This window comes from Myxocyprinus asiaticus, chromosome 38, assembly GCF_019703515.2.
Source record: "Myxocyprinus asiaticus isolate MX2 ecotype Aquarium Trade chromosome 38, UBuf_Myxa_2, whole genome shotgun sequence".
In the NCBI taxonomy this organism is placed as follows: Eukaryota; Metazoa; Chordata; class Actinopteri; order Cypriniformes; family Catostomidae; genus Myxocyprinus; species Myxocyprinus asiaticus.
The window spans coordinates 41,457,961-41,746,318 of record NC_059381.1 but is presented as its reverse complement, the minus strand read 5'-3'; the positions used below and the strand labels follow the sequence as shown (position 1 = coordinate 41,746,318).

Sequence of the window (288,358 nt, the reverse complement as noted above, 5' to 3'; positions counted from 1 at the left end):
AGCATGGGACAATTCTGTTTCCATTTCAAAAGTGACACAATCTGAAGCTGCTCCTGGTCACTCAGGTTAAGTGTCATGCAATATTCAGCCCCCTTTGGGTAGTTGTTTGAAGTGTCTGATAAGAAATGTTTGTTAAATTAAAATATCACATAAATGACTGAGGTTCAGCAATGTAACTCTATGTGGCGCAAGCTGATAGGTTCTTTGAACTTGTTATATGTTAGCCAATCGGCTCACTCACATGTGACATTACGCATGGCGTAAGCTGATTAGTCCTTTGACATGTAATCGGGTAGACAATCAACTTATGTCTCTCTCTTTGTCTATCATTTAAATAGCTCAGTTTTGCAGATAAGCCGGTTTCACTGCAGTGTGCACTCAAGAGTTATTCTCTGAAAATGCTCAGGTGGTTGCTGGAGATTTTTCTACTAGTAGCTTGCACAGTAAGGTCTGCTTTTGGCCATGACACATAGAAGCATGTATTTAACAAGGTAAGCCTTAGCCAAATCTGGCTGGCACACATCGCTATCTTAGGTCATTAGGTCAAATAAATCGACACATACATAGATAGGCCAAGTCACTTTAAGTTAAAGGGGTCATGACATACTCTTTTTTTAAATAATTTTTGTATAATCTTCCCTGAGATCCACTTATAATGTTAGTAACGTTTTTTTTTTTGTTTTTTTTTGCAACAAAACATACATAATTTTTAATAATTTTCCACCCTGTCTCTGGCCCTCTTTCTAAAACGCTCGGTTTTAAGCTGTCTGGCCCTTTAAGACTTCAGTGTAAACGCCCACTGTTGTGATTGCCTAACATCATGCAGCCCTTCCAATACAGCCATGTTTTAAACTCGATCCGAAGAAAATGAACAAACTCAGCACAACGTTATAAAGCTACATTTCAACACAAGCGCACACTCAACACATTCATCTGAATGTATCAAACTGTTCACTCAAGCACAGCATAAATGATCAAACGGTCATGACATTTAAAAAAACATTTGTGAGTGGAACTGTTTACTTGCGGTTAAATATTTTTCACCCAATAGTCCAATTTTAACTGACCCATCTTTCAATAACAGTTCCTTTGAAAAGCTTGAATCATATTGTGACTGTTCACAAGCAATTCACGCTGAAATCTTCTGAATACGCAAATGTAATACAATCCACGTTGATGTTGGGTGCTTCAACCGGCTTCAACAGGTCAAAGCAGAGATGCTGGTCTTCACATCTTACATGTTTGTTTACACACTGGACTGCATGTGTTTCTCCCAGTCAGTGGCAGCAACAGAATGTGACACGCTTTTAAAAGTTGTTCTTGTACCACTCTTAAAACACGGCGCACATCGCTGGAAACGCATCTAAACCATCGAAGATGTCCATGTAGTGCAGGTTCACAATAGACCGACAATTAAAAATATCACAGATGGGAGCAAAAACGATACAGGATGCCTTCAAAACAGCAGACAGCAAGAAGAAAAAGAATGAAGGTTTCCATTTTAGAGTTATAAAATGACATAGTTTCTTTTAAAAGCGGCACAAGATGTATGGTAAAGGTCAAAGCCGTGCACGTTTATGTAGAAAAACATTTAAATCCAGACAGGCACATGAAGGTGTCCTGTGTAAGTCCACTTTGGATGAATTTACTATGACAGGCCCATCTCTCTCCTCTTCACCTGTGTGACTGTCTGAGCACCAGTGGGCGGGGCCAAGGGTGCAATGACAAAAAATAGGCATGGATGTCTTGCTGAAGACGCAGTCATATGCAGATGTATTTGGTCCTTGTGATGTCATAAGTTCCACAAATTCCAAAAGAGCCGTTTTTGCAGCTTGGTTTAAATAAATGCTCTTTTTCTATTAAGGAGGAAGTTTTCAGTTCTGAAACCTACAGTGTGTTTTTATATTACAATGACCTCTTATGTCAAAAGATCATGGAAAATTAGATTTCTCATGTCATGACCCCCTTAAATTAGCTCCTGGCTTTACAGGTCCAGGTGCACATGATGAGTCAGGTCACAAGCTGGTTAAGACTTTCTGCCAAGCAGACTAAGGTACACATAGAAATTTAGTTAATTTGCATTACACCATATGGCCAGTGGCCAAGGCACACCTAGCTAGCATACACTTGGTGCACAAGGCTCTTCGGAGCAGCAGCAGTACACAAGTCTTGGTGATAGATCTGTTTGGTTGGGGGGTTGTGTTTCGTGTTTGTGTTATGTGTTCCCTATCTGTCACTCACTCAACATTGTGTCGATGTAGTGACACTAGGGGTCACTCTTGGGAGCCTAAGACACCTCTGGTCTTTGATAAAAGGCCAATGAAAATTGGCAAGTGGTATTTGCATGCCACTCCCCCGGACATACGGGCGTGCAACCACTCATTCAGATTTTCTCTTCGGAGCCGAACGGTCGATGTTTACTGAGCTGACTGTTCATTCAACTCTGCTGGATCTGACGGCGCATTTCAGCAGCTTCTCCCTCCTCTACACTGGTGCACTGCAGAGAACGCCCCTGTGTGAGCGGCACACACGGAAAGTCTTTTTAAAGACACATATTTTTAAAGATGCCTTTCTGTTTGTGTGTTATTCCTGATTCCGGTCATTACCTCTCAACTTCAGACGGCCACGATCGCTGTCTTTCGTGTCTGGGCGCGACCCACGCGGAGACAGCGTTCGTGGATGGTTCATGTTCTCACTGCGAGAACGTGACCATGGCAACGTTGCGGTCACCCAGCGGCTCCCCGCCTCAGTCCTTCTACCTACGAGTATGAGGCCAGCGTGGCTAGCACTGGGGGCGATTTGAGGACCCCAATGGGACCACCTCCGCCGGGTATTTCCCCATGGACCTCCCATTCCCCAGCACGCTCGTCTGCCCCGATCGGGCTTCCGGATGAGTCCGCCGACTGGTCTCATGGTGAGTTCGACCCCTTGTTCGGAGCCCACGAAGCTGATGACCTGATGAGCGGCTCGTCCAGTCGGATGCAGAAGCCTCAGCTGAGCTCCCCCCCTCTGGGGCGGTCACCCAGTCACAGGCTGATGCGGAAATGACGGACATGCATTTCCCGGGTGGCTGCGAGCGTCGGGCTAGAGTGGAACCCTCCGCTCTCCCCTGAATCCTCGCAGCCTGATGATTAGTTCCTGGGCTCGCGGTGTCGCTCAAAGCAGCCACGCCCCGCTCCAGTACCTTTCTTCCCGGAAGTGCACGAGGAGCTCACAAAATCATGGGAGGCACCTTTTACTGCCCGGTCCCGATCTTTCAGCTCCCCCGCCCTCACTACCCTTGATGGCAGGGCGGCCAGGGGCTATTTGGCGATTCCCCCAGTGGATAAGGCACTCGCGGTGCACTTATGCCCGCAGAGCGCCGCCACCTGGCACGGACGCCCAAAGCTCCCGTCCAAAGCCTGTAGGTTCACGTTGTCCCTGACGGCCAAAGCCTACAGTGCTGCTGGACAAGACGCCTCTGCCCTGCACACCATGGCTCTCCTGCAGGTCCACCAAGCCAAGGCGCTAAAAGAACTGCACGAGGGTAGTTCCGCCCCAGATTTGATGCAGGAACTGCGCTCGGCGACCGACCTCGCTCTCCGGGCAACGAAGGTCACGGCGTGGTCTCTCGGGTGGGCGATGTCCACCTTAGTGGTCCAGGAGCGCCACCTTTGGCTCAACCTGGTCGATGGTGAAGCAGCAGACGGAGGCTATCCAGCATATCCTGCCCCGGCGCGGCTCAAGATCCCACACCCTGCCTGCTCATCACAAGGGCGTCCCCCTGCGGTGACTGTACCGGCTCTGCCGCTGAACTCCCGTTCAAGATGCTGACGCAAAAACGCATTCTGGCGAGCGTCCGGCATCAAGATTGGTTCGCAGCGGTAGACCTGAAGGATGTGTACTTTCACATCTCGATTCTACCTCGACACAGACCCTTCCTGCGGTTTGCATTCGAGGGTCGGGCGTATCAATACAAGGTCCTCCATTTCGGTCTGTCATTGTCCTCTCACGTCTTCACGAAAGTCGCAGAGGCAGCTCTTGCCCCGTTAAGGGAGGTGGGCATTCGCATTCTCAACTATCTCGACGATTGGTTAATCCTAGCTCACTCTCGGGACATGTTGTGTGCACACAGGGATTAGGGCTTCGGGTCAACTGGGAAAGGAGCAAGCTCCTCCCAGTTCAGAGCATCTCTTTTCTTGGTTTGGAGTTGGACTCAGTCTCGTTGACAGCGCGCCTCACGAACGAGCGTGCACAGTTGGTGCTGACCTGTTTGAAGGCGTTCAAACAGAAAACAGCGGTTCCACTGAAACTCTTTCAGAGGCTCCTGGGGCATATGGCATCCTCAGCGGTGGCCACTCCGCTCGGGTTGATGCATATGAGACCGCTTCAGCACTGGCTTCAGACTCGAGTCCCGAGATGGGCATGGCGCCGCGGGACACATCGCGTGGTCATCACGCCGGTCTGTCACCGCCTCTTCAGCCCTTGGACCGACCTCACGTTTCTACGGGTAGGTGTTCCCCTATAGCAGGTCTCCAGGTACGTCGTGGTCACGACAGACGCCTCCAAGACGGGCTGGGGCGCCATTTGCAATGGGTGCGCAGCCGCGGGCCCATCCACAAGGCGGCGGCTGAGCGCCCATTGCAAGCGGCGCCTCAAATTGCTGGCAATTCTGCTCGCCCTGCGGAGGTTCCGGCCGTTGATCCAGTGCAAGCACGTGTTAGTTCGGACAGACAACATGGCAACGGTAGCATATGTCAACCGCCAAGGCAGTCTGCACTCTCGTTGTATGTCACAACTCGCCCGCCGTCTCCTCCTCTGGAGTCAGCAGCACCTCAAGTCGCTGCAAGCCACTCACATCCCAGGTGACCTCAACACTGCAGCGGACGCGCTGTCACGGCAGGTTAGGGGAGAGTGGAGACTCCACCCTCAGGTGGTCCAGCTGATCTGGAGTTGACAGTCACAGGTAGACCTGTTCGCCTCCCAAGAATCCTCCCACTGCTCGCTCTGGTACGCCCTGACCGAGGCATCTCTCGGTATAGATGCGCTGGTACACAGCTGGCCCCCTGGACTGCGCAAATATGCATTTCTCCCAGAGAGCCTACTTGCATGCAAGGTCAGGGAGGACAAGGAGCAGGTGCTCCTGGTAGCACCCTACTGGTCCACCCAGACATGATTCTCGGACCTCACGCTCCTTGCGACAGCCCCCCCCCCCGGCAAATTCCCCTGAGGAAGGACCTTCTTTCTCAGGGACGGTGCACCATCTGGCACCCGCGACCAGACCTCTGGAATCCCCATGTCTGGCCCCTGGACGGGACGCAGAAGACCTAAGTGGACTACCACCCGTGGTGGTAGACACGATCACTCAGGCTAGGGCCCCACAACCCCTTTTAGGGACCAGATGGTGAACCTGCGAGTGCTGCCCCAGGAGGAGGCAGACCCAGCCCTGCCGTTGCTGTGTCCGGTGTGCACTTTACGCATCTATTTGGATCGCACGCAGAGCTTTAGAATCTCTGAGCAGCTCTTTGTCTGCTTTGGCGGACAGCGGAAAGGAAGCACTGTCTCCAAGCAGAGGATCGCCCACTGGCTCATTGATGCCATAATTATGGCATATCATGCCCAGGACGTGCCGCCCCCAGTAGGGCTACGAGCCCATTCTACTAGGGGTGTAGCGGCCTCCTGGGCCCTGGCCAGGGGTGCCTCTCTAACAGACATTTGCAGAGCAGCGGGCTGGGCAACATCCAACACCTTTGCGAGGTTCTACAACCTCCAGGTGGAACTGGTTTCGTCCCGTGTAGTGGCACGCAATACAAGCGGTGTATCGCTTGCACATAGCGCCTTTTACCTCCCCTGAGCTGAAGACATGCGCCATTAACTCCCAGTAGTGTTCACAAACTGTGTTCCCTGGTTGACTTCCTCCGAGCCCTGTGGCAGTCGAGTTTTTGGGGAGACTCGCTGCCGGCCCAATACACGTACTAACTAAAAGCCCTGTACTGGGGTAGGTGCTCCACATATGGCCATAGGTAACCCCATGCGATGTATACCTTCCGCTAATTCGTTTCCCTGTTGGCAAACTGCGTCTTCCTTGGGCAGAGGCCCCTCTGCCACAGTCTCCATGTTTGTAGTAACTCCTCCGAAGTTGGGTAGGACCTACCATGAGACTTCTCCATGTGACATACTTCTGACATAGCTCGGCAAGACCATGTGACATATTTCCACTTAAATACCCCCCCTCTCTCTGGGCGAGGTGTGGTCTCCGCGGTGTCCTCCCCTTGGGAGGGACACTCCCCGAATAGACTTGGTCGTCCCAGTCAGATAATCCCCCTTTTTTTTAGGGAGTGGAAAAAAAAGAAGGGGAAAAGAGACCACAACTGGGCTAGCCTGTCTCTATCTTTTGGGTAGTCGACTTGTCCCCAAAGGGCCTTTCGACACTCATAACAATGTTGGGGGAGGTTACATGTCGGCCTGGTGCGCTGGCTATGAGGCACACAGTTGTCTGCCCGTCACACACCACCAGTTCACGTAACACAGTTCAGCCAGTTGCGGCATTTTGTATAGGGACCCCTAGTGAAACTACATCGACACAATGTCGAGTGAGTGACAGATAGGGAATGTCATGGTTACTTGCGTAACCTCCATTCCCTGATGGAGGGAACGAGACATTGTGTCCCTCCTGCCACAACGCTGAACTACCCGATGATATGGCCATACCTTGTCTCGGCTCCTCAGCATAAAACCTGAATGAGTGGTTGCACGCCAGCTCCTTTTATACCCGTATGTCCAGGGGAGTGGCATGCAAATACCACTCGCCAATTTTCATTGGCCTTTTATCAAAAACTAGAGGTGTCTCTGGCTCCCAAGTGTGACCCCTAGTGTCACTACATCGACACAATGTCTTGTTCCCTCCATCAGGGAACGGAGGTTATGCAAGTAACCATGATGTTTCTGGAGCTTCCCTGCTTTTTTGGGGGGATTGTATGTATGTCTATTTATGCAACAGCATGTTCTACATGCTCTATGCATCATGGCTTGCCTTTTGTCTTATTGTGCAGCAGTACCAGCATGTCCACATGCTTAAATCAGTATGTCTGGATATTGTCTAGCTAAATAAGTCATAAATGTGTCATCACAGTCTGTGAAAAGGGTACATATAGCACAACCTTGAGGACCTTATTGCTTAACAAGAACCTTTATCGCTTTAAGATGGAATTGAGAAAGTTTCATGCAAAATGTGGTTTCAGAACAATAATGTATTTTAGCTCTGGGCAACAAAACCTTTGTTGACTGCTCAGGAAAACACTACTTCATATACAGTGCATCCGGAAAGTATTCACAGCGCTACACTTTTTCCACATTTGGATTAAATTCATTATTTTCCTCAAAATTCTACAAACAATACCCCACAATGTTAACGTGAAAGAAGTTTGTTTGAAATCTTTGCAAATTTATTAAAAATAAAAAGCGAAAAAAAATCACATGTACATAAGTATTCACAGCCTTTGCTCAATACTTTGTTGAAGCACCTTTGGCACCAATTACAGCCTCAAGTCTTTTTGAGTATGATGCTACAAGCTTGGCACACCTATTTTTGGGCAGTTTCTCCCATTCTTCTTTGCAGGACCTCTCAAGCTCCATCAGGTTGGATGGGGAGCGTCAGTGCACAGCCATTTTCAGATCTCTCCAGAGATGTTCAATCGGGTTCAAGTCTGGGCTCTGGCTGGGCCACTCAAGGACATTCACAGAGTTGTCCTGAAGCCACTCCTTTGTTATCTTGGCTGTGTGCTTAGGGTCGTTGTCCTGTTGGAAGATGGTCCTTCGCCCCAGTCTGAGGTCCAGAGTGCTCTGGAGCAGGTTATCATCAAGGATGTCTCTGTACATTGCTGCATTCATCTTTCCCTCGATCCTGACTAGTCTCCCAGTTCCTGTCGCTGAAAAACATCCCCACAGCATGATGCTGCCACCACCATGCTTCACTGTAGGGATGGTATTGGCCAGATGATGAGCGGTGCCTGGTTTTCTCCAGACATGACGCTTGCCATTCAAGCCAAAGAGTTCAATCTTTGTTTCTCATGGTCTGAGAGTCCTTCAGGTGCCTTTTGGCAAACTCCAGGCGGGCTGTCATGTGCCTTTTACTGAGGAGTGGCTTCCGTCTGGCCACTATACCATACAGGCCTGATTGGTGGAGTACTGCAGAGATGGTTGTTCTTCTGGAAGGTTCTCCTCTCTCCACAGAGAAATGCTGGAGCTCTGTCAGAGTGACCATCGGGTTCTTGGTCACCTCCCTGACTACGGCCAATCTCCCCTGATCGCTCAGTTTGGCCAGGCGGCCAGCTCTAGGAAGAGTCCTGGTGGTTCCAAACTTCCATTTACGGATGATGGAGGCCACTGTGCTCATTGGGACCTTCAATGCTGCAGAAATTTTTCTGTACCCTTCCCCAGATCTGTGCCTCAATACAATCCTGTCTCGGAGGTCTACAGACAATTCCTTGGACTTCATGGCTTGGTTTGTGCTCTGACATGCACTGTTAACTGTGGGACCTTATATAGACAGGTGTGTGCCTTTCCAAATCATGTCCAATCAACTGAATTTACCACAGGTAGACTCCAATCAAGTTGTAGAAACATCTCAAGGATGATCAGTGGAAACAGGATGCACCTGAGCTCAATTTTGAGTGTCATGGCAAAGGCTGTGAATACTTATGTATGTGATATTTTTTTAGGTTGGCTGAAAAATTACACCATGTCATGTAAAAAAGGACCAATGAACACTCAGTACTGTTCACATTTAACAGCTCCATCAGATCCTGTCAGAGAAATCAGATTTCAACACTCACTGCCATATTACATATTATTATTAACCATATAACCTATTTGTCCTCCATTTAATATATCAATATCACCACATAGAACATCCCAGAAACTTCCTAGCAAGGAAACATCTCAATTCTAACTGTCCAATTATTCAAACTACACAAGGCCTAAATAACCTTCAACCGCTTCTTATGCAAAGATCGCTGGCGACTTCTCGATCAGTATTGTTTACATTCACTGCATGTTATTACCATACAATTCTTTATTGTGACAAACTATACATCAATAGAAAGGTGAAATAATTCAGCTTCGATATTTGGCCACTGTCTCACAAAAGAAATGTTACTGTGAAAGTAATGTCTTAATTTATGTCAACATATCAAAACAAAATGAGAGTTATTCAATGAAACTGTTATCAGAATCAGAATCAGCTTTATTGCCAAGTATGCTTACACATACAAGGAATTTGTCTTGGTGACAGGAGCTTCCAGTGTACAACAATACAAAAACAGCTAATAATACAAAATAAAAAACAGTTATACACATACGTACATTCACACACACACACACACACACACATACACACACACACACACACACATAGATACATACACACATACGTAGTGCAATCTAATACAAATCTGTTATCTGTTATGTACAGTGCAAATACAAATCTGTTATGTACAGTGCAAATGTTTTTTTTTTTGTTTTGTTTTTTTCCCAGAGGAATGAAATGGCAGAAGAGGTTGGATGTGTTGGATAAATATAAAAAAAGACTAAACTGTGTATTGCACATAGTTATTGCTCAATGGGGCAGTTTTATCTGTTCATGAGATGGATAGCCTGAGGGAAAAAACTGTTCCTGTGCCTGACGGTTCTGGTGCTCAGAGCTCTGAAGCGTTGGCCAGAAGGCAACAGTTCAAAAATGTAGTGTTCAACCTTGTTGAACTTTAAATAAGTCCTAGTGGGAATGCACATATCCTCACAGAAACTGATATATGATGTAACAGTATCTGTGAGCTCGTCCAGGTCTGTGGCTGCAGCCTCAAAAACACTCCAATCCGTGCAATCGAAGCAGGCTTGTAGTTCCCGCTCTGCTTCATTGGTCCATCTCTTTACAGTCCTTACTACTAGCTTGGTTGATTTTAATTTCTGCCTGTAGGTTGGAAGAAGATGAACCAGACGGTGATCAGAGAATCCCAAAGCTGCTCTAGGGACAGAGCAATATGCATCCTTTTATTGTTGTGTAGCAGTGATCCAGTATATTTCTGTCTCTGGTGGGGCATGTAATGTGCTGTTTGTATTTGGGCAGTTCATGTGTGAGATTTGCTTTGTTAAAATCCCCAAGAATAATAATAACTGAGTCCGGGTATTGTTGTTCCACGTCTGTGATTTGGTCAGCCAGCTGTTGCAGCACCGCATTCAAACACGCGTTTGGCGCGATATACATACTCACCAGAATAAACGAGGAAAACTCCCGCGGCAAGTAGAAAGGCTTACAGTTAATAAAGAGCACTTCCAAATTAGGACAGCACATCCTCTTTAACATTGTTACATCTGTACACTAAGTTTCGTTGATATAAAAGCATGTTCCACCGCCTCTCGTTTTCCCCGTTAACTCCGCGATGCTATCTGCTCTGAACAGCTGGAAGCCCAGCAGATGTAACGCGCTGTCCGGAATGGCTTCACTCAGCCAGGTTTCTGTGAAGCACAAGGCAGCAGAGGTAGAAAAGTCTTTGTTTGTGCGGGTGAGGAGATGTAGTTCGTCCGTTTTGTTAGGAAGAGAGTGGAGATTCGCAAGATGAATGCTTGGCAGCGTTGTTCAAAAGCCCCGCCGACGGAGTTTGACCAGCGCACCGGCTCGTCTTCCTCGCCTGCGTCTCCTGAACTACAAAGCCGCGCTTCCAACTAAAATGTCTAGCAAAACGTCTGAATATTCAAAAACCGGGAAAAGACTGTCTGGTATAAGCTGTTGAATGTTCAGCAGTTTGTCTCTGGTAAAACTGACTGGAAAAAGATTACTAAACACAGGACAAACAAACAAAAACAACAAAACAATAGGCGCGTTCCACACCGAGGCGGCCATCCGCGGCGCCATCATGATGTATATTATGAAGATGCACATACCTATTCAGTGGTGTACACTCCTGTGATTTGTCTCTAGTAGACTTCAGTGAACAACATCCAACAAAACATTTAGAGAAATACTGATGGATTCTCATATGTTTACTTCATAAAGAATTCTTATTCATGAACTACTATTCATGTCCATTTTCAACTAAATTATGCGATCTGAAGCACTGAAGTGCTCCAATATTCTCATACTGTGTGATTTTCATTCACCCACCAATCCATTAACGTGCATATCGCATTCTAAATATGCTGATAAAAGAAGTTATTACATCATGCCAACCTCACATGAGATCAGTAAAAGAATCTGTTATAACAACTAAATTATGATTAGAAGTAAGATATTTGCTCTAGATAATGTGTAGTTTTTCATGTTAATCATTCTGCATTCATGGTGCTAACGCTAATGTCTAATGTTATGTGTGGCCAAAATCATGGTTAGACATGGTCTTGGAAAATGTTTAATAAAACTCAAGAGTTTTAAAGTTATCGTCCTCCAGTTTTAAATAGAAGATTATCAGATTTGTGGTTTAAGCTCTATTGTGTTTCTATGCATAAACATGTCAGTGCCATATTGTTTCTTATTCATGTAGGGCTTTACTGGTTGTTTAGATCAGTGTTACTATCAGAAATAATTAATAATTATTTCTTTAGTTATTAATTAATATTTAAATTAATTAACTGAATCTAACTCATTAAAACCTCATATGGGGCTCCAGTAAATGCAGTGTGCTATGTTTAGGAGCAAGTTTGGTTATTAGCAATAATGAATAATTATCAAAGATAATTTTTAATTATTAAAATCAATAGAACATTGATGAGAATCAATGTTAGCTTTTTTTAATCCTTTAAATCAACAATTAATATAGATAATCGTTAATGGTTAACATCGATGAAACGTTAATTAAAATTAACACTAGCTTATTGATCATTCAAATTCAACAATCGTCAAAGATAATTATCAATTATCAAAAATCAAGAGAATATTAATAAGGATTAACATTGACAGGGCACCACCCTGGAATCAGGGACTAATAACCAGATAGTATAACAGTCTCAATATTAGATTGTTTTCTTAGGAAAATCGACATCTGAAGAATATCGATTTTCGGGAAAAAAACAATGAATGAAGGCTTGAATCCGAGCACTGACATCCCATCAGCATGACACAGATGTATGCAAAACAAACCAAAATAAAGTTTATTTATGCAGTAATATCAATTAATAATTAATACAATGCAGTCAATAAACTTCCGACTTACAACTACACACTAAACAGTGATATGATTAGATATGGAAATCAAAATAATCCTGTAACACATGAGGGTGTGTGTGTTTGTGAGGGGTCGCGTGTGTGTGTGTGGTTCGTACGAGAGAGAGAGAGAGAGAATAAAGTGACGGCCCTAAAGCCGATTTCGCGATCGTGGGAGAGAAAGGAGCTGTTAGTTTATCACTCAGAGACACGGTGGACAGCTCGTAAACAGTCCCGCGTTCTTTGAGTCTTTAATGGATAAACTCAGTTGCCGGTCTCACCCGCGATGGCGAAAATGCACAACAGTCCAATTTGGTTGGACCACAATACAGCAAATCTCATTCGTGATAATTAATACCCTGAGTATTAATAATGAGCGGACATGGCGGTCCATAAACTGTACAAGCAAAAACCTTGAAACACAAGAATAACACACTATAATGTTCTATCTCTGCCCAGACGTAAACCTCTTACTTGAATCGCATGAGGATGCAGAATGTGTGTTCATCCGTCCTTTAACTCCAACCCGGTTCCTTGAGGCTCGGGTGATGACGGGAGGCCGTTTCCTCGCTCTGTCGGCGGGCGTACGGCTGACTGCTTCTCGGCGGGCTGGCGGAGAACTCAGAAATGTCGACTTGATTGAAGATGGAAGAGAAATCTTTAATCTCTTCACTTCTGCAGGCAAACGGATGAAGATGCGGATTGCTCGGCGGTCTCCTTCGGATCCATTAGAGTGTTCTGTTGAACACAGAGTAATCTCAACTCGTCCAGCGAGATGGAGATTGTATGGCCACAGTTTCAAGTCGGACATTACTTCCTTGTGCCACAAGGTTGCACCTGAGAGCTACGTCTATACTCGGCGAACAAAGTTGTTGGAAGCAAATCCCGGAAGCATTTCAGAGGTATTTCTACTCCTGATGATGTCATGGTTTGAGGGATGTTCTGTTGTGTGCCTCATCCAATAGGAGTTGAGAGTTCGATCCTTTAGTGAGCAAGGCTTCATGGGATTTGTAGTCTGTTTTGGACTCCCTTTGTTTGGTGCGATTTTTATCAGTATAATTTATGACCTGGTATGTGGGGGCCTGAGTTAGGTTTTTATGACTGTGTTAGGCCTGCCTTTGTCTTTTGTCTGAATACATGAGGCCCAACATTCACCTTATGAATCTGAGAAACTAGCACACAGCCATCTTGAAAATTTTGTCTGAACTTCCGTTCTAGCGTTTTCTATAAAGATAACTATGGTGTTGATGTCAAAGTGTAATTAGCTAGCGAAGTGGATTTACAGGTTATAGAGTTGTCAAGAGTATTTCAACGGCCCCAAAGGGTGGCGTGGAGATAAACAGCGCATCAAAGGAATAAAAAGTATGAAGTTATATGTGGCAAAATGTAGATTTAAATTGGTCTTGCCTACAGGTTCCTAACTCTGCCAGTCGCTTAAGTGGCATGTGAGAGGAGTTTTGATCAACCGGCTCACCGAAAAAAAAAGGTGATTTTCTACTATGACAATTAATGATTAAAAGGTAATAGAATATTTTTTTGGCATGGCATTAGTTGTGTATGATCTTATGAATTGGACTTAAAATTGCATAGGTTCATATGGTCTTGATGGCAGCAGTTAGGAGTTACCTCAAAACATGCAATGCAGATTTTTCTGGTCTTTATTTAATGAATTAATGAATTTGATCTTCTCCATAAAATGTGTAAAATGTAAAAGATGTTGTTAATCATAAACTTTTTTGTTTACTAAATAACTAAACATGTTTTTGTTATTGCTATTATTTACCTAGAGCATAAAGATAAGCACCCGAGAGAAAATTTAGTTGTGTGTTGTCTATTTTAACAATTTAATGAGTTGTTTGCTGTCTTGACACACAGACCAATCTGTTCTATTTATGCACAACATAGCCTTATGAAGCCCATAGGCTTTAAATTAATAATAAAAATAATTATATATATATATATATATATATATATATATATATATATATATATATATATATATATATATGATGAAACCTATGTCCAGTTGGCTTCAAGAATCTTGGTGTGAAAGCACGCTCTGACTTGCAGCTGTTTTGAATGTTCTCTTAAGTGACATCCACCTCTGAACGTGAGTCGGCTGGTCTTCATCGCAAAGTAAATGTTACATATACTATGGCGTTTACTATGGAACACCACGTATTATGGTGTATATTACCGTATCACCTGCATACCTGAGATGCATTGAGCACCTGCACTTTGAAGCACTCCATTCCCGTTATCAGATTCAGAATCAGCTTTATTGCCAAGTATGCTTACACATACAAGGTCTTGGTGACAGGACATTCCAGTGCACAACAATACAAAAACCATACAAAAACATACATACGCACATACACATATGTAGTGCAATCTAATACAAATCTGTTATCTGTTATGTACAGTGCAAATACAAATCTGTTATGTACAGTGCAAATGTTTTTTTTTGTTTTTTGTTTTTTTCAGAGGAATTAAATGGCAGAAGAGGTTGGATGTGTTGGATAAATATAAAAAAGACTAAGCTGGGGGGGGGGGGTCACGTGACGCCATGCAAGGCGCAGACGTGTGAGCGACGAGCTCTGCACACTTTGCTGAATTTTCGATTATTTTCATGTTATAATCTGGTGAATTTTGAAATACCCAGTTACACATTTGTCCTTTGTTGCAAAACATGGCAAAGAAGTCAAAATCCTCGGGCTCTGGAGACATTAAAAGACACTTACGTGTTCAGAATGAAACCCCCGACAGGCCTACAGACCGGGAACTCGATTTAGAAGGCGCAGCGGGAGAGGAGATCCAGCGTCAGTTGTCCAACATGTCGGTGATGTTGACGAAGATTCTTGCTGACTTGGAGGATCTCGCTGTAATACGTCGATCGATTACGGCGATGGAAATAAAATTCTCTGAGTTAGGTACAAGAGTGACTGATGTTGAAAAACTAATCGATTTTCTGGAATCTTCAGAAAGGGAATTAACCGCTAATCCACCCGTGACCAAAGTTGATTTGGAACATCTCCTTGAAAAGCTCAAAGATCTTGAGAATAGAAGCTGCTGGTATAACGTTCGAATTGTTGGAATTCCTGAGCATGAGGAGGGCAGAGATATGGTGAAATTCCTAGACGAGTTTTTCCAGAGTCTACTCAACATAACAGGCCACAAGCTGGAAATCGAGCGAGCTCACAGATCTGCTGAGGGAGATAGGCCCCGATCGATTCTGGCCAGATTTCTGAGATCATCCGATAAAGATCTTGTGTTGTGCCAGGCGAGGAGCAAAGGGAAGCTTTCTTGGAAGAACCATAATATGTTCTTGTTCCCGGACTTTGCGAGTTCGACAAGAGAGAAACGCGATCGGTTCAAGGAATGCAAGAAACACTTACATCAGAAAAAGATCTCGTTTGCTCTGATGTTTCCTGCCAAACTGAGAATAGAAACGAAGGTCGGTCACAAAGTATTCACATGTCCAAATCTGGCAATATCTTTTATAGAATCAATGTCTGAGTAAACCATTGGATGTTTCTCATGTGAGTGGGCCTGACTCGCTGTACTTACTCTTGAGGAAGCTGGGCGACATTTTGGGTTTTTTGCGTTGGCTCCACTTAGCGGCTAGAGCTTGTTTTGTGAATAACACTCTTCCTTAAAGAAACTTTTGCATTGATGAAAGATTACTTTTGCATTGAAGTTCCCGGACAGATTGAGAGTGGACATTACGGATGACCGCAAAATATCTACATGCTCACACAAAGGATGTCTTTTATTAAGTTGACGGATTGTGTAAGTCATGGTATATACGTTTATGCGGCCTCCGAGTGAATTGACTCGACCATCCAGGGAACAGGGATGCTGGTTTTGTTTCTTTTTGTATTGGTTCCGCCTAGTGACTGGAGCTTGTTCTATTGAATAACACTCCTTTGGAACAGCTGTGAATTAATCTGTTCGTTCTTCATGCTTATTCCTCCTGCTGGCTGTAGTTTGTTTTGTTGAGTTTTTTTTACGAGACATTGGAATGATTACGTCATCCGCTGAACTCATAACAGCTGGCTCACTGAACATTCATTTGTCTGTCCGAGGAATCTGAATGGTTTTATATCAGCTGGAATTTGTTTTGTGGATGATCACACCATTGAGACAGTTCTGTGAATGAATCTACACGTTCTTTGTGTTCATTCTTCCTATTTGTTGGGTTTATTTTACAAAGTATTTTCTGTTATGTAATTTGTGAGGCAAAATTGAGCAATCCGATGGCAAAGTTGTCGTGGGGGCTCGTGGGCGTTCATGGACCTTTTGAGTTTAGAGGGATTGTCGCCAGTTGGCGCTGTCGTGCGTGGGGTTAATGTGCACGTTTTTCTTTTTTCTGTTTGTTTTGTTCGGGGGGATGTTCGGGGGTTGATTGTTTCACTAATGGGGAATGTGGTCTGTATAATTTTGTTTTTCACACACAATTTTTTATTATATCAGTATATCAGTTGTTAATATGAGTGTACTATCTCTCTCCACATGGAATGTAAATGGGTTGGGGCACCCCATAAAAAGAAGGAAAGTTATTTCTTTTCTTAAACATAAGAAATATGATATAGTGTTTCTTCAAGAAACATATCTCTCCCCGCAGGAAGCTGAAAAATTTGGGAAGATATGGGGTGGACATTTTTTTTTAGTGCTGGCTCAAGTAAGAGCAAGGGAGTCATTATATTGATTAATAAACATCTACAATTCAAATGTCTCAAACAGACTAAAGATAAATTAGGAAGAGTCATTATTGTGTTAGTTGAAATTCAAGGGCAAAGGTTGATTTTGGCTAATATTTACGCACCTAACACTGATGATCAAGGCTTTTTTATAGATCTTGAAGGGATGTTGCAAGCCGCTGGCACCCCTCATGATATAATATTGGGAGGAGACTTTAATCTTTTGATGGACTCAGTCTTTGATCATAGTGAAGCAAAAGTGTGTAAACCCCCTAGAGCAACACTGACGCTTCACAGGATGTGTAAATATCTTGGTTTTATGGATATTTGGAGACTTTTGAACCCATCTGGAAGGGACTATACATTTTTTTCATCAGTCCATAAGATTTATTCTAGAATAGATTTTTTTTTTTTTTATATCCAAATCCCTTATTTCATCTGTTGCGGATTGCTCAATTGGAAACATTTTAGTCTCAGATCACGCCCTGGTGAGTTTAGAGGTGATGCCACATATAGAGAAAAAGAAATCATATAGTTGGCGCCTTAATGTGTCCCTTTTGCAAAATCCTGATTTCCAACAAATGTTAAAGACTGAAATCAATGTTTATATGGAGACCAACTGGTCCTCGGTATCCTCTGTGGGCGTGGCTTGGGAGGCACTTAAGGTGGTTCTTAGGGGTTGGATCATACAGTATGCCTCATTCATCAAAAAATCCAAAGCACGAGAACTCGTGAAGTTGGAAGAGAATATTAAAAGTGCAGAGGCAGAGCTGAAGCGCCGTATGTCAGCTGATGGCCTCAGAGAATTGACCCAATTGAAATACAGATATAATACTATTTTGTCACGGAAAGTGGAGTTTTGGTTATTCAGGGCAAGACAGTCATATTTTGAGTCAGGTGACAAAGCAGGGAAGCTTTTGGCTAGATATATAAAGCAGAGAGAGTCTCTTTCTATCATTCCCTCAGTGAAATTTGCTGGTTGTGAAATGTTTTACTTCAGCCATTGATATTAATAATGCCTTTAAAGAGTTCTATATTGATCTTTATAGTTCCACGTCTTCATCTACTGATGAAGATATTAGAACCTTTGTGGAACCATTAGATCTTCCTAAACTGATGATTGAGCAAAAAAACTCTTTTGATTCTGAGATAACCTTGGAGGAGCTTGATGAGGTAATTAAGTCCCTACCTACTGGCAAGGCTCCGGGGCCAGATGGTTTTGCCGCTGAATTTTTTAGATCTTATGCTACAGAACTGGCTCCACTTTTGTTAGAAGTTTATACTGAATCATTAAAGAATGGAAAGCTTCCGCCAACCGTGACACAAGCCCGGATCAGTCTGATTCTTAAAAAGGACAAAGATCTAAGTGAGTGTAAAAGTTACCGTCCAATCTCCCTGATCCAACTAGATGTAAAAATATTGTCAAAAATTCTGGCTAATCAATTAAGTAAAGTTATGACATCTCTTATACATATAGATCAGGTGGGGTTTATTCGGGGCCGCAGCTCTTCTGATAACATCAGGCATCTCATCAATATTATTTGATCAGTTGCGAATGATCAGTCTCCGGTCGCTGCCATCTCACTTGACGCCGAAAAAGCGTTTGATATGGTAGAATGGGATTATCTTTTTAAGATTTTGGAAATGTATGGGTTTGGGAGTACATTTATTGTTTGGATTAAGTTACTTTATAAACACCCTGTAGCAGCGGTACAAACAAATGGATTAATTTCAGATTATTTTACTCTGGATAGAGGAACTCGGCAGGGCTGCCCTCTTTCGCCTTTATTGTTCTGTCTTGCCCTGGAACCATTAGCAGCCGCGATAAGAAAGGAGGAGGATTTTCCAGGGGTGGTGGCGGGAGGTGTGTAATAAACTTCTGCTTTACGCAGATGATATTTTATTATTTGTCTCTGAACCTACTAGATCTATGCCTTGCCTCCACAGAATTATTAATTCCTTTTCCAAGTTCTCAGGATACAAAGTTAATTGGTCTAAATCCGAAGCTTTGGCTCTGACAGTGTACTGCCAGTAACAGCCGGGCGCCTTCCAATGGCCCAAACAGGGCATTAAGTATTTGGGGATTTTATTCCCAGCAAATTTGTCTGATTTAGTTAGTGTCAATATTGACCCTTTAATAAAAAGATTTTTGAGCGATGTGGGCAGGTGGGATTCATTACATTTATCTATGATTGGGAAGGTTAATGTTATTAAAATGAATTGTATTCCAAAATGTAACTACCTGCTACAGTCCCTACCTGTAGACGTCCCCCTCTCTTATTTCAAGCAATTCGATAGCATAGCGAAGTCCTTCCATTTGGAATGGTAAACGTCCCAGATTGCATTTTAATAAGTTACATAGGCCGATAGACAAAGGTGGGCTAGGCCTACCCAAAATTTTGTTTTATTACTATGCGTTCAGTCTCAGACATTTGGCTCATTGGTCGCTTCCACCTGAAAGAGCCCCTCCCTGGTTTGTTATTGAACAGGCAGTTCTTGCCCCTATTTCGCCGTTACAAAGCATCTCTATCAAACTAATTGGAAAAGTTAAGTTACACACCGTTATTTCGCATTTACACTCGGTATGGACTAAAGTGTCCAGATTGTTTAAATTGGACACTTATTTAAATGTTGCCTCGAACATATGGTAGAACCTAAGATTGTGTATTAGCAAGTCCCCTTTCTGCTGGCCAGAGTGCATTGTGAGAGGGGTTGCTACACTCGGTGACCTATATGAAAGTGGAGTGTTGAGATAGTTTGAAAACTTGGTCCAACATTTTGGGATCCCCAGACCTCAGTTTTATAGGTATTTACAATTGCGCCACCTGCTTTGTACTATTTTTGGGAGTAGCACACACCCCCCTGAGGAGGCAGATGCTTTGGGAGAGGTGATTGCGGCTTTTGGAAAAGGTCATGAGGCATCAGTGTACTGCTCCCTGTTAATTCAGAGTATGGGAGATGGAGCTTTAACTTCTATTAAGAAATTATGGGAGAAAGATTTGAATTTGGTATTGGAGGATGGAGTGTGGACTAAGATTCTGAAAAATGTCAAGTCTGCATGTAGAGATGCCAGGGTTCGCCTTATGCAATTTAAGATTTTACAAAGACTTTATTTGACCCCCTCTAGATTATACAGGCTTGGTCTTAAAGACACAACCACATGCTGGCGATGCCAATCAGAAGTTGGAGACATAGCCCATGTTTTTTGGGGATGCATTAAGATCCAAGATTTTTGGTTAAAGATTCAGAATTATTTGCATGACATTCTGGACACTCAAATTTTACTTTGCCCCAGAATTTTACTTTGCCCCGATATTTGTCGGGTGACAAATATATAAAAAATTGGGTTCTGACTAGCGTGATGATCGGTAGACAAATTATTTTAAGGGGATGGAAGTCAGACGGAGCACCACCATCTCCAGAGTGGTGTGCGGAGATGGGGAGGGTGGTGGCTTATGAGAGGATGATAGATGGAAGGCTGGGGTGGGAGGACTTATTTTTCAGGAAGTGGGGTAGGTATTTGGCAGTTTTGGAGGACTCCAGGGGAAGGGATGAGGAGGGAGATGTTTAGTTTAATTTAATTATGTATATTTATTATATATTTTATTTTTTATTTATTTTTATTTTTTATTTTATTGTTTGTGTGTATTATTTTATGTGACCACAGGGGTGTTCTTTGGGGTAGGGTGGGGTTGGTGTTTGGGGAGGGATGTTAATGAGTGTTAAAAGTTAAATGTTGATTCGGTGTGTATATGTTGTGTTTTTCTCTGTTATGCTTTCTTTTTGAATCAATAAAAAATGTTAATTACAAAAAAGACTAAGCTGTGTATTGCACATAGTTATTGCTCAATGGGGCAATTTAACTGTTCATGATATGGATAGCCTGAGGGAAAAAACTGTTCCTGTGCCTGACGGTTCTGGTGCTCAGAGCTCTGAAGCTTTGGCCAGAAGGCAACAGTTCAAAAAGGTAGTGGGCAGGGTGAGTGGGGTCCAGAGTGATTTTTCCAGCCTTTTTCCTCACTCTGGAAGTGTTCAGCTCTTGAAGGGGATGGGGGGGTATTAAACAATAATCCTCTCAGCAGTCTGAATTGTCCTTTGAAATCTTTTGATGTCTGATTTCGTAGCTGAACCAAACCAGACAGTTATTGAAGTGCAGAGGACAGCCTCAATGACTGCTGAGTAAAAATGTATCAGCAGCGCCTGTGGCAGGTTGAACTTCCTCAGCTGGCGAAGGAAGTACAACCTCTGCTGGGCCTTTTTCACAATGGAGTCAATGTGGGTCTCCCACTTCAGGTCCTGTGAGATGGTAGTGCCCAGGAACCTGAATGACTCCACTGCTGCCACAGTGCTGTTTAGAATGGTGAGGGGGGTCAGTGTTGGTTATGTTCCTTTTATCACAGTTGACTTTGTACATCTTGGCCGTTTCTGTTAAGTTCTGGTTCTTCATGTTGACGGGTTCTGTGTGAATCACTCCAGACAGGAAGCTTTGAACATCCTATCTGCCAACAATCAAGAAAACTGTATCCAGGTGTATCTAGGAGAGTTGGTGTTGTTTTAAAGGCAAAGGTGGTCACACCAAATATTGATTTAGCTTTTTTATGTTTACTGGACTTTGTATGATGTTAATTGATAAATGAAAACTATTTATGGCATTATGGCATGAAGACATCCTCACTATGCCACATTTTTCACAAGTGCCTAAAACTTTTGCACAGTACTGTATGTACACTAGAAAGTATTATTTTTATCTATTAATTCAAGGTATTACTATATAACAAACACATGGAATTTATACTAAGCAATCCGTAGAAAGTGCTTATATAAAAATGTCTTATCCAGTAATCACATTCGATTGTGATTGGTTTATCCAGAAGTGCACTGAGAAAAGATTCACGCAACAGCGCCATCACTAACCTAGTTTCCATCCACTTTTCATGCTATTTTGTTATTGACAAAGTGAAAATGCGTAAATTTTTTTTTAAATTTGCCGTCTTCTGCCCGTTTCCATTCGAATGGCCTTTTATCGATAAAAATGGTGTGTGATGACGTCATGCCTAAAAAAAAAACACTTTGTCGCATACGTTTTGGTTTATCACATAACAAATCTGCCCTTAAGCCGTTTCCATACAGAAATGAGTGTTTATCGCTAATTGTGTACCTTTCGCCTCCCAGATGTCCCTAATTGTTTTTTCCTCTGAAGTTTTGGTAAAATGGGGAGAGTATTGAGACAATTCATTGAAATTAGACAGCTTACTGTTATTTTAATTTCACAAATAAATGCAATCAGAAGACGGAATTGCCGGTTCCGACCTGAAAGTGAATCGTCATGGCCCTGTTCAAGCTGGCAACCTGCACCAAGTAGTGGGAGAAACTTTCGGTCTTAGTTAAGGACCATCCATCGATGTGTATATGCTGTGAGCACAGCTATTAAAGAAAAATTGGTGTGGTGTAATATCAGGGTTTACATATGATACATTCCTGATATTCAATAGGCTATTTTGAACAATCATCTAATCTAAAGCATTGCCATCACAACTGCGTTATGTCCCGCATATTTGTCCAGTAACTTTTAATGACCAACTAAACTTGAATGCAATTTACATTTTCTGAAGAAGCTCTGCAAATGCGATCCAAGGTAAAGAGGGTTTCAGAATTTAAAATATTTTAAAGTTTTAAAATGTCCAAAAGCTCGTTTTCTGAAAGTGAACTTAGCATTCGACAAATAGTTCTGATAGTTTATAGTCTTGAAAAAAAGTGTTGAACATTCTGAGAATATCATTCAAGCCGACTTTTTTCATCTACAGAACAGGGTAAGGCTAATTTAAGTTTGTGTAAAGAAAAGGCAATTTTATATAGGCCTAACAATATTATTTTTTTCGTTTGGTAATTATTTTATTTAATGCTTTATTCATTTGGTAGGCTAATTTATTTTATTTAATACAGGGAATTGTGTTGGCATTTTTTTCAAAAGTAAACTAACATATAACCTAATTCTATAAAATTATTTTTAGTGTTCCAAAAAAGCACATTGATGCTTTTCTCCTGTTATTGTGTATTTATTTTTAATTTAAAACATCTTTGTGCACAGAAATGATACGTTTGTATTGTGGGCTAATTATTTTGAATGGTGTGGAAAAGCAACTTTAATAAATAAACGGATGGCTATCGCGATTAAATTAATCGCAAAGAGTGGCCATTCATTTGTTCTCCTTGCACTTATCGATGACAGGTGCACGATACGAGATATTTGTGTTGGCACTCCTGGAAGTGTCATGACGCAGATGTGTTTGCAGCATCAGATCTGTGCAGGTATGCCGTTAAGACCAATCCATATCAGCGCGAGTAATGCTACATGTACAATAAACTGGCTTTCAAGGATGTATACCTTGTTGTCATGATTAACATAGGCTAAGGATTAGGGTAAATTCTGTCATGTGACACTACATTTTTGCGTTAATGCCCATTTTCTCGACAAAAAATGTTTCCAAACCAGTTTTTCGCGACATTTAAAGTATCGACATAGAGTTTATGCGTTAGAGTTCATTGGAAAAATATTATGTCGACACGTGAAATTTTAGCAATAATTTGCATTTCCATCAGCTATATCGGTAAACTTTTTGATGCGCTACACTTTTTGTCACAAAAAAAAAAACCCTTTGATGGAAACGCAGTTAGTGATTAACATCTGACCAATTAGAGACAACTTCCCGGTCGCTAAGATCCACTCAAACTACTGTAAATGCCTTTCTAGTTGTGTTTTTCCTCCTCTCTTTGTCTTTGGTTAAAAAAAGTCATTTATGAAGTTCTTTCTTTAGAGATGAGACCCTGTATTTTTTTTATTTATTTTTTTTGTAAGTTAGTGTTTGACAAAAGGCTTATACTATTATTAATATACAAGTAAATAACACAACCCTTCATTAACAAGTTTTCAGTCAGTTTATTACACAACAGTGTGAAAATCTACACACACACACACACTCACACACTCACACACACGCGACAACAGGAAAATAAAGTCATTACAAATCCTAAATGCAATCATGGAGAGGCTGATATAGACTTTTACACTTTTACTGTTGCTTTGTGGGCTTGAACTGTACAACACGAGTAAGTGAAAGGACAAGTGCCTTTAAATAATTATCATTTACATCCACCTGTAAATCACTGATCATATCAACATTCCTATTTAACACTCACTGAACAGCCATTAAAACTTCTAATGCCTATGTCAATAATGGAATAGATAATTTAACCAGAAAGAAAGAAAAACACTTGATGTCAATAGGAACACATTTTCTGCATTACAAAGTGAATGAAAGAAAAAGTAACAAAAGCCCATATATGTGACTGATTATATGAGTGAACATAACATCTGTTCTGCATCACAAGTGCACGTCTGAATATCACTGTCGGACAGAAACATAATAACATTTTCACGTCACTTGATAACAAGATGCTGAAAGCATTCCCACCTACTGATAATTATCATCATCAAAAGAGTAAATACAATACAAAAGTCACTATTCGACTCACAGAAGTAATTAAACCTAAGTGGGGTGCTTCTTTTTCTAGGTCACAGAATCTCATATGAGTGAAATGTCTAGAGTCGTGGAAATATGTGATTTGATCTCAAAACTCCATTGAGCATGCACACATGAAGTCATTGTGAAGTCAAGTTCTTTGGTGGAGTGCTGGAATGGGAAAAAGATTTCAAGGACATCAATATTGCACTAAATGTAGTGTCCGTAGTGCCATCATTATTGTGGAACTTTACGAAATTGTGGAATTTTAGAAGCAACACCATAATTACACTCTTTCCAAGTCAACAGGACATGCAATGGACAGTCAGTGATGTGCTCAAATCTGTTTAAACTGTTATTTCACCACAATAGTGTTCAATGGTCAAGTGTGCTGTTTGACAAATGAAGTGCATCCTCTCCACAGACGTGTGTGTGGTAATTCACGAGTATGATGGCAGAGCACTATGGAGTGCTAACGGCAGAGTGTTTCTTGACTGACTGTCATTTGGACACAGCGTGGGTTGGGAAAAGGCCTCCGATGACATGACGGTGATGGGCGGTGTTTCTTGGTTTCGTATGGGGAAGCCACTGAGGAGGAATGGTGGAGCTTGTAATAACATTTTTGGTGTTCTAGATAAAATCAAAAGCACACCTTTTTCAATGAAAAACCGCACAAAAGTGTTAGTATAAAAATGTTTTCATTGAAGCAGACACAAACTTTTTTTTTACATGTACCTTAAAGCTGAAGTGTGTAAATTCTTCAGTGTTAAAATGCTTTCTTGTTTCCCAGCTTAATACGCAGAGACAACTATATGTAAGCAATTTCCTCGAAAACTGTAAACTCTGTGTCTCTGTAGCACAATAAAAATTCCTTTCCAGCCTAACACAACAACACTGACTCAACCAATAGCGTGAGTTGGGGGCGGGAGTATCTCGGGACTGTATTTTGGAAAACCGGTTGAAAACAATGTTTATTTTTGCAATGCCGTTCGGTGACGCAGAAATTACACACTCCAGCTTTAATAAAAATTAAGCATTTTAGGAATATGTGGTAGAGAAAATGTATGGGTTAATTCACCCAAAAATGAAAACTTCCTTTAGTCACCAATCTGTATGACTTTCTTTCTTCCATGAAACACACAAGGAGATGTTTAGCAGAATTTTCACACTGCCATTTTCTATACAATGAAAGTGAATGGTGACTGACATTGGGCCTTATTCATGAAACACGTGCCGAACAAACTTTTGTGTAAATTGTAAATTTTCGGATTCATGAAAGTTTTTCTATTTTCAAAATGTTAGTTGTACAAACAAAATTTACACCTGCTCCCGACCACGTGTGAATCGTGCGTAAGACATCCAAATGTGTTGTTTTTCAGACAAACTGCCATGACTACATTTTGATAGAAATAAAATTAAATAAGTAATGAAAAAATTACGTAATAATTACATTTGTGAAATTAACCTTAAAAAACATAAAAAAATAAAAAATAGTTTTTATTCCCAACTCTTCTTAGTTCCAGCAGAAGTTCTTGACGTGGGTTTGCATTTGATTTTATATAAATAAAATAAAAATAATAATAATAATGCCCTCTAACGTGACTGGCTGGACTTTTAATTTGATATTTAGATTTCATAATTTAGTATAGCCATCGGTAAATCGCGTTCAGCTGACATATGGTCAGTGGTAAAACCATAAATGACCACATCACGGGCAGGTGCGTAAACAATCAACGGGGGACAAAGAAAGAGCCAGCACACTGTCAAAATCTGTAATATCTTACAGCGTATCGGTCAAAGACCTTCTTCAGGCAAGGGAATTATATCTCTGTACAGTCTTGGATTTACTCCAGACGTTTCTCCAGTGATGCTGGTGATGCGCTCAACTCATCCAGAGAAGGTGATGGACAACCTCCTGTCAACATGAACTGAAATTTTGTTACACTAAAGCTTCATGTCAAACCATTTTTATTGACCTCTTGGACTGTTTAATTCACAAAAGAACCTCTGATGACAGCAAAGATGACTGTAAGTTCCTCACTTTCTTTCTAGATGTGTTTGTTAAATCAGTATTTTACGATGTGAATGCACTCCATTAAAACTATTTTTTATTACTGTTTGCATATACTGTATGTTAAAAGCTTCCTATTCTCATTTACTAGCAATTCTGAAGCCTTGCTTATATGGCGTTTCATGGGCATGGATTATGATAATTGTGAATGAACATGCACACGCACTCTATTTACGAATGTCTGCAATTCACTAACATACACAAGTTGTACTAACAAATTTGGGAAGCTCCATTTTACACGGAAATTGCTCCAAATTCTTTCGTATATTTACAAAATTTCATGAATGAGGCCCATTGTTCGAGCTCGAAAAAGGACAACAAATCACTGTAAAAGTATCATAACAGTAGTAAATATGACTGGTGTTTTATATTCCAAGTCATAAGTCATACGCTAGCTTTGTATGATGAACGTGCATGAAAATCTCCCCCTCCACTAAAGATAGGGTTGCCACCCGTCCCGTAAAATACAGCCTTACAAAAATTAACTGATTAGTATTACTGCAATCTATGTAGTAAAAAGTGCAGTTTTCTGAAGTACAATGATGCTGTACTGTACGATGACAAAGGTTACTGCACTTACAATGCCTTTTAACTACAGTACTGATATAGTGCACTACAGTACAATTGCAGGTTAGTGTAGTACTACTACAGTTCAGTGAATTATATCTGCATTCCACACTGGTATAACTTAAGTACATTGCAAAAAAAAATAGCAGTTCAGTGAAGTACAATTTCAAACTACAGCTGTAGTTTGTGTAGTTCACCCAGGGGTGTAGTTTCCAGGGGGGATGGGGGGAGTTAAGCCCCCAATAATCAAAACAAGCGAGTCCAATATTTAGCCAATGATCAATGGAGACATGTAAATTCTTCACACTGTAACCCCCCACAAATCTACGCCCTTGAGTTCACCTGCAGTTCAGTGCAGTTAAACAGCTGTACTGCAGTATAAATAGAGCTTCAATTGCAAATGCAGTTTTCACATTGAACAAAACTGCAGTTATAGAGCATTTGAACTAGGGCTGTTGAAATTAATGCATGTTTGATGCATTCTTTTTTTTTTACACGATTAACGTAATTACCAATTTGACATTAGATTCTGGCATTCTATTCAGTTCTGTGAGCAGAAAATATTAATAAAGTATTGTTGCATATTGTTTTCTTTCTATTGTTCTTAAGTGCATTAAATGCATTTTGACAGAAGAAATATATTTCATATTTCAGCATTTTCAAAATCTGTGATGAACTATGAAAAATCATGCGATTAATTGTGATTAAATATTTTAATCAACTGACAGCGCTAATGTTTATACATTTATACATTGCCCAATTTTTCATGTATATTTTATACTTTTATATTTGTTAGTGAATGTTAATATGAAATATTGCGTTGCTGATGCTCAGGTGTCTTAATGGCCAGGCACATCTTTAAAAGCTTTTAAACCTTTTTAAACATTTTAATGTCAATAAATTGCTGATTGCTAATAACTTGCATTGTGTTTGCAGTCATTGGTCAAGTTTTGAAGAATGTAGGGAAGTACAGCAAATGTATTATGTGTAGGACTGCTGGGCCCCTGTGGCCCCAGTTTCTAGTACTGCAGTAATACTACATCCGATTTACCACACTTGTACTAGTTAAAAAACTGCAGTTATGTTTTGTATTTCATCCCATATTTAAAGATTAAATGATGCGCCCCGTATCGAATCAATACAGGATGTGATTTTTCCCATACTTAAGCTGGTTCGATGGCATGACCACAAAATCATTCAAGCTCATTAATTTAACCTTGATATTCGTTGGAAATTGTGCCTACGGCGGGTAATGGACCTTATGAAAAGTCCTCACATTGTGCTAAAACGTGCTACAACTATGCTGGGTGTGGTAAAGGACTGTCTGAAAACTTCAACCAGCAGCATAGAGAAAAAGATGCGTTTTTAAACAAAAACATATTAGTGTTGATGTGGCCTAAATTATATCGACTGAAAACACCTCAATGACACTAAATAATTCAAACTATTGGTCTTGTTGTTACACTACTTTTTAGTCAAAACCTTTTCAGAGAAGTAATCTGAAAACAATTTTTAGAGAAGCAATTTGTCATTTGTGGTGGATTACGTTTTTTTGAGTAACTTAGACCAGTGGTTCTCAACCCTGTTCCTGGAAATGTGCAGTGTTGGGAACCACTAACTTACCCAACACTGCTCATCACCAATGTTTTGAATTGATCGCAGGAACTGCTTTCTTTCCATATGACAGCCTCTGTCCCCATTCACTTTCATTTCAGGGAAAAGAGCAGCATGAACAGTCTGCTAGACATCTTCTTTTGGGTTTCACACAAGTAATGTGGGCTTGGAACGACATGACGGTGAGTAAATAATGAAAGAGGCTTAATTTTAGGATGAACTAAGTGTTTAACATGAAAGAACAGAAGAGAGTGACTTTACTCTTTTGTTTCGTTGCCCTTCAGTGCTGCTTCACACGGTTTATGCATGACGCTGTATGGGAACGCTGCTCCGCTGCAGGTGCTGTAGCTCAGCTTACCGAGGCGGGATTGGCTCTTTATACTGCCAGGTGGGCGACCGGGGCTCACTTTGTACCCCGCGGCCTTGGTTGTACCTAACGGCCGCCCCGGGCTGGTTTTAAATCCAGCGGCTTTGGTTGTGCCCAGTGGCCGGCCTGTGCTGGTTCTGTAGCCGGCTGATTTAGTCGTCCCTGCTGGCCGCCCACGTTTACCAGATCTGCCTGGCACTGACTTTTTCTTAGAGTCCCCGCTTTTCTCATGTCCCTGAAGAGCAGCGGGTCCCTGTGGCCCCTCGTGGCAGTCTGGCCTCTGGCAGGACGTGGATTTGGTGGGTTCAGTTGGTGGGGTTAGGTAAGCGAGGCACAGCTGTCGTGAACACTGAGGAGCTGCTGCAGACGAGTAGAACTTAGTGGAGCACAAATCAAAGTGACCCGCTGACAGTCTGTCATCCTCGGCTAAACACGCCGGCCTGCTGCTGATACAGAACTCAGTACTGCTGCTGCTGGACACCTGACGCATCATATTCTGACAACACACAGGCACACTTACTGTAGTTATTGATATGCAGGGTTCACAGACTTATTTTCCTGACTCCTCATTAAAGATGTCATGATGATCAGCCATTTAAAAAAATTAAATAATTTCAATTGATATTTAAAGGATACGAACAGGGCCGTAGCTGATGGGGTCAAAGGTGGTAACGATTTTAGGGAGCCACAGGACCAGGGGGCCCACAACAAATTTTAAACTGTATTTTTCAATATGAAAGGGGCCCAGAGCAATATACAGTCAGTGGCACAGAATGTCTTGCCACGGCCCTGGATGTGCATTATAGTTTATATATATATATATAAGCATAGCTTCTGTTTTCAAAAGGCCTTGAACCAGAATATGTAATAAATCCGACCGTGCATCAGTCAAGGATGTTATGCATGTTGTGATGTCAGCATGCAGAGATTTATATTAAACGTAACCTAATAACTGGCTTGTGAACACAAGACAACAAAGCCCCTTTTGTTTTCCTCGTGTATCTCACGCATAACACTGACAGAGTAAAAGAGTACATTTAATTACACTGAATACACATTTTTGACCATGCAAACTGACACAAATATGACTTTTAAAGACATAATAACTGTACCTCGCTTTAACGCCGATGGCGGAACACAAAGGGTTAAATGAGGAATTTTTGTCCCATTTTGGTGCTACAGATGAATTCTGACTGTTTATAATCGAAGCTCATCGATTGGATTAAAACAGAATGACGTTCACCTTGATATTTATCAAATGTGGCAAAGTTTTCTTCTAAATATAAGAGATGATTTAGCAATGAACGGCAGCCATTGATATTAAATATTAAGAAAGCAAAGAATAGTACGCGACTGCGCGTGCGCACTCAGAGCTGCGCGCATCAGAAATACGTTTAAACATCGATTGTCATTTTTTTTTAACTCGTCACTATATATTATTAACTCGATGTCTAAAGTTTTTCAGTGTCATTAAAATTATTTCATATAAAATCATTAAATAAATTATTGTTCAAACCGTTGCTGAAGCAGTGCGCAATCGCGCTGTCACATGATTTCTGTTACTTTTCTCAGCACTACTGAGGAAGAACCAATCACAGCTGCTTGTGATAACTGGATAAGGGTTTCTGATAATCATTTAACATCGATCGCTGGGCTAGATTCCCAATTGTATTTCAGGTACCAATTTTTGAAAGTAATATATTTAAACGAGTATACATTTAAGTTAACAAATTACTCCAACAAGACAAACACTACCATAGGTTTGAATGCGATTGAATGGATACAGTTTTCTGAGCTGCTCAGCGCCCCCTGCAGGAACAAAGCGTCTGTGCCTTATTGGAAAATTAACCATCAATGTTCATGTTGCGCTGACACCTAGCGGCGTAGATGCAGCATTAAGCAAACACAGAAGTTGTCATTGAAAAATGTGCTGTTCGCAGTCAGCGATGATTAATGTATTCCGCAAGTGAGTGTCCAGTCTCAGTAGATTATCGAGATAAATCGAGTTATATTCGTATGATCTCGAAGCGAAGATCATGAATGTGCGCCCATGTGTAGAATTAACATAATTCTAAACATATGTTTCGAAAATACTCAGGGTCAGCAGCTTCAAGTTCCTGGGTGTCCACATCACTGAGGAACTCACATGATCCATCCACACTGAAGTCGTTGTGAAGAAGGCTCATCAGCGCCTCTTCTTCCTGAGACGGCTGAGGAAGTTTGGAATGAACCGCCACATCCTCACACGGTTCTACACCTGCACTGTAGAGAGCATCCTGACTGGCTGCATCTCCGCCTGGTACGGCAATAGCACAGCCCACAACTGCAAAGCACTGCAAAAGGTGGTGCGAACTGCCAGACACATCATCGGAGGTGAGCTTCCCTCCCTCCAGGAAATATATACAAGGCGGTGTGTGAAAAAAGCTCGGAGGATCATCAGAGACTCCAGCCACCCGAGCCATGGGCTGTTCTCACTGCTACCATCAGGCAGGCGGTATCGCAGCATCAGGACCCGCACCAGCCGACTCCATGATAGCTTCTTCCCCCAAGCAATCAGACTTTTGAACTCTTGATCTCCCACGATCAAATACATCAGCACTTTACTTTATTACCCTTACTCTTATATCTCACACCGGACTGTCATAAATTATATTATTATTATTATATTATATTCTCTCTTAACAACTGACTATCAACCGACAGCCTGAATGTCAATACAGTACAATACTGTACATTCTATATATACTATATATACTTTTTTTATTGAATAATGTGTATCTATATTGTGTGTATTGTATACTGTACAGTGTATGTTATTATTTGTATATTGTTGAGTGTAATTATGTGTATATCAGATGTTTAAATTGTGTTGTGTTAATTTGATGTTATTGTAAATTGGTATATGTCTCATCACTGTCACGACTGCTATGTTGATCGGAACTGCACCCAAGAATTTCACACACCATTGCACTTGTGTATATGGCTATGTGACAAAGCGATTTGATTTTGATTGATTTTTTGAAATATGAGCGCGGCCAGCGTGTGTTAGCCAATCAGAACACTTTGGAGGCGGTTCTCTGCCAATGGCGTGAGATTGGTGCAGGATTACCTTGTTTGTAAGACCTTTTGCCACTAATAGTGCACAAAATCCCTTGCAGAGGCTACAACAACAGCTTTTAAAGTCTTTAAGTCTTGCAGTGTGTAATAATCCATGAGACCTCTGTGATGAGTAATTCAGCCCTTTAGTTTGGAGTTACTTTTATCCACAGTATGTAGTTGTATAAGGCATTTTATTTGTTTTGTTATAACATCTCATGTGATTATTTCAAAAAAATCTCTGGCATTGGAAAAGGTTTGAGACCTGTGTCCATAAACTCAAATGATTTATCATACCAATAATAATAAACAAAAAAATTCATATCTAAAATACGTTTACTTCCTGCAAATTACTAAAATGGCAATGTAAAAACTGTGAAAATGCTGGAGTGATTCACATTACAGATAATACATACGGATACAGCATAGATACAAAGAAAAACACTTTATTTCCAAAAGAATTTCACTATCCAATGACATGGAATTTTCTAAAATATTCAACATGAACAAAGAATAATAAAAGAAAAATGGGTCAGAACTTCCAGATTAGCAAACAAGTGACTGATTTAGATAAAAAGTGTTGTGGGTTTGAGAAAAACAAAAAACAAAACAAGTGATCATCTCATCTGCCGTCTGCTCTACAAAACCTTGTATCGTCCTTTGCTGGTCGGTTGGTATGAATTTTGCTGAAAGGTAATAAGACAACATGGTAAGACAAATTTCCAGTCTAAGTATATACATTTTCACATTGCATATGATGTGCCAAATGACCAGCTGTCGGCCTCAAAACAGACCATAAAAATGTCCTTAGAGACCACATATTTCATATAAGAACTCCGCTAAAATAAGCTGTCAAACAAAATTGTGTATTTTAGAGAACTGCCGTCAATATCAGCTGAAAACTGAAATACACTTACATTAAAGGCACATAAGGGCTCACATGATAATACGTAATAATTTTAAATCATCAAGATGGATAAATGCAGTAAAAGCATTATTCAAATGTAAGTTCATGTTAACTACAGCATTAAAAAATGTTTATGTACACAACTGTATTAAGTGTTAAAACATTTATAAGCAAAATAGAACAAGAGAAAGGAAATAAACTTACTAAGCGGATGAGTTCTTCTTTAATGAGTCGAGTGATTTCTGCTTTGGCCTTCTGTACGGCCAGCTCATTAGCACCTGTTAAAAACAGCATTCATTAATGATCCTGAGGAACTGAACATGAGTTGATTGACTGTAAGAATGACATGAAGTCATACTCTCAATGGCCAGGTAGATCTTGCGCTCGCCCTCTTTAGGTTCTTTGCCTGGAGGGAAGTATGTTCCTCGTATCGTGATGGCCGCCTCTGAATACTCGCCAATCCGCTGAAGCGCTTCTTTAGATGTCACTTTCCATCTCGCTGTCTGCAGAACAAAACATGAAGAACTGTTCACGTGTCCTGCTGTATTCATGAGTGATACTTTAAAACGGACTCTTGTCCAACTACTCCTTGTTTAAAGTAGTTCAACTACAGTCAAGCTATGCTTGAAAAACATTTCAGATTTATTTCTACAATCAGGCACAGAAACAATGAGGATCTCAATGAGGCTGATAAAGTTTTACATTAATGTACACTAAATACAACTAATAAAACCATTTATAAGAATAAGAGGAAAACAACAGTATGCAACTTAATATTACTTTTGCAACAAAAGATGAATGAATGAATGGATGAATCATTGTTTGAGTCATTGAGTTCATTGAAAGGACGAATCATTCAAATGAAAGTCTATTGCCTCAACTCACTCGCGCACAATACAATGTGACAAGCAACAGATCATTACTGATGGAAAAAATAGCTTGCTAGTGGAAAAGCTACAATATTTTAAAAACAGCTGGACTGCTGTCATGCTACTGAACAATGTAGTTAGTTAGTTACTCACCAACACTGGACTCATCCTAGTTAAAAGTCAAGTTTGTTTGCCTTTAATATGATGGAAATATAATTGTTTGCCCTATATCTAAAACTACCAACACATCACATGACAGTCACATGTTTTAACCATGATGCTCAGCAACCACTGAACCAAAGGGTGTCTCTTATGAACAAACTAAACAACTGAGCATGAACTCTGCATAAATACAGTAAGCAGACAACCAGAATGGCCCTTACTGATGGTTTATGTAAATCAGCCTGTTAAAAACATTCACCAAGTCACTTATATGTAGCACTGGTGAGTCCAATTCATTTTACCGAATCGGTTTGTTCAAACTGTTTCTTTGAAAACATTATGATCTTATGTGCATTCTCTTGCCAAATGAATCATGAAATATAATTGCACCTGATAACAGGTGCATGTAAGGGCTATAAATACTGTTAGTGTAGCATAGAAAGTTAAATGTTATGACTATTTATGACATTAAAACCATCTATCTTGCTCAGACTCAAAGTGTTTGAGATAACTTCCGATTGTGATCTTGTGTGGATTCTGATGATGAATCAAGATTGATAGCTGATGCTCATTCATAAGTCTAGCGTCACCTTTGCGCATTTATAAAATTATGATTGATGATGATTTGTAAAAAAAAAAAAAAAAAATTTGAATGAAACATACGAGGATCCATCAATATTTCTCTAAATGCGGACACATTTGGGACCAAAAGCCCTTGACATTATTTAATCCTTCACATCAAATGTTTACCAGCATGGATAACATTGGATTCTTAAAAAAAAAACAAAAAACAATTCAGGTATCTCACACTTGAAACTACTTTCGCTATTATATTTCAACCGTAAAACAGTGGTCTAATATGAATGCTTGAGGCTTAGACCTGCCAAATGATGTTTGTCAGGACCATTAAACTGTAGACAGTAAAACAAACAGTAACACTGGATGAAATGTAAACAAACAAGTCTTCAAATCATGGGCATCCTTGTGAATGATAAATTCAATGCAATTAAAAAAAAAAAAGTGTTAAGTGTTTAACATGTCACCATTTTGCAATGTCTGACCAGCAAGTCATCACAAGCGTACAGTGGGCATGTTGAGCCGTTGTTTATGTTCAGCTTCCACCTATTGAAATTTTATGGTTATAGCACCACTCAGTGGTTTAGAGCTGCAAATATGTAATTGTCGGTGGTAAAAGGGCCATTCTGGGTGACAGCTGCTATCAAGGCGGCATCCTTGGTGAAATGGATTGTCAATGACTGATTTGAAATGCTCTACAAAGACAGCACATGTGTGACTCGTCTCACAATTAGCATGTTGCTAAACTAATAACACAATACGCTAGCAAGCATAAAAATACATAACTAATAGTGAGTAAATTAGTGCATTTAAACTAGATTGAACTATATATTTATTAATACTTTTCTGGGATTGCATTATCCTTGAAGGACACGTGCTTAGAAGGCAGCACAATCATGCTGGCTACTGTTCGTAACCCAGATAGCACACGAACATCTCCGCGATATCTGTTTTAGATCTTTTCATCTGGAAAGCATCACAATCTAATTAAAATCTGCTAACCATTTTAAAAACTGCCTATACTGGTTCCAAGCCCAGATGCAAAAGGAGTGTTGGGTGTGGGGTTAGCAGCTCCACCTTGTAAAAAACCTGAAATGCTACAGAAACGCAGACAAGAGTTTAAGATATTTTTGGCCCTGGGAGAAGGTGGATCTCCAGCTGGAGGTAGCATGAAGCCCAGTGGTGAAAGCCAGAGTAGTCTGGGAACCATCCGGCTGATGACCATCATCTTGAACAGGACTACCATTAACTTCAGGACATGGAATGTCAAGACCATGTTCGAGACTGGCAAGACCTACAGGTAGCCACTGAGATGAGGAATTACAACCTCACCATTCTAATAAACAGCAAGTCAAGATGGACGGGTTCCGCCCAGAAGCAGCTCACCACAGAATAGCTGCTGCTGTTCTAATGTCACGAAGAAGTCACGACACATACCCAGGGAGTGGCCCTGATGTTATCCAGAACAGCCCAGGGAGCGCTCATTGGATGGGAGGCACACGGACCACGGATCATCACATCCTCCTTATGTATTAAGCAGCAAAGGATCAACATGGATGTCATCCAGTGTTATACTCCGACAAATGACAGTGACGAGGAGCACAAGGAAGAGTTCAACAGCAGACTGTCGACCATCATCCAGAGTTGCCCAAGACGCAACATCATTGTCATGGGAGACTTCAACGCCAAGATTGGCAGTGACAACAGAGGCTATGAGGAGATTGTGGGACAACAAGGTCTGGGAGAGATGAACGACAATGGGGAGAGGTTCACAAACCCATGCGCTGCAAACAATCTGGTCAAAGGAGGCAGTTCCTTCCAGCACAGAAGAATACACAAAGCCACTTGTGTCTCACCAGACCTGTCAACAGAGAATCAGATTGATCATGTGTGCATCGAGAAGCAGTTCAGATGATCTCTTCAGGATGTGCGTGTGAAACGAGGAGCAGACGTTGCTTCAGACCATCATCTCTTGGTAGTCCGGTTGAAGCTGAAGTTAAAGAACTGGATAGGAGAGAACAACCAACAGCAGCATTACAACACAATGTTTGTGAAAGATAATGCTTAGCTGCAAGAGTTCAGGATCATGCTCTCCGACAAGTTCCAGGCCCTGCAAGAGCTGTTAGAGGAAACAGTTGATGAGAAGTATTTGGGAGTGAAGGAAGCAGTTACATTAACATGCAAGGAGGTGTTGGGCACTAGGAAATGCAACCACAAAGAGTGGATCTCAGCTGAGACAATGAAGACTGAGGAGAGGAAAGGGAAGTCGGCGGCAATCAACAACAGTCGCACACAAGCGGGGACAAGGCAAACAAAAGTGTCAAGAAAAGCATCAAGACCGATAGGAGAATGTACATGGAAATACTGGCAACAGAAGCGGAAGAGGCAGCTCACCATGGAAATATGCAAGACCTCTATGCCACCATCAAGAAGCTGTCTGGCAAATTCAGCAAGCCAGAAAGACCAGTGAAGGACAAACAGGGAAAGTTGATACCTGATGTGGAAGGACAAAAGAACAGATGGAGTGAGCATTTCGAGGAGCTGTTGAACAGACCAACCTCACAGGACCCACCAGATATCCCCCCCTGCCAACAGCAACTCACCGACTGACTGTAATGCGCCCACCAAGGAGATCCTCAAAGCCATAAAGCAACTGAGCAATGGTAAGTCTGCAGGACCAGACAACATCCCGGCAGAGGTTCTGAAAGCGGATGTCATGACCAGTGTCGAGATGCTCTACCTCCTCTTCAGGAGGATCTGGGAAGAAGTAGTTCCATCAGAATGGGAGGAGGGCTATCTCATTAAGCTGCCAAAGAAAGGTGACCTCAGTTCCTGTTCTAATTGCAGAGGGACAACACTGCTATCGGTCCCAGGCAAGATATTCAACCGGGTTTTCCTCAAGATGGAAGAAGCCATCGATCCTCAGCTCCAGGACCAGCAGGCAGGCTTTCGCAAAGACGGGTCTTGCACCTACCAGATTGCAACACTGCACATCGTCGTGGAACAGTCACTTGAGTGGAACTCGTCTCTTTACGTCAACTTTATTGACTATGAGAAAGCATTCGACAGCGTGGGAAGACAGATCCTCTGGAAACTGCTGAGGCATTATGGAGTGCCAGAGAAGATCACCAACATCATCAGAAACTCCTACGAAGGTATGACTTGCAGAGAGCTCCATGGGTGTCAACTCCCTGATGCCTTCCAAGTGCGGACAGAAGTGAGGCAAGGATGTTTGCTATCACCTTTCCTGTTCTTGCTGGCCATCGACTGGGTCATGAAGGCATCATAGCCCAAAAGCGAAACGGGATCCAGTGGACACCGCTGGATGATCTGGACTATGCAGGCGATCTGGCCCTTCTATCCCACACCCAACATCAGTTGCAGGAGAAGACCAGTACGGTTTCAGAAAACTCCGCACACCCGGGCCTTAACATCCACAATGGGAAGAGCAAGATTCTTAAGATCAATGCCGCTGTCAACAGAAGCCCCATCACACTAGAAGGCGAAGCACTAAAAGAGGTGGAGAACTTCACATATTTTGGCAGCATCGTAGATATGAAAGGTGGAGTGGACGCTGACATTAAGAGTACGGATCGGCAAGGCAAGGGTAGCTTTCCTCCAACTGAAGAATGTCTGGAGATCAACTGACCTGAACATCAACACCAGCCTGTCCTACTTTATGGAGCAGAAACCTGGAGAACCACTGCCACAACCATGAGGAAATTCATCAACACCTGCCTCAGAAGGATTCTCTGGCCCGAGACCATTAGCAATAAAGAACTTTGGCAGTGAATAAAACAGCAACCAGTGGAGGAAGAAATACTGCAATGATGCTGGAGATGGATAGGCCACACCCTCCGAAAACCTGCTTTCAGCATCACACGGCAAGCCCTCACCTGGAACCCACAAGAGAAGAGAAATCGAGGCCGACCAAAAAACAACTTGTGCCGTGATATAGAGGCAGACATGAAGGAGATGGGATACACCTGGAGACAACTCGAGAGACTGGCTCAGGACCGGATTGCCTGAAGAGCTCTAGTCTGCGGCCTATGCACCTGGCAGGGCCAAAGGAGATGATGATGAAACATCTTAAAAATATCAGATTCGCAAACATTCTAAATTATAAACATCTGACATTTGATGAATCTCTTATTGACATTAGAGAGGAAACATCTTCTAGATGTATTGCAGATGAGCAAACAACCTAAATAATATGTCTTCCAGATGCAAACACACACATCAAATAGGTGTCTGGGAGATGTAAGTGTGCCATGAGGAATGTGTGTCTGTGATATGTTTGTGTGCAGCACCTGAGGGAAGTCGTTAATCTCTAACTCCTCCTCGTATCTCTTGACCGTCTCAGCAGCTTCAGCGTTCTGTCTCTCCTCCTCCAGCTTCTCCACAGGCGTGTAGTTCAGTTTGGCGTTGATTTTCTCGGCCTGCTGTTCTGCGATGGTCTTAGCCGAGACAGACGGGGCGATCATCGTACCGCCGCGCAAAATTGCATTTGTCGCCTGCTGCATCACATCCTATCATTAATAAAGACAAAGTGTGTAAGAACATTAATTAATGCTCCACATGTCTTTACTCTGTTGGAACACCTGTGTGAACTTCATACATCCACTAAAAATCATTGCCACACCAGTTGCAATCATGCCTCAAAGTGAAATTCTGAGAAGAGATATTTAGTTATACAATGCAACAACTTTTAGACATTTTTAAGTGTGTTCAAAAGTGTTCAAATACTTTTTGGGGCTGCTGTCCATGAAGACAAACAGTGTTTTATGGTATGTACAGTGAGTCAATGTACTTACCTGAGCTTCAGCACCAAGGTTCTTCTGCGCTTGTATTCTGAGAGCCAGTTTCTTGGCAATCTCGAGTTTCTGGATGTTTCCAGCAGATGGAGCTGCTACAGTGCTCAGTCCAGAGACAGCGGTCGCAGCTCCAGTCACCCCGCCTACCGGTGCACCTGCAGCACCCCCTGGAGCCGAGAAATCCTTAACGCGCTTCTTTGAGTTAAACATACTCTCAATCTTCTCATCAATCTGTGAAGACACATAACACTGATTATTATCAAAGCATCTTTAATCAACATTCAACCAAATCCAGCTCATACCCTTGAGTAGGGCCCTATGATTTCCACTTTGCGGAAAACACGGACGGAATCGCGGAATCCATTGATAAAAACCGAATTAACTATAAAATGCAGAATGTCACTGAATTTGACATATTTGGGATTAATGTATAAATGCACAATGAATTAAATTAAAATCGTGATATGTCCTAGTGTGATGATTAAACCACAAAAGGCTGAGATTTAATTAAACAAATAGCCAATACAGTCTGCAAAGTGAATGTGAGAAGCCACTGCTTATAAAAATAAAAAAATAAAAAAATACAAATTAAAAATCCAATTTTGGGTTTTGGATTGTGCTGTGAAGATCAGTACAGATGCTCTTCATTTAATAAAAACAATGACATGTTAAAAATTAATTGTTCTGTTTTCATTTTATTAAAATTCTATTAATTAATTTGATTAGACAGTTTTTTTAAATAATAAAATGTAATTAAACTTTAAAACCCAGAATTCAGAGAAAACAGAAAACATGGAATTTGGGAAAAAATAAAACGAAAAAAAGTATTAAATTATCCAGCTTTAAAATTACTGTTAACTATTGGCAAGATTTTGGAAAGGCTGCATTACCTACATCAGTAGCCTAAAACAATGACTTAACAGCTATTTTACTTTTGTCTAACTTTAACCAATAGTCTGTATGTCTTAGGTGACATCAGCAGAGAAGAAAAGTCATTTTGGACAGATGAACAGAGGGTAAATGGGAACAATTTTAATTTCATGTTGACTTTAAACCCCTTCATCTCTGCTGCATATTTTGGCTGCCGCCTACAATTTTCACACCCAAATGTAAAAGATTACTATACACATACAGTGGGCTAATTGCAAAATGTTGGTCATTTTTTACAGAAAGTAAAAGTTTACACACCGAAGTTTCATACATTTAGTTTTTTTTTTTTCTATCCTGTCCTTGAAAGCCTGTGTTTCAGGCTGTGTGCTCTCTGTCCCTGCTAAAGCTGGTTCTGCACTAGCTGATTTTTCCAATGATTTTCAGGTGTTAGCTTCATTAACAATCACTGGCCAGGCGGAGGGAGACAGAGCACCCATTAACACCTCTCAGCAAGAGGTGATAATCATTTGACCGTTGGGACTCCCTGCCAAGTTAATGGCTTCAAGCACTGAAAAAACACATCTGTTTTCTTTGAAAAAAATAATTGTCACTGAGAAGAACTGAAAAGATGACAAGCTGATCTGAACTTTTTTTAAATTTCTTTTTTTTTAAATCACACTCAGCTGCATATCACAAATGCTGCTTAAAATCCATAGTGATTCTGTCATTCTGCAGAAATGATGCAAAAGCAACTAAATGATGGATAAAAATAACCTCGACGGACATTTTACAGTTTTGGTTTATTTTAAAATATAACCTTGTGAAAGCCAACCGAACCATGAAGAAAATGCAACATTGTAACTATTTTAGTCCCTGTTTCTGAACAAAGCAAACTCCAGGTCTGATAATGCCCAAATCACTCTTTTGCAATTTTACTCAAGTTGTTATTTTTGCAAGCTCCACGTGACAGGCATCAGAAAGAGAAAGTTGTGGTGAGTCATTATGTGTCACCCCAGCACCATTTTTAATCAGCAAATGTGTCATACCTCTGACTGAAGAGAGCAAGATCTCAGCAAAACAGTCTGCATGTGTGACACCCTCGGCCAAAATGAGTTGTTTTGAGTCTGCTAGTGATAAGCCAGCTTAAAAGTGTTAGTTCATTTCACTAGATGGCAACGTGTACTAGGAAAATGTAATTTCCCTCTCTCAACTTTCATCACATTATACAGATCTGAAATGCAGGTGGCACTCTAACGCAGCTGAACACTCGTCCACAGAAATCCTGTCTTTTTTCTGATCACACGCACCTTCCCCACTGTTTTGTCGAATATCTCGAGAAGGATATACAGTGCATTCGGAAAGTACTCACAGCGCTTCACTTTTTCCACATTTTGTTATGTTACAGCCTTATTCCAAAATGGATTAAATTCATTATTTTCCTCAAAATTCTACAAACAACACCCCATAATGACAATGTGAAAGAAGTTTGTTTGAAATCTTTGCAAATTTATTAAAAATAAAAAACAGAAATAAACAACAAAAAAAAAAACATCACATGTACGTAAGTATTCACAGCCTTTGCCATGAAACTCAAAATTGAGCTCCGGTGCATCCTGTTTCCACTGATCATCCTTGAGATGTTTCTACAACTTGATTGGAGTCCACCTGTGGTAAATTCAGTTGATTGGACATGATTTGTAAAGGCACACACCTGTCTATATAAGGTCCCACAGTTAACAGTGAATGTCAGAGCACAAACCAAGCCATGAAGTCCAAGGAATTGTCTATAGACCTCCGAGACAGGATTGTATCGAGGCACAGATCTGGGGAAGGGTACAGAAAAATTTCTGCAGCATTGAAGGTCCCAATGAGCACAGTGGCCTCCATCATCCGTAAATGGAAGTTTGGAACCACCAGGACTCTTCCTAGAGCTGGCCGCCTGGCCAAACTGAGCGATCGGGGGAGAAGGGCCTTAGTCAGGGAGGTGACCAAGAACCCGTTTCTCTATGGAGAGAGGAGAACCTTCCAGAAGAACAACCATCTCTGCAGCACTCCACCAATCAGGCCTGTATGGTAGAGTGGCCAGACGGAAGCCACTCCTCAGTAAAAGGCACATGACAGCCCGCCTGGAGTTTGCCAAAAAGGCACCTGAAGGACTCTCAGACCATGAGAAACAAAATTCTCTGGTCTGATGAAACAAAGATTGAACACTTTGGCCTGAATGGCAAGCGTCATGTCTGGAGGAAACCAGGCACTGCTCATCACCTGGCCAATACCATCCCTACAGTGAAGCATGGTGGTGGCAGCATCATGTTGTGGGGATGTTTTTCAGCAGCAGGAACTGGGAGACTAGTCAAGATCGAGGGAAAGATGAATGCAGCAATGTACAGAGACATCCTTGATGAAAACCTGCTCCAGAGCGCTCTGGACCTCAGACTGGGGCGAAGGTTCATCTTCCAACAGGACAATGACCCCAAGCACACAGCCAAAATAACAAAGGAGTGGCTACGGGACAACTCTGTGAATGTCCTTGAGTGGCCCAGCCAGAGCCCAGACTTGAACCCGATTGAACATCTCTGGAGAGATCTGAAAATGGCTGTGCACCGATGCTCCCCATCCAACCTGATGGAGTTTGAGAGGTCCTGCAAAGAAGAATGCGAGAAACTGCCCAAAAATAGGTGTGCCAAGCTTGTAGCATCATACTCAAAAAGATTTGAGGCTGTAATTGGTGCCAAAGGTGCTTCAACAAAGTATTGAGCAAAGGATGTGAATACTTATGTACATGTGATTTTTTTTGTTTTTTATTTTTAATAAATTTGCAAAGATTTCAAACAAACTTCTTTCACGTTGTCATTATGGGGTGTTGTTTGTAGAATTTTGAGGAAAATAATGAATTTAATCCATTTTGGAATAAGGCTGTAACATAACAAAATGTGGAAAAAGTGAAGCGCTGTGAATCCTTTCCGGATGCACTGTAGCCGCAGGCAGAGCTCCAAAAAGGGGTGGGTGCACCAAACCACCAGCAAAGATATAGAAAGCCCCTAACCCTAACCGTGTGTGGAAGAGTCCCTTTTAGGAGTAACCACGCCCCTTTCTAGAGTAACCCCACCCTCTTTTGGAGATCCCGCCCCATTTACAGATCTCCATCCTACAGCTGTACCTACTTGAATATCTCTACTTCTGAGCGGACTACAAACTTGATCTAGGTGCCGTTGGAAAGCTGACTCCCTTAGCTTTGTGATGTATAATATTTCATCAATAGTTGAGAACATACAGTATTTTGCTTGTCATGCCTTTTCTGCTTGACTGCATATTTTGTTTTCAGTATCTCAGACATAACTTGAGTATTTACCCAAGCAAGCTCACCGACAAGTAAAACATTTCTCACTTTGAAGAAAACAGCCTAAGATAAGACCTGATATAGTAGTTTGTGGCTACTCGGGGCATACAGTAACCGTAAAAAGCTGTAATCGGAGCAGACATGAAACATTTGTCTTTGTTGTCTCACAGAGATCATATTTTACTTTGAGTCTTTTGATAAACATTCAAGCTGTGGTGTTATGGCAACAAAATTGCTGCATAGTTGGATTCATGAGAACGAGACCTTTCATTTGATATATGATTGGTCTATTTTATCACATTTTGAAAAACATTTATATTCATATTCCTACATCACCACAAGGCAGGACTTATTTGCGACACAGGCTTTAGGTCTAATCTTGTTAAAAGAGTCTGAGATTTCAAATGGTACCATATGACTATTTATGTATCAAGGGGGTTTTAAATATTAAATGTAAAATTCTGGCCCCGCCCACAGGCTAATGCAGAGTTTAAGAGGTTTAAGAGGCAGTGAACTCTATAACCTGAAGCACCATGTCTTGTCTTGTCACCGCTAATGAGTTCTGAATGTTGTTTGCAGATACTGCTCATGAAAGTTTCTACACAGCTTGCTGTATGACTGAGAACAGTGAGTGCTGTGAATGCTGTTTGTGACTCACGTCCAGTGCGGTATCTTCATCATCAGAGTCGTGCAGTCCTAAAGCCGCTTTCTGCAGCTTCTTCCTCTCGTTGGCCAGCGCATGTTCAGTCTCATCAAACTTAAAGCCCTTCCCTGAGAAGCCGCTGCTGCTCTTGATGCTCTTCCCTTCCTGCACCAGCAATCACACATACAACATTTTGTGTTCAGATCCTGTTGGTTAATCCTGTCCAAACCATAGTCAGCTGCCTACCAAGGCACAATTTTAAGGCATCATAGGAAGGCAAAATCTACGGCAGCATCACATGTATTCAAGATGCAAGGTGAAACAAGTGGAATGTGGATTAAAAATATAAAAAGTTCTGATTGGATGAGCTGTGTTGGAGGCCGTTGTAAAACGAGTCTAAATGCACACCTGTGAACACGTCGGTTTAGAAGACAGTGAGGTCGCTGTGTGAAAGAGAATCATATAGTTTTAGGATTGATGAGAGGGTTAGGGTTAGATAGAGCACAGGCATCTCTTACCGCTTTCTGCTGCTCTTTAAAGACAGTCCACAGTTGCTCGAGTTCAGGAGGAACTGGAGATCCAGACAGCTCCAGAGCTTTGATGATGTCACCAGCGTAACGGACCTGATCGTCAGTGATGAATGTGTACGCATAACCCTAAAACAAAAGAGCTGCCTGTTACACACTTCCTGCTCAAGAATCAATGGTATGCCATAAAGAAATGCGCTTCAAGACTGCACTTCTTTGAATCAATAATTCAAATCAATGTAGAATTGAATGCAATTTTAAAACTATGTACCTGGGAATTTCCCCTACAAAGAAGGACAGATATCTGTTCAATATTCTACTAACAGCCAGTAAAAAAAGCGATAACTAGGAAGTGGCTGATGGAAGATCCTCCAACTAAATTTAAATGGTGAGAAATCGTAGACAATATTTACAACATGGAAGCTCTAACCTTTTTTTATTAAGACTGATAAAATTCCAGCATACTGGGGACATTAAGATTAAGATGAAAAGAATTCCTACAGTAGGGAGAATGGAAACACTTGATCAAATGCAGAATGTTTTGTGTTGACTGAGATTCCTCATGCACCCTAGATTGTGGGTAGAGTGTAAGATTTGTGAGATTTGAGAAACATTGGAATCTGGTTTCTGTACAACCTATGTGATGTGTGATACTTGTGTGTAAAGCGCAAAGTATACTTCGGTCAGATACAAACGTAGGCGTCTGCGTACAGCACGCGTTGCCGCAAATTTCGTCATCAGCAGAGTGCTCGAGTACTGAACGTGTGCGGCCCAATTTTTCTAACTGCGCATACTCTGAACATGTAGTATGCGCCTGGAATTATTTCCACTAATAAGTTGGTCCACAAGGTGGCCACACACATTTGAGCCACTGATGTCATGAAGTGCTAGAAGATGTAATCGCCGCTTAACGACAGGAGATGAAGGTAAAAACAACAACGGTGGATGTGCACATCAAGAGCGTGTATTTGGGGAGGTCTGGAAATACCTGCATTTGTTTAACTCGAGTCTGAAGGAATATAAAGACATCTTTGTGTCTAAACTCCTGAAGAGATATAGTACAGTATCTCAAAGCAGTTGTATTGCACATGTGCCATCTGCCTGTGAATGCGCGCACAGTCAAATGAAGTATACTTTCAAAGGCTGAGCGTTCGACTGTACGCAGACGCTAAGCATTCGCGTCAAAACCGAAGTGTACTTTGGGCTTAACCCTTAACACAGATATTATTAATGGTGACCTTTTTTTTTAAATGTTCTTTTTTGTTTCATTTTCTTAGTGTGTGTTTTCTTAACCTCAGTAAACTATAAACTCACAGAAAACAGTATATATACATATATACACAGGGTTGGGGAGTAACGGAATACATGTAACGGGAATACGTATTTAAAATACAAAATATTCGTAAGTGTATTCCATTACTACAATTTAAATCATTGGTAATCAGAATACAGTTCCATTCAAAAAGAATTTTGATTACTGAAGAGATTACTTTGCATTTTATTCTCATTTGTTTCATTAAATGTTTTGTCTGCTTTTTTGGAATATAAATTATGCGATCCGAGGAGTGTTTGAACAGCCATGAAACACTTTGTGATGCGTTACATTGAAATGAGGAGAAAAAGGGCGCTTTCACACTGTTATGAGTGAAAAGGTGGATATGATGTTATACAATCAGAAGATGATGTCATTGTGTTTACTCTGTGGGGTTTTGAAGAAAGTTAATGCAGAAATTGTTAACCTTGGATAAATTTATATTTGAACACAGCTTTATGCTAAGCTAAAATGCTATTTCTTACCATTTTACATGCACGATTATAATTCAAGAAAATCCACATTAGATTATATATTTTTTTTCTCTAGTAAGATATTTAAAATTAGGGCAAAAATGTACTGCAAAAATCTAAAAATCCTTAAAACAAGATACATTTACTTTGTTTTATAAGCAACACTGCATAAGATGTTTAGGTTTTTTCAGATCATTTATTTTTAATACAAGTGTATTTTGTCTTACTGCACTGGCCATTTTTTTTTTTTCACTTGTTATTAACTTGTCTGCCATTGCTGGAGAAGTAATCCAAAGTATTTAGATTACGTTACTGACCTTGAGTAATCTAACGGAATATGTTACAAATGACATTTTACAGCATGTATTCTGTAATCTGTAGTGGAATACATTTCAAAAGGAACCCTCCCAACCCTGTATGTGTATATATATATATATATATATATATATATGTGTGTGTGTGTGTGTGTGTGTATATATATTATATATATATATACACACACATACATACACATACATACACACACACAAAAACACAACTAATGAACATAACAAAAAAAAAAAAACAATCAATTTATTAATTACAATATTTGTTGGCCAAAACAACAGTTTGATATTTTAAATTTCTGGTGCTTCATGAATTGTTTTGTTTCATGATTGTTTTACCGTTTAAATTCAGCTCTATAATAGACTGTTTCACTGCAAGTTCCATTATGACATCTTGTCACAACAGTCACCATGTGTTCAAAAAACTGTATTGTTTTACTTGGGCAACAATGGTGGAAATGTATTATGGCTGTCTGTGCCAAAGACTTTGAGGTATGTTGCTATACAGAAATTAATTACTAAACTAATAACTAGCCCCAGTGTGTCTCTCTCTCTCTCTCTCTCTCGCAGCTTTTAGGAGCAACATTGTTGACACAAATGAAAAGCCGTAAATAAGTGACATGCGCGCTTGTGCACATCAGTCGCCATTGTCTGTCACTCACTTTGTTGCCAGCTCGTCCTGTACGTCCGGCGCGGTGAACGTAGTCCTCGTAGTGATTGGGACAGTTGTAATTCACCACTAGAATGAGATGCTTGACGTCGAGTCCTCGTGCAGCCACTGATGTGGCCACCATCAGTCTGCACGCGCCGTTTTTGAAGTCGTTGATGATGCTGTCCCTGTCGTACTGATCGATGCCTGACACACACAACACGACATCACATGAACTCATCTATCTTTACAACAGATCCCATCTGCCACATTCAGTTTAAAGCCCATTTTGGCAGGTGGAAAAACATTTCTTCAAGCCTTATTAGGGAGAATGTTTGTCTCAGTCACCATTTACTTTCACTGCATCTTTTTCCCATTTAATGAAAGTGAATGCAAACTGAGGCTGTCTTTCTGTACAGCATGCCCTTTTGTGTTCCACAGAATTTAGAAAGTCATACAGATTTGAAAGGACATGAGGGTGGACAAATGTCAGTAGTATTGCTTTAAATGTCTGAATGTCCTTGTATTATAAAACAAAATATTAAAGCAAGTGTCTTTTACTTGAAAGAAAGATAACACAAGCACACATTTGACAAAAAGATAAAACAAATTAAGACAAAAGGTAGTGTGAGAGTTTATACAGTATATCCACTAAAGATCACCTTGACATCAGTTGCTTAAGTCATTTTCTGTAATGCAAATGACATTCAGACATTTTTCAATTGACTTAATGTAACTTTTTGGGGCCACTGTGCAATCATATTGATAAGCATTGTGAGGTTAGTGGACAAGCAGCATTCAAGTGTTTTTCTTCAGTTCAGAATCTGAATAGTGTGTGAAGTCAAACTAAAGCAGATACTGTGTCTGTGTACCTCCATGTAATGACATGCAGGGGTACGAAGCTTTCATCAGGTCTTTGAGAAGACCGTCAGCATGCTCCTGTTTGTCCACGAAGATGATGACGGAGCCCTTCTCCTGATAGTGACCCAGAATCTCTAGCAGCTTCAGGAACTTCTTGTCCTCCTCAATCAAGATCTGTTAGAGCAGAAGATCAACCTGAACTCTACACCTGTGTTTTCACATCTAGAACCCACTGGAGCCCAAACGCTGTCTTTATCCACAACATGTGTTAATAAAAGAGCAAGGTATAATGTACACTATATGGCCAAAAGTTTGTGGACACCTGAACACCAACTATCACGTGTGCTTGTTGAATATTTCATTTCAAAACTATAGGGATTAGAAGAGAAAAGGGCTCCCCCAAACTGTTACCTCAAAGTTGAGAGCACACAATTATCTAGAATGCCACTGTTTGGTGTAGCATTAATGTTTGTCTTTACTGGAATTAATGGAGCAACCAAACTGGTTAATTAGAAGGGGTGTCCACATAATGTATATAAAGTGCGACAATGAATGCACAATTTTTCAGCAGTCCTGGTTCTGGAAATATCTCATTCATTTTCTCCATAGCATTTCAAAAGATTCTTCTATAAAGAGTTCAAAGCCTTGAATCAAACCAACCAGCTCCATGATTAATCACAACATTACAAACATTGATCCAAATCATCAAAGCGAATGAAAATCTGAAATAAACAGACAAAGTCATAAGACTGTATATTTCTTTATGAGGGAATAAACTACACTTCCATGAAAAACTAGTAATCAAGTATAAACATTTATAAGTCTATTGCAACATTTTTCAGATAAACAACTCAACCAGGAGGTCAAACTTTTTTGTACTGGTAAAGGATAAACATAAATGATGTTGAAAGCCAAAATACTAAATATCATGGATCAATATTTACTGAGTGATCCATTATTTTGTAGAGGGGGGTCAAAAATGACGATTTCCAACTTTGATTTGGAGCAAAACTACAGGTGAATTTTGTTTTAGAAAGGTGGCAGCGTCATGATTTTATTTTAACACATAGATAGGTAGGTCTATTACTAAAATCAGTTCCCCTTTTTGCATTATAAGACAATGGTATCCAAAAATTTCACAAAGTATTGTTTTAACTCAAAGTAATAAAGATATCTTAATCTCCTTTTAGATTTTTGTTCTGAATAAAGTTTCCTATTTGCATGTTCATTCAGGGTTTGAACAGTTTTTAATTGTGAAATTCAAGCACTTTCAGGGTTCCCACTCTTTTAAAGGACATCTCCAGGACATTTCATGAGCCCAACCAGTGTAATATTTAAGTGAAAACACACAGAAAGTCATGCAGTATATTGTGGTTATTAGATGGTCATTTTTTCTGAATTCCATATTCAACAGTTTAATTACATTTTATAGTCAAAATGGTGTCTATTCAAATGAAAATAACATTCATCTAATTAAAAATGTTAACAGAACACTGAATCATTTTTTATAGTAGTACATATAAACAGTATTATAATGCCTTTTTGTCCCATTTTATTTTGCCGTTTGTGTGTGTTAACTTTTTGACGGTAGTTTCCTCACCTTCCAGTGTGATTATTAAAACCCAAAAAGCTGTGATTTAATTAAATACATATATAGTCTGCACACTTTAGAGTGATCTACAAAACACAGAGGGCGATGATCATGCTGCAGTGTTTTCAGCATACGAGCAGATGGATTCACACATTCATTTTGTAGCATGCAGAACCTGCAGATGATTTCATTTAATCGTAGCCTTTTGCAGTTTAATAATGATGACACTAGGAAATATTGCAATTTTAATTTGATTAATCGTGCATTCAAACATTCATTTTTGTCCCAAATACAGGATGTCCATTCCGTGACATTCCACGTTTTGTTGCCAATGCCATTTTTATGACTGGATTCCGTGATTCCCATCCATGTATTCCGCATCGCGGAAATCATAAGGTCCTACATGTGGTAACCACGGTATAAGCGAACTCCGATTGTCACAATATAAAAAATTGATTCACATCCTGATGTGTAAAGGCCGCTATCACCGCAGGGTGTGAATCTGTTGTCTGACTATTGTCATTGTCTTAAGTTTACAACTCAAATATTTTTTTAGTTAACATTACTGCAATGTTGGAACAAACATATCAGATTTTGCATTACATCAATACATAGAGTACTTAAACTATTTCCTCGGAGGAAAGCAGAGATGACAGCAGATGAGCAGAGAATGTACGTGACAGGGCTTCGTTTATAACTGATGTTGTTTTGCAACATGCAACAGCTGTCAGTGATACAATTATTTTAAAAAAAGTATTATTCATTTACACCTATTCCAAAAAAAAAAAAGTTTATGATATTAAAATATTTTCCAGGACATTTAGGTATTTCTTTATCATTGTCCATGACTTTTCCATAAGTGGAAAACTGCACTGCAAAATTCCAGGTTTTCCAGGATGCATGGGAACCCTGACTTTTCAAACATTTTCAAGGTACCTTAATCATCTTTTTCAAGCACCTTGAAGCTTTAAACATTATCCAATTCTAAATGTTACTAGACAAAAATGCAATGATAAAAAAGCATCCTCTGTGATTTCAAACATTGCCCAATCTGTAGAAATGAAAGTTTAAAGGAATTCTTAAAATCCACAGACAACTAAGACTGAAATCCTTAATATGATTACAACCAAAGTCTTGCATTAACACATACATATAGTCTGAAACACCGATTATCTATAGGGTGTGAATTACCATGGGGAAAACAAATCCCGTTTACTGTACTTATTTATTTCCATGTGGAAAATGAAAAGAAATATCAAATACATGTGGCTATTTTTTCAGAAAGTTTGTGTGGGCGAGTCTGTCCTACTCCAGTTAACTGGTCAAGAGATTACAAAAATCATTAGGCTTGTTTCCTGCTCAATTCATTCTTGATCAAATAAAATGCATGCAGTTACAGTCTCCAGTTAGTTTCATCACTTTTTGTGAGGCGGGGGATTTTGGCCAGTGAAAATTCTGAGTGGCTAGTGACTTTAGAACACCACTAGCCACAGTGGCCGGTGAGCCAAAAAGTTAATGTTAAGGCCTGTTCATTTCATAGGCACTCCAAATGTAGATCCATGAAATTTAATATTTTACCTTTCATTATCATTGATATTGACCTTTCACTAGGAAAAGCATTAAAAGAATAAAAAAAAATTCAGCTGGAGAAGTTTTTGAAATTTGGTTGATTTGACATGGAATAAACCAAATATAAGTAGTTTGAGCATGTAGGGAGTGGTTGCTGCCAAGCTCTTTTGCTGTAATTTTTGTTGCCATGGTAACAGTGACTTCTCTAGAATACAGATGCATTGTACCATCGCTTAAAGGTGAAGTGTGCCATTTGCGGGGAATCAATCAGTGGCTAACTTATAGTTGACTATGCATGTTAAACTGAGAAAGTATTTTAACAACCTCAGCGCTAGGGGGCCGGGTAGCTCAGCGAGTATTGACACTGACTACCACCCCTGGAGTCGCGAGTTCGAATCCAGGGTGTGCAACCAAATTGGCCCGACTGCTAGGCAGGGTAGAGTCACATGGGGTAACCTCCTCGTGGTCGTGATTAATGGTTCTCGCTCTCAATGGGGCGTGTGGTAAGTTGTGTGTGGATCATGGAGAGTAGCATGAGTCTCCACATGCTGCGAGTCTCCGCGGTGTCATGCACAACGAGCCACGTGACGAGATGCGCGGGTTGACAGTCTCAGAAGCGGAGGCAACTGAGACTTGTCCTCCACCACCCGGATTGAGGTGAGTAACCGCGCCACCATGAGGACCTACTAAGTAGTGGGAATTGGGCATTCCAAATTGGGAGAAAAGGGGATTTAAAAAACAAACAAAAAAAACAAAACAACCTCAGTGCTCAAGGTAGGTCTGTGTTGAATGGCATTAAAAATCTATTTTATATTAGTCAGGATTTTGTTGTATAGCAGTGAAATGTTTGGACTCACCACATGCTGTTCCACATCAGAGCACACCACACTCCTGCCGCCCACCTGCACCTCGATGGGTTTGGACAGGATCCTGCGCGCCAGCGCCTCCATCGTCCGTGGGAAAGTAGCGGAGAACATGACAATCTGACGGTCGGGTCTGATGTTATCCACGATTCGCATCACCTACAACAAATCACATTGAGGCAATTCCAGCATTATGGATGTGACATTTACAGTCAAAACACATACAATGTAACTTCTCATAGAATAAATAATCAGGAAATGAATTTGGGCTACAGACGTGCCAAGGTTGAAAATATTTACATTTTTGGGGAAGTTTGGGAGACCACACACTTTGTAAAAACTCTGTGAACTGATAGGGATAGGTTTGTAATTCTCCCACAGATATCGGGAGTTGTTGTGAAGCGTCCATAAATTGATATTTCAAGTAAAGCTGGCATAAGTTAGCTTTGTACTGAACATGATATCAGTAAGTTTTATTTCTATGAATATTGTTTGAGTTAAATAAATGTAACCTCTGAAACATTTCAGTGCTTTTGAATCGGTAACGCAGCAAACTCTGCAGCAAACAACAAACTTTATCACTGTCATGACTGCAATGTTGCTTGGAACTGCACCCAAGAATTTCACACACTATTGCACTTGTGTATATGGTTGTGACAATAAAAGTGATTTGATCTCATAAATGTGGCCCTTCTAAATAAAATAAAACATGTTTTAGAAATAGTGTACACTTCATACATGCTTGATTCAAATTATTTACACAAATCCGTTACAGCACCATAATACAGTAAAATATAACAATTTAAAAGGGGTTTTGTTCCTTTGTTAGAAACTTGTCTTTTTGCCTAATACAAACAACTCTGGACTTAAAACAAAATTTGATGATGCACTTACCAGGTCTTTCAATTAATTATGTAAATTCAGACATAAAACAATACGAGTGAGACTGACCTGTGGTTCAAAGCCCATATCAAACATGCGATCCGCTTCATCCACCACCACATATGTCACTCGCCGAAGATTGGTGACTCGACCTAAATAGACAATTAAAACATTGGACTTATTTAGGACAAATCACTGAGCTTCTTTCAAACAATACAGCAATTACTTTTCATTTGCAAACACTGTGTCCGATCACATCGAGTCATTCTGTCAGGATTTTCTTGCGTACCATCTCAGGGCACGTAGAACATGTAAAACTCATAAGAGCCACATCACATCATACATTAAAAGAGATGGAGCCACTTCAAGACATTCACCTAAGCAAGCAACATATTAGAGATTACCTTGTATGTGTGGAAACCAAACCAATCCTGCCTAGTGGAGTTGTTCTACAACTCTGAGTTCAATACAACTTCAGCATGCGTGGTTGTAGCGGAACGACCGGCCCCTCCCTCTCGTCATTGTCGCCTTGCCTCTGAGGGTCATCCTTCAGACAGGCTCACAACAGTTTTTTTGTGCATACTGGCATCCTCGCAGGTCCAGGAGCAGAGTGTGGAGGGTACCGGCTAAAATAGATGTGCACTGGACCTGCTCGCCCAAGTTACGTGTCACAGGGGATGGCAGCACGTCACAACCGACCGGCTATGATGCTGGGCCATCCTTCCCCTCACACGGTGCGGTCCCTGCGAAGCAGGCCGCCACAGAAGCCGCCACAACTCATTCCCCAGACCAAGGAGGGGAGCGCAAGCGACCGCCGGACTCAGTCCACATCCTGGACCATCCCATAGGCACTCCCCTACATTCACTAAGCCCCTTTTCACCAAGAGGTTGGCAGACACCCCCTTTCTTATGGATATTTTATTTCCTCTTTCCCCACTGTGTCGGTCTCTTGCTCACCCCTGACAGTGGCATAATGATAATCAGAACAGTAAGTCATTAGACAGTTACAGTAGCCTAGTTTCCATCCACTTTTCATGCTATTTTGTTATTGACAAAGTGAAAATGCGTAAATTTTTTTTTAAATTTGCCGTCTTCTGCCCGTTTCCATTCGAATGGCCTTTTATCGATAAAAATGGTGTGTGATGACGTCATGCCTAAAAAAAAAACACTTTGTCGCATACGTTTTGGTTTATCACATAACAAATCTGCCCTTAAGCCGTTTCCATACAGAAATGAGTGTTTATCGCTAATTGTGTACCTTTCGCCTCCCAGATGTCCCTAATTGTTTTTTCCTCTGAAGTTTTGGTAAAATGGGGAGAGTATTGAGACAATTCATTGAAATTAGACAGCTTACTGTTATTTTAATTTCACAAATAAATGCAATCAGAAGACGGAATTGCGATCAAAAGGGAGCTGTTGCCCTTCTGATAGGACTGTAATATTGGTCCTGATGTTGCGCCTATCGCAGGTTGTCACCGGTTCCGACCTGAAAGTGAATCGTCATGGCCCTGTTCAAGCTGGCAACCTGCACCAAGTAGTGGGAGAAACTTTCGGTCTTAGTTAAGGACCATCCATCGATGTGTATATGCTGTGAGCACAGCTATTAAAGAAAAATTGGTGTGGTGTAATATCAGGGTTTACATATGATACATTCCTGATATTCAATAGGCTATTTTGAACAATCATCTAATCTAAAGCATTGCCATCACAACTGCGTTATGTCCCGCATATTTGTCCAGTAACTTTTAATGACCAACTAAACTTGAATGCAATTTACATTTTCTGAAGAAGCTCTGCAAATGCGATCCAAGGTAAAGAGGGTTTCAGAATTTAAAATATTTTAAAGTTTTAAAATGTCCAAAAGCTCGTTTTCTGAAAGTGAACTTAGCATTCGACAAATAGTTCTGATAGTTTATAGTCTTGAAAAAAAGTGTTGAACATTCTGAGAATATCATTCAAGCCGACTTTTTTCATCTACAGAACAGGGTAAGGCTAATTTAAGTTTGTGTAAAGAAAAGGCAATTTTATATAGGCCTAACAATATTTTTTTTTTGTTTGGTAATTATTTTATTTAATGCTTTATTCATTTGGTAGGCTAATTTATTTTATTTAATACAGGGAATTGTGTTGGCATTTTTTCAAAAGTAAGCTAAACAATAATTGTATAGAATTGGGCTATATGTTAGTGTTCCAAAAAAAGCACACTGATGCTTTTCTACTAGTATTGTGTATTTATTTTTCATTTAAAACATCTTTGTGCACAGAAATGATATGATATTGAAATTATATTTTTGTATTGTGGGCTAATTCCATGACTGCCGTCTAATATTTTGAATGGTGTGGAAAAGCAACTTTAATAAATAAACGGATGGATTAATCGCAAACAGTGGCCATTCATTTGTTCTCCGTGCACTTGTCGATGTGCATGTCCTGGAGTGTCATGTTTGCAGCATCGGATCTATATGCCGTTAAGATCAATCCAGAATCACGTACAATAATTGGCTTTTAAGCATGTCATGATTAACACAGGCTAACGATTGGGGTAAATTCTGTCATGTGACACTATTTTTGCATTAATGACAATTTTCTCGACAAAAAGTGACTCCAAACCAGTTTTTCGCGACATTTGAAGTATCGACATAGAGTTTACACTAGAGTTAAACGGAAAAATATTAAGTTGACACGTGAAATTTTAGCGATAATTTGCATTTCCATAAGCTTTATTTTGATGCGCTAAGAATCTTTCGCAAAAAATCCTTGGATGTAAACGTAGTTATTGATGCACTCAAGGGAGGTACAAATGGTCATGAACTTGGTCTGAATGGGGTTCAGAGCAGAAATTTGCAGAGCATACTTTTGTTAAAATGCTTCCATTATTCTATTCTGTACAAAGATTCGTGTTATCTGAGCTCTAAAGTGTCTAAATGGTCCTTTTAGAGGTAGGACTACTGTTCTAGGTTACTGATGTCATGCCTGCAGGTAGATTTTTCTTTATGTACGCAGTACTTTACCACAATGACAGGAGTTGAAATATTGGACATGACTTTACAAATAAAAGGTCATAAAGTGAATCTATCACTTGTCTCATGTGAACATTAGGGGTGTAATGGTTCTCGGGAAGCATTGGCACAGCGGTTCACCTCAAGTTTAATGACAAATAAGAAGCACAGGTTTTTGCGAAGAAAACAAAGCGTCAAAAAGACAAGCGCAGTTCCAACCAGACAACGCTCGACGCTTGTGTTGTATACTGGTAATACATCAATTTAATTAATCATTTACGCAGACATCACCCAGGGAAAGATAGCACGAGGCACGCACAGAGTCGCTGGTGAGCCGAAACTGCACAAACTCCCTTCTGTTTTTAAGCAAGCACTCAGTGCTAATTCTGACAGATATGAAACAATAACTAAAGCAGTTGGGCTGTTCATTGCCAACGATATGTTGTCCTCCTCCACTGATTAAGATGTGGGATGTCAGCATATGATTAAAACACTCGAGCCGCGTCACAACATCCCTTCTCATCTCCATTTTAATAGGTCAATCCTTCAACAGTGATGTAGGCTACAGCTTCCGAATGTTGAATATATGTTGTTGAGTTTAAAATACACTTTGTTTGTTATGTATGTAATAGGGCAGGTATTACATTAAAATGTTGATTAAGTAATAAGAGAAAAGGGTTTTTTGGTTAAGGACCCTAATGAAAATTAACCATGGATTTACTACAGTAATATTGTAGTAACCATGACTGTAATAACAATGACTGCTGTCACCATGGTTTTCTTAGCAGAAATCATGAGAACAGCCCATGGCTCGGGTGGCTGGAGTCTCTGATGATCCTCCGAGCTTTTTTCACACACCGCCTGGTATATATTTCCTAGAGGGAGGGAAGCTCACCTCCGATGATGTATCTGGCAGTTCGCACCACCCTTTGCAGAGCTTTGTGGTTGTGGGCGGTGCTATTGCCGTACCAGATGGAGATGCAGCCAGTCAGGATGCTCTCTACAATGCAGGTGTAGAACCGTGTGAGGATGTGGCGGTTCATTCCAAACTTCCTCAGCCGTCTCAGGGAGAAGAGGCGCTGATGAGCCTTCTTCACAACGACTTCAGTGTGGACGGACCATGTGAGTTCCTCAGTGATGTGGACACCCAGGAACTTGAAGCTGCTGACTCTCTCCACTGGTGCTCCATTGATGGTGATGGGACTGTCTTCTCTATCTCTTCTCCTGAAGTCCACCACAAGTTCCTTTGTCCTACTGACGTTGAGGGAGAGGTTGTGCTCCTGACACCAGTGTGTCAGAGTGTGCACCTCCTCTCTGTAGGCTGTTTTATCATTGTCAGTGATCAGACCTACCACCGTCGTGTCATCAGCAAACTTAATGATGGCATTGGAGCTATGTGTTGCCACACAGTCATGTGTGTACAAGGAATACAAGAGTGGGCTGAGAACACAGCCCTGTGGGGCTCCAGTGTTGAGGGTCAGTGATGAGATGTTGCTGCCTATTCTAACCACCTGGCGTCTGCTTGACAGGAAGTCCAGGATCCAGCTGCACAGCGAGCTGTTTAAGCCCAGAGCCCGGAGTTTCTCATCAAGCTTGGAGGGCACTATGGTGTTGAATGCTGAGCTGTAGTCTACAAACAGTATTCTCACATAAGTGTTCTTTTTTTCCAGGTGGGAGAGAGCAGTGTGTATTGTAGATGCAATGGCATCATCAGTGGAGCGGTTGTTGCGGTAAGCAAACTGCAATGCGTCTAGAGAGAGAGGCAGCACAGAGCAGATGTAATCTCTGATTAGTCTCTCAAAGCATTTGCTGATGATGGGGGTCAGAGCAACAGGACGCCAGTCATTTAAGCAAGTTATTTTTGATTGTTTTGGAACAGGCACAATGGTGGATGTTTTAAAGCATGTGGGGACTACAGACATAGAGAGGGAAAGGTTGAAAATGTCCGTAAAAACACCAGCCAGCTGGTTCTCGCACACTCTGATGATGCGGCCCGGAATGCCGTCTGGGCCCGCGGCTTTGAGGATATTCAGCCATCGGAAGGATCAGGTTACATCCGCTACAGAGACGGAGAGTGAACTAACCTCTGTAGCTTCGGCCGCGAGAGCTCTCTCCGCGAGGGCGGTGTTATTTCCCTCAAAACGAGCATAAAAAGTATTTAGCTCATCCGGGAGAGAGGCAGCAGTGTTCATGGCGGAGTTTTTATTCCCTATAAAGTCCGTGATGATGTTAATTCCCTGCCACATGCTTCTAGAGTTGGTGGTGTTAAACTGTCCTTCAATCTTGCTCCTGTACTGAAGTTTTGCTGTTCTGAGGGCATAACTGGCTTGTTTATGCTCCTCCGCGTTCCCGGAATTAAAAGCGGAGGTCCGCACATTAAGTGCCGAGCGAACATCGCTATTTATCCATGGTTTCTGATTCGGATAGATCCGTATTGTTCTGGTCGGAACCACGTCCTCCACACACTTTTTGATGAAACACATTACGCTATCAGCATAAAGCTCGATGTCCGTGTGATCAAAACAGTCTTGTAGCGTAGTCTCATTGGTCCGACCAGCACTGGATCATTCTGAGGGTGGGTGCTTCCCGTTTCAATTTCTGCCTGTAAGCGGGCAGAAGCAGAATGGAAGAGTGGTCCGATTTGCCAAATGGTGAGCGGGGGAGGGATTTGTAGCCATCCCGGAAGGGAGAGTAGCAATAGTCCAAAACCCGGTCCCCTCGTGTGTTGAAACTAATGTGCTGGTGGTATTTTGGTGCGACTGATTTGAAACTGGCTTTATTAAAGTCCCCGGTCACAATGAATGCAGCCTCAGGGTGCGCGGTTTCCTGCTCACTTATAACCCCATACAGTTGCTTGAGTGCCCGGTCTGTGTCGGCCTGTGGTGGGATGTACACAGCAGTGATAATGACCGCTGTGAATTCCCTTGGTAGCCAGAATGGTCGACATGGAAGCATGAGAAATTCCAGATCAGGAGAGCAGAAAGACTTGATAGAATGTACGTTCCTCTGATCACACCAGGATTTGTTGATCATAAAACATACACCACCACCTCTGCTTTTACCTGAGAGGTCTTTTGCCCTGTCCACTCGGTGCACGGAGAACCCAGCGGGTTCAATGGCTGAGTCTGGAATCTCCGCAGACATCCAAGTTTCCGTAAGGCAGATAATGCAGCAGTCCCTCGTCTCTCGTTGGAAAGAGATCCATGCTTTCAGCTCGCAGAGCTTGTTATCCAGAGACTGAACATTTGCCAGTAGAATAGTGGGTAGCGGGGGTCGATTTGCGCAGCGTCTTACTCTGATGAGAACGCCGGCTCTGTTTCCCCTTTTCCTCCTGCGTTTCCGCATCCGGACTGCCCTGGCAAAGGGCTCCGTTTGCTTGTTTGTAAACAGCGGGTCGGCATTGAGGAATTTGAAGTCCGGTTTACGGTGTGAAATTGCTGAACCAATGCCCAAAAGTGTTTGTTTGTCGTAGACAATAAGGCAGACAACATCCAAGACAAAAAAACATAAGAATTGTGAACAAAACACTACTATGTTGTGTCGGAGCTCGCAATGCAGCAGCCATACTCGGTGCCATCTTGAGTCCAAAAAAGATCTGCAATTAACCATGGTTTTACAACCGTAATACTGTAGTTTCCATATAATAACCTTGATTTTACTATATAATGTAACCATGACAGTAACTACGTTGATTTTATGGTTACTATGATTTTACTAAAAATACCATGATTAAACTATGGTTACTGTAGTAGTAAAACCATGATTTTTATTAAATGGCAAACCTGTTGAAGTGTTTACCAAATAGAGTACTCTTACTTTGGATTTGGGAGTAATATTTTTTTTTTCCTGAACATAGCAAATATTGAACCATACTGAAACTGTGACCCTAAAACCGTGATACAAACCGAACAGTGAGAATTTTGAACTGTTACACCCCTAGTGAACACATATATTAAGTCAGTCTTGTGGCTATACTTCGAAAACTGTGTTTATTGATTTGGCCTGCAAGAACTGTTGGGTAGTAACAGATTGCATGCAATCTGGATTAGTTTTTTTTTTTAAATGTGCATAATCTGATTACAGTTACTCTTTGATGGATTACATGATTACATTAGCAATCATAAAATGGCAATAACTAGTGTGTAATTTACCGATTACGCTGCAAAATTTTGAGCGTCTGAGCCAGAGCCTGAAATATGAGCCATAGGCCAGACTATAGCACTACATAATACATTAATTGTTGGTTTCGATTTTAAATTAAGTTTCTAAATTAATGCACATATAAAAGCAGAGCAATTAGTATTTGCACCCTGCATTGAAAATGAACAAATGCACTTTAGCATTTGTAATAGATGTTTTATTGAAAGAACTACCTGTCCAACTGTCCATAATTAGACATTCTTTGTAAAAACGCCATGTGACAGACAAACATTTCAGAGGTGCCGTTCACATGCAATATTGTTCTTTTGGACCATGCAAATGCACTTCGGCCAATATTTGAGAATGGCATAAAAAGTGCCTGTCATAGGTCAAGACCACAACTTCTCATGAATGGACAAAAAAATATATACAGTTGTGCTCAAGAGTTTGCATACCCTGGCAGAAATTGTGAAATTTTGGCATTGATTTTGAAACTATGACTGATCATTCAAAAAAAACTGTCTTTTATTTAAGGATAGTGATCATATGAAGCCATTTATCATCACATAGTTGTTTGGCTCCTTTTTAAATCATAATGATAACAGAAATCACCCAAATGGCCCTGATCAAAAGTTTACATACCCTTGAATGTTTGGCCTTGTTACAGACACACAAGGTGACACACACAGGTTTAAATAGCAATTAAAGGTTAATTTCCCACACCTGTGGCTTTTTAAATTGCAATTAGTGTCTGTGTATAAACAGGCAATGAGTTTGTTAGCTCTCACGTGGATGCACTGAGCAGGCTATTTGAAAAGAACTGTCAAAAGACCAGCGTAACAAGGTAATGGAACTTTATAATGATGGAAAAGGACATAAAAATATATCCAAATCCTTGCAAATGCCAGTCAGTACTGTTCAATCGCTTATTAAGAAGTGGAAAATTCGGGGATCTCTTGATACCATGCCAAGGTCAGGTAGACCAAGAAAGATTTCAGCCACAACTGCCAGAAGAATAGTTCGGGATACAAAGAAAAACCCACAGGTAACCTCAGGAGAAATACAGGCTGCTCTGGAAAAAGACGGTGTAGTTGTTTCAAGGAGCACAATACGACGATACTTGAACAAAAATGAGCTGCATGGTCGAGTTGCCAGAAAGAAGCCTTTACTGCACCAATGCCACAAAAAAGCCCGGTTACAATATGCCCGACAACACCTTGACACGCCTCACAGCTTCTGGCACACTGTAATTTGGAGTGACGAGAGCAAAATAGAGCTATATTGTCACAACCATAAGCACTATGTTTGGAGAGGTGTCAACAAGGCCTATAGTGAAAAGAATATAAATCCCAACTATGAAGCATGATGGTGGTTCACTGATGTTTTGGGGGTGTGTGAGCTCTAAAGGCATGGGGAATCTTGTGAAAATTGATGGCAAGATGAATGCAGCATGTTATCAGAAAATACTGGCAGACAATTTGCATTCTGCACGAAAGCTGCGCATGGGACGCTCTTGGACTTTCCAGCACGACAGTGACCCTAAGCACAAGGCCAAGTTGACCCTCCAGTGGTTACAGCAGAACAATTTTAAGGTTCTGGAGTGGCCATCATAGTCTCCTGACCTTAATATCATCGAGCCACTCTGGGGAGATCTCAAAGACGTCCAAAGACTTTGCATGACCTGGAGGCATTTGGCCAAGATGAATGGGCAGCTATACCACCTGCAAGAATTTGGGGCCTCATAGACAACTATTACAAAAGACTGCACGCTGTCATTGATGCTAAAGGGGGCAATACACAGTATTAAGAACTAAAGGTATGCAGACTTTTGAACAGGGTCATTTCTTTTTTTTTTTTGCCATGTTTTGTTTTATGATTGTGCCATTCTGTTATAACCTACAGTTGAATATGAATCCCATAAGAAATTATAGAAATGCGTTTTGCCTGCTCACTCATGTTTTCTTTAAAAATGGTACATATATTACCAATTCTCCAAGGGTATGCAAACTTTTGTGCACAACTCTATAGTATATAAAAGAAATTATCCATTCACTATTCCTAAAAACAACAATTCTCTTAAACACATGCATGTTTTCACTCTCTTCCATTTTTTGTATGACCCTTTAAGCACCTTTGTTTCATTCAACAACTGGCAAAGTTGCTGTTTGATTTTGTTTAGTAATGTTTAATGAAAGGAGTGGTACCTGATACATTGATGATTAGATTTAGCAAAACATGCAATGAGTAATTCAAAAGTAAAATTACCTCAAATTGTAATCTAAAATATTACCTTACTGATTACTATTTTAGTTGTGTAATCAGTTATCTGTAGGGATGTGCGCTACGACTAATTTGACTGTCGTTTAAAAAGAAGTTTTGTAACCGACCAGTCTAAAGAGAAACCAACCATCAGAAAACAGTAAAAAAAAAAAAAAAAAAAAAAAAAAAAAATTGAGACCCATTTAAAATACTTAATCTATTCCAAATCCGATGCTAAATTCCACTGAAAAGGGCCATTTATCTGCAACATACTCGCCTTGAATTATGATCATTGTACATTAAATATAAAACATGACACGCATTCACCTTTAGCGAGTACAGGTTTATTTATTGAAAACAACTGAATGATTAGTGCAGGATCAATGGAACAACCCTAAAAGCCTGTTCTAAACGGAAATCACAAAGTAAAAGTTACTTAACATATTAAAACAGTCAAGACATTGTTGAAAATAATTAACAGGTAGACTAAGCCAAATCTATGACAGAAAAAAAATGCGCTGAAAAGTTGCACGTATTTCAGGACGTGCAGTCGTGCATTAACCATTGATCCAATATGACAGCTGTTCAGTAAAGTAGTAATAGTCTATTTAAAATATATAACATTAATATGACAGTAATAAGCGCAGCCTCTGTAAAAATATAAAGCCAAACGTAAATGTGTAAAAATTATTATCAGTTTAATAGGGGGAAATATTAACCGACTAGTAATTCCAGTGTCCACTAGCAGCATCAGAACCGTTTCGTTGACTAGTCTCGCACATCCCTAGTTATCAGTACCAGATTACATTTCAGAAGCAAACTACTGCCTGTAAGTGCTATACTGTAACACAAATTTGACTTTTATTAAAAAAGGGGGACGAGTTGAAATGCTCAAGTTGTACTGAACCCAGAACTCTTCACAATACCACACTAGATGTTTAGATTAACTGTATTTGATTATGGCACATGTGATATGAATGTTTACTGAAATAGTCTTGATTATAACAGTCAGGACACAACTGGTGTTTGGAGCTTCTACCTGTGTTTGTTTCTAAAATATGCTCAAATCTTTATATAATGTAAAATAGGACTGAATGATATAACCATGAGGAAAATATGAATATAGTGAGCATCTAAAACTTCCAAGATAAGTGTGAGCTATCTCGTACAAACACCCCACGCATACTGGCACTAGTGAACAAGAAAAAGGTGATGTTCTTTACCGCTGTTGGCACCCAACATGTCAATCATTCGTCCTGGTGTGCACACGATGATTTCTGCACCGCGTTTTAACTCTGCAATCTGTGTGAAAGAAAAACAACAAGAACATGCCAGTTACTCAAAACAGCAGCACTGTCTCAATGGAAAGAGGGCAAATTCAATTACACTGGAGTAGTGAATTAAAGCTCATATACCTGCTCGCTAATGCCAGTGCCGCCGTACACACAAACCACCCTCAGCCCCAGAGACTTGGAAAACTTCTTAACCTCTTTAGTGATCTGCAGAGCCAGTTCTCGTGTGGGGGTCATGATCACCGCTGAGACACCGAGAAAACAGATCAGATCACGTGTACAAATGAACAAGACACGGATGAAGATGAATGGTGAAGAGATGACACTCACAGATGGGCCCTTCACCCTCTCCTAACGACCGCTGGTCTAAAATGTGGCGAAACATGGGCAGCAGAAAGGCGATGGTCTTGCCGCTTCCTGTCTTAGCGATGCCGATGATATCACGTCCAGACATGATGGCAGGTATGGCCTGAGCTTGGATTGGAGTCGGCTTCTCATAGTGGTGCCTTGTTGGAAAAAGGCAGAGAGGGATTTCAGTTACAGAAACATCTGTAGCCACAAATAAACTTTGCAAAACAGCAAACACATCAGTGTATATAATGAAAACTGATGCAAGACATTGCTTGCATTCAGAGTGTGTTTGATTCATACATCGATATATTGTTTGTCTTGTTTATGATATGATGCGTTATACACTGCTGCGGTTTATAAAGAAAACTGATTTCTTGTCAAATTAGAATATCTTAGTTTTACCAGCAATATATCTCATCTGTAAACAGATTTTCTAAGTTGTCACTAGTGACATTCAGCAACCTGCAATGATCAAACCATCTAAGGATTTTTTCTTCTGGCCCGATTGGGCCAGTGCTTCAGATTTTTACTGGCCCTACCAAAATTTTCACTGGCCCCAACACAAAAATTACAAATAGCTGTTTTTACCATCATGGCTTTAAAAAATATGTCTGAAGATAAATATTTTTTACATATCTTATGTTTTTAATACAATGCCCCCTAGGGGCCTGGGTAGCTCAGCGAGTAAAGACGCTGACTACCACACCTGGAGTCACGAGTTTGAATCCAGGGCATGCTGAGTGACTCCAGCCAGGTCTCCTAAGCAGCCAAATTGGCCCAGTTGCTAGGGAGGGGAGAGTCACATGGGGTAACCTCCTTGTGGTCGCTATAATGTGTGGTTCTCGCTCTCGGTGGGGCGCGTGGTGAGTTGTGCGTGGTTGCCGCAGAGAATAGCGTGGGCCTCCACACGTGCTATGTCTCCGTGGTAACGCGCTCAACAAGCCACGTGATAAGATGCACGGATTGATGGTCTCAGACGTGGAGGCAACTGAGATTTGTCCTCAGCCACCCAGATTGAGGCGAGTCACTACGCCACCACGAGGACTTAGAGCGCATTGGGAATCAGGCATTCCAAATTGGGGAGAAAAAGGGGAGAAAAAAATGAAAAATACAATGTCCCCCAAAACTGAATCACATTTATAATTTGCAAGATATGATTTATGCCTTCTGTAATCCCATATATGCGCTTTACAGATATAAATTCATAAATACATCATATTAACCTCAGCCGTCCTGCCATTTACACATGAGTTTTTAAGCTAAGCTGTGGAGGAGATGATGGGTTTTCCGTCACCCGTTTAGTCATGCTGTCATGCAACATTTGCCCATGTGTAGTGTTTTCACAAGAAGGATCAAAGATTATTCACTGAGTTAAAGATTTGATTATTGGCTGAGAGAACAGACTTGCTACTAAATCGGTTGTGATGTGTAATATACAGTAGGGAGATATTAGACCTAATCTGTGAATTAACAATGTGTATATAACATGAAATCATACAACCCAAACAAGACCAACACTGACTGATATACAAAGAACAAAAACAAAAATACCTGTACGGTCCAGAAATGAGACATGTAACAGGTGTTTTATGAGGATGATATGAAGTAGACTGTTTTATATATTCATCTTCACCCTGCAGCTGAACAGCTCTGATAATAATAGCCTAACAGCCATAGGATTTCACACACTGTGAACACGGAATGTGCGGGGATACTTAAAATGTTGCACAAGACATTAAATCCCACTACGAAATTCATTTAGTGGGTTTTTTTTCCTGCTATTTTCTACACATTGGTAATAGCTGCTGCTAAGACACTTGGAAAAGAGCGAGGACAGTGCTAGGAGAGTGCGCTCGGTGTCTGCACGATCATGTGCATGCACGTGACTGTGCCTTGACGCGTCCTGTATATTATGCATTTGCGCGTCTTTGCGAGAAATATACTCGCGCTCGCTCCTCGGTTAGAAGACTTTGTTCGCTCCGTGTAATTTTTGTACTCTCTCGCTTGTTTGCTTGCACTAATGTTATAAATGCAGCACTGGCCCGATCGGGCAAGTGACAGTTCTAGCAACTGGCCCGAATCTTTCTCACACTGGCCCCGGCCATCGGGCAGTCCTTATTGTCGAGCCCTGCATTGTCAGTGTGAATGTGTGTGAAACAGTCCTCACTTCTTCAGAGCATTTAACACCTTCATGGATGTGCCACACTGCACCCACGTCTTGATGGGCTTTGGGCATCCTTTACCCTTCACTGCGATTCCCTCCAACTCCAGACGATATTCATTCACCTCTGCAAAACAACACACACACATGGGAAGACACTGTACAGGCAGTTCTACTACAAACAATCAGATCAGGAACTAGAAAAGGAAAGTTCACCAAGACATACTTTTAACGTTGACTCAATAGACAGACAGACAAATGCAGTTATGGATACAGTTCAGCAGGAATTCATTCATTGTTTCCATGTTATTAACATAGAGCTTTGGTCATCTACTTCTGAACACACTGTGTCTGTTTAATCGTACCCTCAGGTGTCATCTTGGCCAGATCCGGTACCTCCACATAGAAGTTCTTGCGGAAGGATTCATATTCAATCTTCTGATGATCGACAGGCTCCAAAACTTTCCTCTGTTTGGTCTGAAAGCCTGTGAGAGCCGTCTGCAGATCCACCTCCTCCTCCTCTGAAGAGTACTACACACACACACACACACACACACACACACACACACACACGTAAAGAACAATTCTAAGAATGCCACATTACATAAGAAGTCATATTTTGCACACAAAATAATGAAGTGAAATCTATTTTAAGGACCATTGATTGTTTTTGGGACATTATTTTCAATACATTTAAGCCCCCTGTGAAAAAAAGTCATTTTCTTTACCGTAATGTGAAAGGGTTATAAGGTTACACAGGGTTACTTCGTGTCAAATCAACCAAACTTCCCCAGCTGAAATATTGGATTTTGTTAATACTTTTCTTGAAAAGTAAACATAGATGATGGTGAAAGCCAAAATACTAAATGTCATGGATTAACCAAGTGATGCTTTTTTTTTTTTTTTTGGTAGAGGGGGATCAAAAGGAACATTTTCGCTTGATTTTGGAGAAAACCAACAGGTCAAGAAAAAAAAAACCTTAGAAAGGTGGCAGCAACATTATTATTATTTGCACACAGATATAGGCAGGTCTATTAGTAAAATCAGTTGACTTCAGCACCACTGCTGCAGCATTATATGCCAATGATGAGTCCAATAATGGGGGAAACACACTTGTGTTGTTTTTCTTCTACAAAATAATGGATTACTCCATAAATATTGATCCTTGTTCTACAGAGCTGTGAAATATTTAATTGTGATTTTTCAACTGCGCCATCTAGCAGTCTGATATTCCTGAATAACGGCCGCACATCCTGGTATTGCGAGTCAACTTTCCAACTTCTTGTATCACTGTGATCTGTAAAAGTAAGCTAATAAAATAATTTTAAACAAATACATTTTTCATGTCCATTTATTTATTTTATAGTTAGCTGTGTAACAAGGGGGATAATGTACAGTCAGCAGGTCACTACTGCAAAATGAACCCCTTCAGGGTGATACACTTGCTGACTGTATTCCATTTGTGGCATTTAATATTTTCGCTTTCATCATTTATGTTTCTCTTTCCCCAGTAAAAAAAATAAAAAATGATCAAAAAGCAACATTTTGTGCAGGGGACCTGTAGTTGAGTTGACACAAATTGACCCAATATTATTTAAATACAAAAGTACCCGTATTTTCCAGAAATAAAATCGCACCGTGTCAGAATCGCGTTGTTGCGAGAGAAACAAAACAGGGATAAGTCGTATATGTACAAAAGTCCCACTGACAAAGAATTTATATGACAAGGCATTAGGACCAGACGCCTGACTTCCCTTCAGCCGTTCAGAAGCAAGTCAGACGCGCTCCGTGAAGAAATTACCTCAGCATCTACACACCTTATCATGCAGCATTTGGCCTTGTTTTCTATGGGAGAATTTGCTTCAAGTAATCGTGTGTAACATTTCTTCATATTCTGTTTAAGTGTCATGAAAATAATGCAACAAATAAGCCACATCTGTTGTAACTCAAATAAACAGCTTTTAGTCTGAGTAAAACAGTATGCCTGTTGTATTCTAATCATTCATTAACGTTAGCGACTGCCTATCTGTGAATATCTCTGATATTTGCAACCTTCTTTGCTATGTACTCATTGGCTACGTTTACATGTACACCAATACTCTTGATCATTGCAGTAATCAGAGTATAAGGAATAATTAGATTAAGATGTTTACATGATTTGGGCAAACCACTTCAATCCTGTTTACATGCTACTTGCCATTACTCTGATTATTTGCTGAGAAATGTGATGTTTTAATGCTTTTTTATAAATGAATATTTATTCATTCAAAGACGTGTTTCCTTCCCATTATTTTGCAGCACGTGGTCTTTTTATCTCACCAACATTCAATTCAGACTGCATTCATGGACATTCACAAAAAAATGTTAGAAAAATATGTTTTCTTTTGCTATGGGGCTGTAGAAAATGGTGCATGGAATTACCGTTGTACATGAAACCGAAAAGTGCAGCTTTTTCACAATGTTTTTGAACCTGTGCTTGAGTGGAACATGATCCGTCTGCAGCACTGGGTGCAGGTGCACTTTGGTCAGAGTGGAAGAAATGCGATTACAGCGTTTACATGCCAGTTTAAAGCGATTAAAATGGGAGTACGCCACATATCATTACTCTGATTATAAGCAAAATCACAAAATCATAATTGCAATAGTCTGTATACATGAGCTACAGTTTAATCGCAGTATTGCCGTAATCGCATTTTAAATCGTAGAATGAGGGTGCATGTAAACGTGACCATTAACCTGTTCACTGACTGAATGTTTTTACTACGAGTGTGATGAAACGTCATTTTGTGGGCATGTGAGCAGTTGTGTTTGACAGCGATCTAGAGATTGTTACAACAATAATGTTATGATGACAGAATATTTAAACTGGGTGCATAAAGTGCTTTTAAAAGGCAAAATATTCTGATACTCTGAACAGGAAACTTTGAAACACTACCTCAGTCTCTATGACTGATGTTTCCATCTGTTTTAGTGTGTGTTTGACTGGCCGACGTCACTCACGTATAAATTATGTATACAATTCGCAGGACCTTGCGGATGATGACAAAAACAGCGAAAATATGGGCATACGTCATGGTAGTATTTGTTGTGCTAAAATTATTAATTATGATTCATAAAATAAATAACATTTAATAATAAAAATATATCTTTCTATTTATAAAAGCCTTCTTGTTCCTTATGAAAATTACAATTTCATCATTTTTCTTTTGATTTTGTTGTGGTATGAACACTGAATTTACAATGTAACATCATTAAAATTACTTCTGCCAAAAGTAAGGAATCCCCCTCTGATGTGATGATCTTAACATATACAGTATATTCTAATTTAATGCATGAGTGGTGTGCTTTCACCTCCATGGCGTCTTGATCATTCTCCATCAGCTCTCCTTTCTTCTTGCTGCTGTGAGGCATCTTCTTGGTTTTCACCACAGTCACCACTTTAGTCACCATCATCCCTCCCTTCTGATGAGAAATAATTCAATGATGACACATCAATTCAAATTATATTTGAAGCATCAGAGATTACATTCTGTCATCATATGACTTTTGTTCTTCCTTGGAACACAAAAGGAGATGTTTTGCAGAATGTTCACGCTGCTGTTTTCCATAAAATGAAAGTGAATAAAGACCAGGAGCTGCCAAGCTCAAAAACTGCCCTTCAAAAATGTAGTCACTGTGACTCATTATTCACTGAGCATCTTCCACTCTCCACAACAGCTCTCAAATATCATTCACGCTAGCTCGTAACACTGGTCACCGTTTGCTTTCATTGTATGGAAAAACTCTGGAAAAGATGTCCTTTTGTGTTCTATGGGTTTTGAAAAACATGAGGGTGAGGAAATGATGAAGAGAAGTGAAACTCTTGCTGTGTCACCTTGTCGTTTCCTCCTCTCATGGTGCCCATGTTAAACTTCTTGACCTCCTCTTTGACCTCCTCCATGTAAGCATCCAGAGGGTCAAGCTCTTCTCCGGTGTCGTCCTCTGTCATGCGCACGGCCTCCTCTGTGTCAGCGCCGTTATCCTTCTCATCCTCTTCTTCTTCTTCTTCTTCTTGCTCCACGGGAGCCTGATTTTCCTCCTCATCGTCTGAACACACAAACACAAGTCATGTGTTGGCTTCAGTACAGCTTCATCTGTTTACACAAGCTAGTCTTATGTGGCTCATTTCACCACTGCTGATTGGATTTTGATTTCATACTTGATGTTGATGCCATCGTGTTCAGTGTTAATTTTAAACAATGTTTTCCTTTAGTCATAGATTTACTCTGACATAAAAGGCATTGAAATAGTCAATATTTCCTCATGCCACATTCATTTTATTCAGTTTGACTAAAATGACAATGTCAACAAAAACGACAGTATTTTAGTTGATCATTTGCAAAATGGCAGAAATACACTGCCTGCCCAAAAAGTGGCCATTTGGATTTAAATAAGCAGATACTTAAGAGCCTGTGATTGGATCATTATTGCAGTGATTAATATGTTTCATTTTTAATATGTTTTTTAACTGTTACTGATGCAGTGTTTAGCTTCTCATTTCTTAACCAACCATGTCAGAAGACATATCCTGTGGTCATGGAAAAGATGTTACTGTGTTTCAGAAGGGGCAAATTATTGGCCTGCATCAAGCAAAGAAAATAACTAAGGAGATATCTGAAATCACTAGAATTGGGTTAAGAACTGTTCAACGCATTATTAAAACCTGGAAGGATAGTGGTGGACCATCAGCTTCGCGGAAGAAATGTGGGTGGAAAAAATCTTGAATGATCGTGATCGGAGATCACTAAAACTCTTGGTCACATCGTAAAAAATCTATAGTAGAACTCTGTTTAATAGTGAAAGAACATTTCCACATGCACAATTTGATGAGAACTTACAGGATTAAACAGCTGTGTAGCCACAAGAAAGCCACTTGTTAGTGAGGCTAATCAGAAAAAACTACTTCAGTTTGCTAGGGAGCATAAAGATTGGACTGTGTAGCAATGGAAAAAGATTTACCCTGTTCCAAAGCGATGGGCGCGTCAGGGTAAGAAGGGAAGCGCATGAAGCGATGCACCCGTCATGCCTAGTGCCCACTTGTAACATATCTCTACTTGTTCGGGAAAGGAGGAAGCAGGAACCGGATAACAATCAACAGACATTTAATAAAACACTGACGATGACGTAACAAACAAAATGTGCACACACACGAATACTGCTACGTGCGTCTCTCTCTCTCTCTCTCTGGCGTCCCCGGCTCCTCCTTATCTCTCTCCCGCTGATTGGGCAACTCGGCGCCAGGCATACATCCTCTCAGCCCGACCACACCCTCCTCCTCTTCACACCACTGTACAAGCCTCTGGAGGCAGTGTTATGATCTGGGGTTTCTTCAATTGGTCAGGTCTTGGCTCAGCAACGTTATGCAGCAATAAAATGAAGTCATCTGACTACCTAAATGTGCTGAATGACCAGGTTATCCCATCAATGGATTTTTTCTTCCCTGACGGCACGGGCATATTCCAGGATGACAATGCCAAGATTCATCAGGCTCAAATTGTGAAAGAGTGGTACAGGGAGCATGAGGATTCATTTTCACACATGAATTGGCCACCACAGAGTCCTGACCTTAACCCCATTGAAAGTCTTTGGGATGTGCTGGAGAAGACTTTACGGAGTGGTTCGACTCTCCCGTCATCAATACAAGATCTCGGCTGAAAATTAAAGCAACTCTGGATGGAAATAAATGTTGTGACTTTGCATAAGGTTGTCGAAACAATGCCACGAGGAATGCGCGCCATAATCAAAGCTAAAGGAGGTCCAACGAAATATTCGAATGTGACTTTTTTTTTGGGACAGGCAGAGTAGTAAACTGAAAGAGCAAACAATCAAATATTCAAACATTTTTTAAAAAAATTATAAACATAAATTTAAACATGTATCAAACTATCTTGCAGTATTAGTTGTTTCTCATATTTTCATCAACAGCATGTTTTAATTAAAATTGTTTAATTATCTCTTCCTTGATTTTTGTTGATGAAAACCAAAAATCCTGTCAACGAACATTTTCTTCAGTAATTCACTGACTAGATCAACACTGAGCGGGATGCCAAGCGACCGTCAAAATGTTCTGCTGATTAGGACAAAAACTCACATTAAAATGGAACAGATCGATTTAACCACTTGTCACTTTATTGTGTCATTGTTTACAGGTTACCCCTGTACTTAGCGCTGACCACTTGTGCTCAGATCACCTGAAACTCACAGAGGTCAAAGAGTGAGAAAGATTGAAGTGTGTGTGTTTGCTAATGTCTCACCATCATCATCCTCCAGACTCCATTTCTTGCCTTGCTTCATCTCTTCCAGCTCCTTCTTGATCTCTCCAATGTTCTCCATGGCTTTCTTCCTCTGCTCCTCCCTCCATTTCTCCACACGCTCCTTCCTCTTCCTCATCTCCTCTTCCAGCGTGTTCTGATCAAAGTCTTGCTGCACACGTCACAGTTGATCAGTTTATTTATTCATGCATCATTATGGTAAGGTTGATTTAAAACAGTTTTTTTTTTTTACTTTGACTATGTTTGTCAAGTTCCAAATTAAAAGGAAATTATATAAGAGGAAGTAGTTTTCATTTATTAACTATTTAATTCACTGACTGGATTATTCAAAGTTAGGCATTACAATATGATTATTTAATATATACATTTTTTTTTTTTTTTTTTTTTTAGAAAAGTGTAACTAAATCTTGAAAAAAAATTACTCAAGATTTGTTATATCACCCACACCTATCTGTTAAATTCTCAAAAAATGTGTTTTCGGGTTTCAAGACCCTTTAAACAGGTTTTATCATCACGTAGTGTAGGAACTTTGGGTACTGCCATGTTTGTGTAATATCATACACCTGTAACTGTGAAAACTGATGCGGAATCTGAACAGATGACCAACCCTACACACTTCCCAGGAGAACTTCTGGAAGCTCAGGATTTCAGCAGGAGTTGGAAACTGTAGCTTTGCAAGTTGAATTGATCAAAGGAATAGAGGGAGAACTTACATCTTCAGTCTTCACATCCTCCTCCTTCTCCTCCTTGATTTTCTTCTTGTCTGTAAATTGCTCTCCGTTGTCTGACTTCTCCTTACTGCAATGTTCAATATCCCACAAGACAAACAGTCAACAGAAGGAAATACACTGAGTATTCTAGACTGTGTGTGTGTGAGAGATGTTGACCTCCGGCCTCTGCTTCTGCTCTTGCTCCTTCTGCGTTCTCGACTCCTTGAGCGTCTCCTGTCGCGACTCCTCGAGCGTCTGCACACAGAAACAAAGCTCTGTTATGACACATGAAGACACACAAGTGAATCTAACCGCTAGCAGTCATGTGATGGGTGAGCATGACCTCTGTCTCTTCCTGTCTCTGGAGCGTGACCTCCGGCGGTCTCGACTGCGCGATTTCTCTCTCCTGCTCCGCTCGCGGTTGCGTGATGCGACATGATCATCTTTCTTGGAGCGCTTTGATTCCGGGGAACGACTCTTAGACCTGCTGCCAGACCGGCCTCTCGAACCCGAGCGCTTCCTGTAATGCCTGCAAGAAAAAAAAAAGAAAAACAGTGATCATTCATTCACAGAAAACACACTGCGTGTGCTGCTCAGCACTGCTGTGGAAAGGGATGGAACTAATGTACCTGAGGTGATAATTACATGTAGATTGTTGTTTAATGTTAACAAAGCTGTTTTGCATTAAATTACAGTGTTTGATTCTAGCAAATTCCAACTCTGTGTGCGTTTTATTTTATTATTTTATTTTTTTGGAAGTGCCCCTGAAACTATTAAACATTTATTTTGGCCTTGTCTTTAAGTGCAAGCAAATTTTGTGTTATGTGCTGTAATTGTTCTACTGGTTCAATATTAGCTAAAAAATAACTTTGTTTGACCAATGTAAAATTTGTAAAAATATGAAAGTATTATGAACACTTCTGTGTTTACTAGAGTAGTACCCTTCTGTAGTGCGATTCTGCAGATATCATCGCTCATGAATGATTAATTGCTTGTGATGTTCTACATTTGTAAGTTGCTTTGGATAAAAGTGTCTGCAAAATGACTACAAAATATACCATGTGCAATCTTTTTTTAATGTAACTCATTTATTTGCATGCTTTTAGTTTACTTGTCCGCGTATGCCTAATATATAATATATATATTAGCTCTTATTATAAAAAATAAAAATTAAAAATAAAACACACTCAATACATCCAGAATAAAAAGTTCGCACACTTTTGGACTAAAGGAATTTCCATGGCCATTCCAGTCACTGTTGATTACAGAATTAGGATTTTTTTAAACAGTTTTGCGTTAGACAAATATGCTAATGAATCATTCTGATTTGTGATCCGGATTAACTGAAAACCTAATCAATTATGACGATTCGCTCATAACTCAAACATCACTATGGCCTCGAGTCGTGACATATTATAGAACTGAGCAGAACTACAAGACTGTATATTCACTATAAAAATGTCCATGCCTTTTAAAACTGTATTGATTTTTATGAATTTTCCAGGCCTGTAAAACACGATTTAAAACCGAGTCACGGGAACCGTGTTAAATGTAGTACATGCTGTATACTGAGTAAAGGGTGTGCTTTAAACATACACTGAGCTCATGAAATGACTTGAACTGTTTGTTATCCACTGATGACTCTTACACAAACACGGAGTTTAGCAAGACTTGGTTTCTATCGATGTGTATGAACTCAAACACCCTTCAGCCACAGCGCGGGACCCTTTACACGAGTATTTACATCATAAACGCTATTAACATTTCACTCAACACATCAATTCATTGTTTAAACGTGTAAAGTAAAACATTTACCGTGACTCTCGACCCATGATGTCGCTAGTCACTCACACACCGGATGCTGTACGACGAGTACTTCTCTTTGTTTTTTGGCGGATCGCAAACAACTTTTAAAGGTGCATACCGCCACCTACTGTATAAGAGTGTGTATCACCATGTCACTTAGCTCATATTCTATTATTCAATCTAGTGCATTTTAAAAAGGTAAAAAGTGCCCTCCTGATCTCTCTTACCCCTTCTTCCTCCCCTTCTGTTCCCAATACCCCATTTAGATCCCACGCCCGTCCCTTACTTTGTCATGTAAGTTTCTTCTATCAGATTCATATATGGAACAACGCATGATGACATGATCTACATTTTCTTTATCTCCACAGTTAGCACACTTATTACTATTTTTTTCCCCTGGAACAGCCAATGTACTATTTAATCCTGAGTGATCTAGTCTGAGTCTTGTTATTATTACTTCCTCTCTTTTGTTCTTTTCTTTATAGATCTTTATTTCAACTGATTATTGAATTTTGTAATATCTCCTTCCTTTCAGATCTTCATCCCACTTTTCCTGCCAAATCTCCATATCTTTATTCTTAATCAGGGCTTTTCCTTCTCCTTTTCCAAATGTAATTGATATTGCAATTTCCTTTTGTAAGGCTTTTTTGCAAGCAAATCAGCAACCTCATTTCCTTTCAGACCCTCATGAGCTGGCACCCAACAAAACTGCACATCAATACCATCTCTATGGATCATAAACAAATTTTGAAATAGTTCTATGATAAGATCTTCTCAATCACTCTTCCTCGATGGGATGCTTCCCAAAACAGCGACTGAATCTGTACACTGATAAATAATCAGAAAGTATTTTAGCTATGGATATTTTAAACTTAGGAATGTATACACCAATTCCCACACCCCCTTGCTTATTCTTTGACCCATCTGTCAAAGGTGGTGTACTATCATTCTGAAGTGAAAATGGTCTGTGGAAACAGGTGGCTTCCCTATCATATCTATCTGAATTTAGACGGAACACAGCATATATATATATATATATATATATATATATATATATATATATATATATATATATATGATATTTTAGAGGGCTTTAATTTTGAAATTCAACACTAGAATGCCATGATATTGTGTGAGTGACACTCTGAGGTGGTGTACTATCATTCTGAAGTGAAATTGGTCTGTGGAAACAGGTGGTTTCCCTATCATATTGTAGGTGCTACTGGTTGTTTAGATTAGTTTTACTATCAGAAATAATCAATAAATAATTGTTATTAATTATTGAATAATTAAATAATAGAATTTAACCCATTAAATTCTATTCTCGGTGCACCACTCTTTGACAAGAGAAAAATGATAGCAAGTTACTGATCGAGTCTCATAAAAACAAAATCTGCCCTAAAGGTTGAGTATCTTAATTATTAATCAAAATAATCAAAAAGTGGAGAAACTAGTTAAATTATTGCCATACAAATCTAATAGTAATCTAATTACAGTTAGTTTCTAACACCAATAAAACAACAGTACTCTGAGGTAACATGGGAGTTCTTGACGTGGCAGAGGTTGGCTTCAACACAATATTCAAACAAAAACAAACAGAAGTACTTATTATAATATAACAAGATTTATTATAATCAAGCAGTAATGAACACAGCCAATACTAGCTGAATATAATCCAAAAAAATATCAAGGAAATCCTAAACTAACAGTGGAGCTATATGCTAGTGTGTGTGTGTGTGTGTGTGTGTGTGTGTGTGTGTGTGTATGTCCAGATACTGTAACAAAGGAATCACAATGGAAGATCAGGTTCAAAATGGAGGGTTAGATCCAAAATGGAGCTGATACCACGTGAGGGTGGAAATGAGCTGACACACAAAGGAACTGACGAAACAGGCAGGAGAATTTGTTTCACCAGCCTGAGTCGGACATAACCGCGGCGCCGCTCACTCAGTGAATATCAGTGAGAGAGAGAGAGAGAATGAGAGCGAGAGAGAGAGGAAAAGTGCATACAGTTTAATTGAGGGTAACCGCCTGTAACAGCGGGACTGAATTACTAGTTCAGATCACTCAACAAAACAAACTTAACCCCCCAAAAAGTTAATACAAATCTCCCAACTCAAAACAGCAAACAGCGAGCAGAGTTTAACACACAAATATACTCAAAACTTCAGCATTTAGAATCAAATATAAGATTTAGTTGCGCAAGAAAAAATCACAGTTTCTAAATTAAATCTGCCCAGATATCAAGCCTTACTTGGGAAATCCTGTGTGATTTCAGTAGGGTTGTCCGTTAGAATTCCTGTAGCATTGAGCGGTCAGGAGAAATGGTCTGGATGGTCCCTTGTCTTACGCTCGTCAGCAAAAAGACACGTTTCTGCTTTATTCTTCGGATCCAGCGATGGAGAAGAATGCAGAAAGTAGTCAACATTGAATGAAAAAGAGGGAGAAGGGAAACTGGTCGCCTTTCCATTTTTCAAAATAAATTCACTGTTGCTTTACAGTGAAACTGAACCGGTTGTTATAAGTATACTATAAGACTGGAACAAAGCTAAATTAATCTTACTCTACCGTGGCCAAATGGTGAGGTTACAAAAACGTGGTCTCTTTGTTCTTAGTCCAAAACAGAGGGAAAACTCCTTCAGTACATGCACGGTACAGATGTCCCTTAACAGCCAGCCAGAGCTTAGCACAGAGAGGCCGAACTACATCTGTCCGCTGGTTTTATTGACAAGATGACGTCATCGGTCGTAGGCCGCTTTCGACCAATGGCGTTTGAGACTGGGTCCATGGGCGGGACTTCGCATCCAGTTGTGAATTTGTGAAGGATCCTGGGAAACTGAGTTCAATGTCTCTCCTTTGATTATAGAACAAAGGGCCATGCGGTCACTGCTGCCATTTTGAGTGGGCCAAGGCCCTACACCCCCCCCCATTCTTTGGTCTTAATGTTGGGGTTCCTGCCACAGTCCTTGAGAGCAACCCAAAAGTTGAACAGTTCAGTCCTTGAGGACAACCCGAAAGTTGTACAGTCCATGTGCCCTGGGTTTGCATGAGCTTAGTTCCTGGAAGCATTAACAGTTCATAAAGGCTTTTGACACCTGGGCAGTCATAGTAGGTAACATCTGGGCAGATTAATTCTAAATAGGCTGACTAACATAATTTCTATCAAAACATAGCACTTTACATCGGTAAACACATCAAACGTTGCAACAACCCTTTGTTATCCCTGAGGTTTCAATGATTATGAAAGGGAAAATGGGAAAGATTGTTACAGTTAGTATAACTGTTCATGGGCAGAGTTAGGAGCAGTTAGTGGTAGAAGGGTAGACAGGAGCTTGAAACTCTGTGGAATGAGTGTCATAGCATCCAGTCTAGTGTGTAGTGTTTGGATGTGTCTGTGCATGGCGTATGCGATACCTGCTGTGATGATCCAACCACTAAGGAGGAGCCCAAGGGCAGTCAAACTGATGGGGTGTTCTTGATAAGCCGATAATTTTCCTATACGATTGAGAAATGTAGTCGTGAGCCCAGTCGATTTGAGACTGAATTTTACTAATCAGCTTGAAGCTGCTGTTGAAGGGTGTCATCAATAGTGAGGTTGTGGCCTCTGAATGCGTCCATCATCTCAATCTCTGAATCGTGTCTCTCTGGACTGAGATGGTGGAGGACAATGTCGGCTATATTTACAGTGGCCCCTTGTGGGACCTTCAAGAACACCGTTTGGTTTGGGATTGTTAATTTAGTGTTTGTGTCATGACGGTCGTATGACGTTAGGATCTTGGTGGCAGGGGTACTGACAAGCCATCGACTACCAGCTCTTTCTACCCTAGATTCTGTCCCTTTTTCTTTAACAGACATACTAGCCTGGCATTTTTGCTCTGGGGTGTCAGACCGTACAGGTGGTCGGTTATATCTCTGATAATGGGGTTACTGGGGCAAACCCAATGTATGTCCTTGGTGTTCGTACACATGTTCAGATTGGGAATGAGGTAGAGAGAGGGGTCATCATCGTGGTAGGTGAGCACAGGTGGTGTTTTGATATGTACATATACATTATTCTTCCAAAACCCAACGTTCAATATGGATTTTAGTCGGTGAATAATCTGTTTCTCTATAATGGGTAAGTTAAAGATAAATCCTATCTCTAGGTTCTGAGGATTTACATGGATGGGGATTGCACTGCCAAGGCTGTATGCCAGATGTATCTGAGAAGTTTGCACAACGGTGGTAGTGGCTGATCTAAGGATTTGTTCAATCATGTTTAAGGGATCTAGGTAGGATGGGATCTTTCCACCACTCAGGCTGTTAATTGACGTGCTAATTTCCCTCACAAGGTCATGCATTAGATCTCTAACCATTTGCACATATATTATGTCTGATCTCACAACTTCTGACAAGGCATCCAGAGCATACAAAGTGTTATTTAGAATTGCAGAATGCATGTTTACAGTGAGTATGTTACCCTGCAGGGTTTTACCCAGATCCTGTAATTGTTCTTGTTGTAACAGGAGTTTCTCTTGGATTTCTGGCATTTCCTCATTAAGTTCACCCATTATGGAGTGTACCGAGACTGATGGAGTTGGCAGCTGAAAGGCCGATAGAGAACAGGGAACCAATGGCCAATGCTGCTACTAGCAGGCCACAGAGGAACCGCTTTGGTCATTTATTCCCACTGAGTTTTTCCTCTGTGACTAGGAATTTCTGCAGTTGTTCTAGGATGTGGACAGTTGTCAATTTGGCATGTTCAACTGTGTCCTGGGTTTGGGTTCCGCTTACCCTGCCCTCCGTCATCTGTGGAGGTAACTGGATGTGTTTGCGATACACATCCCAAGGGTCTAAACGAACGTATATTCTTTGGGTGTAGAGGTGGCAATGGGTGATTAAGAGCCCAGGGGTCTCCTGTAGGACAATACCGGTTGGCGGGCCCATTTCTACCACCTCATTGGCTTGTGTGAGCTGTAGGTTGAGGAAGATGCCAAGGATCCAAAGGAATTTCATCCTGAAACATACAAGAGTCTCGTTACCTTGTGTTTGCGGGAGTAGTCTTAAGTGTTAGTGCATGCTAATGTATGAGTAAAGCATGCTACATCCAACTAAAGGAGACACTATTATTGTGGGTCCGCTCCCCTTTGGAGTGGAGACTGTTCAAAGGGTTTGATCTGATTTGAATGGACCCATTTGTACATTGGTGTTTGGTTTGGCTTCAAGATCCGGATTCGGTAAGCTACCGGGGAGAGCTTCCCTATAATCTCAAAGGGGCCTGACCAGCTTGGTAGGAACTTTTTGGCGATTCCCACCAGTTTAGCGAACTTGAAGTAGAGGACTTTATCACCTACTTTATATTCGCGGTCAGATTTTCCTATCGTAATAGGCCTTTTGTCCTTTGACACTGGTTTCCAGGTTTGTTTGGGCCCAAGCAAACGTAGTTTGGAGGTGTTTGCATAAATCGGTCACGTACTGATGTGCAGTATATGTAGTTGCAACACTGACGTCTTCTGGACAGTACAGCAGATGCAGTGGGAGAGTAATTTCCCTCCCAGTCATAATTTCAAAGGGTGTGACCCCCGTGGTGCGGTGTGGAGTAGATCTGATGGCCATCAGTACCAAAGGGAGTTTCACGTCCCAATCTTTGCCATTGCTGTTGACATACTTCTTGAGTATGCTGACAATGGTACGGTTGGTTTGCTCAACCTGACCTGATGACTGGGGGTGGTATGCAATGTGGAATTTGGCTTCCACACCCAACATTTCCCACATTGTTTTCATCACAGCCACCGTGAAATTAGTGCCTCTGTCCGAGTCGATTGAGAGAGGTAGCCCCCAATGGCTGAACACATGGTTCATCAGCACGAGGGCTGTGGTTTCAGCCGTGTCATTGGGTGCTGGCAAACACTCCACCCACTTTGTGAAAGCACAGGTGACAGTGAGGAGGTATTTGTTGCCTCACGCCGACTTGGGTACTGGTCCAATACAATCCATCTGCAGATTGGACCAAGGAAATGTGATTCCCTTGACGTGCAGTGGAGCTCGATTCAGTGGCCGGGAAGGACGGAACTGACAACAGATCAGACAGCCCTTTATGTAGTCATTAGTGTCTTTAAGCATAAATGGCCAGTACGCAACCTGTTGGAGGGTGTGGTAGGTAGCTTTGTAGCTCCTGTGACCTCCAATGGGAGCATCGTGGGCATGTATTAGCATCACCCCCCTATGGTCAGTTGGAACGTACCACCTGGGTGGACCTGGACCATCAGGAACATAGACCAACAGGCCTTTCTCAAGTTTCAGGTGTTGTTGTACCTGACAAAGAGCTTTTAGTTCTTTTGAGTCCTGTAAAGAGGATGGTAGGGCCCGTTGTGTCTGAGGTTCCATCAACCGCTGCCGGATTGCCTGGATCACCGGGTCCCATTCCTGCATGGCACTCAAGTCTGTGTCGCCCGGTTGTCGACCCAGGTTCACAGTCTGCAAGCAGTTTTGGGGATTTTCCCAGTTCTCTCTTGCCTGTCTATGGGTGAGAGCATTCACCAAGCAAGATAGTTGTTTTGGGAGCCACTCCTCCTTGAATTCCCATAGTGGGCCCTCTACTAAACCTCGCTTAGCTGAGCGATCAGCTTCATCGTTGCTTTCTTTGTCGGGGCCAAGAGTTTGTGAGTGACCTTTGACCTTCTTCCAATACACAGTCATCCCTCTGTCAGTCACGAGCTGGTCACAAGCCAGGAAGAGTTCAGAGTGTTTGATCTCTTTACCTCTGGCATTCTTCATGCCATATTCTTTCCACGTGGGGAAGTATGAGATGAAGCTGTGGCAGCGTAGTTAGAGTTGGAGCAGACTACCAACTGCACAATAGCCGACCTAGCGGCTTGTTGCAACACAATGAGTGCTGCGGCAATTTCCGCATACTGGCTAGTCTTTGCACCAAGTTGGTAACTGTCTGGTGCATGAACGACGTAATTGACCCAGACTATGCCCACTCCAGCTCGGGTCTGGCTCTCATGGTGAAAAGAGCAGCCATCCACGTAAACCTTCGGGAGGTCTTGACAGACAGTTTCATCATAGTAATGATGATTGGAGGGAAGAGGAGTGGTAATGAGGAAGGGTGTGGAACCTGTCTGTCCTACGCAGTCACAATGTTGGCACTCGGCCAGGCCCTGACCCAAAGTCATCTTGTGGTTCTGAGCATACCTGACTTCTCTGTCATAGCCTTGTAGTGCCATCATCCATGACGCGCTGCGACTGTTGGACACTCGTCCTTCTCTTAGCCGCTGGCTATTGAGGAAGGAGACAGGCTGGTGGCAAGTTTCAATGATTACCTCCTGACCCCTGATGTAGCTGCAAAAGTGTTCCACAGCCCAGACTGTGGCTAGGAGGGCTCTCTCATAGTCAGAGAACTTCAGCTCTACACTGCTCAGAGGTCGGCTTGCATAGGCAACGACTTGGTTCTCTTTGTCATACCTCTGTGCCAGGGCGGCGCTGAGGCAGTGGGAGGAGAAGCTCGCCTCTAAGTGAAACTCCTTATCCTTGTCTGGGTAGGCAAGGCAAGGGGCTGAACAGAGCTTTGCTTTCAGTTCTCTGAAAGCTTGCTCTTGAGAGTCTCCCCATTCAAAGACCTTCTCTTTCCGGATGAGCTCGGTAAGGGGCCTGGCTATCTCTGCATAGTCCTCCATGAACTGTCTGGAATAGTTGCAGAGGCCCAAGAAGCTCCTGAGTCCCGACACGTCGGTTAGGGCTTTGATGTTTTGGATGGCTTGAACTCTCCCTGCTTGGGGTTCAATGCCATTGGCACCCACCAATAAGCCCACGTACTCAACCTTGGTGCGGCACCACTGACCCTTGGAGAGGGCCAGCTTGGCTCCTGCGCTGGAAAGCTGGCTTAGCACATATCGTATTTCGGTCAGGTGTGCTTCAAATGTCTGACTTCACATGAGGATGTCATCCACATAGATCAGGTTGCTGCGGGCAGCAGCATCACTCATGGCTTTGTGCAAGAAGATATTTAACTCAGCTGGGGAGTTTGAATATCCGAATGGGCAGTGGTTCCGAGTGAACTGTCGATTGCCAAAAGAGAATGCCAGCTTGTACTGATCCACTGGGTCGACTGTCATTGTCCAAAACACATTGGACACATTGACGGTCAAAAAGAAACAGGCTCTTTTCACTTCCGCAAGCTCCTGATCCAGGTGGATCATGGGCCATCGTGAAAGAGGGACCTGTTTGTTCAGTTGTCGATAGTCAATCGTCAAGCACCACTTACCATTTGGCTTCAACACCGGCTACAATGGTGAGTTGTATGTGGAGTTACACTCCCGAATAATGCGTTTCCTCAGCAACGTGTCAAGTATCTCTCGGATTGACTCGTACGCAGCTAAAGGAATTCTGTACTGGCGTACGAATGTGGGTGGTGCATTTGGGTCAGTTGGGATATGAACTGTATCCCAACTGTTCTGCAGTTCTTGACCCTCTGTCGTTAAGGCGTCTGCCTTAGTGAGTTGTTGTTCTATTTCATCTTCGAATCCCGGATAAGTTTCCTCTGGTGGGGAACCGGCTTCGTCACCAGTTGAAATCATGTCACCCGAGTGAGCAGCGAGGGTGTTCACAATCATGTCCGTTTCCATGCCCATGGCAATACTGCATATTTCTTTATTGTGTAGCACCTCATGACAAGCAACAGTGATCATTTTGTTCGGGAAGGTGAGAAGGAGGGGTTCAAGGTTCTCCCCCCTCATCAAGGATGGCGGCAGCTCTCCAATCACAGGCACTGTCAGCTTGAAGTCATGAAACAAGCTGTCGATCAGCAATCCTAATGGTCTACGTGCCATCACAACAATTGGTATGTTTGTTAGGTTCTGGACAAGCAAGTAAGCTGAGCGGTTGTTGAGCTCAAGCAGAGGTGTACCACAGATGGTCAGGCTGAGTTCCCAGAAGTATGGCAAGGGTTGGAAGAATGCCTGTGAACCCGGTATCATCTGTCCCTTGAGGATCATGAGGCGGACAGGGGCACCTGCAGTTCTAGCTGGGATAGTCAGGTCAAACTCGCTCGCTGCCTGACACGCCTGAGGGATGGTCTGATCAGACAACATGTGTTCTGGATCAATTGCTGCCGGATGGTTTTCAATGCTTGCCTGAAACCATAGGACCTGGTTGACAGTGTCCAGCAGAGCACCTAACCTAACAAGGATATCAGTCCCCACGAGGAGTGAGGGATCAAATTGGGGAATCACACTCATGAAGTGTGTAAACCTCTTCTTTCCAATTTGAATGGAAAGAGCACATATCCCAATAGCCTTGATGGGCCTCTGCGGTGATTCTGCAGAAAGAAGGCGGTGACTTTTGTGCACGAAGGACAGAGAGGAGCTGTTCTGACACAGCTTGTCGTACAAAGCTTGACTAACAACGGACTTTTCAGACCAGAGTGCGACAAGCACATCAGGTATCAAGATACCGTTAGCATGCACGCCTCCAGCTATGCTGGGGCTGTACAAAGCTGGGTTTGAGTTTTGTAGTGAGCAAAGGAATTATTCGTGGGTGCTCACGACTCCGCCAAGCTGCGGTGTCGGTGGAGTCACAGATGACTCAAGAGGCTCAGAGCCAAGATGAGTCTGGATGTCTGGGTAATGACAAAGCGCTGACTCAAGAACAGTGTCACAAGTGGTCTCTCCTGACTCTTGGATATAAGTGACTCAGTTGTCTGAAGCGTGCCGGCTGTGGGCTAGACGGACCGGATTCAGGGTTGCGACCTGGGCCCACATGTGCCCGCGAAGGCAGTCAATCAGTGGGGCCAGTCGGTCCAGCAGGTTGTGGCCGAAAAGAAGTTGTTCTGTGTCAAAAGCACAGATGTAGATGGGATGATTGAGGGTCATCTCCTGGAAGGTGATATCAAGCCAAATGCGTTTTGTGATGGGGGCTCTGTTTTGTGTGTAGCTGACAAGGCTCACATCACTGGGCTCTGTTTGCAGTGGTTTACCAAGAGAGAGCATTGCCCTGGCGACTTCTGCAAAAGTCTCCTCGCACATTAGGCTGATTTCAGACCCAGTGTCCAGTAACGCATGGATGTCTATACACCTTCCTACCGACACTGAGGTGTATATGCGTCTGGCATTACATGTCTCCCAAGAATTTAAAGTGTGGAGCATGGGTATTGGGCATGACTGCCACTGGGTGCATCTGGGTCTTCCCTGTGTTCTTCTCCCAGCCTACAAAGTAAACTCTGGGGGAAGAGGGGGGGAGTGTATGGCCTAGTCACGCTGACGGGCTGTCACCATCGGGTTTTTTTGTGGCCATCGTCTGGCCCTTCGATGTGCTTTGTCATGTCCGCTAGGCTTTTCTGGATGAGGTTGAGCTGATGCTTCAGATCACTCTTTCCGTGAGGCTCCGAATGATTCCCTTTATTTCCATTCCACTGTCTGGGGTTTTTCACAAACCCGACATTCCTTTTCTTTGGAAAGGGATTCAGTTTTTTCTGTTATTTCTGACCCTGGGAGGGACCCTTGTGGTCATTCCCTTGGTTCCTCCAACCCCACTGTGGGTGGTTGGGCAAGCGCTTTGGGGCTGCCGCTTCGCAACTTACTCTAGGTTGAGGTATTTCATAGCCCTCAAGCCCTAAGACTGCCCTTCCTGAAGACTGGATGTCTAGGACTCTGACATCGTCTTCTGGTTTATCAGTCGGACGCACGACTGTTTCCCAAGTCATCTGGGTCATCTTTCTAATTCCCTGCATGGTTGGTCTACCCTGTTTACACATCAGTGACTACTTTGTTAGTATCTATCGACTGAATCTCTCAAACACAAACAGAAGGAGTAATGAATTAGTACCAAACTAGTAACCACTAATACAACACTTGCAATGATTCACAACCACAACCGGCCTTGTGCCTTAGCAGTTTGAACTTCCTGGAGAAAAGGAAGCCAAGAGGGGAAACCTTTGGCTACTCTAAAATATTTAGGAGTTATTTGCAAGAATATTGGAGGAAGCCAACAATTATCACGCCTCACATGGGGCACCAATTATTATGTAGGTGCTACTGGTTGTTTAGATCAGTTTTACTATCAGAAATAATCAATAAATAATTTTTATTAATTATTGAATAATTAAATAATAGAATTTAACTCATTAAATTCTATTCTCGGTGCACCACTCTTTGACAAGAGAAAAATGATAGCAAGTTACTGATCGAGTCTCATAAATACAAAATCCACCCTGAAGGTTGAGCATCTTAATTGTTAATCAAAATAATAAAAAAGGGGAGAAACAAGTTAAATTATTGCCATACAAATCTAATAGTAATCTAATTACAGTTAGTTTCTAACACCAATAAAACAACAGTACTCTGAGGTAACATGGGAGTTCTTGACGTGGCAGAGGCTGGCTTCAACACAATATTCAAACAAAAACAAACAGGAGTACTTATTATAATATAACAAGATTTATTATAATCAAGCAGTAATGAACACAGCCAATACTATCCGAATATAATCCAAAAATAAATCAAGGAAATCCTAAACTAACAGTGGAGCTATATGCTTGGTGTGTGTGTGTGTGTGTGTGTGTGTGTGTGTGTGTGTGTGTGTGTGTGTATGTCCAGATGCGGTAACAAAGGAATCACCATGGAGGATCAGGTTCAAAACGGAGGGTTAGATCCAAAATGGAGCTGATACCACGTGAGGGTGGAAATGAGCGGACACACAAAGGAACTGATGAAACAGGCAGGAGAATTTGGTTCACCAGCCTGAGTCGGACATAAACCGCGGCACCGCTCACTCAGTGAATATCAGTGAGAGAGAGAGAGAGAGAATGAGAGCGAGAGAGAGAGGAAAAGTGCATGCAGTTTAATTGAGGGTAACCGCCTGTAACAGCGGGACTGAATTACTAGTTCAGATCACTCAACAAAACAAACTTAACCCCAAAAAAAATTAATACAAATCTCCCAACTCAAAACAGCAAACAGCGAGCAGAGTTTAACATACAAATATACTCAAAAGTAAAGAATCAAATATAAGATTTAGTTGCGCAAGAAAAATCACAGTTTCTAAATTAAATCTGCCCAGATATCAAGCCTTACTTGGGAAATCCTGTGTGATTTCAGTAGGGTTGTCCGTTAGAATTCCTGTAGCATTGAGCGGTCAGGAGAAATGGTCTGGATGGTCCCTTGTCTTACGCTCGTCAGCGAAAAGACGCGTTTCTGCTTTATTCTTCGGATCCAGCGGTGGAGAAGAATGCAGAAGATATTCAACGTTGAAGGAAAAAGAGGGAGAAGGGAAACTGGTCGCCTTTCCGTTTTTCAAAATAAATTCACTGTTGCTTTACAGTGAAACTGAACCGGTTGTTATAAGTATACTATAAGACTGGAACAAAGCTAAGTTAATCTTACTCTACCGTGGCCAAATGGTGAGGTTAGAAAAACGTGGTCTCTTTGTTCTTAGTCCAAAACGGAGGGAAAACTCCTTCAGTACATGCACGGTACAGATGTCCCTTAACAGCCAGCCAGAGCTTAGCACAGAGAGGCCGAACTACATCTGTCCGCTGGTTTTATTGACAAGATGACGTCATCGGGCGTAGGCCGCTTTCGACCAAAAGCGTTTGAGACTGGGTCCATGGGAGGGACTTCACATCCAGTTGTTAATTTGTGAAGGATCCTGGGAAACTGAGTTCAATGTCTCTGCTTTGATTATAGAACAGAGGGCCATGCGGTCACTGCTGCCATTTTGAGTGGGCCAAGGCATTACAATATCTATCTAAATTTAGACGGAACACAGCATATATATATAACATTTTAGAGGGCTTTAATTTTGAATATTCAACTCTAGAATGCCCTGATATTGTGTGAGTGACACTCTGAGGTGGTGTACTATCATTCTGAAGTGAAATTGGTCTGTGGAAAAAGGGAGTTTCCTTTTCATATCTATCTGAATTTATAGAAAAAACAGCTTATATATATGAAATTTCAGAGGGCTTTAATTTTGAAATTCAAAATCAGACAGTTCTGATATTGTGTGAGTGACACTCTGAGGTAGTGTACTATCATTCTGAAGTGAAATTGGTCTGTAGAAACAGGGAATTTCCTTTTCATATCTATCTGAATTTAGATGGAACACAGCATATATATATATGACATATTAGAGGGCTTTAATTTTGAAATTCAACTCTAGAATGCCCTGATATTGTGTGAGTGACACTCTGAGGAGGTGTATTATCATTCTGAAGTGAAAATGGTCTGTGGAAACCGGGAGTTTCCTTTTCATATCTATCTGAATTTATAGAAAACACAGCTGATATATGACATTTTAGAGTGCTTTAATTTTGAAATTCAACACTAGAATGACATGATATTGTGTGAGTGACACTCTGAGATGGCGTACTATCATTCTGAAGTGAAATTGTTCTGTGGAAATAGGGAGTTTCCTTTTCATATCTATCTGAATTCATAGGAAACAGCTTATATATGACATTTTAGAGGGCTTTAATTTTGATATTCAACATCAGACTGTCCTGAGGTGGTGTACTATCAATCTGAAGTGAAATTGTTCTGTGGAAATAGGGAGTTTCATTTTAATATCTATCTGAATTTATAGAAAAAACAGCTTATATTAAATTTTAGAAGGCTTTAATTATGAAATTCAAAATCAGATTGTCCTGATATTGTGCGAGTGACACTCTGAGGTAGTGTTCAATCATTCTGAAGTGAAACTGGTCTGTGGAAACAGGGAGTTTCCTTTTCATATCTATCTGAATTTATAGAAAACAAAGCATATATATGAAATTTTAGAGGGCTTTAATTTTGAAATTCAAGACCAAAATGCCCTGATATTGTGTGTGACACTCTGAGGTGGCGTACTATCATTCTGAAGTGACATTTTTCTGTGGAAATAGGGAGTTTACTTTTCATACCTATCTGAATTGATAGAAAATACATCTTATATATGACATTTTAGAAGGCTTTAATTTTGAAATTCAATATTAGACTGTTCTAATATTGTGTAAGTGACACTCTGAGGTGGTGTACTATCATTCTGAAGTGAAATTATTTGTGGATATAGGGAGTTTCCTTTTAATATCTATCTGAATTAATAGAAAACACAGCTTATATATGAAATTTTAAAGGGCTTTAATTTTGAAATTCAACATCAGAATGTTCTGATATTGTGTGTGACACTGAGGTGGCACACTATCATTCTGAAGTGACATTTTTCTGTGGAAATAGGGAGTTTACTTTTCATATCTATCTGAATTGATAGAAAATACAACTTATATATCAAATTTTAGAAGGCTTTAATTTTGACATTCAACATCAGACTGTCCTGAGGTGGTGTACTATCATTCTGAAGTGAAAATGTTCTATGGAAACAGGGAGTTTCCTTTTAATATCTATCTGACTTTATAGAAAAAACAGCTTATATATGAAATTTTAGAGGGCTTTAATTTTGAAATTCAAAATCAGACTGTCCTGATATTGTGTGAGTGACACTCTGAGGTGATGTACTATCACTCTGGAGTGAAAATGGTCTGTGGAAACAGGGAGTTTCCTTTTAATATCTATCTGAATTTATACAAAACAAAGCTTATATATGACATTTTTGAGGGTTTTAATTTTGAAATTCTACATCAGACTGTCCTGATATTGTGTAAGTGACACTCTGAGGAGATGTACTGTCATTCTGAAGTGAAATTGGACTGTGGAAACAGAGAGTTTCTTTTCATATCTATCTGAATTTATAGATAACACAGCTGATACATGACATTTTAGAGGGCTTTAATTTTGAAATTCAACACTAGAATGACATGATATTGTGTGAGTGACACTCTGAGGTAGTGTACTATCATTCTGAAGTGAATCTTGTCTGTGGAAACAGGGAGTATCCTTTTCATATCTATCTGAATTTATACAAAACACAGCATATATATGACATTTTAGAGGGTTTTAATTTTGAAATTCAACATCAGACTACCCTGATATTGTGTGAGTGACACTCTGAGGTAGTGTACTATCACTCTGGAGTGAAAATGGTCTGTGGAAACAGGGAGTTTCCTTTTAATATCTATCTGAATTTATACAAAACAAAGCTTATATATGACATTTTTGAGGGTTTTAATTTTGAAATTCAACATCAGACTGTCCTGAGATTGTGTACTATAATTCTGAAGATAGACTGTTCTGTGGAAATAGGAAGTTTCCTTTTAATATCTATCTGAATTTGTAGAAAACACAGCTGATATATTACATTTTAGAGGGCTTTAATTTTGAAATTCAACACCAAAATGCCCTGATATTGTGTGAGTGAATCTCTGAGGTAGTGTACTATCATTCTGTAGTGAAATTGGTCTGTGGAAACAGGGAGTTTCCTTTTCATATCTATCTGAATTGATAGAAAACATAGCATGTGTATATATATTACATTCCAGAGGGCTTAAATTTTGAAATTCAACTCAAGAATGCCCTGATTTTGTGTGAGTGACATTTTGTGGTGGTGAACTATCATTCTGAAGTGAAATTGTTCTATGAAAACAGGGAGTTTCCTTTTCATATCTATCTGAATTTATACAAAACAAAGCATATATATGAAATTTTAGAGGGTTTTAATTTTGAAATTCAACATCAGACTGTCCTGATATTGTGTGAGTGACACTCTGAGGTAGTGTACTATCACTCTGAACTGAAAATGGTCTGTGGAAACAGGGAGTTTCCTTTTCATATCTAACTGAATTTAGATGGAACACAGCATATATATTATATTTTAGAGGACTTTAATTTTGAAATTCAACACCAAAATGCCATGATATTGTGTTAATGACATTCTGAGATGGTGTACTATCATACTGAAGTGAAAATGTTCTGTAGAAACCGGGAGTTTCCTTTTCATATCTATCTGAATTTATACAAAACACAGCGTATATATGACATTTTAGAGGGTTTTAATTTTGAAATTCTACATCAGACTGTCCTGATATTGTGTGAGTGACACTCTGAGGTGATGTACTATCATTCTGAAGTGAATCTTGTCTGTGGAAACCAGGAGTTTCCTTTTCATATCTATCTGAATTTATAGAAAACACAGCATATATATATATATATATATATATATAACATTTCAGAGGGCTTTAATTTTGAAATTCAACACCAGAATGCCCTGATTTTGTGTGAGTGACATTTTGAGGTGGTGTACTATCGTTCTAAAGTGAAATTGTTCTGTGAAAACAGGGAGTTTCCTTTTAATATCTATCTGAATTTAAACAAAACAAAGCGTATATTTTAGTGGATTTTAATTTTGAAATTCTACATCAGACTGTCCTGATATTGAGTGACATTCTGAGGTAGTGTACTATCATTCTGAACTGAAAATGGTCTATGGAAACAGGGAGTTTGCATTTCATATCTATCTGAATTTATAGAAAACACAACAAATATATTACATTTTAGAGGGCTTTAATTTTGAAATTCAACATCAGACTGTCCTGATATTGTGTGAGTGAAACTCTGAGGTAGTGTTCAATCATTCTGAACTGAAAATGGTCTGTGGAAACAGGGAGTTTCCTTTTCATATCTAACTGAATTTAGATGGAACACAGCATATATATTATATTTTAGAGGACTTTAATTTTGAAATTCAACACCAAAATGCCATGATATTGTGTTAATGACATTCTGAGATGGTGTACTATCATACTGAAGTGAAAATGTTCTGTAGAAACAGGGAGTTTCCTTTTCATATCTGAATTTATAGAAAAAACAGCTTATATATGAAATTTTTTAGGACTTTCATTTTGAAATTCAACATCAGATTTTCCTGATATTGTGTGAGTGACACTCTGAGGTAGTGTACTATCATTCTGAAGTGAATCTTGTCTGTGGAAACCGGGAGTTTCCTTTTCATATCTATCTGAATTTATACAAAACACAGCGTATATATGACATTTTAGAGGGTTTTAATTTTGAAATTCTACATCAGACTGTCCTGATATTGTGTGAGTGACACTCTGAGGTGATGTACTATCATTCTGAAGTGAATCTTGTCTGTGGAAACAGGGAGTTTCCTTTTCATATCTATCTGAATTTATAGAAAACACAGCAAATATATATAACATTTCAGAGGGCTTTAATTTTGAAATTCAACACCAGAATGCCCTGATTTTGTGTGAGTGACATTTTGAGGTGGTGTACTATCGTTCTGAAGTGAAATTGTTCTGTGAAAACAGAGAGTTTCCTTTTAATATCTATCTGAATTTAAACAAAACAAAGCGTATATATGACATTTTAGAGGATTTTAATTTTGAAATTCTACATCAGACTGTCCTGATATTGAGTGACACTCTGAGGTAGTGTACTATCATTCTGAACTGAAAATGGTCTATGGAAACAGGGAGTTTGCATTTCATATCTATCTGAATTTATAGAAAACACAACAAATATATTACATTTTAGAGGGCTTTAATTTTGAAATTCAACACCAAAATGCCGTTATTGTGTGAGTGAAACTCTGAGGTGGTGTACTATCATTCTGAAGTGAAATTGTTCTGTGGAAACAGGGAGTTTCCTTTTCATATCTATCAGAATTTATAGGAAACACAGCTTATATATGACATTTTAGAGGACTTTAATTTTGAAATTCAACATCAGACTGTCCTGAGATTGTGTACTATAATTCTAAAGAGAAACTGTTCTGTGGAAATAGGAAGTTTCCTTTAAATATCTATCTGAATTTGTAGAAAACACAGCTGATATATGAAATTTTAGAGGGCTTTAATTTTGAAATTCATAACCAAAATGCCCTGATATTGTGTGTGTGACACTCTGAGGTGGTGTACTATCATTTTGAAGTGAAATTGTTCTGTGAAAACAGGGAGTTTCCTTTTAATATCTATCTGAATTTATACAAAACAAAGCGTATATATGACATTTTAGAGGTTTTTAACTTTGAAATTCAACATCAGAATGTTCTGATATTGTGTGAGTGACACTCTGAGGTGGTGGACTATCATTTTGAAGTGAAATTGGACTGTGGAAACAGGGAATTTCCTTTTCATATCTAACTGAATTTATAAAAAAACACAGCATATATATCACTTTTTAGAGTACTTTAATTTTGAAATTCAACACCAAAATGCCCTGATATTGTGTGAGTGAAACTCTGAGGTAGTGTACTATCATTCTGTAGTGAAATTGGTCTGTGGAAACAAGGAGTTTCCTTTTAATATCTATCTGAATTTATAGGAAACAGCATATATAAGACATTTTAGAGGGCTTTAATTTTGAAATTCAACATTAGAATGTTCTGATATTGTGTTAGTGACACTCTGAGATGGTGTACAATCATACTTAAGTGAAAATGGTCAGTAGAAACAGGGAGTTTTTTTCATATCTGAATTTATAGAAAAAACAGCTTATATATGAAATTTTAGAGGGCATTAATTTTGAAATTCAACACCAAAATGCCCTTATATTGTGCGAGTGACAATCTGAGGTAGTGTTCAATCATTCTGAACTGAAAATGGTCTGTAGAAACAAGGAGTTTCCTTTTCATATCTAACTGAATTTATACAAAACAAAGCTTATATATGACATTTTTGAGGGTTTTAATTTTGAAATTCAACATCAGACTGTCCTGAGATTGTGTACTATAATTCTGAAGATAGACTGTTCTGTGGAAATAGGAAGTTTCCTTTTAATATCTATCTGAATTTGTAGAAAACACAGCTGATATATTACATTTTAGAGGGCTTTAATTTTGAAATTCAACACCAAAATGCCCTGATATTGTGTGAGTGAATCTCTGAGGTAGTGTACTATCATTCTGTAGTGAAATTGGTCTGTGGAAACAGGGAGTTTCCTTTTCATATCTATCTGAATTTATAGAAAGCAAAGCATATATATGACATTTTAGAGGGTTTTAATTTTGAAATTCAACATCAGATTGTCCTGATATTGTGTGAGTGACACTCTGAGGTAGCGTACTATCACTCTGGAGTGAGATTTCTCTGTGGAAACAGGGAGTTTCCTTTTTAATATCTATCTGAATTTATAGAAAATAGCGTGTATATGTATACATAACATGTTACATACATATATATAAAACATTTTTTAGGGCTTTAATTTTGAAATTCAATATCAGACTGTCCTGATATTGCGTGACACTCTGGGGTGGTGTCACTTCATTCTGAAATGAAAATGGTCTGTGGAAACAGGAAGTGTCTCAATGACAGTCTGTCATTTTGGTGCTAAAAAGTCAGATGGTCTTTGGAAATTTATTCTTTATTATTAAGTTTGCAGACATTATTTTTTATTAAAAAATGTTTTATTTTTTGTTTAATATTTATTCATTTTGTTTTATGTAGTTATTTATATATTTTTATTTATTCATTCATTATTGACAGACTGACTGAATGCATGTGAAATCGCATTCACCGGAAGGTCGCTTTTATTTTGAAATCACCTCGACAACGCTCTTACCGTAATTCCTAGTATACAAGCGTACTGTAAAACAACGTGTGGACTAGCGTGACCATGTTTTCTAAGAGGAGGCTGGCTTGACCGCAGTGGACAAACTTTCATTCCTGTGCGTTGTGATTGAGCCCCGAGAAAACACAACATCTGTCATCCATTCATTAAAATCGTACGCATTTCCCACCCCTTGCATGTTTGATTATTTTGACTAATTTCATGATGATTTCAGCTACCAATAAGCATGTAGTTACTTCAGCTCCATCAAACATATTTGACTTTTTCAAATCCCTTGCGCAGAATTCCGTAGATTTTCCTTCAAAATCTGCGCTGAATATATGAAAAAGGTCCGCAGATTCCGTTAGATTCTTCTGAGAAATACAGTACAATATTCCTTTAATTTTCTGTAAATTAGATGCTACATCAGCAGCGCAGTAATTACACCATTACTACTAAAATTAGTACTAGCACATAATTGATTGCCACTCTGTTGCACAAATACAGTAGCTACTTGGTGTCTCATTACTTAAAAAAATAATTAGAAGCACAAAACCCATGTTTTTGATGTGAGAAAATTTAAATACAGTAAGACTGACAAACTATAATTTAACATAAAATGAAACAAGCATGATAATGTTGATTTTGGCCTATTCCACTTCAGAGATCCTTTACTGTATCCAGCACTTAAAGTATGTAACTTTTTCTGTTAAAATACTTTCTCTTTTCCAAGCTTAATATGCAGAGACAACTATAAGTCAGTTAATAGGTTAATTTCTCGAAAACTGTAAACACTTTGTTTTTGTGACGCTGAGTGACCCACCCTAACAATGTTACTAAACCAATGGTGTGAGTTGGGGGCGGGACTGTGTCTGTGTCTGACCAACAGCAGAAGGGGGCATCATTTTATGCTGCTTAAGTGGAATATTACTGTTCATATGTTAATATCACACAGACACAAGTGCTAATGACACATTAATGTTTATTGTTTCAGCAGTAGGTTCTGATCCAGTATATATTCAAATATAATTTTACAAATCACAGGCAGCATTGTCTTATAAGTGTTCAGAACTCAACACATATTAGTGTTGGGAATTGGGCATTCCAAATTGGGTGAAAAAGAAAAAAAAAAACATATTAGTGTTAAAAGAGTAATATATTCTGCTTCACTTGGTTATGTAAACATGATCAGAACCAATCTGCTTAAGGAGGACAATTTTAGTATTAAGTTACAAATAATAAAGCTAATCCCCCTTCCCAAAATTATACAATCATTTAATTGTAATAACACTAACTTAAATAGAAAAATCAACAGATCAAATAACATGCACATAAGCAAGAGCTTATTGCTCATTTTTTAAACACTGTACACATGAGCAGATACACTGTATAATACTAACACAGTACCAGTATGAAATAAACATGATTGTGATATTTTATCAAATCTGCACAACACAATGCTGCAAGACTGCAAATCCAATGATTTTGATAATCATGTTTTATGCTTTTTTCCTTTCTGTCAATATCCATTATCAGAAGACATTCTGTGTTACCAAGTGTTATCAAGAACATTTGTTATCAATGGTTATTAGGGTAAATCTTACGAAGAACGTGTCCGGGTCACATTTTACCAAAAAAGAAAATAATAATAATATTTTGAGAGACCATTAAGATTTTTTGCACTCTAATAGAGTAATAAAAACCATCCTGTCCAGACACAATGTATTTTGTCTGCAATAAATCAGCATCAGTTCAATTCAGTGCAACAAATGCTACCATAATGTATCCTTATACTTACAACTGTACTTTACAATCAAATAATCTAGCATGAATTTTTTTCGCATTACAGTGGGCTACTGATAATCGAGGAAGGTCACTTAAAAAATGTTCTTATGATTTTGGGGTAGAATATGACCTAGACAATTTTTGTGAATGTTGCCCATTTGTAAATACCGTCAGATGGGCGAATTCTGGTTTCCATAAGTTGGTTTTTATCAGTTCATTAATGTCTTTGGCTGGTATTGTTGCGCGAAACTGCATACATTTTGGACAGAGAGCAAAAACACAAGTTTGATCTTAGCTTGTCAAGAACTTCACTAGTTTCACAGAGTGGTCAACACAAACTCTTACAAGCTGAATCTGTTAAAAACTATTGCAACACAGGCAGAGACACAAAATGCAGAGGAAGACTTCAAACAAAATAAAATAATGGACTGCCAGAAATAGCAACTATAAGAATTGACCAATCATTTTCACAGGTTTCATGGCCACATGTAACAAGTAAATCACAATCTCAAGTTTATTTACTCTGCTGTTTACTCCATCAGACGATAACAGCAGTTTATAAACATGGTGGGTGAACTGCGGGTCTGTAAGGTCGCATTAAACTAGCTGATATGAGAGAGAGTATGCAGTCGATTCATCAGGACATCTGTGAATCAAAGAGCATCAGCAGCTCGTGACATATGACAAAGGTGAAGAAATAGACACAGAGGTCAGAGAACACATCACTCATTCTCCTGTACGTATCCATCGATCTGTTGATTACTTCAGCAGGAATGCCAGATAGCAGCAGAGCGGCGGTCAACATCGTCGTCTGTGTTTTCTTCTCTACCTGAACAACAAAGCATCATGAACAAGCATTCTATAAACTATGATGACTTTTCGGAGAAGTGACTTACACTCATTTACCCAATTATTTTCAAGTTACAGTTGAAGTCAGAAGTTTACATACACTTAGGTTTAAGTCATTAAAACTCATTTTTAAACCACTCCACAGATTTCATATTAGCAAACTATAGTTTTGGCAAGTCGTTTAGGACATCTACTTTGTGCATGACGAGTAATTTTTCCAACAATTGTTTACAGACAAATTGTTTCACTTTTAACTGACTATATCACAATTCCAGTGGGTCAGAAGTTCACATACATCAAGTTAACTGTGCCTTTAAGCAGCTTGAAAAATTCCAGAAAATCATGTCAAGCCTTTAGGCAATTAGCCAATTAGCTTCTGATAGGAGGTGTACTGAACTGGAGGTGTACCTGTGGATGTATTTTAAGGCCTACCTTCAAACTCAGTGTCTCTTTGCTTGACATCATTGAAAAATCTAAAGAAATCAGCCAAGACCTCAGAAAAAGATTGTGGACCTCCACAAGTCTGGTTCATCCTTGGAAGCAATTTCCAAACACCTGAAGGTACCACGTTCATCTGTACAAACAATAGTCAAAAGTATAAACAACATGGGACCATGCAGCCATCATACCACTCAGGAAGGGGACACATTCTGCCTCCTAGGGATGAAAGTAGTTTGGTGCGAAAAGTGCTCAGGAAGGAGATGCATTCTGCCTCCTAGAGATAAACGTAGTTTGGTGCGAAAATCAATCCCAGAACAACAGCAAAGGACCTTGTGAAGATGCTGGAGGAAACAGGTACACAAGTATCTATATCCACAGTAAAACGAGTCCTATATCGACATAACCTGAAAGGCTGTCAGCAAGGAAGAAGCCACTGCTTCAAAACCACCATAAAAAAGCCAGACTACAGTGTGCAAGTGCACATGGGGACAAAGATCTTACTTTTTGGAGAAATGTCCTCTGGTCTAATGAGACAAAAATTTAACTGTTTGGCCATAATGACCATCGCTATATTTGGAGGAAAAAGGGTGAGGCTTGCAAGCCGAATAACACCATCCCAACTGTGAAGCATGGGGGTGGCAGCATCATGTTGTGGGGGTGCTTTGCTGCAGGAGGGACTGGTGCACTTCACAAAATAGATGGCATCATGAGGATGGAAAATGATGTGGATATATTGAAGCAACATCTCAAGACCAGGAAGTCTTGAAAGCTCGGTCGCAAATGGGTCTTCCAAATGGCAATGTCCCCAAGAATACCTCAAAGTTGTGGCAAAATGGCTTAAGGACAACAAAGTCAAGGTATTGGAGTGGCCATCACAAAGCTCTGACTTCAATCCGATAGAAAATTTGTGGGCAGAACTGAAAAAGCATGTGCGAGCAAGGAGGCCTACAAACCTGATTCAATTACACCAGTTCTGTCAAGAGGAATGGGACAAAATTCCAGCAACTTATTGTGAGAAGCTTGTGGAAGGCTACCCAAAACATTTGACCCATGTTAAACAATTTAAAGGCAATGCTACCAAATACTAACAAAGTGTGTGTAAACTTCTGACCCACTGGGAATGTGATGAAATAAATAAAAGCTGAAATAAATCATTCTCTCTACTATTATTCTGACATTTTACATTCTTAAAATAAAGTAGTGATCCTAACTGACCTAAGACAGGGAATGATTTCTACGATTAAATGTCAGGAATTGTGAAAAACTGAGTTTAAATGTATTTGGCTAAGGTGTATGTAAACTTCCGACTTCAACTGTATGTACTTTTGTGAGCAGAAAAAGTTCATGCAAAAATGTACAGCAGATTTGTATGATCAAATTTCTCAAAAGGCTACTGAGAGTTTGTGTTTTTGCGTACATGTAGTTTGAGTTGATTCTAAATTTTATCCTAAATTTAGAATTTCACTGCAAACTCATTGCTGAATAATGTCTTTTGAGCACACACAGTTTTAACACACAAATAGTGAATGAGCCTCATTGAGTATGTAGAAAAACGTCATACTAATATTTAAAGGAAAAACAAACAAAAAATGGAATGAACCTTAGATTTTCATTAAAAACTAGTGTAGCAAAAACATTTCTTTAACTGTTGTTTTCACACAGCTATTAATACCGGTGTAGTTGCATGGTAAATGGTAAAAGTGTTGTATTAAAATGTGATTAAATTGAGATCTGATCTGCTTAAGTTTTGAGAGGGAGGGTGGTGGATTGTCCAGTAAAGGGTGAACATTTTGCAGATGTTGAGATGTTCTTACAAGCCAATAGCAAACATGTTTCATAATAGATGTTAGCAAATCTCAGAGGATTTATTGCCAAAACAATTAGGTTGTTTATTGAGCCCACAGGACATCCTCCCAGTAATGCATTATAATAATCTAGTCTTGAGGTCATGAACACATGAATTAGATTTTCGGCATCAGAAACAGAGAGCATGTGTCGTAACTTAGCAATATTTCTATGGTGGAAGAATGCTGTTCTAGAAACATTGCAAATGTGATTTTCAAACGACAACTTGCAATCAAGCCTGACACCCAGATCATTAACTGTAGACGACGGCATAAAAGTACATCCATCAAAAAATCAAATTATATTCTAGCATCCTATGTTTAGAGGTTTTTGGCCCAATAATTAATACGCCTTTTTGTCCGAATTGAGTAGAAGGAAATTACAGGCCGTTTAGTCTTTAATGTCATCAATACACTCTGCTAACTACAAGAATAGGAACATTTTAGGTCTGGAGGAAATATACTGTAAATCTGAGTATCACCAGCATAACAGTGAAAACTAATTCCATGTTTACTGATACTGTCTCCCAAGGGAAGCATGTACAGGGAGAACAGCAGAGGACCAATACAGAGCCTTGTGGTACTCCATACTTATGTTGTGTTTGATCTGACATGTTCTTCATGAGATTTATCCAAACTACTTGTCAATATCTTTTTAGTTAATTATTACAAACCTTTGGAAAATATTTGTTCAGTCCCATGAATCCCAGTTCAAGAGTGAGGAACGGTGCAAATATGGACTGCAACAACAGAAGACAGAGTGTTCAGATTAGTACTTGATCAAATAAAAATTACTACTACGCACAAATGACTCCATAACACTCACCAAATACTGGCAAACAAAGATGCGCACAAAGATGGCCAAAGCAACAGATCCGAGCAGTCTGAAGAGGCAGAATGAGTCGAACTCCTCTGATTCTACACTGCTTTCTTGAGCCGCTTTCTCAATGGCCAAATGTCCTCTCAGCTTCATCGCATCATCGAAGCGAGACAGGTATTTGTGCAAACCTCTGCGAGGGGAGCGAGTGAGTTCGTCCCCCAACAGCTCCCCGTGAGGTCTCGGTCTCAATGGAGACACGTCATCCTCTCCAACCGCATCACTGCTGCCGTTTCTCTCCGATGTCTCGCTGCTGTTCACGGCGGTCTCGGTCACGTGCGGTGAGAGTCTCTTTGAGGAGGCAGATGAAGACCAGGGCTCATTTCGGACCAGATCCAAATGAAAGCGGGGCTCTATCACACTTCTTGCTGCTTCAAAAACACAAAAAGTGCCCTTTAAATGCATGAATCTGAGTGCAGAGTAAAGCCATGTGTAATTAGATTAATCAGTCTTCTGGAAAACAAAGCTGTCTTTACAGTGAATGCTTTCAAGGAAGAAATAATTAAATGGATGTACTGTATGTATGGCAGGAGAGTGGGATCAAATCTTTTAAAGACAGTTTTGTTTGAGACACTTAAGCCCCATTTACACCTTGCATTAACATGCGTTTAATATTCAGATAGTATCTGGATATTCTATAGCTCGACTGCATTTACACCGTGCAGTCAAATGCATCTCCATTGTGATCAGATAGTTATCGGTTAAAAAAATGACCTGCTCAAAATGGAAAACACTACTTACATATTACATCAGAGGCTGGTAACTGAAAAATTTCCATCTTTTAGTGCATTTTAAAAACTGACAGCTAACTCAAATGCTTTCCATCACTTTAACAGTACGGGTCGGCAAAAATGTTTTTGATATCCATTGTGCGTTCACCGCTTTGCATATGCTTCTCATCTGAAATGTGCAACTGAAGCCTGGTTTCACGTGTAACGCGCATGATTAGAAAACAGGAGAGACACGAGTGAGTGCGGATTTCAGGAGAAAGACATGATATTCCAAGTGTATTCCAATGGGATTTTGTTCATTGTTCAGGTAACAAGATTGCAAGACAGCAGTGTCTGTTGTGTTCTTCACATTGCAATGGCTGTATTAACAGAAAAGGGCAAGAATGCTGAACACAGCGCTTTAACAACGGATGACTGTAGCGTAACATCATCATATAATTAACTACTTATGTAGTTGTATCCGGATAACGAAAACGCATTTGCATTTACACCTTGCATTAACGTGCATTTTCGGTGATCGGATTGCTACCAGATTGCACTTGTCCACATTAAATGACAGGTGTAAATGCACCCAAGACGCATTGTGAATGAATTGTGATCTCAAACCACATTTGGAGGTGGTCGGAGACAGATTCTGACCACATTCAAAGGTGTAAATGCACATGCGAGGTTTAATGGTATGGTTGTTTATTGGCGCTTACACTTGCCATAATTTCATTTCAAAGAAAACTTTAATTCCATGACCTGCAAATTAAAAACTTTTCTTTATAGAGTAGAAGATGAATACTAGTTGATGTCACAAAGCAATGTGATTTGAATAACTTTTGAATCATTTTTTAATAATGACCAATGTTTCGTCTAGGGATGCTCCGATCAGAATTTTTACTGCCAATACTGATCACCGATCTTCTTGTCACCTGATTGGCCAATACTGATCCCGATCATTTCACCTTTTATCAGGATCTCTGTCATACCTATGAGACACATATGTAAGCTTTCCGGACACTGTCACCATTAATTGAATTTTCCTCTTCCCAGTAACATCACTTTTAGTTTTAATATCACAGCCTAGTTTTTGCTGATAAAAAAGTTTAAAGGCTTATTAAAAAAGCTTTTTTAAATAAGACTTTTAAAAAAGTATAGGCTAACAAATTGTTCTCTATATTAAGATAAAAACAAACTGAAGGTTAGTGTCAAACTGAAGACAAACTGATAACACATAGGTGCAATTAAACTTAAAGTGACATTTTTGGTTATTGATACATTGTCATTATTTTATTTTATTTTATTATTCCTTATTTTATTTTTGCATTATATTTAAAACATTATATTATGGTATTTTAATATTGAATAGAAATTATTATACAGTATTTATAAATTCCTTCCCTGCCTTTTCAATTAGTTGGATGATTGTATTAATAGTTCATTTTTCACTTGTTGCTGCTTGAAATTTAAAGAGGGGAACACGTGCTCTCTCATGAGGGCAAGAGATGAAAGGAAAGTAGAGAAAGAGTGCATGTTTCTGGACTCTACAGCTGCTATTGTTAATGCCATTTAATCTGGAGATCTTTAATAGACATGTTTGAATTACACCACATCTTATACCTTGCATTATTACTGAGATACCTATGCCCAACAGAGACTAAGAAGCTGTAGGCATGAATGATAATAAGGACCGTTTCACAGCTCATGCTGTTTTCCCTTTGCCTAGTCGCGTGTGAAACGTCACATTAACAGCACAGTACACAAAGTTTTCATATTCGCCATACTTGTCCCACTGCATCATTCTTAACTGCTGAATCAAGTTTGTTGTCTAAAAACACTATGCCAGTATTCCCCACACTATGTGATGTCATGACAGTGCTGCTGCTATCTTAAGGGAGCCGCGCGACTTCTGCGACCTGAGTGATCGGTTTATGCGATCAGCCAAATTACCGATCACCGATCGAGTCATAGGACATGAAAATCGGCCGATCCCGATCGATCGGAGCATCCTTAGTTTCGTCACTCATTTTCGCATAAATTACATTTCATAATAACGTCTATCCCGACAGGCTGTATTTCCTTAGAGTAATGAAATGCTATAGTTTTAAAATTTTATTATTTTCCTTGAGGTCCACTAATAATGTTAGTGAAGTTTACATAATTTACAATTCTTTTTTTTTCTCCCCTAATTTGGAATGCCCAATTCCCAATTCGCTCTAAGTCCTCATGGTGGCATAGTGACTCGCCTCAATTCGGGTGGCGGAGGACGAATCTCCGCATCTGAGACTGTCAATCCGCGCATTTTATCACGTGGCTTGTTGAGCGCATTACCGCGGAGACATAGCGTGTGTGGAGGCTTCACGCTATTCTCCACGGCATCCACGCACAACTCACCACGCGCCCAACCGAGAGCGAGAACCACATTATAGCGACCATGAGGAGGTTACCCCATGTGACTCTACCCTCCCTAGCAATTGGGCCAATTTGGTTGCTTAGGAGACCTGGCTGGAGTCACTCAGCACGTCCTGGATTCAAACTCGTGAGCTCCAGGGGTGGTAGTCAGCATCTTTACTCGCTGAGCTTCCCAGGCCCCGCCTAAGCGCATTCTTAAAACTTCAACATAAATGCTACGAAGGTAAAATAGTGCCTAAATTATTTGCATGCACAGAGTAAGATTTGTGATAGCATAAATCAAATTGCAAGCGTAAAAATAAAGTGCATGCGCACAGAACGTTTTGTAAAGGTGTAAATCAAGTTGCAAGCGTAAGAAAAAATATTAGCAATACTTTAATGCTTTGCATAAGTGTAATTCATGTGTTGTGAATCTGTAATTGCATATTAACACAAAGTAAATGTGGTTTGTATTCTTCTGACTTCCTTTTTTTCGCACTTACACTTTTGGAACTGTTTATGCCAAAAACATTGCAAACCTGCAATCAGCGAAATGCAGGCAAAGAAAGGGTGCTATTTATTGTATTTTTATTTATTCTTTATTTTCTCAGGATTCATTTCTAGAATTTGCTGTCAATGTATAATAATAATGTCAAACATTCTTTGATAAAAATATTTAAGAAAGCAGCTTTCTAAGTACCTTTGCATAGTCACATCGGTGCAAAATCAGTGAAGAATCCACATAGAAAAAGGTCTGTTTTCATTCCAGGTCAAAAATTAAACATATCGGCCACCATATCGGTAATCAGTGAATTTTCCCTCTCTAAAATTGGTATCGGTCTCAAAAATCTCATAACGTTCGTGCTCTACTGTTCATTATTTCAATTATTTTTTAATTACTTTCGATTATTATTGGCATGGTAAATGGATGGATGGATGGAACTTGCTGGTATCATTGAACTCATTCTAAAAAACAAAATGATATAAGTAAACTATCTGTCTATCTGTTCAGAGTTTTGTTTTATATGGCTTACTTTATTCATTTGTTTTCTAGTATGAGTTCTGTGATACCAGCTAATTCCATCTATTCACCAAAATGCCTTGCCAATGATAATTAATATTAAATATCATTAAATTGTGTATGTATTAATATATCAGTTTGATATTTAAGAGAGTAGAGATTTCATGTAAAATACATAACCGAATAATCTATGCAATTATGTATTTTTCACAATTTAGTTGGATCTGGTCAAAGAGCTTCATTTGAAATGTAGCCTAAACTTATTCTATGAATTATAGACTGTACAGGCCGTTGAATATATACATTTTTAGACACCCATGTTTTTAACTGAAGGGACGTACACAACAGACTGTATTCCACCCAATTAGCCGTTAGGTTATAATGAAAAGTGAAGATGTTTGAAATGTTCATCCAACGCATGGAATTCTTAAAAATAACCTAATGAATTATAATAATTATAAAATCAAATAATAACAACAGCATCTTCCCCCATATTCCCCTGTAATAAACATCTCACAGCTGCCGTCTGCATCAGCCTTGCTGAATCCCACGATCTTGTTAATTCTGTCCTCTGAATTCATCAGTAATTTTCTCCGGCGGATCTCCGCGCGTCTCTGAGCGGCTGTTCGAGCGCTCGGACTCTCTTCATTTGACTCCATTGATCAGATCAAAACAGATCAGATACTGATCGTCAGTACGGGCCCGCGCTGATGATCACTACCTGTTTGTGTTATTGATGAGGTGGGGCTTCAAGCGCAACACGATGATGTCACGCGTCCCCAATGATTGACGACAAACGTTGCAAAATAAAAGCCAGAGTTATGATGTAATTTGTATTTCTTTATTTCTTTATATTTTGGCTCTGGCTTTTGAAACTTTGTGTATTATTTTATTCATTTTAATAAAATATAAATTGTTACCTACCCATTTCACTATTTATAAAAAAATTATCATCAAATAACATTAATTTATCAATTAAGCCTATTAATTTAAATAGATGTTTATCAAGCTAACATATGGTTTTTAGAAGTGTACTGTACACCATGCCAGCAAGACACTTTCTTACTCTAATATGCATTTTGTGTGCTCCAAGGACTATGATTCCAACAGACCATAAGTTTTAATATAAAATATAATTTTGTTTTTTTACATATTTTACATATGTATATATATGACTTTTACAGACCGGGTTTGTGCGTGTGGCGGGTACGGGATGGATATACTGATACATTCACATTAGGCCCATCTCTTCAGTGACCATCACTGCGCAGTAAGTGTGACACCCTCAGCCAAAATCAAGTTCTTTTGAACCTGCTAGTGAGATGCCGGCTGTACTATTATAAGTAGGTTTTTTGAGAGTTCACAGAAGACGGGGCTATGACGCTGCAGAAATAAAAAAAAAACAAGCAATCTATAACTTGTTGCAGTCACAGCTGGTTAGGAAAGACATGGAAAAGAAACCATTTATCTCGTGTCGAGTCGCGCCTGGTTAGGACGGCAATTTAAAATGAAATGGTAAAAGCAATTTTAATTTACTAAAAAATCTAAAAAGATTACAGAAATATAAAATTGTGTAACTGAATACAGACCTTTCACAAGTTTTGTTGCGTAAATTCTTACATTGTAAAAAACATTAAATTGTTGTTTTTGGTTGAGTGAAAATGTTTGTTTGTTTTTTTGTAGTTAAACGTGTCAATTTTATGTAAGGCATCATCCTTAACTGCCAAACCAGCAGAACTCTCTGGAGAACCTCTAAGTCTGAAACCTCAGTTTTCATTTCACGTCATCGTTTTCCAAAGTGTTGTGTTCTGTTAGTGTTTCAAGAACTATACCACTTGTGTCCTGTAGAGGGAACTACTGGATAGTGATTTGAGAATTTAACATTAGGAGTAGTAGAGTTCTGAAGTAAAAGAGTGAAAACATGACTATTTTTTAGCCTGCTTTCTTCCTTCAAATACTGCAATTTAACAAATTGGTGATGAGGATGGCAGCATCCCTGCTCCTGCCCCGTTTCTAACCTGCCTGGCTGAGCTAGTCATCCCTTTTCCCTTTTCGATGTTTTTAAATCTTATTTGAAGACTCACCTTTTTTCACTTAACTATGCTTAATGTGGGTTGCTTATTTTATTATGTGTTATTGTATTTTCTACATTCTGTATGTATATGATCCGTATATGCTATAATGTGAAGCACTTTGGTCAACATGTGTTGCTTTTAAATGTGCTATAGAAATAAAATCGATTGATTGATTGATTGATCCCTTTTCCAACTTGGCGAAAGATATTAAAAAATTACCTCATGGTAATAAATGCTTAGAGTAATGGATGCTCGGATGCTAGACGCCTCACTTGGGGAAACAGCCGAGACTGCCACCACCAGATCCTAACAGAGGAAAACAGAAAAATACTTGCTTCAGGTTTGGTTCAGCACATCATCTTGCAAATGCTAAAAACTGCTCCACTGAGTATGTGACATTTCATTATTGTTGAAAAAGAGGACACTTCGCAAAAGTGTGTAAATCTGCAACCAAATAGGTACTTGAAGTTGTGGTTCATGAGCTTACCATCTGTTACACGAGTGACATGTCTGTGCCAGACAAAATTCATTGCAAAGTCCACATAGAAGCACCACTCAGGAATGTGAAATGTATTGACTTAATAGTGGATACTAGATCATAAGTTTCTATATTGCCAGAACAATTGTACCAAAAATATTTTGCAACCTGCCTCTTAACAGAACCTAAGGCTCATCTAATAACTTACTCCAAAGATAAAACCCCGGTTCTGGGCTGCCTGTCTGCTTCTGTGACCTTAGCAGCCCCATCTACAGTACCTTCTACATCATCCAGGCCAGCTGGCCTTTGTTAGGGATAGACTGGATTAAAGCCTTGAAGAGCCACATTAGCGGAAACGCTGTGGGCACTGTACTGCTAACTGCCAAACATGAATAATGACAGACTAGATTCTTGCGTTAAATCTCTTTACTCCACACTAGCAAAAGTGAAAACAACAACACTCTCCAGAGCGTGGCTTTCTCCACACCTCCCAACCCCCAGCGCCCCTGAGTGGTCTTGGAGGGTAAAAATTAAACTTAACAATCTCCCTTTCTTCTTTTAGGAAAACAAAAAAACAAACAGAACAGATCCCTTTAAAGGGGACATATGTAAAAGAAAAATAAATTATATACATATATAACTGGAATACTTCAGCTTGTAGATCAACACGAAGATATATTTGCAGGCTATTTCTGTAAGCTTATTTTATTTCCATACACCCTCACTAAGGGTCATAAGGAGTAATGTAGATGTCCCCTTTTTAGTCAGTGAGCAAGCTGTTCTTTTGTGGCTGACCAAAGGATCCATTGGATCCTTACAGAGTGGATCAGCTCTTTAATGCTTCTGATTTCAAGACAGAGTCTCTTTAATTATTTTTATTTACAAAAATAATCGGCAAATTTACCATCACCTGTTGTGATTTCTAAATAAAGTGCAGATAAATACATCACATTGTCAATGCCATCTGCAAGAGCCAATGTTTCTCCTGTCAAAGTGCTTCTGACAAATCTTCTGATTTTCTAGGACTGCCAAGAAATGGGTGAGAATTTTCCATCTTCTTCCAATAACATTATTAGATGCTCACCTGAGTGCCACCATCTGGAAGATTTCCCAAAGAGGCATCACTAAACACCAGTTTCAAGGAGCTGTCTTTTCCCAAGTTCTGAAATGTAAGAGTCACTTCTTGACAATTTTCTGATTTCTTGTTTACATCATGCAGAGTCTGAATGGTAGCATGTTTTGTAGTGGATGCAAGGATAGATGTGTCACCCATTGCACCTGGTCTACTCTGTCTAGCAACCCACAAGATTTGACCAATCTTAGACTTCAGCATGTCAGTCTCACAGTTTGTTAGTGGAGTGTTACATTGAACAGCTCTGGCAGGATCCATAACAATGGGCTAAAGACCTTTTAGGTAGGTGCTGTGATGTACTTGTACCACACCATCTCCAGAAGAATTCTCCCTTCCTAAATAACTGAAGTTGCTGTGCTCTTCATGTCCAGCTTGGAAAGCATTTTTTAAGTGTGGGATGACATATGCAGAAAATGTTTTAGAACCTCCCCATAGGAAATTATCAATGTAAGAAGCAAGAACGCCAGTTACCTTTCCTCTGTCATCCAGCCAGTAGAACACTGCAGGGTCAACCTGTGATACACTAGTCTAGCCTTAGGCACTATGCAATCAGGTGTTTCTTTGACTGAGCACACCCACCTTGTGCTGATGCATTTTTGACCATCATTTTTCACTTAATTAAACAGTTTATTTTCCAATTATCCAGCTCAACTTTTTTGCATCAATAAACGTCTAATCTTCAATGAATAACACATCACTTTCATGGTGGCCATTACTTGGTTCTGTATTGTCTGGGAAAACAATCTGAAGGTCATCTATTTGTCTCAGGTCAACTGACCCAGTAATGCCCACAGTCTCAGTTTGGGTATATTGTAGATTGTACCAGTCTTTATTTTTTCCTGAAACTTTTCCTGCTCTACCAAGAATCTGTGCAGTCCGTGACTCACCACTTTTTTTTTTGTTGTTGTTGTCTGTAACCATCTGCCTTTTGGAGCCTGGAATGATGGACATGAACATAAGTGCCTCCATGCTTCACAAATATCACTGCCCCATCCTAGCCAATGACAACACCTGGACCATTACATTTTGCACTGTCTACATGTTTGTAGTACACTTTTCCCAGTCATATTTTTCATCTGTGGGCAGTAATTGTTTACACAAGGCTCTTCGAATTCTCTCAGAGCATTCAGCCTCTGTGAATGCTCTTCTTGCGCATTCAGTGCTGAAATGTGCTGTCCTACCCATATGCTTATACTAGTACCTTCAAGAGCAGGTGGCTTATCAGTAAGAAATGATGATAGATTCAGATTTTGTCCAAGCACAAGCTGATATGGACTGTATCCATGTACACTTTGCAGTTTTTTCAATCACATCTATTGTCATTTTTTACTTTCAGCAGTATCTCTGTGAGGGTTTGATTGTGTCTCTCTGAAAGACCACTGCTCCAGGGACTATATGCTGCTGTGGTCTTGACCTCAATGTTGAAGTTTTCTGCCGTATTCCTCATCTACTTATTGTTTAACTCCCCACCATTGACACTGAACAGTCTTTTGGGTGGACCATGAATGCTGATCCAGCTTTCTTTGTGGTCCCAATACTCCCAGCACTAAAGCGTGTGAAATGATCAATAACAAAAAGATCCCATACTCCTGGGTCCAGTTCATGTAGGTCCACTGCCACAGTTTCATTGTAGCTTGAGTAAATAGGCAGCCCCATGGTGGGTTTTGGTTGGCTGTACTTAATTATAATTTAATTATATAATTATCACACATTATACATTTGCACATATACAGTGAAATTATTTTTTTCACATATCCCAGCTAAGCTGGGGTCAGAGTGCAGGGTCAGCCATGATACAGAGCCCCTGGAGCAGATAGGGTCAAGGGCCTGGGACAAGGGCCTTGCTCAAGGGCCCAACAGTGGCATCATGGCAGTGCTGGGGCTTGAACCCCCAACCTTCTGATCAGTAACCCAGAGCCTTAACTGCTAAGCCACCACTGCCCCTAGTCCTTTAGGACTACAGTGCATCATGATTACCAGAACAGGTCAACAGCTTTTTTAGCCTATCCACTGAAGAATGTCCAAACTGTTAATGAAGTTTCAGTAAGTGTAAGGAATTTTCTGGATTGGCCCCTAAGTATCAAGTCAGGTCTGCAGTCGCTGTCTCCATCTGGATCCTCATGAGGGGAGAAATGAATGACACAGACACTTAAGTATGCATCAGAGATTTCTCGTACTTTATTGTTCAGCACAGCATTATATATCTTTGTAAGAACAGGAAAAGCAGTACACTAACTACATTATCCAATGAGATAAATCATGACCCTATTTGGAAAGACATACATAAAGATTCTGCATTAATTATGTAAATGAAACAAAATATTCTAGAATAGAGGAGTGGTATTTAACCTTTAATTTGAGACACTCAAATTAACAAATCACTTTTTTCTTTGAGAAGAAAAACAGGGAACCCTTTCCAAATGATTTCCGTTACTGACACACACACACACACACACACACACACACACTATGAAAATAGGAACTGAGTACAAGCTGTCAAATGTCAGCTTAAACATATGTCAACTGAGAGGTCAACTGAGAGGTGTTCCTTTTCTCACAATGCCCGCTTTGATCCTGGAAGGATCACTCGGAATCTCAGTTGACTTCAACAGCGGGTAAGCATACATAATGAAGCATAGCAATATTATGTCTGTTTAACATAGCAGTGACCTCTTCCCACATACGGGCAAAATCGTGTACCAACCCATATGCGTATTTTGAGTCTGTGTATATATTGATTGATTTATCTTCAGCCAGTTGGCATGCTCTAATCAATGCAAACAGTTCAGCTGCTTGTGCAGATTTGTATTGAAGCAAAAATGCTTCGATAATACGATTTGGAAGTTAAGTTACGGCATAACCACACCAGTATACAGCATCATTTGGTTTTGAACATGACCCATCTATATACCAGTGATCCCCCTCCTCCAGGGCGGAGGAGGAAACGTCCGGCCTGCAAGAGGTGGATGCATGAAGACGATCCAAGCAATCACGTGAGTCATCAGAAAACTGGCCATTGGTTAACAACTTATGCAATGACAAAGTTGGACCATGCACAATGGAGGTTGGTTTAATAGTCAGATTAGCAGTAGCCAAAAAATAGCCTCATACCCCGATCGACGTTGTGCTGTCATGTGTTGTGTAGTAATATTATGCATAATTGCTCCTACCTGATGCGAGGTGTGCATAGTCATAGGGTGTGAAAGAACAATGCATTCTGCGTCTTGTACCATCAATGCCACAGCAGCAACCACCCGCAGACAAGCAGGGAGGCCTTTTGCGACTGCATCTAATGTCTTCGACAAGTACGCCACCGGTCTATATGTTCCACCATGGGACTGGGCGAGGATCGCTGCTACTGTGCCTCCAGCCTCATGCACGTACAAATGGAAAGGTTCTCCATAGTTTGGCAGACCTAGAGATGGTGGGGAACTTAGACTTAAGTAAGTGCTTGAAAGACATGTTCATTTCAGTAGTCCATTTTATGGGCTCTTCGGCCCCTGAGTGTGTGACCTCTCTCAATATATTGTCGTACGAGCAGTTCAGGACCCAGGCTCGACAGTAATTAACTAGGCCCAGAAAAATTTGCATTTGGGTCTTTGTTGTCGGACGCTGAAAGGTGGTTATTGTTTTGACTATCTGTGGAGAGACGAACTGTTCCTTTCTGCAGCTCATGACCCAGATAGTCAACTCTCGGTTTCACCCATTGCAGCTTGTCTTTTGATGCCTTGAAACCAGGATGTCGTCAGTGTATTGCAGCAGACAGGTCTGTGGTGGCAGCTTGGTGTCTTTGAAAGTAGCGTGCACTACAGCAGAGAACATAGCAGGCGAGTCTCTAAATCCCTGGGGCATTTTTGTCCACGTGTATTGTCGGCTTCCGTACATGAACGCGAACAGGGGCTGCATGACAAGGGCAGAACAGATCAATAACAGTAAAATAAGTGTGGTCTGCTGGAACAGAATTAATAGTTGTGTACACATCTGCCACCACAGGAGACAATGGAACAATTATATCATTAATTTTCCTCAAATCTTGTGTTAGTCGCCACGTACCATTAGCCTTTTTGACAGGATTGATTGGTGTGTTATATGGTGAATAGGTTGGTTTCAATATACTTTGTGACAGCAACCGTTGTATTATTGGACCAATACCTTCTTCCTTTTCTTTTGAGAGTGGGTACTGTTTGCAGTATACTGGTATGTTAGACCGAAGTTTAGCCACATATGCACATATGCACACAGCTTCATCTTTGTGGGCGGCCCACAATGCTGGGTTGACATTGAGTAGTTCCTGTTTCACATCATAAGACCTCACAGACATTGAGCTGAGCACTTCACCACAAGTTCCTGTACACACAGACTGAAAATACACTGAAGAGAATATCAGTTGCAAAAAGTTAGATTCAAATGATATCTTGGCACCAATTTTGTGCATCAGATCACGCCCCAGTAAGCAGAATGGAGAGTCAGGTAAAGTGACAAAATCATGCATTTTAAAAAGAGTTGGGTCATCTGGGGAGGTAACGGGCAATTTTGGTGTAATTTGACATTTCACAGGGATGCCGTTAATTCCCACAGAGTTTATGGTGCATCCTGTAATTGAGCCTTCATAACAATGCCCTGCCAGGGAACTTTTAGAAGCGTCAGTGTCTACCAAGAACGTATAGGGTTTACGATCAACATACAGCTCAAGAAAGGGCAAGGTAGAATCGTAAAAACGCAAAACAGAAGGTAGAAAATATAATGAGGCCTCAGTACTCTGTGGGCATCCCTAATGCGGGATCCACTCTGTTGGGTAAGCAGGTACAGAGCGCTCTGAGGGTCGATTACACGGGGCATTTAGGTCATTTTGGTTGTCATTACGATTTCCACGGTCGTCCTGTCGGCGATTGTGCTCACTTTTGCACCGTTTTAGATCATGTTGTCTTTTCCGACATTCGCGCTTAAAGTGTCCCGGCTTGCCACAGTAATAGCAATTCTTACTTTGTACGTCTTGTGCCATTACTGGAGTTGGTTTAAGTTTAGTCAGGAATCCCATTGTGGATTTCCCCACCCGCCTTTTACCATCGATTTGGTCTTGCTCATATATCGGTCTTCAAATGAGCTGTCTCTAGGATACGGATCTAACTGTGTTTTTCCCTCTGACCATCCAGCCAAATTACTGATATATGGTTCAGTATTATAACCTTGATTATTATAAAACATTAATTGTTTTCCTGTTTCCTCCAGTAAAGGACGGTGTATCTCCTGTCCCATAATGTCACCACAGTACGAGTATTCAGGTATATAATGGTTAGTCAAGAGGAATGAAGCAAGTTAGTCAAAATGCTATCCGGACAGAGAACAGGACGGCAGACCAATATATATTTTTGCACCCAGAGAAATTTGACCTTGAGATTGAGCTCTTCTTCCTATTTATCTTTCAAAATAGGGCTACCACGACTATAGTCACAAATTTGAGGTGTAAAACCTTCTTATTTATCTTTCAAAATAAGGCTCCCCCGACTATAGTCGTGAACTTGAGATTAAGATTCTCCTTCTTATTTATCTTTCAAAATAAGGCTCCCTCGACTACAGTCGCAAATTTGAGATGTAAAACCTCCTCATTTATCTTTCAAAATAAGGCTTCCCCGACTGTAGTCGTAATCATCAAATTCTCTACCAAATTTTATGTGTAATATTTCAACAGACAGGAGTTCTTAAAATTGTATATAATTTTGTCCTACCTGTCTGGAAATATCCCACTTTCTGACACCAAGGCTGTAAGGAATTTTTAGTATTGGCCCCTAAATATTTACACTTACATTACATTTATGCATTTGGCTGACGCTTTTATCCAAAGTGACTTACAGTGCCCTGATTACAGGGACAATCCCCCTGGAGCAACCTGGAGTTATGTGCCTTGATCAAGGACACAATGGTGGTGGCTGTGGGAATTGAACCAACAACCTTCCGCTTACCAGTTCAGTGCTTTAGTCCACTACACCACCACCACTCCATATCAAGTCAGGTCTGCGGTCGCTGTCTCCATCCAGATCCTCATGAGGGGAGAAATGAATGACACAGACACTTAAGTATGCATCGGAGATTTCGCATACTTTATTGTTCAGCACAGCATTATATATCTTTGTAAGAACAGGAAAAGCAGTACACTAACTATATTATCCAATGAGATCAATCATTACCCTATTTGGAAATATATACATAAAGATTCTGCATTAATTATGTAAATGAAACAAAAAAATTATAGAGGAGTGGTATTTAACCTTTAATTTGAGACACTCAGAGAAGAAAAACAGGGAACCCTTTCCACATGATTTCCATTACTGACACACACACTATGAAAATAGGAACCGAGTACTAGCTGTCAAATGTCAGCTTAAACATGTCAACTGAGAGGTCAACTGAGAGGTCAACTAAGAGGTGTACCTTTCTCACAGTAAGACTTTCTTTTTTTCTTTTGTAGTCATGTTCTCTGTCACAGTTAGAACTTAATCTTAACTACGATTATCACTTTCACAAGAAAGTTCCTTGTGCATTAGGTTCACGCAGTAATGTCCTGATGAGGTATGTTCAATGTTGACAGGTTGTTTGAACATTATTACTTTGTCACTTTCAAGATCCAAGATGGCAACTGCTCTTATTAATTATGTATTTCTCAACAGCAATGCGATATCTGCTTGAACTACTTCAGTGTTTGATATGTGGCACTTTATTTGGATGATTATGCTAGAATTTTAACACTCTTTGTCAGTGTGAAGTGGCTGCTGAAAAGCAGTGTGTTATGTGTGACACTGAAAAGTGGAACAACCAGTGTCTTATTGTGTCACTGAAAAGTGGAGCAATAAATGTCTACGTGGATTGTTCACCCGGTCCCCTCTTCCTCCTTACCACATTAAAACCCAGATTTGCCACAGGCATATTTAGTCAACAAAAATATCTCTTAGTTGATAATGTGCAAAATGACAAAAAAACTGTAAGACCAAACTTTAATCAAATTTTCAAACGTTTAGGAAAATTTATAAACATTTTCTTAATTTAAACATGTACCAAACATATAAAAGATTGCTGTGAAACCAGAGCTCCAAAAAATAGCATATAATTAATATACTGAAGTATTAACTACTCTTTAGAAGTTAGTCTGCTGTATTCTGAATTCTTCATGCTTTAGAGACTGTTATTCATTTTCTGTGTTTAGCCAGTTTAGGAAATTGTATTGTGTGTGTTTTTACAGAAACAGTGTGTTCACAACGCAAATTAGGCATATTATGACTAGCGCGTAATTTAGTTCAAGTTCACCTGTTCATTCACTTCATTGTCTGTGCAAAGATGTAAGTTGTAATATTATATGTATATTGTGGATACAGTGATTAATATCATGTATAAATAGGGCGTGTTTTAAAGCGGTTCATTTTGCCAGTGTATGGCACGTTCAACTTATGCAGCTCAAGCAGGGTGTGAAGAGGAGGAGGGCCGGGCCGGGCATGGCTGGCCCCCAATCGAGCTAATCAGCCGAGGAGAGGGATAAGGCTGAGGAACACCCCTGGCGGATGGAACGCCCCTGGCAGTTCGGGAGAGAGAGAGCCACACGCAGCTGCCGTGTATGTGTGTGTTTATGTTTGTGGTTTTTAAGTTTTCATTAAAATATTACTTTGATGCTTCGTCTGGTTCCCGCCTCCTCCTTGTCACACTCCTCCCTCCATTATCTCAGGCCGGGGAACCCCCGGCATGACGTCCTTCCCTCCCCTCCTTTCCGAGGGGGGGGCATTGCCCTTCTGGCTGTGCCTGCCGGCAGGCTTTCCCCACCTTTCGAGACCTGGGAGGGAGACAAGGGGAGGGAAAAGAGGAGAGAGAAAGGGCAAGGCGGAGCGACAGTGAGAGAGAGGAGGGAGAGAAAAAAAACTGCCCGCTGGTTCCCAGACATGCCGTCGCCTGGTCCTCGACCACTCCACCTTCTGGCGGACAACAGCCGCTCCTCCCTGGGCTGACAGCAGTGAGTCCTCCGACCCCTGGCGGATGGAACTCCCCTCCACATCCAGGCGGCCGGTAGCGACTCCTCCATCCCCCGGCTGATGGACGTGACTGCTCCTTTCGGCGGACAGCAGTGGCGAGGACTCCATGACAGGGCATCCCTCCTCCTTCCTGGGTTTCGGCATCAATGTAACAAGGCTAAAATGGGCAAGGAGGTGGCGGGAATCGGACGAAGCATCAAAGTAATATTTTAATGAAAACAAACAAAAACACACACACGGCAGCTGCGTGTGGCTCTCTCTCTCCTGAACTGCCGCATCCGGCTCGCCTTGTCCATCTTCTCAACTGATTAGCCCAATTGGGGGCCGGCCGTGCACATTCAAGGCCTGGCTCCGCCGTCCTCCTCGTCACACTCCTCCCTCCTTTGCCTCAGGTCGGGGATCCCCCGGCATGACATACATCCCCCCCTCCTTTCCGATAATATTTACTATAAATTCTCCTCCCTGCTCAGTCAGTCTCCACTTTAACTTTCACTTTCACATTTTTCTTCTTGTGTTTGACTCCGACACATGGAGTCGACATGCCGGTCAGCTGAAATGCCAGAAAACCCAATAGAGCTGTGAGCTGGGGAAGAATAAGTTTTACTGTTTTGTGCTGGCAAGTTTTAAACATATTTTATTTAGAATTGTAAAAATAAAATTTGTTTTACTTACCTCTCTGCCTTCTTGAGTTTGTGTGGTGTGGCCCGGAATCTAGAACCTGTTAAGGAAACAAATAGTTAACAAACCCTTGACAGACAAAAGGCAGATTTTGCTATTAGAGAAAGGAAGGAGGGCTTCATCCCTAACTATTTTAAATGAATAAAAAATATCTATGGACAGCCATCACCATTATCACAAATTATGCTTTAGTTCTTTCAATGTAAGCAGAAAGAGGTGGAAAGTGTGCAGCTTAACGTTCTGCAGTTTCAAGAACTTATCAAGGGAAAGGGAGCTAGACTACAGGAAGAGGATCTAGTCAGAGATCAATTAATAATGGAACTCAATGCTGGCACAGTACAGCAAAAATTACCACGGCTTGTACAGCTGCCTAGACTCACCTTTACTGAAGCTTGGTTAGGCCCAGGCCTTAGAAAAGGAACAGTGACATAAAGAGACAGCACAGGTTGACAGAGTGATCGCACCTTCGATACATCATTATGGAAGGATGATGTTAAGGCTGAGCTGATACAAGAATTACAAGGACAATTAGTGGATCTTAGTAAATCTATGTTAGAAGAGATTTGTAAACAGTTGTCCCCTTTTCCCCATGGTGGCCCTATGAGAGAGGGAGAGAGGAGTGGCTATGCTAGAGGGAGAGTTGAGAATGTGTGATATTCACATCCCTGTACTGGAGAAGGTTTTCAATGGGACTCTCAGGGCCAGCATATTTGTAGAACTTGTGGCCAGCCCGGTCATATGCAGCCCGGTCATATGCAACAAAATTGCACACAAGCAAGTCATCCTTTAAACTAGTTTCTCTGGTGACTGTGGGGCAGGTCGCTGGAGAACAGATTTAAGTACATCGACCTGATATTATTGGCATATGCTCTGGAGTGGGGGTGTAAGTTCAAGGCATAAGGATACCCTGCATCTTAGATACTTGCTCCCAAGTGACACTGTTTAGTGAAAAAATTTTCCACAGATGGTTTGTCCACATCCACCAATGTGATAAGGATGATCTTAACTGGTTGACTCTGAAAGCTGCAAATGGGCTTAACCCTAACCCTAATTTTAGGAATGAATGTAATTAATGATGGTTACAGGGTGACCATCCTATTATGGCAGCATTCTCCTCCACTGCTTCCCTCAAGGCCGGGAAGTCCTGGGCTAAAGAGGAAATGCCCTTGATGGGGAAAATAGGCATGGCTCGTCTGAGCAGACAAGATGAAGTTGAAATTCTAACATATAGTGAGATGATTATTTGGGCCCAGGTACCATAAGCCCCAAAAGTATCCAAATATTTTGTTCTAGTTGAAGGGATTGATGAGGAGGAACAATGGCTGGTGGCATAGTCCCTTGCTGTGGTAAGTGAAGGGAAGGTTCCAGTAAGAGTAAAAAATGTGAATCCTTACCCTGTGGTGGTACCGCCAAGATGCCCCCTGGCTTCTGTTTTCCAGATAGATCCAGCTGATTTTCATGGAAAAAGGGAGCTAGTGTTGAGAGAAGACAACACTGGCACAGTGGAGGTGGATGTACAAACAGTACAGCTGCCACCAGAGGGTGATAACCCTGTCCATGTTCTTAGAGGTGAGGGGTTGACTTTAGAAGAACAGAAAAAGATAGATCTACTCCTTCACTGCTGGAGTAAGGTCTTTGCAGCCTATGAAGAAGATTATGGGCATACGACTACAGTGAGGCACCACATTCTGTCAGGGAGTGTGCCACCAATTTGAGAATGTTATCAGCCATTACCACCATCCCTTTTTTCTGAATTAAGAGCACTTTTGAAGGGGATGCTGGATAGTGGGGTGGTGAGGGAAAGTTACACTCCATGGGCAGCCCCCATCATGTTGGTGAGAACAAAAGATCATTCATGGACTTATAAGGATACTTTTCCCTTACCTAGGATCGAGGAGTCTAATTTTCCTAAAGAAGTCATGGTGGTTCTCCACATTGGACTTGGCCAGTGGCTACTGGAAAGTAGATGTCAATCCTAGGGATAGAGAGAAGACCGCCTTCACTATCCCTGTTGGTCGGTTTGAGTTCCATAGGATGTCCTTTGGACTTTACAGAGCCCGAGCAACCTTCCAGAGGTTGATGCAAAGGTGCTTGGGGGACTTGGTCAATGTCACCATCCTTATTTACCTTGTTGACATAATCGTCTTTTCTACAGATTTTGACAGCCATTTGCAGCACCTTGAACAGGTGTTGGAGTGGCTGTACAGACATGGATTGAAACTGCAGCCTCTCAAATGCAAGCTTTTCCAGTCCAAAGTCAATTACCTTGGGCATGTGGTAAGCAGGGAAGGGGTTGTTATGGACCCTGAAAAAACTGCAACTCCTACAGGAAACCTCCAATGATAGTGAAAGAGATGTGATTATTCCTTGGGTTTACCGGCTACTACCAGCAGTTAATTCCTGCGTTTTCAAAGATTACTGCCCCACTCAATGACCTGTTTTTTTTTTTCAATTAACATTTTTTATTGATTCATAAATACACAACAAAGAAAAACACAACACATACACATCGAATCAACATTTAACCCCCACTAATATCCCTCCCCAATCACCAACCCCACCCTGACCCCCAATGAACACAACCGTGGTCACATATGATACACACACACACAAAAAAACAAAAAAGAAAATATAATAAACATACATAATTAAACTAAACTTCTCTCTCCACATCTCCTCCCTGAGAGTCCCCCCAAAACGCTAAATAACTGCCCCATTTCCTAACAAACAAGTCCCAAACCCCAGACATCTACTTGCCACCTCCTTGAAAGTTGCCACCCTCCCCATCTCTGCACACCACTCCAGAAATTGGGGCGCTCCATCCGACTTCCATCCCCTTAAAATAATTTGCCTGCCAATCATGATACTGGTCAGAGTCTGTGGCAAATTAAAATTTGAGTGCCCAAAACGTCACACATACAACTCTGAAACTTCAACCAAAATTCTTGGATCTTAACACACACCCAAAAACATGGGTTGTGCCTCCATCTTCCTATACAATCTAGAGGGGGTCCAATAGAATCTATGTAAAATCTTGAATTGCATAAGGTGCACCCTTGCATCACTGATTCCTCATGACCTTTTCCAAAAGCAGTAATCACCACTCCCAGAGTATCTGCCACTTTAGGGGGTGTATGCTACTCCCAAAAACAATACAGAGCAGGTGGCACAGCTGTAAATACCTATAGAACTGAGATCGGTGAATCCCAAAATGTTTAACCAAATTTTCAAAAGATCTCAACACTCCACTCTCATATAGGTCACCGAGTGTAGTAACCCCCCTCACAATCCACTCTGACAAGCAGAAAGGGGACTTATTAATACATAATTTAGGGTTCAGCCATATGCTTGAGGCAACATTTAAATAAATGTCTGAATTAAACACTCTGGACACATTTGTCCATACCGAGTGCAAATGTGAGATAACAGGGTATAATTGAACTTTTCTGATTAATTTGATAGAAAGGATTTGCAATGGCAAAATAGGGGCAAGAACTTCCTGTTCAATACAAAACCAGGGAGGGGCTCTCTCAGGTGGAAGTGACCAATGAGCCAAATGTCTGAGACTGAATGCATAATAATAAAACAAAATCTTGGGTAGGCCTAGCCCACCTTTGTCAATCGGCCTATGTAACTCATTAAAATGTAATCTAGGACGCTTACCATTCCAAATGAAGGACTTCGCTATGCTATCAAATTGCTTGAAATAAGAGAGGGGGACATCTACAGGGAGAGACTGTAACAGGTACAATTCATTTTAATAACATTAACCTTCCCAATCATATATAAATGTAATGAAGCCCACCTGCCCACATCGTCCGAAAAACTTTTTATTAAGGGGTCAAAATTAACTCTAACTAAATCAGACAAATTTGCTGGGAATAAAATCCCCAAATACTTAATGCCTTGTTTGGGCCACTGGAAGGCGCCCGGCTGGAAAGCCGCTACTGGGCAGTACGCTGTCAGAGCCAAAGCTTCGGATTTAGACCAATTGACTCTATATCCTAAGAACTTAGAAAAGGAATGAATAATTCTGTGGAGGCAAGGCATAGATCTAATGGGGTCGGAGACGAATAATAAAATATAATCTGCGTAAAGCAAAAGCTTATGCGCCACACCTCCCGCCTCCACCCCTGGAAAATCATCTTCCCTTCTTATCGCGGCTGCTAATGGTTCCAGGGCAAGACAGAACAATAATGGGGAAAGAGGGCAACCCTGCCAGGTGCCCCTATCCAGAGTAAAATAATCTGAAATTAATCCATTTGTTTGTACCGCTGCTACCGGGTGTCTATAAAGTAACTTAATCCATCCAATAAAAGTATTCCCGAACCCGAACCCGTATTTTACCAAAATCTTAAAAAGATAATCCCATTCTACCAAATCAAACACCTTTTCGCCGTCAAGTGAGATGGCCACGACCGGAGTCTGATCAATTGCCAGTGACCACATAATATTGATGAAACTCCTAATGTTATCAGAAGAGCTGAGGCCCAGAATAAACCCCACCTGATCTATATGTATAAGAGATGTCATAACTTTACTTAATCAGTTAGCCAGAATTTTTGACAATATTTTTACATCTAGCTGGATCAGGGAAATTGGACGGTAACTCTTACACTCGCTTGGATCTTTGTCCTTTTTAAGAATCAGACTGATCCGGGCTTGTGTCATGGTTGGCGGAAGCTTTCCAGTCTTTAATGATTCCATATAAACTTCTAACAAAAGTGGAGCCAGTTCTGTAGCATAAGATCTAAAAAATTCAGCAGCAAAGCCATCTGGTCCCGGAGACTTGCCTGTCGGCAAGGTCTTAATTACCTTGCCAAGCTCCTCCAGGGTTATCTCAGAATCAAATAATTTTTTTGCTCGGCCGTCAATTTAGGGAGTTCTAATGGTTCCACAAAGTTTCTAATGTCTTAATCAGTAGACTAAGACATAGAACTATAGAGATCAATATAGAATTATTTATAAGCATTACTAATATCAATGGCTGAGGTAAAAATTTCACCACCAGCAGATTTCACTGAGGGAATGGCAGAAAAAGATTCTCTCTGCTTTATATATCTAGCCAAAAGCTTCCCTGCTTTGTCCCCCAACTCAAAGTATGCCCTGAATAGCCAAAACTCCACCTTCTGCGAAAAAATAGTATTATATCTGTATTTCAATATGGTCAATTCTCTGAGGCAATCAGACGACATTTGGCTCTGCCTCTACACTTTTAATTCCCTTCCAACTCCGCTTTCGATTTTTTGATGAATGAGGCATACTGTATGATCCGACCCCTAAGAACCGCCTTAAGTGCCTCCCAAGCCACGCCCACAGAGGATACTGAGGACCAGTTGGTCTCCATATAAACAATGATTTCAGCCTTTAGCATTTGTTGGAATTCAGGATTTTGCAAAAGGGATTCATTAAAGCGCCAACTATATCATTTATTTTTCTCCGTATGTGGCAGCACCACTAAACTCACCAGGGCGTGATCTGAGACTAAAATGTTTCCAATTGAACAATCAACAACAGATGAACTGAGGGACTTAGATAGATATAAAAAAAAAATCTATTCTAGAATAAATCTTATGAACTGATGAAAAAAATGTATAGTCCCTACCAGATGGGTCCAAAAGTCTCCAAATATCTGTAAGACCAAGATTTTTACACATCCTGTGAAGCGTCACTGTTGCTCTAGGGGGTTTACACAATTTTACTTCACTAAGATCAAGGACTGAGTCCATCAAATTATTAAAGTCTTGGGGGGGGGTCACGTGACGCCATGCAAGAAGCAGACGTGTGAGTGACGAGCTCTGCGCACTTTGCTAAATTTTCAATTATTTTCATGTTATAATCTGGTGAATTTGGTACACCCAGTTATACAATTGCTCTTTGATGCAAAACATGGCAAAAATGTCAAAATCCTCGGGCTCTGGAGACATTAAAAGACACTTACGTGTTCAGGATGAAAGCCCCGACAGGCCTACAGACCAGGGACTCGATATGGATGGCACGGCGGGAGAGATGATCCAGCGTCAGTTGTCCAACATGTCGGTGATGTTGATGAAGATTCTTGCTGACTTGGAGGATCTCGCTGTAATACGTCGATCAATTACGGCGATGGAAATAAAATTCTCTGAGTTAGTTACAAGAGTGTCAGATGTTGAGAAATGAATCGATTTTCTGGAATCTTCGGAGAGGGAATTAACCGCTAATCCGCCCGCGACCAAAGTTGATTTGGAACATCTCCTTGAAAAGCTTGAAGATCTTGAGAATAGAAGCCGCAGGAATAATGTCAGAATTGTTGGAATTCCTGAGCATGAGGAGGACAGAGATATGGTGAAGTTCCTAGACGAGTTTTTCCCGAGTCTACTCGACATAACAGACCACAAGCTGGAAATCGAACGAGCTCACAGAGTCCCGGCTCACAGATCTGCTGAGGGAGACAGGCCCCGATCAATCCTGGCCAGATTTCTGAGATCATCCGATAAAGATCTTGTGTTGCGCCAGGCGAGGAGCAAAGAGGGAAGCTTTCTTGGAAGAACCATAATATTTTCTTGTTCCCGGACTTTGCGAACTTGACAAGAGAGAAATGCGATCGGTTCAAGGAATGTTAGAAACTCTTACATCAGAAAAAGATCCAATTTGCTCTGATGTTTCCAGCCAAACTGAGAATAGAAACGAAGGTCGGTCGCAAAGTATTTATATGTCCCAATCAAGCAATGTCTTTTATAGAATCAATGTCTGAGTAAACCATTGGATGTTTCTCATGTGAGTTGGTCAACTCGCTGTACTTACTCTTGAGGAAGCTGGGCGACATTTTGGGTTTTTTGCATTGGCTCCACCGAGCAGCTGGAGCTTGTTTTGTGAATAACACTTTTCCTTAAAGAAACTTTTGCATTGAAGTTCCCTGCCAGTTTGAGAGTGGACACTACGGATGACTGCAAAATATCTACATGCTCACACAAAGGATGTCTTTTATAAAGCTGACGGATTGTGTAAGTCATGGTATATACAGGTGCATCTCAATAAATTAGAATGTCGTGGAAAAGTTCATTTATTTCAGTAATTCAACTCAAATTGTGAAACTCGTGTATTAAATAAATTCAATGCACACAGACTGAAGTAGTTTAAGTCTTTGGTTCTTTTAATTGTGATGATTTTGGCTCACATTTAACAAAAACCCACCAATTCACTATCTCAAAAAATTAGAATACATCATAAGACCAATAAAAAAAACATTTTTAGTGAATTGTTGGCCTTCTGGAAAGTATGTTCATTTACTGTATATGTACTCAATACTTGGTAGGGGCTCCTTTTGCTTTAATTACTGCCTCAATTCGGCATGACATGGAGGTGATCAGTTTGTGGCACTGCTGAGGTGGTATGGAAGCCCAGGTTTCTTTGACAGTGTCCTTCAGCTCATCTGAATTTTTTGGTCTTATGTTTCTCATTTTCCTCTTGACAATATCCCATAGATTCTCTATGGGGTTCAGGTCTGGTGAGTTTGCTGGCCAGTCAAGCACACCAACACCATGGTCATTTAACCAACTTTTGGTGCTTTTGGCAGTGTGGGCAGGTGCCAAATCCTGCTGGAAAATGAAATCAGCATCTTTAAAAAGCTGGTCAGCAGAAGGAAGCATGAAGTGCTCCAAAATTTCTTGGTAAACGGGTGCAGTGACTTTGGTTTTCAAAAAACACAATGGACCAACACCAGCAGATGACATTGCACCCCAAATCATCACAGACTGTGGAAACTTAACACTGGACTTCAAGCAACTTGGGCTATGAGCTTCTCCACCCTTCCTCCAGACTCTAGGACCTTGGTTTCCAAATGAAATACAAAACTTGCTCTCATCTGAAAAGAGGACTTTGGACCACTGGGCAACAGTCCAGTTTTTCCTTCTCCTTAGCCCAGGTAAGATGCCTCTGATGTTGTCTGTGGTTCAGGAGTGGCTTAACAAGAGGAATACGACAACTGTAGTCAAATTCCTTGACATGTCTGTGTGTGGTTGATGCCTTGACACCAGCCTCAGTCCATTCCTTGTGAAGTTCACCCAAATTCTTGAATCGAATATGCTTGACAATCCTCATAAGGCTGCGGTTCTCTCAGTTGGTTGTGCATCTTTTTCTTCCACACTTTTTCCTTCCACTCAACTTTCTGTTTACATGCTTGGATACAGCACTCTGTGAACAGCCAGCTTCTTTGGCAATGAATGTTTGTGGCTTACCCTCCTTGTGAAGGGTGTCAATGATTGTCTTCTGGACAACTGTCAGATCAGCAGTCTTCCCCATGATTGTGTAGCCTAGTGAACCAAACTGAGAGACCATTTTGAAGGCTCAGGAAACCTTTGCAGGTGTTTTGAGTTGATTAGCTGATTGGCATGTCACCATATTCTAATTTTTTGAGATAGTGAATTGGTGGGTTTTTGTTAAATGTGAGCCAAAATCATCACAATTAAAAGAACCAAAGACTTAAACTACTTCAGTCTGTGTGCATTGAATTTATTTAATACACGAGTTTCACAATTTGAGTTGAATTACTGAAATAAATGAACTTTTCCACGACATTCTAATTTATTGAGATGCACCTGTATGTTTATACGGCCTCCGAATGAATTGACTCGACCATCCGATGACGGTTTAGTTTCTTTTTGTGTTGGCTCCGCCTAGTGGCTGGAGCTTGTTCTATTGAATAACACTCCTTTGGAACAGCTGTGGATTAATCGGTTCATTCTTCGTGCTTATTCCTCCTGCTGGCTGTAGTTCGTTTTTTTTTTTTTTTTACGGGACATTGGAATGATTACGTCATCCACTGAACTCATAACAGCTGGCTCACGGAACATTCGTTTGTCTGTCCGAGGAATCCGATTGGTTTTATATCGGCTGGAATATGTTTTGTGGAAGATCACACCTTTGAGACAGTTCTGTGAATGACTCTACACGTTCTTTGTGTTCATTCTTCCTATTTGCTGGGTTTATTTGACAAAGTATTTTCTGTTATGTAATTTTGCTTCACAAATTTGTGACGCAAAATTGTGCAATCCGATGGCAAAGTTGTCGTGGGGGCTCGTGGGTGTTCATGGACCTTTTGAGTTTAGAGGGATTGTTGCCGGTTGGCGCTTTCGTGCGCGGGGTTAATGTGCACGTTTTTCTTTTTTCTGTTTGTTTTGTTCAGGGAGATGTTCGGGGTTTGATTGTTTCACTAATGGGGAATGTGGTCTGTATAATTTTGTTTTTGACACAATTTATTTATTCTACTATATCAAAATGTCAAATGTTAATATAAGTGTACTATCTCTCTCCACATGGAATGTGAATGGGTTGGGGCACCCCATAAAAAGAAGGAAGGTTATTACTTTTCTTAAATGTAAGAAATATGATATAGTGTTTCTTAAAGAAACACATCTCTCCCCGCAAGAAGCGAAAAATTTTGGGAAGATATGGGGTGGACATGTTTTCTTTAGTGCTGGCTCAAGTAAGAGCAAGGGAGTTATTATATTGGTAAATAAACATCTACAATTCAAATGTCTCAAACAGACTAAAGATAAATTAGGAAGAGTAATTATTGTTTTAGCTGAAATTCAAGGGCAAAGGTTGATTTTGGCTAATATTTACGCACCTAACGCTGATGATCAGGGCTTTTTTATAGATCTTGAAGGGATGTTGCAAGCCGCTGGCACCCCTCATGATATAATATTGGGAGGAGACTTTAATCTTATGATGGACTTGATCACAGTGAAGCAAAAGTGTGTAGACCCCCTAGAGCAACACTGACACTTCACAGGATGTGTAAAAATCTTGGTCTTTTGGATATTTGGAGACTTTTGAATCCATCTGGTAGGGACTATAAATTTATTTCATCAGTCCATAAGATTTATTCTAGAATAGATTTTTTTTTTAATATCCAAATCCCTCATTTCATCTGTTGTGGATTGCTCAGTTGGAAATATCTTAGTCTCAGATCACGCCCTGGTGAGTTTAGAGGTGATGCCACATATAGAGAAAAAGAAATCATATAGTTGCCGCCTTAATGTATCCCTTCTGCAAAATCCTGATTTCCAACAAATGTTAAAGACTGAAATCAATGTTTATATGGAGACCAACTGGTCCTCAGTATCCTCTGTGGGCATGGCTTGGGAGGCACTTAAGGCAGTTCTTAGGGGCCGGATCATACAGTATGTCTCATTCATCAAAAAATCCAAAGCACGAGAACTTGTGGAGTTGGAAGGGATTATTAAAAGTGCTGAGGCAGAGCTGAAGTGCTGTATGTCAGCTGATGGCCTCAGAGAATTGATTCGACTGAAATATAGATATAATACTATTTTGTCGCGGAAAGTGGAGTTTTGGTTATTCAGGGCAAGACAGTCATACTTTGAGTCGGGTGACAACCTACTGGCAAGGCTCCGGGGCCAGATGGTTTTGCCGCAACATTTTTTAGATCCTATGCTACAGAACTGGCTCACTTTTGTTAGAAGTTTATACTGAATCATTAAAGAATGGAAAGCTTCCACCAACCATGACAAAAGCCCAGATCAGTCTGATTCTTAAAAAGGACAAAGATCCAAGCGAGTGTAAAAGTTACCATCCAATCTCCCTGATCCAACTAGATGTAAAAATACTGTCAAAAATTTTGGCTAACCGATTAAGTAAAGTTATGACATCTCTGATAATATAGATCAGGTGGGGTTTATTCAGGGCCGCAGCTCTTCTGATAACATCAGGCGTCTCATCAATATCATGTGGTCAGTGGCGAATGAACAATCTCCGGTCGCTGCCATCTCACTTGAAGCCGAAAAAGCGTTTGATATGGTAGAATGGGATTATCTTTTTAAGATTTTGGAAATGTATGGGTTCGGGAGTACATTTATTGGTTGGATTAAGTTACTTTATAAACACCTGGTAGCAGCGGTACAAACAAATGGATTATTTTCAGATTATTTTACTCTGAATAGGGGCACTCGGCAGGGCTGCCCTCTTTCCCCATTATTGTTCCGTCTTGCCCTGGAACCATTAGCAGCCACGATAAAAAAGGAGGATGATTGGGGTGACAGCAGGAGGTGTGGCGCATAAGCTTCTGCTTTACGCAGATGATATTTTATTATTTGTCTCTGAACCTACTAGATCTATGCCTTGCCTCCACAGAATTATTAAATCCTTTTCCAAGTTCTCAGAATACAAAGTCAATTGGTCTAAATCCGAAGCTTTGGTGCTGACAGCGTACTGCCCAGAAACGGCTTTCCAGCGGGCGCCTTCCAGTGGCCCAAACAGGGCATTAAGTATTTGGGGATTTTATTCCCAGCAAATTTGTCTGATTTAGTTAGAGTTAATTTTGACCCTTTATTAAAAAGGTTTTCGAGCGATGTGGGCAGGTGGGCTTCATTACATTTATCGATAATTGGGAAGGTTAATGTTATTAAAATGAATTGTATTCCAAAATTCAACTACCTGCTTCAGTCTCTCCCTGTAGATGTCCCCCTCTCTTATTTCAAGCAATTTGTTAGCATAGCGAAGTCCTTTATTTGGAATGGTAAGCGCCCCAGGTTAAATTTCAATAAGTTACATAGGCCAATTGACGATGGTGGGTTAGGCCTACCCTAGATTTTTTATATTATTATGCATTTGGTCTTAGACATTTGGCTCAATGGTCGCTTCCGCCTGAGAGAGCCCCTCCCTGGTTTTGTATTGGAAAGGAAGTTCTTGCCCCTATCTCGCCACTGCAAAGTCTTTCGATCAAACTAGCCGGAGAGGTTAAGTCGCACCCCGTTATTTTGCATTTGCTCTCAATATGGACAAAAGTGTCCAGAGTGTTCAATTCGGATATTTATTTAAACGCAGCCTCGAGCATATGGCTGAACCCTAAACTATGTATTAATAAGTCCCCTTTTTGTTGGTCAGATTGGACTGTGAGGGGGGTTAATACACTTGGTGACCTATATGATGGTGGAGTATTGAGACCTTTTGAAAATTTGGTTCAACATTTTGGCATTCCCAGATCTCAGTTTTATAAGTATTTACAGCTTCGCCACCTACTCTGCACTATATTTGGGAGTGGCACGCACCCCCCTAAAGCGGCAGGTGCTTTGGGAGAGGTGATTGCTGCTTTTGGAAAAGGCCATAAAGCATCAGTGTATTACTCCCTACTAATTCAGAGTATGGGGGACGGAGCCTTGACTTCTCTCAAGAGAGTATGGGAAAAAGATTTGAATTTGGTATTGGAGGATGGAGTGTGGACTAAGATTCTTAAAAATGTCAAGTCTGTATCTAGAGATGCAAGGGTTCGCCTTATGCAATTTAAGATTTTACATAGATTTTATTGGACCCCCTCTAGCTTATATAGGCTTGGTCTTAAAGACACACCCACTTGCTGGCGATGCCAATCAGAAGTTGGAGACACTACCCATGTCTTCTGGGGGTGTGTTAAGATCCAGGAGTTTTGGTTGAGGGTTCAGAGGTATTTGTGTAATGTTTTGAACACTCAGGTTTTGCTTTGTCCCAGACTCTGTATTTTGGGTGATAGGGCGGTCATGCATTTAGGGGATAATCACATAAAACATTGGGTTCTGACCAGTCTCATGATCGGCAGGCAAGTAATTTTAAGGGGTTGGAAGTCAAGTGGAGCACCTTCTTTTTCGGAGTGGTGTGTGGAAATGGGGAGGGTAGCTGCATTTGAAGAGGCGGTAAGTAGAAGGCTGGGGTTTAGGGACTTATTTGCTAAAAAATGGGGCAAATATTTAGTTTTTTGGGGGTACTCTTGGGGAGGGGATGTGGAGAGTGTAGTTTAGTTTAATCATGTATGTTTATTATTATTTTATTTATTTGTGTATATATATATATATATATATATATATATATATATATATATATATATATATTTGTTTTTTTTTATTTTATTTTATATATTGTATTTTAATTTTTAATTTTTGGATTGTGTGTGTGTTATGTGGGACCACAGGGGTGTTCGTTAGGGGTCAGGGTGGGATTGTATTAGTAGGGTTTAAATGTAAAATGTTGATTCTTTATATATGTGTTGAGTTTTTTCCACTGTCATGTGCATATGAATCAATAAAAATGTTAATTACAAAAAAAATATTAAGTCTCCTCCCAATATTATATCATGAGGGGTGCCAGCGGCTTGCAACATCCCTTCAAGATCTATAAAAAAAGCCCTGATCATCAGCGTTAGGTGCGTAAATATTAGCCAAAATCAACCTTAGCCCCTGAATTTCTGCTAAAACAATAATGACTCTTCCTAATTTATCTTTAATCTGTTTGAGACATCTGAATTGTAGATGCTTACTTATCAATGTAATGACTCCCATGCTCTTACTTGAGCCAGCACTAAAGAAAACATGTCCACCCCATATCTTCCCAAATTTTTCAGCTTCCTGCGAGGAGAGATGTTTCTTTAAGAAACACTGTATCATATTTCTTACTTTTAAGAAAAGAAATAATCTTTCTTCTTTTATGGGGTGCCCCAACCCATTCGCATTCCACATGGAGAGAGACAATCCACTCATGTTAACCTTTTACATTTTGACATATTAGAAAAAATAGATTGTGTGTCAAAATAAAATTATAACAACCATAAAAAGAAGCCAAAAAGGCACTCAGTACCTCAAACAGTCAAGTGAATATTCAGTGAGTCATGCGCACTCGGCTGCAACATGAGAACCACAAATAACTTACTCAGTCATTGACTTTATGAAGGACATTGTTTGCTGAGAGCATTAAAATATTTTGCAGCCATCCTTAGTATCTATTCTCAATTTGGCATCAGCGCAAAAGTGATCTTCCATTGATGTAAGAGTTTCTTGCATTCCTTGAATCGATCACATTTCTCTCTTTGTCGAATTCACAAAGTCTGGGAACAAGAAAATGCTGTGGTTATTCCAAGAAAGCCTTCCTTTACTCCTCGCCTCGCTTAACACAAGATCTTTATTGGATGATCTCAGAAATTTGGCCAGAATTGATCAGGGCCTGTCTCCCTCCGCGGATCTCCGAGCCAGAACCCTGTGAGCTCGCTCGATTTCCAGCTTATGGCCTGTTATGTCGAGCAGACTCGGGAAGAGCTTGTCCAGGAATTTCACCATATCTCGGCATTCTTCATCCTCAGGAATTCCAACAATTCAGACTTTGTTTCGCCAGTTACGATTCTCAAGGTCTTCCAACTTTTCCCAAACGCATTCCAAGTCTGCCTTGGTCGCTAGCAGGTTAGCAGCTAATTCCCTCTCCGATGACTCTAGATATTCGATCCGTTTCTCAACATTCACCACTCTTATAACCAACTCAGTGAATTCCATCTCGATGGCAGTGATCGATCGACATATTACAGCGAGATCCTCCAAGTCAGCAACGACCTTCGTCAGCATTGCCGACATGTTCAACAGTTGATGCTGAATCTCTTTCACCTCACTGGCCAAATTGAGTCCCGGGCTTTCGGCCTGCTGCTCAGGGGCTTCAGCTTGAGCATGTAAGTGTATTTTAATGTCTCCAGAGGCTGAGGATTTTGAATTCTTTGACATATTGTCTTCATAGAACAGTTATGAATAGGGTGTATCGAATCTCACCGGTTTATGACACAAAAAGTATTAAAACTAGCAAAGTGCGCAGAGCTCACCGTTCACGCATTCCGAACCTCGCATGGCACCACGTGACTCCCACTCAATGTCCTTGTGGCAGCGGGTGCGTGGTCAAGCGTCCGTCTGGAGAGAGAGAAAGCGGTAAGGGTGCTTGCACCTGAGCTAGATTATGTGTAACACCTGTCTCTAATTCCAGTGAGCATGGGGAGAGCAGCATATAAGCAGCCACGCCACCAGCATAGAGAGAGAGGAAGGCCACGGTGCTCCTGAAGCAGCTACATTTAATCTGTTATGTTTGTGAAACTGATGTGTTTTAGTTACTACGTGCCTGTGAAGCTAATGAGATATTCACAACTACCCTGTGGTGACCCTTGTGATTAAATTTCAGGAAACAAAACATAGAGTGGAGGCCACAGTTAGTTCCTGCCTCACCCATCCGCTAACCATGGGGACTAATTGGCCTGAATTTAGAAATGTATTAAAGGGAATATGCATGGATGGGTCCTGCACTAAAGCAATGAGATGTGAAATGTGCGATGCTCTGGCAGGGGAGGCGGAGCAAGGGCTGTCTTGGTCTGCTCCACGTCAGGATGACGTGAGGGGGGAGAGGCTGCAGCCCCTCCCATCCTCAGGGGATTTCCCGAAGGGGATTTCCCTTTGGAGCAGTCATGAGATGAAACCCTCAAGCACGCCTTTGACCAAGAGAGAGTGATCGTTGGTCAACAACTCCAGCCGGGTGTCGCACTTTTATATCCTTATTTCACAATTATAAATGAGCGGTTGTATAGAGTGACGCAGGACGCTCAAACAAAGGAAGATACAACCCAGCTCTTAATACCATGGAGCCATCGGGAAATGGTGTTCCAGACAGCTCATTATAATCCCATGGTGGGTCATCTAGGGGAAAGAAAAACACTGAACCACCTAATAGCCCGTTTTTATTGGCTGGGCATTGGTGGCGGTGTCTGCAGGTGGTGTGCGGCATGCCGCGAATGCCAGCTGGTGAATCCACCGGCCACCCCAAAAGCACCATTGCGCCCTCTTCCACTGATCGAGGTCCCCTTCGAGAGAATTGGAATGGACCTCGTCGGGCCATTAGAGCGATCAGCATGCGGACATCGCTTTGTATTGTTCCTAGTGGATTATGCAACATAATATCCGGAAGCAGTGCCTCTGCGCAACATCTTAGCACGCAGTGTTGCGGAGGCACTCTTCAAAATAATCTCCCAGGTGGGGATTCCGAAAGAAATCCTCACCGATCAGGGCACAACTTTTATGTCACGGACACTATGCAAGCTTTACGAATTATTGGGCATTAAATCAATCCGCACCAGAGTTTACAATCCACAAACAGATGGCCTGGTGGAGCGATTTAATAAAACCCTTAAAAACATGATTTGTAAGTTCGTGCACGAGGATACTAGAAACTGGGACAAATGGCTCGATCCCCTGTTATTTGCAGTACGAGAGGTCCCGCAAGCCTCCACTGGGTTTTCCCCATTCATGCTGCTGTATGGGTGGCGACCGCACGGCGTGCTTAACTGTTAAAGAGTTATGGCTGATATACCTGCTGATTCAGATGAGTTTCAGCCCAGGCCAGATTTTACAGCAGGCCTATTCATTACCTGAAGAGAGCCAGTGAAGGATCTTATAGATACTTTCAGTGACCTGTATGTAAATTCTGATGAAGAGCATGAAATGGATGATGGTAATAGTGAATGTTATGAATGAAATTCAATACGTTCTTGATCTTAGAGCAAAATTCCACACTTTGGGGCAACTAACACAGGAAAATTTGCTCCAAGCTCAAGAACGACAGAGCCGACTGTATGACAGGGGAACTCAGCTGCGGGAATTTGCACCGGGAGATAAGGTACTCGTCTTACTTCCCACATCAAGCTCCAAATTACTCGGCAAGTGGCAAGGACCCTTTGAGGTCACCCGACGAGTGGGGGATCTCAATTATGAGGTGAAGAGAATCAATAGAGGGGGCGCACATCAAATATATCACCTCAACCTCCTGAAATTGTGGAGGGAGGCGGTCCCTGTGACGTTGGCTAGTGTAGTCCTGGAGAGGGCGGAGCTTGGGCCAGAGGTGAATACAAAACACAATAATTTCACCCCGGTCACTTGCGGAAACCACCTCTCACCGTATCAACTCGCAGAGGTTGCCAAGTTGCAAAAGGAGTTTGCAGATGTGTTTTCCCATCTACCGGGTTGTATGAACCTCATACAGCACCACATCGAGACCGAGCCAGGGGTGGTGGTACGTAGCCGTCCCTACCGATTGCCCAAGCACAAAAAGAAAATTGTCTGGGAAGAATTGGATGCAATGCTCGATATGGGGGTAATAGAGAAATCCCACAGCGACTGGTCCAGCCCAGTTGTTCTAGTGCCGAAGAGCGACGGGTCTGTACGGTTCTGTGTGGATTATAGAAAAGTCAAGGCGGTGTCTAAATTTGACGCGTACCCAATGCCTTGCGTTGATGAGTTACTCGATCGGTTGGGCACTGCTCGATTTTATTCGACACTGGATTTATTGAAGGGTTATTGGCAGATCCCCTTGACACCAATTTCCCGTGAAAAAACAGCATTCTCCACACCGTTTGGATTACACCAGTTTGTGACACTTCCGTTCGGTTTGTTTGGGGCCCCGGCTACATTTCAGCATCTCATGGACTGAATCCTCTGACCGCATTTGGCTTACGCCACTGCCTATTTAGATGACATCATCATTTACAGCAATGACTGGCAGCGGCACATGCAGCATCTGAGGGCGGTTCTGATTGCTGAGATGAGCGGGACTCACAGCAAACCCCAAGAAGTGTGCGATTAGGTGGGTGGAGGTACGGTATCTGGGGTTCCACTTGGGCCATGGGCAGGTGCGTCCCTAAATTGACAAGACTGCGGTGATGCACAAATTATTCAGATGTCACCAGCCCGCTGACTGATCTCACTAAAAAGGGAGATCCAGACCCGGTCCAGTGGACGGAGCAGTGTCAACAGGCGTTCATTCAGGTTAAAGCCGCACTTTGCAGGGGGCCTCTTTTACATTCACCCGATTTCTCTCTCCCTTTTGTCTTGCAGATGGACGCTTCAGACAGAGGTCTGGGGGCCGTACTCTCGCAGGTGGTGGAGGGGGAGGAGCGCCCGGTGCTGCACATTAGCCGCAAGCTCTCGCTGAGGGAGACTAAGTACAGCACCGTAGAGGAGTGTCTCGCCATCAAGTGGGCGGTCCTCACTCTCTGGTACTACCTGTTGGGGCGGGCCTTCACCCTCTGCTGGGATCACGCCCCACTCACGAGTCGGGCAGTGGGGATATATGGCAGCGGGGCCGTGGTCAAGCGTCTGTCCGGAGAGAGAGAAAGTGGTAAGGGCACTTGCACCTGAGCTAGATTATGTGTAACACCTGCCTCTAATTCCAGTGAGCATGGGAAGAGCGGCATATAAGCAGCCATGCCACCAGCAGAAAGAGAGAGAGAGAGTCTGGCACAAGGAAGGCCATGGTGCTCCTGAAGCTGCTACATTTAATCTGTTATGTTTGTGAAGCTGATGTGTTTAAGTTACTACATGCCTGTGAAGCTGAAGAGTTTGTGAAGTTGTAAAGCTTTGAAGTGGCCGATTAAGTCCTACCTGAGCCTGGAAAAACCTGCTTCCCTGTGTTCTCCTTCCCTTCTGTTTGTGAAGCTGTTACAGTCCTGTTGACTGGAAGTGCCACTTAAGGGAAGAACAGACCCATCCACTGGACAGCAGAATGCCAAGTATCCTTCAATAAATGGGAGGAAGCTTTAGTAAGCACACCTGAATTGGCATTTGCAGATTTGTTTAAGATTTTTCATCTCCACACAAATGCAAGCCTAAGATGCCTGGACCCATGATGTCTAGAAAACTTACCATGATGCTGTAGGACACATGAGTGTACAGCAAACAGAAGCAGCCCTTAGACAGAATTTCTTCTGACCTAAATTGAGAAATGATGTTCAGGAATGGATTGCCACATGTCCCCAGTGTGTCCAGAATAAGGTGGGTCCCGAGATAAGAGTCCCTCTGCGGCCAATTGTGACTTTGTATCCAATGGAGATTTATGCTGTTGGCATCTTGTCCTTGGAAGGCCAGATGATCTTCACCCCTGTTTCCTTGTTAGGACTGATTTGTTCTCTCGATATGGTTGGGCTGTCCCCACTCAAGGTCAGACAGCAGTGATGGTAGCCAAGACCATATAGAAGAATCTTATCCAAATGTGGAACTTACCTGGAAACATCTTTTCATATTGGGGAGCTGCTTTTGAATCATCACTGATGACTGAACTGAGTAAATTCTATGGATTCAAGAAGGTGCTTACCACCCTGTGGCAAATCAGGTTCTCAATGTGGAAAGGAGGAAGTGGGGACCAGGTGAACAATCCACGTCAGACATATAATAAACACTTTTAAGTGTATAACGAAACAAAAACACACACTGCTTTTCAGCCAGCTATGTATAAACATAAAGACACACACACACAGACAGGCTTCGTGCATCTCTCTCTCTCTTGAACTGCAGCTCTGGCTCCACCTTATCACTTTCCCAGCTGATTGTGGTCATTGTCCCCCAGCCGTCCCTCATCTCTCAGCCCAGCTTTACTGCAAGTGTATACTGTAACAATACTGAGCATTCTTATACTGGACTAACCCCATATTTTGTTATGTTCGGTTGGCATGCCAGGCTGCCAGTGGAAGTCATTACTGGAGTCCCCTTGCAAAAGACCAGACAGGATATATCCAGTTGGGTCCATGACCATCACCAAACACTGCTAAAAGTCTATAAGCATGTTGCATCAAGTACAAAGAAACAACAAGATCGGGACAAAATGAGGTATGACTGGAAAACAAGAGATGTTCCACTACGTTCAGGTGAGAGAGTTCTTCTCAGAAATGTCTGAAGGCATGACCAGGGAAGATTAGCCATGTTCTGGCAAAGAACCACATATGATGTTGTCACATAAGTGAAACCAGGCCAGCCCGTCTAAAGAATTCAGTCCGAGAGATAGGAGGGACCAGAAAAGATGATTCATTGGAATAATATTCGGCCTTGTGCCTTTAGGCCTGGTGACCGTTCTTCCAGTGATGGCTCTGAAGAATTGCCTCTGTTCCACCTGCCCCTGCTGCTCAGTTCTTCATGGTCCCAATAGCTACAGGCCCAGTTGGGGTAGAAGATCCCTATATAGGGGAACAGGGGGACCCTCAAATAGAATATCCATCCCAAACGTTAGATAAACAACATATTTTATTAATGTGATTGGTTATTGGTGTTTTACTGTTTTGTGATGGCCAGTTTAAACATATTTTATTTAGAATTGTAAAAATAAAATTCTTGTTATACTTACCTCTCTGCCTTCTTGAGTTTGTGTGGTGTGGCCTGGGATCTAGACCCTGTAAAGGAAACAAATAGTTAACAAGCCCTTAACATTCCCACAGCGTTTCTGAGATCTGGGTCTCCACGATGATGACTGTTGACTTGAGTCATCAATCACTTGCTGAGGATCATCTCCTACAGTAGATGACTGGTCACTTCCACTGTCTGAGACGTCCAGGTATGAGATGCCCAGTGCAATGAGGCCAACTCCTGGATAGCCTGGAAATATGTTGGCTTGATGGTTTTTGCTAAAAGTCTCCTGGCAGTGAAAAGGGGTCTGTTTGGGTATGAAAGTGGTCTCCCCTTGTGCTGCTGTCGTGGAGTCAACTATCTCCTTGATAACTGTAAGGAGACTCTGGCAGTCAGGAACAACAGCTGACATCACATCAGAGCTCTCTTCCAAGTTATTTTCATCTGTGCCGTGACCTTGCAGTGGGTCCTACCTTATATTTCTTTGGCTACAAGCTGTATCCTCTTTAATCACAAATTTAGGGAATACCCTTTCTCAGGAGTCAGGTAGGCTTATAATGTTCCTTACCTGGTTATTAGGGGTGTAATGGTTCAAAATTCTCAAGGTTCGGTTTGTATCACGGTTTTAGGGTTTCGGTACAGTTCGGTATTTGCTATGTTCAGGAAAAAAATATATTACTCCCAAATCCAAAGTAAGAGTACTCTATTTGGTAAACACTTCAACAGGTTTGCCCTTAATAAAAATCATGGTTTTACAACTACAGTAACCATATTTTAATCATGATATTTGTAGTGAAATCATAGTAACCACAAAAACAACATAGTTCAAATCAAATCAAATCAAATCACATCACTTTATTGTCACACAGCCATATACACAAGTGCAATGGTGTATGAAATTCTTGGGTGCAGTTCCGATCAACATAGCAGTTGTGACAGTGATGAGACATATACCAATTTACAATAACATCAAATTAACACAACACAATTTAAACATCTGATATACACATAATTGCACTCAACAATATACAAATAATAACATACACTGTACAGTATACAATACGCACTATATAGATACACATTATTCAATAAAAATAAAAAATAAAAATATATAAAAAAGTATATATAGTAGTAAATATAGAATGTACAGTATTGTACTGTATTGACATTCAGCTGTCGGTTGATAGTCAGTTGTTAAGAGAGAATATAATATAATAATAATATAATTTATGACAGTCCAGTGTGAGATATAAGAGTAAGGGTAATAAAGTGCAGTGCTGATGTATTTGATCGTGGGAGATCAAGAGTTCAGAAGTCTGATTGCTTGAGGGAAGAAGCTATCATGAAGTCGGCTGGTGTGGGTCCGCCTACCTGATGGTAGCAGTGAGAACAGCCCATGGCTCGGGTGGCTGGAGTCTCTGATGATCCTCCGAGCTTTTTTCACACACCACCTTGTATATATTTCCTGGAGGGAGGGAAGCTCACCTCCGATGATGTGTCTGGCAGTTCGCACCACCCTTTGCAGTGCTTTGCGGTTGTGGGCGGTGCTATTGCCGTACCAGGCGGAGATGCAGCCAGTCAGGATGCTCTCTACAGTGCAGGTGTAGAACCGTGTGAGGATGTGGAGGTTCATTCCAAACTTCCTCAGCCGTCTCAGGAAGAAGAGGCGCTGATGAGCCTTCTTCACAACGACTTCAGTGTGGATGGACCATGTGAGTTCCTCAGTGATGTGGACACCCAGGAACTTGAAGCTGCTGACTCTCTCCACTGGTGCTCCATTGATGGTGATGGGACTGTGTTCTCTGTCTTTTCTCCTGAAGTCCACCACAAGCTCCTTTGTCTTATTGACGTTGAGGGAGAGGTTGTGCTCCTGACACCAGTGTGTCAGAGTGTGCACCTCCTCTCTGTAGGCCGTTTCATCATTGTCAGTGATCAGACCTACCACCGTCGTGTCATCAGCAAACTTAATGATGGCATTGGAGCCATGTGTTGCCACACAGTCGTGTGTACAGGGAATACAAGAGTGGGCTGAGAACACAGCCCTGCGGGGCTCCAGTGTTGAGGGTCAGTGATGAGGAGATGTTGCTGCCTATTCTAACCACCTGGCATCTGCTTGACAGGAAGTCCAGGATCCAGCTGCACAGCAAGCTGTTTAAGCCCAGAGCCCGGAGTTTCTCATCTAGCTTGGAGGGCACTATGGTGTTGAATGCTGAGCTGTAGTCTACAAACAGCATTCTCACATAAGTGTTCTTTTTTCCAGGTGGGAGAGAGCAGTGTGTATTGTAGATGCAAATGGCATCATCAGTGGAGTGGTTGTTCAGGTAAGCAAACTGCAGTGGGTCTAGAGAGAGAGGCAGCACAGAGCAGATATAATCTCTGATTAGTCTCTCAAAGCATTTGCTGATGATGGGGGTCAGAGCAACAGGACGCCAGTCATTTAAGCAAGTTATTTTTGATTGTTTTGGAACAGGCACAATGGTGGATGTTTTAAAGCATGTGGGGACTACAGACAAAGAGAGGGAAAGGTTGAAAATGTCCGTAAAAACACCAGCCAGCTGGTTCGCGCACGCTCTGATGACACGGCCCGGAATGCCGTCTGGGCCCGCGGCTTTGCGGATATTCACCCGTCGGAAGGATCGGGTTACATCCGCTACAGAGACGGAGAGTGAACTAACCTCTGTAGCTTCAGCCGCGAGAGCTCTCTCTGCGAGGGCGGTGTTATTTCCCTCGAAACGAGCATAAAAAGTATTTAGCTCATCCGGGAGAGAGGCAGCAGTGTTCATGGAGAAGTTTTTATTCCCTTTAAAGTCCGTGATGATGTTAATTCCCTGCCACATGCTTCTAGAGTTGGTGGTGTTAAACTGTCCTTCAATCTTGCTCCTGTGCTGGCGTTTTGCGGTTCTGATAGTTTTTCGGAGGGCATAACTGGCTTGTTTATGCTCCTCCATGTTCCCGGAATTAAAAGCGGAGGTCCGCACATTAAGTGCCGCGCGAACATCGCTATTAATCTAAGGTTTCTGATTCGGATAGATCCGTACTGTTCTGGTCGGAACAACGTCCTCTACGCACGTTCTGATGAAGCACATTATGCTATCAGCGTAAAGCTCGATGTCGTCATCAGAGGCGGACCGGAACATCTCCCAGTCCGTGTAATCAAAACAGTCCTGTAGCGTAGAGTCTGATTGGTCCGAGCAGCACTGGATCGTTCTGAGGGTGGGTGCTTCCTGTTTCAATTTCTGCCTGTAAGCGGGCAGAAGCAGAATGGAAGAGTGGTCCAATTTGCCAAATGGTGGGCGGGGGAGGGATTTGTAGCCATCCCAGAAGTGAGAGTAGCAATGGTCCAAAACCCGTTCCCCTCGTGTGTTGAAACTAATGTGCTGGTGGTATTTTGGTGCGACTGATTTTAAACTGGCTTTATTAAAGTCCCCGGTCATAATGAACGCTCCCTCAGGGTGCGTGGTTTCCTGCTCACTTATAATCCCGTACAGTTCCTTGAGTGCCTGGTCTGTGTCGGCTTGTGGGGGGATGTACACAGCAGTGATAATGACCGCTGTGAATTCCCTCGGTAGCCAGAATGGTCGACACAGAAGCATAAGAAATTCCAGATCAGGAGAGCAGAAAGACTTGATAGAATGAACGTTCCTCTGATCACACCAGGATTTGTTGATCATAAAACATACACCACCTCCTCTAGTTTTACCTGAGAGGTCTTTCACTCTGTCCGCTCGGTGCACAGAGAACCCCGTGGGTTCAACGGCTGAGTCTGGAATCTCCGCAGACATCCAAGTTTCCCAGTTTCTCATTGGAAAGAGATCCGCGCTTTCAGCTCGCAGAGCTTGTTATCCAGAGACTGGACATTTGCCAGTAGAATAGTGGGTAGCGGGGGTCGATTTGCGCGGCGTCTTACTCTGATGAGAACGCTGGCTCTGTTTCCCCTTTTCCTTTTGCATTTCTGCGGCCATGCTGCCCAGACAAAGGGCTCCGCTTGCGTGTTTGTAAACAGCGGGTCGGCATTGAGGAATGTGAAGTCCGGTTTACGGTGTGAAATTGCTGAACCAATGTCCAAAAGTGTTTGTCTGTCGTAGACAATAAGGCAGACAACATCCAAGACAAAAAACATAAGAATTGTGAACAAAAGTAACAAAATATTACTATGTTGTGTCGGAGCTCGCAACGCAGCAGCCATACTCGGCGCCATCTTGAGTCCTGAATAAGAGTCTTAGAAGTTACCGTCACGGTTACGATTTATAGTAAAATCATGATTACTATATGGAAACTACAGTATTACAGTTGTAAAACCATGGTTAATTGTATCATAACCATGATTTCTGCTAAGAAAACCATGGTGACAGCAGTCATTGTTATTACAGTCATGGTTAATATAATATTACTATAGTAAAACCATGGTTAATTTTCATTAGGGTCCTTAACTAAAAAACCCTTTTCTCTAATTACTTAATCAACATTTTAATGTAATACCTGCCCTATTACATACATAACAAAGTGCATTTTAAACTTAACTCATCATATATTCAATATTCGGAAGCTGTAGCCTACATCACTGTTGAAGGATTGACCTATTAAAATGGAGATGAGAAGGGATGTTGTGACGCGGCTCGAGTGTTTTAATCATATGCTGACATCCCACATCTTAATCAGTGGAGGAGGACAACATATCGTTGGCAATGAACAGCCCAACTGCTTTAGTTATTGTTTCATATCTGTCAGAATTAGCACTGAGTGCTTGCTTAAAAACAGAAGGGAGTTTGTGCAGTTTTGGCTCACCTGTGGCTCAGTGCCCTCCTCACGCTATTTTTCCCTGGGTGACGTCGGCATAAATGATTAATTTTATTGATGTATTACCAGTATACAACACTTGCGTCGAGCGATGTCTGCAAACAGTGCCTGTTTTGTGTACATTTTTTGACCATCGCTGTTGTAATTGACTGCAAAAAGAAAATGTTCCCAAACAGGAGACTTGATTAATGCAGGGGTTTCTCTATCAGAGGCTCGTTTTCTCCTCTTGTCATTTTCAACTACACACAACGCGTGCAGAACAGTGATGTCATCAAGTTGACCCATGTGAAAAACAGATGGAGCATATCCATTTACAGATCCATTCAGGAGTATTAGCGGAGGTTGGAACTGCGTTTGTCTTTTTGATGCTTTGTTTTCTTCGCCAAACCTTGTGCTTCATATGCTTCATTAAATTTGAGGTGAACTGTGGGTGGCGAACCGTACGGTTCGTTTTTTTACTAAAAACTGTCACACCCCTACTGGTTATACTTATTATTCTCAGGGCCTACACACACTGCCTACCTGGGTGAGGTGGGCTAGCCCCCCGTTCAGTGCACCACAGCAGACCCTGATTCAGCATGATTCAGTCCAGTGCTCACGAGCACTCCCACTTCTCATGTCTTATTGCAACGAGGAAGCAAGATATTCCCTCTAAATTATCTAGAAGCTCATCTACTTTTGGAGTTTTACACTTAATTCTTCTGTGGTCTCTATCTAGTTTTTAGGAGGACCTTCAGATTTTTCTAGAATCTGAACCCTTATTTGGTTTGGAGAAGGAGAACACTAAATTTTTCCGACACCTCATGATGACGTCAGCCGACTTCATGTAAGAGCTCTCTTCTGAGTTCTATTACTCGAAGATGACATCAGCCAACATCACATCCAACCTCTCTTCCAAGTTCTCTTTCTCTACGATGACGTCAGCCGACATCACATCAGAGCTCTCGTCGAACGCTGTCCGAAATCACTCACTTGTTCACTCATTCACTATTTCCTATAAAGTGAATGTCAGAGTGCACATTATCAGCAAGGAGTGAATGAAATGAGTGAGTGAATTTGGACGCTGATGTATACACCAAGCAGCTGAGAGAGCGCTGGAGCTGTTGCAGTCAGAAACAACTTCATCTCATATGTACTTTTATCTTACATGTAGGATAATAATAATCATAAAAACAACAATAATAATACTTGTTATTCTTATAAAATGGGAAATGTACTATGAATCTTCATTTTGTCATGCTTAATATAGATTTTCATATTGGTTAAAATAATTTAAAAAAACTGCCAACAAGAATGAAAACATTTGAACAAGCATACATTATTGTATTTATTTATTATTTTCCAGCACCTTGACACTCTCCCATCCAAACTTGGCAGCAATTCTGAGTGCTGAAAAGAGATGACATGTGTGCATAGTGCCCTCATTTGACTCTAATACAGTACTAAAGTTCTAAATTACATGACACACATTAATTATCAGATGAATACGTTACCTACACATGATAACCAAATATTTTAATAATTTCCACTGTCACATCAGTGAATTAGTGACAAATAAGTCACTTGGCATCAGTGGCAAAAAAAAAAAAACACTATTAAATATTTTCATTTGTATAAATAATAAATTGTTCAATTTATCTGTATGATTTTGGATCGCTATATTTTATTGTTATTTTCAATCAAGTTTTGATATGTCAAAAAGTAAAACACTACAGCCAGCGTGAAATAAAACATTGCAGGAATGAAGAAAGATGTAAACTGGCATCTCTCGCTTGCTCGCCCACTCACTCTTCTCTCACGCTCGAGCTGTCACGAGATGTTCACTCAGAATTTGGACACCACTACAAAATGGCTGACATCCAAAATAGTGCACTTTATAGTGGATAGGGGGTGATTTTGGACACAGCTCAAGTTCTCTTTAACAATGACGTAAGCCGACATCATGTCTGACCTCTCTTCAAAGTTCTCTTCCGCGCCGGTGATGTCAGCTGACATCACGTCAGAGCTCTCTTCCAAGTTCTGTTTCTCAACGATGACGTAAGTCGACCTCATGTCGAGCTCTCTTCCTCGCCGATGACGTCAGCTGACGTCACATCAGAGCTCTCTTCCAAGTTCTCTCTCAACGATGACGTAAGTTGACCTCATGTCAGAGCTCCCTTCCAAGTTCTTTCTCGACAATGACATCAAACAACATCACATCAGAGCTCTCTTCCAAGTTCTCTTCCTTGCCGATGATGTAAGTCGACCTCATGTCGGAGCTCTCTTCCCAGTTCTCTACTTCAGCAATGACGTCAGTGGCATCAAAGTGGTGCGCGAAGTTCATTTACCCATTTCACCGACAGTTGGTCCCACTGTGACAGAATGGGTTGGAGATCTTGAGCAGCAGGTGCTTTCATTGCTGGGTGCAGGTCACCCATGAACAATGACCCTGGCTGGTTGCTGATCCTTCCAGTCCATGAAGCTGTTGTATGACATGGCCTTTCTTCCAGTGTATACAAACAGAAATAGCTGTATGACATACTGAATTCTGACAGCTGAATTGTATATAGGTTGTGTGCATTCAGAACAAATGATGATATAATGAAGGTTTCAGCTCAGATACATAGGCAGAAAAATGCTAATTAAACTTTCTGCAGAAAGATTAATTTTGACATTACAATTCAAAGTTCCATTCCTTTAAATGTTCAATAACAGCTGTTCACCATTTAAAAAACTACTTTAAATTCAGAAATTATAAATTTAAATGAATGAAACCCTTGAACATATATTTTAGGTGTAAATTAGCAGTGAGAGAGAGCGCATAATCACCACACAAGCACACAATTACCAAACACAATTAGGGTGAAATAAAACCATAAACAGAAATGTTACCAAAAAATAAATCTGGCCCTAATTAATGCCATAAAATATTAAAGATAAATCAGGCCCTAATTATTAAAAATAAAGCTAAAATTTGTAAATAAAAGCTTTTTTTATGCATTAAAAAGAAAGAAGTTTGTTAAAAAATATATGTATAAAAAGTTATTTTATTTTATTTTTATGAAACCCCCTAGTAGGGTACAACAACATTATTTTGGTAATATACAAATAATTCTTTGTTCAATGATGTGATGCTCATTTTTGTTTTTTACAAATGCAATTCACAAAAAACAATTACTTCAATACACCCCTTCATAATGAACATGTTTTCAGTTACTGACTTCAAAGTCAGTAAATTCTCATTAAAGCTGAAATTCTTTGAAAATGGAAATGTTGGCATGAGTAGTGCAGAATAATATTTTATTATTATTTCTTAAAAAAAATAAATGAGCAGTGAAACAGTTTTATTTTAAAATATGATTGATATTTAAAAAAACTTGTCCAAAGTAATGTGCTGTAACCAATGTGGTAACCATTTTGTTGATGTGACAAAATAAAAACAAAACAGAGGTGACCCCTTTAACTGTGTGTGATGTTAAAAAAAATATTTAATATCAAAATTGTGACATATTTATGAAATTTTGTTCAGGTCATGGTGTAACCCTGAGAAAACTTGACTTCAAAATTCATGATATTTGTAAAAAAACTTTTTCCTTGAAAAATGTTTGATAAATGCAATAAATATCTTTTATTTAAGAATATTTTTGATGACTTTAGTGTCTCTTAAATCTCGTTGCATACAGTTGAGCTCAAAAGTTTGCATACCCTGGCAGAAATTGTGAAATTTTGGCATTGATTTTGAAAATATGACTGATCATGCAAAACAAACTGTCTTTTATTTAAGGATAGTGATCATATGAAGCCATTTATCATCACATAGTTGTTTGGCTCCTTTTTAAATCATGATAACAAAAATCACCCAAATGGCCCTGATCAAAAGTTTACATACCCTTGAATGTTTGGTCTTGTTACAGACACACAAGGTGACACACACAGGTTTAAATGGCAATTAAAGGTTAATTTCCCACACCTGTGGCTTTTTAAATTGCAATTAGTGCCTGTGTATAAATAGTCAATGAGTTTGTTAGCTCTCACGTGGATGCACTGAGCAGGCTAGATACTGAGCCATGGGGAGCAGAAAAGAACTGTCAAAAGATCTGCGTAACAAGGTTATGGAACTTTATAAAGATGGAAAAGGATATAAAAAGATATCAAAGCCTTGAAAATGCCAGTCAGTACTGTTCAATCACTTAAGAAGTGGAAAATTCGGGGATCTCTTGATACCATGAAAAGGTCAGGTAGACCAAGAAAGATTTCAGCCACAACTGCCAGAAGAATAGTTCGGGATACAAAGAAAAACCCACAGTTAACCTCAGCAGAAATACAGGCTGCTCTGGAAAAAGACGGTGTAGTTGTTTAAAGGAGCACAATACGACGATACTTGAACAAAAATGAGCTGCATGGTCGAGTTGCCAGAAAGAAGCCTTTACTGCACCAATGCCACAAAAAAACACCTTGATATTGAAAATATTTCTTATCATAGGCCTATGCGCACACACACAAAAAAGCTCTTCCCCTTCTCTGTCTCTTTCCTTACGAATATATGAAAAACAAAAAAATCTTGCTTATTTAGTATTTTATTACAACCCCAATTCTTAAAAAGTTGGTACAATATGACAAATGCTAATAAAAACAAAAATGAGTGATTTGTTTTTTTCCAATTAATATTTTTATTGATTCATAGACTTAACACAAATAAAAAACCACAACATATATATAATGAATCACATTTAACATTAAACCCCCACTATAACCTCTCCCCCCACCTTTCAATACATAATTTAGGGTTCAGCCATATGCTCGAGGCAACATTTAAATAAATGTCCGAATTAAACACTCTGGACACTTTTGTCCATACCACGTGCATATGCGAGATAACGGGGTGTGACTTAACTACTCCGGTTAGTTTAATAGAAAGGCTTTGTAATGGCTGTTCAATACAAAACCAGGGACAGGCTCTCTCAGGTGGAAGCGACCAATGAGCCAAATGTCTGAGACCAAATGCATAATAATAAAACAATATCTTGGGTAGGCCTAGCCCACCTTTGTCAATTGACCTATGTAACTTATTAAAATGTAATCTGGGACATTTACCATTCCAAATGAAGAAATTAGCTATAATATCAAATTGCTTGAAATAAGAGAGGGGGACATCTACAGGGAGAGACTGTAGCAGGTAGTTGAATTTTGGAATACAATTAATTTTAATAACATTAACCTTCCCAATCATAGATAAATGTAATGAAGCCCACTTATCCACATCACTCGAAAACCTTTTTATTAAGGGGTCAAAATAAACTAACTAAATCACACAAATTTGCTGGGAATAACATGCCCAAATTCTTAATTCCCTGTTTGGGCCACTGGAAGGCACCCGGCTGGAAAGCCGTTACTGGGTAGTACGCTGTCAGAGACAAAGCTTCGGATTTAGACCAATTAACTCTGTATCCTGAGAACTTGGAAAAGGAATTAATAATTCTGTGGGGGCAAGGCATAGATCTAGTGGGGTCGGAGACGAATAATAAAATATCATCTGCGTAAAGCAAAAGCTTATGCGCCACACCTCCCGCCATCACGCCTGGAAAATCATCCTCCTTTCTTATTGCGGCTGCTAATGGTTCCAGGGCAAGACAGAACAATAATGGGGAAAGAGGGCAACCCTGCCGGGTGCCCCTTTCCAGAGTAAAATAATCTGAAATTAATCCATTCGTTTGTACCGCCGCTACCAGGTGTCTATAAAGTAACTTAATCCAACCAATAAAAGTTTTCCCGAACCCGTATATTCCCAAAATCTTAAAAAGATAATCCCATTCTACCATATCAAATGTTTTTTTTACCGTCAAGTGAGATGGCAGCGACCAGAGTCTGATCATTCACCACTGACCACATGATACTGATGAAACACCTAATATTATAAGAAGAGCTACGACCCCGAATAAACCCCACCTGATCTATATGTATAAGAGGTGTCATAACGTTTACTTTACGGTTAGCCAGAATATTTGACAATATTTTAACGTCTAGCTGGATCAGGGAAATTGGACGGTAACTCTTACACTCGCTTGGATCTTTGTCCTGTATAAGAATCAGACTGATCCGGGCTTGCGTCATGGTTGGCAGAAGCTTTCCATTCTTTAATGATTCCGTATAAACTTCTAACAAAAGTGGAGCCAGCTCTGTAGCATAAGATCTAAAAAACTCAGTGGCAAAGCCATCTGGCCCCGGAGCCTTGTCAGTAGGCAAGGCCTTAATTACCTCACTAAGCTCCTCTAAGGTTATCTCAGGATCAAGAAGTTTTTTTTTGCTCCATTGTCAGTTTAGGGAGTTCTAATGGTTTCACAAAATTTCTAATATCCTCATCAGTAGATGAAGATGTGGAACTATAGAGATCAAGATAGAATTGTTTAAAAACATTATTAATATCAATGGCTGAGGTAAATATTTTACCACCAGCAAATTTTACGGAGGGAATGGTAGAAAAAGACACTCTGTGCTTCATATATCTAGCCAAAAGCTTCCCTGCTTTGTCCCCCGACTCAAAGTATGACTGTCTTGCTCTGAATATCCAAATCTCCACCTTCCGCGACAAAATAGTATTATATCTGTATTTCAATCGGGTCAATTCTCTGAGGCCATCAGATGACATTCAGCGCTTCAGCTCTGCCTCGGCACTTTTAATATTCCCTTCCAACTCCACAAGTTCTCGTGCTTTGGATTTTTTTATGAATGAGGCATATTGTATGATCCGACCCCTAAGAACTGCCTTAAGTGCCTCCCAAGCCATGCCTACAGAGGATACTGAGGACCAGTTGGTCTCCATATAAACACTGATTTCAGTCTTTAACATTTGTTGGAATTCAGGATTTTGCAAAACATATACATTAAAGCGCCAACTATATGATTTATTTTTCTCCGTATGAGGCAACACCTCTAAACTCAACAGGGCATGATCTGAGACTAAGATGTTTCCAATTGAACAATCAACAACAGATGAAATGAGGGACTTTATATATATATAAATCTGTTCTAGAATAAATCTTATGGACTGATGAAAAAATTTATAGTCCCTACCAGATGGGTTCAAAAGTCTCCAAATATCTGTAAGACCAAGATTTTTACACATCCTGTGAAGCGTCAATGTTGCTCTAGGGGGCTTACACACTTTTGCTTCACTATGATCAAGGACTGAGTCTATCAAAAGATTAAAGTCTCCTCCCAATATTATATCATGAGGGGTGCCAGCGGCTTGCAACATCCCTTCAAGATCTATAAAAAAGCCCTGATCATCAGTGTTAGGTGCATAAATATTAGCCAAAATCAACCTTTGCCCTTGAATTTCTGCTAAAACAATAATGACTCTTCCTAATTTATCTTTAACCTGTTTGAGACATTTGAATTGTAGATGTTAGTTTATCAATGTAATGACTCCCCTGCTCTTACTTGAACCAGCAATAAAGAAAACATGTCCACCCCATATCTTCCCAAAGTTTTCAGCTTCCTGTGGGGTAAGATGCATTTCTTGAAGAAACTCTATCCTATTTCTTATGTTTAACAAAATAAATAACCTTCCTTCTTTTTATGGGGTGCCCCAACACATTCACATTCCACGTGGAGAGAGACAATCTACTCATATTAACATTTGACATTTTGACATGTTAGAAATAATAGATTGTGTGTGAACTTAAAAGCCAATCGCGGTACCCCGGTCACTTATGAAAACCACCTCTCACTGTCATGGACGTGGCCCGGTTGTAAAGAAAATTCTCAGACATGTTCTCGCCCCTTCCCGGTTGTACAAACCTCATAAAACACCATATCGATACAACCCCAGGGGTAGTGGTACTGGTTCTGAAGAGCGACGGCTTAGTCCGGTTCTGTGTGGATTATAGAAAGGTCAATGTGGTGTCTAAATTTGACGCATATCCAATGCCTCATATTGACGAACTGCTTGATCGGTTGGGGGCGGCTCACTTTTATTCAACACTGGATTTAACGAAGGGTTATTGGTAGATCCCCTTAACACCAGTGTCCCAACGGCCTTCTCCACACCGTTTGGCTTACACCAATTCGTGACCCTTCTGTTCGGTCTGTTTGGAGCCCCAGCTATGTTTCAGCGCCTTATGGACCGAGTCCTCAGACCGCACTCTGCGTACGCCGCTGCCAATCTGGATGATATAATTATATACAGTAATGATTGGCTGCATCTGAGGGCTGTTCTGAGGTCGCTGCGACGAGCGGGACTCAAGACAAACCCCAAGAAGTGCTCAATTGGACGGGTGGAGGTATGGTATCTGGGGTTCCACTTGCGTCATGGGCAGGTGCGTCTCCAAATTGGTAAGACAGCAGTGGTTGCGGCCTGCCCAAGACCCAAGACCAAACAGGAGGTGAGACAGTTCGGACATCACCAGCCCGCTGACCGATCTCACTAAAAAGGGAGACCCAGACCCGGTCTAGTGGTCAGAGCCATGCCAACAGGTTTTTATGCAATTGAAAGCTACGATTTGTGGCGGGCCGCTGTTACATGCTCCTGATTTTTTTCTCACTTTTGTTGTAGAGGCCGACGCATCGGACAGAGGGTTGAGAGCCGTCCCAGGTGGTTGAGGGGGAGGAGCACCCGATGCTGTACATCAGCTGGAAGCTTTTGGCGAGAGAGGCGAGGAACAGCATCATTGAGGAGGAGTGTTTGGCCATCAAGTGGGTGGTCCTCACCCTTCAGTGCTACCTCCTGGGACGGGCTTTCACCCTCTGTTCGGCCACGCCCTGCTCCAGTGGCTCCATCGCACGAAGGATACAAACACGTGGATCACTCATTAGTATCTGGCTCTTCAGCCTTTTAAGTTCGAGGTGGTCCACAGGCCGGGGGCACAGATGGCTGTTGTGGATTTCCTCTCCAGAAATGGGGGGTGTACTGGGCAGGCCGGATGGCTCCCTGGCCTGAGTCGGGTGGTGGGGGTATGTGGTGGTGGGGGCGTGGTTGAGCACCGGTTTGTGAATAGAGAGCGAGACCAGGAGATGAGAACGGTAAGGATCGTCACCTGGCAATGATTGTCTCTAACAGCTGTTTGTCATTGCAGTGAGAGTTGGAGACGGATTAAGAGGAAGCCAGACGCCAGTAAGTGAGAGAGCTACCACACGCACCCAGAGACTGTTGAGCTGTGTGTGCTGGAAAGCGTGAAGCAAATTTTGTGTTATAAAATAAATACCATTTGAGTTGAATTCGCCATTTCCCGCTTCATCCTTGCACCCCATCACTAACTTTGTTACAGTATAATTGTTTTCCAACTGAATAGTCTAAATATTAAATGAAACAAATGACAATAAAATGCTAAGTAATCTCTTCAGTAATCAAAATACTTTTTGAATGTAACAGTATTCTGATTACCAACAATTTATGTGAAATACAGTTACTAATATTTTGTATTTTAAATATGTAATCCCGTTACATGCATTCCGTTACTCCCCAACCCTGCCTGTACATCAATACAGTGCACATGGCTGTGTTATCACCTGCACTGATGATGCCTTCGCAGGGCACTTCGAAGGGAGCACAATCCATACTGTAGGGTCGTTCCAAGCTGAATTTCTAATAAGAATCACTTAAAAAGTGAGTTCTGACTGACTGTTATCACTCAGCCTTCTGAAGCTCTCCCAGTAAGGGTAATTGTCTTTGAAGGGAATAGGGCATAGGGATGATCACTTCTTAATAGAATGTGCACGCGGGAGCTGGATGCCAGGAAAGTGGCGGAGTTTATTCATGTTTAATGCAGGCATTTTTCAAAGGTGTTTGTTCGTTATTCCTTATTCAAAACATTGATATATTGGGATCTTTAACTCGCTTTTTCTCATTCATCTGTATTGGACTTGCTCAACAGCTCCAGCCTCGCCGAAAGCGAAGACCGTGATGCGCTGTTTTTTTGTCGGCTGTTTATGTAGTAACGTGGTCGGTTAGATCATCATTCGGTTCTCAAGTCAGTGGAGATTTTGTATTGAGATCAGTTTTCCCGGCTGAACACTGGCACAAGCAGCAGGAGTGTGTGGTTGTGGCTTTGTAAACTAAAACCTACTGGCTATTTAAATGTAAATGACTGAATCCACTGTACAGAACAGCATATTTCCCAGATTGGTATACAGTAATCTTCCCCGTCAGGCAAGGATTTATCAGAAACATTTCACTGGGGCTCGGGGCTCTACACCCCTGGTATGGTCCAGTTAGCCCCAGCTGGTACAATAATTTTTCCTTTTCTTTGAAAACGTATTAAGGCCTTACTTGCATAAGTAAACACTTCTTCAGTCATAGCAAGCGTTAAGGTGGTTTTGAAATGCTCTTATTTAGGTAATCAAGGTCTGTACAGTAGCATCCTAATGTAAACATTTAGATCGCAATTTTAGTTGATGCTTATTGTATTTATGGTGCTTATTGTCTTTTTCAAGGCCCAGTTTAGCAAATGTTATGCATTCTCTTGCAAACAGCAAACAGTTGAGAATATTAATGCAAATCAGGCAAAACTGTGATGCTTACAAACAAACCAAAGCACTGATAAGACAACTGTATTCATGGAGCAGCTGTTCAGCACAGCTCATAAGAGATGAACTCTTTAATGATTCAAACCTTTCAGAAAGTTTACATGTATAAACGGTTGACAATTTACAAATAATTTCACAAAACTCAATTGTTTTGTGTGCTAAAATGAGCCAAACTATTGCAGCAGAAACAAGTGGATTTAACAAATAAATTTGACTGATTTATGGACTAGATTATCGGACAATGTTTTTTTTGCAAATATCAAGATTCTTTTTTTTGTGGCAACCTTAATTAGGTTACCTTCATTCATAACTATTTCTAAAAGTAAATATCTTGAAAAAGTAAATAACGTAAATATTATTTGCAGAGAAAGCTGAATAAACATTCTTCTTTAGGCTTAAACATTCCAAAACACACGGATCCCATTTTATGAAAGATAAGATTTATATGCCAACTATTCCTCCTCAGTCATATGCAGTTGATCATCTTGCCCAAAGCATCGTAAATGTCTTCCATTACCAACAACAAAACACCTTTTAAAAGTCCCAGTCATTTTATTTTTTTAATATCATATTATCTGAATAATGCTCATACTAAAATCAACCATCTTTTCAGTATAATGTAGGTTTATCAATATACATGTTTATCATAAAGATCACAATGTCGAGTTTCTGAATTGTCCCGTGTCCTATTCAAACATTACATACTTACAAAGTATTTCTTTAAACAGCTTTTCCAATAAGAAGACTTCCATTTAAGGCAAATATTGAATTAAACTGAACTGTGATTCTCATAAATTAAAACAACTTAAAGAAACAAACTTTAAATCTTAACAGACAAAAGTGTGAGACAATGAATTGTGAATGTCACTAATTATAGGCTGAAGAAATTGCTTTCCCTACATTTTAGTATTTTAGTAAAAGGCAATAAATTAGAAATGATTCAATCACCTAAAGAACTGTGTAGAGACTATAGTCGGACACAATGCTAATGACTTCAATAAAACCTGATCTTTGAATATGAAATTACTGCATTAAACTTTCATGTGTCACTGGTGTGTCCGCTCTAGTCCCAGAGAGCAAGCAACAGTCCTGCACAGAACCTTTAGTGTGAGACACAGACGACTTTATTGTGCGACTGCATTCGGTATGCAACACAGTCAATTCACATGAATATGCCAGATAAACAATCAGTGAGTGCAGGCTTTATTTGATTTCATGTCATCTCTCATTCCTCAGTGAAAGCAACACGGGGCCGTCAGCGCTGGACTCGAGTGCGTTTCCTCTCATGAATACTGCTGTGGTGTGTCAGGACTGCTCATTTGGAGACCTGCTGCTGCAGGTGAAGCAGGAACTCGTAGTAGGAGAGCGCAGATTCCGTGCGATCCTCAATCATGTTCTGCATGAACTCGGCCTTGAGTTCACTCTCATCTCTGTCAATCAACACATGTTTGTCATGGTCAACAGGACTGAGAAACTAAATTCACATTTATACCTTTAATATTACCAAAATTCTAAATAAAGTCAGCAGAAAATTGATGTTGTTTCCTTAGTCCACAAGAGGGCGCATAGAATACATATAAACCATAAAGCACCATGTTATATTCCTGGATGTTAAAAAAGGAGCATTCCATTTTAAAGTGCATAAAATGTAAAAAAATAAATAAATAAAAAGATTGTTGATTCATACACTCAAACATTAATTAAAAAGAAAACGAGAGGGGGGAAACACTTCCATAGACAGATCTATGTTAACATGGTGTTGCTCAGAGTGCCACAGTACTACCGCAGACTCAAGCTTCATAATAACAGCGATTCCACAGTATTTTTCATTCATTACAGTTGTATGTACAGTACCAATATTCCCAGATAGTAGTGGTATTCACCTGGACAAGGTGGTGAAGTGGCTCAGACTCTGAGCCCAGGGGCTGTTCAAACAGATGGAACACAACAGAACGCGAGGATCTCGAGGGGCACATTTCCAAATTGAACTCATTTCCTTACAAAAAGTTTTAAAACCCAATGCTTAATCAGAGAAACACTGATAGAGAGCCAAATACCTCCACCTAAGGGGCCATTTACAACAACACTTTTGCAACCATCCAGTTTACCACATTTGTTTTTCTATGTAAACATGCGCTAACACCGTTGATCGTTTCGCCACATTTCATTTTTAATTTAGTATCTTGTGCAGGAGCACTGTTTTTTTTTAGACGTTGATCAAGTTAAAAAGAACTTCAACCTTTAAACGCGCATCTTGAGACACCTGCGTTTGTTTAAACTGTATTTGTTGCGCTGCATCTAGACTTTTTTAGTGCAAGAATGCGATTGGTCATCCTCAGCGCTTGGCACACATCCAAAATTCAACTGCACAGTTTTAGCATTCAAATGTAAATTTTTATCTTAAATTCTATGAATATTCAAATTTAGAATTTTAATTGTACACTGACATATCTATGGTCATGTACAACAATGCTCGACATCTCAAACACCAGCTCTGTTGGCACAGGAATACTACACAGTATACACAGCATTAGGGATGCAAGTTCTTTAAACTGATCACTGACCATTATTAAATCGGCTGCTGAACGTTAACCAACAAACCTTAAATCAAACAAGTTACCCAACTAGGGAAAAAATTTGATCAATGATTTGGACCATGGCATGATTGTTGATGCCAGGTGGGCTGGTTTGAGTATTTCTGTAACTGCTGATCTCCTGGGATTTACATGCACAACAGTCTCTAGGGTTTACTCCGAATGGTACCAAAAACAAAAAACATCCAGCAAGCGGCAGTTCTGTGGATGGAAACGCCTTGTTGATGAGAGAGGTCAACAGAGAATGACCAGACTGGTTCAAGCTGATAAAGTCTACGGTAACTCAAATAACCATTCTGTACAATTGTAGTGAGCAGAATAGCATCTCAGAATGCACAACATGTCGAACCTTGAGGCGGATGGACTACAACACCAGAAGACCACGTTGGATTCCACTTCTATCAGCCTAGAACAGAAAACTGAGGCTGCAGTGGACCTACCATCTGTGTACCTCAGCAGAAATCTAGATTTGTCAGACCAGGCTATGTTTTTCCAGTCTTTAACTGTCCAGTTTTGGTGAGCCTGTGCCCACTGCAGCCTCAGTTTTCTGTTCTTGGCTGACAGAAGTGGAACCCAACGTGGTCTTCTGGTGTTGTAGCCCATCCGCCTCAAGGTTTGACGTGTTGTGCATTCTGAGATGCTATGCTATGATTTCTCTCATTCTCTTACAAGAGATTTCAAAATAATGAATCAGCTAAAAAAAAAAAAAAAAAAAAAAAAACATTTCATTCGTGAAGATGACATGGTCTGATGTGAATTGTGAGATCAACCTAAAGTTCAGTAGTACAGTTCAGTATTGTCGGACATCAAATCATCTGCTGTGAATCTTTTACCAATTCTGACTGACACTGCTTTAAAACTGAAGTATGTAATTTCTGCGCCACCAAACGGAATTGCAAAAAAATAAAAAATTAATTCCATACAAATTTCTGAATATGCCACCCATAGATACAGTCGGCATATTCCATCTGCACTATTTTTTAATTGTTTTTCTATGTACACATGTCTCAGACGGAGGTCTTTGGTCGTTAACGTCTTGCACCATGAGCATCGTGTTTTTTAAACACTGTGTCAAGTTCCAACAATTCTCTAAAAATAAAGTAAACGTGTCCTGGTTTTAGCTGTTAGGCTAACTGACTTTTTGCTTTGAAATGAAATAGCCTTAATGTCCTTCTAGATATCGTCTCTGGTATCGTTTGCACAGAAGGAATGCAGTTTCTTTGCCACTGCATGCTGATTTGCCAATACTTTTATTCCAGACTTTCAGCAAATCAGCTTACAATGTATCTAGTTGTCATGACAATAAATGTGCTCTCTGTCCTCTACCATAAATGCATGTTGACATTAGTAAGAGTCTGACCTGATGATATGCAGGATGGGGTAAAATGGCCGCTGTTCTCTAAGCCAATCAATGAAAGCTCGGATTCTGGAAGATTCTGCTGTGTCCAACTCCGGAAGCTGCTTCTGGAACAACACAAACACTTTAACATTCCAGACCTACATATTGAGCTTTACATACAATCATTTCAATAACAGGGTTCCCACACACTACAAATTCCCATAACCGTTTAAAAATAATCATGAAGAGATTTCTGTGGTGGTTATCCATTTGTATGTCACTTGAAATGAATAGAATTAAAAGATGAATATCTAGGCAATGAATTTGTAGTGCAGAAGTGTATATTCCCTATTGAAATTTCCATGGCTTTAGAGATTTTATTAATTGCTTTTCCAAGCCTGGAAATTACAATTTAAAAATTCCCTGATAATTTCAGGTTTTCCATGACCGTCAGAACCCTACAAAATAACAAATAAATACACACTAATTACAGATTTTCCATTTCCACTAAATTCGCAACAAAAGTTTATTTTTTCTGATATGAACAAGTTTATATTGTTCCACAAAAAGCAGACAATGAAGATCTAAAGTAAATTTTACCATGTTTTGAGGAAGAGCAACGTAACTTTGTACTCCCAGCACTTGCGTGAGGAAAGATGGGTTGCAATTTCTTCCGATCCAGAGATACAGGGCCTGAAAGAGCACAGATCACAATGATATTATATGAGGATGCGAGACCGAATCAAAAAGAGATGTTCATGTGATGGTTGTGCTACACTCACTATGCCATGATCCATGAGGAATGCTCCATCTCTGCTCAGCTTCTCCACAGACAGCTGCAGCACTCTCGGCTGAGGGATGGTGCGCTCATTGATGTTCAACGCCCCCTGTGGACCACAGGACAAACATATAGATTATATAGCTCAGGGATCAGCAAGCTATGGAGGGGTAATCACTGGCACGCCAGCAACGGCGAGAGAGGAGTAGACTATTTTATGTGTATAAATTCTGCACCAGCATTCCAATCTACATCTTCATGTTTGTTTGTTTCTTTCATTTTTTACGCCATGCCAGCTTCTATGGCTATATTCATGGCGGGAGCCAGGTATAGTTATTTAAAAATAGAGTTAAATAAGGTGTTTAAGATTCATTTTTCCTAAAAACCTTAAAACTAAATTTGGATTCACTTGATTAAAAACCTTCTCAAAAGTATCAACTGAATAATCCAGGTTCCTCAGATGTGTAGAGGTCTGACAGTTCAGTAAAATATGTTTAATGGATAGTGGGTTCTGACAAGATGAGCACTTTGGTAAATCTTCTCCTGATAGTAAAAATTGGTGTGCGAGTCTTGTATGTCCTATCCGGCATCGTGTATAAATGACTTGATCCCAGCGATTATTAAAATGGAACACGTCTTGTTCCAACAACAAGATTTATTTCCCGTAATTTGTTGTTTAAAAATTGACCCGACTCCGACTGCCATTTGTTTTTGATATATACATTCAGAGTTGGTTTCAGATCTGTGGAAGGTATAGGGCATTTTACTGGTTCAGTAGAAAGTGCTTCTCTGGCAGCTCTGTCTGCTTGTTCATTACCGGAGATTCATGAGTGTCCAGGTACCCAGCAGAAAATAATATTAAAACTCTTTGCTTCAAGAGATGACTATTTGATTAAAATCTTCACGACTGTTAGGTGATCAGTTTTAGTAGCTTCCAATGCTTCAAGACATGATTTTGAATCAGTTATTATTAAAAAAAACTGAACTTTGGTCAGGGATGCGGATACCCTGACACAGTTGGTTTGTTGCAAGAGCTGCTGCCACTTTATTTCCAGATTTCGATCCATCTGTGTATATTGGGGTATGTTGTGGGTATACTGCTCTTATGTCCAGAAATTGTTGATGGAAATCATTCGGATGCGTTTTTGATTTTTGGTTCCTTGTTAAATCCAGATGGATTTTAGGCTTTTTGAGATCCCATGGAGGAATTTTGCAGAAATGTGTCTGTTCCAAACTGTTTAGATCCACTTTCAGATTCTCCAGGTGGGTTTTTATACGTAGGCCAAATGGACGAATGAAACATGTTTTTTTTTCCATATACTATTGAATGCTAAAGTGTGAAAATTGCTGAATAGGCTGGGTTTTCTTTATTTGTTTTAAGTTCGGTTGCATATTGTAAGGTCAACTTTAGGCGTCTGATTTCCAAGGAAGGTTCATTGGCTTCCGCATAGAGACTTTGGATTGGTGATGTTCTGTAGCCTCCCAAAGCTAGTTGTATACCTTGGTGGTGTACAGTGTCCAAAAGTCATATATATGACTTCCTAGCTGATCCATAAATGATACTTCCATAGTCCAGCTTTGAGCGTACCATGGTTCTGTACAAGTTCATGAGAGTTGAGCTGTCTGGTCCCCATTTGGTTTTAGATAAAACCTTTAAAAAAAATTTTTTTTAGTGATTTAATGTGAGGAATAAAAGACAGTTTGTTGTCAAAAGTGATACCAAGAAACCTGTTCTCTTTAACAACTTTAATGGGGACTCCATCCATAAACGGCTCTGGTTCATTGTGTAGCGAACGAAGCCGACAGAAATGCATACAGATGGTTTTTGTTTGTGAGAACTTGAAACCGTTCTGTGTTGACCAGGAGTGCATTTTGTTTATCTACAATTGGATTTTTCACTCGATAGTATTCATGTACTTGCTCTTGTAGCAAATGCAGATATCATCTAAATATAAACTACAGAGGACATCAGAACCAATGACTTTTGCAATGCTATTTATTTTAATACTGAAGAGGGTTACTGATAGTACCCGGACTCAGTTATTATTATTCTTGGGGATTTTAACAAAGCAAATCTCACACGTGAACTGCCCAAATACAAACAGCACATTACATGCCCCACCAGAGACAGAAATATACTGGATCACTGCTACACAACAATAAAAGGATGCATATTGCTCTGTCCCTAGAGCAGCTTTGGGATTCTCTGATCACCGTCTGGTTCATCTTCTTCCAACCTACAGGCAGAAATTCAAATCAACCAAGCCAGTAGTAAGGACTGTAAAGAGATGGACCAATGAAGCAGAGTGGGAACTACAAGCCTGCTTTGATTGCATGGATTGGAGTGTTTTTGAGGCTGCAGCCACAGACCTGGACGAGCTCACAGATATTGTTACATCATATATCAGTTTCTGTGAGGATATGTGCATTCCTACTAGGACTTATTTAAAGTTTAACAACGACAAACCGTGGTTTACAGCAGAGCTCATGCAGCTTCGTCAGGCCAAAGAGGATGCATACAGGGGTGGGGATAAAGTCTTGTACAATCAGGCCAGGAACACACTGAACAAGGAAATCAGAATGGCTAAAAGAAGATACTCTGAGAAGCTGAAAAACAAGTTTTCAGCTAACGACCCTGCATCAGTGTGGAGTGGCATGAAACAACTCCCAAATTACAGGACTCCTACCCCCAACCCTGTGGAGAACCAACAACTGGCTGATGACCTGAATGTGCTCTACTGCAGATTTGAAAGGCCCAATCTCACACCCCACACCCACTCTGACCTTCACTTCACACAAACACAAACACTTCCTGCAACCCCCCTCCTGCTACTCAACCTGCACTTAAGATCTGTGAAGATGATGTGAGCCACGTCTTTCGGAAACAAAAGACGAGGAAAGCTTCAGGTCCAGATGGCGTCTCACCAGCGTGTTTTCGATCCTGTGCTAACCAGCTGGCCCCCATCTTCACACAGATCTTCAATAGATCACTGGAGCAGTGTGAAGTCCCATGCTGCTTCAAATGCTCAATCATTATTCCTGCCACAAAGAAACCAAAAATCACAGGACTTAATGACTACAGACCTGTTGCCCTGACGTCTGTGGTCATAATCATTTGAGAGACCGGTGTTGGCCCACCTGAAGAACATCACTGGACCCTTTCTAGATCCCCTTCAATTTGCTAAGAGCAAACAGGTCTGTGGATGATGCAGTCAACATAGGATTGCATCATATCCTGCAACATCTGGACAGACCAGGGACATATGCAAGGATCCTTTTTGTGGACTTCAGTTCAGCTTTCAACACCATCATCCCAGCTATACTCCAGAATAAATTACACCAACTCTCTGTTCCCATGTCTATCTGTCAGTGGATTACCAGCTTTCTGACGGACAGGCAGCAGCTTGTGAGACAGGGGAAACTCACTTCCAGCACCTGTACAATCAGCACTGGTGCCCCCCAGGGATGTGTGCTCTCCCAACTACTCTTCTCCCTCTACACCAATGACTGCATCGCCAAGGACCCCTCTATGAAGCTCCTGAAGTTTGCAGAGGACACCACTGTCATCGGCCTCATCCGAGATGACGATGAGTCTGCATACAGAAGGGAGGTTGAACAGCTGGCTGTCTGGTGCAGTCAAAACAACCTTGAGCTGAACACGCCATGATGGTGGACTTTAGGAGGAACACCCCAACACTGACCCCCCTCACCATTCTAAACAGCACTGTGGCAGCAGTGGAGTCATTCAGGTTCCTGGGGACTACCATCTCACAAGACCTGAAGTGGGAGACACACATTGACTCCATTGTGAAAAAGGCCCAGCAGAGGTTGTACTTCCTTTGCCAGTTGAGGAAATTCAACCTGCCACAGGTGCTGCTGATACAGTTTTACTCAGCAGTCATTGAGTCTGTCCTCTGCACTTCAATAACTGTCTGGTTTGGTTCAGCTACAAAATCAGACATCAGAAGACTACAAAGGACAGGTCGGACTGCTGAGAGGATTATTGGTTGCCCCCTGCCCCCCTTTCAAGAACTATACACTTCCAGAGTGAGGAAAAAGGCTGGGAAAATCACTCTGGACCCCACTCACCCTGCCCATTACCTTTTTGAACTGTTGCCTTCTGGCCGACGCTTCAGAGCTCTGAGCACCAGAACCGTCAGGCACAGGAACAGTTTTTTCCCCTCAGGCTATCCATATCATGAACAGTTAAATTGACCCATTGAGCAATAACTATTTGCAATACACAGCTTAGTCTTTTTTACATTTATCCAAACACATCCAACCTCTTCTGCCATTTCATTCCTCTGGGAAAAACAAAAACAAACAAACAAACAAACAACATTTGCACTGTACATAACAGATAACAGATTTGTATTAGATTGCACTACGTATGTGTATGTATGTATGTGTGTATGTACGTATGTGTATAACTATTTTATTTTTTATTATTATCTATGTCTTGCTGCTGTTTTTGTATTGTTGTACACTGGATGCTCCTGTCACCAAGACAAATTCCTTGTATGCGTATGCATACTTGGCAATAAAGCTGATTCTGATTCTGATAGGATATTTCCTTGAGGTACTCCAAGTCCTTGTTTATGTAGGTTAGACAAGGTGTTTGCTATTTTAACTCTAAAAAGTCTGTTCGATAAAAAACTTTCAATGAAGATTGGCAGTCGACCTCTAAAATTCATTTGGTGCAGATCCTTTAAAATTCCATGTTTCCATGTCATGTCATAGGCTTTCTCCAAATCAAAGAAGACAGCTATAACGTGTACTTTTCTGGTAAAGGCGTCACAAATATAGCTTTCAAGACAAATAAGGTGATCTGTAGTGCTTCGACCTTTCCTGAAACCACATTGGGCGTTACTTATGTGGTGTTTAGATTCCAGTATCCAGACCAGGCGATCATTGAACATCTTCTCCATTGTTTTGCATAAACAACTGGTTAAAGCTATAGGGCGGTAGTTTATGGGGTTAGGACCGTTGTTTTTTCCCATCATTTTCCGTATCAGGTTCCATATTTTCTATGATGGAGTACTTGTCATGCTGGAAACAAATCTTCTCCAGCTTTCCTTTTTTACTTAATTTATAATTCTTCTTGCTCATGCTCTACTCACCTTGAGTTTGATAAGATTTTCAGTTGATGGATTTCTGAAGAACAGTCTTTCAGTTTTTTTTCCTCTCTTTTATAGCTTCCTAACATGTATCATCAAACCATGGAAGTCGTCTATGTTTTATATTTAAAGATGTTCTTGGGATTGTATCATTAGCTATAGATATGAGCGTTTCAGTGAAATTCTGCATAGCATCTGGGCTGTCTTCTGGAAACTGTGTCAGTTTCTCATGACAGACGGTTTGAAATTGATACCAATTTTCTTTTTTAATTTGCCATCTTTGTACATTTGTTTCTTCCTTTCTGCCTTTGATGGTTACAATGATTGGGAAATGATCACTTCCACAGAGGTCATGCCAAACTTTCCATGATAGGTCTGAAAATAATTCAGGCTGACAAATTATTAGGTCGATTGCAGAGTACATTCCATGTCCTGGATGTAAATAGGTATTCAATCCATTATTTAAAAGATAAAAGGTGTGGTTATCTATAAAATCTTCAATCTTCTTTCCTTTTGTGTTACAGTGATTACTGCCCCACAGTGTTATGACTATTAAAATCTCCCATGAGAATAAAAGGAGATGGGAGCTGAACGATAAGGTGATCTAGGTCCATGTATGTCAAGTTCAAATTTGGAGGAATGTAGATCAAGACGACTGTAATGGTGTTCTGAAAAGTCAGGCGTACTGCTATTGCCTGTAGGTTGCTATTAATATATATATATGACTATGGATCACATCTTTTTTCATTAAAATGGTTGTACCACCGCTTGTCACTGGGACCGAAAGTGTTAAAACTTGTAAAAATTTTAAAAGAGAGAGTACCATCTGGTGGTAATTGTGTTTCTTGAAGACATATGGCTAGAGGGTTAATAATTGCAGTTAGACGCTGCAGCGCCGTAAAATTTGCCCTGATACCACGACAGTTCCATTGGATAACACAATTTTCAATTACCTATTAGGAAGAATAGGGACAGTTTTCTTGGTTCTGCCTTTAGGGGATGGACTTCTACTATGGTATTCATTCTCTTTCATTTCCACATCTTTTGTTTGTTTCATCTTTGAGGCTTCGTCTTGGGATACTTTTGATTGTGAAGAACTTGCCTTACCATTGTTTTTATCTGCCTTTTGGTTTCCTGTTATTGAGTTCTGACTGGAGTGAATGTGATTTAGAAGAGTTTTGCTCTGGGTTCCTGTGTTCTTCATCTTTGGAGGAATATTACTATGGTTAACGGTTTGGGGTTTGTCTTTATGCATCCAGGTGATATCTGTCTGGCAGTCTATTGTTCTCACAGCTTTTTTTGCAACAGAGGTGAAGGTTTTATTCAGCGTAAAAACAGGGACGACATCCACCATTTTCTTTACTTCGAGGTAACTGATTCTCTTAGTACACCTGATCTTCTGTATTTCCTTTTCTTTGATCCACATGGGACACTGTTTTGATGCAGTTGAATGGTCACCTGAGCAATTACATCATTTTTATGGTTTTTCACAGCTCCCTTTGTCGTGGCCTACCTCCCCAGGGTTACAACAGGTTTGTTGTTGCAGCCATTAGATCCATGGCCGTACTTTTGACAGTTTAAACACCGCAGAGGGTTGGGTACAAATAAGTCCACTGGAACACTTAAGTATCCAATTTGAAGTTTTTCTGGGATTAGCGGTTTATTAAAGGTGAGGATGTATGTACCAGTTTTAATCGTTCACTCTTCTCTCTTGATTATTATTCTTTTAACGTTCATTACTCCTTGGGTCTTGAGCTCACGCGTTATTTCTTCTTCATCCACATCATCCAGCTCTCTAGTTCGGATTACTCCTTTACTGTAGTTCAAAGTTGGATGAGGAGATGTCTTTATTTGAACTCAAGCTAACATGCTGGCCTGTAGTAGATTTTCAGCATTAGCCTTTTTACTGCATTCCACAAGAATCTGTCCAGATCGTAGTTTTTTCACTTCCTTTACTGTTCCCGCTATTCCTGCAATAACTTTTTGTATAGCGAAAGGGGAAAGCTTGACGATTGGAGAATCTGGAGCAGCAGCTTCTATGATGATGAATTTTGGCAAGTCATCATTATTCGGCACAAGATTATGTCTATTTTCTGAGGTATTGTTGGTATCCAGGTCCAAGAAACATTTTTTTGAGGTGTGTTTTGTAGCCATGTTTTGGGTTTTTAGTTTCGTCATCTCTGCTCCCAACCCACTTTGGAGCCCAAAAGTAAGGGATGCACAGCGCCGCAGATCTCCAGCAGATTATGCATCAGGTATACAGGGATGATATACTCGAGCAAAATGAGCTACAAAGTTGCTCAATTTACTTGATTGACCCTTAGCCAACACCTACTGGGAATCTAAGAGATATCTGATGTTCAGCTATCAGAGTATTCCCAGGGAATGTCTTGACCAGCCGATTGATTGGATCGAGCCATTCCAACCTCCCGCCAAGGTGAAGTAGGAGCCAAAGTACCGTGCTGAAATAGTGGAAGCCGCAGCAAACCACATTTCTCAGGGACCAGGATCTCTTCCTCCACTGACATGGGTCGCAACTCACAGCAAACGAGTCGTCTTTTTCCTTATTTCTTATAACGGAAATGGGATAAGGATCTATTTTACTCCAGGTCTTTACAGAGTGATTTTTTTTTGCTGTAACCCTAGCAGGGGGGGCTTGAGGGTTGTTCTCTCTTGCCCAAGGAGACGACCCTAGCACTACAGAAGGAAGGAGCTTGCCACTGTTCTTTTACAGGCTACCATCATAAAGATGGGTCCCGAGCCGTACCCGTACATCCTGATGTAATCCTTCCTCATGATCACGCAATGTGTTTTCATGAGCTGAATGGAAGACTAAACAAAAAGTTAAAATGTGACGAGACCGCAGTATACCCAACAGCCTCATGCAGTGCATGCAAACCATTCACGCAATACGAGCCAGCAGCGCTTCACTTTCGGTTAATCGTGTGAGTAAACGCGCCCGCTTTGCTTCGGTCAGTCTGCGCGGATGACAGCCTACATTCCGTGTTTCATTTGTTTCTTTTTGCTTTCAGAACAACACGTCATGTAATAAGGAAAACACCACTATTAATCCTTGAGATTTCCAACCCAGCATACAAGTACTCTCACCTTAAACCATAGTCACACTCAAAATTACATTAAACGATTAAAAGAGAAAACAACCCCACATCATGGGGTTCAAAAATCTATTCAAAATATAAATTAAACCTGGAAATAACGTTTAAGGAATTTGCAAGTGCGATTCACAGAAAGGGGCTAAATAGTTTATCGGCTTGTGATGCCTGAATGGCTTGCACACGCAGCGCGAGTCTCATCACACTTTAGTGTTTAGCATCCCATTCAGCTGATGAAAACACACTGTGTGATCATGAGGAATTACATCAAGATGTAGATTGGAATGCTGGTGCTAAAAACTTCTTATAAATAAAATAGCCTGCTCCTCTCTCGCTGTTGCTTGTGTACTAGTGATTACCCCTCTGCCGTCGGCACAGGCATCGACCAGGAAAATAAAAAATGGCACTCCATGTCAAAAAGGTTGCCGACCCCTCATAGCTTATAGATGAAATATCAAACTACAACTGCAGTCCAGGCAAATGGACCAGCACAGGTACCAAGAAGAATTGGGGATTCAGGAATACCATTTTTTTTTTAATCGAATAGAAGTACAGATACTTTCTTTTTGGTACTTGCTAATTTTCATGCTAGAACTTTTATCGAGATAAGCATTTCAAGACATTCTTCAATAAAGAGTTCTAAGCCTTGAACCAAACCAACCAGCTCCCAGATGATTCACATTACAAATTTTGATTCAAAGCAGGAGTGTATGAAAATTGGCAAAGACAAATGTAGACTGTACACTTTATTTATTATTTTAAGAGGGAATTTAACTGAATTAAGTAAATCAAAAACAAAAATACAATATAAAACTACTGACTTAATTCATTTAGAAGTTTACTGCAAAATGTGCAGATATATAAATATATATATACAAATATATACATATATATGTGGCCAGTCACTGCACAGCTCATTTGAGTAACTTCTCTGATTTTTGTGCTTCCTCTGTGAAACACAAAATGAGATGAAGATAGAGTCTATCCCTTTAACAATGTCAGAGCTCATGACTTGCATGTCTTAAAAGGTTTATATGTTATCATATATGTTATCAATAAAAATCAAGAATGTGACTGTTGGGGCCTGGGTAGCTCATCGAGTATTGACGCTGACTACTACCCCTGGAGTCGTGAGTTTGAATCCAGGGTATGCTGAGTGACTCCAGCCAGGTCTCCTAAGCAACCAAATTAGCCCAGTTGCTAGGGAGGGTAGAGTCACATGGGGTAACCTCCTCGTGGTCACGATTAGTGGTTCTTGCTCTCAATGGGACGAGTGGCAAGTTGTGTGTGGATCGCGGAGAGTAGCATGAGCCTCCACATGCTGTGAGTCTCCGCGGTGTCATGCACAACGAGTCACGTGATAAGATGCGCGGATTGACTGTCTCAGAAGCGGAGGCAACTGAGACTTGTCCTCCGCCACCCGGATTGAGGTGAGTAACCGTGCCACCATGAGGACCTATTAAGTAGTGGGAATTGGGCATTCCAAATTGGGAGAAAAGGGGATAAAAATTAGAAAAAAAAAAAAAAAAAGAATGTGACTGTTGTGCTCTATTGCCATGGCACATGTCCTCACCTCATCTGTCAGGTTATCCATGCGGTACAGGGCTGGATGCACCATGAGCATTAGGTACGCCAGTGGCTGGTACTTCAACTGACACATGGCAAACACACGCTCATCCAGTCGGGTGCTGGTGCCTGTGCAAAACGCTTTCTGAAATGAGGAGGAGCATATTTAATACTTTAATATGAGAGAACGTTTTGTAACCATATGCAGCTGTGAGGGTACATGAGTAGGGCACGCATGTAAACGTAAATGTTCGAGCAGTGCAACTATGTAAGAGTACTATGTTCTAGTAGTGTGACTATGTAAAAATACATATTTGATATTACAGACATTACAGCATCATTTCCTGTTATAGCATAATTTAATGTTAAGCTGCTTTGAAACGATGCGTTGTGAAAGGCGCTATACAAATAAAAATGACTTGACTAACCGTACATGTTCAAGTAGTATGATTGTGTAAGAGTACATGCTTGAGTAGGGTATGTAAACAAACATGTTTGAGAGGGCCAGAATGTAAACGTACATGTTTAATTAGAACGAGTATGTTAGTTAGTTTGTTTGTTTGCGAATTAACGCAGTGCCAGCTTCCGTGGCTATTTTCATGTCAACAAACAAGTTAAAATACAATAAAAGGTATAGTGATTAAAAATCGAAATAAGGTTAAGACCTATTTTTGCTAAAAACTGATTCAGGCCTGACTTTGTTAATAATCTTTCCAAAAGTGTCAAATAAAATATAAAATATTAGCTGAATAAAACAATATCAGGACATTATGTAAACATACATGTTTGAGTAGGGCGAGAATGTAGAGTGGGAACAGGCGCAGACAGGCGGGGGCGAGCAGTCCAGGCTGTTGTATGGTCAGCACTGATGTGCAGTAAGATGTCAGGGAGTCGATGGCTGCGTTTGTCAAAGCGTCTCGAGCGTCACTCAGACTGGCGCTTACTGAACGATCAACCGCTAAACACGAGCAGTTGCAAAACAAACAAAAAAAACACATCAGCATCAACATACTGTGGACAGAGGTCAGAATTATGAGTGTATGTCCAATGCAAATAAGTGCATTTTAAGTCTCATTGCTGTAACACTATCATGAAAAACATCCTCTCCAAACACACTGAGATTTAGTATTGGAATATATCATCTTTTTCACACCAAATATAGTACAATGGCATTGGAAAAGTATATATAATTTTGTTGCCCAGCCAGAAATAGACTGAATCTGCCCATTACCACAAGTATGAAGCATTTTAGCAGAATTGGACCTTGTGCCTTGCCCAGAATACTCCCATTCACTGCACTGTTTCAAAAGGTCTAACAAAGAATGTGATCATTTCATTTCCTGTTAAATAAATCACATAAATTAAATGTCACCCCCACCACTAAAAAAGTCTTGTCGGATCTGCAGGAATATTATCAATGTCAGCAGCGGACATAAACTGAATGTGGTCAGTAACGTGTATTGCTGAGATGTTGTTGGTACCCATGCTCGCGAGCAGAGCAGTGATGGCCTGAACATCAGCACCAGCGAAGATGTCTGACAGAGAGCTGACCACCGGCAAACACAGCGTGTGCACGCGAATCCGCCTCTCGCCTGAAACACAACAACAGCAGGGTGATGATCACATGACCGCAGCTCATATGAGAAGGAACGGTGATGTATTCTGATGCTTATGTACCTTTGCTGGAGGTGTAGAGCAGAGCGGCCTGGAACGACACCACCTGCATGTCCAGAAGATTCTCCTCGATTGACATCTGAACGGCAAAGCCAGCGTCAGGATTCACATTCGGCAAAGACAACAGATCTGTCGACCGAACGAAGAAGTTGCCGTGGAAAGTGTGTATGGACAGACCTATAGAAGGATACAGACATTTAGCGATAAAACTTTTTCAAGGATGCTTGTACGTAGGGCTGTCGAGATTATGAAATTTAGCTGATGTTTAATTGTCAAACATATAATTGTGATTATGGCTTTCACGATTGCAGTAACTGCCATTAAAATTGTCATACTTCTTAAGGCGTTTGAGTGCTTCATACACCTTAAATCATTCATTCATATTTAAATCATAAAATACATCAGATATCCCTAATTTATTATAAGGCTTTTAAAATGATATTTAAAATATCAAAAATAACTCTCTCTCTTTTTGGTCAACTTTTGTCCTGATTCTTTTTGCAGTTACACTATTTTATTCTATTCTATTCTATTATTAAGCTATAGTTCAATATTTCTGTCCTAAATTCTTCACTTTGACATGTTATTTTAAGGCTCTCCGATTAAATCCCTGAGCTCTTTTATTTGCATGAGATTGTGTTTCCTCATTTGATCATCTCCACAGATATAGAATAAGCAGACGTCTCCTGCTTTGTGTCACTGCGTGAATGAACCCGCAATGACCGAGAACAGTTGCAATTTCAAGATCATTAAATGAAACTGCAATCAGAGCGCTTTGCGTTCACTAACAAAATCTTCCTGTTTTTGCCGGGAGTTTGGCACAAACCTACACATCCGACACATTAAAGAATTTATAGCTGTTGTCAGACCTTTAGTGCAGCGTATCCTCATGACAGCCTCAAAGCCGATCTTGCGTGTCAGATATCTCTTGAGATCTTTCTGGAAGCGTTCTGTCTGTGAAGGGTTGTGATGACTGTGATACGACGGGTAATAATACACACTTCCTGCCGAGTATCTGGATATACAACCTACAGGAGAGACACAAAACAAGAGTGAAAGAGAGTCATCATCAGATTTTCCTTCGGCTATGCCTTTTTTTTTTTTTTGCTCTGATTTAGCTGTTACACGTGAATGTTCGAGGTCTGTAGTAAACCCCTCAGATCACCGACACCATTTTTAACCATGGTTCAAATTTAAGGGGTATTTGGGGCAAATTTACCCCAGCAATTTAAAATGTGAGAGAAGATGCCGCTTAAGTCATCTGTCATTATTCTGTGCATATATAGTTATATAGATATCACAAAGTTCAGTGCCTCTGCTGATATCAAATACCTGATGGATTATTGGAATGTGGAACCAACATGGAGCACTATTTGATTTAAATTAGATTTTTTTTTTTTAAATAAATCAATTTGAGAATTTACACTCTATTTACTTTACTTTCACTGTATGGAAAACAAAATACTTAATAAAAGATGGCTTGAAAGTGAATGGTGACCAAGATTCTGCCTAACATCAAGAAAGTAATAGGGGTTTAGAACGACATGAGGGTGAGTGAATAATTTTTGGGTGAACTATCTCTTTAAGAATGACTAATTGTTTACCTCAGGGATTCTCAACGAGTTTCGCTTCAGGACCCAGTGACCAAACTGTACCAAAATTGTTCTTTGTACAAAAGTTCATAAAAATGTCCTTAAAATCAATCAGTGAAATGTATTTGATGATTCATTTTGATGTGTTCAGATTGTGTCTTTTGATAAACTCAAGCTTGTCTTTATAGTTTCCATGTTTTCATGCCCTTGGCAGCCAATAATTCACTGTGGTCGACATAAACCATGTTTCTCCTCCCTGGGAGTGGTGGTGGTGGCGTAGTGGACTAAAGCACTGAACTGGTAAGCAGAAGGTTGTTGGTTCAATCCCCACAGCCACCACCATTGTGTCCTTGAGCAAGACACTTAACTCCAGGTTGCTCCAGGGGGACTGTCCCTGTAATAAGGGCACTGTAAGTCGCTTTGGATAAAAGCGTCTGCCAAATGCATAAATGTAAATGAATCTGTATCTAATGTAGTCTGGGTGGCATTTTCTTTGACCTTGTTCAGTTCTGTTGATGGTTTTTGAGGATGAGGGCATGTGACACAACCTGTCCATGTTGACATCTGTCTAATTTGACGAGCTTCTACCAAGTGACTAATGAATTTGTTCCAAAGTACTATAGAGTTTAATTGGACACAATGCCTTTAATGTCAACAAAAGATATGGGAAGCGCTGATAAGTCCGTTTAATTTACTGTGGTAACTATAAATGTCCGTATGGTTAGTTGGAGCCAGTGTTTTTTCCCCTGCTGTCCGTGACCTGTGGTCAGAGCAGACCTGCGACCCGACAGTTGAGAAGCACTGGTTCAGACACAATGTTTAGTTTTGCAGAGGAAGTTGTGTGTGACTGACCCAGAGAGGCAAGATCACAGTACTGAGCACTCAACAGGAAGAGATCCACAGCGATCTGGTGACCGGAGCAGTCCAGAGCCAGTTTCTTATAGAAATCAGTCGCAGGAGACAGATGCTGGACATCCTGACAGTACATATGCACAACAGTCAACACAAGTCAAGACATTTTAAAGGTAGAGAAGAGAATTATTTAAATGGAGAAATCAAGCAATCAACCTCATCTGCCTTGATTTTTAAAGATAAAACTGTTGTTGATGGTAACTGTCAGAACTTCCTCCCCAGTTTATTAAAGCATCTTCTGTGTTTTACAGAAGAATGTCATACAGGAACAACATGAGGGTGAGTAAATGATTTTGCTAATTTGACAGGATTTCTCATTTTGCATAAACTATCCCTTTAAATAAAAAGAAATAAAAGATTCCATACATGTTCATAATGCATATGATGTATCTAATGATTATTTAGTTATTATTGGGTATAAAAAGCAGAAAATATAACAATTAAAAGTGGTTCAGCATATCAGACACTCAATCCGTATATGTCTTTAAAAACACTCTCAGTTGATAACTGGAAAATGGTCATTAAACACAAAATTATGACCATATTTGTTGCACAAAGCAACAATATAAGTGGACATTGTCATTCTATCACGGACTAATTTATTAAACAAGAAAAGAATGTAAAGCTGTAGTTGTGAAACCTTTGAAGCAGCTCTTTGACTGGGCTCTTCTCTGGGCTTCAGCGATCCGGTGCCCACCGCTGGCAGTTGAGTCTGGAACACTGACACTCGTCCTCCGGTGGGCGACAGTAATTTAAACGCACCCTGCAGCGCTGGACCCAAAGCTGACTGAGTCTCCATCGTCTTGCTGAACATCTGTGGCAAACTCCTCAACAGATCCTGCACCAACTACAACACACACACACACACACACACATTTATGTATCTTAATACAACACTTAATTTTGCTTCTCTAATCCGATTGACTAAGCCACATATTTAGCATAACACCACCAGGACGCAAAACTGTTTGTATCGCTCGCTTGCCTGTATTCACGGCGTTCCAGACCAGAGTATGTGAGCACTGTGGTTTGGACAAGGGATGGGGAGTGGAGTAACATGATATTAACTGGTATATATATATATATATATATATATATATATATAAACTCAGCAAAAAAAGAAACGTCCTCTCACTTTCAACTGCTTTTATTTTCAGCAAACTTAACATGTGTAAATATTTGTATGAAAATAAAAAGATTCAACAACTCAGACATAAACTTAGTGTGACTAACAGAAATGGAATAATGTGTCTCTGAACAAAGGGGGGGTCAAAATCAAAAGTAACAGTCAGTATCTGGTGTGGCCACCAGCTGCATTAAGTACTGCAGTGCATCTCCTCCTCATGGACTGCACCAGATTTGCCAGTTCTTGCTGTGAGATGTTACCCCACTCTTCCACCAAGGCACTTGCAAGTTCCCAGGCATTTCTGGGTGGAATGGCCCTAGCCCTCACCCTCCGATCCAACAGGTCCCAGACGTGCTCAATGGGATTGAGATCCGGGCTCTTCGCTGGCCATGGCAGAACACTGACATTCCTGTCTTGCAGGAAATCATGCACAGAACGAGCAGTATGGCTGGTGGCATTGTCATGCTGGAGGGTCATGTCAGGATGAGCCTGCAGGAAGGGTACCACATGAGGGAGGAGGATGTCTTCCCTGTAACGCACAGCGTTGAGATTGCCTGCAATGACAACAAGCTCAGTCCGATGATGCTGTGACACACCGACCCCAGACCATGATGGACCCTCCACCTCCAAATCAATCCCGTTCCAGAGTACAGGCCTCAGTGTGACGCTCATTCCTTCGATGATAAACGGGAGTCTGACCATCACCCCTGGTGAGACAAAACCATGACTCATCAGTGAAGAGCACTTTTTTGCCAGTCCTGTCTGGTCCAGCGAAGGTGGGTTTGTGCCCATAGGCGACGTTGTTGCCAGTGATGTCTAGTAAGGACCTGCCTTACAACAGGCCTACAAGCCCTCAGTCCAGCCTCTCTCAGCCTATTGCAGACAGTCTGAGCACTGATGGGGGGATTGTGCGTTCCTGGTGTAACTCGGGCAGTTGTTGTTGCCATACTGTACCTGTCGCGCAGGTGTGATATTCGGATGTACCGATCCTGTGCAGGTGTTGTTACACATGGTCTGCCACTGCAAGGACGATCATCTGTCCTTCCTGTTTTCCTGTAGCGCTGTCTTAGGCGTCTCACTGTACGGACACTGCAATTTATTGCCCTGGCCATATCTGCAGTCCTCATGCCTCCATGCAGCATGCCTAAGGCAAGTTCATGCAGATGAGTAGGGACCCTGGGCATCTTTCTTTTGGTGTTTTTCCAGAGTCAGTAGAAAGGTCTCTTTAGTGTCCTAAGTTTTTATAACTGTGACCCTAATTGCCTACCGTCTGTAAGCTGTTAGTGTCTTAATGACCGTTCCACAGGTGCATGTTCATTAATTGTTTATGGTTCATTGAACAAGCATGGAAAACATTGTTTAAACTAGTGCCCGATCGGTATATCGGTATCGGCGTATATTTTATCGATATGCACCGATATGAAGAACATTTTCAGAACATAATGCAGAAAACAATGCTTTAGAACTGGTGTCATAGCGTAGTTTGTCCAGCAGAGCGCACTCCAACTCTGTTTACAGAGCTGAACTGACGGTGGCTCTGCAGTCAGGGCAGAGTTCAACGGTAAGTTGTTAACTAGTTTGTGAAATACATACTGGAAAGTTAATAAACAATGACCCCATCATTTTCCCTTTTCAATATAACTAATATAATGTTAACCTTGTCCCTGACAACCATGTCACTCATGTCTGTTTGCTGTTAGCCAGCTATAGTTTGTCAGTGCAGTCAGTAATGTAGCAGATTGAAAGGTAAAGATCAGAGCATCTTTTTGCAGCTCAACAGACAACGGTGCGGTGGTGGATTGTGTCTGTTGAGTGTTGATTTCACACTATGTTATTACCTAGTTGGTGAGACACAATGCTGGAAAGTAAAATAAACAATGTCCATCTTTTACTCTCTGTGACAACGAGCTTATAGCTTACTAGCTAATCACGTAGCTACTTTCATTGTTGTCAGCTGAGTGGACGCTAATGTGTAAACATGTATTCATCAAACTGTTTTGTTCAGGATTCACAATTTGGTACCCCCTTCAACCGAACAATTCCAGTCATTGCATTTATAAAATGTAATATTTAAAAGTCTGGTTTTCCACCGTTGAAAGTTTCCCCTGAACTTGTATAGCAGAATACAGTGTAACACCGCTGCCGCTGTTTATCTCTTGACTCATCAGTATTAATATAGTCAGCATTTGACAGTACTGATGTTTATTTAGCTATTTATTTGATTTTTATTTATTCTTATTTAAAATGGTCAGCATTTGACTGATCCTAAACAGTACTGATGTTTATTTAGCTATTTATTTGATTTTTATTTATTCTTTATTTTAATGGTCAGCAACTGATACTGAACATAGAGTACTGATGTTTATTAAGCCATTTATTGTATTTTTATTTATTCTTTATTTTCTCAGTGTTCATTTCTAGAATTTGTTGACAATGAATAATAATAATGTGAAATATTCTTTGATAAAAATATTTAAGAAAGCAACCTTCTGAGTACCTTTGCATAGTTATATCAGCGCAAAATCTGTGAAAAACCCACACAGAAAAGGTCTGTTTTCATTCCAGGTCAAAAATTAACTATATCGGTAATCAGTGAATTTTCCCTCTCTAAAATCGGTATCGGTCTCAAAAATCCCATATCGGTCGGGCTCTAGTTTAAACCCTTTACAATAAAGATCTGTAAAGTTATTTTAATTTTTACAAAATTATCTTGAAAATACAGTGTCCTGAAAAAGGGACGTTTCTTTTTTTATATACACACATACACACACAACTTTAAAAAAATGTCAAGTGGTGTAACCATCAAATAAAATGTATTAAAATCATTTCCTTGCACCATGAATACATGAGTGTACACTTAACCTTCAATTAACTTATTCATAAAAAAAAATAAATAATAAAAAAAAAAAAAAAAAACATTTTCAAGGTAAGAAATATTTTTCACAAATGTCATGAATGCTGGACTTTTAACAATAAACAAGACTGAAACACACCGGGGACTCTTATTTTGAAATGTCAGATACTTGGCTCTGTTGTAATGCTCTATAATTAAGTATGTACCAAACTAAGCTTTTTTTTTATAGCCTATTAGGGTTGCGAGGTATACTGGTACTACCGAAATATAAAAAATATCGAAATACCAAAAAATGTAAAATGATACGATATCATCTTGTTGATACACACACACAGGCATGCACACACACACAGTCATGCACACGAACACACACACATACGCAACACACACTACTAATACTTGATTTTCATGCAGTGTGTCCTATAGTATCCATCTGCAGAGCCACAGATCAGTGTGTTGAGTGTATAAACGGCTGCGAACTCTCAAATGAACTCTTTCTCCATTGCAGCTCGGAGATTTCATAGTTGAAAAGTATAATATTTTCATTTGATTAAAGCTGTACCGTATATATTTGATTAAACAATATTTGATCATACCATTTAATTAAAACATTTAACATGGAATCCAGAAAAATTAAAACAGAAAAGGCATAATTTGTATCTATAAGACTTTATGCATTTCTTTTATACAAGTAATTGTCTTTATATTTAGTTTTTCTATTTGTTGCCTATGTAGAGTAAGTATCGATACCGAGGTACCAGGGCTGGTATCGTACCGAAGCCAAAATTTTGGTATTGGAGCAACCCTATAGCCTATATAGTCACCAGATGAGGTTTAATGAGGAATAAGGTTTATTATTATTCACAAGATATGAAGTTGGAGACATGATGTGCACATTTCTATATAGCTGCATTTATCTTGTCATGCCCTTGCTTCAATTTAGAACACTTGATTTATCTAATAAAAAAACAAAACAAGTATGCATTGAAGTGAGAATAAAAATATGGATGAATATTATTAATGATGACAGATTTAGATACAGCAAATCCCCATGAGATGTCAGTGATTGTTTTCACTTTTTTTTATTATTGTATTTTATTGCACCAAGCCGACTCAGCCAGCGGTGATCATAGAGGAACACAAAAGGAATAACAGAAACAAATATATAAACTATCGGCATAGATTTTTGCAGATAAAAAGCAACTATCGGCACGATTAATTGTCATGTTAGAATCCTCCAGTGCCAGCCACAAAGGAACATGGAGGACTAATAAAAAAATAAAAATAAATACAAAATAAAAAAACTATCTGTAACTATCAGCATAGATTTTTGCTGAATAACCGATAGTTCCAAAAAGCAAATATCGGCACCGATTAATCGGTAAAACTATATATCAGTGTAACTCTAATTCAATTGCACTTTTGCTTGTTTCAGTCTCCATCTAAACAAATGCCGAGAGTTCATAATGGTGTAAAGTTGCTCACCTCTTTGCATTCGTTGAGGTTGACTAGAAGGCTGTCTGGTGTCGGTAGAAACACATCTGAGGAAAGAAGTAGATAACCAATCTGAGCGCTGATATATCACTTCACATTTATTTAGACCAGTCGTTCCCAAATTGACTGGCTATGTGTGCCGCGTAATCTCTGCTCAGTTTAATATTTTAATAGCCACCAGTTAAAAGTACCAGCAGCACAGAGTACTGACTCAGTTCCGCACCCACGCACTGTTTGACTACGGCCGGCAGCTTTGAAATACTGAACAGTAAAATGCGCTTCTTGGTCAAAATGCCCCTCTTGACACAATATTAATGTAAACACAGCCGTTAATGTATTACAAGAGTATAAAAAGATGGGATACAAAATCTGCGCCGTCTTGATGCGATATTAATGTAAACACATATGTTAATGTATTAAAGGAATGTTCCGGGTTCGATACAAGTTAAGATCAATCGACAGCATTTGTGGCATAATGTTGATTACAACAAAAAATTATTTTGACTCGTCCCTCCTTTACTTTATATAAAAAAAAATAAATAAAGAAAAATCAGATATCAAGGTTACAGTGAAGCACTTACAATGGAAGTGAATGGGGTCAATTTCTGGAGTGTTTAAAGACAGAAATGTGAAGCTTTTAATTTGATAAAATCACTTACATTAATTCTTGTGATAAAACTTGTGTATTATTTCAGCTGTAAAGTTGTTTAAATCATCAGTTTTACAGTCGTTTTAGGGTTTGTTGACATTACATCAAGTTGTAAAATTGGCTCTAACTTCACACAGATGCAGTTAGTAAATGATTTTATGACAGTAAAATCATGTTAACACACATATTGTTTATGTCTTGTGGTCATACTTTTTTAATTTATTTAATTATTCCCTTTTCTCCCAATTTGGAATGCCCAATTCCCACTACTTAGTAAGTCCTCGTGGTGGCGCGGTTACTCACCTCAATCCGGGTGGTGGAGGACAAGTCTCAGTTGCCTCCGCTTCTGAGACCGTCAATCCACACATATTATCACGTGACTCGTTGTGCATGACACCGCGGAGACTCACAGCATGTGGAGGTTCATGCTACTCTCCGCGATCCACACACAACTTACCACACGCCCCATTGAGAGTGAGAACCACTAATCATGACCACGACTCACAGCATGTGGAGGTTCATGCTACTCTCCGCGATCCACACACAACTTACCACACGCCCCATTGAGAGTGAGAACCACTAATCATGACCACGAGGAGGTTAACCCATGTGACTCTACCCTCCCTAGCAACTGGGCCAATTTGGTTGCTTAGGAGACCTGGCTGGAGTCACTCAGCACACGTTCGAACTCACAACTCCAGGGGTAGTCAGCGTCAATACTTGCTGAGCTACCCAGACCCCCCTTGTGGTTATACTTTTGAAAAAGTATTTTAACTTTCAAAAATTGGCTCCATTGACTTCCATTGTAAGTGTCTCACTGGAACACAGATTTTTGCTTTTTTTTAAAGATAAAGGAGGAATGAGTCAAAATTAATTTTTGTTGTAATCAACATCATGCCACAAATGCTGTCGATTGAGCTTAACTTGTGTTGAACCTGGAACATTCTTTTAAGTGAATGCAGACAGGAAAAAAATCATATTTTTAAAAAGAATATCCAATATGTAAATGCAGCCTAATAGACCTGCTGCAGCTGTTATTTTTAATACTGATCAAACAGAAATATTGACAAGAATAAGAGAAAAGCACTCGCCATCCTCTGCTGGATAGTGTTATAAGCTTTAAGTTCAATACATTTCAATAACAGGTCTGTTTTCAGTCAAACTCTGACTGTATTAAAGTAATAATGTCTAATAATCACAAAAGTAGTTTTATTTTTTTATTAGATTACTAATGTTAAATGTTTAGTGTTTATTTGCTGCTGTTACTGAAAAACCTAAAGCACTGTTTACTCTGTTCTCTATTTTATTACTAGCTCTTAAATAATTACTTTAAAAACTTGAAGAAATGTTTAGGAGAAACTCTTGAAGGCTACATTATTTTAATTATTTAAGTGGTGGTGGCGTAGTGGACTAAAGCACTGAACTGGTAAGCAGAAGGGTGCTGGTTCAATCCCCACAGCCATTAATTTAACCTCATTGTGTCTTTGAGCAAGGCACTTAACTCCAGGTTGCTCCAGGAAGATTGTCCCTGTAATAAGGGCACTGTAAGTCACTTTGGATAAAAGCGTCTGCCAAATGCATAAATGTAAATGTAATTTCATTGGTTAATATATAATTCAATATTAAACTTTAAATAGTGTTTTCAATTGCATATTTGTTGATTTATTTGTCAGTGGGTGGGGTGCCGTAGTTTAAAAAAGTTTGGGAACCATTGATTTAGATACAAATATGAATGTCATGATTCACCTTCAATGTCCGACACAATGAGCATCTGAGGTTGTGAAAGTCCTTCCTGCAGGTTGTAGAAATGAATGGTGCTGTCAAACGTGATGAAGCCGATCTTCGTCCGAGTGTCTCCAGGAAGCCTTCATCATCATCATAAATAATCATGATTACACACAGCTCACTGAATCTCCACGCTGTATAAAACACGGCTAATGCTGCTGACTTACGAGTTCAGGTTGTCAAGAAGAGACTGACAGACCACATCAAGATATCCAGTTTCCACGGCGTTGTGAGACACGTCCAGGATGAAGAGATAAACAGCAGGTTGCGGCGGTCTCAACTGCACAAAAACCCTCAAATGTGAGCTTCAACAGAATTTCACAGTAATTTCATCTTTATAAAAGCTGTTAAATGCTTGTCACTTTGTATATTGAAATCTATCTGTATGTAATGCGTCATTTTATGTAACTGCATACAATATGTGATCAATCGCATATTTTTGGGTTAACGTGTTAACGCATTTAGTACTAATAGACCAAAAAAATAGGCCTATGTTTAATTAGTAGAGTTTGGTAATGTTCATGGATAACACTTATAATGTAGATTTATGCATCAGAACTCTTTCCTCGTCTCACTCGCTCATGTCTGTTTTCATAAACTGCATCAAAACTCTTCCTAATCAAAAACATCAAATATATTACACTGAATAAACCGAAAATGTGTTACTGTGATGTCTCTTCTGAATCACAAACATAAGTGTTTTCATTTGAATTGAATTGAAAATGTTTCTTTGTTTCCTATATTCCTTTCATTCCATTTTGTACGTGTGAAATACAGAAAGCTGTATTAAGTGCAGTGTGATTATGGATGTACCATGTACTCTGATGGGGCAATGAACTCAATGGTCGCATTCTGAACTTCTGGCCTTTTGTGCGGCTCTCCATACGATCTGCTCACTGGATTATACATGAACTCTTCTGGAACTGAAATTAAAGCAGTCATTTAAGTGAGAAAAAACATTTTCCGCATCCCCAAAGCTTTCCTTTAAATACACTACCAGTCACACCAACTTCCTCTTTAATAGTACTTTTCCACATTTGAAAATAATAGTAAAGTCATCGAAATGATGACATGGAAAAGTATGGGAATTAAATAGTGACCAAAATGTCAACACCAAAACAGAGCAGGACATATGTAATGCAATACGATTGTCTAATCTAGGGGTGTAACCGTTTGTATCACGGTTTTAGGGTCACGGTTCAGTATTTGCTATGTTCAGGAAAAAACATATTACTTCAAAATCCAAAGAATACTCTATTTGGTAAACACTTCAACAGGTTTACCCTTAATAAAAATCATTGTTTTCCAACAGTTACCATAGTTTAATCATGGTATTTGAAGTAAAACCATAGTAACCATAAAATCACAACATGGTTACTGTCTTGGTTACAATATATAACTAAAAGGGAGTGTGTGCAGTTTCGGCTCACCTGCAGCTCTTTCTTTCTCCGGGTGATGTCGGCGTAAATGATTATAATTAATCATTGATAATGACATTTTAATGCCATTAATCAAAGCACATTACTGACATTCGCATGCTCAATAGATTACAGCAGCGCAAGGAAACAGGAAGAACTCGCGTGCGCATTTTAAACCATCGCTCACATTTTTTACATAAATAACCAGTATACAGCACTCCTGTGTATACAGTGCCTGTTTTGTAAATGTTTTTTTGACCATCACTGTTGTGATTGTCTGCAAAAAGAAAATGTTTCCAGAAAGGAGAAACGCATGGGGCTTCTCTCTCAGCGAATTTGTTTCTCCACTTGCCATTTTCAACTACACACAACTTGTGCAGAACTGTGATGTCATCAAGTTGACCCACACGAAACAGGTAGAGCTCGTCTATCTACAGAGCCATACAGGTGCATTAGCGGAGGTTGTAACTGTGTCTGTATATTTGACTCTTTGTTTCTTTCACCAAACCTTGTGCTCCAGATGCATCATTAAACTTGGTGAACCGTGGGTGCCAAACCGTACGGTTAACTTTTTTACCGAGAACCGTTACACCCCTAGTCTAATTGTACATTGCCAATGTTGCTAATGTGAGTGCTCACCATCATTGACTCTGTAGCACAGATTGCACTTCCATCTCCTCTGGTCCAGGAAGGAAACAAATGGGTTGATGTATGTGCGACAGGAGCGGCAACGAACGATAGTACTGGACGTCACCACAGGCAGTTGCTAAAGAGACAGACACCTTGAATCATCATCACTTCAGTGTCAGTTCAGAGCACTTGTTGTGCATTTTGGATCTGACGAAGATTGAGAAGCAATAACCCAACATAAAAAAATGATAAAGGAATCTTAAATCAAAACTACTTCAGTCGGAGCCGTTACTGAATTAATCTTACTTACTGAACTATAAGTTATTTTTTCCGACTCGAATTACACTGAAGTACAGTTTTGTGTACTTAAGACTCATGAGACTTCAATCAGTGTAGGTAGAGACTGCTTGTTTATTGTGTAGTCACAGATACACAGAATTAGTTTTGCTGTAATATGTGGTATAGTACACAAAGAAACCAAATGAATAAAAGGTGATTAAAAACAATACAAAAATATTTTTATTCAATATATAGTTATTGGATTGCATTTGTGCCACATTAAAAAGTCTGTAAACTAGGGCTGCGTGCATCGCCGTGACAACCGCCCCACCACGGTGGTAGAGTGCCACCGGCAGTTATGCATGTGATGTAAACATATCAACTTACATAAAAGACCTTACCAAAACCTGAAATATATTACTGAAATAATGTCATTTTATGAGTATAATGAAGTATTAGATCTTTAGCATCTGTGTTGTAGATTCTTTATCACAGGGGCATATTCATTTTCAGTTTTTTAGAGTCTTCTTGATTTTGCACTACAGAGTGTATTATGGTACTGGCGTATACGCATTTGGCGCACAACTCAAACCAAACGCACACCTCGACTAGGTGTAACAACTACACGCCCATTCGTCCCTGACTTAAGTTACAATCTCGAAATGCCTTCACAAACAGTTTATTCATGTCAACAAACAACATAAAAGACAGGGCTTGGGCCCGTTTATGCACTTTATCTAGAACTCAAGCTTCATTGTGCGTTCGCTGCCTTCACTGATTCACAGATTTAAGTTATAATATTATATTAATGTTGTTGATGTAGCTGATTAGGTTCATATATATATATATATATATAAGAAGCGTTTAAAAGCGCTTCAGTTTACTGGGGATCATGCACGGGGCAATCTTCACAATACTCTCTACAAGTTCAGCTGTTCGAGCGCTGTTATACTCTCGCTTCATTGCACATGTAAGTTGTAATGTTATTTATGCTGTTGATGGCTTATCTCATTTATATACTGAAAATAGGTGATTAAAAAAGTGCTGCAGTTTACCGGGGATCGGCGCTTTCATCTCTCCACATGCAGTTTAGACGAAAAAAATCTTTACAATAAATACTATGACTGGATTATTTGAATAAAGGTTTTTCTTCTTCTAAAACATTGTCAGTGCATTGGTAATACATTGCAGTGTTGTTTATTTCTCATCATATTTTCATCAGCAATGTCTGAATGTTCAATTTCATTGACGAGATTAACACCACGTTCTGGATGTGTATTTGGTGCAGCTGGAAACATCATAACTCGCAAAAAATGATGCATCTGAAAATCGAAGTTGGAGTTTAGCAATAATAACAGAATGTGACATGTGGAATATTTTTAGTCATTGACGTGAACATGTAACAGCTGTAAAAGATAGGCTGTATGATGCAACAACAGACAGAAATGGTAAACCAAAAGGTTTTGTATTCTGCGATATTTTGCAAAAGGTTTCATTTTTATTTTGTGTTTAATGATGCACTTTTTAAAGGTTGATGCACAAATAAATGTGTAATTTCACTCCCTCCCCCGCCTTCAACCACTGTATAACAACATTCACTAGTGGTGATGGGTCCTTTACCACCGCGGTGGTAAAATATTGCCACCGTAACAGCCGTACTGTAAACACTCAATTTAAGCACTAAAAAAAGAATTAAGGAATGGTTCAAATCCTTGTGATTCCCATGTCTAGTAGTGAATCAGTACAGCAGTATAGGTGCATTCAGTGTGGTGATGAGCGGGTGAATGAATACTGTTTGAGTGGATTGGAGGACTTACAGAGAGATCTTTAAACGGATGCAGCAGCAGGCCGAGAGGAAGCTTGGCTTTATTCAGCAGAGACTGAGTCTGAGGGATGCTGGTCAATGTACAGCGAAACACTCTGAGGAGACACACACACACACACACACACACATTGATCAACACTACACACAACCAGTGCTAGGAAAGACTGCACTGATTTGAAAATATGAGTAGAGTTTCAATGTCAACATTGAAGCTATTGGTGGGGCAATATCATTGAAAATATAAAACATATCTATATAAAATAAGATGATTAAATAAATTCAAGTATACGTGTGTGTATGTATATATATTATATATAATTGTTTATTTATTTCTCTAGCACAAAACAATGAGGATCTCAAATCAATTATCATGACAACAAACAGCATTTGAACAGATACACTTACATCTTATACTAACTAGGGCTGGCCGATATTGCTACAAAAGTGATATCAATATTTTTCAGCCTATTGACAATAATAGATGTATATTGCTATTATTATTATTATTATTTATTTGCTCTAAAATGGCTGTTTAATGCAGGAAGAATGAAGGCATGCTTCTCCTTGTTCTTCACAAAATGAACACAAGAATGCTATTTAATCACTTTCATTTATATGCACCAATATACAATAATACACAATACACAATAATAAAAGCATCATTTTTTGTGTGCAAAAACTTTAATTTTGAACCCAGTTGAATATTATACTCTATAATAATGAATTATCACTGTGGGACCCAGTCAAGTTTATTGTTATAATACTGAATAATAATTATTATTACTTTGACGGTTTTGTTTTATACATTGATAATATATTTCTGTCATATTGACTTCACCTGGAGCCTTTATTTTGGTGGAAAACAGAAAACTGTTCACTCTTTAGCGCACACACAGACCATGTATTAATTAAGTCACAGCCTTTTGTGGTTAATAATCACACGACCATATTGCAGTTCTGATATTATTTTCATTAATTGTGCAGCCCTGAAGAATCGTGAAATCAGTCTAATGGTGCCCTCTTTAGGATTTTTGCTACAAAAAAAGAAGAAAATGCTAATTCCGCAGAGGAGCTTAAGTGGATCTGCCAAAAAGAACCCATTCACTAAAAAGAATCAGACATCCCAACACTACACACGAGGGAGCGTGGACAGGCCAGTGCCTTGCCTCAGATCACTCAGCTTTAAAGCTGCATGCGCAACTAAATATTATGAAATAATACAACTACAACACTACTAGAGAAAATAGCTTATTACTGGAAAAGCAACAGTATTGTAAAATCAGTGGAACTAATGGCTTCACAATGTGCAGTTACACAGTGAAATGAAGCATCAGTGACTATGTTTACATGGACACCAGAAAGCGACTTATTGCGAGAAAGCAGCGTTCTGGTTTACATGCACTGTACACCGATGAGCCAAAACATTACGACCACTCACAGGTCAAGTGAATAACATTGATCAACTCCTAACAAGGCCACATGTCAAGGTCTGGGTAGATTAGATGGTAAGCGAGCAATCATTTCTCGTAGTCAACGTGTTGAATGCAGGAGAAATGGGCAGGAGTTAAGACCTGAGTCACTTTGACAAGGGCCAAATTGTTATGGCCAGATGACTGGGTTAGCACATCTCTGAAACAGCAAGGCTTGTGGGGTGCTCCCGGTCAGCAGTGGCGAGCACCTATTGACAGTGGTCCGAGGGACAAACAACAAACTGACGACTGGGTGTTGGGTGCCCAAGGCTCAATGCGCAAGGGCAACGAAGGCTATCCCATCCCGTCTCCGACAGAAGGTCTACTGCGGCACAAGTCACAGAAAATTTTAATGATGGTTACAGGAGGAATGTGTCACAAAGTGCATCGCACCCTGCTGCGTATGCAGCTGTATGATGCATAACCGCAGACCAGCCAGAGTGCCCATGATGACCCCGTCCACCGTCAAAAGTGCCTAAAATGGGCATGCCAGCGTCGAACTGGAACTTGGAGCAGTGGAAGGCTGCCTGGCCCGATGAGTCCCGTTTTCTTTTACTTCACACGGACGGCCAAGTACGTGTGTGCCGTTTACCTGGGGAAGTGATGGCACCAGGATGCACTGTGAGAAGATGACAAGCCAGTGGAGGGAGTGTGATGCTCTGGGCAATGTTTCGCTGGGAAATCCTGGGTCCGGCCATTCATGTGGACATCAATTTGACACGTGCCACCTACCTAAACATTGCTGCAGACCAGGTACACCCCTTCATGGCTATGGTATTCCCTGATGGCAGTGGCCTCTTTCAACTGGATAATGCGCCCTGCCACACTGCACACATTGTTCGGGAATGGTTTGAGGAACATGATGAAGAGTTCAAGGTGTTGCCCTGGCCTCCAAATTCCCCAGATCTCAATTCGATTGTGCATCTGTGGGATGTGCTAGACTAACAAGTCCAATCCACGGCAGCTCCACCTCACAACTTCAGGAGTCTTGTAGAGTCCATGTCACGGTGAGTCGGCACTGTTTTGGTGGCACGTGGAGGACCAACAGTATATTAGGCAGGTGATCATAATGTTTTGGCTCAGTGTATAAGCGGCATACTCTTTATTCCCATATACATGCGGCTCGGTCAGTAAGCAGCTTTCTCCACAGCAACGAGAGACGAGGGACTGCTGCATTATCTGCCTTACAGAAACTTGGAAGTCTGCAGAGATTCCAGACTCAGCCATCGAACCTGTGGGGTTCTCCGTGCAACGAGCGGACAGAGCGAAAGACCTCTCAGGTAAAAGCAGAGGAGGTGGTGTATGTTTTATCACCAACAAATCCTGGTGTGATCAGAGGAACATGCATTCTATCAAGTCTTTCTGCTCTCTTGATCTGGAATTTCTCATGCTTGTGTGTCGACCATTCTGGCTACCGAGGGAATTCACAGCGGTCATTATCACAGCTGTGTACATCCTGCCACAAGCCGACACAGACCGGGCACTCAAGGAACTGTATGAGAGTATAAATGAGCAGGAAACCACGCACCCTGAGGCCACGTTCATTGTGACCGGGGACTTTAACAAAGCCAATTTCAAATTAATAGCACCGAAATACTACCAACTAATCAGATGCAACACACGAGGGGACCGGGTTTTGGACCACTGCTACTCTCCCTTCCGGGATGGCTACAAATCCCTCCCCAGCCCACCATTTGGCAAATTGGACCACTCTTCCGTTCTGCTTCTGCCCGCTTACAGGCAGAAACTGAAACAGGAAGCACCCACCCTCAGAACGATCCAGTGCTGGTCAGGCCAATTAGATTCTATGCTTCAGGACTGTTTTGATCACGCGGACTGGGAGATGTTCCGGTCCGCCTCTGTTGACGACATCGAGGTCTACGTTGATACCGTAACGTGTTTCATCAGGAAGTGCATAGATGATGTAGTGCCGACAAAAACAATACAGATCTACCCTAACCAGAAACCGTGGATTAATAGCGATGTTCGTGCGGCACTTATTGCGCGGCCCTCCGCTTTTAATTCCGGGAATGCGGAGGAGCATAAACAAGCCAGTTATTCCCTCCGCAAAACTATCAGAGCAGCCAAACGGCAGTACAGGGACAAGATTTGAAGGACAGTTCAACACCACAGCTCAGCATTCAACACCATAGTACCCTCAAAGCTTGATGAGAAACTCCGGGCTCTGGGCTTAAACAGCTCGCTGTGCAGCTGGATCCTGGACTTCCTGTCGAGCAGACACCAGGTGGTTAGAAGGGGCAGCAACATCTCATCACTGACCCTCAACACTGGAGCCCCGCAGGGCTCTGTTCTCAGCCCACTCTAGTATTCCCTGTATACACATGACTGTGTGGCAACACATAGCTCCAATGCCATCATTAAGTTTGCTGATGATACGACGGTGGTAGGTCTGATCACTGACAATGATGTAAAAGCCTACAGAGATGAGGTGCACACTCTGACATGCTGGTGTCAGGAGCACAACCTCTCCCTAAATGTCAGTAATACCAAGGAGCTTGTGGTGGACTTCAGGAGAAAAGACAGCCCCATCACCATCAATGGAGCACCGGTGGAAAGAGTCAGCAGCTTCAAGTTCCTGGGTGTCCACATCACTGAGGAACTCGCATGGTCCGTCCACACTGAGGCCGTTGTGAAGAAGGCTCAGCAGCGCCTCTTCTTACTGAGATGGCTGAGGAAGTTTGGAATGAACCACCACATCCTCACACGGTTCTACACCAGCACTGTAGAGAGCATCCTGACTAGCCGCATCACAGCACTGCCCTCAACCACAAAGCCCTGCAAAGGGTGGTGCGAACTGCCAGACACATCATCGGAGATGAGCTTCCCTCCCTCCAGGATATATACACCAGGTGGCGTGTGAAAAAAGCTCGGAGGATCATCAGAGACTCCAGCCACCCGAGCCATGGGCTGCTCTCACTAATACTATCAGGCAGGCGGTATCGCAGCATCAGGACCTGCACCAGCCGACTTCATGATAGCTTCTTCCCCCAAGCAATCAGACTTTTGAACTCTTGATCACTCATGATACATATATCAGCACTGCACTTTATTAGCCTCAGACTGGACCCACATTTTATACTTCACTTAATAACACACTGGCAACTGACTATAAACCGACAGCTGAATGTCAACACAACACTTCATATTTATTTCCACTGATTACATGGAAATAAATGTAAATATCGATATTTTAGATTGGTGTGTATAAATGGGTATAGTTTATAGTGTGTGTGCTTTTCCCACTGTACTCCCAGAAATAAACGTTAAATTAATTCCGCTGTTGAATTATTGTTGGGCTCCATCCTATGACGTTTGTTATCTGGTCTGTTCACGCATATAGGCGCTCTTAAAACACCCGTTAGAACGCAAGCAGCGTTCTCCAGGAGAAACCCGGATGTGTTAAACTGCTTTCTCTTAATCCCTTAAACGGCCTAAGAAAATCAATGTTCTCGCTTACATGACGTTTCAAAACTTTGCTTTCTGCAAAAACCCTGGAATAAAGCGTTTTATGAAAGTGCATGTAAATGTGATGTGTGAATGTGACTCACTCTGGGCTGCAGTTGAGTCTTTGCAAGTCTTGTGGCAGGCAGGGGGTGGGTGGCGTCACCGCTCCGGGAGGAAGCAGGTTGCGCTCCTGAAGAAGGTTGACCACCCTCAGGGCCTCAGGCATCTGTGACTGCAGATTTAACGCTGCTAAAGACGGACTGAGCTGAGCCGCGCTCACAGATGGCTGCACACACACACACGCACGCACGCACGCACACACACAGTCAATAAAGTCCACAAATAGCAGCCATAACATGTTCCTTTACCAGTTACACAAGTCACTACACATTAATACAAAACAGAAAATAACTACCCTTTAATAATGAAGCTGCAGATGCAGGACTCAACAATAAGGATGACCTGATATGAGAGAGTGTTGAGTATGTTGACAGGGTCAGTGCTGTATTGTCATGTCTTAAGTTTGCTGATTATGGATATCAAGTAATTTTTATTTGAATAGTGCTTTTCATAACACACATTTTACATGAATTCATTTTCTGAGGTTTCTTTATATTCTTGCCCATTCAAAGGTTAAATATGCCATCAAGGTAACGTTAACGAGCTGGTTGACAGATGAGGTTGTCTTGGAAATCAGTACAATTTTGCACCGTATGCAAATGTCTGTGAACGAATTCATAGCTTCCATAGTTACATTCCAGTCATTTCCAGCTGGATTATTGCAAATTAATTGTTGCTTTTTTTTATTTTTTTTGTAAAGAAAACTCAAAATTAGATAAAAAATATATATGTATGTTCCTGGTTGAAAAGAAATGTTGCTAAAAATTATATGTATCATTTGATTATGTTTGCAGGGCAAGTATCAGTCTGGAGCACGAGGCAGAAAGTTGCCTTTGCCGATGCTGCTTCAGGTACCTGCTGGTATTGCTGTGGAGCTGCTGTGCTGTACGGCTGCGCTGCAGGCTGCATGGGTGATGGTTTCTGTGGCGCGGGCACACTCTGGTAAGCGGTCTGCAGTGAGGGGTACGCAGTGCCCATTGGCCTGTTCATTGCTCCTGGTTGAACTGAATATGGTCCTGTTACATAAGCAAAACAGCAGCAGTTAACAGAGAGAAAACTCTAACTAGCCGATTTTCCCTTGCGAGCTTTATTTACATCATCCCTCGCCAGTCGAAGGGAGTCAGAGCTCTCATTTGCGTCTGCCAGCAGAAGGATGTTAAAAACTTGACTGCCTCACCTCTCAGCTGAGTTAATGGCTCAAAAACTTGAATTTAACTCCCGTTGTGTTTGAAAAATATCGTTCAGTCACTGAGGAGGGCTCTTGTGGCTCTTCAAGTGACCAGTGAGCATTTCCTGATACTGAAGAGCTGATAAGAAATCGTCCTGCTCTGATCTAACATTTGAAACAAAGCCAAACATCACAAATTCCAAATGTAATCTCAGGAGATTGTGTCACCAAGCGTTTGTTGGGGGTTCTCCTACACTTAAATGACCGGAGGTAGAACAGTCGGTTTACATAAATCCTTTTTTCACCAATCCAATACGGACAGGTTGGAGAAAGAATCGCCATTGGCTAGTAAATTTTAGTTTTTACTCATCAGACTTTTGACAAGACATGTAAGGTAATGCAACTGAAAACTGAAAAAGAAATTAAGCAAGCTGTGAGCGGGGTGCAAAAGTTTTAGGCAGTTGTGAAAAACATTGTATAGTGAGGATGTTTTCAAAGATAAATGTCATGAATAGTTTCTATTTATCATTTAACTTCATACAAAGTGCAGTGAACATAAAACCCTACATGAATATTTATGTGAGCACCATATCTTTATAGCAGCACAAATTCTCCTAGGTACACTTGCGCACAGTTTTTTTGAATGTTGCTTAAGCATCTTGGGAGAACTTGCAGAACACAGTTGTGTGTATTTAGGCTTCTGTATCTTCATGTAATCCCAGACTGACTCAATGATTTTGAGATTCATTCCATCTGTTGCAGAACTCCTACTTCTATTTGCACAAGAAATGTTTGGAAATGAAGCAGAAGATATAAAATCACCATATTAAGACTTTTGAACAGTACTGAATACAGGTTATACAGTACTGATCCATGTAAATGACTTCAACACTATTGTATGTGAAAGTCTACATTTTATTTTATAATCACATTTTGGATTTTTCTTGTCAGCTACACAAATTTATACGCAAATTATTCACAATGTTTGACCCTAAAAATGCAAACACAAGTCCATTTAACATTAAAGTGCAACTATTTTAAAAGTAAAAAAAAAAAAAAATAGTTTATGGGTCAGGGCTTTGCATTAGTTTCACACTAGGAGCCTACTTGTTATATTTATAAATATTTACAGAATTTACATAATGTAGGGCTGTCAATAGAGAACTGAGAAACTAGACTCGAAATTTTCAGTGACATATTACCAAAATTCAAATTATATTCAAATTTTAAGACAGGTAGGGGGAAAAACCTAAAAGACATCTGATTTTTCTTGTTTACTGCAAAGAACATATCTGGCTGTTAACAAGTGCCTAAAAATATAAAGTCAAAGGATTCAGCCAGTTCATATTCTCACATCTTTCATCGCAGCTCTACTTGTCTTTCCAGCCTTATGACCCCACAGTGACTGCTCGGATCTCGGCCTGCTTATCAGACATCTCGGCCTGGATGAAGGAAGACCACCTGCAACTCAACCTAGCGAAGACCAAGCTCCTTGTCTTTCCAGCCGGTTCAGCACAACATCACCGTTCAGCTGGGTTCATCAACAATAACACCATCCAAATTTCACTGACCATATCTCGAAAACAGCGTGATCATTTAGATTTGTACTCTATAGCTTCAGGAAGATAAGACCCTTCCTCTCTGAACATGCCACACAACTGCTTGTTCAGTCACTTGTCATATCTAGGCTGGACTACTGTACCGCTCTCATTGCAGGCCTCCCTGCATGTGCAGTTAGACCCCTGCAAATGATCCAGAATGCAGCAGCACGTCTGGTCTTTAATGAACCAAAGAGAGCGCATGTTACACCACTCCTTGTCTCTCTCCACTGGCTGCTGGTTGATGCATGTATCAAATTCAAGGCTCTGATGCTGGCATACAGAACAGTTACTGGGTCTGCACCAGCATACCTAAAATCATTTCTGCAGAGCTATATTCCCACCAGAAGTCTGCAGTCAGTTAATGAGCGGTGTATTGTGATACCAATACAAAGAGGCACCAAAACACTTTCCTGAACTTTTGGTTTCACTGTACCTCAAAAGGTGGAACGACCTTCCCAACTCCATCCGTGAAACAGAATTCCTCTCGGTCTTCAAAACACATCTTTTTCGTGAGCACTTGACCATACACTAATAATAAAAAAATTAAAACTTTTCTTGGCTTGTACATTTCTAATACAACTGAAACTTTTTTCTTTTTTTTTGTCTCCTTAAGATGCATCACTTATGTTGTCTCCTTCCTCTTCGATTCTGGACACCAATTTCAATACCAAAAAAAAAAAAAAAGGGGTAATATGCTATTGAACACACTCCTTTAGGCTATTTAACAAAGTTAAATGTATTATTGCAAATAATAAATTAAAACAATTGCATGTTTCCTTGAAGGCTTTCTCAATTAAGTGAACATTGCTTCAAGTTAATTTTTTTATTAGTCTTAGCTATAGATTTATTACTTTAAATAAGCGATTTATATTGGCATGGCTGTGCTACAAGTTTTTTCTGTCATGATTAAAGAGTAATTAAAGAATCACTCATTCACACAATTTGATTTCAATGGGCTAATTTTCTCAGAGCAGCTCCCTGTGTTAAATGTTTCTCACCTCCGCTCCCTCACACCACTGCTATCCTAGAAAAAAAAAAGTCTCCTCACCTGCTAGAAGCCAAAAATCCAGGAGGATTGAGTGTTGTGTTAATAAGTAGCAGAAGTAGCAGTAAATGTACTGTGTTGTTTAAACTTAACTCTCTCTCTCTCTCTCTCTCTCTCTCACACTCCTCCTAATGAAGTGCTTCAGTAAAGATTTTTACAGCATAATCCAAAACACAAAAAACTGGTAATTTTTGTCAAATAAAGTGCTGCACAAAAGAGCATCCCATTATAAATGAATTTTATATTTAGAACAACAGCACTCTTGCTTGAGATATTTCTTAAATGTAATTATTACTACAGTAAATACTGCATTTTACTAGTTCTACATCTGTCGAAAAAAACAAAACTGTATTCTTGCGCAGAACTTATTCTGATGTGAAAGCTTTTCTGTTCTGTGTTTTTGACAGGAGTTTCACACCTCTGGTTAAGACGCTGGTTATATGACCCAGTGTGATTATTAAAGTGTAAAATGCTGCGATTTAATTATATAAATATACAGTCTGCAGGTGCGGAGTGATTCATAGTAAATGTGCACTCTCTTCTGTCATCTACTACAAGCACAGCACGTGACACTCATTAAAATGTGATGTGTTGATATGTTTTCAGCATATGAGCAGCTAAACATTCATGCGTGCTGAAGCGCACTGCACATGCAGACTGTATTTATTTAATTAAATCTGCGGTTTAATAATCACACTAAGACACTGTGACGAGGAGGAGGGCGGGGCGGGGCCGGGCCGTGACTACGCACGCCTGGCCCCAAATCGGGCTAATCAGTCGAGGAGAGGGATAAGTGCAGCGGGATGCGGCAGTTCGAGAGAGAGAGAGCCACACGCAGCTGCCGTGTGTGTATTTGTTTTTGTGTCTTGTGTCACTCGATACAACCGCTCTTTAATAATTGAAAAGTACAGGTATGTGAGTGTCACATTAGGCTGGAGCTGTTGACAATCAATCACTTTCCTCGGCTGATTAGCCCGATTGGGGGCCGGGCGTGCGTAGTCACGTCATAGACATATAACTATTTTAATTTGATTAATTGTCCATTTCAGTGTAAAGGATAAATGAGTGTGTGAGCATTTATAAGCAGCTGCCTGTCAGTCAGACAGTGCATAGGCACCGAATTGAGTCAGGTACTTAAGAAATACTGGTATCACTACATCTTTTTTATTTTTGTATCAACTTGATACGGAAGTACCGGTACTTTTAACAACACTAACCGTTGCCGGAGTACAACTGCGGACTTGAGCTTCATTATACCGGCGGTACCACAGTGTTTTTCATTGAATACAGTTGTATGTACATACCTAATGTTTATGCAGCGAGACGCTCATAAGAGCAAGACAAGGCATAGTCAAGACACAACCGCCAAAGACCTTAACCTAAGGGGCCATTAGACATCTTTGATTGTTGCACTACGCCTTGCTGTGTTTTTCAGCATCTTGTGCAGGAGCGATGCATTTTTTTAGATGCTGTCAGTTTAAAAGGAAATTCAGCCTTTAAAGTGCATCTCGAGACACTGGTGTTGTGTTTTATTCGTTGCACTGCATATGTTTTAGCCCAAGAATGCAATCGGTCTGAACTTTGAAACCAAAATTCAACTGCTCACTTTAGCATTCAAATGTGCATTTTTATCTTAAATTCTACGAATATTTGAAATTTTATTTGACAGCCTTATCATAATGTATGACTGCCCCCTTAAATATTTATATATTAACACATTTTGTTACGTTTGTTGTTTATATGAATAATTTGTGCTATTTACCATTTACTCATAATGTGTCTTGACTTACAAGTACAATTATTTATTGTACATGTTCTCAAATTTAAATATGCAAGCTCTCGACCACACTTCACTGGTCCGCAAAGACATCTGCTGTAAAACTGAGAATGTTGTGAAACAGTCGGTGGAGAAGTTGACCTGCTAAAATGCAATGTAAATATAACTATGGCATATGGACCCACTGCAGCCAAATAATGTTTGTTTCCTTTAGAGTGAATGCTCATGCAACAACACGCAGTGAAAGGATCTCGGTGATTAACGTCTCCTTCGCAACTACACAACTCACTCACTGGCATGTGAAATCTGAACATTTACTAGCAAGTGGCTTATGACAGACATGTTTAAGTGACATTCGCAAAATCTGATTGCATTACAGAGTGCTGCTGACTAGGGTTGCAGCAGTATTCCGGTTTCACAGTATACCACAGTATGAAAATTGGCGGTTTTCATACCATGTACATATGCTTATCTACGGTACTGAGAAACAAAAATGAGAATCTCACCTGCGCGTGCGCAACTCCTTTCCTCCTCGTCTGCCTGTCAGACTTGTCAACTTGCCCCACACACTGACATAAGTGAGTGTGTGCAAGTTAAAGCAGTGATTCTCAACTGGTGGGTCACATGTCTATTCGGACTGGGTCACGGACAGCAGGGAAAGAACAATGCCATGGTTCTCCCATTGAAGATATTTCGGTGGCCGCCCAAGTGAGAGCCTATTTAGGACTGCCGAGGCAGATTTAATGATAATCTCGCAATCAGCTAAAGACCAATTTCAATTCTAGTGAGATTTTTCTAGTTGAAAGTGTTACGGAGGAAGTCAAGTCGAACCTCTCAAACAGTAGGCAGCCCAGACATGCCAAACAGCACTGAGGAAGAAAAGAGCAACACTGTGCTATGCGCTAATTTTATTTTTCATTATACATCACCTTTACAAAATTGATTTACGATTTTACATGAGTAAAAATAACTGTTATATTTTGACAAAATGTTATAGTTTCATATGAAATAATCTAAAGGTAGAATCTATTAAAGATTCAAGATGTGTTTCAGCTAGTAATTGTTTTTTCATAAATACTATCATTTGTTATTATTATTACTATTATTCAAGACTAGCTACACTGACCTAACCATGGTAATGAGGAGCCTTTCCTCCTGTGTAATATGTATGTTCTGATACATTAAATACAGGTTATGTTTTTACTGTGGTGGGTCGCCACTTGATTTCCAATGTAAAATCTGTCCTGAAGCAACACCAGTTGAGAACCACCGAGTTAAAGGTACAGACAGGAGCAGTCACGCACCTACAGTATATGTTAATTATTAATAATCATAGGACATTACTTTAAAAGCTCACACAACTGATGCTATTTTTCATTTAGTAGTTCATTCATCATGTAAACTAACATGCTTTAGTTATATAACATGTTATAGTTACATGCTATTTTATCATGTTTATAATTCAGTTTATTATTATAATTTTTCAAAAGGGAGACTTTTTTTGTTTTTTTTTACACATATTTCAATTAAAAGTTTCAAGTTTCAATTATAATAAAGTGTTTGCTCAACTTCTGTTTTCACTCCTTTAAAGGTCATTGTAACTGATAACAGTAACTGTGTAATACCGTGTACCGTGATATTTTCTGAACATTATCGTACCGTGAAAATCTCATACCGTTGCTGCTGACTGACATGTCTTCTCCATTCCGAATCAGTGAGTGAGACACACCTTTGACTGAAGAGAGCATCATTGCAGTGAAACAGTCGGTAGGTGTGTCACCCTCAGCCAAGATCAAGGGTGCACAAAGTCTGGTCCACTATACAGCTTATTCTTCCCAAGAACTGCTCACTTAGATAGGAAGAGACTGTGTGCGAGACTGTGGCTAAACACAGTTGATTTTATTTTGACTTGCCATTTAGAGGCAGGCTTATTTGAAATGGATTACACAACAAGACTGGCATGGAAAAAATCATTTCATTGATGGTGCAGCAATTTCCACAGAAAAGAAAAACAGAATATCTGTCAGATTAAAATCAAGTAAAAAATACTGATTATTTCACAGACATAATTCTTAACCTGAACATACAGTCTAGATATCATATCTACTTCATTTTTTGTTTGACAGCGTGCTGTACATTAGCGTGCTAAGCCTCGCCAAGAATTTGTCTCGCTAAATTCATCATTTTCAAAAGAACCACCATAAAAAACATAGAAAACAAAGAAAGTCATTAGGTTTCCTCAATCACACACTCTCTTACCATCGCTGCGTGTGGCGAGGGGTGGTGGTGGTGGTCCGGATGGGGGCAAAGTTCCTCTCAAGGCTGCTTGTGGAGGGCCGAATGACTGATGTGTGTGAGGGGCCACAACGTTCAGCGCAGGTGCTGCTGGGACAGATTACACAGGTCTCAAATCAAACTTTATAATACATTCTACAATATAATGTAGTATATACAGAACACACTGGGTCTCATTACCTAACCATGCGTATGCACATATTTGTGCGTAAAACCTCTTTGCAAACTTTTTTTATGCAGGAATCAAGAATCATCAAAGAGTTGACATTTTTTCTTTCTTCTAATTTTAGGCCAAAATTCACAAGTAATGCAAATCACACATAGGCAAAAAAAAAAAAAAATCCTAATCTCCCCGTGGTCTTAGAAACATTGAATGTGTTAATCCGAGATGTTTTATATATACATATTATTGTTAGAAATTAAATAACTATATGCCCCTACAATAAGTCTTCATTCAGAGTATCAAAATGAAGTGTTTTAGACATTGATCTGTACTGTGTGTGAAATGGTCTTGAGATTGGCACACTTGGCTGTACTGGCAGACAGGGTTCGGGAGTAACGGAATACATGTAATGGGATTACATATTTAAAATACATTCCACTACAGTTACAATTTAAATCATTGGTAATTAGAATACAATTACATTCAAAAAGTATTTTGATTACTGAAAAGATTACTTTGCATTTTATTGTCATTTGTTTCATTTAATATTTAGTCCTTTCAGATGGAAAACATTTATACATATAAATGATGCGATCCAAAGTGCATTTGAACAGCGGTGAAACACTTTCTTATGATGTGTTACATTCATACGAGCAGACAGAGAAGTACGTTTGAAGTAAGTTTAGAGCAGAAGAAATAGAAATAAACCTTGTGTAAACGGTCAGCTTTACGCTAAGCTAAAATGCTATTTCTAATCTTTTACATGCACGTTACCAGACACGATCATATTTTTTAACAAGAAAATTCACGTTTGATCATAATTTCTTTTTTTCTAGTAAGACCTTTGATATTAGGGCAAAATCATATTCTTGATAATTTTTTTTATTGTTTTCCTGTAAAAATATATAAAAATCCTTAAAATAAGATCAGTTTGATTGATCTTGTTTTAGAAACAACACTGCATAAGATATTTAGGTTTTTCAGAGAATGTATTTTTAACGTGTATTTTGTCTTACTGTACTGGCAGAGTTTTTATAGTCAAAACAAGTGAAAAAAATCTACCAGTGCTGAAGAAGTAATTCAAAGTATTTAGAATACGTTACTGACCTTGAGTAATCTAATGGAATATGTTACAAATGACATTTTACAGCATGTATTCTGTAATCTGTAGTGGAATACATTTCAAAAGGAACCCTCCCAACCCTGCTGGCAGATACTGTATTGCTGCATGTGTGAGAGTGCATCTTTAGAGAGTGTAAAGATTAGAGATGTGCATGAGTAATCGATTAATCAAGTACTCATTCAGCTTTAAATATTGGAGTAGTACAAACACTACTGGAATATTGTAATTGGATTTTTCTATGTGCCATCGCCTTCCGTGGGCAACAATTAAAACAGTTTCTCTCTCCTAAATCTTGCCGTCACAACTCAATGCAGAGGTTGGCACTGTGGATGCATGATGTTGTTAAAGAAATAGTTTACCCAAAAAGAAAATTCTGTCATTAAATAAAGTGATTGTAATGCTTTAAAATACTTTTTAAATTTGTATGGTTCTGTGTGTGTGCAAATGTTTTTGTTTTTGTTGTCATTTTTGAATCTTGATGTTGTTGTTTATGCATAGTGCTCATTTTTAAATAAGAAAAACAGATTCAAAGGTTGAAGCTTGAACTTCAATTCTAAATTTCAAGTAATTGATTACTCGTTTTCTTATGTGTTAGTGTACTCGACAACACAATTACTCATAATGCCAATCCCTAGTAAAGATACATTTGCAGAGAGAGACCAATGGGTGTATAGGAGCGGTTGTTAGTAAGGCTTTATATGGAGAATCTTGACTTGCACTGCACATAAATAATATTGGCATTATATTCATGCTGTTAGCCAGAGGGGAACTGGCCCCAACAGTGAGTCTGGTTTTCCTCAAGTTTATTTTTCTCTATTAACCAACATCTAATGGAGTTTTGTGTTCCTTGCCACAGACGCCTTCGGCTTGCTCACAGGGGGTCTAAATATAAATATAATTGACTAATTTTGTACTTATTTTAAGGCACAATTTACAATCATGTTTTTTTTTTTTTTATTAAACCGCACTATTATGACTCGAAGACATTACTATATTACAGCTTTTTCTATTAAAGTATAATTTTCTGTAAAGCTCTCACAAACACTTCAGCACAACACTGCACATTTATATGCTCTCAATTTTTTGAACTGAATGAGTATCTCATGGCTGAATGTTTTCTTTTTTTATTATTTCAACCTGACTTGGAATACAGCACATGAGTAGTATGGACTACTTTTATGATGCTTTTTTGGGTTTGACAGCCCCTGGTCACTACATGCTTTGTATAGAGAAGAGCAGCATGAGTAAATGATGACAGGATTTTCATGTTTGGGTGAACTAACTATTCCTTGAACAGAAAAATGCAGTTTAGTTCAAAGAATTTTTAGTGAATGTAAAAGGCATTAATGTGAATCTGGATTTAAACAGGGTTCCCACATTTTATGATCACTGAATTGTATGTCAGCTACTAAACTTTTGAAATAATACATGTAAACAATTCTACTTGTTAGCATACAAATGTCTGTAATAAGACTCCCAAAAGACAAAATAATGTTTCACACCGACTCGCAGGCAGGTTTTACTGTTCACAAAACAAGAAAAAAAAAGAAAAAAAAAAAGAGCAATATATCTAACCCCTGAAGTATCCAGTGCTGGAAATCACAATTTTCCAAGTTTCCCATGACTGTTCCATGACACGTTTTTAAAATGGGCTGCTGCCCATGTCGCCCATGCCTAAATCTGCCACTGGAGGTTCGCTACGGCTGTAGCAAAAATGCATTAAAGGGAATGAATTTAAACACACAACTTTTCCATGATGGTTTTACCATACAAACAGCTAAAGAATGCAAGCCAATTTAAGCATGATGCCAGACATATCAAAAGTTATAATATAATAAGAAAACAAATCTAGATAAGTCAACCTCTTTAATCAAATAGTCTGCTGCTGGACAACTAGTCACCCATTGTGTCCCATCCCTACCCTGTATACAGTAAGTGATAGTGAGGGTGCTGTACCAGTCATATAAGCGTTGTTCAGAGAGGAGTATGGTGGCACCGGTGCGGGCGACTGCATAGTGTTCTGGAAGACAGGAGGCGTGCTTGTTCCTGTGTTGTAGGGCTGTGGAGGCGCTGGGCTCGGTGCGGGACTCGCCTGGTTCACTGCAGGGGGAGGCCAGCTGGGTGGCTGCTGCGGGTGCTGGTAGAAGCTATTGGCCAGCGGTGGGGTGTGTGCGGGCGGGACCAGGGCTGGTCTGTGGTTGGGAGATGCCGGCAGGGACAAGGGCTGCTGGTACATAGTGACTGGTGATGGCTGCTGCCGGCTGGGGTTGTAGCAGCTCGGCGCGGGTGGCGTCGGCTCTTTGGTTGGCATAGCATTCAGGTATCCTGGCTGAGGTGGTGCCATGTAGCCCTGATTTGTGGGGTAAAGTGCAACTGGATTCTGCGACGGACCTACAGATTCAAATAACCATGAAACAGTCAGTTACAAATGAAAACATCACAATAAACCTTATTCACAGTAGTGCCATCTTTGATTTTTGACATGAATGAAAACGAGGCTGTGAGGGATAAACTTTCTGTTCTTCAATGGCATGCACTGTATACGGCTAAATAAAACTCCAAAATCACATCTAATTTTCCCACAACTCATGTTTTATGGAGTCTTTTGTCTACTGAAATTCTTGGAAAGGTGTTTTTTCCCCCCCCCAATGTTTCGTCAGCGGAACAATCCAAAACAACAGTACAACCTATTAAAGATACTAGAGGTAGACCGATATATCAGTTTTACCAATAAATTGGTGCAGATTGTTGCTTTTTGGAACTATTGGCAAAAATCTATGTTGAGAGTTGCTGATAGTTTTTTCATAATTTCAAAATAAGAGTCCCCACTGTGTTTTGGACTTGTTTATATGTAAAAGTCCCAAGTTATGCACCAAATCTTTTTTTGTTTTTTTTGAGGGTTATTATTGGGATTTTGGTTGAACAAAAAACTGCATCTGGAATTTTCTTCATTTTGGACTCTGTACAGCATAGTAAATTTACATTTACATTCATGCATTTGGCAGATGCTTTTATCCAAAGCGACTTACAGTGCACTTATTACAGGGACAATCCCCGGACAAAATGGTGATGGCTGTGGGGATTGAACCAGCAACCTTCTGATTACCAGTTATGTGCTTTAGCCCACTACGCCATCACCACTAAATAATGAATATATATAAACGTCCCTTTTTTTGTATTTTAAAGATAATTTTGTAAAAATCCAAATAACTTTACAGATCTTTATTGTAAAGGGTTTAAACAGTGTTTTCCATGCTTATTCAAAGAACCATAAACAATTAATAAACAAGAACCTGTGGAACGGTCGTTAAGACACTAACAGCTTACAGACGGTAGGCAATTAGGGTCACAGTTATAAAAACTTAGGACACTAAAGAGACCTTTCTACTGACTCTGAAAAACACCAAAAGAAAGATTCCCAGGATCCCTGCTCATCTGCGTGAACGTGCCTTAGGCATGCTACATGGAAGCATGAGGACTGCAGATGTGGCCAGGGCAATCAATTGCAATGTCCGTACCGTGAGATGCCTAAGACAGCTCTACAGGGAGACAGGAAGGACAGCTGATCATCCTTGCAGTGGCAGACCATGTGTAACAACACCTGCACAGGATCGGTACATCCGAATATCACACCTGCGGGACAGCTACAGGATGGCAACAACAACTGCCCGAGTTACACTAGGAATGCACAATCCCCCCATCAGTGCTCAGACTGTCCGCAGTAGGCTGAGAGAGGCTGGACTGAGGGCTTGTAGGCCTGTTGTAAGGCAGGTCCTTACTAGACATCACTGGCAACAACGTCGCCTATGGGCACAAACCCACCTTCGCTGGACCAGACAGGACTGGCAAAAAGTGCTCTTCACTGAGGAGTCATGGTTTTGTCTCACCAGGGGTGATGGTCAGACTCCCGTTTATCGTCGAAGGAATGAGCGTCACACCGAGGCCTGTACTCTGGAGCGGGATCGATTTGGAGGTGGAGGGTCCGTCATGATCTGGGGCGGTGTGTCACAGCATCATTGGACTGAGCTTGTCATCATTGCAGGCAATCTCAACGCTGTGCGTTACAGGGAAGACATCCTCCTCCCTCATGTGGTACCCTTCCTGCAGATGACAGTGCCACCAGCCATACTGCTCGTTCTGTACGTGATTTCCTGCAAGACAGGAATGTCAGTGTTCTGCCATGGCCAGCGAAGAGCCCGGATCTCAATCCCATTGAGCACGTCTGGGACCTGTTGGATCGGAGGGTGAGGGCTAGGGCCATTCCCCCCAGAAATGTCCGGGAACTTGCAAGTGCCTTGGTGGAAGAGTGGGATAACATCTCACAGCAAGAACTGGCAAATCTGGTGCAGTCCATGAGGAGGAGATGCACTGCAGTACTTAATGCAGCTGGTGGCCACACCAGATACTGACTGTTACTGTTACTTTTTACTTTTAGTTGTTGAATCTTTTATGTTCATACAAATATTTACACATTAAGTTTGCTGAAAATAAAAGCAGTTGAAAGTGAGAGGACGTTTATATATTTTACGTTCTATAAATTGATTTTAAAAACTATTGGGTTTTTATCGATTTTAACACCAACTTGGTTATCTGTATCGGCAAAATCCACTATCGGTCGACCTCTAAAAGATACCTTTAAGCTACTTCTGTGAATAAGGTTCATTAACCCTCTACTGCACACAAGATTCAAGCTGTGTTAAACAAAAATACTAAAAAAGGACTGCTAAATGACAGAATCTAATAGATTTGGCTTCTAAGTCAACTTTAAAATTTACTTCATTGTTAAATAAATACAAAAACATCTAGCTATTTGATCATGGATAATAACAACATATGATAACTGCAAATTTTCTTGATGTCCATTCCACCATAACACAATATTGCTTCTCAGCAACAAACACATTTAAGCAATTCCTCAGAATGTACAAATTATATACACTATATTGCCAAAAGTATTCGCTCATCTGCCTTTAGACGCATATGAACTTAAGTGACATCCCATTCTTAATCCATAGGGTTTAATATGACGTCGGCCCACCCTTTGCAGCTATAATAGCTTCAACTCTTCTGGGAAGGCTTTCCACAAGGTTTAGGAGTGTGTTTATGGGAATTTTTGACCATTCTTCCAGAAGCGCATTTGTGAGGTCAGACACTGATGTTGGACGAGAAGGCCTGGCTCGCAGTCTTCGCTCTAATTCATCCCATAGGTGCTCTATCGGGTTAAGGTCAGGACTCTGTGCAGGCCAGTCAAGTTTTTCCACACCAAACTCGCTCATCCATGTCTTTATGGACCTTGCTTTGTGCACTGGTGCGCAGTCATGTTGGAACAGGAAGGGGCCATCCCCAAACTGTTCCCACAAAGTTGGGAGCATGGAATTGTCCAAAATCTCTTGGTATGCTGAAGCATTCAGAGTTCCTTTCACTGGAACTAAGGGGCCAAGCCCAGCTCCTGAAAAACAACCCCACACCATAATCCCCCCTCCACCAAACTTCACAGTTGGCACAATGCAGTCAGACAAGTACCGTTCTCCTGGCAACCGCCAAACCCAGACTCGTCCATCAGATTGCCAGATGGAGTAGCGTGATTCGTCACTCCAGAGAACGCGTCTCCACTGCTCTAGAGTCCAGTGGCGGCGTGCTTTACACCACTGCATCCGACGCTTTGCATTGCACTTGGTGATGTATGGCTTGGATGCAGCTGCTCGGCCATGGAAACCCATTCCATGAAGCTCTCTACGCACTGTTCTTGAGCTAATCTGAAGGCCACATGAATTTTGGAGGTCTGTAGCGATTGACTCTACAGAAAGTTGGCGACCTCTGCGCACTATGCGCCTCAGCATCCGCTGACCCCGCTCTGTCATTTCACGTGGCCTACCACTTCGTGGCTGAGTTGCTGTCATTCCCAATCGCTTCCACTTTGTTATAATACCACTGACAGTTGACTGTGGAATATTTAGTAGCGAGGAAATTTCACGACTGGACTTGTTGCACAGGTGGCATCCTATCACAGTACCACGCTGGAATTCACTGAGCTCCTGAGAGCGGCCCATTCTTTCACAAATGTTTGTAGAAGCAGTCATGTGGCCATGGAAGTGATTGGAACAACTGAATTCAGTTATTTGGATGGGTGAGCGAATACTTTTGGCAATATAGTGTATATGACTTAAAATATCACTAACAAACATAACCTTTATACTGGATAGGCAGAAAAACAACAAAATTGCTTTTCTGAGGCAGTTCTCCAGAAATATGTGGAATCCAGAAGGTGTCTCAGAAAAATTCCTCCATTATTAACTATTTCATTGCTCTCTCGTCATGTGATGTCAAGTGAACACAGGTTTGTTACCCTCATTAGGGCTCAACAGTAGGGCATTTTTCTGCTGGTCCGGTTGGGCCAGTACTTCAGATTTTTACTTGCCCTGCCAACATTTTTACTGGCCCCACCACAAAAAATGATACATTTCATTTTTACCAATGTATTTTTATTAGGGCTGTCAATTTAACATGGTAATTTAGTGTGACTGATTATATAAAAATACCAGGTTAAAAAATGTACGCAATTAAATCATGCCCCGAGACCATAATAAGAAATCTTGGTCAGCAGTGGGCAGTAGGTGCAACTCCAGCTGAAAACAAACCACACTTAAAGCCTGGTTTATACCTTGAGCGTCCCTTGTTCACCATGCAAAAGTATAAACAAGACTCATTGACTGCAGAGAACACAAGATGAGAACATGTTCTTGTGCTTAAGCACAGCTGGATAGAGAGCAATTCCGAAAGCAGAGATATCGAGACGTGTTTTTCTAAGTTTCAAACTACGATTTACTTATCACAGCGACTTAAAAATGCAGTGTTTCTGACATGATGCAAACAAAGTGAGATGTTCAATAATTATTTTATTTGGGGGCCTGTCTCTGCAATACTGACAACTGCGATCACTTAATTTTTATGTGTGATGTTACATTGTTACAAAATGTTACATTTTCTTTACCAAAAATGACTAGGTTTCTATTTGCAATAATAGCAGGAAATTATACAACTATAATGGATAGCTATAAATTCATAAACACAGTTTTGCTGGAAAATGACAGTATATAGGGCCAGTATTTATCATTTTCAGTCACAAGTCAGCTATATGACATTACCTTTGTGAAAAGTATAAATCAGCATAATTTGCAACAACAACATTCAATGCATTACAGATTTTTTAAGGCCTTAAAACAGCGAATGTAAGATTGTGAAAACGCAACACTGGCCTGACAGGTCAAGTGACAACTGCATCGCACTGACTCCCGACCAGCTTATTATTGAGCCCTGATGATGGATATGACTAACAGAGGGCTAGTGATCCTAGACTCTAATCAGATTAACTCAATAAATAAGTATTTAATCTGCACCTGAAAGGAGATCCTACATATTCACTCAGAAATAATTTCACTTAAAGAGGCCAAATAATAATAGTGAGGGAAAATGAACAATTCTTTACTGTAGAATGTGAAGAGAGGCACATATTGATAATCTATGCTTTAAATGATTGATTATATGTAGAAAAAAACAAACAGCCCAGAAATAAATACTGCTTTTTGTTTCTTGGAGTTTTATAACTGAAACCACAGTCACCTTTTTATATCGCTGCTACTTGAACATGTAAAGAACAACTGCACAATCTGTCAGTGTATTAACTATGAATACAACATACACAGATAAAAGAACAATCACTGCAACTCTGAAGATAACATTCAAGAAGCAACTTTGGCTCTACTTGCTCAGAATGAACAGGGAATTATCTATCAGTGGTAGTGAACAGATACTGATTGTCTCCGAATCATAATCTAACAACAAACACTGACATGCATGATTCAAGTGAACTTGTATACACTAAGTACTGTGTTACTGGTACACTAGTATCTAGTACTATGGCACTACACGGTTTTCATTTACACAGCACTTTAGGGTCCTTCAAAGGTACTACCATAGTACATGACCCAAGAAACAAAACATAGTAGTACTTGTTGGGCAAGTAGGTTATTTTTGGTACTTTTTTACCCTTGAATGAACAAGTCGTAAACTCATAAAAGCTTTGCTCATGTGAAATGTGCCACATGTACATGCTGTCTGCCAGAAATACTGTCATTCTCATGTCAACTGAGCTGAAGAGGAATCTGTTCATGTGAGTATCTGAGATCTTTTCTGACACATGAGTGAACGAGTTTCACACATGATTTGACGAAATCGGGGGACTTTGGCTGCACTGTTTTGCATTGCCGAAGAATCTGACTTTATTCTCTGGGTGTCTGCCGAGAGTTGCGTCACTATTATCCATTCAAGAAGCTGAAGTGAGTTTAACCCCTGTGTTCGGATCTACTCGTTAGTTATGAGCTACACTCATGTAATCACACGGGATACGACCTCACACCGCATCGTTCCAATAAACGGAGTTGTTTACACTGTCGCGTCTTTGTTGATTAGAAAGGGAGCATTACAGACGCGTCGCTTTCCTAACAGTGTTGACGCTACGTTCAAGAGTTGAAACTCAAGAGAACTCGGCCTAGAAGAAGAGGGTTGCGAAACACCTCACTGTCTGCCGGCACCAAACATAGAAAGAGCCCGTGAGTGACGCGTACTATAATAACGCGTTAAAAATGACAGTTGCGTGTCATACAGAGTAATCATTGAATTTATTCACCGTTAGCGTAAGTCGCTCCAGCGCCGTTCTGTGACGCGAAGCCGCTGCTGGACATCGTGAAACTCGCGCAGATCAGTCTGATCGATAACGCAATGAAACGCGCTTCTCTCCGCGTGGCTTTCAGAACTCTCCGAGAGCTGAAGTGAGTGTCGGGCGTGTGGATCACAGGCCCGCGTCTCCAGCCATTCCTCCGCTACTGCTGATAATCGAGCACCTTCCGCTCACCGGAAGCCACCTAGAGCGCTGGCATCACGCATGCGCACTCGGTACACGTGGCATTTCCTGTGGAAGAGCTCTTTCGGCCGTTCTGGAAACACACAACGCGATGAGTGATGACAGAGAGGTTGTGAAAATGCCCCTGAAACTATATTACACACGTATTTTCGTCTTGTCCTCAAGCACAAGCACTTTGGAATTATGAAAATGCGTATCCAAAAACTATAATTCATTTTAAATCAAAAGATAAATGTTGAAGCATATTCCAAATGCAAATAATGCACATTTTGCGTTTGATGTGCCTTAATTACTATAATTGTTCGAAATTAAATGGAACACATCATAGCTATAACATGGAACAAAAGTTATAAGTGTTGCGTTGGCAGTGTGATTTATTTCACGACTCAGTTTGTTGTACTCAAAGTCGGTTTCATGAGAGAAAAAAACGAAATATAGTTTCCCGGGAAAATGTATTGCAAACATTCAGCATGAAAACCACACTTTTCACAACACACGTAATGTCACAGGCAATACAGACCAATTATACAAACAATAAACCAAGTTTGTTTTACAAGTTACTTTCCTGTTCTTAGTATATCACTAAACATGTTCTGTGTTAAATAAGGCCATTAAACGAGTGTTTGTCTCATGTTGTTTTTTTACTGACAAAAAAATAAACACAAAATAATACATATTCATCAAATGTGTACATGAAATTGAGCAATATCAATTCACTATTTCACAAATGAAAAAGGAAAAACATTATTAGGAGATAAATATAAAATGATATAGAATAAAATGTAAAAAAAATAAAAAAATAATAATAATATTACACAAATATGTTCTTTTGGTTCTTATGTACCAAAATGCATGTATATTGTATACATACTGTTTTCACCTTCTCCAAATAGCATATATTAGTTTCTGATTAAGTGAATTTCTTCAGTGTTTCCGGCCGGTCGGGTTCGAGTGACACACAGGGCGGAAGTGGAACCATTGCTGTGTGTCGTGGCTGTGAGCTGACAGGATTTTCACTCGACTCTACTGTAAAACTCTCTCATTGAACAGCACTGAGGAGAGCTCGACCCATCTGTACACACACTTTAGGTATGTGTTTCTCTCTCAATGTGTTGAAGTGTGAAGTGTGTGATGTTTTCACTCGCGCTAAAGCTAATGCAGCAGTGAAGTCACCTCACAACACACTCATATGAACATTCATCTATATTCACAACGTGATTCTAGCATTTGAAGACTCAGTAGTTTGTGATGTTTAAACGGCTTTAGCTCTATATCATCAACATTATTACAAATACACAGATTGCACTATCAGATGAACAGTACTTCCACTCAACAACAACCTCGAATAAGATTTTTTTGTGACTTTTGTGCATCATTTTTGGCACGATTAGTTGATTTAGTAGATACATGTTGTTGTTATGATTATGTTTGTTATGCTGTTTTTTAAAAACTAGCCTAACTTTGAGTTTTATTTTTAGCCCTTATGTTTCGTAGAGGTCTGAGAGTCAACAAGGCCAAAAAAAATAATAACATATATTGACACTTGATTAAGACTTTTCCTAATCTTCATAAACATGTAGAATGTTACATTACAGGTGTAAAACCCTGAATAAATGCAGTGAATTTTCACATGCTAAGATTTTATGCTGCTACTGCATGCTGTTTATTTTAATTTTATTTTTTTTCCTGTATTTCCGCGCATTTTATCACGTGGCTTGTTTAGCGCGTTACTGCGGAGATATAGCGCGTGTGGAGGCTTCACGCTATTCTCTGCGGCATCCACGCACAACTCGCTGAGAGCAAGAATCACATTATAGCAACAAGGAGTAGGTTACCCCATGTGACTCTACCCTCCCTAGCAACCTGGCCAATTTGGTTGCTTAGGAGACCTGGCTGGGGTCTCTCTCTCCCCCCCCCCCCCCCCTTGATTTCGTTGTTTGAATGACTTTTTGTGCTTAGTTTCTCAGTAATCTTAATAACACTATCTGTGTATAAAGGATAGTTCACCCAAAAACAAAAATTCTGTAATCATTTATTCACCTTCATGTTGTTCCAAAGCCGTATAACTTTATTCTGTGGAACACAAAATGAGATGTCAGGTACAATGTTAGCTTCAGTCACCATTCACTTTCATTGAATGGAATAAAAATTCCATTGTCAGTTCCTGACTCTCTTCCTAACATCGTATTTTATTTAACATGGAAGATAGAAAGTCATACAGGTTTGAAAGGACATGAAGGTGAATAAATGATGAGAGGATTTTCACTTTTTGGGCAAACTGTCCCTTTAAATGTAACCGGCAGTGGTGATGTGTAGCTCAGCTGGTCCATGTGCGTCCTTCACCTTTAATACTGCTGGTCTTTACTCCAGTGACTGATACAGCTTATGCAACAACAGAATCACATGTCACACTGCTTCAGGACGATCACCGACATGATCTAAAAGCCTGTGACTTGCCTGTTGAAGTCATGAAAATCAGCTGGGTTTGTTGAGTGACCTGTGATTTAGGGTTGCCATGGTGTACGGTGTTACTCAGTACAAGGGACAACACCGGTGTGAAATTTTATACTGGGTAAAAGGGGGAAACTTCCAATATCAATACAATAGTCTAACGAATAAAATAACCTTAAATAAAGAATAGTTGTCTGAAGAGTTTGCGACCCATGATAAATAAACCTAAATAACGCATTGAAAGCCAAATGTTCTTTACCAACGTATCAAATTAACCGCGCAATGACAGAAGACGTTTATGTGCAGGTAGCGAATATAATGTGCGTGGTGGGTAACTGTAAGACGTCTCGGATTAGGAATAACACAAGAAATGCTGTTAGACACACAGACACGCGCTTGAAGAAACAAACTTTATTATATTTTTAAGAACAGATTACAGAAAAGCCGTCTATGCGCATGTCTGACGCGCTGTTGTTCAGAGGCCTGCAGTCTCCTGGAACAGTGTATGTAAAGGGTTCTCACTCTTTCTTTGCTTCAGTTTTCTGACAGTTGTTTTTGCTAGAATAGTATTTCTATGACAGGGGTCGGGAACTTTTTTTCACTAAAGAGCCAATTGTTTAATATTTGGTTGATGTTTCTTTAAAAAAAATACTAAATTTACTATTTTCAAAAAAACTAAGGTTTTCAATAAAATGTTTATATTGCCCATAGAATACTCAAAAACACAAAAACAAACAAATATGCAACAATTAATAGGTAACATGTTGCAATATGGAATTGAGTACACGTGTTTGTGCGGGTCTCCATAAAATTACTTCATTTTACAATTGTTCATGAAAAAGTTCACTTCCCTATTGGGCTGGGCGATATGTAAAAAATATTTTAATGATAATTGCCTGAAATTTCTTGATATCCGATTATATCATCAACTAGTGTTGGGCGATCTTTGCCATAGTCAGATCGTCCTATCGTCAACGTGTGAGATCGCCAATACACAATATTATCGCGCGGGGGCGTGGCAATAGTTTACTTATTTTCAAATTTATTTGCTAATTTATTTACTCATTTATCTACTTTTTTAATTGTTTATTTACTCATTTAATTATTTACTTTTATCACGGGAAATGACGCGGAAAATGAGAATCGTTGTCTATCATTTTGCGAGCAAAGATGGAGCTGGTGATAAAGAAAAATGTCACGTCGCCTATTTGGCAATATTTCGGTTTTAAACCAGATGCAAAAGGCGAGCCCGTGGAAATCACACATTATATTTCGGAGGATTGGAAACTGGAGGCAAAATGTCTCGAAATGACATTCATCCCGGAGAAGCACACTGCAGTGGTACTGGCTGAGGGGCTGACAAAGGTCATTCATGATCGGGACATAGAAGAGAGTAAAATTTCATGCATCACTACTGACAACGGGGCCAATATTGTTGTGGCCGTACGAGGGCTCAAATGGCCATGGCTAAACTGCTTTGGCCATAACTTGAATGTGGCAGTCAATTATTCACTACAGAAGAAAAAGCGAAAACTAATCGAGCTTTTGGCATCTGTCGCTGCATTAACGGCGCATTCTCTCACAGCTGGCAGAGATGATGAGAGCTCCGCAAGGTGCAGGAACAGCTGAATCTACCTCAACATATGCTTATAACAGAATATCAACTATCTTAATTTACTGGCTTAATATTTCTCTTGTGGCACATACATTAATGTTAGTGAAAAAAAAAAAAAAATGAGAAGAATCAATGTCATAGTCTAGATTAGAAATAGCCTAATCCTAATAGTACGCTAAATAATGACAATATTAATATGTCTCAAACAACAACTGTATACGAATGATGTGTCTCTCTTATAACAAGCACTCTTGACATAATTTGTGAATTTAGGTCTATCTCCTTGCAGTTCAATTTTGATGTGGGATGTAGTTTTGTAGTCTGTTTTTAAAACATTTCTAGTGAGGAGTAATCCTCATTTTTATAATCCTCACACGCGCGTGTCGGTGTCGCAAGTGTCAGTTATATGCAGTGATGTTGATGTGAAACTATGGCAGGGCAAATTCATTGTAATATTAATTTGATAATAATAATAATAGCCTAATAATAATAATTAATACATTAATGGGAAAATGAGCCAAATATAGTCTTGATATTGTCAAAGGCATCAGCTATTGACGATATCTCTGACTATCATCGATCCCCAGTATCATCGTCTATCGGCACAACCCTATCGTCAACCCCCCTGCCGAGGGTCAGTGAATATTTTTGCTTGCTTGATTTTGCTTTAAAAATTACATTAATTTATTGAAACACGAAAAACTTAAGACATTTCTAAATTCAAATTTAACTTTAAACGAAATGAAAAAAGCAATTAAAATAACGAAGTGATCAAAAAATCTTATATATAACCACCTCCCCAAATCCAAACATTTACCGTCTCCAGCATATATATATAGGGGATTTTTGAGACCGATACCGATTTTAGAGGGGGAAAATTCACCGATTACCGATATGTTGGCTGATATAGTTAATTTTTGAGCTGGAATGAAAACAGACCTTTTCTGTGTGGATTGTGCACCGATATGACTATGCAAATTTACGCAGAATTTTTATCAAAGAATATTTGACATTATTATTATACATTGTCAACAAATTCTAGAAATGAACACTGAGAAAAGAATAAATAAAAATACAATAAATAGCTTAATAAACATCAGTACTGTATGTTCAGTATCAGTCAGTTGCTGACCATTTAAATAAAGAATAATACAAATTAAATAAATAGCTAAATAAACATCAGTACTGTCAAATGCTGACTATATTAGTACTGCCGAGTCAAGAGATAAACAGCGGCAGCGGTGTTACACTGTATTCTGCTATACAAGTTCAGGGGAAACTTTCAACGGTGGAAAACCAGACTTTTAAATATTACATTTTATAAATGCAATGACTTGAATTGTTCGATTGAAGGGGGTACCAAACTGTGAATTCTGAACAAAACAGTTTGGTGAATACATGTTTACACATTAGCTTCCACTCAGCAGACAAGCAATGAAAGTAGCTGCGTGGTTAGCTAGTTAGCTATAAGCTCATTGTTAAGGAGAGTAAAAGATGGATGTTGTTTATTTACTTTCTAGCATTGCATCTCACCAAATAGGTAACAATGTAGCGTGAAATCAACACTCAACAGACACAATCCACCACTGCACCGTTGTCTGTTGAGCTGCAAAAAGATGCTCTGATGTTTACCTTTCAATCTGCTACATTACTGACTGCACTGACAAACTATAGCTGGCTAACAGCAAACAGACATGAGTGACATGGTTGTCAGGGACAAGGTTAACATTATATTAGTTATATTGAAAAGGGAAAATGATGGGGTCATTGTTTATTAACTTTCCAGTATGTATTTCACAAACTAGTTAGCACCTTACCGTGAAGACACCGCTTAACTCCGCACCGCTTAACTCCGCACCGCTTAACTCCGCACCGCTTAACTCCGCACCGCTTAACTCCGCACTGTCTGCAGAACCACCATCTGCTCAGCTCTGTAAATAATGGAGTCAGAGCACACTCTGCTGGACAAACTACATTATGACACCAATTCTAAATCACCCCAAGCATTGTTTTCTGCATTATATGTTCTGAAAAAAAAAAAAGGTTTTATATCTCCGCATATTCGAGAACATATACGCCGATATTATATTTCTGTGAAAGGCTAATATGCCAAACGATAAATTGTTTGGGCACTAATATATATATATATATATATATATATATATATATATATATATCAAATCAAATCACTTTATTGTCACACAGCCATATACACAAGTGCAATGGTGTGTGAAATTCTTGGGTGTAGTTCCGATCAACATAGCAGTCGTGACAGTGATGAGACATATACCAATTTACAATAACATCAAATTAACACAGCACAATTTAAACATCTGTTATACATAATTAAACTCGACTTAAAACATCAAATTAACACAACACAATTTAAACATCTGTTATACACAATTACACTCAACAATATACAATAATAACATACATTGTACAGTATACAATATGCTGTTTTTGTTTTTTTTTTTTTGTTTTTTACTATATAGATACTATATAGATACACATTATTCAATAAAAATTAAAATATATATGAAAAAAGTATATATATAGAATGTACAGTATTGTACTGTATTGACATTCAGGCTGTCGGTTGATAGTCAGTTGTTAAGAGAGACATAATATAATGACAGTAATATAATTTATGACAGTCCGGTGTGAGATAAAAGAGTAATAAAGTGCAGTGCTGATGTATTTTGATCGTGGGAGACCAAGAGTTCAGAAGTCTGATTGCTTGGGGGAAGAAGCTATCATGGAGTCGGCTGGTGCGGGTCCTGATGCTGCAATACCGCCTACCTGATGGTAGCAGTGAGAACAGCCCATGGCTCGGGTGGCTGGAGTCTCTGATGATCCTCCGAGCTTTTTTCACACACCGCCTTGTATATATTTCCTGGAGGGAGGGAAGCTCACCTCCGATGATGTGTTTGGCAGTTCGCACCACCCTTTGCAGTGCTTTGCGGTTGTGGGCAGTGCTATTGCCGTACCAGGCGGAGATACAGCCAGTCAGGATGCTCTCCACAGTGCAGGTGTAGAACCATGTGAGGATGTGGCGGTTCATTCCAAACTTCCTCAGCCGTCTCAGGAAGAAAAGGCGCTGATGAGCCTTCTTCACAACGACTTCAGTGTGGACGGACCATATATATATATATATATATATATATATATATATATATATATATATATATATATATATATATATATATATACACATACACAAAATAAACACACACAGTATACACACACACTACCGGTCAAAAGTTTTGAAACACTTGACTGAAATGTTTCTCATGATCTTTAAAAATCTTTTGATCTGAAGGCGTATGCTTAAATGTTTGAAATTAGTTTTGTAGACAAAAATATAATTGTGCCACCATATTCATTTCATTATAAAACTAAAATGTAATAAAAAATAAAAAAGGTTTTTAAATGGATGACTTGGCCCAAATAATAAAGAAAAGCATCCAATAAATGCCCAACATAGATGGGAACTCCAATAATGTTTAAAAAGCATCCCAGGGTGATATCTCAAGAAGTTGGTTGAGAAAATGTCAAGAGTACATTTCTGCAAATTCTAGGTAAAGGATGACTACTTTGAAGATGCTAAAATATAACACAGTTTTGATTTATTTTGGATTTTTTAGTCACAACATAATTCCCATAGTTCCATTTATGTTATTCCATAGTTTTGATGACTTAACTATTATTCTAAAATGTGAAAAAAAACAATTATAATAAAGAATGAGTAAGTGTTTCAAAACTTTTGACTGGTAGTGTGTAGTGATATATATATATATATATATATATATATATATATATATATATACACTATATTGCCAAAAGTATTCGCTCATCTGCCTTTAGACGCATATGAACTTAAGTGACATCCCATTCTTAATCCATAGGGTTTAATATGACGTCGGCCCACCCTTTGCAGCTATAACAGCTTCAACTCTTCTGGGAAGGCTTTCCACAAGGTTTAGGAGTGTGTTTATGGGAATTTTTGACCATTCTTCCAGAAGCGCATTTGTGAGGTCAGACACTGATGTTGGACAAGAAGGCCTGGCTCGCAGTCTTCGCTCTAATTCATCCCAAAGGTGCTCTATCGGGTTGAGGTCAGGACTCTTTGCAGGCCAGTCAAGTTCTTCCACACCAAACTCGCTCATCCATGTCTTTATGGACCTTGCTTTGTGCACTGGTGCGCAGTCATGTAGGAACAGGAAGGGGCCATCCCCAAACTGTTCCCACAAAGTTGGGAGCATGGAATTGTCCAAAATCTCTTGGTATGCTGAAGCATTCAGAGCTCCTTTCACTGGAACTAAGGGGCCAAGCCCAGCTCCTGAAAAACAACCCCACACCATAATCACCCCTCCACCAAACTTCACAGTTGGCACAATGCAGTCAGACAAGTACCGTTCTCCTGGCAACCGCCAAACCCAGACTCATCCATCAGATTGCCAGATGGAGAAGCGTGATTCGTCACTCCAGAGAACGCGTCTCCACTGCTCTAGAGTCCAGTGGCGGCGTGCTTTACACCACTGCATCCGACGCTTTGCGTTGCACTTGGTGATGTATGGCTTGGATGCAGCTGCTCGGCCATGGAAACCCATTCCATGAAGCTCTCTACGCACTGTTCTTGAGCTAATCTGAAGGCCACATGAACTTTGGAGGTCTGTAGCGATTGACTCTGCAGAAAGTTGGCGACCTCTGTGCACTATGCGCCTTAGCATCCACTTACACCGCTCTGTCATTTTACGTGGCCTACCACTTCGTGGCTGAGTTGCTGTCATTCCCAATCGCTTCCACTTTGTTATAATACCACTGACAGTTGACTGTGGAATATTTAGCAGCGAGGAAATTTCACGACTGGACTTGTTGCACAGGTGGCATCCTATCACAGTACCACGCTGGAATTCACTGAGCTCCTGAGAGCGGCCCATTCTTTCACAAATGTTTGTAGAAGCAGTCTGCATGCCTAGGTGCTTCATTTTATACACCTGTGGCCATGGAAGTGATTGGAATACCTGAATTCAATTATTTGGATGGGTGAGCGAATACTTTTGGCAATATAGTGTATATATAATGTGTGTATGTGTGTGTGTGTTACTAAACCTGCAGTGTTGCATTCACAATGCATGTTAGCCGCAAACCGCTCTGTGGAAATAAAGCGAAACTCACTGCACCTCCTGAGATGATCGGAGATCATTTACAGCATAGACGACATTATTCTTGCAAAACGTTTTCAGTTGAATGAAACAGAGAAAAAGGAGTGATGACTCTTTTGTGTTCCATGAGACGGTGTCCCGCTGTACGCCTCTGAACAAACAGATAATCAGACACGAGCAATGATGGCTTTTCTTTTGTCTGTTCTTGTATGATAAAATATAATAAAGTTTCTTCAAGCACATGTCTTTTTGACCTGCATTACTTGTCATGTGTCACGGAACTTACGAGACGTCTTACAGGTCACCTGCCTGTTGCGGGTAGATGAGGAACATTACTCGTGCATGAAATACCTGCATTTGGATGCGGAGCTTGCGAACTGGATTGAACCTCGTCGCATTTTGCGGGTGGCTGGTGCTATTTCACACCCTGGGTGCACATAAAAAAATAACAAACATTTGTAAAATCTATGTTCAATAGTTATTGGGAAATGAGGCCCAGAACTCTATGCATGTGCACGTCACACATTTTAATTGCACTTCATTTTTTTCAGTTTCATTTGAATTTTTTAGTTAAAATAAATTAAAATTAAAGTTGAAAGTTTGAAATCAAGCTGCCTTGCATTATTGTGAAGGCTATTGCTTAATAAAAATTACCCCATAGTTCCACTTAGTGTCCAACCAGCGGTAATACGTGAACACCACACCAGTGTGAAAATTATGATATCATAATTGGCAAGTCTACTGTGATTTATATTAGTTTGACAAGCCAACAGATCATCCAGAGGCAGGTCATTATCGTAAAAGTAACCCTAACAGGGTGATCAGGACCCCCATGCAAAATGCTTATTACACGGCTACTAACCCAATAATTAAATGTCGGTGATAATATTCAACAGAGTTTAAACAGAATGTAGTATATACACTATATTGCCAAAAGTATTCGCTCACCCATCCAAATAATTGAATTCTGGTGTTCCAATCACTTCCATGGCCACAGGTGTATAAAATGAAGCACCTAGGCATGCAGACTGCTTCTACAAACATTTGTGAAAGAATGGGCCGCTCTCAGGAGCTCAGTGAATTCCAGCGTGGTACTGTGATAGGATGCCACCTGTGCAACAAGTCCAGTCATGAAATTTCCTCGCTACTAAATATTCCACAGTCAACTGTCAGTGGTATTATAACAAAGTGGAAGCGATTGGGAATGACAGCAACTCAGCCACGAAGTGGTAGGCCATGTAAAATGACAAAGCGGGGTCAGCGGATGCTGAGGCGCATAGTGCGCAGAGGTCACCAACTTTCTGCAGAGTCAATCGCTACAGACCTCCAAAGTTCATGTGGCCTTCAGATTAGCTCAAGAACAGTGCGTAGAGAGCTTCATGGAATGAGTTTCCATGGCCGAGCAGCTGCATCCAAGCCATACATCACCAAGTGCAATGCAAAGCATCGGATGCAGTGGTGTAAAGCACGCCGCCACTGGACTCTAGAGCAGTGGAGACGCGTTCTCTGGAGTGACGAATCACGCTTCTCCATCTGGCAATCTGATGGACGAGTGTGGGTTTGGCAGTTCCCAGGAGAACGGTACTTGTCTGACTGCATTGTGCCAACTGTGAAGTTTGGTGGAGGGGGGATTATGGTGTGGGGTTGTTTTTCAGGAGCTGGGCTTGGCCCCTTAGTTCCAGTGAAAGGAGCTCTGAATGCTTCAGCATACCAAGAGATTTTGGACAATTCCATGCTCCCAACTTTGTGGGAACAGTTTGGGGATGGCCCCTTCCTGTTCCAACATGACTGCGCACCAGTGCACAAAGCAAGGTCCATAAAGACATGGATGAGCGAGTTTGGTGTGGAAGAATTTGACTGGCCTGCACAGAGTCCTGACCTCAACCCGATAGAGCACCTTTGGGATGAATTAGAGTGAAGACTGTGAGCCAGGCCTTCTCGTCCAACATCATTGTCTGACCTCACAAATGCGCTTCTGGAAGAATGGTCAAAAATTCCCATAAACACACTCCTAAACCTTGTGGAAAGCCTTCCCAGAAGAGTTGAAGCTGTTATAGCTGCAAGGGGTGGGCCGACGTTATATTAAACCCTATGGATTAAGAATGGGATGTCACTTAAATTCATATACGTCTAAAGGCAGATGAGCGAATACTTTTGGCAATATAGTGTATATATAAATATATATATATAGTAGTCCTTCTGTGAAATTGACACACAGACTTGTTCTTCATTAAGTATGTACATTTGTGCTCAAAAGTTTGCATACCCTGGCAGAAATTGTTAAATTTTGGCATTGATTTTGAAAATATCAATATCAAGAAAGATTTCAGCCACAACTGCCAGAAGAATTGTTCGGGATACAAAGAAAAACCTCAGGAGAAGTACAGGCTGCTCTGGAAAAATATGGTGTGGTTGTTTCAAGGAGCACAGTACTTGTTGACTCCTCTCCAAACATAGCGCTTATGGTTGTGATCATAAAGCTCTATTTTGGTCTCGTCACTCCAAATTACAGTGTGCCAGAGGCTGTGAGGCTTGTTAAGGTGTTGTCAGGCATATTGTAACTGGGCTTTTTTGTGGCATTGGCTTCTTTCTGGCAACTCGACCATGCAGCTCATTTTTGTTCAAGTATTGTCATATTGTGCTCCTTGAAACAACCACACCGTCTTTTTCCAGAGCAGCCTGTATTTCTCCTGAGGTTACCTGTGGGTTTTTCTTTGTATCCCGAACTATTCTTCTGGCAGTTGTGGCTGAAATCTTTCTTGGTCTACCTGACCTTGGCATGGTATCAAAAGATCCCTGAATTTTCCACTTCTTAATAAGTGATTGAACAGTACTGACTGGCATTTTCAAGGCTTTGGATATATTTTTATATGCTTTTCCATCTTTATAAAGTTCCATTACCTTGTTACGCAGATCTTTTGACAGTTCTTTTCTGCTCCCCATGGCTCAGTATCTAGCCTGCTCAGTGCATCCACGTGAGAGCTAACAAACTCATTGCCTATTTATACACAGACACTGATTGCAATTTAAAAAGCCACAGGTGTGGGAAATTAACCTTTAATTGCTATTTAAACCTGTGTGTGTCACCTTGTGTGTCTGTAACAAGGCCAAACATTCAAGGGTATGTAAACTTTTGATCAGGGCCATTTGGGTGATTTCTGTTATCATTATGATTTAAAAAGGAGCCAAACAAGTATGTGATAATATATGGCTTCATATGATCACTATCCTTAAAAGTTTTTTTGCATGATCAGTCATATTTTCAAAATCAATGCCAAAATTTCACAATTTCTGCCAGGGTATGCAGTTTGCACACAACTGTATAAGGGGGCAGTTATTTATCTTATGTATGAGTAATGACATAAATTCCTGTCAGCAGAATTGGACATTGTAAAAGCTCAGTGTATGTAGATCTGCATCAGCCTCCCAATCAATCATACAATATTCAACAGAATAGACATCTGGCTTGTAAATCATCAGCCACACAATAGAATGACATATACTATACCAATAAAGAAGAGTTATTGTTGGGTGCTTCATTCAGGAGCGGGTTTGGTTATTAGCAATAATGAATAATGATCAAAGATAATGATTAATTATTAAAATTAATAGGACATTGATTAGAATCAACATTAGCTTTTTAATCCTTTAAATCAACAATCATCAAAGATAACCATAAATTATCAAATTCAATAGAATATTAATGATCAAAGATAATTATTAATTAATAAAATCAATAGAACGTTGATTAGAATTAACATTAGCTTATTAATCCTTCAACAATCATCAAAGATAACTATCAATTATCAAAATCAATAAAAAAATTAATAAGGATTAATATCGCCTGGGCACCACCCTGGAATCAGGGACTAATAATCAGACAGTATAGCAGTCTCAATATAGGATTGTTCTCTTAGGAAAGTCATCATCCAGAGAACATCGACTCTCAAAAGGTAAACAATGAAGGTTTGAATCTGAGCATTGACATCCCCTGCCAGCCCTTGACACAGGTGCATGCAGAACAATATCAAAACACTTCTCTTTATAGTATAAAGTTTATTAATATAGTAATATAAATTAATAATCAGTACAATGCACTCAAACTACAAACTAAACAGTAACATGATTAGATATGGCAACAAATAAGCCTATAATACATGAGAGGAAGGTGTGTGTGTGTGTCAAGAGGGAAGGAGGGCACAAAATGGCGGACGTGGCTCTTGTGGAGAGTACGTCACGCGAATGCGGGCAGAGAGACTGGTTAATGGCATCTGCCAGTTTAATGCGTGTCTTCGCTGGTTATTAACTTAGGGAAAAGCTGAGCTTTATCACCAAGTTATCTGCTCGCCAAATGTGTGTGTGGGTATGTTTGTAAGGGGTCGTGTGTGTGTGCGGTTAGTACCAGAGAGAGACAACAGGGTAACGTTCATGGTTGAGAAGGCAACTGTTAGATTATCACTCGGAGACACGGTGAATGGCTCGTAATCTATCTGCCACGGTCGTTGGTTCTTTAATGGATAAACTCAGTGTGCCGGTCTCACCCGCAATGGCGGAAATACACAACAGTCCAACGTGGTTGGAGGACAACACAGCAAATCTCATTCATGATAACAGTACGTTACAGTAATACCTTGAGTATTATTAGCAGCAATGAGCGGACTCAGTGGTCTGTAAACTGTACAAGCAATAAAGTTGATACACAAGAATAACACACTGTAATAATCTATCTCTGCCCAGACATAAACCTCTTACTTGAATTGTGTGAGGACGCGGGTAGAATGTGTGTTCGTCCGTCGTTTGATTCCGACTCATTCCCTCGAAGTTCGGGTGATGACGGGAGGCCGTTTCCTCGCTCTGTCGGTGGGTGGTACGGCGGCTGATTCTTGGGGGGTCAGCGGAGAAAACAGCAAAGTTGACTCGGTTGAAGAAAGAAGAGAAATCTTTCTACGTACATCACAGATCTAACGTACGTAGATCAGCAGAGCTGCATCTAGAGGCACATACTGTCGCTGGAAGCAACGCCCAGAAAGATCTCTGAGGTTTTTATACTCCCAATGACGTCATGGTTGAAGGACGTGTTCTGTCGTGTGCCTCATGCATAAGGAGTTGAGAGTTCGATCCTTCAGAATTTCACACATAGGTGTAAAGTGAGCAAGGCTTAATGGGATCTGTAGTCTGTTTTGGACTCCCTTTGATGCGGTTGTTATCAGGTTGTATGTAGGCCTCAGTCAGGCTTTATGACTGTATGTAGGCCTGCTTTTGTCTCGTATCTGAGTACATGAGGCCCAACAGTTATAACTAATGTAGTAAAGCAACAGGCAATATTCACTTATCTGGCATGCACTTAAAAAAAATAATTTTACAATTTACGCATTTTCATTTCATAACAAAATTCCATCAAATTGAATAATAATATAATAATTTAATAATAATTGTATTTATTTATCACACATTTGTTTTGCACAGATACAGTGAAATTATTTTTTTTTCACAATTGAGTAATCTTCAGTAAGAAAATAAATAAACCTTAAATATTTTTAATTGTATTAATAGTTTTATTAATTATATTTAGTTCAACATTGCACAATTCAATTTTATTAAATTTTGTTATGAAATTAAAAATGTTCAGCTCTTGTATAGATCTTGTTTAGAGTGATTTAGTTAAATGTCTTTTTCTGCCTTTTGACATTATTCAGTAAATATCTAATGTATTTGCTCTGTAATGGGTTAATGTGTTTTTTTTTTTTTAATCAAACAACCAAAATGTTTAATGTAAGAACTAAAACAATTAAATCTAATTTAAAATAGACATTATTTCTGTACTTTTTTAACAAAATATTTATTCATTTTCATTTATAAACCAAAAAAATAACAATACAAAATAATACATATTATACTACAAAATGGCAAACAGGGACTTTAGTGAACATTTTTGAGTGAAAACTCAATATGATTGATAGACATATGGTTTAATGATTGATTTAGTGTTTTGAATTGATTCTTTGAAGCATATTATTTGAACTAATTCACAGACATGAATTGAACTTAAACCAACTCTAACACTGTTGCAACTGACGTTTAAAAGAAAGATACTATTAAAAACTCTGTCTAAAACACTCATACTCGTGAGACACAAGATGAGGAATTATGATGAAACTTGTCTAATGACACGTACTTTAGGAAATGTAATGGCCAAATAAATAGCATATAAAAATCATCACAATATTCACTGTTTTTTATCGCCAGCAAAATCATCGCCAATCACGAACCATGGTTATTTAAAGACAGTTTAAAAGCTAGACAGTTTGTGGTACTTAACGCTGTACCTACTCAACTGTGACAACGATGGAGGCTAGAGTTTCCTTGAACACAAGCAGTGCTTAAAAACAACCTTGTTTAACGTGCGCCAAACAGCATCTATCCATATTCTTACACAATACAAACATAAGTAAATGATTAAAAAGAAGAGTTAAATGAAAATCAAACAATACAAAAAATAGGGTGGATAAAATAAACATATTTGCACAAAACACCGTTAAGATTTCCTAAAATACCTCAAATGATTTCTACCCACAGTTGTGCACTTCCTAAATGGTTACACCCACTTGCTAAAAATGTGACAAATCTAACATGGCTATCCCCAAAAATACTGAAAAATGGTGAATAAAGCAAAAAATAAGTCCTTGGAACACCGTTAAAATCCTGTGATGGGAGAATGCTTTACAGGCTTACCATCACAATCACCCAGCCCTAGTTTAGATTACTGTAATCTTTTCTACAAGACCCATTAATGATTGTTGAAAATGCCAAGTTTTGTCCTGGATAATGTCTTCATACTTTAATATTTCAATACATTTGCTTTCAGAATTCCCACAGCCTGGATATGTCCTTCATATTTGACTGGATTTATAGTGGATTTAGTAGCGTTCTACAGTTCCTAGGTAAGTTTTTCTCTGTCACTTCCACAGTGTAAACCTTTAACATATTTACTTGGTAAATGAACTGAAGCTTTGTAAATCTGTACAATGCTGAGTACAGTATATCTTGTACTGAGCAATTATTGTTCCTATCAGTAATTATCAGCAGAAGTAATTATCGAGAACCATCAAGCCCTCCATTCGTTAAATTACAGACATGACATTTTATTGATCTTCTGGACTGTAACCTCGTTCAGATAATGTATGAAACAAATCATTTATTGTCAAAGAATTTACAAAATGTTTGTAGTGAGAGAGTCAATAAAACCTTAAAGTGACTTGTATGTTCAAAAGTCTGGATGGATTTGAAAAATATATGGAATTTTATTAAAGGGGTGAAATTATGGATTGAGCTTAAAATTGAATTAAAAATGTGCAATACAATGACTAAATTTAAGAAAATGTTTCAAATGAATCTGTTTAAAAATTATGAAATAGTGGTCTCTGACAATGTACACTGTATTTATTATTATGGTAGTTACCTGTTAAAATAACTATTTACTATGGAGTAATACATTTATTTATGCTGTATATCCTCTTTGCTCAACTTCAGTTTGACAATGTATGTAAAACTTGAATTGTGAGAGTGGTCAGCATTAATAAGCAGTTTCTTCAGCCTACTTCTTTTTGGTTATTGTGAGATGACTTGGAATTGTTAGATTGTTATAATATATAAATATTAGACTCCCAAACAGTTCTTTTGCAAATAGAAAAGATTAGAATAGAAGAACAGGGAGTCCTGCAACAGATGGCATTGCCCCCACTGAACATTGGGTCAGTCTGAGATTACAAGAAGAGACAGAAGCAATTGAGACAGCCTAAATAGATAGAAGAACTGTGGCAAATTCTCCAAGAAGCTTGGAACATCCTATCTGCCAACAACCAAGAAAATTGTATCCAGGTGTACCTAGGAAAATTGGTGTTGTTTTATTATTCTTTTAATTTTTTTATTTCTTTTCCTCCCCTTTTCTCCCCAATTTGGAATGCCCAATTCCCAATGCACTCTAAGTCCTCATGGTGACATAGTGACTCGTCTCAATCCGGGTGGCGGAGGACGAATCTCAGTTGCCCCCGCGTCTGAGACTGTCAGTCCGCACATCTTATCATGTGGCTTGTTGAGCACATTACTGCGGAGACATAGCGCGTGTGGAGGTTTCACGCTATTCTCTGCGGCATCCACGCACAACTCGCCGAGAGCGAAAACCACATTATAGCGACCACGAGGAGGTTACCCCACGTGACTCTACACTCCCTAGCAACCGGGCCAATTTGGTTGCTTGGGAGACCTGGCTGGAGTCACTCAGCGCGCCCTGGATTCGAACTCGCGACTCCAGGGGTGGTAGTCAGCGTCTTTACTCGCTGAGCTACCCAGGTCCCCTGAATTGGTGTTGTTTTAAAGGCAAAGGTGGTCACACCAAATATTGATTTAGCTTTTTTATGTTTACTGGACTTTGTATGATGTTAATTGATAAATGAAAACTATTTATGGCATTATATTTGAAGACATCCTCACTATGCAACATTTTTCACAAGTGCCTAAAACTTTTGCGCAGTACTGTGTGTGTGTGTGTGTGTGTGTGTGTGTGTGTGTGTGTGTGTGTGTGTGTGTGTGGTAGATATATATACACACACACACTGTTGAAGTCAGAAGTTTACATACACCTTAGACGACTACATTTAAACTCAGTTTTTCACAATTCCTGACATTTAATCGTAGAAATCATTCCCTGTCTTAGGTCAGTTAGGATCACTACTTTATTTTAAGAATGTAAAATGTCAGAATAATAGTAGAGAGAATGATTTATTTCAGCTTTTATTACTTTCATCACATTCCCAGTGGGTCAGAAGTTTACACACACTTTGTTAGTATTTGGTAGCATTGCCTTTAAATTGTTTAACTTGGGTCAAATGTTTTGGGTAGCTTCCCACAATCTTCACAATAAGATGCTGGAATTTTGTCCCATTCCTCTTGACAGAACTGGTGTAACTGAGTCAGGTTTGTAGGCCTCCTTGCTCGCACACGCTTTTTCAGTTCTGGCCATAAATGTTCTATTGGAATGAGGTCAGGGCTTTGTGATGGCCACTCCAATACCTTGACTTTGCTGTGCTTAAGCCATTTTGCCACATCTTTGGAGGTATGTTTGGGGTCATTGTCAGTTTGGAAGACCCATTTGTGACCGAGCTTTAACTTCCTGACTGACGTCTTGAGATGTTGCTTCAATATATCCACATGATTTTCCTTCCTCCTGATGCCATCTATTTTGTGAAGTGCACCAGTCCCTCCTGCAGCAAAGCACCCCCACAACATGATGCTGCCACCCCCATGCTTCACAGTTGGGATGGTGTTCTTCGGCTTGCAAGCCTCACCCTTTTTCCTCCAAACGTAACGATGGTCATTATGGCCAAACAGTTCAATTTTTGTTTCATTAGACCAGAGGACATTTCTCCAAAAAGTAAGATCTTTGTCTCCATGTGCACTTGCAAACTGTAGTCTGGCTTTTTTTATGATGGTTTTTGAGCAGTGGCTTCTATCTTGATGAGCTGCCTTTCAGGTTATGTCGATATAGACTCGTTTTACTGTGGATATAGATACTTGTCTACCTGTTTCCTCCAGCATCTTCACAAGGTCCTTTGCTGTTGTTCTGGGATTGATTTGCACTTTTCACACCAAACTACGTTCACCTCTAGGAGACAGAATGCGTCTCCTTCCTGAGTGGTATGATGGCTGCATGGTCCCATGGTGTTTATACTTGCGTACTATTGTTTGTACAGATGAACGTGGTACCTTCTGGTGTTTGGAAATTGCTCCCAAGGATGAACCAGACTTGTGGAGGTCCACAATTTTTCTTTCTGAGGTCTTGGCTGATTTCTTTTGATTTTCCTATGATGTCAAGCAAAGAGGCCCTGAGTTTGAAGGTAGGCCTTAAAATACATCCACAGGTACACCTCCTATCAGAAGTTAATTTTCTAAAGGCTTTACATCATTTTCTGGTATTTTCCAAGCTGCTTAAAGGCACAGTTAACTTAGTGTATGTAAACTTCTGACCCACTGGAATTGTGATATAGTCAATTAAAAGTGAAACTATCTGTCTGTAAACAATTGTTGGAAAAATTACTCATGTCATACACAAAGTAGATGTCCTAAACGACTTGCCAAAACTATAGTTATTAAATCTGTGGAGTGGTTTAAAAATGAGTTTTATTGCTGCACAACTGGCCGTAGCTTTAATCTAATCACAGATGAGATACATTGTCAGTCAAACTAAAATATTCTTATTTGACAAAGACTAATTATTTGTTTTGCCTATAAAAGTGAACATTCTGCAGGGGAGAGTGTTTTTATATAAAGTTCAGCTGTGCTCAATGCATCATATCATGAACAAGATGAACCCTAACCCTATCAATTTATGAATCAAATTTAGAATGCTGACTATTTCTGACACGGTTTTCCACGCATCATTGTTTTGTTATATCCATGTATGTGGTTACAGACAAATGATAGAACAGTGAAATCGATGACAACATTCATTTCTCCTCTATCTTGCCTGCACTCGACTCCAGTATCTCACAGGAGACAGACGATGTGAGCTTCACCATCTTCACTCCTATTCGTTGCTGCAAAATTTTGCTCCGCATTTGCATAAAGTGAAACATTTCTCTCAACTTTGTTGCATTTCTTGACATGCCCACATCCCATCGCCAATGATCACTGTCGCTCCTGTCACCGGAAGTTGCCAGCTCTCGTTGAAAATGAATGGTCTCCTGTAGCTTTGTGGCTTAGAGTCGCTGACAGTGTAAACAGGGCTTAAGCCTAAATTACACCATGTAAATTAGAGTTAATGATGATTAAGTTTGTAATAGTTTGTAATAGTTTGTAATGCCCCACTTCTGATAAATAGTTTTATAGTTTATGGCCATTATCACTGGTAAAACTCAATGTGGGAACCCAGAGAATATTATTTACTGAACAGAGCCACAGCTTTGTATGCTGTCAGTCAAAGCTCAACTTGAGTCTGTTGTTTAAGCCACATAGCTGCGCATAGCAATATGAAATGAGGGAGTAATGGCTAGTCTTCGCATGTGAAACAATTAACAGTGTTTACTCAAGAAGGAACTGAATGTGTAGAGGCTTAGAGCCGAAGTGTGTAATTTCTGTGCCACTGGTGGAAGTGGGTAGTAACGCACTACATTAACTCTGTTACATTTACATGAGTAACGTTTTGGAAGAAATTTACTTTTACAAGTAGGTTTAATTGTGGGTACTTTTTACTCTTACTCAAGTAAATTTCTAATGAAATTTTTTACTTTTACTTCGTTACAATGGGCAATGTTCCTGTCGTTACTAGGGCTGGGTTCGTTACTAGGGCTGGGTATCACCAGCCACCTCACGATATGATACATGTTGCGATACATCACGATATCATGATTCGATTTGATTTTGCTTTTCATTCAATTTGGGTATGTTTCGGTTATAATGAGATATATATGCTTATATATATATATATATATATATATATATATATATATATATATATATATATATATATATATATATATATATATATATATGCTTATGAAAGAAATTCTCTTTCAGCTAAAGCTGTTATTCATTTTACAGCGGACCTTCTAACTTGTTAAATTGTGGACATACAGTATCAATTTTACTAATCTTATTTTATCATTTGTTAATCATAATTTTAGTGACTTTTTTTAATTTATTAATATAGTCCATGTATTACATCAATAAACTTGATGTATTGAAATTGCATATATACAGTATATTGTTACATGTTGTTTACATGTCTATTTTGTACTATTTACAAGTATTTACAAGTGCTAAAATGGTACTGTCTTTAAGACCTGTGGCAGGGACTTTGACAGTAGTGTTTGTTTGGTCGAATGTTTGGTCTTTACAGCATCTATGCTGCAGTTGAAGTTAGAAGCTTATGTACACTTAGGTTGAAGTCATTAAAACTCATTTTTTAACCACTCCACAGATTTAATATTAGCAAACTACAGTTTTGGGAAGTCGTTTAGGACATCTACTTTGTGCATGACAAGAGTAATTTTTCCAACAATTGTTTACAGACAGATTGTTTAACTTTTAATATATCACTACATCACAATTCCAGTGGGTCAGAAGTTTACATACACTAAGTTAACTGTGCCATTATGCAGCTTGGAAAATTCCAGAAAATAATGTCAAGACTTTAGGCAATTAGCCATTTAGCTTCTGATAGGTTAATTGGAGGTGTACCTGTGGATGTGTCAAACTCATTGCCTCTTTGCTTGACATCATAGGAAAATCAAAAGAAAAAAAATTGTGGACCTCCACAAGTCTGGTTCATCCTTGGAAGCAATTTCCAAATGCCTGAAGGTACTACGTTCATCTGTACAAACAACAGTATGCAAAAATAAACAGCATGGGACCACACAGCCATCATATCGCTCAAGAAGGATTCTGTCTCCTAGAGATGAATGTATTTTGGTACGAAAAGTGCAAATCAATCCCAGAACAACAGCAAAGGACCTTGTGAAAATGCTGGAGGAAACAGGTAGACAAGTATCTATATCCACAGTAAAAGTTAGTCTTCTATCGACATAACCTGAAAGGCTGTTCAGCAAGGAAGAAGCCACTGCTCCAAAACCGCCATAAAAAAGCCAGACTACAGTTTGCAAGTGCACATGGGTACAAAGATATGACTTTTTGGAGAAATGTCCTCTGGTCTGATGAAACAAAAATTGAACTGTTTGGAAAAAGGATGAGGCTTGCAAGTCGAAGAACACCATCCCAACCGTGAAGCATGGGGGTGGCAGCATCATGTTGTGGGGGTGTTTTGCTGCAGGAGGGACTGGTGCACTTCACAAAATAGATGGCATCAGGAGGAAGGAAAATGATGTGGATATACTGAAGCAAAATCTCATGACATCAGCCAGGAAGTTAAAGCTTGGTCGCAAATGGGTCTTCCAAATGAACAGTGACCCCCAAACATACCTCCAAAGTTGTGGCAAAATGGCTTAAGGACAACAAAGTCAAGGTATTGGAGTGGCCATCACAAAGCGCTGACCTCATTCCGAAAAACAAACTGTGGGTAGAACTGAAAAAGCGTGTGCGAGCAAGGAGGCCTACAAACCTCACTCAGTTACACCAGTCTGGAGGAATGGGACAAAATTCCTGCATCCTATTATGAAGCTTGTGGAAGGCTACCCAAAACATTTGACCCAAGTTAAACAATTTAAAGGCAATGCTTCCAAATACTAACAAAGTGTATGTAAACTTCTAACCCACTGGGAATGTGATGAAAGAAATAAAAGCTGAAATAAATCATTCTCTATACTATTATTCTGATATTTCACATTCTTAAAATATAGTGATCCTAACTGACCTAAGACAGGGAATGATTTCTACAATTAAATGTCAGGAATTGTGAAAAACTGAGTTTAAATGTATTTGGCCAAGGAGTATGTAAACTTCTGACTTCAACTGTATGTGTGATTAGAATTAAATGTTTGTTTTTTGTTGTTTTTGATAAATAACTGACTGTAGAGAACAAAGGATATTAAAAGATACATTATTAAACAACAAATGGTTTGCTTGGATCTAGTCTTTGGACTCGCATTACACAGAAAGAGTCAAAACTTTTACTGCAGTGAAAAAATCTTGGTGCTAAACTTCTTCGCCACTACACCACTCAAACACTGGTGAGTGAAATCTAACCCTAAAACAGGCAACGTGCATCACAAGATACATACAATTTCGTCTCTTATAAGGGTATGAGAAAGTGTTTCTCACCCAATCTTATCATTTATCATAGTTGGGTCTGGTTTGAGTATGTGGGTCACATGACTTGGTTCAAATTTTCTGTGATCGTTAAGTCAGCCGGACCTAAAACAAACATGCTGCCCATGGTGCTGGACTGCTGACTTTGTGATAATTAATTACATTTATCTTTTCTTCAGTTAAAAAAACCCCCAAAACTGCTAATATTAATAGTGAACATTGTCTTAAGATGCGAAGAAGAAAATTAAGTCATATGTTGTTCATGCTATTATTTAGCACATTTTGAAGTGTGCGTATCCCCTGAGATACGTTGCCAGATTGAGGAATGAAAAAGGGTTAATCCACAATATTACACACACTTTTATTACACTTACACGTCATACATGCAACCTTAAAGCTAAACTTTTCTCACTCACTCTCACAAACACACACACACACACACACACACACACACACACACACACACACACACACACACACACACACACACACACACACACACACTCACTCACTCACTCACTCACTCACTCACTCACTCACTCACTCACTCACACTCTCTCTCTCTCTCTCTCTCACAAACACACACACACACACACTCTCTCTCTCTCACACACACAAACACACACACACACACACTCTTAGCTGTCCATCATATCCGATGATGACACTTGCTACAGGTAATGGGTTTCAGGGGTGGGCATCAGCTGGGTTGACGCTGATGCCGCTTCATGTGGCTGTGGAGGCCTATCCGAGAACCACACACTCTGTTGCAGTAGAAGCGGGATGCTTGGGCAGTGCCAGCAGCCCATCTGTGGAGTTGAGTACGTCTTTCAATCCTCTGCTATTGTATGGCTTGGTGCAATTCTTCAGTCCCGCTGGCGCAAGCAGCATGCCAGACAGACCTGTCTTGATCCAGGGTCTCAACATGAGTGGGATCAGTGCCACAGCATTTCAGGATGTTTCTGCTGCAGTCCTTAAAATGCCTCTTCTGCCCACCAACAGCACGCTTTGCTTTAGGGATTTGGCCATACAGGACTTGCCGTGGTAACCGGTGTTCCAGCGTGTGGTTGAAATGTCCAAGCCAGCAAAGATGACATCTGGCCAGCATTGCTTCCATACAGAGGGTGTTAGTGTTGGCCAGTATCTCTGTATGGGGTGTCCGATCCTCCCAAGACAGACTAAGGATTTTTTTTAAGATGTTGTACATGGAAGGCCTCCAAGAGCACAATATGCCATCTGTATGGTGTCCATGTCTCTGCCCCATAGAGGAGCTTGGAGAAACATACCATGTTATAAACAGAAACCTTGGTGGTTCTTCTCAGATTTTTGTTTCCAAAGACCCTCACACTTAGGAGACCAAAGGCTCTGGAGGCTTTGTTTATGCGGCAGTTTATTTCATGGGAAAGGGAGCAATCTGCGGAGAGTGTGGAGCCAAGATAGATGAATCTGTCCACCACTTTCAGTGGAACACCATTGACGTGGATGCTAGGAAATATGGCTGGCTGTACTGAGAACTGTGCAGTGTTTTCTGAATATTGACTTGGAGACCAAAGGACTGGTAGATGCTGGAGATTGTATTGAGGGCATGCTGCATGGATTGAGGGGTATGGGCTATGACTGCACAGTCATCTGCATATTGCAACTCATGTATGTGATATGTTAGAGATTTATTGCGGGCCTGAAACCGTCAAATATTAAAGAGGTTTCCATCCAGGCGGTAATGGAAATGAACACCATCTGTGTGTCTAAGTGCATGATGGAAAAGGTGTGTGATGGCTTAGAGCAGCAGGTTGAACAAGATGGGAGCCAGTACACGGCTTTGCTTGACCCCATCCTCAACACTGAAAGGCTCTGATTGTAGGCCTCCAGTGATAACTCTGAGACACACACACACACACACACATGTATGATATGTTTTAAAATAAGAGGGGAAGTCAGAAACTCACCATCACCATTCTGAACAGCACTGTGGCAGCAGTGGAGTCATTCAGGTTCCTGGGCTCTACCATCTCTCAGGACCTGAAGTGGGACACCCACATAGACTCCATTGTGAAGAAGGCTCAGCAGAGGTTGTACTTCCTTTGCCAGCTGAGGAAGTTCAACCTGCCACTGGAGCTGCTGACTCCGTTCTACTCAGCTGTCATAGAGTCTGTCCTGTGTACATCTATAACTGTCAGGTTTGGTTCAGCCACCAAATCAGACAGAAGGAAACTACAACAGACAGTCAGGACTGCTGAGAGGATTATTGGTGCCCCCCTGCCCACCCTCCAAGACCTGTATGTCTCTAGAGTGAGGAAATGTGCAAGTAGAATCACTCTGGACCCCACACACCCTGCCCACTCCCTCTTTGAACTATTGCCCTCTGGCCGGCGCGCCAGGACATCCAGGCACAAGAACAGTTTTTACCCTCAGGCCATTTTCCACATGAACAATTAAACTGCCTTCAGGACTCCCATAGTGCAATAATGTATAAATGTGTCATGTACATATGTAAATTCACATATTTAATTCAATTACTGTACATACCCCTACCTTGCACATACATTACCACTTGCACATGTATATACGCCATTCTATGTTATGTCCTATTGTTTTAATTATTTTTTTATGTCTATTTATACTGTTACCTTGTTTTATATTCTGTGTCTCAATGTAATGTTCTGTGTGCACTTGCTTGTTTCTCCTATCACCAAAAGAAATTCCTTGTGTACGTGAGCACGCTTGGCAATAAAGCTCATTCTGATTCTGACTCTGATACACTGCTAATTTGGAGAATTGTGAAATTTCATTGGGTTTAGAAGAATTTAAAGTTAGGGTCTCTGTTTCATGGTGACATACATCAATTACTGTCAGTGTGTTACTGCATGATAATAAAGTGCAACAAAGTCAGCAAAGCATTTTCATGCTTGTGTATGCATACACTTTTTTACATTTTCCAATCAGATGGTTAGTACCTTTTAAAGCTGCTTGTAACCGGCAAGGTTTAAACTCTTGTTTTAGCGCAGCTGCTGATTGACAGCTGAGGGGTGGCGCTTCGCTGTTGTTGTATTCAGGATGGAAAATGTTTACACCTCAAATGCGATGTGGTCACATCAGAATCAGAATGAGCTTTATTGCCAAGTATGCTTATACATACAAGGAATTTGTCTTGGTGACAGGAGCTTCCAGTGTACAACAATACAAAAACAATACAAAAATAGCAACAAGACTTAAAAAAAATAATTAAAAATTGAATAAAACTAAATATTGAAAATAAAATAAAGTATATTTAGAATACACAATAGACTAAAATATATATATATATACATACATACATACATACATGCATTTTTGACCATTTTCGTATGTGGTTTTTGTGATTGGATCACCCGATAAGCATCTTGATACCAGGTGGAAACGGGGTCATAATTGTCTCTGCATATTAAGATGGGATGGGGAAAGTATTTTAACAGTGAAGAAGTTACACACTTCAGCTTTAAGGGCATTTTATACTGTACATGGCAAGCGACAAGCAGGGCCTTAACCAGGGTTTAAACATTTGAGAGGTTGACTAAATAACATACTTTTTGGGTTCTAAATATCATTATTTTTATGCACAATTTACAATCATATTTAATCAAACTACACAATGATGACTAAGATTTTATAGATATTACAGTTTCATTTTGTGTTGATGAATGATTTTCTGTAAAGCTGCGTTGAAACGTTGTGTTCCTAGGCGCTATACAAATAAATATGACTTGACTACACTGGGTCTCTCTCTGTTCTGTCTGTTTTCTGTGGGGGATGGACATTGTTAAATTAGACCTTATTGATTGTGTCACAATTTGTTGATAACTTACTATAGGCTAGGTGTGGAGAATTAAAGCTAAAGTATGTCACTTTTTTGGTGTTAAAATACTTAAAAGGGGATAGTTGACCCAAAAATAAAAATTCTCCCATGATTTACTCACCATCATGCTATCCCAGATTTGTATGACTTACTTTCTTCTGCAGAACACAAACTAAGATTTTTAGATAAATATCTCAACAGAAGATATGGATTTAACCACTCGAGTCTTATGGATTACTTTCATGCTGCCTTTATTTGATTTTTGGAGATTCAAAGGTTCACCATTCACTTGCATTGTAAGGACCCCCTAAGTCACATTCACTTTGACTTAGATTAATTCCTTGCCAAGATGGGCATTTTGGCTGAATTTTTAAGTGTGTTTGACCGCTACGCGCCCACCAGAAGTCTGCGGTCGGCTAAGGAACGTCACCTTGTTGTACCAACACAAAGAGGCACCAAAACACTTTCCCGGACTTTCAGCTTCATCATACCACGTTGGTGGAACGACCTTCCCAACTCCATCCGTGAAGCTGACTCACTTTCTGTCTTCAAAAAAATGATAAAAACACATATTTTCCATGAGCACTTAACCAGTCACTAAAAAAAAATTCTTGTTGCACTGTCTTGAAAACTACTATTCTGATGCTAGTGAAACTTTGTAATACAGCACTTTTCATACCGCTGTCTCCTTAAGGTGATTCACTTATGTTTTCCTCTTTTGTAAGTCGCTTTGGATAAAAGCATCTGCCAAATGAATAAATGTAAATATAAAAAAAAAATACATAGTTATATATAATATTAAATATTTGAGTTCCAAAAACAACAGTGTAAATGTAAAATTGACCAGAACTAAAGTTGACCAAAAAGAGACATTTTAAGCATTTAAAATATTATTTTTCATGTTATTCATAAGTATTAATGCCTTAAAAGGAAATCCCCATTTTAATATTTGATTTGTACATTTGTTATTAAATATGTAAAAATGGCATCTTACGGTGAATGAAGCACACATGCACCTTAAGAAATATGACAATTTATATGACAATTAATCGTGAAAGCCCTAAAAGTGACAATTAATCGTCATAGCCCTAAAACAGATAATTAATCAACATAATCACAATAATTTTTTGACAATTAATCGTCAGCCATATTTCATAATCGTGACAGCCCTATCTATCTACTCTCTCTCCTTTTTGACCTGTTATGGAGATGGACCAATGGTTGTCTTGCAATTGACTGGTCTATACAGTATATTCATAATGCTGTGATGAATGTTTTTAGCAATGACGTTGTGAAATGAATGACAATAATAAATGAAATTAAATAGCCTAGCCTTTATCATGGCCAGTGTTTGAATATTTGTCATATTTCACACTGTAGCCTGTACTACAAATGGTGCACTAGTGTAGTGTGCTACTTTTTTTAACGTTTCATACAGATAATGTGACGATAACCATTGCTTTTTTTCTTACTGACAAGCTTTGCTTGCGATCTGGGCAGTACAAGCACAACAGTGCCTTCAACTGCTGCAGCTCTACTCGAGAGTGAAAATATGTATCTCTGAATGATGCGATTACTGTAAATTTTGTATTCCCTGTTGCATGTATGTGATAGTTAAAAAACACAACCAAATAAAATGGCTTTTATATCTCCATAAAATATTTTAACAATTGTATGTAGATATGAGGTGAATATATTCATATAGTAGAAGTCAGTGTTGATCATGATTTGAAGCTCTATTACACTGTCTAGCGCTTGATGCATGTGCAGAGGACTATGAACATGCTCTACACATTCATCAATTATCAGAGGAAATTTTCAGGCAAGTTGAACAACTTTTGTGGGATTCGAATCGAAAAAAAAATTGTCACAATCCAAGATGACAGCTTCTGTAATTGGAGTTTTAATTTAAGGGGTTCTTTACAATCATCGTGAGGAGAGAAATTAGACAAAAATAATTTTGTTTCTAGGCCAAATGGTTCAGTAGTTATGCGCAAAAGAAAAACTGGTGGTGGCACTATAGAGTTTGGCCTAGAGAAACAAATACAATAGGTGCTTGGCCCCTAATAAAACATCAGACCTCATTGGTTCTCATCACGTCTCATGACCAAAGTGCATCGTGAGACTTTTTTAAATCGTTTGGTCAACGTTTGGACTTTAAAAAAAAAAATTGCCTTTTGTGTCTCATGGAAAAAAGTATGTCATATTGGTTTGGAGTGACATTAGGGGAAGTAAATAATAACAGAATAAAAATGTTGTCTGAAGTATTCCTTAAACTGTATTTGGGAAGGGAGGATGAGAATATAGGTGGAGTCAAACATGAGGCAGGTTGTCTGTGTTGACTCATGTCCAATAAGACGGCACAGCATTATGGATAGCCGAAGCTATTGGGTGGTATCCATACATCATATATTAGTCATATATCCTGTGTCTTCTGCTCAGTTCAGTTTCTACAGCACACAATCTGAGTCTCATCTGCTCCTGCTGGCCTTGTTTTTCCTGTTCATCCAGCACACCTTCACATGAGCACTGTGACTGCTCTCAAAACACACAATCTCTCTCTATCGTATTTACAGTACTTGGTCAAAACTGCTGCAGTTATTCTTCATTTTTTCTTCTTTATCCATTCTCAAGAATCTGAGTTTGTTTGTTTTCAGTTATCAGGGGGTCATTAGCTCATCTCTATGTTCAGTTATCGTGGAGTCATTAGGCCAATGACAGTAATTTAAAAATTCACAGTATCGGCCGATTGTATAGCGATTTCACCTGATGCAGGTCTTGAAGTGTTCTACACTGAATTCTTGACTCTGTCTCTGTATTTCAGGGCTGTATAAGAAGTCTGGCAAATTAGTATTTCTTGGCCTGGACAATGCTGGCAAGACGACATTACTGCACATGCTTAAAGATGACAGACTGGGTCAGCATGTGCCAACCTTACACCCCAGTAAGTGCACACTTTCCCACACTAACAAAACAGATTACTCATCAGTACTTCAAACTGAACAAACACCAATAGCAGCATGGTGCTGGTGTAGACTAAACCAATATACTTCTACCGAAATTGAAGATCAATTGGGTGTGACGTCATTTCGACCAAAATCTGGCCAAAAATGTGTTTGAGTTTGTTTTCAGTGGTTCGAAACAGCTCACCTGCGTGAACTCTTTGTGAACTCAAAACTTTGTACCAGCTGTTAAACACCTTACTGACATTTGTCCACGTCATCAATGGGTGTCCCCAGTTCTTCATCTACTTGGACATTTGCCTCTGGTTAAATTTCCCCCTCAGTCAAGATCATTCTACATGAACACACTGGAGTGTAAAGTTACCAAGCTGGTACTTCCCTACATTTGTACGATCGTTTGCGTAGAGTAGGCCTGTCACGATTATTAAATAATTGTCTGATCGCAGTTATTTGGTTATTATACACTTTAAATTCCAATCACATTTCACTGTCCAAATAAGGGAATGAATGGTGCGTTTGAGCCTCACATTCATTTGAACTCTGACCATCTCACTGAGTGCAGCTCCAGAAGAGTTTGTGAAGATTAAAAGAGGAGCCCTGTGTCACGCCTGAGATGATAGAATGGAGAAACACAAAATCTCAAAGGTCTTTTTATGAGAAAAAAAGGGCTTTATTGGAGAGCCTTAAAGTAACATGTGAATGTGAAGAATTTTGGATAGAAATATATTACTATTGTATATTTGTATATAATATAATGTAATATAATAGCTATTTCCGGTTGGCCGGGTTCCAACAATAATGAATGGACCAAGACTAAAGTTGACCAACAGAGCATAGAGAACATGTGATGTGATATATATGTATTAATTGTGCTACAAAAGGAACCAAATCTACTCTTAAGTGCCCATTCACTTTGTTGTTTGATATGTGGCTTTATTCTAGGGATGTGCACAAGTAATCGACTAATCGAGTACTCGTTCAGCACCATCTAATCTATTAAAAATACTACTCGAAAATTGCTAATTGATTTTGTTTTGCTTATTTGCCTGCCATTGGCAGTGCTAAATTATACTGTACTTTCCCTCCGAATGTCTCACCAAATCTCGCAGTTACAAATGAGTTTGCACTTCAGACATAAACCTAGTCTGTTTTTGAAAGTCTGGTTATGGTGTTTTGTCTTAATGTACACTACAGTTCAAAAGTTTGGGGTCGCTTGACTGAAATGTTTCTCATGATCTTAAAAATCTTTTGATCTGAAGGTGTATGCTTAAATGTTAGAAATTAGTTGTATTAATTTATTTCATTACAAAACTAAAATTGTATTTTAAAAAAATGTTTTTTTTAAATGCATGAATTGGACCAAATAATAAAGAAAAGCAGCCAGTAAGTGTCCAGCATATAGATGGGAACTCCTTCAATACTGTTTAAAAAGCGTCTCAGGGTGATACCTCAAGAAAATGGTTGAGAAAATGTCGAGTACATTTCTGCAAAATCTAGGCAAAGTGTGGCCACATTGAAGATGCTAAAATATAACAGTTTTGATTTATTTTGGATTTTTTTTAGTCAACATAATTCCCATATTTCCATTTCTATTATTCCATAGTTGTGATGACTTTACTATTATTCTAAAATGTGAAAAAAAAATAAAAATAAATAAAGAATAAGTGACTTTTGAAAGGTAGTGTACATTATTCAGTATATCACTGTGCCTGTTATATTTTCATGGCATTAAAAATAGCAGCGAGGCTTGGCAATTCGTTAGCTTGTAGTAAAATATCCCATCAAAAGATTTGTTCATGACTTCCAGTTTGGTAATGCAGTGTTAGGACGCACGGTGTCTGAGCTCCATGTTATGTTATATAATCTTTTCAAAATACACCATATTTTATCACTAAGTCGAATCCATTGTCTTTTTTTTTTTACAATCTGCTCACGGAACCTGAAATCGAAATGAGCAAGTCTACGAGGACAGGCGGTAAGCAACATACTCAAGTTCAACATGTACAAGGCAAGCCGACCAAGAATGCAGCAAAATGGCGGATACAGAGTCTGTATCTGTGCAGCTGACAATCGAGTCATTATTCAAAGAGCTCGAAAAATTCAGAAAAGACATGACTGAGGAGTTCATTGCACTTCTAAATAGCTCTTTGGAGCCAATTCGGTCTTCAATTGGTGCAACCCTGTTAACTCGAGCAACAACCATCAGCGAGATGGAAACGAGTCTCTCTGATCACAGTGACCGAATAACAGCTGGAATACGATGTGAATGCTCTTCAGTCAAAATTGACTCATGTGGAAGTGGAAAACACGGCGCTTAAAGCTAACATAGAAGACATGGTATTTCGCTCAAACGCCAGAACATATGGGTGGTAGGCCAACCCGAGAGCATCGAAGGAAAGAACGCAAGGGAGTTCATGACTAACCTGTTCTCTGAACTACTCAGCGACTCCCTTTCTGAACCACCCGAGCTGGACCGCGCCCATCGCAGTTTGAGACCCAAACCCTGTCCGGAAGAAAACCTACATCCACTGATCATCAGATTTCACCGGTACATCGTAAAGGAAACCGTTTTGAAATGGGCTAAGACTTATAAGGACATTTCCTACAAGGGCCATAAAATCAAGTTGTATGAGGATTTCAGCACAAAGCTGGCTAGGAAGCGTGCAGCTTTCAACAAGATTAAGAGCTTATTTTTCAAGCAAGGAGTACGCTTTGGGATGTTGTACCTTGCGCTCCTCCAAGTCAGTTGTAACAGAGTGAAACGTTTCTTCGACTCCCCTGGGGCAGCGGAGTCGTTTTACCATCAGAACTTTCCTACTCGAGCTCTGGACTGATATTGTTTTCCGGATGCACTGTATAATAGGATCTGGCATTCTGTACCAGACACCTGTCATATTAGCCAGTGTTTATGCCCCTAATTATGATAATCCTGCTTTTATGACTACGCTTTTCTCCCATCTGCCGAATTTAGACACTCACCATCTTATATTAGGAGGTGATCTTAATTGTATGATTAACCCAAATTTAGACCACTCTCAGCCCAAGACAGCGGTTCCTACCTCAATGTCTAAGACTTTCTCATCTCTTATGGAGCAATTAGGATGTGTAGACCCCTGGCACTTCTTCAATCTAACTGCAAAAGACTTCTCTTTCTTTTCGAGTATCCACCATGTTTATTCACGCATTGATTATTTTTTTGTTGATAAAGTTCTATTATCTCTAGTTAAATCCACAGAATACTCAGCTATAATAATCTCAGACCATGCCCCACATATTTTAGACCTTTCCTTCCCCCAAAATTCATATAGGCATACCAGGGGCTGGAAGCTCAATACCGGGCTGTTGGCTAAAAGGGAATTTTGTGACTTTGTCTCTAAGAACATTTACTTTTTTTTGGAAACAAACAAATCAGAATCGGTATCGCCATCGCTTTTATGAGAAACATTTCAATCCTTTATACACTTATAAGTGTACACTTAAAAGGATTATTTCCTTTAATGCATATTGGATCAAAGCCAGGAAATTAAAACAGCAGGAACTCATTGACGCAATTTTAGAAATAGACAAGCAAAACACCAGTTCACCGCACCCCAATTTGGAGGCGCAGCGGCTAAAATTACAAACTGAATTCGACTTGACAACCAACAAGGCTGACTTCCTACTAAAATGCCCAGATACAGCCAGTAGCTTAGAAGAACCTCTTTGCTTGGAGGAGATAGCCTCCTGTATCTCAACCATGAAAAATAATAAAGCTCCTGGCCCTGATGGCTTCCCTGCAGAATTTTTTAAAATGTTCTCCACTCAGTTATCCCATTTACTATTGGAGCTATACAATCATTCCTTAGATCAGGGCTTTTAACTGCCATTCTTGAATCAAGCTTTAATTTCCTTAATATTAAAGAAAGACAAAGACCCTAACCTCTGTGGCAGTTACAGACCTGTTAGCCTAATTAATAACGATGTTAAATTATTAGCTAAGTACTGGCCAAACACTTAGATGTTCATCTGCCGACCATTGTGTCAGACAATCAAACTGGTTTCATACTAGGTTGTCAATTGTCATCCAGTATACACAGACTCTTAAATATAATCCTTACTCCATTTAGCTCATCAACGCCAGAAATGGTTGTCTCACTAGATGCTGAGAAAGCTTTCGACCGGGTAGAATGGGACTACTTATTCATAGTTCTACAAAAATTTGGTTTCGAACCTAAACTAATCTCATGGATACGTCTAATATACTCCGCCCCCTCAGCCTGTGTGAAGTATCTCCTTATTTTTCTCTCTCTTTTGTTGCACCCGTCAGGGCTGCCCACTTTCACCTTTACTTTATGCTCTGGCTATAGAGTCTCTATTGCCTTTAAACCTACTTCAGTATTTTCAGGTATTCATAGAGGAGGAAGGGAACATCATGTCTCATTATACACAGACGATCTCTTGTTATATGTTCAAGACCCGCTTAACTGCATGGATAACATAATGCATCTGTTGAATGAGTTCGGTTTTATTTCAGGTTACAAGTTGAACTTTGCTAAAAGTGAGTGATTTCCCCATAAACAAATTGGCAAAACAAATCCCTTCAGCTATGCTTCCCTTTCACATGTCTCCCACAGATTTTCGTTATCTAGGGGTTCACATCTCAAACTCTCTCAAATCACTACACAAAGAAAATTTTACTAAATTAATGGATCGCATTAAAGTAGACCTTCAGCGCTGGAGCAATCTTCCACTTTCGTTAGTAGGCAGGATTGAATCACTTAAAATGAACATCCTACCACGAATCCTATTTTTATTTCAGACCCTTCCCATTTTTCTCCCCAAATCTTTTTTTTTTAAGTCATTTGATGCCATTATATCTGGGTTGGTAAACCTCCACATGTACAGAAGATAACTCTGCAAAGAACCAAACTAGATGGGGGGTCTTGTGCTGCCAAATATGAATTTTTACTATTGGGCAGGTAACATCCAGAAAATATATGCATGGTGTATTTCCCCAGAGATTAATTGGTGTATCATAGAAGCTAACTCCTGTAAGTCGTCCTCGTTACCCGCATTGGTTCTTGACTCCAGCTCACTACGCCCCTCCAAGTACACCAACAACCTGATTGTGCTTTCCTCGCTAAGAATTTGGGAACAGTTTCCTCAGTATTTAGGATTAAACACACTGTCTACACTTATGCCTATCTGTGGTAACCATTTATTCATACCACCCACTTAAGAATCAACATTTGTACAGTTCAGGGAGAAAGGAACTGTTTTCCAATCACACATTTGTGACATTCAAAGTCTTGTTAATTATGTTTAATATTTCTAAATCCAATCTATTCAGATATTTGCAATTAAGGGAATAATGGTGGAATAATGCCCTTGCTAAAATTAATTCTACCTGTATTTTCGCTCGTTTGAATCTTGTCCAATCCAAGGTGGTTCACAGAATTCATTACACTAAAGCAAAATTGAAGAAACAGAGGATGACTGTTGCAGTAGATGCTCGCTATCTCCGGCAGACCATACACATACATTCTACACATGCCCTAAACTGAATTCATACTGGTCGTCTTTCTTTGACACACTGTCAAAGGCCCTTTATATTACTCTGAATCCCTGCCCATTGATTGCAATCTTCAGAGTATCTCCTGTCGAAGGCCTGCACAGTAAGCGCCAAGCTGATGTTATTGCACTTGCTTCATTAGCAGCAAGAAGACCGATACTGCTACATTGGAAATCCTCAAGCCCCCCTCCTAATGTTTCTTGGTTAAAGGACCTAATGTCCTTTCTACGCCTGGACAAAATTAAACGCACCATTAGGGATTCTTTCAACTCGTTTGATAAAACTTGGAATCCTATTCTCTCCTTTGTTGAGACACTACATCACTGGAGATCTGAATTACCCCGCCCCCCTTATTTTCTGTTCTGGTTGTTTACAAATTTATATCCATTTATCTATATAGCTATGTTATATAGATAAATGTTTGTTCATGCAATATTTTACTATAGACAAACAAATTGGAAAACCACACTGCTATTTTTATTGCAAGTATAAAATACCAAAGTATTGCAATAATATAAATAAAGAAAAGGCCATAAGCCAGTTTTCTTTTATATTGTTTTTAATATTATGCATATTTAAACTATACCTGTTATTCTTAATGTACTGTACATTATTCCACGCATATTTATACCACAGTTGAGTTCGGGAGTCCATTTGGAATATACCTGTAGCAAAATACATGTGCAAATGAAGATGCAACAGTGCTCTTTACTCCTCTCACTCACATAAAAAAAACACAGATTATGCAGTATACTCCTCAAAATGCATCAGCACCATGGAAAGGACATAATGAAACAGTTATGCCAAATTAGGCAAATAAATGCTTTAACAGAGATCAATATATTAATCTCTAGCACTGACTGTTGGGCAGGGCAGGAGACTGGTATAAATTTACATTTACATTTATTCATTTGGCAGACGCGACTTAGTCCAAAGCGACTTACAAGAGAGGAAAACATAAGCGAATCATCTTAGGAGACAGTGGTATGAAAAGTGCTGTATTACAAAGTATCACTAGCATCATAATAGTATTCAAAATAGAATAAAGTGCAACAAAATTATTATTATTATTTTTTTTTTTAATGACTGGTTAAGTGAATTTCCATCATTGAGTGAATTGTTTTAATTGTTCATTGATTTTTGATGACTGTTGTTGTTTGATTTTTTTCTGACAGCCTCAGAAGAGCTGACGATTGCTGGCATGACCTTCACAACCTTTGACCTGGGTGGTCATGCTCAGGGTAAGTATCCCACCTCACATGTGTCTGAGTGAGATGACTCATGTGCTGATGTTTTATCATTCTGAACAGCTCGACGTGTGTGGAAGAACTACCTCCCCGCCATCAACGGCATCGTCTTCCTTGTTGACTGTGTAGATCACTTCAGACTGGCTGAATCTAAAACGGAGCTGGATGTGAGTCATTTCAGCAGTTCTATCAATACTCATAATGTACAAATAAACATGATGTTATAGCTGAAATTGTATTTGAATCCCAGGCGCTCATGACAGATGAAACCATTGGAAATGTGCCTATCTTGATACTTGGCAACAAGATTGACAAACCTGATGCCATCAGTGAGGAGAAACTGCGTGAGATCTTTGGACTGTATGGTCAGACAACAGGCAAGGTAAGACACAGCACCTCTTGTACAGTCAGCACAGTAACATGGTTCAATGCTGTAAATTTAGACATGGATGCTTTGGAGCTATAGGCCTGTTTTCTCAAACAGAAAGCGAAAGCAGCACATATTTTTTGGCACCTGTGTTAATAGGTTAGAGTATTCACATTGGTAACGCGAGCCATGCATTGCCACGTAGTTTTTTGCTGCGAGTAGCGCACTGAACGCACCAGAAAATACAGCGAAAATGCACTACAAACCTAATTTATCACAATCTTTTAAAATATAGCGTTTTATAAAGCAATGTGAAATACTGGAGCAAACTACTCGCCTGTTGTTTGAAATCAGACATTTGTTAGGCATGCAGTGACGGGTACAAAAACACACATTCTGTTCATTAAAACTGAAGAATCCAGATTATTTTAGCTGTTTAAAACTATGCTTTGGGGTTTAGATTAATCACCATTTGCTTGTGGTGTGATCCCTCACCTTGTGTAAATTAGATTACACAACAATCATGTTTGTAGTAATTCTCAATGGTCAACTCCAGATAATCATTTTACAGTTTGTGTCTTTTATTAAAGAAAATGTTCATGTGGGGGTCTGGGTATTTCAGCGAGTATTGACGCTGACTACCCTTGGAGTCGCAAGTTCGAATCCAGGGTGTGCCGAGTGACTCCAGCGAGGTCTCCTAAGCAACCAAATTAGCCCAGTTGCTAGGGAGGGTAGAGTCACATGGGTTAACCTCCTCGTGGTCATGATTAGTGGTTCTCACTCTCAATGGGGCGTGTGGTAAGTTGTGTGTGGATCGCGGAGAGTAGCATGAACCTCCACATGCTGTGAGTCTCCGCGGTGTCATGCACAATGAGCCACGTGATAATATGTGTGGATTGATGGTCTCAGAAGCGGAGGCAACTGAGACTTGTCCTCCACCACCCGGATTGAGGTGAGTAACCGCGCCACTACGAGGACCTACTAAGTAGTGGGAATTGGGCATTCCAAATTGGGAGAAAAGGGGGTAAAAGAAAATGTTCATGTTCATTTGTGGCACTGAAATAATGCAGATGTTCATATGATCCAGTGTTTACTATTTGAATACTAAAATAATTTTTATATATATATATATATATATATATAGTTTGTGAATGTGTATCTTTGAAGTCAGTCAAATGTTAATTCCGTAATCGCTCTGATTCAGTGTGTAATTCGTTTGAATTTATTTAGACTGAAATCTCATGAGTTTGAGAGTCTTCTAACTGATTCCAAAGTCCCTTTAAGGAAAATCATGTCACTAGATGGCCATATTGATATTGTCAGATGGCAGATATTTTCTACTCTAGTCATACTAAGACTGCAGTCTCCCAAACTGTTTGTCAACATTACAGTTTATTTATTAAAATGAGTCATTTCAGACAATAATGGTATCATAAATGTTGTTCAAATCTCCCAAAAAATGATATTTCTCAGGCTAATGCACATGCAGTTTCTAGAGTAAACAGAGAGAGAATGACTCTTGGAGCTGCTTTCCCATATAAAGCATTGTGATTTCTCCCATTCATTTGTTTGAGTGGTGTGTATCCTTTAGAGCAGTATTGTTGGAGCTCTAGACTGGTTACCCACTGAAGCTAAGCAGAGCTGAGCCTGGTCAGTACCTGGATGGTACTTTCTAAGGAAAGTCAGTCCACTCAGCGGTCATTTTAGGAACGCTGCCAGGCAGCTAATTTCGATTGATACAAGTACGGTCGGTCCAGATTACAATTAAAGAACATATTTCAAATAATTAGTTAAATCTGACAACAATAGTACCTAAATAGTGCTTCTTTAGCTCATACCACTCTAAAAATATTACATTTAGTTTTTTCAGGCTGGTCCAGCTAATGCGCATGCGTATTCTTGAGTTAACTTACAGGTCCTTATTTAAAAGGTGATTGGCTCTTTTACCTGTAAGGTGGGACTTCCTTTTTCACACCCACCATATTGGGTGTTCATTGTAATAATTAAACCCTTTCAGTTGGAAGTGTTCGCATTAAACGCATTAATTTTCTAGATATCTTTGATTATCTTCGCAATTGTATCAGCACACATTGCACAAATTTGAACCACCCAAGATTGAAAGAGACCATCTGACTGATATGAAAAGCAACCAATCACAGCTCGTTTTTTTTACGTGACTTGTGGAGTGGGTAAAAAATAAATGTCTGAGCTTTGTGCTGTTTCCAAATGTAAATGTGAATTCACAGACCTCTGCAATGCGAGTAATCACTTGCATTTGCAACCAACTCTGGCGCTACGTGACAACAAAGTCTGTCATTAGCCACTAGCCAGTAAATCACTCACCAGTAATTGAGCTGTAGAGTGGTGAAGTTTAGGACTGAGATCCTTTCACTGTGTGTTGTTGCGTGAATGCGTAATCTGATTTACCTTATGGATTGGCTGCATGGAATGTCACCATCGCCGTAAAATACCGTAGTTACATTTATATTGCCTTCAATGAAGTCAACTCTGATTTTGGTAAAACTGAAAATGTTACCATATGCCAACTGTGTACCACAGCGGAAAATGGTAAAAGAAAAAGAAAAAAGATTGATGGATGTGGCAGTTAAAAATTTTGGATTTGACGTGTGAATGCAGCAATGCACTGTTACACATCACATGTGAAGGGCGCGTTCTTTAAAGGAATATTCCGAGTTCAATACAAGTTAAGATCAGTCGACAGCATTTGTGGCATAAAGTTGATTACCACAAAAAAATAATTTCGACTCATCCCTCCTTTTCTTTAAAAAAAAAAAAATCAGATATCAAGGTTACAGTGAAGCACTTACAATGGAAGTGAATGGGGTCAATTTCTGGAGTGTTTAAAGACAGAAATAAGAAGCTTTTAATTTGATAAAATCACTTACATTAATTCTTGTGATAAAACTTGTGTATTATTTCAGCTGTAAAGTTGTTTAAATCATCAGTTTTACAATCGTTTTAGGGTTTGTTGACATTACATCAAGTTGTAAAATTGGCTCTAACTTCACACAGATGCAGTTAGTAAATGATTTTATCACAGTAAAATCATGTTAACACACATATTGTTTATGTCTTGTGTCTATACTTTTGAAACATTGAGTATTTTAATGTTTACAGATTGACCTCATTGACTTCCATTGTAAGTGTCTCACTGGAACACACATTTAAAGAAGAGGAGGGACGAGTCGAAATTAATTTTTTTTGGTAATCAATATTATGCCACAAACACTGTCGATTGAGCTGAAATTGTATTGAACTCGGAATATTCCTTTAATGGCACAACAGCAAAAACAGACCTTTTAGTGTCATAGAGAGTGGAAAATAGTCATGAAAAACGACATTCACATTTTGATTTTGTCAAATCACACAGTGATTTCTGAGGGGAAATATAGTATAATGTGAGCCGTTTAAGTACATGTATCTGTTAGCAGTAGGATGGAATTGTGCATTGTATATTAATGTCTTATGGTGGTTTAATGTTTTTCAGGGCAACATCCCCCTCAAAGAGCTGAACACGAGACCACTGGAGGTGTTTATGTGCAGTGTGCTGAAGAGACAGGGCTACGGTGAGGGCTTCCGCTGGCTCTCACAGTACATCGACTAGAACAACACACACACACAGCCTGCCTTCACTCTCAGAAACACACAGCTACTCAACTCCAATAGACTGTTATTGGACATGAGCGTTCAGTTCAACAACTCTTTTCTCACATTAGTTCTTAAGAAAATAACAAACTAGCAGTGATTCTGCAAATGTGCTAAATCCAAAACCATGCATCTTTGCATTTACGTCACTTTTATTTACGCTGTAATTTGATGTTTTTTTCCATTCATCTGTTGTCTGTTGTCATGTGAAGCTGCAAAAAACATGCAGCGACTGTAAATGATGTTACACGTGTACTGGCGAACAGTGTAACTGTACACATCACATTACATACTTCAAACAGGAAATGCTTCGACTTCTCTCCAGTGTTTGTCTTCCTGTCACATGTGGCCGTAGTCCTCAGGCTTTGAGATCAGTGTCCATCAGTGTGGTCCGTCTGAACTCATATCTGTTTTTGTTTCAGCAACTTTGGAAATTGTACTGCCACATCTCATTCCCAAAGCCTCTTTAAATGGATACAGACCTGTAGTTATTTTTTTTTTTATATATATTGAATTTCTGAAAGTTATGGTAATAAACTGCAGAATATCATTTCTGACCACAATTGTCTGGTAGTTGTCAGGGTAGGGCAGAGCGCCTTTCACACAAATACATAGATTATATTTAACCGCTAACAAATACGTAGTAACAAGAAAGTGGAAAATCTTATTGAGGCACAAATACAATGTTGACGTTTAAAGCCGTTCTATAGCTGATTAACAGATCTTGCCTTGATGTTTTTGCATAGGGTGAGTTGTGGTTATCAATGACATGGACCATGCATAATTTATATAAATGCCATACATGGATTTTTTTTAAATCTGTCTTGAATAGCTCTTAATTTGATCAGTGTGGATTAAAAAATTATTATGCATGCCTTGTTCCATGGTTATTAATATTCTTTTAGTTGAGTTTTTTTTTTTTAATATATAAATACAGAGAGTGCAAATCATCCCACGTAGGATGAAATGCCAGGGGTGTGTCTTCATGCTCCTGTTCTGTTGAGCTCTAATGGAATGGCACATCAATGCATTTGATTTTCTATACTGTCCCTCCATGTATCATCTATCATTCCATGAGCAGTTCCATTTATGAGAGATAACATTGTTTGCATCATAAATTGTAATAAATGTTTGCAATGAAAACAAACTCGGTCTGTAACCGTTTCTATAAATATTAATTTATATCATGATTGGGGATCACAAATTTTCTTGATGTCTCAAGAATGATTTAAGTTTTGATTTCTCTTTTTTTTTTAATGGCCGTAGCAACTGTTCACCATATTACTTGTATATCGTTGTACACAATCAGCTTGGGTTATCACGGTACCAAAATTCCAGTAGTCCATACCATGATGAATCATATCTGTAAAAAACTAGATACAGGATAACAATATAATTGTCTCCTTTAGTAATACATCAGCCCAGCTAACTTCAGTAAAAAATAATCCAAGAATCTCTTTACTAGATGGTTTGGCTGGTAGCAGGAGGTAATGGCTGTTTGCTGATAGAGGGAAGTGAATGGGGCCAGTCTATAAACACTAAAATACACACCGTTTCAAAAGCATAGCTACAAGATGTAAACATTACTGTACATGTTAACATGATTTTAGTGTAATAAAATCTTATGTGTAAAGTTATATTGGCAAGATAAAGTATGTGAACCATTTGAAATTACCTGCATTTATGTATAAATTTGTCTTAGATGAAGATAAAACCAGATTTTAAGTTACAATAGTGAACAAACACAATCTGTGTTAACGCATATTATTGTATTGTTCATATTTAATACATCATTCAAACATTCACCGTGTAGGTTGGAAAAAGTATGTGAACCCCTATGCTAATGACGTCAACAAAAGCTAATTAGAGCCAGGAGTTGGCAAACCTGGGATCCAATTAATGAAACGAGATTGGAGGTGTGGGTTAGAATTACATTGACTTATAAAAAGCACTCAAACATTTTTTTGTTTACTGTTTACAAAAAGCATCTGCTGACATGGACCATGCCTTGCAAAAAAAGAGATTTCAGAAGACCTACGATCAAGAATTATTGTTTTGCATAAAGCTGGAAAGGGTTAAAAAGTTATCTCGAAGAGCTTAGATATTCATCTATCCACAATTAGACAAATTGTCTATAAATGGAGAAGATTTAGTACTGTGGTTATTCTCATTAGAAGTGGCCGTCCAGCCAAGATGACTCAAAGGGCACAATGGTAAAAAGTACTCTAGAGTGACAGCTAAAGACTTGAAGGAATCAGTGGAACTGGTTAACATCTCCGTTCATGAGTCTACTATATGGAAAACATTAAACAAGCATGGTGTCCACCACGAAGGAAGCCACTGCTTTCCAACAAAAACTTTGCTGTGCACCTTAAGTTTGCCAAAGACCACCTTGACACGCCAAAATGCTAATGGGAAAATGTTTTGTGGACTGATAAAACTAAGGTTGAATTGTTTGAGGAAAACATGTAGTACTACGTATGGCGTAAAAAGGGCACCGCATACAACATGAAAACATCATCCCTACGGTGGAGGGAGCATCATGATTTGGGGCTGCTTTGCTGCTTCAGGGCCTGGACAGTTTGCCATCATCAAATGAATTCCCAAGTTTATCAAGATATTCTACAGGATAATGTCAGGTTGGCTGTACACCAGCTGAAGCTCAGTAGAAGTTTGGTGATGCCACAGGACAATGACCCTAAACATCAAAGTAAATCCACTACAGAATGGCTTCAAAAAAGAAAATCCACCTCTTGGAGTGTGCCAGTCAGTGCCCAGACCTTAACCCAATAGAGATACTGTGGAATGACCTCAAGAGAGCCGTTCACACCAGACATCCTAAGAATATGGCTGAGCTGAAGCAATTCTGTAAGAAAGAATTGTTCAAAATTCCTTCTGAAAGTTGTTCAGGTCTAATCCACAGCTATAGGAAACGCTTGGTTGAGGTTATTGTCAAGTCATTTTCATTTGTATAGCGCCTTTCACAACACACATCGTTTCAAAGCAGCTTTACAGAAAATCATGCATTAACAGAAAATGAAACTGTAATATCTATAATGTCAGAGTCATTGTTTGATAAAATACAATTTTGTATTGTGTGTAAAAATAAGTAATTAAATAATAACTGTATTTAGAAACCCAGTGAGCAAGTGGGCCTGGGTAGCTCAGCGAGTAAAGATGCTGACTACCACCCCTGGAGTCGCGAGTTCGAATCCAGGGCGTGCTGAGTGACTCCAGCCAGGTCTCCTAAGCAACTAAACTTGCCCGGTTGCTAGAGAGGGTAGAGTCACATGGGGTAACCTCCTCGTGGCCGCAATAATGTGGTTCTCGCTCTTGGTGGGGCGCTTGGTGAGTTGTGGGTGGATGCTGCAGGGAATAGCGTGAAGCCTCCACATGCGCTATGTCTCTGTGGTAATGCGCTCAACAAGCCACGTGATAAGATGCGTGGATTGCCGGTCTCAGATGCAGAGGCAACCGAGATTCATCCTCCGCTACCCGGATTGAGGCGAGTCACTACGCCATCGCGAGGAATTGGAGTGCATTGGGAATTGGGCATTCCAAATTGGAGAGAAAAGGGGAGAAAAGAAACCCAGTGAGCAAGCCGAAGGCAACTGTGATAAGGAACACAAAACTCCATAAGATGTTGGTTAATGGAGAAAAATAACCTTGGGAGAAACCAGACTCACTGTGGATCCAACCAGTTCTGGTGACCTCAGGATAGGAGTCCCGAGGTTGAGACAGTGATACAATTAGAATAATATTAGCATAGATGCCATTCAATTTATTGCAGAGTTATAGATCATGATCAATGTTTCTGGTTCTGGCAGACCTAACTAAAGCAGCGTAATAGTGAGTTGAAGGATAAATTAGGTGTATGCCTGGCTAAATAGATGAGTCTTTAGTCTAGATTTAAACTGAGTGAGTGTGTCTGCATCTCGAACAGTGTTAGGGAGACTATTCCATAGTTTAGGAGCCAAATATGAAAAGGATCTACCTCCTTTTGTGGATTTTGATATTCTAGGAACTGTTAACCGGCCAGAATTTTGCGATCGTAATGAACGTGATGGAATATAGCGTGGTTGAAGGTCACTTAAGTACTGCGGAGCTAGACCATTCAAAGCTTTGTACATAGTTAACAGAATTTTAAAATGAATATGAAATTTAACAGGTAGCCAATGTAACGATGATAAAATGGGGCTAATATGATAATATTTCTTGGTTCTAGTCAGCACTCTGGCTTGTGCATTTTGAACCAATTGAAGTTTATTTATTGATCTTGCTGGATATCCTCCCAGTAATGCATTACGATAATCTAGTCTTGAGGTCATGAACGCATGAATGAGTTTTTCAGCATCAGCAACAGAGAGCATGTGTCGTAATTTAGCAATATTTCTTAGGTGGAAGAATGCTGTTATACAAACATTGGTAATTTGATTTTCAAAAGACTGATTGGTATCAAATATAACACCCAAGTTCTTCGCTGTAGAAGATGATGTAACAGTACATCTATCGAGAGCCAAATTGCATTTTAGTGGCTTGTTTTTAGAGGTTTTTGGTCCAATAATTAGTACCTCTGTTTTGTCGGAATTGAGTAGAAGGACATTTCTGGCCATCCAAACTTTGATTTGTGCAGAATTGTGAAATTTCGTCAGGTTTTGAAGAAATATAATGTTGGGTATCGTCGGCATAACAGTGGAAATTTATTCCATGATTCCTGATAATATCTCCCAGGGGAAGCATATAAAAGGAGAAAAGCAGAGGCCCTAAAACTGATCCCTGTGGCACTCCATACTTTATTTGGTTTGACAATTCCTCATTTACATAGACAAAGTGGTAGCAGTCTGCTAAATAGGACCTAAACCAAGTCCACAAATGCCAACATAATTCTCTAGCCTATTCAAGAGAATGTCTTGATCTATCGTGTCAAAGGCAGCACTAAGATCTAAAAGCACTAGAAGAGAAATGCAGCCACGATCAGATGATAAGAGCAAGTCATTTGTAACTCTGATAAATGAAGTCTCTGTACTGTGATGGGGCCTAAATCCTGACTGAAATTGTTCATATATACTATTTCTCTGTAGAAATTAACAGAGTTGGGAGGACACTACCTTTTCTAGTATTTTCGACATAAAAGGGAGATTTGAAATTGGTGTATAATTAGCTAGTTCTCCAGGATCAAGTTGTGGCTTCTTAATAAGCGGTTTGATAACTGCCATTTTAAAGTTTCTTGGGACATGTCCTAAGGATAGCGAGGAGTTAATAATATTAAGAGGAGGTTCTGAGATTACAGGGAATACCTCTTTTAAGAGTTTAGTTGGTATTGGATCTAACATGTTGTGGCTTTTGATGTTTCGATAAGTTTTGTTAGCTCTTCATGACCTATGACAGCGAAGGATTGAAGTTGCACATGAGGAAAATTATGAGACACTGTTTTCTGAGGTACCGTGACAGATGATTGCATAATTCCAATTTTATTTCTGATTATTTCAATTTTATCAGTAAAGAAATTCATGAAGTCATTACTATTGTGCTGCGATGGAGTATCTGGTTCAGTTGAGGCTTTATTCCTAACCAATTTAGCCACAGTACTGAATAAACACCTAGGATTGTTGTGGTTATTTTCTATGAGCTTGCTAAAATATGCTGTAGCTCATTCCATGCACCACAAAATACCTCTAATTTTGTATTCTTCCACTTGCGCTCCATTTTCCAAACTGCTTTATTGAGAGCATGAGTGTGATCATTGTACCATGGTGCAGGGCTTTTTTCTTTAATTTTCTTTAATCGAAGGGGGGCGACACTATCAAGAGTGCTAGAGAAGTATGTATTTATATTTTCTGTTATTTCATCAAGTTCCTCTAGACTTTGGGGCTTATTGAGTGTATGAGATAGATCTGGAAGATTATTAGTGAAGCTATCTTTAGTGGTCGAAAGAATAGTTCTACCTGAATGATAGCGTGGTGTAGATTGAGTAACATTAGCTGATCGCAGCATACAAGAGACGAGGTAATGATGTGAGATGTCATCGCTCTGCGGAAGAATTTCTATAGTATCAACATCAACTTCATATGACAGAATTAAATCTAGCGTATGATTATAGCGATGAGTCACCAAGAGAGTTGAGAATATCGATAAATGCTAATCCCAGTGTGTCATTTGCAAATTCACCAAGGAAATCAGAATAAGGCCTGGGTGATCTATATTCTGTAGCCAGGGCAAAAGATGACAGAGATTTTTATTTATATCTGACGGTGTTACATTAAGCATTATTAGTTCAAAAGACTTAAATTTATATCCTGTCCTCTGAGTAACACAAAAAACGTCACTGTAAATTGCAGCAACACCTCCTCCTCGACCCTCCAGACGAGGCTCATGTTTATAACAATAATCTGGGGGAGTAGATTCATTTAATATATTCATCCAGTTTAAGCCAGGTTTCGGTCAAACAGAGCGCATTCAAACTATGATCTGTAATAATTTCATTTACAATTAGTACTTTGGTTGAAAGAGATATAATGTTTAGTAGCCCTACCTTCATATGATGTTTATCTTTAAAAAAAATTTTTTTTTCAAGTTTGACCTTAATCAGATTTTTTCTAAATGATTTAGAGAGGGGTTTGTGTTTGGTAGTTCGGGGAACAGACACAGTCTGTATATGATATCTAGGTGATACAGTCTCTATGTGTTGTAGTTTTTGTGACCTATGTGACGTTTCAAGGCAGCTAGCAGACGTTCGGATTAACCAGTTTGTCTGCTTCCTCACCTGGGCTCCAGTTGGTCAAATACTATCACTATTAAGACTATGAGCCAAATTACTAGAGAGGAGAGTGGCACCTTCCCTGGAGGGATGTAGTCTGTCTCTCTTTAGCAGGTCAGGTCTACCCCAAAAACTCTTCCAATTGTCTATAAATCCTATGCTATTCTCCGGACAACACTCAGACATCCAGCCATTCAGTGACACTAATCTACTATAAACCTTGTCACTACGACGAGCAGGGAGGGGGCCAGAGCATATTACAGTGTCTGACACAAGTTCACACACCTTTTTAACATTATCTCTAGTCATCTCTGACTGGCAAAGCCGGACATCATTAGTGCCAACATGAATAGCAATTTTAGAAAATCTACGTTTAGCATTAGCCAGCACTTGTAAATTTGATCTGATGTCAGATGCTCAAGCCCCACAAATGCATTAAACAATAGTGGCTGGAATCTCTATTTCCACGTTCCTTACAATAGAATCACCAATTTTTAGGGCTCTTTCAACATGATTCTCAGTGGGTGCATCACTGAGTGGGGAGAATCGACTGGAAACCCTAACAGGAACAGGAGAGTGGTGTTGCTTTGCTGAGCGAGTATGCCGCCGAGACATCACCCAAATGCCCTGCTGTGGGGGCTCTACGGCCGGAACCAAAGTGTGTGTGATGCTTGCTGTTCTATCCGCATCCGAAACAGTATCTACTTGCTTCTCTTTCTCACTGACCTCCACTAGCGTTCGGATGTGGGTCTCGAACTCCGTCAGCCTGACAAATTCCTTACATTTATCACATGTGAATCCCTCACTGCTGATGGAAGAAGCTATAGTAAACATGTGACATGCAATGCAGGAAGAAATAACATGAGCGTGACTTACCGCAACTGATTGTTGCTATTGAAGACATGAAAGATTATAACTGTTTGTGTGTTGTTAGCTTAAACACTTTGTGCTTTGTCTATACTTGTGACTTTGATGGAGAAAACATTTTATGACCAATTAATGCAGAAAACCAGCTAATTCCAAAGGGTTCACATACTTTTTCTTGCCACTGTATATCAAATATTACAACTTGTTGCCAATAAAACCCTGTTAGCCCAGTATTGAATATAATGTTACACAGATGATAATAACCATATCTGTGGTTATAAGGTTATTATAACTAACCGATCACACTAAAATCATGTCAGCACATATAATTGTAGCATCTTCTAGTTTTTCTTTTGAAACCGTGTGATTTTAGCATCTATGGACTGGCCCCATTCACCACCATTGTAAGTCCCATACTGTAACCACTTTTTTTGAGTTTTGGATGAGTTGAAATGATTTTTTGTGTTAATCAAGGTTATGCCACAAAATCTGTTGATAGAGGTTAACTTGAATTGAGCCCGGAACATTCCTTAAAGGACATTTTTCTTTACTTTTGTTTGTTAGGTTTTGGGTCACCACTTCAGTCTGGAATCAAACCATTGGATTAGGCTGTATTTCTCAACAAAAAAAAATTATTATAATTTTCACAAACAAATATATATATATATATATTTATATATATTCCTTGACAAAGCATGCTTACGCAGCCCTTTTGTATTAACGTAAATGTCACTGAAGATATGTACATATAAGTATATTCATTTGTATTGTACTGTATTGAAGTTTTGCTCTGATTGCATTATACTTGCAGTTGCTGTCTGTAAATTTATCACATAACATTAATGACTACTCCATCAGAGACACAATGACATCAAACTTAAAAACAGTCTTTTTGCAGTGCTGAAGCACTGAGAGCTTCTCACTTTAATCAACCATGATGCCATTTATGCAAACAATCAATTGTTCTTGATTTATCAGCATGTGTTTTCTTGAGTTAAAGTCCACTCTCTCCCTCAACACAAGTTTCTGCTGGCATCAGTCATCTCGTGGCCATGACAGATCATTTTAAATAGTAACTAGAGGTTATGATATTTCATTCCGACACTAGGTGTGACTGTGGTGCCATGTCCAAGGTAGTAAACTGAGAGCAGAGTTGATGAGTTTAGAAATAAAAAAAGAAAGAATCGGAGTTCATCGTACAGCCTGTTGTCTTATTCATCATTACAAAACACAACCACATTGGCAACGAGGTACATGCATTGAGTTGAGTGAGAATGTCTGCTGTTAACGCTCCATTTCCATGTCTATTCCTCCTATACCTGGGTGAGCCATACCGTTCGTAACGTGAGAGATTTTTGCAACTACCAACTAATCATCAATGCAACTGGTGATGACTAGCCCAAAGAGAGGAAACAAGCTCTCATTCTTCATTGTCTCGACACGGCAATCAATGCTTTGCAAATTGTTCAACCCCAAGGTTAATGTTAATGTGTAGCAGAGAGAAATGCTTTTGGAAGCATGCTCAAGCCCCAGTGAATCAGTGCTGCAGTATGTTGCCACTTTAAAGGTTTATAACGCCCAAAACTATTTATTTTTTTAGATGTAAACTTTGCACATAATTAAAAACAATGATAGAACTGATCATGTAAAACCCTTAAAGCTCAAGCCCGCCGAGAAAGAAATAATTATCAAAATATTAATAACTAATCAAACTGATCAAATAGCCATGTTTCATATGTTGTTGGAAAGCTCTCAAAGAGTAGAATACAAACAGCCAATTTGTTTTCTAACAGACAAAAATAAAGCAAGTAATGGCTAAGTATATGTCTTTGAGATACATGTTACATGTAAACTGGTGTTAGTTATAAGCCGCATTTTCGCTTTTAACTTCACTTCCCGTTAAAATGAGCTCACACACAACGTAATTGGATGCATAGATCATTAGATAATCCACATGAAGCACAGTGTGCACACAGCACATAATGTGCTATCTGGCTGAAAATAAGTTTGGATCAGATGACTTCATCGGAAATGATGTAGTACGTTGTCCAGCGTCATTGAATGCTAAACCATTCGTATTAGGATTCAGATCGCTGCAACCAGGGGTGGAAATCATCCAAAAATGGGCAGAGAGGAGATCATTCACTGTAATTACATGTGACCACTTAGAGATGGTGCCAAGTACATGACACAGATTCAATGATGGCTCAAATGACACAGAATGGAACTGAATGAGTTCTTGTTACTCATGCCTGCATGCTTTGGAGACAGAGCATACCTTTAGTCATGGTTTTATTTGCATGTGTAATTGGTTCTCATGAACAATTATGTTTTTATTGGTTTGGAGAGGCTTTTGGAAACTTGAAGACATTTTTGGACACTAGAATAAATTATTTTTGTGATGCTATAACTTTTGATTGCTTTGTCCTATCAACATATTTTATTCAGTAACGGTGACATGATTGGGAACAAAACAAAAAAGCAGAGCTACCTTATTTACACCCTGAGATGTACACTCAATAAAAACTTTATTAGGAACCCTATAGTCCTAATAAAGTGCCTGAAGTGGTCTTCTGCTGTTGTAGCCCTTCCGCCTCAAGGTACGATGTGTTGTGTATTCTGAGATGCTATTCTGCTCACTAAAATTGTACAGAGTGGTTATCTGAGTTACAGTAGCCTTTCAGCACGAACCAGTCTGGCCATTCTCCTCTGAACTCTGTCATCAACAAGGCCACTCACTGGATGCTTTGTTGTTGTTGTTGTTGTTGTTGTTGTTTTGATTCGGAGTAAATTCTAGAGACTGTTGTGAATGAAAATCCCAGAAGCTCAGCAGTTACAGAGATATTCAGACCAGCCCGTCTGGCAACAACAATCATACCACGGTTTAAATCACTGAGATCACATTTTTTTTATGCACTGCACTGCTGCCACACGATTGGCTGATTAGATAAATCGCACGAATAAGTAGGTGTACAGGTGTTCCTAATAAAGTGGTCCATGAGTGTATATTTCCCTTTATTTTTTGAACAGCAGTGGGTGATGTGATTAAACAAACCAATCCATTTATCTTGAAACATTGAGCACATAACCAAATGTGGGCACATGCACATGAAACTCATGGCCAGTAGATGACGTATTTGCAATGCACTGATGGAGACGTTAAAAGAAGCAAAAATGATTTTGAAGCATGCACAAAGTATTAAAAACGAAAACAATAAATATTTTATGACGATTTCTATTTTGTTTTATTTAGTTTTGAAGCAATGCATGATAGTTTCAGTTTTGTTTCAATTTTTTAGAAAATGTTAGTTTTAGTTTTAATTTTGTTTTTCTAGGTTACTTTTTGGAATTTCATTCAGTTTTAGTTTCAGTTTCAGTTAACTATAATAACCTTGCGATGTCATCATAACTTGAGCTCAGTTATCACTCATTTCTCACCATTTGAACACTAAGCAAAATTGTTCACACACCAATCACAATGTTGTTCCAGGATGTATAAAATAAGGGCTACAGGTGAGTATACTGGATTTGGAAAATAATTGATTCCAACAATTCAGAGAGTGGTCAAGTTAGAAAAAGATGGAGAGGGAATAGGAGAGGTGGAGTTTGAAGAGGGTGAGGAAAAGGTGGAGATGGAGGTGGAAAAGGTGGAGGTGGACTGGCCATCGGGAGCACTGGATGTTTTCCCGGTGGGCAGCTGGGTATTTTGGACCGGCCCGCTACTGCACAAGTACCGGCCTGTCCTACAGGCGATATAGGCGGCCACCCTGGGCTCCAACATGCCTGCGTTGACCAAATTACAGAGCCAATATTCAATAAACTCTGTAAGAGAAAGCCAATACAATGGCTTTTATTTTGAAATCACTTACACATTCCCAGGGTTACTGCATATGTGTGTTTGCTCTGTAACTCGAGTGGACTTCATTATTTGACATAAAAATCACAATAATGGTGACAACCAAAAACAACATATTAAGTATAAGATGAGCTCTGAATAATCACTAAATGACAAATAACAGCAAGTTAAAACAAATACAATAACAGCAGCGTAAATAAAATCAGCAAACATTATTGCTATGAGCAGTACATCGTCATTTGCATAATTTATTCATACCGCAAAGCATTACTGGGAGCTGAAGTGCGGCTTGCTGAATAATGCTCACGTCTGATAAAAATGCAGAAAATAAGTCATGAAAAATATTACTTTGTGGCTATTTGAGTCTTTGAGGCTTACTTTGTTTAAAGAATAGCAGAAACAGCGCTTGTCAAAGCATTGCGCTTTTCACTTATTCTCAAGAATAATCTGGGGAATTAAAAAACTGCAGATATAAAGCTGCAACAAATTCACATAGACTGAAAATATGAGCAATTAATCTGCAAAATATCTGAAAAGATCTACACTTTAAGAGGTATGTTTATTATTACTATTACATATATTTACATTTGTTCATATTTATATATGTACATATTCTGGCCAACTTTGTTTTAATTTTTTTTATATAAACATTTACACATAGTTATGTGAGTAATTTAATTTTAAACATTGTCATCAGTGTCCTGCTGTGTGACATTTTCTTCATCTAACTAATTTAAACAATTTTATGATCTTATATACATATATCATATATTAATCTTATACTTGTTGTTTCCACAACCTCATATTAACTAAGACAATAGTTTATTTGCACTTCTAGAAAAAAGTTGAAAGGTGATTAAGATCTTTTGTCTCAGCACCTAAAATACACACTTTCCCTTGTACTTTCCTGTACATATTAACCTAACATCTATGTTGGGAAAAATGTTTTCGGACATGTTATTTGTCTGAGCTATAAAGTGCTTATTTTAGTGCTTTCTTAAAAAATCCATCACATTCACAGTGGTTTTATGTTTTAATGTTATGACAGTTTTTTCACTGGTGGGCCCCATTATCATGACTAGCAGTCAATAGAAATAATGACTTTTTTTTTTTTTTCAACATATAAATTTGAAATGGAGTTGGAAAATGAAATCAATGAGCCAGTGTGTTATGGTGTGGTGCGGGCCAGGTTTGGTGGGCCACTCTGAGCCAGAAAGTCCAGGGCCACTTTTTAGTCCCAGTCCACCCCTGGAGGTGGAAGTGGGGGAGAAGAGGGCGGAACATTATTGTCCACCGGGCATTTGAGGATGTTTCGGGTCACTGTGGCGGCCAATGTCATCAGCCAACATGGGGTACTCCACCGCCATGCCATCTTGGTCCCATACAATGGTGCACATCTGCTGATATTTCTTGATGATCTCCGAGATCGCTTGTTTCAGCAAGAACAAATACAGCCAGGCCAATCTCAACAGTCAAGCTACATTGTAATTTGGGACAATATCAGTTTCCACCGTACTGCTGTGGTGTGTCAGTCCAGATTTTGAAATCTTTTTCTCCCACCATATTCTCTGTTCCTCAACCCCATAGAGGATTTCTTCTTGGCATGGCGGTGGAAAGTATATGCTAGAAAACCAGTGAGAAAACCTTTTACAAGCAATAGAGCAGGCTTTTGATGACATTGCTTTAGACCTTTTTTAGGGGTGGATAAGTCATACAATGGTGTAATTCCCCTGCTGCCTTGACAGGGCTAACATAACATGTGATGTTGATGAGGTTCTTTGGTGTAAACCCAGCCCAGTGGCAAAATGCTTAGGAATAATAAATGTGACTTTCTTCACAGTATACCAACTCAATATTCTCTCTCTCTCACTGTTACTATACAAATAAATAAATAAATAAATAATAATAATAAAAAATCCGCCATCATAAAAAGAAAAATATACTGTACTGTTACTGTACAATCTGTCTTAACATTTTGTAATCAGGAATATTTTGAAGTTTACAATGTTTATGTTTTGCTCAAAATTAGGGATGCACCGATAGCACTTTTTCTCTTCTGATCTGATTCCGATATCAGAAATCTCAGTATCGGCCGATACTGATCCCAAGCCGATACCAGTGTTGTTTTTTTGCATAATCAGTTTAGAATATCTTTACATTATTGTGTGGAACTAATTGGTTGTGCTCTTTAATATGTAAAGAAACACAAACCTCTAACTACACATTATTTCAATATAAATGTATAGCTTATTAAGAAACACTTTATTATTAACAAGTACACTGGATAATGTAGCAGCAAAATTAACAGTAATTCCAGTCTTCAAGTCATCAGTAGAAAAGAATCCAGTGTTTTATTATTTTTATTTTTTTTTTCTCAAAAATGTTTCAACTTGTATCTGGACTTTAAAGGATTCAGATCTCTTTTTTGTTCAATTTAGTTGTAAGACAACAGTCCACTTTTCATTCACACAGTTATTTTTTGGACAACTTAAATATTGTTATAAATTGTAAACAAATACTAATGATGACAATAATAATAATAATAATAAATTGTTATCGATATTATTATTGACTTTTAATTTGAAATACAACAGTAATATATTTAAATCGTGCACTTTTTAAACCCTCACGCTTTTATTTTGACATTCTAAACTCTCCAGGAAGTCCTGCGTGTGTCTGTTTGCAGGCAAGTTCACAGTAGTTTAATTCACTTATTCAAATTCTGGTAAAAAAGCACCTCCAGTGCTGTTCTAAATGCATATTATAAGTGAACCGAACTATTGAGCATCTACATCTGAGATGCTGTTCTTGAGTATAAATTTTTTGAGGAAAAATTTCCTGTCTTTGAATTTAAACTTTGTTTCTGGTGATTTTCCTGCTCTTTTCTCCGTTTGCCCTTAGGAACTGCATGTATTGAGCCAGCGGATTTCAAACTAATTAACATTTTCTATACTATTCTTGTCCATTGCATGGAAGTAAACGATTCATCTGGATTTAACTGGAATTCAAACTGAAATTAAGCCGTTGCTTTCATAATTTGAACTGTTCAATGCATTTAATTGCCACGGAAGTACATTTTCAACTGATTTGAGATAAAAGTTTGTAATTAAATAAAAAGGAAAAACAAAAGCTGTTTCTCTGTTTCTATATTAATTGTTGAGACCTATTGCCCTGCAGTCATTTACGTTTTTCATGGGAACTTTCATATAAACTGAATTGCTTGATTTATTGTTGATTTTTAAAGAGTGTTTAAATACTTTAATTGACTTTTTGGATTTGCTGTTACTCTCTGCATGTGAAAAGGGAACAATTAACATTTGTTGAAACTACTTTGATTTCCTGTTGCATATTAAGCTGATCTGTTTTTCACTGTTTTGTGTACAATGGCCAGACGTGTTGATGATATGACTGATCTGACTGTACATTTTGAGTCTCTACCTAGATGGAGAGTTCCAAAACCTGATTGTCTTGAGACACAGGTTGAGTCACTACAAGCTGAAGTGGCAGTGCTTCGAAAATGCTTAAGCGAGTCCCTTAATCTACAGAGACGTATCATTGACCAATGCACTCAAAACATGTACTTCAAACCCCATACCTGCACTGGCTGATCCAGTGGCCTCGTCTACTTTGTATATTCAGGCCTAACCTGTTTGCATGCCAAAACCTCCAATAGTGGCCACAGACAGGAACATCAGACTTGAAAATGTGACATACCTTGCTCAAAGTTCTTTGGATCTAAATAACACAACCAGAGCTCTAGCTTCAGTCCTGAATTAATAAAAACTTGAGCCCCCTGTGTTCATGATTGATGGGAAAGTTCAACCTGATGACTGGCTTCAACTTGTGGACATCTACAGAACCTCCTTGGGCCAGAACAATGCTCAAATTCTTGTTTAACTACATCGCTTCTTAGCCAAAGAGCCCAGGAAGTGGTTTACAGGACTGAATGCACACATCACAGCTTGGACACAATTCTGCACTCTCTTCAAAACTGTGTATCTTCCATCAGACAACCAAGAACGTGTCTTGAGAGGCATCCTTGACCCCTGATGAACCTTTTCCAATGTTTGTGGCACACTTATTTATTTATTTATTTATTGTAATTAACATTGTTTATTGATTAAAAAAACACAACAGAGAAAAACACAACACATACACACCGAATCAACATTTAACCCCCACTAATATCCCTCCCCTGTGGTCACATAAAATAATACACATACAAACAAAAAAACTGTAATTAAATATATAATAAACATACACAATTAAACTAGACCTCTCTCTCCCCATCCCTTCCCCGAGAGTCCTCCAAAACCGCTAAATAATTACCCCAATTTCTGAAAAACAAGTCCCCAAACCCCAGCCTTCTACATGACACCTCCTCAAAAGCTGCCACCCTCCCCATCTCCACACACCACTCCGGAAATGATGGCGCTCTGTCCAACTTCCAACCCCTTAAAATAATTTGTCTGCCAATCATAATACTGGTCAGAACCCAATTTTTTATATGTTTGTCCCTCAAATTTATGACCGCTCCATTGCCCAAAATACAAAGTCTGGAGCAAAGTCAAATGTGCCAAAACGTGTCACAAACAACTCTGAACCTTCAACCAAAAATCTTGGATCTTAACACACCCCCAAAAGACATGGGTTGTGTCTCCAATTTCTGACTGGCATTGTCATGATGCCTCATGACATTTTCCAAAAGCAGTAATCATCTCTCCCAGAGTATCTGCCACTTTAAGGGTGTGTGTGCTTCTCCCAAAAATAATACAGAGCAGGTGACGCAGCTGTAAATACCTATAAAACTGAGATCTGGGAATCAGCAAAATGTTGAACCAAATTCTCAAAAGATCTCAACACTCCACTCTCATACAGGTAACATTTAAATAAATGTCCGAATTAAACACTCTGGACACTTTTGTCCATACCGAGTGCACGAGATAACGGGGTGTAACTTCTCCAATTAGTTTGATAGAAAGGCTTTGCAATGGCAAAATAGGGGCAAGAACTTCCTGTTCAATACAGAACCAGGGATGGGCTCTTTCAGGTGGAAGCGACCAATGAGCCAAATGTCTGAGACTGAATGCATAATAATAAAACAAAATCTTGGGTAGGCCTAGCCCACCTTTGTCAATCGGCCTATGTAACTTATTGAAATGTAGTCTGAGGCGCTTACCACTCCAAATGAAAGGACTTCGCTATGCTATCAAATTGCTTGAAATAAGAGAGGGGACATCTACAGGGAGAAATTGTAGCAGGTAGTTAACCTTCCCAATCACAGATAAATGTAATGAAGCCCACCTGCCCACATCGCTCGAAAACCTTTTTATTAAGGGATCAAAATTAACTGAATTTTTCAGAAACTAAATCAGAAAAATTTGCTGGGAAAAAAATGCCCAAATACTTAATGCCCTGTTTGGGCCACTGGAAGGTGCCCAGCTGAAAAGCCGTTACTGGGCAGTACGCTGTCAGAGACAAAGCTTTGGATTTAGACCAATTGACTCTGTATCCTGAGAACTTGGAAAAGGAATTAATAATTCTGTGGAGGCAAGGCATAGATCTAACGGGGTCAGAGACAAATAATAAAATATCATCAGCGTAAAGCAAAAGCTTATGCACCATACCTCCCGCCACCACCCCTGGAAAATCATCTTCCTTTCTTATTGCTGCTGCTAATGGTTCCAGGGCAAGACAGAACAATAATGGGGAAAGAGGGCAACCCTGCCGGGTGCCCCAATCCAGAGTAAAATAATCTGAAAATAATCAATTTGTTTGTACCGCAGCTACCGGGTATCTATAAAGTAACTTAATCCATCCAATAAAAGGATTCCCGAACCAGTACATTTCCAAAATCTTAAAAAGATAATCCCATTCTACCATATCAAATGCCTTTTCGGCATCAAATGAAATGGCAGTCTGATCATTTGCCACTGATATTGATGAATGTTATCAGAAGAGCTGTGGCCCAGAATATACCCCATCTGATCTATATGTATAAGAGATGTCATAACTTTAATTAATCGGTTAGCCAGAATTTTTGACAATATTTTAACATCTAGCTGGATCAGGGAAATTCAACGGTAACTCTTACACTCGCTTGGATCTTGTCCTTTTTAAGAATCAGACTGATCCAGGCTTGTGTCATGGTTGGCGGAAGCTTTCCATTCTGTTTTTTTTTGTTGTTGTTGTGATTAACATTTTTATACATTTTTCAAAACAAAGAAAAACAAAACATATATACATTGATTCAACATTAACTCTCACTACTTCCCCTCCCCAATCAAGAACCCCACCCGACCCCAAACGAACATCCCAGTGGTCTTACATAAGTACACACATATACAGAGAATAAAATAATAATAAATAAATAAATATATATATATATATATATACAGTGCATCCGGAAAGTATTCACAGCGCTTCACTTTTTCCACATTTTGTTATGTTACAGCCTTATTCCAAAATGGATTAAATTCATTATTTTCCTCAAAATTCTACAAACAATACCCCATAATGACAACGTGAAAGAAGTTTGTTTGAAATCTTTGAAATCTGAAAAACGAAAAAAAATCACATATACATAAGTATTACATACATACATACACACACATACACCTATAATAAACATACAACTCTAAACTATACTTCTCTCTCCACAGACCCACTGCGAGAGCCCCCCAAAAACATCAAATATCTACCATTTCCCAATAAAAGAATCCCATATCCCCAGCCTTCTACATGTTACCTCTTCGAAGGCTGCCACCCTTCCCATCTCCTCGCACCATTCCCGAATTGAGGGTGCTCCCACCGACTTCCAACCTCTTAAAACAATCTGCCTGCCTATCATCGCATTGGTGAGGACCCAATTGTTTATGTATTTGTCACCTACGTCGATGACCGCCTCATCACCCAAAACACAGAGTCTGGGGCAAAACAAAATCCGAATGCCCAACACGTTACACAGAACACTCTGTACCTTCAACCAAAATTCCTGAATCTCAGCGCACCACCAAAAAACATGGGCCATGTCTCCATCCTCTGATTGGCATCGCCAGCAGGTGGGTGTGCCTTTAAGACCAAGCCTATACAATTTAGAGGGGGTCCAATAGAACCGATGTAAAATCTTGAATTGTATAAGGCTCACCCTTGCATCTCTCGATGCAGTTTTTATGTTTTTTAAAATCCTAGCCCATTCTCTCTCCTCCAATTCCAGGTTTAAATCTTTTTCCCATAATCTCTTGAGAGTGGTTGAGACTCCGTCCCACAGACTCTGAATTAATAAGGAGTAATACACTGATGCCTCATGGCCCTTTCCAAAAGCAGAAATCACCTCTCCTAGAGTATCTGCTGCTTTAGGGGGGTGTATGCTACTCCCAAAAATAGTACAGAGCAAATGGTGTAACTGAAGATACCTAAAAAACTGAGATCTGGGGATCCCAAAATATTGAACCAGATTTTCAAAAGATCTCATCACACCGCTCTCGTAAAGATCACCGAGTGAATTATCCCCCCTCGCAATCCACTCTGACCAACAAAAAGGGGACTTATTAATGCATAGTTTGGGGTTTAGCCATAGGCTCGAGGCAACATTTAGATAAATATCTGAATTAAACACTCTGGACACTTTTGTCCATACAGAGTGCAAATGTGAAATAACGGGGTGTGATTTAACTTCTCTATTTAGTTTGATGGAAAGGCTTTGCAATGGCAAAATAGGGGCAAGAAGTTCTTGTTCAGTGCAGAACCAGGGAGGGGCTCTTTCAGGTGGAAGCGACCAATGAGCCAAATGTCTGAGACTGAATGCATAATAATAAAACAAAATCTTGGGAAGGCCTAGCCCACCTTTGTCAATCAGCCTATGTAATTTATTGAAATGTAGTCTGGGGCGCTTACCACTCCAAATGAAAGACTTCGCTATGCTATCAAATTGCTTGAAATAAGAGAGGGGGACATCTACCAGGAGAGACTGTAGCAAGTAGTTAAATTTTGGAATACAGTTCATTTTAATAACATTAACCTTCCCAATCATTGATAAATGTAATGAAGCCCACCTGTATACATCGCTCAAAAACCTTTTTATTAAAGGGTCAAAATTAACTCTGGCTAAATCAGACAAATTTGTTGGGAATAAAATGCCCAAATACTTAATGCCCTGTTTGGGCCACTAGAAAGCACCTGGCTGGAAGGCCGTTACTGGACAGTACGCTGTCAAAGCCAAAGTTTTGGATTTAGACCAGTTTACTTTGTATCCTGAGAACTTGGAAAAGGAATTAATAATTCTGTGGAGGCAAGGCATAGATCTAGTGGGGTCAGAGACGAATAATAAAATATCATTTGCATAAAGCAGAAGCTTATTCGCCACGCCTCCCGCCGTCACCCCTTTAAAATCATCCTCCTTTCTTAGCTGCTAATGGTTCCAGGGCAAGACAGAACAATAATGGGGAAAGAGGGCAACCCTGACGGGTGCCCCTATTCTGAGTAAAATAATCTGAAATTAATCCATTTGCTTGTACCGCTGCTACAGGGTGTCTATAAAGTAACTTGATCCAATCAACAAACGTACTCCCGAACCTATACATTTCCAAAATCTTAAAAAGATAATCCCATTCTAGCGTATCAAATGCCTTTTCGGCGTCAAGTGAGATGGCAGTGACCGGAGTCTGATCATTTGCTACTGACCACATGATATTGATGAAACGCCTAATATTATCAGAAGAGCTATGACCCTGAATAAACCCCACCTGATCTATGTGTATAAGAGATGTCATAACTTTACTTAAATGGTTAGCCAAAATTTTGGCCAAAATGTTTACATCTAGCTGGATCAAGGAAATTGGATGGTAACTTATACACTCGCTTGGATCTTTGTCCTTTTTAAGAATCAGACTGATCCGGGCTTGTGTCATGGTTGGCAGAAGCTTTCCATTATTTAATGATTCAGAATAAACTTCTAACAAAATTTGAGCCAGTTCTGTAGCATAAGATCTAAAAAATTCTGCGGCAAAACCATCTGTCCCCGGAGCCTTGCCTGTAGGCAAGGCCTTAATTACCTCATCAAGTTCCTCCAGGGTTATCTCAGAATCAAGAGAGTTCGTCAGTTTAGGGAGTTCTAATGGTTCCACAAAGTTTCTAATATTCTCTTCAGTAGAAGATGATGTAGAACTATAAAGATCAAGATATAATTCTTTAAAAGCATTATTAATATCAGTGGCCAAAGTAAATATTTCACCACCAGCAGATTTCACTGAGGGAATGGTAGAAAATCATGTAAACTTTCCACTTTTTTTTGCTGTCTTTGTTGATGTATCACATGAATCACAAGTGATTCCCATGTATTCATTTATAGCCTAAACCTAAGAGCAATGTTAAATTCCTGACCTGAAGTGATGATTTCACGCCGGAGCCCATATATCCGTCTCTTAAAGTTGACCACATTTATACACATCAGCGATCAAGGAACTTATCTGGTTAAGACTTTATTCCGAAAAAAAAGTTAAAATGCTCCATAAAGGTTTAAATGCTCCATTGAGTATTCATCTATTTGGAATATTCCTCCTTATGTAAAATGAAGAAACTGAAACATGCTCCATCTTTTTTCTTCTTCTTTAAACTGTGCTACCTCTGGTAAAGCATTATATAAATTGAACATTATTATTATTATTATTTAACTAAATAATGATGTCTTATCGTAAAAATTCCTGATAGATTTACAGGACTTTCACCTGTTTGTAGGCTATATTGATTTTATTTTAATTTCTTTTCATGTTTGAATTTGAATAATGCTTGACATTTCACATTTTGCTTGACACCTCCTGCCTTCAGAATAATTTATTTATTCATGCACAGACAAACGTAAATTCAGTTTCATGCAGATATTACTATCAGAAATACCAGGAGAAACCACAGTTAACAACATATTCCACAGTTAATGTAGCCTACAAATTCAGCTTCATCTGGTAAGAAAAAAAAGAATAAGATATTTAAAAAAAATTATAGTTGTATAATAATAATTATTATTATTATAATTGGGAGTCATGTGATGCCATGCGAGGAGCGAACAGGCGAGCTCTGCGCATTTTGCTAGTTTTATTACTATTTGTGTCATACACCAGTAAGATTCGATACACCCTGATTCTTAACTGTTCTAGGAAGACAATATGTCAAAAATATCAAAATCCTCGGGCTGGAGACATTAAAAGACACTTACGTGCTCAAGCTGATTCCCCTGAGAAACATGCCGAAAGCCCCGGACTCAATTCGGACGGTGAACTGAAAGAAATCCAGCGTGAATTGATGAATGTGTCGGCAATGTTGATGAAGGTTGTTGCAGACTTGGAGGATCTTGCTGTGATACATCGATCGATCACTTCCATGGAGATGAAATTCTCTGAGCTGGTTACAAGATTGTCAGAGGTCGAGAAATGGATCGATTATCTGGAGTCATCGGAGAGGGAATTATTTGCTAATCCGCTGGTGACCAAGATAGATTTGGAATGCGTTTGGGAAAAACTGGAGGATTTGGAGGATTGTAACTGACAAAATAACGTCCGAATTGTTGGAATTCCTGAGCATGAGGAAGGGGGAGATATGGTGAAATTCCTAGACGAGCTCTTCTCGAGTCTGCTCGGCCATAAGCTGGAAATTGAGCGAGCTCACAGAGTCCCGGCTCGCAGATCCGCGGAGGGAGACAGGCTCCAATCAATTCTGGCCAAATTTCTGAGATCATCAAATAAAGATCTCATGTTACGCGAGGCGAGGAGTAAAGGAAGGCTTTCTTGGAAGAACCACAACATTTTCTTGTTTCTAGACTTTGCGAATTCGACAAGAGAGAAACGTGATCGATTCAAGGAATGCAAGAATCTCCTACATCAACGGAAGATCACTTTTGCACTGATGTTTCTGACCAAACTGAGAATAGATGCTAAGGATGGCCATAAAGAATTTACATGCCCACAGCAAGCATTATCCTACATAAAGACATTGGAGTGAGTAAGCCATTTGGTGATTTCATGTTGCCGCCTAGTGGATCTGTCTCACTGAACATACATTTGACTGTGCTGGTTCCGCCTAGCGACTGGAGTTTGTTTTGTGTAATATCATTTCTTTGGGACAGCTTGTGGATTAATCTGCTCATTTTGGGTGCTTATGCCTTCTGTTGGCTGGAGTTAGTTTTGTGGAATATTTCTTGCAGGACATTGGAGTGAGTTTGACTGCCCGAAGAACTGAATGGCCCGGTGTTTTGTTTTTTGTTTTTTGTTTTTTTGTGCTGGTACCGCTAGCGGCTGGAGCTTGTTTTGTGGAGGAACCAATTTCGAGACAGTTAAGTGGATGAATCTACTTTTTTTGTGTGTGTGTTTATTTTGCTTATTGATTGGAGTCTGTTTTATAGATTATCTTCTGTTGTGTAATTCTGTCTTACAAATTTTTGTATAGAAACACCGGACTTGAGCAGTCCGACGGCAAAGTTGACGCGGGGGCTCTCGTAGGCGTGCATGGACTGTTTGACTTTAGAGGGATGGACGCCGGTTGTTGTTGTTGTGCACGGGGTTAATGTGCATGTTTTTCTTTTTTCTGTTTGTTTTGTTCTAGGGAAAGTTCGGGGGTTGATTGTTGCACTAATGTTGGAATGTGGTTTTTATAATTTTATTTTTGACACAATCTATTTTTCTTACATGTCAAAATGTCAAATGTTAATAAGAGTGGATTGTCTCTCTCTCCACGTGGAATGTGAATGGGTTGGGGCACCCCATAAAAAGATGAAGGTTATTTCTTTTCTTAAACATAAGAAATATGATATAGTGTTTCTTCAAGAAACGCATCTTTCCCCACAGGAAGCAAAAAAATTTGGGAAGATATGGGGTGGGCATGTTTTCTTTAGTGCTGGCTCAAGTAAGAGCAGGGGAGTCATTACGCTGATAAGTAAACATCTACAATTCAAATGTCTCAAACAGATTAAAGATAAATTAGGAAGAGTCATTATTATTTTAGCAGAAATTCAGGGGCAAATGTTGATTTTGGCTAATATTTACTCACCTAACGCTGATTATCAGGGCTTTGTTCCATGTTATAAAAATGAATTGTATTCCAAAATTCAACTACCTGCTACAGTCCCTCCCTGTAGATGTCCCCCTCTCTTATTTCAAGCAATTTGATAGCATAGCGAAGTCCTTCATTTGGAATGGTAAGCGTCCTAAATTACATTTTAATAAGTTGCATAGGCCGATCGAAAAAGATGGGCTTGGCCTACCCAAAATTTTGTTTTATTATTATGCATTCGGTCTCAGACATTTGGCTCATTAGTCGCTTCCACCTGAGAGAGCCCCTCCCTGGTTTTGTATTGAACGGGAAGTTCTTGCACCTATTTCGCCATTGCAAAGCCTATCAAACTAATCGGAGAATTTAAGTTACACCCCGTTATCTCGCATTTGCCCTCAGTATGGACAAAAGTGTCCAGAATGTTTAATTCGGACATTTATTTAAATGTTGCCTCAAGCATATGGCTGAACCCTAAATTATGTATCGATAAATCCCCTTTCTGTTGGTCAGAGTGGATTGTGAGGGGGGTTACTACACTCGATGACCTATATGAGAGCGGAGTGTTGAGATCTTTTGAAGATTTGATTCAACATTTTGGGATTCCTAGATCTCAGTTTTTTTTTTAGATATTTACAGCTGCGCCACCTGCTCTGTACTATTTTTGGGAGTAGCATACACAGTAGATAGAGCTTTAACTTCTATCAAGAGATTATGGGAGAAAGATTTAAACTTGGTATTGGAGGAGGGAGTGTGGGCTAGGATTCTAAAAAATGGCAAGTCTGCACCTAGATATGCAAGGGTGCGCCTTATGCAATTCAAGATTATACATCGATTCTATTGGACCCCCTCTAGATTGTATAGGCTCGGTCATAAAGACACACCCACCTGCTGGAGATGCCAATCGAAGGATGGAGATATGGCCCATGTTTTTTGGTGGTGTGGTGAGATCCAGGGGTTTTGGATGAAGGTTCAGAGTGTTGTGTGTGACATGTTGGGCACTCAGATTTCGTTTTGCCCCAGACTCTGTGTTTTGGGCAATGGGGAGTTCATCGATATGGGAACAAAAACAAAGAACTGGGTCCTGACAAGTGTGATGGTTGCCAGACAGATTGTTTTGAGGGGATGGAAGTCAGCTGGAGCTCCCCCATTTCAGGAGTGGAGCATGGATGTGGGAACAAAAACAAAGAACTGGGTCCTGACAAGTGTGATGGTTGCCAGACAGATTGTTTTGAGGGGATGGAAGTCAGCTGGAGCTGATAGATGGGGAGGGTGGCAGCATATGAAGAAATTATATTTAGTAGACTTGGTAATTTAGATTTGTTTGTTGGGAAATGGAGCAAGTGATTGGCATTCATGGAGGGTTCTCGGGGAGAGGCAGCAGAGAGAGAGATTTAGCTGTAGATGTGTGTGATTATTATATTTTTTGTATTTCTTTATTATTTATTTATTTATTTATGTGTGAATATGATAATGTGACCACGGGAGTGTTTGTTGGGGGTCAGGGTGGGGTTGGGGATTGGGAGGGTTAGTGGTGGGGATTAAATGTTGATTCCATGTATATATGTTTTGTTTTTTGTGACTTCTGTGGAATAAAAAAAAAAAGTTAATCACAAAAAGATAAAATTCATTCACGAACTAGTGCAGTTTATTCTTGATAACATGTCAATAAACATGAAAGAACAAATCTCACCCATTCACGTGCTTATTGGCACTATTTGCAAAGTAAAAAAAAAAAAAAAACAGCTGAAAATAATAAAGACAGCGAGTAGGGAGATGTGGGTGAAGTTTCATTTTATTTTCTAACAGTGTGCACACTTGATGACAAGACGTCTAGATATCAAGCAGTTCTGAAAACTGTTGTAGTGTCTGAGACTAGTCTTGGCATGTCACAGGAGTGCGCACACAACAAGTCTCACATTCATCGTGAGATCCAAGACTTCTCGTCGCAGACCAGTCGCCGACTCAAAACATCAGAGGAGACGAGCTTGAGTCATGTAGTGTACACTAGACTGTATAGCCGAGGTCACCGCTATTGTAAACAGCAGACAACTGATACCTGTATCAACCGACCCTGCAGATCCTTTCATCCTCACACCTGCCACATTACTTACCCAAAAGACTGACCCCTGTCCTGTCCCAGATGGTGACTTTGGACATTCTGACTTGTATAAGTGGCAATGGCACAGAATACAAAGCCTTGCCAACACCTTTTAGGACAGGTGGCACAAACAATACTTATCAACTCTGCAATCTCAGAGAAAATGGCAGTGCTATCAGCCCAACATTACTCCTGGCAGTGTGTTTCTATTAAAGGACTCTCAATCTAAGAGAAATCAGTGGCCTTTGGAAACTGTCACAGATGTCACAGTAATGATTGATTTATGTAAAGTTGATTATAACTTATAACTTTTATGTTCAATTGTGTTATTTACTACAATTGGTTAATGGAAAGCCACGTGTAATTATTTTAGGAGCATTTTCTTAGTTATAAATGGACATATTTGTTAACATATGTCATCCTTGTATTTTTCTACAGTTTTACCTTGTCCACTGACACCAGTAAAGAGGTGACAAAACTACTACCTTTGACTGTTATCTTTGGGAGGTATTAACTGACTGTCCTGATTAACAATTTTTATTGATTCACATATTTGAACATAGAAAAACAAAACATATATACACAGAATCAACATTAACCCCCACTATTACCCCTCCCCCTCCCAATCCCACCCTGGCCCCCAACAACATCCCAGTGGTCATACATGATATAGACACACACACACAAAAAAAGTAAATAAAAGTAAATAAAAAACTTAAATAAAAAAAATATATAATAATAATCACACATCCATAAATGTTAGATATCCGCCCCATTTCTCCACAAACAAGATAAACTTCCCCAATCTTCTAAATGACCCTTCTTCAAAGGTCGCCACCCTTCCCATCTCCGAGCACCACTCCTGAAAAGAGGGCGCTCCAGCCAACCTCCATCCCCTTAAAAGTATCTCTCTGCTGATCATGACACTGGTTAAGACCCAACTCTTTGTGTCTATTTTCAACACCGATGAACGCCCCATCGTCCCAAATACAGAGTCTGGGGCAAAATGATACCCGAGTGCTCAATACATCACACACCAAACTCTGAACCTTCAACCAAAACTCCCGGATCTTAACACACCCCCAAAAGACATGAGTTATGTCTCCATCCTCCGATTGGCATCGCCAGCAGGTGGGTGTGTCTTTAAGACCAAGCCTATACAATCTAGAGGGGATCCAATAGAACCGATGTAAAATCTTGAATTGCATAAGGCACACCCTTGTGTCTATAGATGCAGACTTGATGATTTTTAGAATCCTAGCCCACACTCCCTCCTCCAATTCCAAGTTTAAATCTTTCTCCCATAATCTCTTAAGAGAAATTGAAGCTCCATCCCCCACACTCTGAATTAGCTGGGAGTAATACACTGATGCCTCATGACCTTTTCCAAAAGTAGTAATCACCACTCCCATAGTATCTGCCACTTTAGGGGGTGTATGCTATTCCCAAAATAGTACAGAGGAAGTAGTGCAGCTGTAAATACATAAAAAACGGAGATCTGAGAAACTAAAATGTTGAACCAAATTTTCAAAGGATCTCAACACACTACTCTCATACAGGTCACCAAGTGTTGTAACCCCCCTCACAATCCACTCTGACCAGCAGAAAGGGGACTTATTAATACATAATTTGGGGTTCAGGCATGAGCTCGAGGCAACATTTAGATAAATATCCGAATTAAACACTCTGGACACTTTTGTCCATACCGAGTGCAAATGCGAGATAATGGGGTGTAATTTAACTTCTCCGGGTAGTTTAATAGAAAGGCTTTGCAATGGCAAAATAGGGGCAAGAACTTCCTGTTCAATACAAAACCAGGGAGGGGCTCTTTCAGGTGGAAGCGACCAATAAGCCAAATGTCTGAGACCGAATGCATAATAATAAAACAAAATCTTTGGTAGGCCTAGCCCACCATTGTCAATCGGCCTATGTAACTTATTGAAATGTAATCTGGGACGCTTACCATTCCAAATGAAGGACTTCTCTATACTATCAAATTGCTTGAAATAAGAGAGGGGGACATCTACAGGGAGAGATTGTAAAAGGTAGTTAAATTTTGGAATACAATTCATTTTAATAACATTAACCTTCCCAATCATAGATAAATGTAATGAAGCCCACCTGCCCACATCGCTCAAAAACCTTTTTATTAAGGGGTCAAAATTAACTAACTAAATCAGACAAATTTGCTGGGAATAAAATACCAAATTAATTAATACCGTGTTTGGAGTCTGATTCGCCACTGACCACATGATATTGATGAAATGCCTAATTTTATCAGAAGAGCTGCGGCCCTGAATAAACCCCACCTGATCTATATGTATAAGAGATGTCATAACTTTACTCAGTCAATTTTTGACAATATATATATATATATATATATATATATATTTTATTAAATCATACTATAACAATTAAATATATATATATATATATATATATATATACAGGTGCTGGTCATATAATTAGAATATCATCAAAAAGTTGATTTATTTCAGTAATTCCATTCAAAAAGTGAAACTTGTATATTATATTCATTCATTACACACAGACTGATATATTTCAAATGTTTATTTCTTTTAATTTTGATGATTATAACTGACAACTAAGGAAAATCCCAAATTCAGTATCTCAGAAAATTAGAATATTACTTAAGACCAATACAAAGAAAGGATTTTTAGAAATCTTGGCCAGCTGAAAAGTATGAACATGAAAAATATGAGCATGTACAGCACTCAATACTTAGTTGGGGCTCCTTTTGCCTGAATTACTGCAGCAATGCGGCGTGGCATGGAGTCGATCAGTCTGTGGCACTGCTCAGGTGTTATGAGAGCCCAGGTTGCTCTGATAGTGGCCTTCAGCTCTTCTGCATTGTTGGGTCTGGCATATCGCATCTTCCTCTTCACAATACCCCATAGATTTTCTATGGGGTTAAGGTCAGGCGAGTTTGCTGGCCAATTAAGAACAGGGATACCATGGTCCTTAAACCAGATACTGGTTGCTTTAGCACTGTGTGCAGGTGCCAAGTCCTGTTGGAAAATGAAATCTGCATCTCCATAAAGTTGGTCAGCAGCAGGAAGCATGAAGTGCTCTAAAACTTCCTGGTATACGGCTGCGTTGACCTTGGACCTCAGAAAACACAGTGGACCAACACCAGCAGATGACATGGCACCCCAAACCATCACTGACTGTGGAAACTTTACACTGGACCTCAAGCAACGTGGATTGTGTGCCTCTCCTCTCTTCCTCCAGACTCTGGGACCCTGATTTCCAAAGGAAATGCAAAATTTACTTTCATCAGAGAACATAACTTTGGACCACTCAGCAGCAGTCCAGTCCTTTTTGTCTTTAGCCCAGGCGAGACGCTTCAGACGCTGTCTGTTGTTCAAGAGTGGCTTGACACAAGGAATGCGACAGCTGAAACCCATGTCTTGCATACGTCTGTGCGTAGTGGTTCTCCCCCACATTTTTGAATGGGTTTTGTTTCACAATCCTCTCCAGGGTGCGGTTATCCCTATTGCTTGTACACTTTTTTCTACCACATCTTTTCCTTCCCTTCGCCTCTCTATTAATGTGCTTGGACACAGAGCTCTGTGAACAGCCAGCCTCTTTTGCAATGACCTTTTGTGTCTTGCCCTCCTTGTGCAATGTGTCAATGGTCGTCTTTTGGACAACTGTCAAGTCAGCAGTCTTCCCCATGATTGTGTAGCGTACAGAACTAGACTGAGAGACCATTTAAAGGCCTTTGCAGGTGTTTTGAGTTAATTAGCTGATTAGAGTGTGGCACCAGGTGTCTTCAATATTGAACCTTTTCACAATATTCTAATTTTCTGAGATACTGAATTTGGGATTTTCCTTAGTTGTCAGTTATAATCATCAAAATTAAAAGAAATAAACATTTGAAATATATCAGTCTGTGTGTAATGAACGAATATAATATACAAGTTTCACTTTTTGAATGGAATTAGTGAAATAAATCAACTTTTTGATGATATTCTAATTATATGACCAGCACCTGTATATATATATATATATATATATATATATATATATATATATATATATATATATATATATATATATATATATATATATATATATATATATATATATATATATATATATATATATATACATACACACACACATATACAGTGGTGTGAGAAAGTGTTTGCCCCCTTCCTGATTTCTTATTTTTTTGCATGTTTGTCACACTTAAATGTTTCAGATCATCAGACAAGTTTAAATATTAGTCAAAGATAACACAAGTAAACACAAAATGTAGTTTTTACATGAAGGTTGTTATTATTAAGGGAAAACAAAATCCAAACCTACATGGCCCTGTGTGAAAAAGTGTTTGCCCCACCTGTTAAAACATAACTTAACTGTGGTTTATCACACCTGAGTTCAATTTCTCTAGCCACACCCAGGCCTGATTACTGCCACACCTGTTCTCAATCAAGAAATCACTTAATTAGGACCTGCCTGACAAAGTGAAGTAGACCAAAAGATCTTCAAAAGCTAGACATCATGCCGAAATCCAAAGAAATTCAGGAACAAATGAGAAAGAAAGTAATTGAGATCTATCAGTCTGGAAAAGGTTATAAAGCCATTTCTAAAGCTTTGGGACTCCAGAAAACCACAGTGAGAGCCATTATCCACAAATGGCGAAAACATGGAACAGTGGTGAACTTTCCCAGGAGTGGCCGGCCGACCAAAATTACCCCAAGAGCGCAGCGACGACTCATCCAAGAGGTCACAAAAGACCCCACAACAACATCCAAAGAACTGCAGGCCTCACTTGCCTCAGTTAAGGTCAGTGTTCATGACTCCACCATAAGAAAGGCAAAAATAAGACTGGGCAAAAATGGCCTGCATGGCAGAGTTCCAAGATGAAAACCACTGCTGAGCAAAAAGAACATTAAGGCTCGTCTCATTTTTGCCAGAAAACATCTTGATGATCCCCAAGACTTTTGGGAAAATACTCTGTGGACTGACGAGACAAAAGTTGAACTTTCTGGAAGGTGTGTGTCCCATTACATCTGGCGTAAAAGTAACACCGCATTTCAGAAAAAGAACATCATACCAACAGTAAAATATGGTGGTGGTAGTGTGATGGTCTGGGGTTGTTTTGCTGCTTCAGGACCTGGAAGACTTGCTGTGATAAATGGAACCATGAATTCTGCTGTCTACCAAAAAATCCTGAAGGAGAATGTCCGGCCATCTGTTCGTGACCTCAAGCTGAAGCGAACTTGGGTTCTGCAGCAGGACAATGATCCAAAACACACCATCAAGTCCACCTCTGAATGGCTGAAGAAAAACAAAATTAAGACTTTGGAGTGGCCTAGTCAAAGTCCTGACCTGAATCCTATTGAGATGCTGTGGCATGACCTTAAAAAGGCAGTTCATGCTCGAAAACCCTCCAATGTGGCTGAATTACAACAATTCTCCAAAGATGAGTGGGCCAAAATTCCTCCACAGCGCTGTAAAAGACTCATTGCAAGTTATTGCAAACGCTTGATTGCAGTTGTTGCTGCTAAGGGTGGCCCAACCAGTTATTAGGTTTAGGGGGCAAACACTTTTTCACACAGGGCCATGTAGGTTTGGATTTTGCTTTCCCTTAATAATAACAACCTTCATTTAAAAACTGCATTTTGTGTTTACTTGTGTTATCTTTGACTAATATTTAAACTTGTTTGATGATCTGAAACATTTAAGTGTGACAAACATGCAAAAAAAATAAGAAATCAGGAAGGGGGCAAACACTTTTTCACACCACTGTATAAATATATATATATATATATATAAATCAACATTTAAACCCCACAACCCCCCCCCCCTTTTAGATATAAAAATCAAACCGACACACATATATACATATATAAAAATATACATATATATATATATATATATATACACACACACACACACACACACACACACACACACACACACACACATATACAAACATAAATACATACACATATATATACACATTCATACATACATACATACACACACATAATAATCATACTAACTATATTACACTACTCTCTACACATCCCACCCGAGAACCCTCTAAAAACTCCAAATACCTGCCCCATTACCGAATAAACATATCCAAGCTACCCCGTCTTCCCGATGACACCTCCACATAAGCTGCCACCCTCCCCACCTCCGTGCACCACTCCGGATATGGGGGCGCACCAGCTGACCTCCAACCCCTCAAAATAACCTGCCTGGCAATCATCACACAGGTCAGAACCCAGTTCTCTATATGGCCATCCCCCACATCGATGACCGCCCCAACGCCCAGAACACAAAGTCTGGGGCAAAATGAAACCTGAGTGCCCACCACGTCGCACACAAAATTCTGAACCTTCGATCAAAATTTCTGGATCTCGACACACCACAAAAATACATGGGCCATGTCTCCATCCTCCGATTGGCATCTCCAGCAGGTGGGTGTGTCTTTACGACCAAGCCTATACAGTCTAGAGGGGGTCCAATAAAATCTAAGCAAAATTTTGAATTAAGACGCACCCTTGCATCTCTAGATGCAAACTTAACGTTTTTAAGAATCTTAGCCCACACTCCTTCCTCCAGTGCCAAGTTGAAATCTTTCTCCCATGCTCTCGAGAGAAGTTAAGGCTCCGTCCCCCATACTCTGAATTAACAGGGAGTAGTTCACTGATGCCTCATGACCTTTTCCAAAAGCCGCAATCACCTCTCCCAAAGCATCTGCCTCCTTAGGGGGGTGTGTGCTACTCCCAAAAATAGTACAGATCAGGTGGCGCAATTGTAAATACCTATAAAACTGAGGTCTGGGGATCCCAAAATGTTGGACCAAGTTTTCAAACAATCTCAACACTCCACTTTCATATAGGTCACCGAGTGTAGCAACCCCTCTCACAATCCACTCTGGCCAGCAGAAAGGGGACTTGCCAATACACAATCTTGGGTTCTGCCATATGCTCGAGGCAGCATTTAAATAAGTGTCCAATTTAAACAATCTGGACACTTTAGTCCATACCGAGTGTAAATGCGAAATAACGGGGTGTAACTTAACTTTTCCGATTAGTTTGATAGAGATGCTTTGTAATGGCGAAATAGGGGCAAGAACTGCCTGTTCAATAACAAACCAGGGAGGGGTTCTCTCAGGTGGAAGTGACCAATGAGCCAAATGTCTGAGACTGAACGCATAGTAATAAAACAAAATCTTGTGTAGGCCTAGCCCACATTTGTCTATCAGCCTATGTAACTTATTAAAATGCAATCTGGGACGTTTACCATTCCAAATGAAGGTCTTCGCTATGCTATCAAATTGCTTGAAATAAGAGAGGGGGACATCTACAAGGAGAGGTTGTAGCAGGTAGTTACATTTTGAAATACAGTTCATTTTAATAACATTAACCTTCCCAATCATCGCTCGAAAACCTTTTTATTAAAGGGGCAACATTAACACTAACTAAATCAGACAAATTTGCTGGGAATAAAATCCCCAAATACTTAATGCCCTGTTTGGGCCACTGGAAGACGCTGGCCTGGAAAGCCGTTACTGGACAGTACACTGTCAGAGCCAAAGTTTCGGATTTAGACCAATTGACTTTGTATCCTGAGAACTTGGAAAAGGAATTAATGATTCTGTGGAGGCAAGGCATAGATCTAATAGGTTCAGAGACAAATAATAAAATATCATCTGCGTAAAGCAGAAGCTTATGCGCCACACCTCCCGCAACCACCCCTGGAAAATCATCCTCCTTTCTTATCGTGGCTGTTAATGGTTCCAGGGCAAGACAGAACAATAATGGGGAAAGAGGGCAGCCCTGCCGAGTGCCCCTATTCAGAGTAAAATAATCTTAAATTAATCCACTTGTTTGTACCACTGCTACAGGGTGTCTATAAAGTAACTTAATCCAACCAATAAATGTACTCCCGAACCCATACATTTCCAAAATCTTAAAAAGATAATCCCATTCTACCATATCAAACGCCTTTTCGGCGTCAAGCGAGATGGCAGCGATCGGAGATTGATCATTCGCTACTGACCACATGATATTGATGAGACGCCTGATGTTATCAGAAGAGTTACAGCCCTGAATAAATCCCACCTGATCTATATGTATAAGAGATGTCATAACCTTACTTAATCGGTTAGCCAAAAGTTTTGACAATATTTTTTACATTTAGTTGGATCAGGGAGATTGGATGGTAACTTTTACACTCGCTTGGATCTTTGTCCTTTTTAAGAATCAGACTGATCCGGGCTTGTGTCATGGTTGGAGGAAGCTTTCCATTCTTTAATGATTCAGTATAAACTTCTAACAAAAGTGGAGCCAGTTCTGTAGCATAAGATCTAAAAAATTCAGCGGCAAAACCATCTGTCCCCGGAGCCTTGCCAGTAGGTAGGGACTTAATTACCTCATCAAGCTCCTCCAAGGTTATCTCAGAATCAAGAGAGTTTTTTTCACTCAATTGTCAGTTTAGGAAGATCTAATGGTTCCGCAAATTTTCTAATATCTTCATCAGTAGACGAAGACGTGGAACTATAAAGATCAATATAGAATTCTTTAAAAGGCATTATTAATATTAATGGCGGAGGTAAAAATTTCACCACCAGCAGATTTCACTGAGGGAATGATAGAAAGAGACTCTCTCTGCTTTATATATCTAGCCAAAAGCTTCCCTGCTTTGTCACCCGACTCAAAGTATGACTGTCTTGCCCTGAATAACCAAAACTCCACTTTCCACGACAAAATAGTATTATATCTATTTTTCAATCGGGTCAATTCTCTGAGGCCATCAGCTGACATACAGCGCTTCAGCTCTGCCTCTGCACTTTTAATATTTCCTTCCAACTCCACGAGTTCTCGTGCTTTGGATTTTTTGATGAATGAGGCATACTGTATGATCCGGCCCCTAAGAACTGCCTTAAGTGCCTCCCAAGCCACGCCCACAGAGGATACTGAGGACCAGTTGGTCTCCATATAAACATTGATTTCAGTCTTTAACATTTGTTGGAAATCAGGATTTTGCAAAAGGGATACATTAAGGTGCCAACTATATGATTTCTTTTTCTCTATATGTGGCATCACCTCTAAACTCACCAGGGTGTGATCTGAGACTAAAATGTTTCCAATTGGGCAATCCACAACAGATTTGGATATAAAAAAAAATCTATTCTAGAATAAATCTTATGGACTGATGAGAAAAATGTATAGTCCCTACCAGATGGGTTCAAAAGTCTCCAAATATCCATAAGACCAAGATTTTTACACATCCTGTGAAGTGTCAATGTTGCTCTAGGGGGTTTACACACTTTTGCTTCACTGTGATCAAGGACTAAGTCCATCAAAAGATTAAAGTCTCCTCCCAATATTATATCATGAGGGGTGCCAGCGGTTTGCAACATCCTTTCAAGATCTATAAAAAAGCCCTGATCATCAGCGTTATGTGCGTTAATATTAGCCAAAATCAACCTTTGCCCTTGAATTTCAGCTAAAACAATAATGACTCTCCCTAATTTATCTTTAGTCTGTTTGAGACATTTGAATTGTAGATGTTTATTGAGCAATATAATAACTCCCTTACTCTTACTTGAGCCAGCACAAAAAAAAAAAACATATCCACCCCATATCTTCCCAAATTTTTCAGCTTCCTGTGGGGAGAGATGTGTTTCTTGAAGAAACACTATATCATATTTCTTATGTTTAAGAAAAGTAATAACCTTCCTTCTTTCTATGGGGTGCCCCAACCCGTTTACATTCCATGTGAAGAGAGATAGTACACTCATATTAACATTTGACATTTTGATATAGTAGAAAAAATAAATTGTGTGTCAAAAACAAAATTATACAGACCATATTCCCCATTAGTGAAACAATCAAACCCCGAACTTCCCTCCGAACAAAACAAACAGAAAAAAAGGCATGCACATTAACCCCGCGCACGAAAGCGCCAACCGCCGACAATCCCTCTAAACTCAAAAGGTCCGTGAATGCCCACGAGCATTCACAAATTTGTGAGGCAAAATTACATAACAGAAAATACTTTGTAAAATAAACCCAGCCAATAGGAAGAATGAACACAAAGAATGTGTAGATTCATTCACAGAACTGTCTCAAAGGTGTGATCTTCCACAAAACAAATTCCAGCTGATATAAAACTGTTCAGATTCCTCGGACAGACAAACGAATGTTCCGTGAGCCAGCTGTTATGAGTTCAGCGGATGACGTAATCATTCCAATGTCCTGTAAAAAAACTCAACAAAACAAAACTACAGCCAGCAGGAGGAATAAGCAAGAAGAACGAACAGATTAATCCACAGCTGTTCCAAAGGAGTGTTATTCAATAGAACAAGCTCCAGCCGCTAGGCAGAACCAATACAAAAAGAAACAAAACCGGCATCCCGGTTCCCCGGATGGTCGAGTCAATTCACTCGGAGGCTGCATAAAAGTATATACTATGACTTACACAATCCGTCAACTTTATAAAAGACATCCTTTGTGTGAGCATGTAGATATTTTGCGGTCATCCATAGTGTCCACTCTCAAACTGGCCGGGAACTTCAGTGCAAATGTAATCTTTCTTCAATGCAAAAGTTTCTTTAAGGAAAAGTGTTCTTCACAAAACAAGCTCCAGCCGCACCTCGCCTGGTGCAACACAAGATCTTTATCGGATGATCTCAGAAATCTGGCCAGAATCGATCGGGGCCTGTCTCCCTCAGCAAATCTGTGAGCTGGGACTCTGTGAGCTCGCTCGATTTCCAGCTTGTGGCCTGTTATGTCGAGCAGACTCGGGAAAAACTCGTCTAGGAATTTCACCATATCTCTGCCCTCCTCATGCTCAGGAATTCCAACAATTCGAACGTTATTCCTGCGGCTTCTATTCTCAAGATCTTCAAGTTTTTCAACGAGATGTTCCAAATCAACTTTGGTCACAGGCAGATTAGCGGTTAATTCCCTCTCTGAAGATTCCAAAAAATGGATTCGTCTCTCAAGATCAGTCACTCTTGTAACTAGCTCAAAGAATTTTGTTTCCATCGCCGTAATCGATTGACATATTACAGCGAGATCCTCCAAGTCAGCAAGAATCTTCGTCAACATCACCGACATGTTGGACAACTGACGCTGGATCATCTCTCCTGCCGCGCCATCCAAATCAAGTCCCCAGCCTGTAGGCCTGTCAGGGCTTTCATCCTGAACACGTAAGTGTCTTTTAATGTCTCCAGAGCCGAGGATTTTGACTTCTTTGCCATGTTTTGCATCAAAGAGCAAATATGTAACTGGGTGTATCAAAATTCACCAGATTATAACATGAAAATAATGTAAAATTTAGAAAAAGTGCACAGAGCTCGTCGCTCACATGTCTGCCCCTTGCATGGCATCATGTGACCCCTTGACAATATTTTAACGTCTAGCTGGATCAGGGAAATTGGACGGTAACTCTTACACTTGCTTGGATCTTTGTCCTTTTTAAGTATTAGACTTAACTGGGCTTGTGTCATTGTTGGCGGAAGCTTTCCATTCTTTAATGATTCCGTATAAACTTCTAGCAAAAGTGGAGCCAATTCTGTAGCATAAGATCTAAAAAATTCAGCGGCAAAGCCATCTGGCCCCGGAGAATTGTCTGTAGGCAAGGCCTTAATTACCAAGCTCCTCCAAGGTTATCTCAGAATCAAGATAAGTTTTTTGCTCAGTCATCAGTTTAGAGCGTTCTAATGGTTCCACAAAGTTTCTAATATCTCCATCAGTAGACAAAGATGTGGAACTATAGAGATAAAGATAGAATTACTTAAAAGCATTATTAATATCAATGGCCGAGGTACAAATTTCACCACCAGCAGATTTCACTGAGGGAATGGTAGAAAAAGACTCTCTCTGTTTTATATATCTAGCCAAAAGCTTCCCTGCTTTGTCCCCCGATTCAAAGTATGACAGTCTTGCCTTGAATAGCCAAAACTCCACCTTCCGCAACAAAATAGTATTATATCTGTATTTCAGTCGGGTCAATTCTCTGAGGCCATCAGACGACATTCGGTGCTTCAGCTCTGCCTCTGCATTTTTTTTATTTTTATTTTTTTTGGAGGGGGGGGGAATTTTTCCCCTTTTTTCACACAATTTGGAATGCCCAATTTCCAATGCGCTTTTAAGTCCTCGTGGTCGCGTAGTGATTTGCCTCAATCCGGGTGGCAGAGGATGAATCCCAGTTGCCTCCGCATCCGTCAACCCGCGCATCTTATCACGTGGCTTGTTAAGCATGTTGCCACGAAGACATAGTGCGTGTGGAGGCTTCACGCCATCCACCGTGACATCCACGCTCAACTCACCACGTGCCCCACCGAGAATGAACCACATTATAGTGACCACGAGGAGGTTACCCCATGTGACTCTACACTCCCTAGCAACTGGGCCAATTTGGTTGCTTAGGAGACCTGGCTGGAGTCACTCAGCACACCCTAGGATTCGGACTAGCGAACTCCAGGGGTGGTAGCCAGCGACTTTTTACACTGAGCTACCCAGGCCCCCCTGCCTCGGCACTTTTAATATTCCTTCAAACTCCAAGAGTTCTCGTGCTTTGGATTTTTTGATGAATGAGGCATACTGTATGATCCAACCCCTAAGAACCACATTAAGTGCCTCCCAAGCCATGGCCACAGAAGATACTAAGGACCAGTTGGTCTCCATATAAACATTGATTTCAGCCTTTAACATTTGTTGTAAATCAGGATTTTGCAAAAGGGATACATTAAAAGATTTCTTTTTCATTATATGTGGCAACACCTCTAAACTCACCAGGGCGTGATCTGAGACTAGGATGTTTCCAATTGAGCAATCAACAAGATGAAATGAGGAACTTAGATATTTTAAAAAAATCAAATCTAGAATAAATCTTATGGACTGATGAAAAAATGTATAGTCCCTACCAGATGGGTTCAAAAGACCTAGATTTTTACACATCCTGAGAAGCGTCAATGTTGCTCTAGGGGGATTACACACTTTTGCTACACTATGATCAAGGACTGAATCCATCAATAGATTAAAGTCTCCTCCCAATATTATATCATGAGGGGTGCCAGCAGCTTGCAACATCCTTTCAAGATCTATAAAAATGCCCTGATCATCAGCATTAGGTCTGTAAATATTAGCCAAAATCAACCTTTCTGCTAAAACAATAATGACTCTTCCTAATTTATCTTTAATCTGTTTGAGACATTTGAATTGTAGATGTTTATTAATCAATATAATGACTCCCCTGCTGTTACTTGAGCCAGCACAAAAGAAAACATGCCCACCCCATATCTTCCCAAAATGTTCAGCTTCCTATGGGGAAAGATGCATTTCTTGAAGAAACACTTTACATATTTCTTACGTTTAAGAAAATAAATAACCTTCCTTCTTTTTATGGGGTGCCCCAGCCCATTCACATTCTACGTGGAGAGAGACAATATTAATATTAACATATTAACATTTGACATTTTGAAATATTAGAAAAAATAGATTGTGTGTCAAAAACAAAATTATAAAGAACACATTCCAACATTAGTGCAATAATCAAACCCCGAACTTCCCCCAGAACCAAACAAACAGAAAAAAGAAAAACGTGCGCATTAACCCCGCGCACGACAGCGCCAACCGGCGTCCATCCCTCTAAACTCAAACAGTCCATGTACGCCTATGAGAGTCTCTGCGCCAACTCTGCCGTCAGATTGCTCAAGTGTTTCTATACAGATTTTGTGAGACAGAATTACATAACAGAAGAAAATCTATAGAACATACTCCAGCCAATAGGCAGAATAAACAAAGGACATGTAGATTCATCCACTTAACTGTCCCAAAGGTGTGCTCCTCCAAAAAACAAACTCCAACCGCTAGCGGAACCAGCACACACACACACACAAAAAAAGGTCAGTTCAGTTTCCTCGGACAGTCAAACGAGCGAGCCGGCTGTTATATGAGTGCAGCAGATGACCTAATCCTTCCAATGTCCTGCAAAAAAACAATTCTCCACAAAACAAACTCCAGCCAATAAGAGGCACAAGTACAAGGAACATGCAGATTCATCCACAGCACTGTCCCGAAGAAGTGTTACTACACAACACAAACTCCATCCGCTAGGCAGAACCAGCACAAAAAGAAACAAAAAAAAAGGCACCCAGCTTCCTGGAACATTCAAGTGAATGTTCAGTGAGACAGTTCCACTAGACTGCAGAGCGAGTGCCACACAATGACTTACTCATTCCACCGACCCCACAAAGGACTTGCCTGTTGGGGACAAGTAAATACTTTGTGGCCAACCTTAGCATCTATTCCCAGCCTGGCTGGGAACGTCAGTGCAAAAGCGACCCTCCGTCAATGCAAAAGTTTCTTGAAGGAGTGTTGCAGTGCAGTAGATGACCTAATCCTTCCAATGTCCAGCAAAAAAACAATTCTCCACAAAACAAACTCCAGCCGCTATGTGGAACAGCACAGAAAGAAACAAAAAAGGTGCCCAGCTTCCTCGGACAGTCAAGTGAATGTTCAGTGAGTCAGGCTCACTTGGCAGCAACATGAGAATCATACCATGGCTTACTCATTCCAATGACTTTATGAAGGACAATGCTTGCTGGGGACATGTAAATACTTTGCAGCCATCCTTAGTATTTATTCTTAGTTTGGCCGGAATCAGAGCAAAAGCGACCTTCCGTTGATGTAAGAGTTTCTTGCATTCCTTGAATCGATTATGTTTCTCTCATCGAATTCGCAAAGTCTGGGAACAAGAAAATGATGTGGTTCTTCCAAGAAAGCCTTCATTTACTCCTTGCCTCGTGTAACACGAGATCTTTATTGGATGATCTCAGAAATTTGGCCAGAATAGATTGGGGCCTGTCTCCCTCCGCAGATCTCCAAGCCCAATTTCCAATTTATGGCCTGTTATGTTGAGCAGACACTGGAAGATCTCGTCTAGGAATTTCACCATAATCTGACCCTCTGCTCGCTCAGGAATTCCAAAAATTCGGATGTTGTTTCGCCGGTTATGATTCTCAATGTCTTCCAACTTTTCCCAAACGCATTCCAAATCTATCTTTGTCGCTAGCGGATTAGCAGATAATTCCCTCTCCGATGACTCCAGATAATCGATCCGTTTCTCAACATCTGCCATTCTTGTAACCAACTCAGTGAATTTTAACTCCATGGCAGTAATCGATCGACATATTACAGCAAGATCCTCCAAGTAAGCAGCGACCTTCGTCAGCATCACCGACATGCTCGACGTGCTACACATTCTCTCCCGACGCACTATCCAAATTGAATCCCTGGTCTGCGGCCCTGTCAGGGGTATCAGCTTGAGCACATAAGTGTCTTTTAATGTCTCCAGAGCCTGAGGATTTTGAATTATTTGACATATTGTCTTTACAGAACAGTTATGGAACAGAGTGTATCGAATCTCACCGGTTTATGACATAAAAAGTATTAAAACTAGCAAAGTGCGCAGAGCTGGCTGTTCACACGTCCGAACCTCGCATGGCGTTTTGTGACTCTCGTTAATTGACTGTCGACTCAAGCAAGGCATTTGAGGGCAGAACAGTTGTACTGCTGGCACAGTCAGGCTTTGACCTCCAGCACGCACTGGGCAGATTGCGACCAAGTGTGAAATTGTTGGGATAAATCAGCACCTCCAAATCTGAGGCAATATTTTTCTGTTGGAAAAGGGTGGATTGTTCTATGAGCTCACAGGTAGAAAGAGAGCTGCTTCCTCAAGTGAAGGACTTTAAATACCACAGGATCTTGTTCACAATTTAGGGTAAATTGGAGCATTAATATCGACAGGCAGATTAGTGCAGTGGCTGCAGAAATTAGGTCACTGTACCGGACTGTGGTGTTAAGAGGGAGTTGAGTCTGAAGGCGAAGTTCCCAATTTACCGGTCAAGGTAT

At 40.0% G+C, this 288,358-nt stretch overlaps 5 protein-coding genes and 1 long non-coding RNA gene across 13 annotated transcripts; 2 read left to right on the top strand and 4 right to left on the bottom strand.

Moving 5' to 3' along the window:
* Positions 1-23,789: 23,789 nt before the first annotated feature.
* LOC127429158 (UPF0461 protein C5orf24 homolog) lies at positions 23,790-30,352 on the bottom strand. Of its 2 annotated transcripts, none has more exons than XM_051678028.1 (3): positions 30,124-30,352; positions 28,906-29,507; positions 23,790-25,022 (listed from the first exon to the last, which is right to left on the bottom strand). In XM_051678028.1, exons 2-3 carry the CDS (start codon positions 29,502-29,504, stop codon positions 24,833-24,835), a joined length of 789 nt encoding a protein of 262 aa, XP_051533988.1. In that variant the 5' UTR covers positions 29,505-29,507; positions 30,124-30,352; the 3' UTR covers positions 23,790-24,832. The 2 variants fall into 2 exon arrangements, with proteins under 2 accessions (XP_051533988.1, XP_051533989.1); XM_051678029.1 differs by having other exon boundaries at positions 23,790-24,980.
* A 1,932-nt stretch (positions 30,353-32,284) lies between these two features.
* LOC127429120 (probable ATP-dependent RNA helicase DDX46) lies at positions 32,285-75,456 on the bottom strand. Of its 2 annotated transcripts, none has more exons than XM_051677936.1 (23): positions 75,380-75,456; positions 73,908-74,093; positions 73,742-73,819; positions 73,568-73,652; positions 72,837-73,005; positions 70,418-70,629; positions 69,895-70,005; positions 66,909-67,074; positions 66,550-66,670; positions 64,362-64,537; positions 64,155-64,276; positions 63,963-64,041; positions 53,411-53,493; positions 52,454-52,618; positions 48,448-48,610; positions 47,589-47,782; positions 44,807-44,944; positions 44,304-44,453; positions 39,436-39,666; positions 38,932-39,150; positions 33,373-33,517; positions 33,219-33,292; positions 32,285-32,793 (listed from the first exon to the last, which is right to left on the bottom strand). In XM_051677936.1, the coding sequence occupies exons 1-23, from the start codon at positions 75,394-75,396 to the stop codon at positions 32,746-32,748; spliced, it is 3,132 nt and encodes a 1,043-aa protein (XP_051533896.1). In that variant the 5' UTR covers positions 75,397-75,456; the 3' UTR covers positions 32,285-32,745. The 2 variants fall into 2 exon arrangements, with proteins under 2 accessions (XP_051533896.1, XP_051533897.1); XM_051677937.1 differs by having other exon boundaries at positions 69,895-70,002.
* Positions 75,457-95,753: 20,297 nt separating this feature from the next.
* Positions 95,754-105,460, bottom strand: LOC127429156 (guided entry of tail-anchored proteins factor CAMLG-like). 4 transcript variants are annotated; one of them, XM_051678023.1, is made up of 5 exons: positions 105,230-105,460; positions 100,534-100,955; positions 100,382-100,447; positions 97,855-97,996; positions 95,754-97,402 (listed from the first exon to the last, which is right to left on the bottom strand). In XM_051678023.1, exons 1-5 carry the CDS (start codon positions 105,369-105,371, stop codon positions 97,338-97,340), a joined length of 837 nt encoding a protein of 278 aa, XP_051533983.1. In that variant the 5' UTR covers positions 105,372-105,460; the 3' UTR covers positions 95,754-97,337. The 4 variants fall into 4 exon arrangements, with proteins under 4 accessions (XP_051533983.1, XP_051533984.1, XP_051533985.1 ...); XM_051678024.1 differs by having other exon boundaries at positions 100,534-100,952; XM_051678025.1 differs by lacking the exon at positions 97,855-97,996.
* A 313-nt stretch (positions 105,461-105,773) lies between these two features.
* Positions 105,774-134,998, top strand: LOC127429175 (uncharacterized). Its single transcript, XR_007895240.1, has 3 exons — positions 105,774-105,982; positions 108,289-108,434; positions 134,742-134,998. It is a non-coding gene; the product is annotated as an uncharacterized LOC127429175 (long non-coding RNA).
* A 17,347-nt stretch (positions 134,999-152,345) lies between these two features.
* On the bottom strand, positions 152,346-206,224 carry LOC127429121 (protein transport protein Sec24A-like). 3 transcript variants are annotated; one of them, XM_051677938.1, is made up of 22 exons: positions 205,976-206,224; positions 199,246-199,680; positions 195,968-196,093; positions 188,973-189,133; positions 188,102-188,283; positions 183,056-183,158; positions 180,969-181,095; positions 179,725-179,834; positions 179,079-179,191; positions 178,873-178,991; positions 176,469-176,524; positions 171,644-171,850; positions 170,944-171,067; positions 169,369-169,527; positions 168,503-168,676; positions 168,307-168,417; positions 167,608-167,783; positions 166,833-166,970; positions 157,034-157,138; positions 156,852-156,944; positions 156,273-156,376; positions 152,346-153,748 (listed from the first exon to the last, which is right to left on the bottom strand). In XM_051677938.1, the coding sequence occupies exons 1-22, from the start codon at positions 206,028-206,030 to the stop codon at positions 153,634-153,636; spliced, it is 3,093 nt and encodes a 1,030-aa protein (XP_051533898.1). In that variant the 5' UTR covers positions 206,031-206,224; the 3' UTR covers positions 152,346-153,633. The 3 variants fall into 3 exon arrangements, with proteins under 3 accessions (XP_051533898.1, XP_051533900.1, XP_051533899.1); XM_051677940.1 differs by having other exon boundaries at positions 156,273-156,373; XM_051677939.1 differs by having other exon boundaries at positions 195,968-196,090.
* A 910-nt stretch (positions 206,225-207,134) lies between these two features.
* LOC127429163 (GTP-binding protein SAR1a-like) lies at positions 207,135-247,974 on the top strand. Its single transcript, XM_051678035.1, has 7 exons — positions 207,135-207,298; positions 222,309-222,384; positions 235,858-235,977; positions 242,723-242,788; positions 242,858-242,961; positions 243,045-243,176; positions 246,670-247,974. Exons 2-7 carry the CDS (start codon positions 222,327-222,329, stop codon positions 246,784-246,786), a joined length of 597 nt encoding a protein of 198 aa, XP_051533995.1. The 5' UTR covers positions 207,135-207,298; positions 222,309-222,326; the 3' UTR covers positions 246,787-247,974.
* Positions 247,975-288,358: the final 40,384 nt, after the last annotated feature.

What these genes read in the sequence shown, in the direction of transcription:
- LOC127429163 (XM_051678035.1), top strand. Translation starts at nt 222,327, where the DNA reads ATGTCCTTCATATTTGACTGGATTTATAGTGGATTTAGTAGCGTTCTA. An exon ending in TGTGCCAACCTTACACCCCA is followed by an intron (nt 235,978 to 242,722) that starts GTAAGTGCACAC and finishes TTTTTCTGACAG; the next exon opens with CCTCAGAAGAGCTGACGATT. An exon ending in AATCTAAAACGGAGCTGGAT is followed by an intron (nt 242,962 to 243,044) that starts GTGAGTCATTTC and finishes TTTGAATCCCAG; the next exon opens with GCGCTCATGACAGATGAAAC.
- LOC127429120 (XM_051677936.1), bottom strand. An exon ending in GTGTTAAATGCTCTGAAGAA is followed by an intron (nt 64,538 to 66,549) that starts GTGAGGACTGTT and finishes TTTTCCAACAAG; the next exon opens with GCACCACTATGAGAAGCCGA. An exon ending in ACCTTGGTGCTGAAGCTCAG is followed by an intron (nt 39,151 to 39,435) that starts GTAAGTACATTG and finishes TATTAATGATAG; the next exon opens with GATGTGATGCAGCAGGCGAC.
- LOC127429121 (XM_051677938.1), bottom strand. Translation starts at nt 206,030, where the DNA reads ATGTCCAGCAGCGGCTTCGCGTCACAGAACGGCGCTGGAGCGACTTAC. An exon ending in CTGTGATCTTGCCTCTCTGG is followed by an intron (nt 169,528 to 170,943) that starts GTCAGTCACACA and finishes TCTCTCCTGTAG; the next exon opens with GTTGTATATCCAGATACTCG. An exon ending in TGCTCTGCTCGCGAGCATGG is followed by an intron (nt 167,784 to 168,306) that starts GTACCAACAACA and finishes GCTCGTGTTTAG; the next exon opens with CGGTTGATCGTTCAGTAAGC.
- LOC127429156 (XM_051678023.1), bottom strand. Translation starts at nt 105,371, where the DNA reads ATGGAGTCAAATGAAGAGAGTCCGAGCGCTCGAACAGCCGCTCAGAGA. An exon ending in TCTTTGTTTGCCAGTATTTG is followed by an intron (nt 100,448 to 100,533) that starts GTGAGTGTTATG and finishes CTGTTGTTGCAG; the next exon opens with TCCATATTTGCACCGTTCCT. An exon ending in AAGAGACACTGAGTTTGAAG is followed by an intron (nt 97,403 to 97,854) that starts GTAGGCCTTAAA and finishes TTTGTTGTTCAG; the next exon opens with GTAGAGAAGAAAACACAGAC.
- LOC127429158 (XM_051678028.1), bottom strand. Translation starts at nt 29,504, where the DNA reads ATGATGCGTCAGGTGTCCAGCAGCAGCAGTACTGAGTTCTGTATCAGC. An exon ending in AAGGGCAACGAAACAAAAGA is followed by an intron (nt 25,023 to 28,905) that starts GTAAAGTCACTC and finishes GATTTTATCTAG; the next exon opens with AACACCAAAAATGTTATTAC.